This window comes from Crotalus tigris, unplaced genomic scaffold (genome assembly GCF_016545835.1).
Source record: "Crotalus tigris isolate CLP2741 ecotype Arizona unplaced genomic scaffold, ASM1654583v1 scf7180000024439.5362192, whole genome shotgun sequence".
Lineage (NCBI taxonomy): Eukaryota > Metazoa > Chordata > Lepidosauria > Squamata > Viperidae > Crotalus > Crotalus tigris.
The window spans coordinates 3,012,054-3,250,554 of NW_024100609.1; the positions used below are offsets into that span (position 1 = coordinate 3,012,054).

Sequence of the window (238,501 nt, forward strand, 5' to 3'; positions counted from 1 at the left end):
CTTCCCTGTCTTTGAGATATTTTTCCAATGCTTTTTTTCTTTCCCAACTGTCTGGTGTACATGCAATATTCCACACCCATCTATTTTCTACATCACTGTATGGATGAAGGGTATGATTCATGACTTCAGTGTGCTTGATGTTGTCATCATGAAGGAGGCTCAGATATACAGTATGTAGTGATCATCTCCAGACCTTTAATATTATTTCCATAGGGTACCTTGATTCCTTGAGTTTTCACTATTTTTCCCCATTTGATGGTGACACATTTGTCCATTCCAAACTCCATTGCAATATTGTGGCTGTATATTTGGACAGTATTGAGCAATGACTATTTCAGATGGTGTTTTTCCATGCAGCTTCAGATCATCGATGTAAATTATTATCATTGCTAGTGATGATCAGTCTAGTGAGATCTATGGTCTCAGTCACATGAATTTGTCAAAAGCATCCTTTCTGGTTCCAGGGATTGGTACCATTATGAAGAACCAATATGATCCAAAATGCATGCATGGGAGCACAAAACATGCTGTCTGTTTATTGCAACAATCAAAGAAATCACCTCAGTGCCATGACTGAGCATAAACCTTTCCATGTTGGTTGATTAGCTAAGAAGGGAAAAAGGGAAGTTTGTGAGCTTGAGCATCTCTCATGTAGTCATTAGCATTTTTTAAAAGATCCTCAATATTTTCTAGAATTTATGCCCCAGAAAATGAAAGCATAGACTATTTTTCTGTTTTATTTTGCATTTTTCCATAATGGACCAGAACTATTACCAACACTTTTTGGTCTGCTTATTAAACTGTTGATAAATTTTCTATTGCATATTTTGAATAAAATTGCTGTTAAGATTTCATCTGCTCCATTAACAATTCCTAATAATAGTAATTCTCAGGAGCAGATGATAATTGTAGATAACTATATAATGCCCACTCCAGAAAATTAGTTACAGTATTCCTGTGACTTATTTATTTTCAGGACATAATATAAGCAGCATAATCCATCTTGGTTCAAAAGAGCTTTCTCCTGAAGTGCTTGGCATCTGACAGACAGTTTTAAATCAAAATGTTGCAATCTGAAAACAGAGTGACAGGCAGAGCTTAACTGAAATAGGCTACATAGCATCAGCCCAACAAATTTCACAACATTCACCCACCTAGAGGACTTGCACAAAGCCAACAGAAAAGTAAAGACTGAAGAAACTTCTGTCCTATCTAATCCCATTCCAAGATCACAATCCAACCAAGAATGCCAAGTTATGCTTGGTTAAAGAGAAGTATGACTGAAGTTTGGTGTAATGGTTAATGCACCAGACTGGAGACTGGGAGACTGTGAATTCTAATCCTGCCTTGGGCATAAAACCAGCTCGGTGATGTTGAGCCAGTTCCCTTCTCTTAGTCCCAAGAAGGAGGCAATGGCAACCACTTAGGAAATCTTGCCAAGAAAGATGCAGGGACTTGTCCAAGCAGTGACCAAGAGTCAATACTGACTTAGATTCCAGTTTTGCACAGTAGCACAGCAGCCGAGGGATTGTGGGGCTCCGCACCCTATGGCTGATTTCCGCCTGCCAGGGGACTCTAAATGGGCCTGAAGTTGCCCCATAGAGGCAACATAGAAGGGGGGGAAGTCCCGCCGATTGTGGAGAAATGGCGGTCGATCCGATTGGTTTGGGAAAAGCCCTCCAGAAACCGACAGGAGAAGAGGCTAGCTTAACTTCCGAGTCTAGCCCAAGTTACAAGCAACCGAAGTCCAAAAGTACTACTTGGAGCTGACTATAAACAATGTATTTGGAACTGGGTAAGAACAGTGATTTTCTCTCTTCTACTTGGAAATTGATTTCCTGGGGAAAAAAGAAAAAGAAAAAACCCAAGGGACTGACAAGGCCCAGGAAAAGATAAATTTGATTTTGATGGCCTTCAATGTCTTAATAACAGAAAACAGCAGTGACAAAAGAAAAAGAAAAAATAAAACACCTTGGGCTTTCTACAAAGTGAGAATGATAAACTCTAAAAAAAAAGAAGAAGAACTGACCTTTCTGGATTACAAATACTAACTCAACTGTGACTCTAAAGCTGTCTGCAGAGAAAGGAAAAACCTGATTTTTGGCTATCATGGAAAACCAGAGATCTGCAGAAAGAATATACCAAGAAAAAACAAATACTTTCCAGAAGGAGATCTATGCTATATTGCAACTAATCTAAACAACAATAATCTCAAACCACAAGGAAATTAAACATAACCTTGAAAACATAAATGAACACATGTCCAATTTAACTTTATAACATAAAAACTTTCAGAAAATAAAAATAGAGAGTGAGCAGAAAAAACAGACAACTGAATACGAGACAGAAGAGAGATTTCAAGATGGAATTTAACAATATAAGGAAGTATAACTTAACTCAGATGGGGAAAAATTTACGGGAAACATGGACATGGAAAAGACAAACTACACTTTAAGATTACAAAATAAGTTTGAGGTCAAGAAAAAAGATTTGGCAAAATGGATTTTGCCAGAAGAATTACGAGAACTTGAGAGGCAAAAAATAAGAAAGAAAATCAAGAAAGAAAAAAAAGGAAAAGATTTTCAATGAGTATAAAGGGGTGAAACCTTATAAAAACATCTTACCTGTTTTGCCTTTTGTACCTGCAACAACATTTATAAAATTATGGGAAGATTCTTTGATTCATTGAAGCATATTGAACAGGAAAGATGTTGGGCAAATAAAGGCTAAAGTGAGAATTAAGAAATTAGATGATAGGAACTACCAGAAGGAGTATTTAAAAATTAAACATTTGTTTGAATATAGTTAAAGAAATAGAAAGATTTTGAATATAAATGAAACCACCTAAAACTTATAATTTCCTGCTGGCTTCCCCATTGACTTGATTGTTGAAAGCCAGCAAGAAATTGCAAGGAGGTCTTTGCTTAAAGCCTGTAAATCTCACTTAGCAATGGCAATGGAGACTGTAGGGATTGCAGTCACTAAGAGATGCAATCACATGATGTTGCACTTTATGCCATAGAGTTTAGTGTTGGAAATTCTGGTCTGAAATTCTGGTTACAAATGTCATTATCCATGAACTACTGTAGTCTAAAATTGGCCCTGATGAGAGATGTCCACTTGGTGTGGTCAAAAAATTCAAGACAGTGGTCACAACAGTGAGATCCGAGCTATCAAGGGGAGAGGGAATGGTCTTAAGAGCTGAGGGAGACCCTTTACTCTTTACAACCATCAAATACAAGGGAACTGAGTCTGAGACAAGAATGTAATTTGTGTAAGTATCTCAGATAACCCTCCCCCTAGTTCTCACAAAGAGGGAGGGAGGGAGGGGATAAACCTATTCAGATTTGCAAGAGTCTATTACTATCTCTTTACAATACAAGTAGTACCAATTGGTTTCCTAGTCTAATCTACCTTGAATAGCTTGACAACCCAACCCTATTTTGCTTAAAAAGGATCTCACCTCTCATTGTGGCTGCCATTATGACTTTTCTGAAGTCATCCTGAAAACATCCCTGACGCACATGAAGAGCACATGGGAATGAGGCGGAATGGGATGACAGCTGCTGAGAAGCCAAGTAGCGGATGGGCAGCCCCAGGGGTGGAATGACATCTGCTGGGACTGAAGTAGTGAGCAATGACAATGAGAGGCAACTTCTGAACCATGCTAGTCTTATTTTTACAATAGAAAATGTACAACTCAGGTATTTTCAATGCTTTGCAAGAGAGGAGGAAGGGGATACAATACTTAATGTTTGTCAGCTTTCTTATTGCCTTACTGGCCACCAGTCACCACTAATATAATATTATATTCCTTTTCCTTAATTCTTTAGGCCCTTATGAATTGGTTATTTTAAAAAAAGATTCTTGTCTATTGCTTTGCATTTTAGGTGTTAATTATATTATAAGATGTAGTGGTAAAGGTGCTGGACTAGAAACTAAGAGAACGAGTTCTAGCTCTAGTCCTGCCTTGTTCATGAAGCCAGCTGCATAATTTCAGCCCTAGGAAGAAGGCAACGGCAAACCACTTCCAAAATGTTGCCAAGAACAAATACTGCATGGACGTCTTTACGTTGTCTCTGGAGGTCAAGACTGACATGAAGATAATAGAATCAAATTATATGTCATAAGCCCAGTAATTTAGAGGCGCCTTATTTTATATTGTGATATTATAACTGCATTTCCTGCTGATATTCAATGCTTTTTTTGAAAAAAAAAAAAAGGTGCCGGAACTCAAACACGTCATACAACCTGCCTTGCCTACCCTACAAGGTTCCATCCAAAAAAAGGTGCAGGAACTCTGTTCTGGGTGTTCTGTGACAAAAAAAAGCGCTGCTGATATTACATTGAGGTATAAGAACAGGATTTAAATGATGAATAAATAAATGTCATAAGTATGATAAATAAACACTATTTACTCATATCATGATCTCTGTGCTATACTTTGTGAAAGAAACTTGAGTACAGGTAGTCCTTGGTTTACAATAGCAATTGGAACCAGAACTTCCATTGCTAAGCAACCTGGTCATAAATTGCAATGTCATGTGGCCAATTTCACAACCCAGATACCATATTGCAAAAGATACTTCTGTACTATCAAAGCATTTTCCCATAAGTGTGTTGTTATTTGCGTTGGCAAGATGGAAAAAAACTTTTAAGAGTTTATAACAGCGGTCTTCAAACTTGGCCCTTTTATGACTTGTGGACTTCAACTCCCAGAATTCCTCAGCCAGCGTGCCCGGCTGAGGATTTCTGGGAGTTGAAGTTCACAAGTTATAAAAGGGCCATGTTTGAAGACCCCTAGTTTATAAAGTATGCCTCTGAGCTCTTAAGGGGCCATTGGTTTATCATAGTATTTCTCAACCTCACAACTTTAGGATTTCTAGACTTCAACTCCCAGTATTCTCCATGTGTCCTAAAATTGCTGAGGTAGGAAAGTACTTGTTTATTACATAAGCTTTGGTTTGAATTGCCTGAGGGAGATTGAAGCTAGTAAGATTGTTCTGAGGAGCCCCATAAGGCAACAGTTCTCACTTCCAACATTTGGAAAGTCCCCAAAGGGAAATTATTCCTGGAGCGGCGCATTTTCTAAGTCTAAATAATTTTCTGGGTGTGCATGTGGACTTGGTGTTCTCAATATACTAAGCTAAAGCATGGTTAACGTGCAAGTTCAGTGTGTTGTGCAAAATCCAGCCAGTGTCACTGTTCATTATTCAAAGTATTAAAACAAACAAATCTTACTGTTGTTTTAAACATATATTTTAATAGAGCATTGATTGAAAACGCTAATCTTTCAAGTCATTTTCTGTAAAAATGGAGAGGTATAAACAAGCTGTTTATTGTTAAAAGAATTTTAAAACAATAAAAACAACTATTTACAATATTAAAAAACAACTTAGCTTTCGCTGGTCCACTGGTCCTCAGAGTGAAGCTTAGGGGGTGGGGAGTTCTTTTTGTAGACCTTGCTAGCCTAAATGCTTACTCATTGCTCGTGTGATAGAGCCACCCTTCCTGGCTGACTGTAATTGCCTTAATTGTTCCGCCTCCTCTTTTTGGCACTCCAGTTCTACACCCTTTCCCCCTCCCATCCTTGTCAATATCTTCCTTCCTGGCACTGTTGCCATTGGTATACTTTCTAACTGCTCCCTCATGCTCGTTCCAGGCCTCACGTTCAAATACAGTGTTCCAAATGTCTTTCCATTACCACTCCCCTCCTTTCTATCCCATTTGTCTGCACGTAGTTCTTGCCTTCCACTATCTATCCCTGTTAGTCTTCTTTCCTCCAGTTTCCTTCTACACCTGGGTGTGCGTACACACAACCGTGTCCCGTCCCTCTGCTCCATCTGCCTACGATCAGTTGGGCTGTCTGCCGGCTTGTTCTTAAGCTCAGTCCCCCTCATCCTTGTTAGTCTTATTTCCTCCAGTTTCCTTCCACACTTGGGTGTATGTGCGCACAATCGTATCCCGTCTCTCTGCTCCATCTGCCTACAATCAGTTGGGCTGCCCGCCGGCTTGTCCTTAAGCTCAGTCCCCCTCATCCTTATTGATCCTATCCTTCCTAATGTTGTCGTTGGTGCATCTGCCAACCGCCTCCCCCTACCCCCCTTCTCTTTCTTACCCTGTTTATCCACCCGCTGTCTTAGCCTTCCCCTGTTCGTCTTTCCGGGCTCCATTTCTTCCAAACTTTCTGCGTGACTGGACATGCATGTGCATAGCCGTGTCCTATCCTTCTGCCTCATATGTCTATGCTCAGCCAAACCACCTGTTGCCTCGCCCTCAGTTCCAGTTTCCCCCCTCTTTGCCGATCCTATCTTTCCTGGTGTCATTGTCCTTGATGCGCCCTCCATCCCTACCTCCCTATGTGTTTTGGGTTGTACGGCTAGGTCCAGCATCCTCGATGCCCTCTCATTCCCGCTCCCCCCGTTGGTATTGGTCTGAACGTTTGTCCAGCTTTCCACCCTCCATCCCTGCTAGCCCTATTAAGACAATTACGGTCAGCCAGGAAGGATGGCCCTATCACACGAGCAATGAGTAAGCATTTAGGCTAGCAAGGTCTACAAAAAAGAAATCCCCACCCCCTAAGCTTCACTCTGAGGACACTGGCAGCGGACTAGTGAAAGCTAAGTTGTTTTTTAATATTGTAAATAGTTGTTTTTATTGTTTTAAAATTCTTTTAACAATAAACAGCTTGTTTATACCTCTCCTGGAGATCGAGGATTGTGTTATTGAACAGATATGCCCGTGATTTGCATTTTTGCACTTATTAAGTTATTAAGTTATATATATATTGGCTATACAAGTAAAAATATGACTCTTGGGTATGTCCATGTTAAAAGAATCAATAAATAGTCGATCACCAAGAGAATAAAAATAGAAAATTTATTTACTGAACCTAGCTTTTGTCGAGGACTCTCGACATCGTCAGGGTTTAAAAGCAGTCGTTAGGAAAAGCTTATATGCAATCACTAATTGCCTGCATCCGGCTCGTAGACCGTGTCACAGGTCCCAGCTGAACATGCTGTGTTCTAAATGTATCTCCTACATCAGAGTGCAGTTCTTTCCTATTCCTTCTCTGTTTTCCATCACATACATCTCCTTCACTAACCATAGGTTAGACGGAGTCCTTCCACTTCCCTCACTCCCCACCCACACGGATCGAATCCTCCACTATAACAGCAGCCATCCAGTATCCCATAAAGTTAGCTGCATCAAAATGCTGTTTAAGCGTGTGCATTCGCACTGCAGCACAGTAGAGTCTGGAATGGAAGAGAGGAGACACCTGTACTGCATTTGCCGACTGAATGGATATCCCCTACGGTTCATAAGACACCATAGTAGGATGTCTGAACCCTGACATAATTACCAGGAAGAAGTACCCCAAATACAAACAACACGCATTTCCCTACCGTACATTAGCAACGTGTCCGAGGCCACACCAAGGCTGTTGGCCCCCCCACAACATAGAAGTGGCGCATAAGCCTGACCAGAAGATCATGCGCCCCAAACACCCATTTCTCATCGCAGAAAGATCAGCAGTGGTGTATAAAATCAATTGCATGGATTGCCAGAGCAATTATGTGGGAGAAACATCAAAAAGATTGAAGATCCACTTACATGAGCACAAGTTGGCGATTAAGAGGGGTGAACAATACTCACAGATCTGGTCGCACATGGCTGAAAATGGTCACCATTTTGATTTTGACCGTACACAAATTTTAGCTAGCGATGCCATGAAAGGGGGCTGACTGTTAAAGGAGGCTTGGTTTTCTGGGAAGGATTCTATCAATCACCACATAGACATGTGCCCAGCACAATGGACATTACGGACATGGCACATGAATCGACCCTCGAATCATTGGAGAAGATCAAGGCACTGGTTACACAACCGAGAGAAGAACGGGACGCCCTCTCCACAGCACGATCGAATAGACATCCTTTTAACACCAGATCAGGCCATAATGACCTTAAATAACTCCCTGCGAACTACAGGCATCCACCCGAGGCCCGATCGACGACAACGGAGGAATTCCCTGGTGAATGGAATGAGCGGATGCACGATGGCAACTAGGTCAGACCAGGAAGAGAGAGCAATCCCGCCCCGACTGCTCCGATAGGAGAACAAAGGATTATGAGATGGACTGTTACTTGTAATGGCCATAAGGAGTTGCACTCAGGAGCACAGGGGGAGAGGCAATGGACTCAACGACACACAAACTGAGACAACACCCATGGAAAGGGATGGGAGAGCGGGTAACAGAGATTGGGACGGAATACCTAGGCTGCGGTCGCAAATGATGAGGGGATTTGACCATTCCCCAGCAAATGGAATGAGCAGAGGCGCAATGGCAACTAGGTCACATCAGGAAAGAGAAAGCAATCCCGCGCCGACCGGTCCGATAGGGGAACAGAGGACTGTAAGCGGGGCGTATTCGGCTGCATGACGGAGAGATCCCCTGGTGAAGGACAGGGACGGAGGATTTAGATGCAATGAGCAGAAGGTCGATCAACAACAAATCAAAGAGCAACGGACCGTCACCCATATGGCCAAAAGGAGTTGCCCTCAGGAACATGAGGGGGGGAAGGCGATGGACTCAATGACATACAAACTGAGATGGTACCCATGGAAGGAGATGGGAGAGCGGGTAACACAGAATGGGACGGAATACCTAGGCTGCGGTCGCAGAGGACGAGGGGATTGGACCATAGCTCGACTGAGACAGTTGGAGGGGTTAGGAGAAAATGGGAGAAAGCACATACCCACCCTAGCAAACAGAACCGTGGGCAGGAAGGCGGTGGGAAGGAGATAGCCACCACCCATGAGGGAAGTGGAAGGACTCCATCTAACCCTATGGTTAGTGAAGGAGATGTGTGCGATGGAGCACAGAGAAGGAATAGGAAAGAACTGCACTCTGACGTAAGAGATATATTTAGAACACAGCATGTTCAACTGGGACCCGTGACACGGTCTATGAGCTGGATGCAGGCAATTAGTGATTGCATATAAGCTTTTCCTAATGACTGCTTTTAAACCCTGACGATGTCGAGAGTCCTGGACGAAAGCTAGATTCAGTAAATAAATTTTCTATTTTTATTCTCTTGGTGATCGACTATTTATTGATTATATATATATATATATATATATATATATATATATATATATATATATATATAGGTCTTTGGTTGCTCGGGTTTTCTCCGCGTAAAATTGGAAGTGTCTTGTCGACGTTTCGACGAAGTCCCATTCGTCATCTTCAGGCTGGTGTTTTCAGCTTCGTGCTGCTCGAAGCACGAAACTGAAAACACCAGCCTGAAGATGACGAATGGGACTTCGTCGAAACGTCGCCAAGACACTTCCAATTTTACGTGGGAGAAAACCCGAACAACCAAAGACCTACATACAAATACCCGCGAAAACCTCAGAAAACAAATATATATATATATATATATATATATATATATATATATATATATATATATATATATATATTGCCCTGTTCATTTTAATAAATACATTTTGCTGCATTTAAGTTATTTCTAGTAATAGAAATAAATCATAGGAAGGTAAAGCTTTTTATTTCCTGAATCATGTTTCTGAACCAGTGACAATATTTGTCATCACACAAGCAGTCATCTGCTTTAGTTTCAACGATTAAGCAATGCATCTTTAAATATACATGATATTGCACTGAAACTATGAATGACATATATCTTTCCTTCCCCGTGAGGCTTCATAAATTCCCCACCCTCTGTTATTTGCTATGTATTTATTGCTTTATTCGTCCTGCAGACAGACACTCTTAGCAGTTTACAGCTATCTCCCAAAAGTCTTTCTCCCAACTCTGTTGGGAGAAGAGGGAAAACACCATTTTAAAACAGGAGCATTTTCAGATGAGTTCAAGATGTTTCAGTTGTTTACTGGAGATGAAACAAAGCAGCCATCACGAAGACATGGCATAAACCAAGGCTTTTCAACCTTTTCACCCATTGTACCACTTTTAGGATATGGCAACATCCAAGTACCACCAGTCGCCTAGCAAGGTGTCAAAAACTTGATGACCAAAAAAAAAAAAAGAAAAAAAGAAAAAAGTGAAGTACAGGTAGTCCTCAACTTACAACAGTTTGCTTAATGACTGTTCAAAGTTACAATGGCAATGAAAAAAGTGCCCCCCAAGCCACAGCCAAGCAAGACTCCTGCCTGCCTGCCCGCTCGGCTGCGCTCTTCCTCCTGTTCGAGGTTTTCATTGTTGTGAGCATTTTTGTTGGGGATTGGCAGTGGAGGTGGGGTGGGGGGTTGGTTTTTATTCCCCCCGTCTGCTTCACGTGCCCCGGGGACACTGTGACCGTCATAAATATGGATCAGTTGCCAAGCATCTGAATGTAAATGACAAGACCCTGGAGATGCTGCAACATTCCAGCTGATCAGCGCTTCTTCTGGGCTCAGCAGAAGCGCCAGGATCAGCGCCGAGCTCCAGCTGGAGCCTGGCGCTGATCCTGGTGCTTCCACTGAGCCCTGACAGCCCCGAAGAAGCGCCGATCAGCTAGAAAGCGGCACTGATCCTGGCGCTTCCGCTGAGCCCTGACAGCCCTGCAGCTCCAGCCTTCTCTCGCTCAGGCTTGTGCGGTGCTGCCACCGGTTCAGCTCATTCCCCTCCCCCACTACCACTTTTCTAGGATGGTCGCGTACCATCTGCCAGATGCCAATGTACCACAGGTGGTACCCGTACCACTGGTTCAAAAGCCCTGGCATAAACAAACCAGTTCCACAGCGTGTTCATAGCATAGTTAGGAGGAACCTAAGAACTGAAAATCTCAACCACTTAAAAGCCAGTGAAAGAGCAAGCAAAATATTTGGATCCATTCAGAAGAATGAAAATTGAGCTAGACTTTTGATCTTGTCCAGTAATAATTCTAATTTATTCATCAGTTTCCGCAATCTATGGTTAATTCTCTAACCGGATGCATTTACTTAGAGGAAAATCCTATTTAATTAATTTACACCTAGCTAAAATATACAGGTTTGAACTCTTATAAGACCAACATACACTAATTATCAAGATGTAGGAATTTGTTTCAAGTATAGTATTAATACATTTATCATGTATATTTTATCTGGAGAATCTGGGGCAAGATATATATTATAGTTTTCCTATGCTATAAATAAGGTTGAGAGACAGCAACTAACTCAGAGTTTTATTGACAAAGGAAATATTTGGTTATATATTCATGTTGACACACATTCAGTTACATTTCCGTGTTGGTAAGTGTCACCTATTCGGGGAAAAAACCTCTAATCTGTGAAGAAGCTTACAAATATCTACAAATATATCTACAAAATATCCAATATGATATACAACAGCAGATTAGGAGTTTTGCTGAAGTAGTTCTTTTAAACAGGACATTGCCCAAAGTATTTGTAGTTGTATATTTCTACTTGTAAAATAATAAGCTGAGAAGAAATTACCATGTGAAAGTAAATAATTTCTTGAATGTTTTCATTCATTTAACTGTTACTTTCACAAAGTATATTTTTGATGGTTGGTTTCATATAATGGCACTAAACTGAATGGAGAATTTGTTATATTTACAGATGCACAAGTGCAGGGCTTTTCAAGTGGTGGTAGGCGTACCACCTGTGGTACTTTGCCACGTGGCAGGTGGTACGTGACTGCTAGCTAAGTATGGCGGGGGGGGGAATGAGCCGAAGTGAGCCAAGCCTGAGGGTGAGGCAGCTGCAGTTGCACGACTGTCTGGGCTCGGCTCCAGCTGATTGGCTCCAGCTGATTGGTGCTTCCAGAAGCAGCTGGGAGCTGGAGGTGCTGAAGAAAAGGGGGGGGGGAAGAGGAGAGGCTAAAACAGTGGTTCTCAACCTGTGGGTCGGGACCCCATTTGGGGTCGAACGACCATTTCACGGGGGTCGCCAAACAACGCAGTCCGCCATTTTTTTCCCCCTTTTCCTTAGCTGTGCTACTCCCTTTTATTCTATTGGCTTTTGAAAGCCAATAGAATAGACTCTCTTGAGTCTGCAAACGGTGCTGCACCAGTTGAGTAGTCCTCGACTTACGACCGGTTGAGTAGTCCTCGACTTACGACCGGTTGGGGGGGTCGCAGCATTAAAAAGGTTGAGAACCACTGGGCTAAAAGGAGGTGATTTGGGCAGGGGGAGGGGAAAAAAGACAACAGGAAAGGTTTAGTCCCTTTAAACAAATGTAATTAGTTTTACCCCCTTTAATTGAGTCTGTCTATGGCTTTTAGAAAATTTTCTTTGAAGGTAAACAGCCTTAATTTAAAGCTAAAGCTTTTCACAATTGCGGAAGCCTTTCAGTCTAGAATTGCAATATTGTGACACATGACACGCCTGAGGCAGCTTAAAGAGAAAACAACAACAACAACAGAGTTTGTGTTTCTTGCTTTGCACTTGATTCCTGTGTCTTTAAGGGTACAGGGAAGGGATTGGGGGGGTGCATTCTTACTACACTGTGAAATTGCTCAGAAGGGAGAGAGGAAGAAGGGCCGACTAGATAGCACAGGAGTCTACAAACTTAGCAACTTTAAGACCTGTGGACTTCAACTCCCAGAATTCCTCAACCAGCCATGAGGGCTGAGGAATTCTGGGAGTTGAAGTCCACAAGTCTTAAAAGTGCCAAGTTTGAAGACCTCTTGAACTAGCTGGTAGTGGTGCATATTAATAAACATGGATAAATTCATCATATATTTGTCAGTGCAAAGGGAAAGTGATTCAGCAAAGGAACAGCCACCGAAGAAATTAAAACTGGTACTTTTTTTCTTTTTTCTACAGTTTGTAATTTTTTATTAGATTATAGAATAAAATACAAAGCAAATAGCTGGACACAGTGGGGAGGAAAAAGAGGAAAAAGTGAGAGGTAGAAGGGAAAAAAACATACTTCTTCTGTTGCAGTAGAAGGAAGCATTAACACTGAACCTCAATTTTTTACTTTTCCATAATATTATAAACCAGCCATTTCTATAACAACAAATGAACTAATCAGTAAAACCCAAAATCCCCCCTTTTTTTAGTCATCAAGTTTTTAACACCTTGCTAAGCACTGGTGGTACTCAAATATTGTCATGTCCTAAAAGTGGTACAATCTGTGAAAACATTGAAAAGCCCTGCACAAGTGGACCATTCATGGAGGCAAATAGGCCTTCTTACAAACTAGCAGATCTGCTTCTTCATATTAGATTTGCACGCAAGGCACTTGGCCAGTTCATTTCTCTTTCTCCCTCTTTTTGTCCCCCCCCCCCTTTTAATATATCTATATGTACAAAATCTATACATTATGCAACTGAGACAAGGTGTACAAGACATACTTCTCAGTCTCTCAATAAGGTTTATCTTATCTCAGAAATATTCTTCCACAGGTAGCCATTCTGAGCAACATGTAGTGCTAAATGAAGGAACAGTGGACGAATAGTCACAACATTTTGTTAAACATGCTCCACACGCTTTACTTGTTTGTAAGGATAATAAAAATAAAAATGGCCCATTATGTCTTTTTCCTTTTCCCCAGGGAAGAACACAAGCTGTTTTTTAAGCTGCAAACACTGTGTTCTGGCTTTGTTGAGCTTTCCAAGTTTGTTATTATTCTTTTAATCCAACTCCTATCTTGTTCTTTTTATAATCTTTAACAAGATAAACATTTATTATTTTGCAAACTCTTAAAATTGTCTATTATTTGTAAATCTTTTTTTAGGGAAAAATTAAACTTCTAATATTTGAAAATAATGGATTCCTTTTTATGTAAAACAGCTGCTGGGTCATTTTCACATTAGAAGACCCGTTCACTTGAGTGTTGATGTTGGATAAAAGAATTATTGATGAATTCTACTGATATACACCTTTCTGTCCTGTTTGAAGGGGAAGAGATGGTTTCTGGTTTTGCACTGCAGAATCTCAGGACATCTTGTCTTGTGGGATTTCAGTATTCTGGCTGGAATTAAACTAGGAACTACTATAAAGATTTCATAATGGCTATAACAACCACACATTAGTCTTAAAATCTGATTGTGTTCTACAAGTTCTACTTTTGACTCAAAGTTGCACTAAGACTTTTTGTTTAGTGCTGTGACTGGTAATTTATAGAGTTCTGAAAGATTCCATGTTTTCTTTATTCATTTTTAATATCCGTTGGTAAGGAGTGGTAAGGCAACAAAGCAGAACAATTACAATTCACTCTAAATAAGACCAGGAGAAATGGCCAGTAATTGAGCATTAGAGTCTGAACAATACAGAAAGCAAACCAATGAAGTCAGAAGCCCCAGAAGGTGTCCAAAAAAAAAAAAAAAAAAAAAGATCCAAGATGAAGACTATTCTAGTTAAGGATACAGCCCAAATTCAGTTGCCAGTAATAACATGGTTGTGTCTTAGAAACAACATATCTTTTACACAGTGACAGTTGGGTTATGTAATATTGTTTCTTTAGTTGTGTCATTTTCCAGGTGTTGATTTAGAAATACTGGCCAGTAGTATCAGAAATATAAATGCTGAATCTAAATTTTGGCTATAATATAGAATTAGAAAAATGGCAAATGTTATGGGAGAGAAACTACAAATTAACAATGTCAACCTCATACAAAGAAAATCTGTATAAAATGTTTTATAGATGGCATCTGCCACCAGCAAGATTAGCAAAAATGTTTAAAAATATGTCAGATAGATGTTGGAAATGTAAACATAACATAGGCGCATATTATCCCATTCAGTGGACATGTGGTAAGGCAAAGGCCTACTGGAGAAAGATACATACGTGGTTAGAAAAAATATTGGGTGAACAAGTGGATTTTAAACCTGAACTTTTTTACTAGGTATTATGCCTGAAAAGACTTATATTTAATCTTACACATTACTACAGCAGCGAGAATAATTTTTGCACAATACTGGAAGAATGAAGGACTGCCATCAGAAGAAGAAATAATCAGGAAAATATTGGAATGTGCAGAGATGGACAAATTAACTATGAGGTTGAAAGATTAAGAAGATACAGATTACTATCAAATTTGGAACCTATTTTATTCTTGGCTAGAGGAAAGAATGAAGGATTAGGAATTGAACGTGTATTAGCATAGCAAACGCCAGACAACTTGTTGATTGGAAAAATTAACATATGTTGATGAAAAAAAACCCAATAAAATCTTTACTAAAAAAATAAATAAATGCTGAATCTGCTGGCTAAAAGTAAATAAAATCCAGGTGTAGTCTAAATAGTACTAAGGAATGTTTAGGAAAATCAGAAGTTTGAAGGCAAGGAAGAACTCTTGTCCTGACCTCTCCCATTCCTGATGTTTTTATGAGCCCAAGGAAAGGTTCAACTATGTTTGCACTACATTCAAGTATGTTGACAGTTAAAATGGGTTCAAGTTTTTTTTCTTTAAAAAAAAAAAGATTGACACAAATGATTAAACTAACATGATATGAAATATACTACTAGTTTGTATTTCATCTCCAGTTTCTGTCAGTACCTTATATATTTTAAATTGTTGATATAATTGATAAATCGGAATAATTCACATTGTTTTCAAGAATTGCCAGCTATATTCTATACTCTTACTCTACCCACAAACTTGTGGCAAGGGTGCAGTGGGAATCCTAAGTATGCTATAAAACAGTGAGGAATAGACTATATTCCTTCTCAGAATCTACTAAGATGTTCTGCATGGATCATGAGCCTCCATTTTTTGGGGGAAATACCAAGTTTTGTGCTAATCCAACAGCTACAGCCTGGGCTGTTTCCTCAAGAACCTGATGGATTATCTTTGAAAGCCAGTTGCCATGTTTTGTGATATTATAACACCACAACTGATACATAAATTTGTGCATCCCTCTTAGAAATCTAATGATTTCAGTCAGGATAGGTTGAACAAGAACTAATTATAATACTTCCTAAAAGATACATAACTATCATGAAACTTTCTGACTTAGGCTAATTTTTATTAATAGAATAATATCACTAGATCATCCTTCTTTTGCTTTTCTATTGCTTCTCAAAAAACCTCCACCACTTTTCCATTTTGAAAAATGTTAAATAATAAATAAAAATATTGGACTTTACTAATACTGGTCTCTGTAGTGACAATTTAATTCTGACAATATTGGTGAAAAATAACTGGAACATATTATTTTGTTTACCTGTATCCCAAATCTAGGCTTATATGAATATCATTAATTTCAGTGGGAAATTGAGCCATCAGATAAAATAAATACTAGAACATTCATAATGTTAAAAATAAGTAGGCGTACAGTAAACCAATTACTTTTGCCCAGGATAATATTCCTCATCTGGCAGAAACGAAATGGCAGGAATAATTCTGAACAGTCAAATAAAAGCACGTCATTATTCCTCATACTCTTCTCTTAGCCTTAACAACTCGTACAAAACTAAAGTGATAGTTTTATCAAGATATCTAGAGTCCATAAAAAAAGAGAGTCACATTATTGCATATTTTTACTCAGAGTTTCATGTCCATAGTAAAGGTATTTAATAATAGTATCTCTATTCAATATTCGTACAGCTCTTAGGAAAACTTGTTCATCTAACTAAGGAGAAAAATTCTTAGTAGGCTGTACCTTCAGTTGATGACTCCACACAGCTTAGGAAAGAGGGTTTCTCCCCAATCCAGGTTAAGGAGAGCGCAGGCTTCCATGCTGGTGAACGGAGTTTGACTCACTTGGCTCAATTCTGCAGAGCACATACAACTGTCAACCACAACTATCAACCACTCACGCGATACACTTGCAGGGGCTCTGCAATTGAGTCCTGCTAAGGGGACTGAGGGAGTCCTGCAAAGTTTTACATCAGGAATTAATGAACACGTTATCTGTAGTTCTCTCTGCTCATGAAGGTTTTCAGATGAACCCATCAAGCTTTCTAGCCCATCCCTGAAGCTAATGCTTCAGAAAATCAGAATAGTTCTGGGTCATGTCAGAAAACAGGGAATTATGAAATATATAATGAATGTGTTGTTGCCTTTGAACTGTTGCTGTTCCAATTATACAGCAATTAAGCTGTTACTATATAATTATTTTTTCAGAAATAGTGCTTACTGAATTTATAATTTGTAATCTTAAAAGGTTTATTGGGAATAAGTATTTTCTGTCGCACCAGTTATCATTCACACTAAAAAATGCCATCTTGTTTTCTATTGAAAAAGCAAAATTGTTCATATTCATTCAAAAGAAATCTAAGATATTGGTGGCCAAATATCTTAGGCAAGGGCACGATATTAAATACACAGATAATTTGGATTAAAATCTTTAATCTTTTCTCCAAATTAAATTTCATCATATAAGCTTTACATCTTCTGTAGATTAAAATTAAGCAATCAATCCAAATTTGAATTAGTACTTAATTAAAAAATTGGGAAACAAGAAGAGGAAAAAAATTCATTCTCCTTTTTTAAAAAGGGTTATTTTGCCCAAAACCTAAAGAAGAATTTAAGCATTAAGAATTATTCCCATTGACGAGACAGTTTTGTTTTGCTGAATTTACCAGGCTATAGATTTTCCTTAGCATTTGCTCCCAGGATAAGGTGGGCATTTCGCTGCTTAAATCTCTGAAGTCCACTAAAACCATTAAGCTAAAAATACTGGTTTTGCCTAACTGGAAGCCGGAGGAAAGGAAGCTTGGATTCTTGGAACTGTGTAAAGAGTAATGGAAAGCAAAATACAGGTAACCGAGTTGCGAGCATTCTCTTAGCGAATGTTTGAAGTTATGCGATAAGCACCCCCTAGTGCTTACGAGAAAGTCCCAAAATTACGAATGTTGCTGCACCATGGCAGTCGTTCATCCTTAAGAATAAACAAAGTGGCACTGCACCATTCACCCCGGCTATTCTCTCCCTCCCTACCCCCAGGTCTCCCTAGGCATTAGGTCTTGGATATTCACCTTGCGAAGATCGAGATCCTTCACTTTCTTGGCTGCTCAAAGCCTTCGGTGTGTTTGCAGATAATGGAGGTCTAAAGTAAAGTAAGATCACGCGAGATCTCATGCTACTAATCTCGCATGTGTCATGGTACTTTAGGCCTCTGTTTTCTGCAACAGAGAATGGAACCGAAGCCAGGAGATGCTTCTGCATGCCTCCAAAGGCCCGATCCGGGTGTCAGAGAGCTTTTCCAGCCCGCTCTGCCTGGAAATGAGGCCAGAGGATGTTTCCACATGCCTCCGCAGGCCTGATCTGGGCGTTGGAGGGCTTTTCCAGGCCACCTGGAAATGAGGCCGGGGGATGCTTCAGCATGCCTCGGGAGGCCTGATCTGGGCCTCTGGGGCTTCCTCCAAGCCTCGGAGGCCCAGAATGGACTTCCAGAAGTAGCATCCATGCACTTCCACAGGTCCATTCTGGGCCTGGGAGGCCTCCTTCTTGCCTCCAAGGTCCAGAACAGAGGCCATGGGTGGCAGCCATGTGTTTCTGGAGGTCTGTTCTGGGCCTCAAAGACTTCCCTCTGCTCTTGCCGGGAGCAGAGAAAGAAACAGAGAGGCTGGAGAGGAGACAGATCTTCACAAGGTAAGTGACCCAGCGCTGCAGGATTGGGCAGGGGAACAATTGTGGGGACTCTGGGGAGGGAGCATGAGGTATTTCACTGGGGGTGCTTGGTGGTCTGAAGCAGGTGGCCTGTTCCCTCAGTAGACCCCCCCCATAGCCTTCCCCACGCTACCTCATGTTCACTTAATGAGCCATGCACTCGCCCATGCATTCGATTAGCAAATGCACGGGCAAAAGCTGAGAGTGAATCACGTTCAAGGTACAAGATTCACTCCTACGAATCCTCAAGTTACAAATGAAATGGGCAGGCTCCATTACATTTGTAATTTGAGGACTACCTGTATGATCCACTTTCTCATACATGATGGAGTTTGGGAGATATATTCAGATTCTCCTGGCACTTAGTGATCAGCTTGGATTAAGAATCTGCCATTGCAGCCTAATTCTGCTAGCAGCTTTATTGAGATAGAACAGAGTCATCCTCAGTTGCTGTGTTGTTAAATAATACCCCCTTAAGTCAGTGGCAACCAATGGAAAATTCAGTGTGTTAACTTGATAATCCTCACTGCCTATGCTCTCAAGGTGCATCAAGTGATAATAGACGTAGGACCAGGTTGGTATCCATTCAAAGCTTCAGGCTGATACAGGCATGCCCTCTCCCATCTAAGGTATAGCTAATTTCTTCTACAATCATTATTTTTCTTCTGAAAACACACACACACACACACACACACCGTGCTGATGCCAGGGTTTAAAAGAACTATCCCTTGTTGAAAGACGGAGAACAGGGCTTGTTTAAAACACCAACTTCCGAAATCCCACCAAACAGCAAGTAATGCCAGATTTTGAAAGCACCATGCCCTCCTGAGAACATCCAAGGTGCAGAATTTTGAAAAAACACTAAGCCAGAAATCTCTGGCATGTAGAAGTGGAAGGCGGGACAAGCCACCTGTCAAAGCACACCAATTTCCCACACTTGCTGAAGCTATAGAAGGCTTGCAGAATTAATGATTAGACCTGCCTTCTCCTAATTTGCTCTGCTCAGCAAAGCAGGAGAGGAAAGTCAGACCATTGGCAAAAATAGTCTCCACCTCATTCTCACAGGGCAAATGATTTCCCTCCAGCTGGTGACATTCTGAAAGACAAAGGATAACAAAATCACAGGGCTTAAGAATTTGCTTGCTTAACAGGCTTTGCATAAAATCAGAATATCACCGTTCATTCCAAAGACCAAACTAGAGGCAATATCAGTGGTTCTCAACCTGTGGGTCAGGACCCCATTTGGGGTCGAACGACCATTTCACGGGGTCGCCAAACAACGCAGTCCGCCATTTTTTTCCCCCTTTTCCTTAGCTGTGCTACTCCCTTTTATTCTATTGGCTTTTGAAAGCCAATAGAATAGACTCTCTTGAATAGAGTCTAATTCTATTGGCTTTCAAAAGCCAATAGGAATTGTCCAGGCTGTCTCTGACCTGCTGAGCCCGCCAAAAGTCCCATTCTGCAAATGGTGCTGCACCAGTTGAGTAGTCCTCGACTTACGACCGGTTGAATAGTCCTTGACTTATGACCGGTTGGGGGTCACCGCATTAAAAAGTTGAGAACCACTGCAATAGATGGAGAAAAAGACACCGGGAGGAGCAAATGGTAGGCCATTACTGCTTTCTGACAACTCAGGAACAGGTGACTAGCATTTAAACCCAACTGTGGGGAAAAGTCCTTAAAAAGTCCTATTGGACATATACAGTACAGTAGCTGCTTACATTGTAAGAATAACCCTTGTAAGCCTTAAATCATGGCAAGGTTCTTAGCCCGGCGTGCCCTCTGCCAAATAGGATCCAAGCTGGAAAGGTAGTTTAATATATCTTTATTTATGCATGCATAAATGATAGATCTCCCACAAGTACAAGGTGGAAATACGTTTAAAAAGGAAAACCCCATTTTATATTCAGTTCCAACACAGAGGGTTTGGAATGTGTTCTGGCATCGGTTATCATTTAAGTCATAAAGCATCTAAGGCAGGGCTTTTCAACCTTTTCACAGATTGTACCACTTTTAGAACATGACAATATTTGAGTACCACCAGTGCTTAGGAAGGTGTCAAAAACTTGACTAAAAAAAGAGGGGGATTTTGGGTTTTACTGATTAGATTCATTTGTTGTTATAGAAATGGCTAGTTTATAATATTATGAAAAAGTAAAAAGCTGAGCTTGAATGTTAATGCTTCCTTCTACTCTCACTTTTCCCCCCTTTTTCTTCCCCACTGTGTCCTACTATTTGCTTTGTATTTTATTCTATAATCTAATAAAATATTACAAACTGTAGAAAAAAGGAAAAAAGTACCAGTTTTAATTTCTTCGGTGGCTGTTCCTTTACTGAATCACTTTCCCTTTGCACTGACAAATGTATGATGAATTTATCCATGTTTATTAATCTGCACCACTATCAGCTAGTTCAGGGGGTCTTCAAACTTGGCACTTTTAAGACTTGTGGACTTCAACTCCCAGAATTCCTCAGCCCTCATGGCTGGTTGAGGAATTCTGGGAGTTGAAGTCCACAGGTCTTAAAGTTGCTAAGTTTATAGACTCCTGAGTTAGCTAGTCGGCCCTTCTTCCTCTCTCCCTTCTGAGCTCTTCCACAGTGTAGTAAGAATGCACCCCCCCCAATCCCTTCCCTGTACCCTTAAAGACACAGGAATCAAGTGCAAAGCAAGAAACGCAAACTCCGTTGTTGTTGTTGTTGTTTTCTCTTTAAGCTGCCTCAGGCGTGTCATGTGTCACAATATTGCAATTCTAGACTGAAAGGCTTCCGCAATTGTGAAAAGCTTTAGCTTTAAATTAAGGCTGTTTACTTTCAAGGAAAACTTTCTAAAAGCCATAGACAGACTCAATTAAAGGGGGTAAAACTAATTACATTTGTTTAAAGGGACTAAACCTTTCCTGTTGTCTTTTTTTCCCTCCCCCTGCCCAAACCACCTCCTTTAAGCCTCTCCTCTCTCCCCCTCCTTTTCTTCAGTTCACCTCCAGCTCCCAGCTGCTTCTGGAAGCACCAATCAGCTGGAGCCAATCAGCTGGAGCCGAGCCCAGACAGTCGTGCAGCTGCAGCTGCAGCTGCCTCTCCCTCAGGCTTGGCTCACTTCGGCTCATTCCCCTCCCCTGCGATACTTAGCTAGCAGTCACGTACCACCTGCCACGTGGCAAAGTACCACAGGTGGTTCGCCTACCACCACTTGAAAAGCCCTGATCTAAGGGAGCATACCCAGCAACTACATATGTTCCATGTAATGATCCACAGCATCCCATAATATTCTGAGCATGACCTTGTTAATGACTAATTGAGTATTCAAGAAGTGGGTTTTTTTTACATTATAATGAGACTTTTGAATTCACTTTATGAGCAATTCTCGGTTCTTATCAGAATACAGATTCTTGCCATCAAAATCCACATTCAAAATCACTCTGGCTAGGTCACAAGACAATTAAGACAGAACAATATGCAATCAGAATTCAAACTCATGGCAAGACAACATACCATCTTGTTGGACTCCATCGTCATCCAACACTTGTGGGAAAAGTCTGTTTTTTAAGGCCTTCAGGAAGACAGGGAGGATGAGGGGCTGTCAGATCTCTAATGGAGGATGTTTATGGAGATTCTCAGTCATTCTGGTCATGGTTGTCCCAAAAGTGCTTTTTTCAAAAGGCAACTGGATTTTGTTTTTCCTTGAAGACGTTTCGCTTCTTATCCAAGAATTTTCTGAAGAAGCTTCTTGGATGAAAAGTGAAATATCTTCAAGGAAAAACAAAATCCAGTTGCCTTTGGAAAAAGCACCTTTGGGCCTAATGGAGGATGATTTATTTATTTATTGAACTTATATACTGCACAATCTTACCAGAGGCGACTTTAAGCAGCTTACAGACATACAATTAAAATACACTGTAAAACGTTAAAACGGTGAACAGAGATCTTAAAATTCAATTAAGACAAAACTCACCTGGATGGAGAGGGAAGAAGCAAAGTGTGCCCAGGGAGAAAGTGGGGTGTTCTGTATTCCATTAACCACCTCCAAAATGCCACACACCCTTTGGGGCCCCAGGCTAGTTGGCAAGGACCCGAAATATATTCACCCTATCTTACTTGATACAACAGGCAGAAACCCTGAGAAATAGGTGATCCCACAGATAACCTGGCCCTCCGCCATGTAGAGCTTAAAGGTGATAAGGAGCAGATTATGTGATTATTCTTTAGGAACAAACAATCAGCAGTTTCCTTCATCAGAAGCAAATGTTTTGAGAAGATATTATTTATTGGGAAATTTATTGGGAAAATATATGCAACAGAATGGAACATTTAGATTTAATGGAAGTTTTCTTTCAATGTTTTGCTGAAGAACTCTTATTTTGCTGAAGGACTTTTCTTTAACTTTTGGGTTATGTGACTTGTGAAGCTGAAGTAAAGTCATATGTATATACCTGTTCAGAAGTCCTTTTGCCTTTGATAAAATCTGACTCCAAGTAACTTTATATAGCAGAAACAGGGAACTTGTCACTGTTTAGTAGTTGTTGCATTGTATTATCTAGTTAGCCCAGCCGACATGAAGAATGATGAGTAATTTAATGGTCAGGAATTATTCTCATCTATGGAATTTAGCTGGGCTGAGCAACATGTTGACTCGCAGATATTCCTGAATTCAGCTTCCATGAATCTACCAAGTGTGGGCAAGATAACAAACAAGATTTTTTGCCTGGTACAACAAACAAAATTTGTTGGCCCTTTGTTGGTGCATACATTTGCAGCTTTACTTCCAAACCAGAACTTGATTTGCAAGCTTTACTTATAAACCAAAAGAAGAAAAGAGAATTATAGAACATCAAAACAATGTAACGCTAAAATGAAGCCACAAACAAATTAATTTATATGTTAAATTTATATGCTGCTCATCTCCTCACTAAGGCGACTCTGGGTGCCTTACCGATCATATAAAATTGAAAAGCTATCAAAATTTTAAAACTATGCAAATTAAAGTGTTAAAAACTATACAAAAACACAGAACCAAGAGATGGGCAGCACAGGAATAAAATCTTCTTACTCCGTCAACCACTTCCAGTAGCAGTGAGTGGTCTCTGTCACTTTTTCCCTGCATAGATTCCAAGCTAGCCACTCTCTTAACTCCACCCCAAGCTCGAGTGGCAGATTCTACCATGCTCCTTCCCCCCCCCCCATTGATGGTCCATAAAGACCAGGAAGTTCAGTAAATTTGTCAGAGTTCTACTTCTACTTCTGCCAACACACCTCCATTTTACCCTTGTATCTCTCCGTGGGTATCCTTTGGGTTCCTAACCAGCTTAGGTGAACTACACTCTCCTTTCCTATTTTCTGCCCCAGTATTGTAATTGCTCTTTTTCCTCCTCCCCCTCTTTTAGGTTAATTTTAAATTGCTGGCATCTTGGAACAAACTTACAAAGTTTCCAGAAATGCTACTACATTGCTTCTATGAATCTTAACCATCAGTTCTTCATTGCTTGTAACAAACTGTCTCTGACCTTCAATGGAATGGAGAAATAGTGTGTTCCCTTTGCTTTATTCACCTTAGCATCAAAAAAAGTTATGGTAAAATAAGGAGGGAAAGAGGATCTATTTTAGTGTCACATAAAAAAAATGGGAGTGTCATGGCTTAGGATTCCGATTCTGATTTTGAAGAAACTGCTCCTGCTGAACCAACGAAATATCAGAAGATACCAAGCCAGAATTGCCTGAGGCTGATCAAACACAGGCACCATCAGAACAGCTGGAACAGTCAGATTTTGATGATGTATGGCCTGCTTGCATTTTGTTAGTACAGCAGAGAACAGAGCCTTCAATGTGGGTCCTTTCCAAGCAAGGGAATAAATCTTTTGATTAAAGACAGTTGGCTCTAGCCTAATTGAAGAGGCAGCCCTGACCCATGTTTTTCCACTAGAAGCAACTGCCTGATCTCTTGCCTGGTGTGTTCCTGTGATTCTGTTTGTGATTCCTGATCTTTGGATTGGCTGACAGATCTGACTTGACTTTCTGAACTTGGAACTGGATTTGACTTCTCTGCTGTGCATTCCTATTGAAAGCAAAACTACCCAAGCAAGCTTCTTTTTTAGAGACTTACACTCCTTTCATTATTTGCTGTTATCTACTCAGCCTTGGGTAAAATGCTATTTTCACCTAGCACCTGAGTGTGTGAATTTGAAACCCAAAACAGGACAGTGGTTTTTTTCCTTTGTAACCTACATGTCAGCTTGCAGGTAAAACTGAAGAAGTTTACATTCCCCACCCCTTCCTTCCCTGCAAGTTTAACCAGTTTGGTCTAAGGCACCAGGCTAGAAATCAGAAGACAGTGAGTTCTAGTCCCACCTTAAGCATAGAAAGCTGGCTGGATGACTTGGGCCCAATCCCCCCCCTCTCTCCCTCCCTCCCTCCCTCCCTCTCTCTCTCTCTCTCCAACCCACTTCAGGAAGATGATTAATGAGGTGGTTCTTCTTTATCAACAAGCTACCACACCTAGGAAAGAAACACAGAAACCAAGTCAGTGTTTGGATTTCACAACCCAATTAAATCATATGTTTTGAAAGAGAAAAGTTCATTTTGATGATCTCAGATGGAAATTCTTCTGGGTTTATACTCTTGCAAAGATGCTTAGTCACTTAATTCCTTCTTTGCCGTTGCAGCAAGTTGTAAATAAAAAAATGTATTTAAGAAAAACCTGGGTAGGAACAATTTTACCAATTATTCCTGATTCTAGTAGCCATGGGCTTGAAGGCATGACTAATGAGAATAGGTTCCACCTTGATGTAGAGCCATTAATGCTGACATTCTGAATGCAGTTAGCTGAGTAGTTGTGGTTCTACTTATTAAAGGAGAGTGTCGTGTAGAACAGGAGTCCCCAATCCCCAGTCTGCAACCCAATGACAGGCCACAGCCTGTTCAGAACCGGGCTACAGAAGTGGTCTCTCCCCTCACCCGCTGCCACCACCTCTGCCACCTCCAGCAATCCACCGAGCCAGAAAGGTTGGAGATTACTGGTGTGGAACCTTGTAAATATTAGCAAAACCTTGTTTTCCTAATATTAAGTTAGACTCATTTCCCTTGTTCACCATAATAGTGATTTTGTTAAAGAAGCAAATGATATTTGTTCCTCATCACAACATTGTCTTCCAGATGCTTACAAATGGCCTGGTCTCATTCCTACTAGGTCAGTGATGGCGAACCTTTTAGAGACCGAGTGCCCAAACTGCCACCCAAAACCCACTTATGCATCGTCGAGTGCCAGGTGGGTGTGGCCCATTGGGTGGGTGTGGCTGCAATGGTAACGGCAGACTGGGTGGGACTAAAAAGTTCAATCAATCAATTCCAACTTTGCAAGATCTTTTTTTTCCCGTGAGAAGTTGAAATTGACTGATTGAACCTTTTTTTTTTTGCACATGGCGGCGGAGGCCTAAAGCGAAAAGGTTTTATAAAAACCAGCTGAAGGCCTAGGACTGGGGCAACGGCGTGCGTGCCCACAGAAAGGACTCTGAGTGCCGCCTCTGGCACCCGTGCCATAGGTTCGCCACCACTGTACTAGGTAAACCAGGTCAGATAATCAAGTTCACGAGAAGGTTAAACCTATGTTCATTGAGAATGGCAAAAATATTAAATTCTTGCAAGCCTGATTGTGCTATGTACCCCCTCCTTACACTCCTTTGACTTAGTGAGGTGTGATGCAGACTATATTTGCTATTCTTCAGTCTTCTGACATTACTCTGGTTTTCCAGGATTCCTCAAAAATAATTAACAGGGGACTTAACAGCTTTTCAGTCACTTCCTTCATTATTCTATGATGCATTCTTCTAGCTGGAATATCCTCTATTACAGTGTTTCCCAAACTTGACAATTTTAAGGCATGAGGACTTCAACTCCCAGAATTCCACAACCAGCAACGCTGGCTGTGGAATTCTGGGAGTTGAAGTCCACATGCCTTAAAATTGTCAAGTTTGGGAAACACTGCTCTATTACAAGGATGTCAAACTGCTGGCCCACAGGCCGGTGGCATCATATGGAGGCCGCGCCCACCCCAGCTCCGACAATGCAAAAAAAAAGTCACAATATGTTGCGACACGTCACACGATGCGGCGAGTTCGACACCCGTGCTTTACTACATCCTTGTGGATCTGCACCCCTTCTGCTGATTGTTCTCAGTCTATGTTATCCAGTACAGACTTTGACATAATTAATCTTCCAATAAAAGTTGGGTAAAGCCAAATTTGGGGTAGTGTTTAAAATACTGTATGAAGCTAGAAACTGGGAAACTAGGAGTTCTCATCCAGTTTGAAGCACAAAGCCAGCTTGGGCAAGTCCCTCTCTAGCTGCCCTAGGAAGCAGACAAATATAAATAACTTCTGAAAAACCTTGCCAAGAAAGCTGCAGGGACATGTCCAGGCAGTTACCAGAAGACTACATTAGTTCGAAATAAACAAACAAAATACCCCTTGCTATCCCTTGACTTCATGACTTTTTGAAGCTTCGTTTATCTGCTTCAGTAATTCTGCCCTTGTCTCTTAGGATTGGTTTGGTGGTCTGTAGCTGTCTCCTAGCCAAATATCCCTTCTGTTAGCTTTCCCTTTGGATTTAACCCAGATGCCTTCCACACTTACTTGACCATTGATACAATGGACCTTTTTAGAGTTGAATGCACCCCTGAAATACAACGCTACACCACATTCTCTTTTGTGGGTTCCACTAAAACAAGGTGCACCAATTAAGGCAAATATTTCATTTTTGCCATCTCTATCATATTTCACTTTGTGCGTTGTGACATCCAGTTCATCTTGCTTGTAGCCCACAGGTGATGCATTAATATAGAGAGATTTAAGAAAATAGATTAAGCTCCCTATGTTAAGTTTGTGTAGGAAGGGTGGCAGAGTCTGGGGGCAGAGTTAAAAGAGGATCAGTCGAGAATCCCTACAAAGCCACAAGCAATGTAAGCCCAATCTCCATGGAATTCCATTGACCCTTAGCTAACTCCAATCAGGTGTTAATCATTAGTTAAGAAGTTTCCTGTGCGTGGGCCTGCGTAGTAATAAATTAATTTAATTGGAGCTTCCACCTGACCATTTCCTTTTTTGTCTGTATTTCATTAGCTTCTTTGTGAAACCAATGTGAGTTCCAGAACATTTCACTTTGCTGCTGCATTCAATCCTTTACTTGCCATCTGGCTTCTTACTAATTATTATTATTAAATTATTTAACAAAAATGCAAAATTTCATTTGAAAAAAACCCAATCAAATGTAGAGTCTGCTTCCCTGTGTGCAGAACTACTACAACAGTAATACTTACAATAGAATATATCTTGTCTCCAGGTTTGAACTGAAAAAAAGATCAAGGCATGAATATAGTCCCATATTTGCACTCTTTAAAGCAACCATGTTTTTTCCTGGATTATAACCATGAACGGTTATAGCACAGCTATTTAATAAGTTGCAGACAGGTATTCCATTTGCATTTCACAAGCTTCAGAACCTCTTTCTGGATCAGGTCATCAAAAGTGCCAGGGAACTCTCTAGTTTATATCTCCTGCAAGCAGTTTTAGAAGAAATACCTAAATTGGTACCTTTGTGCACATGTGCATTTCTTTATGCATGCATTCATTTATATAGCTGCCCAGTTCTACCTGTGTGATTCTGGGACAGTGTAGAAAAAGCCAAAAAGAAAAAAGAAAAGAAAAGAAAATCATAATTAATTAACACAAAATCGCATAGCTAATTTAAAACAGCAAACCCAGCTGAAGAAATTAAAAATGCAGAATTAATTTCTACCACCAAGTGGCACTGCTGTACAACATCTGTGTAGTCTCATTGCCTATATAGTTTATACATTGCTATACAGGGAGGAAATAAGATTTTATATCACACAAAGTGAAATAAGATTCCAATATAAAAAAAAGAATTTATTAAGCATCGTGATTAGTATTCTTTCTAGCACTATGATTGAATTCAAATGTGCGTATATATTTATTATATTAATAACCACTAAGGAACAAAAGGTAGAATTAACTGAAACACAATAAAATAAAATAAAATGGAACAGTGACAAATAATTAATGCATCTATGCCTTTCCATTGCTTCATTCAGAAACTACAAATGTATGGAAATTTCATAAGCATTCCTGGCTGATCAATCCCTGTTTACTAGGGTTGTGCATAATGTTCAAAAGAGGCAATTGAAACTTTTCAAATCACTAAAGCAGCTGTATATTGTGTAAGTCTCACTTCACTACACATGCAGAGATGGGGTGTTGTCTTACCTGAACGCCTTTTCTCAGCATGATGATGGACAATCCAGGGATGGGTTTCCTGTTGTCATTCTTCCCAATAGACTAAGTCTGAGAATTTGCCATGCCTCCTGCTGGGCTAGACTGACCCAGTTCAGACGAAAGCGAAGCAGCAGACGAAGTCCGACCCGTTGGTTCCCCCTACCCCTAACACAGGCCCTGACGGACACTAAAGGGGTGGGTGTGGATTATCCATCACCATGCTGAGAAAAGGCGTTCAGGTAAGACAACACCCCTTCTCCAGCATGAGGATAGATAATCCATAGATGAGACATACCAAAGCTGCCCTATCCCTATGGTGGGGGGAATTAGGGCATGTGTCCCACCAGACGACACCACTTGTTGCAACACTCTCCGGCCAAAGGAGGCGTCTGCGGAAGCAAATTTGTCTATTTTGTTGTGTCTCATAAATGGGGAGGGCGAAGACCAAGTCGCTGCCCTACAAATCTCGGCAATGGGTGCTTGTGTCGCCTAAGCCGCTGATGTTGCAGCACTGTGGGTGGAATGAGCAGTGATATGGTTAGGGGTGGATAAGGAGTGGGATTGGTATGTCCTTGCAATGCAAGCCTGCCTATGGTCGATGACAAAATCTTCTGCCCCATGGAAGAGGATTAGAAAGAGATGAAAAGCGCTTCTGATTTGCGAAAGACAGAAGTCCGCTTGATGTAATGTCTTAATGCCCTGCGCACATCTAGAGTGTGCCACTGACGCTCAGAGTCATGAGATGGGTGAGGGCAAAAATCTGGTAGTACGAGTTCCTGTGATCTGTGGAATAAGGTGTTTACCTTTGGAACAAACAATGGATCTAGTCTACGGACCACCCTGTCCTTATGAAAAACGCATAGATCGTCCCTGACAGAGAGTGCTGCCAGTTCAGAAATGCGCCTGGCTGATGTAACAGCCAATAGAAAGGCTACCTTCATGGACAGGATTCTCAAATCACAGGTTTTAATGGGCTCGAATGATGGCGTGGCAAGAGCCTGCAATACACGTGACAGATCTCACGAGGGGTATCTGTGGACTGGAGGTAGTTTTGTGTTGGTCGCCGTCTTAATGAAGAAGTGAACCATTGGTTGATGGGCTAAAGAAGATGAATCGTCGCATGGCAGCACCATTTCCAGGACTGCCACTTGCCTTTTGATGGTATTTGGTGATAAGCCTTTGTTGAGTCCCTCCAGCAAATACTTTAGGATTCTAGGGATAATGATGGATGAAATATCAAATTGATTCCTGGTACACCAGACAGAGAAGTTCTTCCAAGTGGAGTCATATATTCTGTTTGTAGAAGGATGTCTGGATGCCTGGATCATGTTGACAACTCTCATTAAATAGGATTCCTGGTTCAGACGTCTCTGCTCAAGTACCATGTGGTTAACTGGAGCCACTGCGGATCTGGATGTTGAAGGGCTCCCTGGCTGAGGGCAATGCGATCTGGAGGGATTCTCCACAGGGGAGAGATGGAAAAGCTCATGAAGTCGGCAAATCACGGACGTCTCAGCCAGTGTGGAGCAACCAGTATGACTTCTGCCCTTTCTTGTAATAGTTTGCGAATGACTGCCGGCATTAGAGGAATAGGGGGAAATGCGTATAGCAGGCCCCTGGGCCATGGACTGCATAGGGTGTCCACTCTCTCCACCCCCGGAGACGGAAAATGGGAGAAGAGCCTTGGGAGCTGGGAATTCGCCAGAGATGCGAACAGGTCCAGTATCGGGTGACCGAACCTCTCCGCTATCTCTGTGAATAGTTCGGGATGCAGGCGCCACTTAGAGTGGTCCACCGTTGCCTTGCTCAAGGCATCTGCCTGCTTGTTTGTCTCTCCCGAAATGTGTTCCACTCTGAGGGAGGAGAGGTTGGCTTCTGCCCAGGAGCATAGCAGCCAGGCTTCGGTCATGAATGACCCGGGACCGGGTGCCCCCCTGTCGGTTTACGTGGGCTTTGGCCACTACATTGTCCATAAGGACTAGAACGTACTATCCCCTCACCTTGTGCTCAAAGTGACGTAAGGCTAGGTATATGGCTCTGAGCTCCAACCACTTTATGTTGTGCTGCAGGTCCAGTCGGGACCACTGTCCCTGAGCCAACTGAGACTGGAGATGAGCCCCCCAGCCGAAGAGACTGGCGTCAGTAGTGAGAGTGAGCCGTGTTGGTTCCCTGAAAAACAAACCTCTGGTTATTGCTTGGGAGGTCCACCAGTGGAGGGATTTCAGTGTCTGAGGTGGGATCCTTACTTTTCTGTTGGAGGAACTGATTCTCCACTTCTGAAAGGGAAGCAGAAACCACTGCAGATCTCTGGAGTGCAATCTGGCCCATGGTACTATAGAAATGCACGAGATCATCTTCCCTAAGAGTTGAGAAAGGGTGGCTAGAGAAACCACACAATCCCGATGGATCTGTCTTGGTGGTCTGGTGACAAGTGGACCATGCACTGTCCCATATCTATGACTGCTCCCAAATGAAGAAGTTGAGTGGAGGGAACTATCTGGCTCTTTAGAAAGTTTACAGAGAACCCGTGGTTCTGAAGGGTCTCGATGGAGAGGGCCAAGTCTGACCTTGCTGTCTGAATGGACATAGACTGTATAAGAATGTCGTCCAGATAGCACTGGATCCGTATTGGAACCAGTCTCAGGTGGGTGGCTAGAACCGACAAGATCTTTGTAAACATTCTCGGAGCAGACGACAGGCTGAACGGCAGGGCTCTGTATTGATAATGATGGGATTTGTAATTGAATCTGAGGAATCTGCGATGTTCGGGAAGAATCGGGACATGTAGATACGCTTCCGTGAGGTCGATGGATGTCAGGAAGTCGTCCCTTCTGATACTGGCCAGAATAGATTGGAGAATCTGCATTTTGAATTTTTTGAGAGAAATGCCAATATTCCTAGAGAATTTTAAAAAGGGATGAGAAAAAAAGATAATTCACGGATGGTACAACTTCTTGCAATCTAAGGATGAACCAACGCGTCCTGCTGGGTACAAGACTAAGTCGGAACTGGGTCAGCCTAGCCCAGCAGGAGGCATGGCAAATTTTCAGACTTAGTCTATTGGGCAGAATGACAACAGGAAACCCATTCGTGGATTATCCATCCTCATGCTGGAGAAAACAAGGATTAACTTTTGAAGCAGCTTCACAAGACTTGCAAAAGCCTTGAGTGCTATAACAGTTCAGAAAAGAGTGTTCCAAATATGCTCCTACTCATTGTGAAACACCTGTTTCAAAAACTCTACACAGACCTCTTCCTTTACATAATTAAACGCTAAAAATTGCTATTGCAAAAAGAATTATGTGATGAAATCTCTGGTACTTTTGAGCCAGTTTGTTTAAAACACTTTACTAACAGATATTTATTTATATGAGCTCTGGTAATAGCAATAGCATTTAGACTTATATGCTGCTTCATAGTGCTTTACAGCCCTCTCTCAGCGGTTTATAGAGTCAGCAAACTGCCCCCAACTATCTAAGTCCTCATTTTAGTCCCCTCAAAAGGATAGAAGGCTGAGTCAACCTTGAGCAGGTCAGGATCAAACTTGGGGTAGTGAACAGTGAGTTGGCCTACAATACTGCATTCTAACCACAGTGCGACCACAGCTCATGTTAAAGAATATGTTGCCTACCTTGTTTGCTTATTATTCTTATATCCATCATACTAAGATAGCACAACCCTTGCCTTGCCAAACTGCACATAAGATACATACAAACAATTATTTCCCCCTTGTAGAAGCACTTTTTTTTTTACTACCATAGAAGTATTCTCACATGATGATCAGAGCCTCTTTCAGCTGATCAATGAGCAAAAATCAGGTTCTACCTAGCATCCTACTCTCTCCCCCAACTTCTTATTGTTTCCTTGCTGCATTTATTTTTACTCAAAAATAGACAGAGAAAGATCAGTTGCTCAATTGAAAAAGCATGGTGAAATAGTGAGTACGCATCTTCAGGATTACTGAGGAACCAGGAACCAGGATAAGAAAGACATTTTCCCCAATAGACAAATGCCCATGTTGTAGCTTCAGCTACAGACTTGTAGTTTCCAACACCAAGACAGAGCTGGAAGTTAACTGGCTTAGCTAGAGAAGAATTGTGGAAGCCAAATACATGATAATACATCAAGGCATGGCCCTCAGCTAAGATTAGAACAAATGCCACTTGTAAATGAGCTTTCTTTCCTTCATGCATGAGGCATCCAGGGGTTAAATTGGGGCATCTATTCTACTCTAGGTTCCAATGGGAGTCCATAGAAATCCATGGCTTATTGCCACACTATGCAAAATGTAAAGATGCCCACAGGTTGAGCTCAACTTCTAATGGCAACATGGCACAAACGTGTAGTTCTCTTACTGTTGGAATGGTATGTGGGAGTAATCTTGGGAGACAGGCAATGAGACGCATGAGGGAATGGTCAGATAAAAGGCAGCTTAGCCCTTAGCAGGAATGTGGGTGGGGCAAGAGACACACAAAACCCCTCCTTAGTTTCTTGAGCTGTTAAAGAGATGTGGGAAGAAAAGTACTCTCAGATTTTCAATGTCAACATGATCTTACAATAAAGTAGAATTAACTCATCTGGTCATTAAGGCTGAGAACTGCCTTCTGGGATGCTTTTTAGTTTTCCAGTCTAGCTTGGAATTCCCTGATCATCTCCTATCCCTATATCTAGTTAAGCTCTTGCTTAACTGGAAGTTGGCCATCTGCTACCATGTGTTGAGGAAAGCAAGGGCAGCTGTCCATTTTCAATTTAATACATTTTAAAGGTTGCCATAGTGCTACTGTGTTTCCCTGAAAATAAGTCCAGGTGTTTTTTTTTCCCCTCCAAAAGAGGCACCAGGTCTTATTTTTGGGGGGTGTCTTTTATACTCACCACCAGTACCGCCAGCCTCGCTCAGCAGTTCCACTTCTTCTGTGGCTGAAGCAGCAGCTGCATTCTGCAGCTGCATTCCAGCCTGCATTTCACAATCAAAAGCTTTTCTGGAAGGCCTTTGCAACTGAGTACCGAGCTATGGATTGAATCCATAGCTCGGTTCTCAGCTGCAGTGGCCTTCTGGAAAAGCCTGTGGCTGAGAAATGCAGGCCTGGCTGCAGAAGATGCTGCAGAAGAAGTGGGCCAGTGAGGAGAGGCCTGGCTGCAAGGTAAGTGGGTGTGGGGCACATGGGGCAGCTCCTCCTCCCCCACAGCTTGATTTTTAGGTGTGTGCCTCACCTCAAAACGGGGGGCTAATTTTGGGGGTAGGGCTTATTAGGCCCACCCCCAAAAATCAAGCTAGAGCTTATTTTTGAGATAGGCCTTACTTTCAGGGAAACACGGTACACACTGGGAATCTAACCTCACACCTTAAAATCACTTGTTGAAAGAGACAGATGATGTGACAAAATGTGTAGAAAATAGCTAAGGCAGCAATGTCTCCTACCGTGTTTCCCCAAAAATAAGACCGGGTCTTATATATATATTTTGGACCAAAAGACCCATTAGGTCTTATTTTCGGGGGACATCTTATTTTGTGGCTGCCTGCCCACTCCCTCCCACAATCTGCTTGCCTGCAGCTGCAACAGCTTACAGAGCTTCCCAGGGCAGACATATTTTTCACCCAGATGGAGAAATAACGGAGACTGGAAGCTTTGTCTACTTGCAAATGGGGCACTTTGAAATGGAGTGATTTGCTCTGTTTCATAGCCCTTCATTTGCAAGCAGACAAAGCTTCCAGTCTCTCTCTGGGCAAAAAGTGCACAGCAGAGTAGACAGAGGCAGGGGCACCGGGGGGGGGGGGGAAGGCAAGCAATCCAGACATGCTGCATGGCCGCTTGGCTCTCAGGAGGCTTGCACAGTGGCATCGGCAGCAGGTGAAGACAGAGGCATAAGGGGGAAGCAGGCGATCCTGACGCACCACCCGCTCTGTCCCACCATCTCTCGCCTTGCCCACGGCCATGCTGAGATCACCTGCCTCCCTCCCCATTCCTCTGCCTCTGCCTGCTACCGGTGCCGCCATGCAAGCCTCCAGCAAGCCTCCCATGAGCCAGGCGGCCACACAGCATATCCAGATTGCCTGCCTCCCCCCCACCTCTACCTCCGTGCTGGGACTTACCTGTGCTGCACCAAGGGGCTGCGTCTGCTTCTGCCACTGTCGGCCCCCGCATGCTTGGTGTAGCTTGTGCTGGGCATGCCTATCCCCCCGAGCTTATTTTGGGGATAGGGCTTATATTATGCCCACCCCCCAAAATCAAGCTACAGTTTATTTTCAGGATGGGTCTTATTTTCTGGAAAACACAGTACTATATAGGGAGTTGACTGCTATATTAATGGCAGCTGGAAAATTCTCTTTTAGAAGGTAACTTCAATCCAAAGGACTGTCCAATCATATCCAGGTTAAAAATTAAATATTCTAAGAAAACTGCGTTGGCGCTTCCAACAACCTAACACCATTACACATTCAGATAGCAGACAGAATCAACACACAGGCTAGCTATAACAAGCTATTGTGAGATTTATTTCTATTGACAATATCATAAATTATTTGTACATTTGCATTTAAGCATACAGTATTGATGTTTGTGTAACATGCTCACGTTATCTAGACCTGCAGTGATTTGTGATAAGCAAGGGATCGTTAACAATTAAGGATGCCAATCTATATTTGAAGTACAAGGAGTTGCCAGCTCACAGATGTTGATGGCTCAAAGCAAAGTAAGAGCTGCAGAACAGAATGGCAAACCAACTTATATAAAGAAGAAGATGAAAGAGAAAGCCAAAAGTAGAAGAGACGAGTAAGAGAACTATCACTCTGCCAACAAAAGTACGTATAGTCAAGGCCATGCTTTTCCCAGTTACAATGTATGGCTGTGAAAGTTGGACCATAAGAAAGGCTGAGTGCAAAAGAATTGAGGCCTTTGAACTATGGTGCTGGAGAAGACTCCTGCGAGTCCCTTGGATTGCAAGGCATTCAAACCGGTCAGTCCTAGAAGAGATCAACCCCGACTGCTCTTTAGAACAGGGTTTTTCAACCTTTTCACAGATTGTACCACTTTTAGGACATGACAATATTTGAGTAGTGCTTAGCAAGGTGTCAAAAACTTGATGACTAAAAAAAGGGGGGGGGGATTTTGGGTTTTACTGATTAGATTCATTTGTTGTTATAGAAACGGTTTCGTTTATAATATTATGGAAAAGTAAAAAGTTGAGGTTCAATGTTAATGCTTCCTTTTACTGAAGTCTGTTTTTTTCCCTTCTCCCCCTCACTTTTCCCCCCTTTTTCCTCCCCACTGTGTCCTACTATTTACTTTTGTATTTTTGTATTTTATTTTATAATCTAATAAAATATTTCAAACTGTAGAAAAAAAGAAAAAAAAGTACCAGTTTTAATTTCTTCGGTGGCTGTTCCTTTGCTGAATCACTTTCCCTTTGCACTGACAAATGTATGATGAATTTATCCGTGTTTATTAATATGCACCACTACCAGCTAGTTCAGGGGGTCTTCAAACTTGGCACTTTTAAGACTTGTGGACTTCAACTCCCAGAATTCCTCAGCCCTCATGGCTAGTTGAGGAATTCTGGGAGTTGAAGTCCACAGGTCTTAAAGTTGTTAAGTTTGTAGACTCTTGAGCTAGCTGGTTGGCCCTTCTGAGCTCTTCCACAGTGTAGTAAGAATGCACCCCCCAATCCCTTCCCTGTACCCTTAAAGACACAGGAATCAAGTACAAAGCAAGAAAATAAAGAAACACAAACTCTGTTTTTTTCTCTTTAAGCGGCCTCAAGCATGTCACCTGTCCCAGTGTTGCAATCCTAGACTGAAAGGCTCTGGCAATTGTGAAAAGCTTTAGCTTTAAATTAAGCCAGTTTACCTGCAAAGAAAACTTTCTAAAAACCACAGACACTCAATTAAAGGGAGTAAAACTAATTACATTTGTTTAAAGGGATTAAACCTTTCCTGTTGTCTTTTCCCCCCTTCCCCTGCCCAAACCACGTTCTTTTATAGCCTCTCCTCTCTTCCCGCCCCCCCCCCCTTTTTCTTCAGTTCACCTCCAGCTCAGAGCAGCTTCTGGAAGCGCCAATCAACTGGAGCCAATCAGGTGGAGCCGAGCCCAGACAGTCATGCAGCTGCAGCTGCTTCTGCCTCTCCCTCAGGTTGGCTCATTCCCCTTCCCTGTTACACTTGGCTAGCAAATCAAGTACCAACTGCCATGTGGCAAAGTACCACAAGTGGTACGTGTACCACTGGTTAAAAAGCCCTACTTTAGAAGGCCAGATCCTGAAGTTGAAACTCAAGTACTTTGGCCACCTAATGAGAAGGAAGGACTCACTGGAGAAGAGCCTAATGCTGGGAAAGATTGAAGGCAATAGAAGAAGGGGATGACAGAGAATGAAGTGGCTGGATGGAGTCACTGAAGCAGTAGGTGTGACCTTAAATGGACTCCAGAAGATAGTAGAGGATAGGAAGGGCTGGAGGAACGTTGTCCATGGGGTTGCGATGGGTCGGACATGACTTCGCAACTAACAACAACAAAAGTTAATCAAATTTATTTTCTTTCTTGCTTTGCATTTTTAGTTTGTATAGAGTTGTCTCTTTTCTCAATTTTTAAAAAGATTGTTAAGGTTGCTGATTTTTTTTGTTAATTGTGTATATACAAACACAAACACACAAATACATATATTGCTTTCATGAAAAAAAAAGAATGCTGCTGGCTCAATTGGATGAAAAAGTAAAGCTGAAGTTCTTACAAACTTGGCCCATAATGAAATTTAAAAATGCATAGTATCAGCTCTAACAATAGTATTCAGATTGGGAATGCTAAACAAGATAATTTGTCATAGAACCATAAGTGAGGATTAGTAACAGACGCTGAACTTTAGCAGAAAAAAAAGTTATTCCAAGTTAATTCCATTAGCTTAATATATCTCAGAAGTCTACATTAAAACATATGAGGAGATTTTAAATAAAACATCAAACAAATGTGCATAGTCATCACTCAAGAATAAATAATTCCTGAGAGATGATTGTGCATTTGTTTAATGTTATTTAAAAAATCTGCTAATCTAGAGAACCCTATTAATCTGAAGCGAATACCAACACAAGAGATAGAATAAAGTTTAACTTGATAAATTTGTGTAAAATCTATAGAAACCAATATTTTATACAGACATGTTACAATACACAAATAAACTAACTATACACAAGGATATATTTTTCAAGCCGTACCATTATTAAAATGATCTTTACAAGGTAAAATTCCCTGAAAGGCAGAATCATAAACTGCATATTTTCAACTTTGGTATCTTAAAATTTATGCCTTTGTCAATAAAAAGAGTTTGGTCTAAAGAGTTTTCAGTATTAATTAACTGATGATTTGAAGACTGCATTAGTAAGCCTCTTGAACATCCCAGGAGAGTTAGCTAAAATCCCATTGTTGTGTTGTAAAATTAATTCTATCCATCTTCTACTTGATGTTATTTCCCTTTATTTTAACAGTTGGTAAATAATAATATGGTAGAATTCATTTTGAAAGAAAATCCTCAAATATATTTTTTCCTCTGCTTTACTAATCAGATTATCAGATTTCTGAAACAATATTGAATTGAAGCTTTTTCCAACCGTGTGCTCTACAAAAGTGTTTTAAATTTCCCTGATTTCTAAAAGCCATCTGAGCCATAGAATAAAGCTCCCTTTGTAAGTTATATGACATTTTTGCTGATTCTTACTTATATGAATTGCTTACATAGAACATTGCATGCCAAATAATCTATTATTCTTCCTACTTAAATAATCAAATTATTCTATGCACAAAATGACAAAGATATTACATAGGGATGTGAATAAAAGCCCCTCCATCTCGTAAGATTTCATTACATGCCAATAATCAGTTTCAGAAAATCATTTCTTGAATTAAAATAAAAATTAAGGACAATAACAATTCATGTCCCTTTCCAAAGTTTGTGAAGGCTCTTTGGTCAAGGTTGGAACCAAAGAGACCCAATCCAATTATCATTAGTAGAATATATATGTATCAAAAATATTGCCCCTCCTACCTAAAAGTGGAGAATTCTCAGCTTGTTATGCCCTCAGGTGGGAGAATGTCATGGTTTCATCTGAATCATAGGCAGAAATGCTGGCTGGGACTTCTGGGAGTTGAATCCACCTATCTTAAAGTTGCTAAAGCTTGAGAAACATTGAGGTAGATCATCAACCTGATGAGGCAACGGGCAATCAGATGCAGCTACAATTTCAGGAGATCCGAATGAGCAAATCCAAACTCAGACAATGACGGTCCAGGTCCCAGCCGGGTAGAAGCTGGCAGTCAGTAAGGCAGTTAGCTCATCTCCTTGAGAGAAGAGAGCAGTAACATCCTTAATCAAGCCACATCTTAACCTGGGGTTATGTAAGGCTATCCTTCAGGCCATCTGTTGGAAACAGGTCCCTGGATCTGCATTACTGTCACGCTTGCTTCTTTCTCTTTATTCAGACCATAGATGTGACATTAGGACAGGTCTAGGGAATTCTCTGGCATTGAAACTCTGAATTGTTGCAGGAAATTTGTGTGATTCAGTCTCTGGCCATCTCCTGTTAGCAGATCACTGTGCTACATTAGAAAGGATGGCATGAATTAATTAAAATTTTAATTTTAAAGATTTTTTAAGAGAAAGATAAACACTAATACAAATGTAAAGGAAGAAGAAAAAAGAAAGAAATATTATAAACAAGACTAAAAGTGCAAAAAAGTAAAAGAAATAGAAAAAGAAAAGAAAGACAAAGTGGCTTCTGATCTTCTTTACAGCAGCTAAAGTACAATTATAAATTTATCTCCTTTATTCTAAGATTAGAACACAATTCTCTTCTTACTATAATCATAATCATAATCATTAAAACCATAAATTATAAGTTCACTTTTTTCTGTTTTAAGCAAAAATCCATAAAGGTTTTCCAATCAACAGTAAATGTAGACACTGTTTTTCTCTTGTTAAAGGAGTCAGTTTGGCCATCTCAGTAACTTCCATCATCTTCACCAACCATTTCTCCCTTGTGGGTAATGCCAAATCTTTCCATCTTTATGCATAAAATAATCTCACTGCACTTATCAAATTTTGAGACCTTGCCAACCAGAGTATCTATCTTATAATAAGGAGAATTGAATTACGTTGTCCCGAAGAACAGTTCTAAACAATGTGCGAATTGTGTGTAACTCCTGGAACTTGAAATATAAGGGGAAAGCCAAATAGAATTGGAGGAATTTGTGGCAATCAAATGGTGGTAAGCTATAATACTTGGTTAGGAATTGGCTATTAATGGTTTTAACCAAATTTGAAAGGTGAGTAAAATTGATAGGTAGGGAGTATTTGCATGCAAAAGTGACTCAGTGAAATTGCATATTGCATCATAATATATTTATTAAAGCCTTGCAACTAGATTGTGATAATTACCCAGATTTCACTGGACAACAAAGATTTTGCTTCCCTATCTTATACATTTTGGGCTGGGAATCACAAAAAACAAAACAAAACTGTACTTTAATCTATCATGTAGTGTTTGATAGAAATTTTCTGCTTTTGCACAATGGCACTGTACTGTACACCCTTTAGTACCTGTTGACTATGCTGCAGACATGAAAGAAACATACAAAATCATGGAACTGTTGTTGAAGCACATCCAATTGTAACCAAGTGTAATCGGAATAGCTGTTCAAATCTAAAAGTAATGGCTCTGCTGCTTAGAATGCAGCTCAGATATGCCAAGTATTGTTGTTACATATATGATGGGACAACCATGCAAGAGAGTAGCATTAGATTAAAAAGAAATGGCCACTTCAAAAAAAATGTGGTTCCAAAACAGAAAAATGTAGCACAGGAATCACTTATTGACTTAACAAAGATATGTTTGCCTCTGCTTGACATAAAACTCAGGCTGATGAAAAAATTTGTGAAAGGGATGAACAAGGGAAGTGAAGGATCTTATTATATGAGACAGAAGTTTCCAAGAATAACAGATGCCAAAATTAAGGAAGGCAGTTTTGTTGGTCCATAGACCAAATACATCATCATCAATATAACACAAAGATCTGTTAGTGGGGCCAGAGAAAATCACCTGGAAAGTATTCAAAAATGTTGTTGAGAATTCTCTTGGCAATTACAGAGCATTAAACCACATTCATCCGGTTGACAAACTTCTTTCAGCATACAAGACCATGAAGTGCAACATGTCATTAAAGATTAATTTTCTGCATTCACACTTGGACTGCTTTCCCAAAAATCTAGGCTCCCAATCAGTAATGAACATGGGGAAAGTTTTCACCAGGACGTTGCCACAATGGAAAAATAGTGTCAGGTCAACAAAAATCAGCAACAAAATACTTTTAGCTCCGTATCAATGTTGGAAACACATTATAACCAATCATTAAAAGTTAATTTCATTAAGTGTATGATTTATGATGATTGCTTTTTATAATTATGTATGATTATCATTGTATCCTGAGAGATGTACTGGAGACAAATTCCTTGTGGTCCAATACTGGTCAATAAAGATTCTATTCTATTCTATTCTATCAATGAAAAGTTAAATTAATCAGCAATTCTAAAAATATCCGTGTTCAGCTTGAAGAGGTCTATCATAATGGCCCAAAGTTTTCATTTGAAAATGTTGTCCAATGCTTTCAGTCTAAATAGCAGTGAGTTGCTCTGTAAGCCTTTGGATTGTTGAAGCCCTTGGTGGAAATCCTGGGTAGTCTGTTGGCAAGGCTCCCAATCAGGACCAAGTAGAGCACTTATAGACCAAATGGTCTCTTCCTGTATAATTTTAGCACCTCGTTTCAGAAATGGGTTTGCTGGCCAACCCCATGCAAAGTGGCCGACTTTCAATGCAGAATCCAGTTTGTCTGGGTTCAACCTCTGTAGGGAGAAATGAATAAAACTGAGTAGAAGTATCCTCCCTTTCTGCCTGTGCAGCTTTTGAAGCCTTACTCCAGTGTTTCCCAAACTTGACAATCTTAAGGCATGTGGACTTCAACTGTGGAATTCTGGGAGTTGAAGTCCTCATGCCTTAAAATTGTCAAGTTTGGGAAACACTGCCTTACTCAATGGCCAGGGCACATTTAGATTAATCTAATTATTCAGTGGTGCCAGGAGGCAGTAGCTCATCTCATATTTAATCCCTCTTGAAACTGTTCTATTGGGCTTGTTCCATTTTTTCACCAGCAGCTGGAACTCTGTAACTTACTTTTACATTGAATACTTATCTTTTTACCAATTAGCAGTATAAACCCAAATATATATTTAGTTCTCGTTAATTTTATTCCAACCTTTGAAAGCTACAGAGCTGGATTATGTTAGACTTTCTGCATAGAGTAGTTTTATCATAAATGATTGGTGTTTCCTTAAGTAACATCTCTTCATCACATCTTAATTTTGTGATCTTTTTTTGCTCCTACCGTACTACTTTATGTTAACAATATCTGACAGGTAGCTGAATGATGCTATCACCATGACAAAATGCTTGGAGATTTGTTTTTTAACAAATGCTGCTCATCAGAGCCATGCAGCTTTAGATATTGCAATAAAAACTCGTGTTTACACTCTCATCTGTTGCAGAAGAAAGTTCTATTAGTATAATAAAAATAATGATTGGTTCATTTGTTGAATCAATTTCATACCATAAATATAATACTAATGGACTATTTTTTAATGATTGATGCTTCATCAGTTATGATGCACAGTTTTCCATTTTTGTTAATCGCTTTTCTGACTAAATTTGTTATCTGAAAGAAAAGACATTCAGCAATGGGCTGCTGAGGTTCATGAATGCAACTATCTTTATTTTGCAGTTTGAGGATGATTTGAAATATCCTTTTTTCTATTAATGCCATCAATGATTGAACAAAACTTTTTTATTTTTTCTAAAATATTCATAATTTTTCAGTGTAATTTTTTTTCACTTTTTCCTTAAAGTTGTCTGCTGATATTTTTAGAATTTCCATTTGAATTCCCAAACACTAGACACCTGTTTCTGGACCGAAACCATGAATGTTTGAAAATACATTCCAGTCTAAGCATTTATTTTTAACAACCAATAATTTATATTCTCTCCTGAAATATTTTACCTGGATTGGAGACAACAATCTGAAATTTCATGTGAGCTGATTGCTGAAATGCATGAGTCTTCTGCTTCATCACCACTGAAGGACCAGCCATCTGTTTCGCAATGATAGATTGATCAGTTTCATTTGGTTTCACTTCAAGAAACAAAAACATGCTTTGTCTATTTGTTTTCACAAGGCTAACAAAATGAGTTACAAAACCAATATCAAAGTAATTTCTTTTAAAGTTTATGTTTTTTTAAAAGGGGGGGGCTTTGGTAATCTGTTATGGGATCTCCTCCAACCTGTTACAGCACACTTGTGCTCCTGCCTCACCAAAGTTTTGATTCTTACTATTTTTATATGTAGTTTAGAATTGGTTCTAGGAGAGTGGTAGGCAACCTTGGCTCTTTTATGACTCATGGACTTCAACTCCCAGAATTCCTGAGCCAGCCATGCTGAGGGGAAAAGGAGAGGTTTCCAAGCTGAGCGATACTGGCTCAGGAATTCTGGGAGTTGAAGTCCTTGAGTCATAAAAGACCCAAGGTTGCCTACCCCTGTAAATCTAGGCCAATTCTTTCTCTTATGGTCTCCTTTCTCATCTTATCTCTTCTGATCAGCAGCTTTTCTGAAACATTTCATTTCCATAGTGATTAACTTTTGTTCACGTTTGACTCAGGTAACATAGGGTGGAGGTGAATATTAAGGTGACCAACTTTTTTACAACAAAAAGGAGGACACGAATAAATTGAAGAAAAAAATATCGTAAATAAAAGAAACATTGTATTTATTGCAACAATAATACAGAATACACTATAATATGATCAATGCATAATAAAAAACATTTGTAACAATAACATTTTATATTGTAATTATGCTTACATGCCTATTAATTATTTAAATGAGTACTTTTCCATTGAATGAATATTTTTTGTCAATGTATCGTCTTCTAACGATATATTGGAAATATCTGAACAAGAAATATCCTTCATATTGAATTTTACGGCAAGTGCTGCAGCTAGAGTATCAACATTCAATCTCAATTTCTCACTTGTCCAAAAATCTACACGGCTGGACTGCGCGGGGGTGGGCGGTGGAGGCAGGTGTTGTGAGCCAGGTGCTCCAGGACAGCCACGTAGGTGCGCAAGGCAAGGTGGGGCAGCGCAGGTCAGCACTGCGTAGACCACCAGCTGGCATGGCCCATGGAAGGTCAACTGCCCGCCGCACCCCCACCCACAGCTGCCCCGCCAGCACTGCTGCCCTGCCGTGGAGAGCCAGCCCCGCGGCTCGCAAAGCACCCCCCAGCACCACCTCCCACCCTGCACATCCCCGTAGAACCGGCCCCGCAGCTCGCAAAGGCAAAGCACCAGCTGCCCTGGCTCCGGCCCTGCAGCTGCCCCCCCAGCTGACCCCAACACCACTGCCCACCCTATGCATCCCCATAGAGCCGGCCCCATGGCTCGCAAAGCACCAGCCACGTCGGCTCCAGCCCTGCAGCCACCCCCTCCCCCGCACCACCGCCTACCCTGTGCATCCCCGTGTAGAACCGAACAGGGAAGATTTGCCACCTGGGTGTTTTGGCACGCTCAGCAGCAATTCCTATTGGCTTTTGAAAGCCAATAGGGGGAGTAGCACAGCTCATGCAAAAGTTGAAAAAAAAAACATCAAAAAAAGGTCCCGGAACGCCTTCTGAGCATTCTATGAGGAAAAAAAAGCCCTGCAGATTAGTCTTCAAATATAGAAAAAGAGGACATTTAGGAGGACACTTTTCGAGGGAGGACAGAACTCACAAAAGGAAGACTGTCCTCCCAAAAGGAGGACAGTATATGGAAAAGGAGGACATTAAGGAGGACACTTTTCGAGGGAGGACAGAACTCACAAAAGGAGAACTGTCCTCCCAAATGGAGGATGGTATATGGAAAAGGAAGACATTTAAGAGGACACTTTTCGAGGGAGGACAGAACTCACAAAAGGAGGATGGTTGGTTATCTTATGAACATGCTTAGTATGACGTGCTTTTTTGTGCTGATTGATACTGCTTTATGTTGTAGGAGTGGAGCTACCTACTTCTACTAGTTGCTAGTACTACTAGTACTCTATATTTTACAGTACTTCTGGAAATTTTAGGACCTCATCATCCACAGTTCCTCACAGAGGAGGGATCTTAGGGCCTGTAAAGGTAAAACTCTGCTGGTGTTTTTCCCTCTTTTGTCCACAGTGGAAAAGTTAGATAGCATTCAGCACAACAAATGGGGTTTTGCAGCTGGCTTGTGGGCAGACTACTGAGTAGGCAATCACAGAGTTTATGAGATGGTTGGATTCCTTTCCTAGCTATGTAGGATGTGTGCTTGTTTGCTAAGCACATGGTCTGAAGCTGCAATTGACTCATGATCAAATGATTAGGTAGTGGGTGCCATCACATTTCTCAAACAACTGCTCAGTTCCAGCTAGCACCATCCATAAAGAGGGGAGACTGTTGGCAGATTGTGACCAGAGTGAACAGGAAGACAAACAGAAACAAAGAAGTTTTGTAAGAGAGGCAATGGGTGGAATCATACTGACCCTTCTTTTTTCAAAGACAAATACGGGTGAGTTTAGTGACTTTGTTAGGAAGCCTGGCTTGCAGATTCTGTAAAAGTATAATATGGTGGATGACAACTCCCCTCTTGATAGGAAGAATGAGAAGCTTAACATCAGGCCCAAGGCCAGAGATGAGACAGTGAGATCCAATCAAGTTTGGTCCTTTATTGGCTTCCATGTAATGGACAGCATCTGGCCAAACTAAAGCTATCACCTTCCAACATGCTGGATCAGTGGTTCTCAACCTTTTTAATGCCGCGACCCCCAACCGGTCGTAAGTCGAGGACTACTCAACTGGTGTAGCACCATTTGCAGAATGGGACTTTTGGCGGGCTCAGCAGGACAGAGACAGCCTGGACAATTCCTACTGGCTTTTGAAAGCCAATAGAATTAGACTCTATTCAAGAGAGTCTATTCTATTGTCTTTCAAAAGCCAATAGAATAAAAGAGAGTAGCACAGCTAAGGAAAAGGGGAAAAAATGGCAGACTGCGTTGTTTGGCGACCCCCGTGAAATGGTCGTTCGACCCCAAATGGGGTCCCGACCCACAGGTTGAGAACCACTGTGCTAGATCTATCTTGAAAGATTCAAGCACCTGACTACCCTGAACCTCTTCCCTGTTTCCCTATCCAGTTTGGCAATTTCTGAAGACTGAATGTCCACCCTAGGTTCCCCTGGGTTGGGGAAGCCATGCCTCCAAATACCAGTTGCATCAGAACAAACACGGGAAGAGAGATATATCTCCATATATTCTGTAGATTAATTGATAAGTCCCCAGAAATATCTAGGTAGGTATTGCAAGGGAAAAAAACAGGATTAAGATAGAGCTTGGCTTGATCCAGTATGTTCTTACGTTCACCAAGACTTAGAAACATGCTGGGTTATGTATTTAAATACATTAGTATAAATATATCTAAAAATATACTATAAAATAAACATCATTATCTTTTTTTTATGTGAAGAGTTCTGCTAACTGGCTTAGCAGCATAAGTAGATATTTAATGTAACCTTTAAATCTTGCCAAGAAATTGGGACATGGAGCCTGTAAGCGCCACCTTTTCCAGTCTGATCATGTTGTATTTATAATTAGAGATCTTTTTTTAAGTTCTGCCATCCATACAAATTAAGTAAGTGCAATCATTACAAAAAAATGATGTTTGCTCACTCCTTAGGAAGATTTTTCAAACATCATCTTTTTGGCATCATGCAAAAACTTTTATTTACTCTGGGCATTTACTCACAAATGTTTAAACGAAGGTAAATCATGCCATGTCAATCTTCATTGAGCCTTAATGTTTTATATCTTATTTTTGGCATTTCCCTGAATTAAATGACTATTTGTTCAGCATTTAGTAATAGTTTTCCTAATACTATAGTTTTCTGCCAGGGAGCCCTTTTTGAGTTGAAGGAGTTAATAAAATATTTAACTAATTAAGGCTACAGTACTAAACACGCTAAGCTGATAGCAAGTCCTTTGAATTTATTGGAATTAATTTTTCATGGGTCTCCCCCATTGTAAAATGATGAAGGCATATCTCTGATTATTGAGTTATGATACAGCTTTAAGGAAAAACTATTATGTCTTGAGAGGAAGGCACAATAAATAGGTATGTGAGTATAAATACAAACATCCTTGTATTACTTGTATGTTTTGGTTCATGGGACGGGAAAGAACCACTTAGAGTGGGAAAATGGCATCTAGTGGAAAAAAAAAGATTTTCTTCTTCCAGCATTTTGTCTCAGATCTAAATTGGAGATCCTGAAAATGGAGGGGCCTTTAAAAAAAAGCAAAGTCCACCTTATTAAAGATCTTTTAGCAGTGCATTTGGATCCAAGAACAGCTACATTTTTATTATTTTGGTGCCTTTGAGTCCATATTGATTCCTGGCGACTGCCCAGATTAAAAAGCTTTTTTCAGAAGTGGTTTGCCATTGCATCCTTCCTGGGGATGAGAGAGAGTGTGACTGGCCCAAGGTCACCCAGCTGGCTTTGTGGCCAAGGCACGACTAAAATTCACAATCTCCCAGTTTCTAGCCTGGAGCTTAGCAGCAAATTGGCTCTCGACTTATTTATAAAACTCTATGGAGGCCATGGCAGGTGCCACGTGAGCTTGTGTTTTCTCACTGTAGTCAGCTAATGCCCACATAATTATTCTAATAAAGCCAGAGCTTCAATTTTTTTTCCTACCAAAACTCTCTCTTTAGACTTTATTTGTATCTTAATAATTGGATCCTGCAATCCACACATGAAAATAAATGTTTTTAAAATGAAATCCGAACCAGCTCTTCCCCTGCGTTTGCCATAGACCAGGGGTAGACAACCTCGGGTCTTTTATGACTCGTGGACTTGAACTCCCAGAATTCCTGAGCCAGCATGACTCAGCTTGGAAACCTCTCCCTTTCCCCTCAGCCTGGCTGGCTCAGGAATTCTGGGAGTTGAAGTCCACGAGTCATAAAAGACCCAAGGTTGCCTACCCCTGCCCTAGACTTTTAATATGCTGAATGATCTCATATAAATTGTCTATTGGTTTGAATCAATTCAAAGACACTTATGTAAACTGTCTGGAAATCCTGCTCCCTTAGTACAATTCCCCATGTAGAAGAATGACAATCTCATTGTGTGAGTACCCCTCAATATTTTATATAACTTTGTATTTGAGAACCAAAATTGACTCAAAATTTAATTCAGCACAGAAACCATTTTTAGACTATAATTTCATATGTGAGCTTGTGCCACATTTGAAATTTGAATTTCCTTTAACATAAGGCCTTAATATTTTAATCCTCAATGACTAATAGAACTTTTATCGGGTGAGGGTCCTTATAGTGTACTGTAACTTAATATTTTGCTTCATCTTTTACATTATGTTTATTACTATTATTGATTCTTGGTACCAATTTCAGTTTAATAATGACCTGCAATTTTTTAAACAATATGAGATACAGCTATTCAAAACCAAAGTAGTGCTACACCAAAAGTTCTTATCTAATCTTCAGTTGGTTCAGTTTCAAAATGTTTGTACATTTCTTTTTTAGTCATTATAGGTAGTCCTCATTTAGCGACCAAATTGGGACCAGCAATTCAGTCACTAAGTGCTGTAGTCACTGAATTGAAAATCAGGTGATTGCGACAGGCGTATGACTTTACTTCTCATTTGGCCATTACACAAAGCAGTGTGGTTGCTAACCAGAACATCAACGTGATCGTAACTTTCAATTTTACTTCTGCCGTTCTCTAGAATCTTTGCTTGTCACAAGTCAGTTGCAAAGTATATGGATGATAGTCCTGTGACCCTGGAAAACTGTGATGGTTGTTTTTGTTTTTTTTACATCATCATACTTTAAATAGTCGGTAACTGTAGTATTAGGCAAGAAAGGATTACCTATCAGTTGTAGTGGTGCAGTGGTTAAAATGCGGTATTGCAGGCTAACTCTGCATTTGCAATGCCAGGAGTTCGATCCTGACCGGCTCAAGGTTGACTCGGCCTTCCAACCTCCTGAGGTTGGTAAAATGAGGACCCAGATTGTTGGGGGCAATACGCTGACTTTGTAAACCTCATAGAGAGGGCTGTAAAACAGTGTGGAGCGGTATAGAAATCTAAGTGTTAGCGCTATTGCTATCTTCCTCCTCCTCCTCTTCTGCTTCTGCTTCTTTATCACACACACACACTTTCAAATATTTAATGAAAAAGCCCTCTTTCTTCTATCATCCAGCATAATCTAATCATTTGCCCCAACCTGGGCTCTTCCAAACAGTTTGGCTTACAACTGAAAGGACACAGCTAGAACACTTAGCAATGACTTACTTTAGAAAACTTTTTTAAGCGCGTTTTCCCCTGCCCATTTTATGCTCTACAGAGATATCCTGTTAGTAACCTTGTCCATGTTTAAATTGTAATGGTCATTTTCAATTTGAAGAGCCAAAACCTTGTTCTCAGACCCTCCTGCCAAAGTTTATGCAGCTGCAACAGAGCATGAGTCAAGCAAATCTCAGTCCCTAGAGGCAAAAAAAGACCAAAAATGTTCATAACATTCTTTTTGTATTGCCAAATGTCATGAAATATAAAGTGACTTAATTCAGAGATGGAACTGAATAATAAACAAACTCATGTCCCTTGGGAAACTGGATGCCTTTCTGGTAATTGCTGTCCTTCTTTAAAAATATAGATTTCTCCTTTTTGTTTTCAACTAGAAATTCTGTGTACATTTCTCTCGCACATGGGAATTTATTTTGAGGTATATTGTCATCCCGTTATGTATGCAGAGCTCTCCTTACTGACAGGCTTCTTTTGTTAATCAAATCTTATAGTAGCTACGAGGGTGGCATAAGGAATTATGGGAATCCATTCTGAAGTGTTTCAGTTCGAGATCCATTGCTTTGGCTTGTCAAAGTTTTCAGCTTCCTGCCGCACTCGATAAATAACTCCATTTTCTCTTGGCATTTTTTCCTTTCAATTTTCATTGGCTTGGTGGACATGATGGAGCTAAACGACCTAAGCTTTCAAATTAGCACTCAATATAAGCAGGCGAGAAGGGGATATTAGAGAAAATGGCTCTCACCTTGTTCCAATGCAACGTTGGTGTCGACCTTCTAGGAATAGAATTTACTTCTCTTCTGATCACTCTATTAAACCAATAGGCAATATCTAGGATTTATTGGCAACTTCCACCTGAAACGACTTTATAGTAGTTTATATCATTTCTAACTCATAATGCTGAAGGCTGCCATTGATCCCTAGCACTCTGGCAAGGTGCATTGCTGCATTAATGTCTGCCCTGCAAACACAGAACTCTGAAGCTTTTTGTCTTGGACATTTTGGGATCAGTATTTCAGCTTCCTACCATGTCTTTAAACTTGGCCACAGGTAAGTGGCTTCTCTTGCCATTTTCTGCTACTGAGCCAGCATTATTTATCTAGCCTCCCGCCAGCATTTGACCCGCTTCAGTTTGCCTACCGATCAAATCGCTCTACGGAGGATGCTATTTCTTCCGTTCTCCATCTGAGCTTGAAGCACTTAGAGGAAAGAAATACTCACATGAGTTTGTTGTTTGTCAACTTCAGTTCAGCATTTAACACAATCATTCCCCAGCATCTAGTAGACAAACTGGGCCTTTTAGGCTTAAACACTGCTTTGTGCAACTGGATTCTTGATTTTCTTACCAACAGGCCCCAATATATGCAAGTTGGAACAAATACCTCTAATACCATTTTCTTGAGCAGAGGTTCTCCTCAGGGCTGCGTCCTAAGTCCGCTGCTGTTCATCCTGTTGACCCATGACTGTTGTGCTAGGTTTGCCACCAACCATATTGTGAAGTTCGCAGATGATACAACAAACAGTAGTGGGCCTTATTCAGGATGACAAAATGGAAGCTTACCACAAGGAGGTTGAGGGGTTGGTGAACTGGTATAAGGAAAATAGCCTAGTTTTAAATACCGGAAAAACCAAAGTGATCATTGTCGATTTCAGAAAAGAAAGGCACAGCCACACTTCTCTGTGCATTAATGATTCACATGTGGAGATGGTTACCAGCATCAAATTCCTGGGTGTGCAGCTAACGAGTAGGCTGACTTGGTCGCTCAACAGTGAGAAACTGGTGAAGCGGGATCAGCAGCGCCTGCATTTTCTATGTCGCATGAGAAAAGCACATCTTCCTTCCCCTATTCTTACTACTTTCTATAGGGGGACAATCGAGAGCATCCTGTCATACAGCATCACAGTCTGGTTTGGAAGCATCACTGCTTCAGACAGGAAGGTGGTGCAGAGAGTGGTGAAGATGGCTGAAAAGATCATTGGCAGTTCCCTCCCTTCCATCCAGGACATAGCACATAAGCATTGCTTGAGCAGGGTCTGCAAGATTGTCTGCCACACTACACATCCTCTTCACGACCTGTTTTCCTTGTTACCTTCTGGTGGAAGGCTCCGTGGTATCCGAAGCAGAACATCCAGATTCAGTCATAGCTTTGTTCCATACAGTATTAACCTTGTGAACTCTCAAGCTTCCTCCTTCCGTTATATATTCAAGATGGACAGTATTTAATATTTGTTATGTATATATAGGGGTGTGGGTCTATACATACATTGTACATAGTATGTTTAGGTGTGTGTCATGTATGTGTTTCACTCTGAGAGCGAGCAATTAAAATTCATTTTTGATGTGTGATGTTGTGCCCACAAGAAAAAATGACAATAAAGGTTATCTTATCTTATCTTATCTTATCTTATCTTATCTCATCTCATCTCAATCTTACCTTACCTTACCTTACCTTACCTTACCTTATCTACCATCTTATCTTCATCAAGTAGAGGGTATTTTGTTCAAGGCATCTTCAGAGTAGGCTGGCCTTGTATGACCCCACACCAACAGAATGAAGTGTGTAACAATTGTGTGGAACAAGCACTGTGTTTGAATATCTGCCCATGCAAGGTAGAACATCCTTTTTCATGGGCGTGCATTATCTATTTCTTCCTGCTGCCACTAAAACTGGTCCTGGAGTTTGGGGAGTAAGGCAGTCCAGGGGCAGGTGGATTGGCGCAGAGTGGGTGTCCCACTTTGCAAGAGCAGAAATGCTTTCACCAAAATCATCATTGGGTGCCTGTTTAGGAAGCTGTTGTTTATCAGTTGGGCATATACACACAACAAACTATAGTTTGGTTTTCTTGGGTTTGTTTTAAGGGGTGTGAAGTGATGCATATGGTTTGCACAGCATGGTTTATCTTAACATGAGTGAGCCGTGTTCAGTTATGAGGTTATAAAATAAACCAAGGCTAAGCTAATTGTGCTTTCGTGCTATCCATGAACTCAGTCACTGCTTGGGTTCGCAGTTCTATACAAAGTGAGCTACATACTAGCGATCCACATTTTAGCCAAGCATGTTATTTGAATGTAGCCCATATTGTTCATTTACAGATTAGTGTGCCATGTGAACACAACTGGATTTGGTAGACTATGCTGAAGTTAATCATGGATAAGAAAGTTGAAGGAACATAGCTACTGGGCGATCTACAGACATCTTGATTGCAGTACTGCTCCAATTCTCTTCAAACTCTACTTGAAGATACTGAGAACAAAAACTAGGTTTTTTTTTTTTACTTGCAAAGCATATGATCTACCACTGAATTAAGCTCCTTCTGGATTTTATTTGTTTGTTTACTTACTTACTTACTTACTTACTTACTTACTTACAGCTTGGCTACCTTTGCAAAATATCGGAATAGTCAAGCCCATGACATTTAATCCCAGATTGCTCATGTCTGCCTTAATAAGAATCAGTTTTTCTGAGTCTAGTTAAAGCATAATGTTGCTCTGTCTGATAGGATATTCCTATTATGGGCATTGCTTCCCTTTCTGATAAATCTCTCAGGCCACTGGAGTTTGGAAAATTCCTAAGAATACTTGCACCCAAATCCATTATCTCTTTATGAAAAACAAAAAAAAATGATTGGTTTGAGTCTGGGTGCTCATTTAATTTGGTGTCGCATAAAAATCTGCCTCTGGGATACAGAAAATTAAAAAAATGATTCTTTGAAGAAAACACTGCTAGAATTCAAGGTCAATAAATTTCAATAGCTGCTAGACAGTCTTACAGAAATAAATGCTTTGCATCACAGTGAAGCACCGCTCTCAGCAATTCCATTTGGACATTATTGTAATTAGTTTATTTGCAACCTATCCCTAAAGATATTTGATTGCTTCCCAGGAGCATGCTTGAATATATAATCAGATACAGGTTTCTCAATGGGCAGAGTAATTCTATAAAACCACTGCTACGTAAAAGGTATGGCCACCAAATCTAATATGTTAAAAAACATCTTACCTTTTGGATAAGCCCAAATTTTGGCAAAAAAATGCCATAATGCCTTGCATATCCATGGAGGAATTGCTACCATTAATTAGGGACTGTAATAGCAATGCCATTCATATGCTGCTCACACATGGTTAGTGTCAATGAGCACAGTAAAGTTATGCCTTAAGGATATAACAGTTAACCACAATGCAGTTTGGCAGATGGAGGAGGGGTTACCACTACACATAGAGTAACATCAAAGTCTTTCTACTCCACAGCCTTTGATAGTATAGTACAGTGCCCCAGCTCAGCCATTGTTCTAGACACAAGCAAATATGAAGTCTCCTTTTTGCAGTCTTTGGAACCATCTCTGACAGTGACTATTGTGTTGGAAATGATAGTGTAAACACTAAAATAGGTATATTCAAATCAAACCAGGCATCTTTATTACGGTCTTTGACCAGCCTTTAAAATTAAAAAAAAAAGTACAGTAAAAAAGAGAAACAATTTAAGACAACAATTTGCTACTGGGAAAAGGAAAGAAATAATAAGGCAATAAATAACATATCTAATTAACAGTTCTGTGCGGTTCTACAACATGGTGAAGATATTTGGCAACCAGATATGTGAGCCTGGGGATAGCATCCTTTAAAAATTAATAAACATAACATTTATTATGTGGCTCTCATATTTGGGGATGATTGGGGCAATCAGAACATATCTTGGGGCATCACAGAAAGGACACCATATGAGAATATGAGCAGGAAGTTCTACCTGCCTAGTTCCAGAAGGGCAAAGTCTTTGCAAATAAGGAGTCTCATAAAATTTTCCCACCAGGAAAACCATTCCCACCAAAGCTAACCAAGTTAGCTTTGGAAAAGGCCCATCAAAATAGGCACATTGTATAACAAATAAAGAGAGCCTCCCTTCAAAATCTAGTCCCATCCACATATATATATTGAGGGCCACCCACTTTATGGCTCTTAACCTTGCATGAAAAGGACTGTGACCCTTCCCCCCCATAAATGTTGCCCATCTCTGCCTTACGTTAAGAGCAAAGCGATGCATGGCTTCTCACTGCTATCCAAGTAAAATGTATCCTATCTCAAATCAGCCAACTTATTTTCACAGATCGGGCAGACAATCTCACAGTTTCTTTCCCGCTCATAACTGTTAAATGACTAATAATTTGCTGTGCTTTCATGATACTAAAAAAACTTCAGCTCGAAGTAAATCATCTCACTCTGCATCATGATAGATCAACAACTCCACTATAATCAGCCCTCAAACAGCCATACATAGGCAGAATCTCCCATCTCTTACCTTGCTCCCATTTTGGAATGGCTCACAAAGCAAATGCTCAACAACATAGCAACCACTTGTGTCTACAATAAAGTCCACAGAGAACATCTATAATACTTTATTGGGGTTGAGGACTGCCTGGGAGGGAGAAAAATCCAACACATATTGCACTGATCTGTCAAATTCTACCCCACCCCAACTATTAATTACTTTAAAGAAGATCTCCTCTCTATGGTGTTCTTTAAATACTATGCCATTTTGATTCTAGGCTCACAAAGTCATGACTGTAATACAAAGTATCAAGGAACATATGTTTGAAATGTTTGAATGTGTTTTTGACAGGTATCAACATTTTGGAATCATATATTAAGAACTACATCTGCTCAGGATACATTTCAAATAAAAGAATTATTCAGTATTGGAAAGTCAGGATTATTTCTGACGTAAGGTCTTGGATTACAGACATGTGTTCAATTTTCATGTATGTATTGGCATTTCACTGATGTAGTGGAAACACTACTGAATACTGTTTTGTATAGTCAAGGCTAATGGTTTATTTAAAAAATGGTTGAATGGTTAATTATTTTTGGCAGGAGGATGTGTCATATGGTAAGTCTTCTTTCACTGGGCCAGTTTTTCTTTCCATTTTTTCTTTTCTTTTTATGATAAATGGATTGTAGGTATATATTGTACAAGGCAATTCTCGATAAATATTTGTGCATTTTAAATATGGTATAATGTGTATTGTAAAAACTACATTATTTTTTGTCTAAAAACAAAAAAGGAATGCAAAGGAATATAAAAGTTGTTGTGGGACTAAATCCAAAGATGCCCCAGAATTACTATGTTAATCTTGTTTTTGCTGTAACAGATGTCATGGCTACAATTTTTCATTAAGAATCCAAGAACAAGAAAAATAAATCCTCAAGCTGTAATCATGATGATTTTGATTGGAATAATCCACTGGAAGTCTTGAAGTGATTTAAAAAGGGAGAAGAAATAAATCCTAAGAACTAGCAATTACGCCTTCCACTCAAATTGTTATTTTATTACCGGAACTTGGAATGTAGAGCTACAGTAGCATGTGCCACCAATTATAGTGAACAATTAATAATAATTTTGATTGATATTTTCAATGACAAAAATAATCACTAAGGCCCTGCACGCCTAACTCTTATTTGGTGATATGAGCCTCACAATGAAACATTAGTTATAATACTGCAATTTTCCATCTCATACAAGCTTTAATGAATGACTTATATTCTGGGAGCTGAGAAGGATGCTTTGTTTGTCATATTGTCTGCTGTCCTCCTACTTGGAATTACCAGTCCCTCCTTCTTAGTTATCCTAGCGGCCCCCAACATTTTGGGCGCCAGGGACCAGTTCCAGGGAGACTGGTTGTTCCATGGAGTAAGGGTTCTGCGCGCTGGCTGGGTACCGTGCATGTGCGGATGGGGCTTCATTCACTTGCATGGCCTGGTTCCTGGCATGTTACGAGTCGGTGCCAGTCCACAGGAGTTGGGGACCCATCTTATCCTATGCAGCCTGTATGCTCCAAAAAGTCACAATACTCATCAGCATAGTAAAAGGAAAGTCATTTCATGTTCAAAATTTATGTCTTATTGCCACTGGAAAGAATTAGCATAATATATGCTAAAGGTGTGTGTGTGTGTGCGTGCACACGCATGCAGAGATCCAGTTTGCTGTAGTAATTAAGACATCAGGTTAGAAACCAGGAGATGGTGATTACTAGTCCCTTTAAAGGCACAAAGCCAAGTAAGTGACCTTGGGCCAGTCACTCTCTCTCAACCCTAGGAAGGGGGCAATGGAAAATTACTTCTGAAAAACCTTGCTAACAAACTGTAGAGACTTGTCCAGGTAGTCTCAAAGAATTGAAAATGATTGAACAGAAGAAAATATAACGCACAAGGTAAACATCCGAGAATGTTTGGGGCTGCATTTCTCCAAATCCCTTGTCATTGAACAAACTGGCTAGAGAACTGAGATCCAAAAAGATCTGGAGGGCATAAGATTGCCAGTTGTTTATATGCAAATGGGCAATATGTTGTAGGCATTTAGTATGTGATACCAAGGAACAGAATGCATGTTTGTGTGTGTGTGTGTGTGTGTGTGTGTGTGTTATATTACTCTTCAATTTATTATTTGATATAATTGTCAACAACAGTAACCATTACTGTACAGAATTTTACAAAACAAGAGAATGGTAAATCAGCCATATACTATATTTAACTAATGAGAAAAAATAGAATTAAGGATTTCCTGTCCTGCAGGAAGTAAATGCAATATATATCTTCATTTCTGACAACTTTTACAACTGCAGCAGTGGGTAATATAATTTGGATGTTAAAAAGGCATTTAATTCTTTATAGCCAAAAATTCACATATTTTGTAACTTGCTTAGTTAGCTTTTTTGTCCCATATTAACAAAATGCAGTCAGTGATTGATTGTGGCTAATCCTAGTATCTTATGATGCTCAGCTTAATTTCAACTGTGCATTTAACGTTTTATAATTTTTATGAAATTCTATGTACGATCCTACAACCCTTAAGATTTACCCCATGCTAATCTATTGGTTGCCTATTTAACTTCTTAACCCTTCTTAATATCTAGAGGTAATTAGTTACAATGCTTTAGCGATCTTGCAGTTCACAAAATATACGTACAGTATTATATGTGACACCTTTATTATGATTTGAACTGTAATAGGTTTTACTGAGGTATAATGAAAACCAAAATGACAAAAAATGTGAATGTGTATAAATCAAACAACAGAGTATTGGTAACATTTGAATGATTACTTTACATCATGTTTATTAAAATCATATTTTACTAAACAAATTGCAGTATCTGGGTTTCTACAACATACAGCCAAAACCAGACAATCCCATTATGACTTTCCACTTGTGTCTATATGCAAATTGACTCAGGAAGTGCAACAAATAAAAGACCTAGTTGGTGTGGTGGTTAACATGCGGGACTAGGAGCCAGACACAGCTTCTAGTTCGCTGTCAATGATAGAAGTTCATTGTTGACTGTGGGCCATCTTTCTCTCACACTTTCTCTCTCAGCTCAGTCTGCTTCACAGAAGATCGATTGGAGAAGATAGCACTAGATTTATTACCTTGAGCTCCTGAATGAAAAGTAGTATAGGTGGTGACAGGTCTGAGCTGGAGGGTAGGGTCAAATGCATCATCAGTTTGGAATCTCTATACCCTGTAAGAGACCTAAGTCCAGCCCCCCCCCCCTGAAATCCATTGACTCTTATCTGGTGCCAATTTGCCTTGACCTTTAATAGTTCAGAATCTTGTGGATAAGTAACATGGAATAAACTTGCAATACAGGTAGTTCTCAACTTATGACCACAATTGAGCCCAAAATTTCTGTTACTAAGCAAGACATTGATTAAACGAGTTTTGCTCCATTTTACAATGTTTCATGCCACGGTTGTTAAGTGAATCATTGCAGTTGTTAAGTTAGTAACACGGTTGTTAAGTGAATCTGGTTTCCCCATTGGCTTTGCTGGTCAGATTACAAAATGGGATCACATGATCCCAGGACACTGCAACTGTTGTAAGCAGTGCTTTTTTTCTCATAGAACGCCCAGAACGGAGTTCTGGCACCTTTTTTGGATGGAACCCAAGGTGGGTTGTATGACGTGTGTGAGGTTGTCTAAGTATGAATTAGTTCGTTTGAATTTTGATCATGTGACTTGATGCTGAAAGGGACATAACTGTGAAAAACAGATCATAACACTTTTTAGTGTCATTGTGTTTGAATAAGTTGAATACCTGCACTTTTGAACTCTATCCTGGTTCCTGACTTCTCGCACCTGGCTCTACTGAATACATCTGTTCGTGCAGGATTTCCTGGCACTATCATATCCCTGTATTTGCTATGTAGAATGGAAACCTTTCAAATTTCGGGTCAGATATTAAGGAAATTCGGACAATTATTTTTGGAAAATATGAGATAAGCACGTTTTACTTATTTTTTATTTTATTTATTTATCAAATTTAGAGACTGCCTGTTTCATTCACAGACTGACTATTGTTTTATTAAAACAAAACTAGTCATTAATACAACCTCATCATTGTACACTATTTTAGTCAAATTCCCAGACTGATGCATTGAAAGGATGGATGAGAAGGCAGAGCTCTCCCTATGAAAGGATGACACCCTCTCCCCCAAGCAGGGAGTTACTTCAGCAGGCAGCAACTGAACCTCTATTTGTCCCCTTCAATTCAACTCAGTTTCATTCAGTATGATGAGGCCTTTATTGGTGCATTCAAGAAAAGCAGCTGAAAATGACACTTTTGATAACCACACACTATCTTATGCTGTTCTTTTAATACATGTATTTTGTGGATTTCACTGGAAATATGTAGCCTTATCTCACAACTCTTTGCACAGCTTAATGCAAGGAATATTGGTGAATTTGCAGATTTTGTTCTGATTCACTCAGATAATCAATTGATAGAATGTCAAGGAATTATGCAGCAATTGTCCCGATGAAGTCAGAGACTTGACACAAACTTGTAGTCTTATGTAAATAAATACATTTAACATTAATATTTACAGCATGCAAGATAATCAGGAACACAGGAATATCATGAGGTAAATCAGTCAGTATACAGAACACAGACGGGGGAGGGGGGGGCGGGGAAAAAAAAAGAAAACTCCCTCTCTACAGCCACAGCAACCTATCATAGCGTAGATTGCCTCATGCATGAGCTAACACTCTCCAACCAATCAACTATAGCTGTGTGTTCTGGCCCATTGTACACTTTACTGTTCCAGCTACTAAATTTAATATCTTAACATCGAATTAAATAGAATTGATTGAATTTGCTGCTATTGAGGAAAACTCACAAAAAATAAAGACTGAATCTAAAAGTGGGCTAAAGATGTCTGAGCGCTGCACCGGAAAGAAATCTAGAAGAAATCCTCCCAAGTATCCTGTGGAACAGTTCATTGGGGAATATCTTAAGACAGTTTCTGATTGCTCCATTCTTAAATTCCCTTCCTCCTTCTCATGTGACCCAGACAGGTGCTCCTATTAAGGGGACGGAAAGAATTTCAGAAACTCTGCATATTTTGGCTACCTTCTTTTTGTAATCAATGATTAGCTTTCAAGACTTCACGCCAGGCATAGCAATAAAACTCGATACAGTAGATACTGCAGATGAGCATATTTAGAAACTGCAAAGCAGAGAAGCTCACATACATGAAATGGCTAGAGAATTTACTGTATGTAGACAAGACAGAACCCATTTATGCACAAATCTTGTCTATTGCAGAACACAGCAATCTTGGTCTTTCTCTCTGACATTTTCTTTCTCTGCTCTGGAGTTTAAATTCCAGATCTTTTTGAGTCAATGGAAATATAGCCATTTTATTCCCGATCCCAAGAGTGGCAGATACTTGCTCAGCATTTACGTTAACAGTTCTATCTAGACTGAGAAATGCTGTTTTGTGCTTCACAAGCTTTAAGGCATTGCTTAGTTCATCGGTGTCCAACTTTTTGGCTTGCCTGGGCTGCATTAAGTGAAGAGGAATTGCCTTGGGCCACATGTAACATGTATAATATAATTAATGTACATAAATAACAAACTTCCTTTATTTTTTAAATATTTATTATCTTGTGGGGCTGCATAACTAGCTATCCAGGACGGCATGCAGTCTCTGGGCTATGGGTTGGACACACCTGGCTTAATTAATTTATTTTGTCTTCTTAAGAGAGACTATTGTTTTTTACAACTAGCCTGTAATACAGGTAATTCTTGACATATGACTGTAATTGGGCCCAGAATTAAGTTCATAAGTTGTTGTAGCTGTTATGTTGAGGTATCATGTGACCAGAACTGATTTTTCCACATTTTTTGTAGAGGCCATTAAGTGAATCCATGGATGGTATTTGTCAGAAATAGAAAATGTTGGAAACCCACAAAAAATAACCACAAATCACAATCATGTGACTGAGGGATGCTACAAACAGTCATAAGGGTGAGCTGGTTGCCAATTGCCCTAAATGCAATCACTTGATTGGAGAATGAGGTTGCGGTTGTCATAACTTTGGAAACAGACTATCTGTACACGCCCGTTCACCATTGGCTGTTTGCATGAGGTATTTATTCACTAGTAACCATGTTCTTCCCAACATTATGGATTTATATGACACAGTGAAACAATATAAGACCTTTTCCTGCTTTCAAAGGAAAATAATTCCTGCCTTGCTAATTCTTTGGAAAATGCTGCCAACATTCTCTTACTTTTTTTTACTAAATCAATGGTCTCAAGGGTTTTAGATTCTGCTGTCACCTTCACTCTCCCTGCAAGTACTATTATTAAACAGCAACATTTGAATGACAGAAGGAGAACTTAATTACATATGCTGAGAGCAATATTATCGTAACTGCTTTCTTCTACGTTAGCATTCATTAGAATTAAGTCAATACAGGATTTGTCTAGCTCTACATATTTTTTAGAGTGTATTCCCATCACATCACTGGTTCACTTCCAAAGAATTATACACCTTTTCCCATGGATCGAGAATGCTTTACTTTGGAAATGGATGGGGAAGTTACCTGTACACTAGATGGCTTCTGCCAAACTGGCTGCCTACCAACACAGTTATTACTGTACAAAATATGTTTCCTGTTAGATATCTTGCTGTATTCATCACTTATTGATGGCAATGTAAAATGATTATTAAATGGCATGGGTGAATAAATTACTATGAATATAATTTCAATATATTTAGCACATCATTTAAAAGTCTTTTTTCCAATAATTTCATTCTTCCATCAAGATCTTGTGCAGACATTAATTATTTTCATGGCATTGTTTATTCCTGTTTTCAAAACCATGGCAAAATATAAGATGACATTTACGGAGTTATTCACACACTTATGTACATAATTCATTTGTACTTTACTAGTAACTGGTTACGTTCACACAACACACCCACAATTTGGAAATTAACCTGATGACACACTATGCTATTAATCATACAGATTGGATTCACACCAAAGCTTGTGACTGACTAATGTAGTTTGTGATTCAGGGCTGTGTGAACAGACTCTTCAGAAAAATCCAAACAGAGTGTGGTTTCAGTAAAGGTGAAAACTCACACTTGCAAGAAACTGAAAGTACATAGTAGAGCCCACCCTCAGGGGAAGCCAGTCTTACTTACAAAAGAGTAGATCCTACTAGCTATACAATCAGAATATAGCTGGAAGGGCCTTTGTGGTCTTCTAGTCCAGTGGTTCTCAACCTGTGGGTCAGGACCCCGTTTGGGGTTGAACAACCATTTCACGGGGGTCACCAAACAACGCAGTCTGCCATTTTTTCCCCTTTTCCTTAGCTGTGCTACTCCCTTTTATTCTATTGGCTTTTGAAAGCCAATAGAATAGACTATCTTGAATAGAGTCTAATTCTATTGGCTTTCAAAAGCCAATAGGAATTGTCCAGGCTGTCTCTGCCCTGCTGAGCCCGCTAAAAGTCCCATTCTGCAAACGGTGCTGCACCAGTTGAGTAGTCCTCAACTTACGACCGGTTTGGGGTCGCGGCATTAAAAAGGTTGAGAACCACTGTTCTAGTCCAACCCCCTGCTCAAGCAGATGATCCTATATTATTTCAGACAAATGGCTGTCCAGCCTATTCTTAAAAACCTCCAGTATTGAAGCACACAAAACTTCTGGAGGCAAGCTGTTCCACTGGTTAATTGTCCTCACTGTTAGGAAGTTTATCCTTAATTCCAGGTTGCTTCTTTCCTTGATTAATCTCCATGTTTCTTGTCCTGCCCTCTGGTGCTTTGGAAAATAAGTTGACCCCTTCCTTTGTGGCAACCTCTCAAATACCACAATTCTACTATCATGCCCCCCTAGTTAGTACAAAACATTTAGGAACACTTGCTTGAAGTACAGGTGAGACCCTACGCACACACCCAGACTCCAGTTTAGCTATCTCTAGGGGCATCCCTTTCCAACTTTCCCTAGCTTGCAAGATGGTATTGAAAATCAAAGGGGGCAGAGCCACAGCATTGCCAGAGTACCAGGGCCCAGGAGTGCAGATACCCTTCCCCAATTAATCCCCCCCCCGGGTCTTACCACCTCCCCGCCTGGTTCTTATCAGGGCGCAACAACCTGCTCTGGCCTTCGGAGGGGCGGGCGCTGCATTGGGTTCTCCCCCAGTGCGTGATTGTGGGAGGAGTACTGGTGTGGCTTACCCCCCTCCCCCGCGTGTGCGTGATTAGAAGGCAGGGCGGCGTGGCTCGCTCGGTCTCCCTTCCCTTCCCAAAACTAGGGCATTTCCGTGTGTGTTTGTGTGTGTCTGTGTCCGTGTGGGTGCCTGCCTGGGTGTATCTGCGCGTAGGTCACAATAATAGCTCCTTAACGCTTCCGAGCTGCTTAGCTTGCAAGGAGAAAGCCCTGCAGCAGCGGCTGTTTGTTGAACGATGTAAGGCGGGGAGGCTCCCCCCCCTTGCCTTGCCTGCCTGCCTCTCGCTCGCTGCCTTTCCAATCCCTTTTCCCCGTCCCCTCCTCTCCTGGAGCCGCCCCGCCGCTCTCCTTACTCTTCCCTTTCCTTCCTTCCTTCCCTCCCTCCCCGCCATGCCAGACCAGATCTCCGTGTCGGAATTCGTGTCCGAGACCAATGAGGATTACAAGTCGCCCACCGCCTCCAACTTCACCACCCGGATGGTTCAGTGCCGGAACACCGTGACGGCCATCGAGGAGGTGAGCGGGAGTCGCGAGCGGCGGCAGCCGAGCCCAGCCCTGCCCCTCCGCCTGGCCTGCAAAAGGCGGCTCGCTTGCCCGCCAGTGGCAGCTCCGGACTCGTCTGTGTGGGTCGGTCTGGGGGGGGTGGTGGAAGCTGGCTGGAAGATGGAGGAGCGGAGCCTCGAGCCGTGCCTGGGTTCCCTTCCTTCTCTTCAGACTTGCGTCTTTCTGGCACAAAGGGGGCTTCGTGCCCAGCTCAGTCCCCTTGCAGCATTGGGAGATTGTGCCCGGCTGGGAAGAAGCTTCGCGCGGCTTTCTCATGCTCCTGCTTTTGCCCGCCTTTTTTTTTTTTTTTTTTGTGGTGCGGGTTCCCCTCTCTCTGGCGCTTCTTTCCTCTCAGCAAAATTCGTCTCAGTGTTGCTAATCCCGCTGCTCCAATCCTGGCTAATAGACTCTTTGCCACAATGGCTGGGCTTCCTTCGGCCTTTCAGGGATGGGGCGGTGTGGAAACACCTGTATTTGCATATCTTTCCCCCCAACATTTCAACCTGTCTTCTGTAACCAGCGGGGGATACATTGGGGGGGGGAGGGGAGAGAGAGAGACGCAAAGCTATCGGAGGCACCTTAACTGTTCCTAATAGATTGCAGCTTCTCTGCGGGAGAGGGCGGGAAGAGCCGCTGACGAAACAACTAGTCCATAGTTACTTTCCTTTCTTTGGTATAGTTCTTGTGTTCCGGATAGAGGGACCACCATTGTGAGATTGAGGAGTTGTGCGGCAGGATATACTTTTTTAACGGGGTGCTCTAGGAGCCACCATGCTGTGTCTCGATCTTTTAGGGGGGAACCTCACTGAACCGAAGGGGGCTTATTTTTGAGCACACATGTAAAGCAAATGTAAAGTTAAATGTTTCCACATTGTAGGGGCTCTCTGGGTTCCACTCTGTGTTTATTCCTCTCTATTATTTTTGAGTGGCATCTTTCCTTCAGGAATAGAAAGGCATCTATTTCTAAACAAAGGGCCTGAATCCCTGACCACTAACATCAGCTTTGGGGCTTTTTTTTTTTTTAACCAAAGCAGCAACTGTTCTTTCAGGCGTCGTCTCTTTTGCTGACATCACAAAATTTACACGTTCCCATTTTAATAAGTCGGGAGACCCGTGGATCTTGGTTTTAAATCTTCAGACAAAAGAAAAGTGGATATTGCATGCATGGTGTTTTTGAAGGCAAAAGGGATTTGATTTAGGACTCTGCTTTTGTTCACACCAGCCCTCCCAAAAAATGCATCTCCTCTGATACAGGATAGAAAATGTTAAATCTTAGTTGGGAATTCTTTATGAGCCTGTGTCAGGATTAAAAAAAAAGTTTGTTTTCAACATTTTATGTAGGTTGCAAGTTTTTCCTTTACTGCTTGGATTAACACAATACTGTCTTCCCCCTCTGAATTTTGAAACTTATCTAAATATTTTTGATGGTAGTTGTACCTCTTTGATATAAATAAAGTAAGTTGTTTTACATTTTTAAACTGAATACTGGTCCCTTCAGACTTGCTTCATCTGTATTCATTATATTGTAAATTGATGTATAATTTGTTATGGTGGGCTGATATACTTGTGCCTGGCATTTTAAAACAAGCTAGTTTGTGCATATTATATTTGTAGAATTACTGTTTACTTCTTCAGCTATGGTACCCTAATTAGTTCAACTTTTTTCAGTGTGCATGTTGTTAAGATCTTAAGAAATACAAAGCAGTCTTTAAAAAAAGTTTGCCTCTACCATTTAAAAATTAGCATGAGTTTTCAATCTCTGATGCTGCAGTTAAACACTGAAAATTTCTCTTACATAAAATTGGCTTGGAATACAATGAAAGTTATTTTTAAGACATGCATATAGTCATTTAAGTGCTGTGAAATGAGAATTAGCAACATAGTGTTTGGAAGTCCCACCTTTCCCTGCAGATATATCCATTACCTCTCTCTCAGGTTGGCTGATTGAAAGTGAATAGATATATGATGGAAGAAATATTTGGAGTGGCCAACGTACTGTGTAGTTCATTTCCTGCTTAAGCCTTTATAAACAAGCATGCTATTTCTTCTGAATCCATGGAAGTTTCTGGTGAACATTGAAGCACAGTGTTGGAGGACATCCAAAGATAATTTTTAAATGGACTTTTATACTTATGACAGAATCTTTTCGTGTATTAATTCCATAAATAACTCTTATGTGATTCAGTAGCATTTCCTGTATTTTGAATTTTTCACAGAACAATAGTGCTTTAATTTTAAAAGTTTATAGAATTTATGCTTATTTTTTTAGAAGTGCTGTATCTGCCTATCATTCTTTAACACATGACAAAGTTATGTTTCTGCAAAATGCTCCTATGTGTGCAATGAAAGTTTAAGGTTCATTTTCTAAAGTACTGTCTAAAATTGGCAATATAGGAGTGATGCTTATAGGGAATCTTATAATTGGATTAACTTTCACACCCTTACCAGCAATAGCTTCTTCATGGCTTAAACAATAAAGGACGAAAACATTAAGAAGTAGAGAAGAAATGCTTTTGAATTACCACTTCAATCATGGGATTTCTTTTTTTAATCTTGTGAGTCAAACACCGGGGCAACCTGATTTGTGAATGAGCGTCATTCTCAGTTCTGGTGAGATAAATGTGAATGCTTAATGTGGTTGTGATAGCTTAAAAATGCAAATAACTATTTGTAATTATAAATGAGAAAGCAGATCATTTAAACGAGCAAGAAAACAAGCAAACATTTTGAAATATACTTGATACTTTATCAGCTGTTTTTTTGCAGTCAAATATAGTGCTGAAACTGGATTTCAACGCAGGACAGTGTTTCTTATGTAAAATCTTTTGATTTTGGATACTTGATAGAAAAAAATAATTGTTATACATTGATTATCTTTGACATAATAATGGAAGGTGATAATATTATCAATATTCCAGTAATCTGCTAAGAATTGCTCTCTAAAAGTTATTCAGAGTATGATAAATTTCATAAATTGGTATGGCATTATCTGCTAGTATTGCTTTCTTTACAGTGAAGGCCAGTGTTCTGAAATGGCTTCATTTAAAAACTGTGTTTACGTTCAAAATCAAATACGTATATTGTTACTATTTTAAAAGTAGTTGATTCTCCCCTCCCCATCTTTCTATGATACATATTACCATTTGCAGCATTTACAGTGTTAATCCTCTTTTAACAATGTCTGTGGAGATGTCATCAGACATGGCTATCATTCTCCCAATTGTGAAAAGGAAGTGGTAGTCTATTATCTGAACCTGGTTCTTCATGATGCTTGTTTGTGTATTGTGCTGTGAACAACAAGGACTTTCCTGCCAGACTATCTCCACAAACTTTATTTAAAACAGTAATTAGACTGCACTATATGAGTCACTGAAATAATAGGAACTTTAGGTAATATGTCTGATGACTGAAGTTCTATTTTTTCAAGTGGGATAATTCAGAGGAGAGTTCATTGTGATAGTCCAAAAGATTTCTTGTCTCTATTGAACACTGATGAACTCTATTGAATGGAATTTGATCTCCTATTTTAACTGCTTCAGTGTTAATAATTTGAGACGATTAAAAACATGTTTTTGTTTCCTTTCTAAAATTGCTTCAGGCGCCATTCTGTGATTAAGCGACTCTTATGATCTGCTTGCACAAAGAAATAATTTGACTAAAATTTTAGTATTATTATTTACATGTTAGCATTATAAAAACATGCAAACAGTGGCCTTATTAATTTGATGAATAAAAGTAAATAAAACTAGTAAAAACCTGTTGCTTTAATAGTATTATCTTTCATATAAATTGATCATAAGATTTCATTGAATATATTAAATTTTGAACTTGTTGTATAGAAGAGGTATGGAAAATCCTTTGTATTATAAATTATTTGAGTATTAAGCACCCCAGTTCAAGTGAAAAACAATTATTTAATGTGTGTAGACTAGAGTGTTCAATGATTCTAGGAGTGTTTTATGTTTAAAATTGTCCCATTTTGAGCTTAGTCTGTTTCAAATTTGGAATGGCTCTAAAATTGCTTGAAAATGATTTTTTTTACTTGCTTTAAGAAACAATTTCTAATTTAAGAACAACTTCTTAAATATATTTATAGAATAACTACATTTAGCAGAAATCCTATGGTACATAATTTGTTGAACTGAAAAGTAAAATGTGAAGTGAGACAATGAAAAATGTTTCATAAAGAAACATTTTTCATTGTCTCACTTCGTTATAAAAAGTATAATGAAAAAAAATGAAACAGGAGTTTTCTCTATTTCAAATAATAAAGTTAGTACATCAAACCTAAACCATTAGAGCATATTTGCAGCAGTAAGAATACATTTGTCCTGGAGGGGATTCCTTTCTGATCCTAGATGAGGTGGTGTTCAGTTAAGATTATGCTGCATGCAAATGAAAACCTGTTGATCAAGTTACCCAGACAGAGAGAAGTTGTTATAATACTAATCCATTTTGTTTAATTTTCAACACTATTTTACAAATAAGATTTCTGAATTTTGTGTGTTGGGATTTTACAAATGTGATACTGTATAATTATAAAGTAGTAGAGTTGGTTAATCAGAATATTTTCTCTCAATTTTACTAGTGGTAGGTAATGGGAAATCTGAATTTTTTTTAAGTGAATGGCTAATTGTTTGATATCTGGAAGTACAAATAGAAAATTTAAATAATCTAATTTGAGTCTTGCTGGATTGGAATAGCACTTTAGCATCAGCAGAATAAATAAATAGGTACACACAAGTATTATTTTTGAAGGATCATTTCAAAATAGGACTAGAAAGTAACCTCTAATAGCGATCAATTCCATAAAAGTAATGATATTTTTGTTGTTTGTGAAACATTTAAGCTATATTTTTATGAATCATTACAAAGTTACATAGTTCAGAAGAAAATTATTTGAGGTTACACCAAATAGAAATAATTACAGACTAGTGTAATAAAATAAGTATAAATATAAATAAATCACATACGTTGAAAGCTATAAATATTTCAACATTGTTTTTTGTTTAAATGTACTTTTAAAATTGAATATGTTAGTATTTTATTCTTACTTCCTTTCAGGAGAAATACATCCTGCTCATAACATTTGTGGAAACAATTATGTAATCTCTCTGGGACTGTCACCTCCATAATCCACTGTGTACCATAATTCGTAATGCCAATGCTGGCTGTACTGTGTGATCATATTTAGAGGGTACCAGGATAGAGAAAATAGAAATGATTTTAAATATGGTTATGTTTTCTCTGAACCACAATGGGTAGAACAGAAATAATGTGAAAATTCTTAAGCTAGTGTTGATTGGACTTTCTATTAATGCTGATGACTGAAGGGATATATTTTAGTATTTATATTTAGCATATTAAAAGGGCAAGAGTGCAACAGTGCAGTGTTCTATTAAAATTTGGGGAACTGGTGTTGTTTCCAAGTAGTGTTAGTCGATGTATAAAAGGAAAAAAAAATGGAACAATCTGTTTTGCTCTGAGGCAATCTATAAAATAGCAAGACCTAATCATTTTTCAGCCAAAAAATCTTGAAGCCTCTTGATTTTTGATGGTTGACATAGTCGTAACTATCATTAATAGATTTTTTTTACTCATATAACAAAATATTCCAATTTTCTTTCCTCAGTGCAGCTCTTACATACTCCAGATTTCTCTAGATAGTTTCTAGATTCCTTGGAAAACTTTAGCTTAAACAAATTATTTTGGAATGACACAGAAACCAGGCTAGTATTATAGGACAGAATTTATATATAGGAATTTGCTTCTAATGCTTTTCTTTTTTTTAAGGCTTACAATTCAGGATTATTTTCTTTTGATACAAGTTCTTCTGAATCAAGTTTAATGTTAGTTATTTAATTGCTAGGAATTGTATGTAGCAGTGGTATAACATATGAACAATTTAGACTACAGTTTTTAGTAGCTGTGTGTATGTGTATGTATGTGCATGGCAGGCTTGCAGTTTCATCTGTGGCTTTGTGTAGTAGTCTGTTCACAATAAACTATAGTACGGTAAATTATATTCAAAGTCAATTTCATGCTGACTTTAAACACAACTGACATATTCATAAATATTTTTAGTATATTGATAGTTTTCCAAAACAGATGGGTGATCAAGATGCTGTTTTTACATTTAAAAAGGTTCTCCTTCACAGCCCAATTCACTTTGAAAATGAAGCTATTTCTGTAGGTTTGCATCCCACTTCTGTTATTGTGAATGGCTCACACATTGCAAACCAACCAGTCAACCAGTGTGGCATGGGCAAACTAGACTGATATCTTGTTCAACAAACTCTGGTTTAAAAATCCTACCTAGCACTACATTTGAAAACAAACAAACAAACAGTCACTTCAGTTGATTGTGAGCTATGTGTCATTGCAAACTGTCCAGAATGAATGTCATAACAAACTCATTGAGAGCAGAGCCTTGTGCTCTTATCACTGACCCATTGGCTAAGGCAGTGGTTCTCAACCTTTCTAATGCCGTGACTCCATAATACAGTTCCCCATGTTGTGGTGACCCCCAAGTGGGTGTGGCCACCAATAAGAGGGAGTAGGACAGCTAGGGAAAAGGGGAAAAAATGGTGGACAGTGTGGTTTGGCGACCCCCGTGAAATGGTCATTCGACCCCAAATGGGGTCCCGACCCACAGGTTGAGAACCACTGGGCTAAGGTGAAGAGATTTACTAGGATGCTATTAATAACAGCAAAACAAGGTAGATAGGATTTGCTTCTACTTATTTGATACGATGTCATTATTAAACAACAGTGTTGGTCATCACCATGTAATCAGACCAGACCCAATTATATGACCTTTTTCTGTGGTTGTCATTAAGCGAATGTGGTGGTCTTGGGGGCTGGGCAATGTTAGAACTTCAAAACCAGGTTGTAAGTCTCTTGGAGGGCAGTCAGTTGTAACTAGGAAAGGTAGCTAAGCAACCATTGTAAGTTGAGGAGTACTTGTAGTTGAAACTGTATTTTTTGGTAATTTATGAGGGGCAGGATACAATTCATAATTAATAAATAACAAAAAGATTTCCTAAAAATTTCTACTGATGCCAAGGGCATTAGTGCAAATGTTATAATTCTTCTTCTAAGCCAGTGATGGCGAACCTTTTAGAGACTGAGTGCCCAAAAACCGCCTTGCCCCCACTCGCCACCGTTTTGCCCCGTGTTTTGCCACCACTCTGCCTGCCTGCAGGGCCACCCACCGCCTCCCTGGCCTGCCGCAACAGATTGCCCAGGCGGCCCTGCAATGCCATGGCGGCCACGCCCTCCGCCTGCACCCTGCAGCAACGGGGCATGAGGGCAGAGTCTTGTCCTTGGCTGCACTGCTCCGCATGGGCTGCGCCTGGGGGGGCTGCGGGGGGAGGTGGGCTCAGGCGAGAGTGCGCGTGCCCGCAGAGAGGGCTCTGAGTGCTGCCTCTGGCACGCGTGCCATAGGTTCGCCACCACTGTTCTAAGCAGTCATATTTCTTTAATGCCAATTCTTACAGCTGAATCTTTAGTATTCATATCTGAATTATAACAACCTCTCCTCCCCCAAAATTAGAACATAGACTATGGAACTGAGAAAGCAGAGTAACTTTATTATGTTATATTTGCTGTGATTCGTTTTCCATTAAAACAGTTGGACAGGTTTTTTTATTATTTTTTTTATTTTGTTTTCTTTGAATAGTACTAGTGAAATCTGTTTTGAAGAAACTCATTTAACAATCAACATACATTCACTAATCATTTTAATCCCTATCAATCAGATAAGATTATTATTTGAACAAAACCAGAAGATTGAAAATTTCATTACAATGTGTAGATCAGTCTTTTGGGCCTCCTTTCTGAATTACAATATCAAATACTGCCAAACTGTTACTTGATACAGTTTTCTTCTGTGGAAAAGAAGATTCACAATACACAAAAGACCACTCCAATTAGAGGTTTCCAAACCTCTTTTAATTTGTATGAGATTGACTTAAAAAAAAATGGAATATAATTGTCCAGCAGCAAAAATGTTTCATTCATTTCTCCTTTGACCAAGATAAAATTGTATCCTTATTAAAAACCTCAGTTAATCAGGGCTATGATGTCAGTGGAGGACATGTGTGCGTCAAATAGGAGATTTCTATTTGGAATGTAAGATTGAATGGAAAATAATATAACAATGAATGAAATAATAGTATGTTGAATGTCTGTCAGACTAAGGGAAAGGAAACAATAGACTGGAATGATGGAGGGCTGATCTTATTGAGGTGAATTGATGACTTCATTGTGGTTTTATAATGAGTAGAACAAGATTGGAGCAATTCCGGAAATTTAACTATTGTTGAATTAAGAATGAAACAGCTAAAATGAATATCAGAAATGTGACTTAGTATCATATACACGTAGTCCTTGACTTACAACCATTCACTTAGTAACCATTAAAGTTACGAGACTGAAAAAAGTGACTCATAACTGGTTTTTACACTTATGACTATTTCAGCATCTCCATGGTCACATGGTCAAAGTTCAGATGCTTGGCAACTGGCATGTATTTATGACGGCTGCAGTGTCCCAGGGTCATGTGATTATCTTTTGCAATCTTCTGACAGACAAAGTCAATGGAGAAGCCAGATTCTCTGAGCAACCATGTTACTAACTTAACAACTGCAGTGATTCACTTAACAACTATGATAAGACAGATCATAAAATGGAGCAAAGCTCACTTAACAGCTGTCTTAGCAATGGAAATTTGGGGCTCAATTGAGGTTGTAAGTCAAGGACCATCTATAGATAGTTACTTGTATGAAAATAGAAACCCACATATTAGTTTACTGCTGCAAGACTACCATATATACAAAAATGAAAAGATTCTGAAATATCCACAATGGAGGAATGATTGGTGAAAATGATGGAATTAGCAGAGATGGCAAAATTAACTTGTTGGCTTAAAGAAAGATCAACAATTACATTTATTAGTGACTGGAAGCCTCTTACGGAGTTTTTTATTGAAAAAAGAAGTGAACTGGTGAATTATGGATTTGATGACTAGAAAGGGTAGATTATGGAAAGAAGGAAGAGGGTAAAATATAAATGCTTTTATAACTGCTGTTAAAATGATTGAAAGCCACTTCTTTACTAGTTTTTTTCTTTTCTTTTTAAAATTACTTTTCCTTATTCTCTGAAATTTAAAATCTGTACCATTTTTTTCTGTTGAAAACTTCTTTAATAAAATTATATTAAAAGCAAATCTACAGGTTAGTAATAATAGCATATCACACTCCAGTGAATAGTGATAATGGAAGAATCGGTGATGAATGTTAGGGGAATGCAATCTAATGGAAAATACTCTGTAAGGTGAAATGATGGGAAAATTCAGAAAAAGTGATTGAACCATTTCATGAATGAATTAGAATAGTAACTGGGGAACATCTACTTAAAAAGGGGGTCTGTTTCAAATACTTGGTTTATTTGCAACAAAGGAATGATATAAATCTAAAATCGTGATTTATTGGATTGTTTCTGATGAAAGATTCAGAGGATAAAAGAAAAACCTGTTGGCCTTCTAGAAAGTGTTGAAATCCTGCTTTTCTCCAGCATGCTGACTGAAGAATCCACCAATGAGTTATTTCAGTCCTCCTGCCCAATCAGACCAAGTTGTCAAGTTGTTACGCCTCCTCATTATCTGGGAACCTCCCAGTTTCATCTTGGTCTTTCGCCCATGACAACGTGATCTCTTGACTCTCTGTTGTTTGGAGCAGGTCTGACTAGATTTATTGATTCATTGGTGGATTCTTAAAGTTATCAGATTTAGTAAAGTTTGTTTCCCTTTTTGGAGGATCTGTTCCTATCTTTCTCTCCCTTTAGGGTTAGAATAGAGCTCCTTTCTAGAACGGGGGGTGGGGGTGGCCCTTTCCCTTCCCTGAATTCAGCAGTCTGCTGAGTCATTATAATAATTCCCAAAAGAACTGGGTAGAGTTTTCTTCCCTTCCGGGGGGAGGGTTTGTAAGGGGATTGCTTGTGCCTTCCCAGTAGCGCGCGTACTGTTGTTCTGCTTGGTGACCGCCATTTTGAAACCTTGTGGCTTCTTTCTGACCGGGCTCGGTAGGGAAGTTCTGTAGCGGCCGCCATTTTGGATTTACGAAATAGTCTCTTTCATGAAGTTCTTCTTTTGCTGGAAGATTCTAAAGGGCTTGTTTCAGCTAGAGACAGGGGAGTAATCAGGTTGTTGATTTTCTGCTTGCTTGTGGCTGCCGCTGAAGAGGAGGGAGCCTCGTGGTGCAGCAGTGAAAATTTTTGCGCCTAACAGCATCGTTCCCTGACTAAATTGAAAGCCTCAAATTAGCCCCGTTTGTTCTCTAGCTGCCTTGCACTGAATTAGGGGGCTCAATTAGCCTCCTTACCCCCCTCCCCCCTTCCCTTGTTCTCTCTCACGGGACCGCCAAGGTCCGCTGTTTTAGAGATATACTTTCCAGGGCTACGCCCATATTACACCCAGGCTAGGACGCCATTTTGTTTTTGTTTTTTAAAAATAAGAATAATAATAATAGGAGGGAGACTGATTCCAGTCAATCACATTGGGTAAACATAGTTTACTGAGCTTGTCTGTATTCATTTTGTCTTGAGTCTTATTGTTTCAGAAATCATCTCTCCTATTCAAGGCACTCTGTTATCACAAAGTGTGGAATCAGCAGCAGCTCTGGTCCTTCAGGCCTGATTGCCGTATTATCTGTCTGCCCACTCTGCATCTAGTGGCTGCTCCAGCATCCTGACCATCACCACTATTGTGGGACATGTGTGATTTCACCTCCAACCATTGTGGAGTGACAAGCGCTTCTGCGTCGAGCATGAGTTCAGGTTAGCCAGTGAGCTGACTCATGCCAATCCACGTGAAGTCAGTCCCTCTTCAAAGGGGCTCCTGATGTCCGTTGCAGACCGAGTCAGTCCCAAAGTCACCTTTGGGTTGCATCTCGATAAAAATGGCAGAACCAACTGAGCCACGTCCCTTGGACACGGATGTCACTCCAGCCCCAGCTGACCCGGCACCCGAGCCATCTTCAGGCAAGGCCAAAACCAAATCTAAACACAGCAGGAGGGCTGGCACGGCAAGCGACAGATTGGCCGACCGCACACACAGAGCTCTGGAGAAGCAATTCTCCTGGGCCTAACGCTTGTCTGCTGAAAAAGGCCTCACATTGTCGACCTCCATACCATCGGACACGGGAGCGCCTCAACCGTCCACATCGAGAGCATGGTCGCATGAGATGGTGTATCAGCAGATCCCGACTCAGACCCTTGGTCAAGTAGGACCACCTCTATTTGGGGAGGACCTTAATTTGCTAGGTCTGTCAGCAGCACCCACCGCTGCTATCACACCACCTGCTGCGGGGCTAAGGCTTCCGCTAGAGCAGTCCGTCTCCGACCAGCTCCAACTGTGGATATCGCAGGCTGTGTGCCAAGCCATGGCGTCAGCGGGTCACCAGCAGACGTCTCCCATTCCGGGGCCTTCCTCTTCTTCGGCACCAACAACCGCCACACGGCCTTCACTGGATTGGTCAGGTATGGTCTTCCCATCCCATTCTCCTGATTCTGACTCTGATGTTTTGGATTATGAGGGAGGCAAAGACGATTGGTCGGATTGCGAGGAGCCCACTTATGAATCCCAACCTATGTCAGAGCTGTTCAATGCTTCGCTTTTTCCTGCCTTGTTGCACAGAGCCTGTGAGGCAAGTAAACCCTCCTCTCATCCGGTCCCAACCGCTCAACCTTCCTCTGATCAGGAAACTAATCCCTTGTTTGCTGTGCCAGTAGACACGCACCTCCATATTTCCTGTCCCCAGTTATTCCTCAAAAATATCCAGGAACAGTGGGAGTCACCAGCTTCTCAGCCGTCACAAGGGGCGACTGAGCGCAAAATAGTAGACATGCCTAAGACATTGGCAGACCTATTAGAGGTCCCGAAGGTAGATGAATCCCTAGCACCACTATATTCAACTGCCAGCCTCCCGGCTGATGTATCAGACGCCCTTAAGGCAGAAGATAAAAAATCAGAAATGGCCTTGCACAAAGCGCATTTGGCATTGGCCTGGGCAATTAAGGCAGCAACGGCCACTTCCTTCTTTGCAAGGATCTCTATTACCTGGCTGCGTCAATTGCAGGATAGAATTCCGCTGGAGGAAACCAGGCTTCATCAGGATTTGACTAAATTATTGGCCACGTCCAGGTATATGGCGGATGTCTCCCTGTATTCAGCAAAACATTGAGCCCGAGCAATGGCCTCAAGCATAGTCGCTAGGAGGCTCCTGTGGCTAAAAAACTGGAGAGCCGAAAGCAAACATAAGTGGCGCGCGGCCACAGCCCCCTTTAAGGGTAGCAAATTTGGGGAGGCTTTAACGCCATATCTCGTTGAAAACAAACAAAAGGTAATTTCTCACATGGCCCGGAGAACTACCAAATGGTTCACCCCTTACAGTTGCTGGCAGTCCTTTCGGGCAGGGGCGGCTACTGAGTCCGCGCAACCATTCCGGCCACCTGCTCCTAAATCGGAGCGCTCCTTTGACAGGGCAAGTTATAGGGACAGAGCCAGATACTAGCCACAAAGCAAACATTCCTTTCGTGGCAGAGGGGGTCGCCCCTTCCGCTGCGGGAAATGACTCAGAGGGAGCTTCTCCCATTGGTGGCAGACTCACTTCATTCGCCAGTGGGAAAGCACGACCACAGACTCCTGGGTTCTGCATACCATCAGAGAAGGCCTGTCCCTGGAGTTCAAATCCATTCCATTAGATCACTTCATGTCTTGCCCAGCCATGAAAAACCCCATAAAAAGGGGACTCATGGAAGACGCCATAAAACACCTATTCACCATCAAGGCAATAGAGGAGGTTCCCCCATGCCAGGTGGGGCAGGGCTATTACTCCATCCTGTTTGTAGTCACAAAGTCTTCGGGGGATGGAGAGCAATCCTCGATCTCAAGGGCCTGCATCTCCACCTTCATTACAAGAGGTTCAAAATGCAAACATTGCACTCTATCTTAACCAGCATCAGGCGGGGAGATTTGTTGACCTCAATAGATCTGAAGGAGGCATACCTGCACATCCCTATCCTCCCAGATCATCGCAGATACCTGAGATTCTGCTACTTCACCACTTTCAATACAGGGCCCTTCGGCCTCTCCTCAGCCCCCAGGGTCTTCACCAAAATCCTGGCAGTGTTGGCGGCTCACTTGAGGCTGATCCCCGTACGGGTCCAGTGTTATCTGGATGACATCCTGATCCAGTCCCTGTCAGTCTCAGCCGCCCAATCAGACTTGACCCTTACTATAAGGACCCTGCAGAACCACAGCTTCCTGATCAATTTCAAAAAGAGTCAGATGACTCCCTCTACCTGCCTGCTTCATCTGGGAGCGGTGATAGACACGGAATCGTGTCACATGTAATTGTCAGAGGAGAAACGCAAGAGCATCAGAGACCTGGCTCGCAGGGTGTGCAGACACAGGGCTGTGGCATTGGCCATGTTTTCTCAACTCCTGGACAAACTAATATCATGCATAGCAATAATGCCGTGGGCCCGGCTACATACCCGGGAATTTCAGTGGTTCCTACTTCCGTACCAGAGGCAGCATACCAGCACGTCCAACAGACTGGTTCGGGTTCCTCATCAGGTACGTTTATCACTCGGCTGGTGGACCTCATCGTTCATTCACAGAGGGACCCTGTTCAAGGAGCCCAGTCGACTTCACGTGACCACGGACTCAAGTCTTTTCGGTTGGGGGGCTCACCTCCAATCCCAGATAGCTCAGGGTTGGTGGTCACAAACAGACCTCAAACACAATATAAACTGGTTAGAGCTCAAAGTGATACATCTAGCTCTCCAAAAATTTCACACAGCAGTCAAGGGAGAGCATGTACTGGTCTGAACAGACAACATGGCCACAAAAGCTCACGTAAATCGCCAAGGGGGCACCAGGTCCAAATCCCTCATGACGGAGGCCCGAGCGTTGAGCTCCTGGGCAGAGAAACACCTGCTCTCCATCAGGGCCGATCATATCTCGGGGGAGGCAAATCGACAGGCAGACTTCCTCAGCAGCTCGACAATAGATCATTCGGAGTGGATGCTACATCCAGATATCTTCAGGGAAATATCGGTCAAATTTGGTCATCCGATTGTGGATCTGTTTGCCTCCCCGGAGAATGCTCAGCTGCCCAGGTTCCTTTCTCGGTTCCCTTCCCGGGAAGCAGAGAGGACGGACACACTTCGCAGCAGGTGGCCACAAGGTGTGTTGTATGCCTTTCCCCCTTTACCTCTGCTTCCAGCAGTAATCAGGAAGATCCTGGAGGAGCAGGCGGAAGTGGTCTTCATTGCCCCTTACTGGCCCAGGAGACCATGGTTCATGGATCTGGTGAGTCTTTCATCCTCAGCCCCATGGCGGATTCCTGACAGCCAAATACGGCTGACGCAAGGGGATCTCCAACATCCAGACCCCTAATGGCTTCAATTGACCGCCTGGCACTTGAATGCCGCACCCTAACTGGGGAATTTTACTCGGCGGAGGTGATTGATATGATCCAGGCGGCTAGGAGACAGGCAACAAACCGAATTTATGACCACACGTGGAAGAATTTCTGTCGTTGGTGCGACAAGAAGCACGTAAATCTATCACAAGTGACAATTCCCAGGGTACTGGAATATTTATTGGAGGGCGTCAACAAAGGGTTGGCACCCAACACTTTACGCAGACAGTTAGCAGCTCTGTCCTCGATTCTGTCATGGGACTCCTCGGGCTCCTTATCACGACATCCAGCCATCCGGGCCTTCTTTAAGGGAGTCGCGAATACCAGACCGCCTGTGATTCATAGGTATCCCTCCTGGGATTTACCTTGAGTTCTTCAGGCACTAACATCACCTCCCTTTGAACCACTCAAAACGTGCTCATTGTGACACCTATCGCTCAAGGTCTCCTTCCTAATTGCCATTACCTCGGCCAGGCGCATTTCAGAGTAGCTGCCTTGTCGGTTAGGAAGGACCTGTGCACGTTTCATGAGAACAGGGTGGTTCTCAGACTTGACCATTCATCCATAGGGCTCAGGAGGTCATTCTCCCAAACTTTTGCCCTCATCCGTCACATGAATTGGAACGGCGCTGGCACAATTTGGATGTAAGGAGAGTCTTACATTGCTATATCAAGCGCACGGTGCCCTTCCGTAAGTCGGAATCCCTATTTGTGTCCTTTCAGCCTTCTTCAATGGGGCAAAAGATTTCGGCTTCCACCATAGGTAGGTGGATCAGGGCCTGTATTTCAAGCATTTATGTCTCACTTGCCTTGCCAGTTCCTCCATGTGACGGCTCACTCTACCCACAGTGCTGCTACAACTGCAACGTGGGCAACCCAGGCGTCCATTGAGGACATTTGCATGGCGGCAACATGGTCATTGCCATAACCGTTCATTAGACATTATCATTTAGACAAATTTGCTTCAGCTGAAGCCGCTTTCTGTAGACGTATCTTACAACAAGTAGTCACACCATCTGGGGGTCCGGCCCCAACTGACTCCCACCCTTAGGGACTCCGGAGGCTTTGGTACGTCCCATTGGTGGATTCTTCAGTCATCATGCTGGAGAAGTAGCGTTGGCTTACCTGAACATCTTTTCTCAGCATGATGATGAAGAATCCATGCCCTCCCTAATAGTTGTCAGTTAGGTCCGGGTGGGATACTCGTTATGTGAGTTTCGCTTAATACCTGCTTGAGAGTCATCACGTCGAACTGTTATCAATGGCTTCACCCGTCGATGAAACTGGGAGGTTCCCAGATAATGAGGAGGCGTGACAACTTGACAACTTGGTCTGATTGGGCAGGAGGACTGAAATAACCTGTTGGTGGATTCTTCATCATCATGCTGAGAAAAGGCGTTCAGGTAAGCCACCGCTCCTTCTCCCAGATACTGGACCAGGGCAGTAGATGAGCTCATTTCTGGGATTCCATGTCTGGCTGACCTCAGAAATATGTTGTTTTATATGTTGGGTGTGGATTTTAATTTTTTTTTTGTCTTCTGGTTACCTATAATTATTGTTTTTTGTATTGGTTTTTATTTGATATATACTACCTTGAGTCACAATTATTTGACTTGGGGGGGATATGTAAATCTAAATAAATAAAACAGATTATCCAAGATGCTGAACATGGTAGACATTTTTTTGATAATGTTGTGAGTAGGTTTGAAAAATTTATTTATTTAACATATGGCAAAAATATAAAAAAGCACATCACAATTTCATTCTCAATGAACAAATAGGAAACTATTTACAAATTCATAGACTATTTACATAGTCAATATATAATGGAGTTGCATTCAGAAACTCACTGGGGTTTCCTTGGTATGCGCTTAGAGTTCCACAATATATTGCGCTGTCTCCTTTGGAGCACCACAGCTACATCCCAAAGAGGATACCTTTCCCCATTTATGGAGGAGTCTAGCGCACCCGCCATGTAACATTCTGGAGAAGCAGTAGAGGGCTCTTATTGCGTCTACACCTCAAGAAGATTGCAGTTGTTATCCAGCAAGTTTGTGGCTCTCCCAATAGGTGGATGTCTGGAGCAAAGCCTATTTATAGTATCAGAGATATTGGCAGGTGAATATTACTAATTATTTTCTTATACTCTCGGAATAGAGCATTTTGTAGATGGGCTGGAGGAATATGACTAAAATCTGGTAATCAGAAAGTTGGGGTAGATCTTATTGTGTTCAATATGATGCACATAGTGTGATTCAGCTGCGTGTGGATTGGTCTGTTATGGCTTCTATTTATCTAGATCAGGGGTAGGCAACCTTGGCTCTTTTATGACTCGTGGACTTCAACTCCCAGAATTTCTGAGCCAGCATGGCTCAGCTTGGAAACTCTTTCCCCTCAGCGTGGCTGGCTCAGGAATTCTGGGAGTTGAAGTCCACAGTCATAAAAGAGCCAAGGTTGCCTACCCCTGATCTAGACTGAGAAACAGTATTCTGCTGCTGAAAAGACAAGGCCGAGAGCTGAAGATCGCAAGGTCGAAGCAGAGGAACTTCAGGAAGACCACACAGCTTTTGAAGGATGTTATTTCTTGATCACAGGTTGGCTGCAATCTTCTTGAGATGTTCTCTGAAGAATGTTTTCTTGAGAATTACCCCAAGGTATTTGGGGTATTTGTTAGGAGCAAGAAAAGTATTCTCCAACTGTATATTTAGTTCATGGTATGCCATCTTGTTGTTGATGTGGCAGCACCTTATTTCAGTCTTACTTGGGTTTGTTTAAAGTCTCCATTGGTGAAAATATTGAGAAAAAAATATAATATATAAAGAAAGCAATGAAGTGGAAGAAACTAGAGTGACAGTAGCAACTATAGCAAGAGAAAGCATTCTTTCTAAGCCTATGGAAACTACAAACAACTACAAACAACAGTTAAAAGTTACGGACTATCTTTACTTGTACATGAGCTATTTTGGTCATATAAGGGAATAAATAATTGAATTGCAAATCAAAAATATGAAGGCAAATTGAATTAATTGAGAGGAATGGCAAGACTGAGAAGGTCATGACTAAATCAAATTGATAAGAACCTGAGAAAAAGGTGAAAAGTTTAAAAGAAAAGGCAGTGTATGAATCCGTGTTTGGATGGGATGGAAGTAAGGATGGTCTAAAAAAATATGGAGCGATATGATAAACGATGTTAGTGTAAACTAGATATATGAAATATTTCCTTCAGTTTTTTAAACTCATGCCTTTAATTTATTTGCCTTTATATATTAATTATTATTTATTTGTTCTACATCCCTTTCTGTATTTTGCATAATGTTGCTTACCTGAAAGAGAATAGTATTATGGGTTTCTAGGTAAATATGTATGTACGATGATAATTAGTATTAGTATTTCTAGTATTAGAAAATAATAATTAGTACAATAAACGTTCTGTAATAATACGGTAACAATTCCAAATGTTCTCCAAAAGTACTGATTTTTCTCAAAATTCAAGAAATATTCTCCAAAACGTTGTTTGATGATACAGGATAGCTATTGGCAGTATAACCAGAAAAGAGGATACTGCTCATATTTATCAAAGAGACCTGCCAGATAATTTGTCAAATAATTTTCAATCACACCTGTTAAATTTTCAGTCCTTTTTCAAGTTACCTAACTAACATCATCTGCTGCCATCATTTTCAGCTGCCAAAAACCATCTTAGCTCAGTGGTAAAGCACGTGTGGTAAAACACACAAAAAACCATGGTTTTGTCAGCAGGCCTGGGGACCCCGAATGGAGAAGGAGCTAATCCAGTGTTTCTCAACCTTGACAATTTTAAGGCATGTGGACTTCAACTCCCAGAATTCCACAGCCAGCAATATTTGGTGGTAGATTTTTTTAAATGTTGGAAGGTGCCTGGAGTCACCAATGTGTGAATTGAATGACTATATAGATTTGTTTAATCAACCAACCAACAAACAAGCAGGTTTTACTTGCTTCAGTGTTCAGGTGATATGTCAGGTTGGGAAGTTCCTCAACTGAATCCTTGTAAAGCTGCTGCTGCTCAGGGCTGATTGTAGATAAGCCAATGGCCTGACTTGCTATTCTGTAATAGCAAGAGTGCACTTGAAACAGAAAGCCTTTTGTTTTGAACTTTGAACTAATCATTTGGTCTGGAAGTTCTGCCAAATCATTTCAGATCAGCTGGAGTTTGGCAGAAACAAAATTAAGGGAGATGCCAGAATGATTTATAGCAGGGGTCTTCAAACATGGCCCTTTTATGACTTGTGGACTTCAACTCCCAGAATTCCTCAGCCAGGGAAGATTAGTAGTCATTGCCCATTACAGTGATGGCGAACCTTTTAGAAACTGAGTGCCCAAAAACTGGCCCCGCCCCCGTTCCACCCCTGTCCTGCCCCACTCCCACCTCACAGGGCCACTCATCGCCTCCAGGGCCCGCCGCAGATCGCCCAGCAGTGCCATGGCAGCCACGCCTTCTTCCCACGCCCCGCAGCATCAACTGTGCGCGATGGGGCATGAGGGCAGAGTCTTGTCTATGCTGCCTGACTGCCATGTCCTTGGCTGCACTGCACCGCGTGGGCCACGCTCGGGGGTGACTCTTCTCCAGGAGGGCTACTGGTGAGGGGGTCACGGGGGGAAGCAAGACTGGGGCAATGGCATGTGTGCCCACAGACAGGGCTCCGAGTGCCGCCTCTGGCACCTGTGCCATAGGTTCACCACCATTGGCCTATTATTTCTTAATGCAATATACCCACCAGTCCACCTCCCCCATGTTTGTCCCCAAGCCTTCCTTCTCTTAACTACCAAAGTCCCCGTGTGGCTTATCCCAACAGGCCACTTGCTCCTAGCCTGTTCTTTTTTGTCTCTGTCCTCATATCATACTAGCAACTTTTGCAACTTTTCCTTTCTGTGATGGTGACAGTGCCCTTCCAGTCGGACATCATCTATCAGACCAGACTGGGATTCTACTGCCGGAATCTTCCCAATCCCTTCCCTTCTCTCCCTCTTCTCAGCTGCCAGTGAGCTGATTTCCTTCTTTCCCCCATTAATTGTGCTTAGAACAAATGTATTTTGATCTGCGCCATATTTCATTCCATGCACATACCCCAAAATCCAAAATACATATGTTTCAGTTCAGCCATGGATCTTCCAAATGCAGGTGTTGCAGCATATAGAATGGCTTGGGCATAGAAAAGTTTGCACATCTGTATAACTGTTCTCTTTTTTTCTTAATATAATTGCCAGTTGCACCAGGAAGATAGACGAATGGTATGGTCTGAGTGAGATAACTTGATATATGTAAAGATTGACTCCTTCAGGAAAATAAAGATTGTAAAATTAGACTATGGCTGTTCTAGAAAGAGTAACAGGTTTGCTTTCTTTGTTAAATTCTCAAAATCAAAACCTTAGTTTGAGTATTATCCTTTCTGAGATACTCAAAACTTGGGTTCACATATTGGGCTAACACTATTGTAATGTGATTTATTTTGCTTTTGCATGACATATGAAGCTATTGACTATAGTTTATAAACTATTGTTTATGGAATGCACAACTGTTATTGTCTTTAAGAGTTGCACTCAGCTTTGTACATTCCAGAGGTAAGGTCTAGGTTCCCAAGTAGACCCAGTTTTGCTATGTTAGTTGTTAGTCAGTTGCAGGCTTAAAGCATCAGTTTTTCCCTTAAATATGACATTCAACACAAACACACACAAATGACTGAATTCTTTTGGACTCAGTTCACTCATGAATTCTTGCCTTATAGAAGAGATTGAGTCCTTCAGTGTGTACCTCTGATTTCAGTTTATATGTGAATCAAGCTAGTCTGATTTGCTCAATAAGTCATAGTTACAATAAATCAGTAAATCATGTTAAAACACATTATTGCAAGATTACTTGTGTTATGGTAATCTAGACCATAATTCTAAATTATGTCTAGTGGAAGCAAGAGATGGCAGCCTTCTTTAGGAACATGTATTTATTTAAGTCATTATTAGCTTCATATCTTACTCTTTTTTTTGTACAGTTCCAGGTGGCATATGTAATGCTCCTTCTCATTTTCCCTACAACAACAATGCTGTGAGTAGGTGGGGCTAAGACAATGACTGACCCAAAGTCACCCAGCCATTTTTCAGTTCCAAAGGGAAGATTTACAACTCACAGTCTCTCAATTATCTAGCACCAGCACCTCAACTCCTACTATAAAATGTTACGATAAGATCATTCAATCCTTGCTGCTTTTGTCAATCATGATATAAAGAAATGGTTTAGCAGATTTCCTTCAGAAGTCTTTTTATGTATGGGACCTAAAACAAAACCCAGACTCTTGTAAGAGAAAGATTTGTTAATTGGTCACTTATTGTACAAGGAAAAAAATAGAATGAATATGAAGCATATTTTCCTGTTACAGGGTCAGATGTAGGTTTTGGAGCAACAAATTCAGTCATCTGATAACTAACTTAGTGGGTTATCTCTGTTGTTTTTCAGCTGACCACAGATTCTGAATCAGAAGACAGTCTTAATCTATTATGTGACAAAATAGCTATACAGCTAATCCCCCTTTCTTCCGTTAGACTTTGCTCTCATTTTAAGACATGCAAGTAAAATTAACTTTCATACTTTTTTAAAGAGCTGTCTCTTTGACTACTTAAAACATTTCCCCTACAAATCCATTTTACTAAACCATGGAAATAAAATAAATTTCTGTCAGGTTCCTCCATTAATGTGATTGTAAACAATGTTTTTTTTTTTTGTAAATGCTTTTTTTATACTGTTTAAATAATTCCTATTAAAACTTATAAAGCCATCAGTGAAGATATTCTTGACTTGAAAAGTATCTAGAAAGTGCAAACCTATCATTTACATACACGGTATTCCCTACCTAACAACTTCCCATTTTCTGTTTATTTAGAGTGAGAACATCTGCACATTTTGAAGCAAAAAAGACTCTTAATAGTCAAGTTGAGCAATATAGTCATCTTGCTTTCCCTTAAACTCAGAATAGCAGTGAAGGGTTGGATTTTGATGCCTTAATCTTACACTACAAGATTTCAGATGTCATTGCTACTTGGTGGAAGAAAGCAGGCAATTGGTGAAACACGAAGGGTGTAGATCAGTGGTGGCAAACCTATGGGATGGGTGCCAGAGGCAGCATTCGAAGCCCTCTCTGTGGGCACACGCATTGTCTCCCCAGTCCTGCCTCCTCCCACCGCCCCCTCCTCACCACCAGCCACCCCAGAGGAGACTCGCCCCTGGGCACAGCCCACAGGAAGCAGCACAGTCAAGGACATGGTAGCTGGGCAGCGGGGACAAGACTCCGCCCTTGCGCCCTGTCGCGTGCAGATGATGCTGTGGGGCACAGGCAGAGGGTGTGGCCGCCGTGGCGCTGCTGGGCTGCCTGAGTTTTCTGTGGCGGGCCGTGGAGGTAATGGGTGGCCCAGTGGGCAGGGTGGAGCGGGGACGGGGTTGTGGGGGGCGGTTTTGGGGCACTTGGTCTCTAAAAGGTTCACCATCACTGGTGTAGATTGATGACCAGAAAGAATATATGTGGACAGTTGTTGACAGATCTGTCCTAGATGCTTAGAGCTGTTATTATTGAAACCTTGGGGAGCAGTGTGTCTTGACTAGTAGGCTATAGTTGATTTATACTTGTCTGTATGTGGAATTTCAACACTAATTGCTGAGAAGCAGAATCAGGTTTGTGACTGAAAAATATTCTTCATAGGAGACGGACCAAGGGAAGCAAACATACAATTAAGATCCTAAGACAGTGCTGGCAAACCTATGACACATGTGCCAAAGACGACATGCCTGACATATAGGGGAACATATTAGTATTTACCAAAAGCATGGCTGCTTTTGAGTGATTTTTGGGGACTGCAAAAGGTGGATGAGAATGTGGTATGGTCTTGCACAACCTCCAAACACTTACGCTGTTGCATGGCCTCCAGACCCTCTGCAAATGAGTTTGTTTTGCTTCTATTTCATTTTTGTAATTATTTGATTTGTTTATATAATTAACACATAGTGCCACACATGATCGGGTTGTATTTTTTAAAAGATAAAATTAATATGTAAAGATTTTTTTCTTTTTTGTTTTGTGGTTAGGGTAAGTGGCACATCAGCAGATTCAGTTTAGGTGTATTCCAAATATTTGTCATGCCAAGCCCAAAAGGTTCACCATCATTGCCCTAGGACAGAGGTCCCCAATCTTTTGGACACCAGGGACCGGTGCCATGGAGAAAGTTTTTTCCACAGACTAGAGGGGGTGTGGTTTTGAATACTTTCTGCATCCTGAGGATGGAGCTTTGCTTGTATGTGCGGCCCGCTTGCTGACATGCTGTGGACCAGTGTCGGGCCGGGGGTTCGGGGCCCCCTGCCCTGGGAGATACTATCTCCTCCTAGTAAGAAGAAACGGCATTATGATCCACTTGTTCTTGTCCCTTGTGAGTGAGAACATTCATTCATTTAGTTCACAAGAATACTGTTATTGCCATGTGAAAAGTCAGCAGGGAGGGAGAAGGAAGTGGACTTGCTCAAAGAATCATCTGGTGCAGGCAAAGCTATTTGGGAGCAGGCTGGTGCTGCCAGTCAGAATACATCAATTCTAGCTGTGTTTAGCCTCATCAAGAAGCTGAGAGCTGTTTGTATTTAAGATCCTGTCTGAGAGCAGCCTGGCATTGGGACAATTCTCCAGGGTAGCTCAGCCTGGTATGCTGTGTTGTAGCAACCTTTTGTATTATCTAACCCCTGACACAAACCTTTCTCAGAAACTGGAAGACGTACACTGCTTTACAGGTGAGCTTTCACTACAAGAACTTTGGTCCTTAACCAGTCTGGTTGTTAAGTGACTCATCACATAATCAGACCTGATTTAACTCATTTTACCACAGTCATTAAGTGAATCACATGGTTGATGAGCCAATGCAGCTTCCCCAATTGACTTTGCTTATTGGACAACAGCTGGGAAGATGCCAATTGTATCGTGTGACTCCCATTTTCTGCAACCATTGCAAATGTGAGCCAGTTGCCCAGCGCCTAAATTGGGATCATGTGGCTGAGGGATCATGACGTAATTTTGAGGACAGATCGTAAGTCGCTACAAAACAGTTGTAACTTTGAACTTTGAATTCAGACTGTATTTACAATACTTCCTCTATCCCAGCAAATTGCAAATAAACTAGCAATTGCAAATAAACTAGCCTAAGAGAGTCAGGAGAATCTGCAAAAAGTAAAGCTTCTATTGTTTTTTTAAAAACTTGCTACTTCTCACCCATGCATATAAGGTGAGAAAATACTTCCGGTATATGAGGGAGGGAAACCACATAGAAAGTGTGGATGATTGCCTGTGTGTGGGGAAAGTATGCTTTTTTATTATTTTTGTTAATCCTTATAAAGTTATTACTTGACTATGAATTGAAGGTATTTTTTTTCCCATGAACTGCTATATTTTTTATAGATAAGAGTTATGAATATGGAGTTGAAAAAAGCTGTAGCACAGAAAGCATGCAAATTAGGATTGCATTTATCATACTCAAAATAACAATAAAGTTTTTTGAATAGCCAGACATCCAATTTAATTTAATTTAATGGCAAATAACACTGTACTTTAAATTTCATGTCTGGAATGAACATTGTATGGATTATATGTTATGCTTATTACTACTGAGTTTGAAATTCAAAGCTTTTACATTGGAATAACTGTTCAGTCTATAACTGAAATATCTTTGTCAGAGCTAAGGTTACTGTGGAAACTGTAACTTCTAATTATGGCTAATTAACCAGAACAGCTTACAGGAGTATTGTTGTACTTAAATTTGGCAGCAAGAAACAACCTACTACACCTGCACATGTCAGCCTATGTGATTTATTGTAGCTTAATGACTATTTTCTAGATTTGTTTGAAACATTTCACAGAAACTGACATCAGAGCAGTTAGTAGAGAATGGATCTACAGACCTGGTCTTCCACTGGCATGTAAATTATCTGATATCCAGCTATGTCTTTCAGTGACCAATAAGATGAAGTCAAAGAGAGTCCCTGTAAAAATAAAGCTTATCTAGGCACTCCATCTCTGTGGCTCCTTTAGGTTGTCTCTCCCTGTGTCATGCAAGCAACGAAAGGGACAGAACTGGTGCAGATAGCTGAATCTCCTTTGAGTTTGTCCAGAGTGATTTTGACCGTGTCATGCTATTGATTTTTAGTTTTTTTTTCTCTCCTCCTCCTAAGGGCAAAGCAGTAAAAAGGCAAGAAATCTTGAGGAAAATGACAGTGAATAATCAACACTGTGGTTGTTCAGAGAACCAAAGAGAGTCACTTTCATGTTAAGACAGCAGGATAGAAATGAGATGGTGAAATACGATTGTGAACCAGCCCAGTCGGTGTTCAGATAGGTAAATTGACGGGGAAAGAATTACAGTATTAGTTTCATTTGTATCATGCAAACAGGACTGTTGTACAGGTAATCCTCGACTTATGACCACAATTGAGCCCAAACCTTCTGTTTCTAAGCAAGGCCATTGTTAAGTGAGTTATGCCTTTTTTTGCCACAGTTAAACAAATCACTGCAGTTAAGTGAATCATGCCTGTCAGAAGCCAGCTAGGGAGATTACAAATGGGGATCACATGATCCCACGACAGTGCAGTTGTCATAAATTACATGCCACTTGCCAAGTGCCTGAATTTTGATCACATGACCATGGGGATTTTGCAGTGGTCGCAAGCGTGAAAAAACAGTAAGTCACTATTTTCAGTGCCGTTGTAACTTTGAATGGTTGTAAGTCGAAGTCTCTCCTGTAATGGTTTGTGTGACAGGAGAGATGCAACAAAGAAACTATATTTCTTCAGTCGAACCATCCTGTGATTCACTAGTGTAATCAATTTGTATTTATTTAAGAAATGTAAAAACATGGATGTATTAAAGCTCAGTCCTAAGTCATTTTTTCAGTACCACTGAAATTTCAAAGTAGTCATTAAATGAACGGTCTTACATCGAGAACTGCCTGTAATTGAATATATTCCATCCCGTTACTCCTTGATTAAGAATTTTTTTTTCCTTCTAGTTTCTTAATGCTGGGAGAAGAGCTTTCTGATTGACAGACATCTTTGAGACATTCATGTTTTTAGGATGTCTGGCTTTTATTTTACATCCTATTTACGGTCCCAATGTTTCTGGTGCATTTTTGAACATGTTCAGTCTTACTCTATTATTGTTTCTACCATACTTATAGTAAAAACTTTAATACTCTGAAAAATTACATTTTCTAAGGTGCATGCACTTTTTATGGTTACAGTGCATTTTCAAGATACCATTGTAACTGTAAATCAGTGGTTCTCAACCTGTGGGTCGGGACCCCATTTGGGGTCGAACGACCATTTCATGGGGGTCGCCAAACAATGCAGTCCACCATTTTTTCCCCCTTTTCCTTAGCTGTGCTACTCTCTTTTATTCTATTGGCTTTTGAAAGCCAATACAATAGACTCTCTTGAATAGAGTCTAATTCTATTGGCTTTCCAAAGCCAATAGGAATTGTCCAGGCTGTCTCTGCCCTGCTGAGCCCGCCAAAAGTCCCATTCTGCGAACGGTGCTGCACCAGTTGAGTAGTCCTCGACTTACGACCGGTTGGGTAGTCCTCGACTTACAACCGGTTGGGGTCGCGGCATTAAAAAGGTTGAGAACAAATGCTGTAAATGGATGGTTTCTTAATGCTCTTCTAATGAGATTTCTCCATTCCCACATTTCTGGGAAAATGGGATGCTAACTGGGTGATAAGGTAAGGTGATTGTTCTTATATATCTATGAGTTCATAGTGAATAGAGTTGTATTATATTGCTAGCACATAACTAGATTTGAATTTGAGTACTGAGATTGATTAAAACTGCAGTTTGAGATTTTTTTAAAAAAAAAACCTTGATTTTCCTAATATTGATTATTGATTAACACTAGGTTGCCATTGCTTGCAATGATAATAGTCAATCTAAAGATCTTGAGCTTTTCTAAAGTTAGATAAGTGAAAAGCTTTAAATATTTATTTTTTTATTTTTTATTATTAAATTTGTTTGCCACCCATCGCACCATGTGTGACCTGCTGTAGTTCAATTAACCTGTCAATCTACGTAGAATCAAATTTTCTATTAGAACCCAGTATGTATGTCAGGGCATAGTGATCTATATTGGACTTGATTTTGTAGTGTAAATAAGATTAGTGTGCCTTTTACTTGTAGTCTAGAATGGTAATAATAAACACGTTAATGACACTCTCAGTGAAAGTAAGTCTTTCTAAATTCAGTAGGTTTTACAGTACCCAAAGTTTATAGTTTCTGTAGATCTATAGCCATTCTACTCACTTTTTAAAAATAAATTAAACTTAAAAATGAGTTAAAAGTACTTTTTGTGATAGGAAGGGAAGGATATTAAAGTACTATTGATACAAAATTGAAATGCTGCCTTTTTTAGTTTAAAAATGTTGTAGTGATAGACCTGCATATAATGATAATTATATAAACAAAATACAGATAGATCTGTTTAAAACAGAAGATCAGATAATGTATCATATAGTAAACCTTGATACGACATTTGGGAATTAAAAAAAAAATACAAACATGTGCAAAACTATGCTATTTTGTCTTCTTCTGATCAGGATTTGTGATGAACCTTACACAACCACATTGGTGAGCAGAGATTAGTGCCAGAATACAAAATGACTTCTGACATTCTACGTCTCATTGAAACTTGGTGGAAAACAAGGCAGTGAATTATGAAGGACATTGATTTGAAAGCACTCTAGAATACGTATATAACTATGCTAAAATATCCATTTGGTTGTAGAATTAAGCTTGAGGCAAATGTCTGTGCTTCTTTGAAACTAATAGAAAAGGGCCCTAAAAAGCATTAAAAAGGAGTGCTTTTCACACAAGAGCAGAAAAAGACAAAGAGCAAGGTCTATTAAAACATGTATAAGCTGGTTTTATTAGCCACTCAATTATCTTAGGCTATCACAAACAAAGAATTCCACTGCAACTATTATTGTTTAAAATATATTAAGAGAAATTAGTAAAAACTGATACCCAAAAACATAAGGCATGTTTTTACAAAGCAGCCATGATGGCTTTGTTGAAAACTCCAGGATTTTGTTATTTTATTGCTTTTGTTTGTTTCATCCTGTTTTGTAATGAACTCAAGATACTGAAATAACATAACATAACCAGCAGGGTTTGGGCATCATTTAAAAGCTTAGGACATTCTGGGTAAAAGAAAAAAGCATGTACAGTTATTGCCATTTGTGACTGTGTGACACAAATCTTATTAAACCCATGGATAAATGTTGAGAATAACATTGATATATTGCTTTATATTGAATATTAAATTATTGTGCCCATGCTCAGTGATAATGAATTGTTTCCTGCAATATTTTGAGTTTTGTAATGTTAGCTACCCTTGAAGAGTGTTCGGAGGCTGCAGTTGGTTCAGAATGCAGCCGCGAGAGCGATTGTGGGCGCGCCAAGGTACGCCCATGTGTCATCTATCCTCCGCGAGCTGCACTGGCTTCCTGTGGGTCTCCGGACGCAATTCAAGGTGTTGGTTATCACCTTTAAAGCCCTTCATGGCATAGGGCCAGGTTACTTACAGGACCGCATACTGCCGCACAGTCCCAGAGACCGGTGAGGTCCCACAGATTGGGCCTCCTTCAGGTCCCGTCGGCCAGACAATGCCGGCTGGCGGGCCCTCGGGGAAGGGCCTTTTCTGTGGTGGCTCCGACCTGGTGGAATCAACTTCCCCCCGAGGTTCGAACTACTCCCACCCTGCCGGCCTTTAAGAAAGCCGTTAAAACTCTCCTGTTCCGGCAGGCCTGGGGCTGATGTCCCTGGGGGGGGGGCGGGATATGATTGGACTCGCGGTATGATTGTATTATTTTATTGTTTTATTGTTGATGATTGTTTTAATTTTGTACACCGCCCTGATTCCTTTGGGATTGGGCGGCATATAAATAAAATTAAATAAATAAATAAATAAATAATAAATAGAGTGTATCACTGTTATTTTTTTCAGTTTGTAAGTGATACAAGTATATGCTTGCTAGGATTGTAGTTTCTGAGATACGATTTCTGATAACTAAAGAATGGAAGTCCTGCAAAATATTATTTTGGGGCAGTTCACTGCTAGGATTTTTTGCAGTTTAACAAGCAACTTGATTTTACATAAATTATTTTAAATATGAGATAAAACAGAATGCCACCTGGGCATTCTAAGCTACCTAAACTACTGATACGTTCTTATATCTTCCTTCCCAGTACATTTGGTGAACTCCGTACTGACATCGTTTATAGTCTGTTGTATATGTAGCATTTTGGATACATAGTACATTATGCATTTAACATGTCAGTTTTCCAGAAGGTACACATGATTGTGTACCTATTTTAAATGGTGTATGGTAGCTTCTTGGAATGGATTTTCTTCTCTGTACCTAATGTGGGCTTGTTCTATTTTACTGTTTTTACATGGTGGCATGATCATTATAGTTAGTATCATATCATTTCTTCAAGAGGACATTTAAGATGTTCTTGGAAGCTTGTAAGAATCATTTTGTTGTTATTAGTGAAAAACCCTGCATTGCTGAAAGCTGCCTCGAGCTATTGGATCACAGCAGAGGACAATATGGTTAATATAGTCAGGTGTGCTAATTAAAAAAAAAAAGATCCCCATAATACATAAACCAAATGAAACACAGTCATTAGTGTTGCTAATATTCTTTGTCATCAGCACGGGAGCCCAAGTTTTGCTAGAAATTTCAATTCTAAGTCATTAATATATGAATGCTAATTAAAGAATTGACAAATAAGCTAATATTAACAATCAGGTATTTTCTTTGTGAGAGTTTGGTGTAATGATTAAGGCATCAGGCTGAAAATCAGGAGACTGTGAGTTTAGACCTGCCTAAGGTACAGAGCCAATCTGTTGACCATGGGTCAGTGACTCTCAGCCTTAGGAAGAAGTCAATGGCAGACCACTTCTGGAAAAGCTTCAGGCAGTCTCTGAGTATTGGACACAGTTGGAAGAAGGAAAATTCTTTGGGGGTAAAGCCATGGAGGTTGCTATTTCATTTTTTTCTGAAGATGATAAAAATAGTAGAAAATTTTATATTAAAAACAATATGTAGCATTTTCAGTTGTCAAGTAGCATGGACTAGTATATTGCTTGGTATTTTCTTGAACTCATATCATTAATAAAAACAAAATTTGCTTTCATTTTTAGGCCTTGGATGTTGACCGAACTGTTCTTTATAAGATGAAGAAATCTGTAAAAGCTATAAATGTTTCTGGTTTGGGTATGTACACTTTGTTTATTGATGTTCTGTATTTCTAAAATACACATTGCAATATTCAACGCTTGTCAAATACTCACTGAATGATTCAGATTCAAGTCAATGATAGTTCACAAAAGAATGCTTGCTCCTTCTTTTGTGACGCTTTTACCTTCCTGGTGCTAATGATTTTTTGTTAAATGTTAATTGGTATAAGTTACATTTGATTGGAATTACAGTTTACTAGTATTATTTGGAGGGTCATCAATTCCCTTTCCCTCTGTGAAACATAATTAAGGTATTTCACATTTTTGTGGTTTAGGTGTATCAATAAACTACGGATGATAGAAAATGAAATTTCTTATCTCTTTTAAGCTTCATTGGTGAATGAATAGAGGGGCCCATGTATGAATTTGAAATTAATTAATGTACTCCAGACTATGTATTTTAGCTTATGTTCATAAGAACAGATTCCATAATCAACATGTGATCCCAATCTTTCTTTGCTCTGATCTGAAAATAGCCTTTTTATATGGTTCTCAACAATATACCTGTCAAGTGGTCTGTAACACCGTTATGATGTGCTACTGCAAATAGTAACTGTTACTGAGAAGTAATTTAATTTAAACATTTTTGAAATTTGGCTTCTGTCTTCTGTCAAAAAATGTCCTGTTTCTGCTTACTTGAAGGATCACTCACAAGAAAGATATATTTCAGTTTGGAGAAGATGGATAGATTATATTCAGAATAAATATGGGATTAAAAAGTTTCATTTAGCCTATGAGTAAACTTTAGAGTATTATTAATAGTTTCTTTTTTAATTTTTATTAGTTTTAGTATGGTTTAACAATATTGATTTGTTTATATTATTATGTTTATTTTTAATTTGTTTATATTTATGTTATAAGGGAGTTAAAGTGCGTTATGGATTTGGTTACTTGTATAGTTGGGTAATGTTTTTTAGAGTTTGAGTTGTACTCAGTTCTGGGAAGTGGGGGAGGAGTGGGGGGGGTGGGTCTTGGGATGTATATTGTATAAAACTTTTCAATAAAAAGTTTTTATAGTATATTGTATAAAACTTTTCAATAAAAAAAAATGTCCTGTTTCAAGTATCAGGCTATTCCAACTTCCCTGGAAGTGTTTTTATATGGACTAACCTTACTAGGTATTTTTATAGACAACTGTAACATCAAGTGTAATATCAAAATGATATGTACCTCATAATACTGTATATATACCACTATTATATAATTCATGTCATTCACATCATGATACCTATATAAATATATACGTTACATCGTTTGTTTAGTGGCATTATTATGCATGTGTCAGCATTTGGTCCTGCTCACTCATTATCTGCTCACTCATTCAGTGCTTCTCAAATACTATATAGCAGTAGTTCTCAACCTTTCTAATGCCGCGACCCCATAATACAGTTCCCCATGTTGTGGTGACCCCCAACCACTTATACATCACCGGGTGCCAGGGGCGTGGCCAAAGAAAAGGGGGGAAAAATGGCGGACAGCCTTGTTTGGTGACCCCCGTGAAATGGTCGTTTGACCCCAAATGGGGTCCCGACCCACAGGTTGAGAACCACTGCTATATAGCAACCCCACTATCCCTATCCCAGGGGTAGGCAACCCAAAACACTCAAAAAGCCACTTGAACCCGTTTCCCACCAAAAACAAAACACCGGGAGCAAAACCCTTTTGATATCTAAAATGAAGATAACACGGCATATATCCTTTTTTACCTTTATTATAGGTGTGTGTGTGTGTGTGTGTGTGTGTGTTTGTGTATGTGTGTGTATGTGTACACACACACACACACACACACACACACACACACACATTAAAAATAAAAGTAAAAATATCACTCTTGGGAATATCCATACTATTAAAACAATGATCACCAAGAGAATGCTTTAAGAGAATAAAATTACATACACACACAGGTAAAAAAAGGATATATGCAGTGTTATCTTCATTTTAGATGTCAAAAGGGTCTCTCTCTCTGTGTCTCTCTCCCTCCTCCCTCCTCCCTCTCTATCTGCCCTTGGTCTGCACTCCTCTTCCCCCCCTCTCTCCCCCTCCCTCTCTCTCTCTCTTTCTCCCCCCCTCCCTATCTGCTGCTCACCTGGCAAGCTTCAAGCTGTTGTCCAACAAGCTCAGGGGTAAGCAACCTCGTCTCTTTTATGACTCATGGACTTCAACTCCCAGAATTCCTGAGTCAGCCTAGCTGGGCTAGCTAGCTCTCTCCTGCCCTTCCTGCTTCCTGCTTCCTGCAGAGACGCAGCAAAGGGAGGAGCTCCGCCCAGTAAGCTTTTCAGCTCCTCGGAGAACACTGTGAGTGCACTCTCTTTTACACACACACACACACACACACACACAGAGAGAGAGAGAGAGAGAGAGAGAGAAAGAGAGAGAGAAGCAGGGAAGCGCAATTGCCTCTCTCTGTCTCTGTCTCTCTTTGCAAAGGCAGAGGAGGCTGGGAGCCACAGGGGAAGGCTCAAAGAGCCGCATGCGGCTCCGGAGCCGCAGGTTGCCGACCTGTGCCCTATCCAATGTAATAGTAGGGTCTGGGGACAGTAAAGCATTATAGTTTGTATACTTTAATACACATTGTAGTATATTATATTATTTCTTATATTACTGTATGCTAATATAAGATATTGCCAAGGACCCTAAATGCTTGCACACCATTTTCTTATATCCTGGCAGGTTTTGAGTTTGCTTTCTCTTATTTGTGTTAGATCTCTTTAATAATATTTTCTTTTTCATGTAAGGTGTAATATTGTGACCCTGTTTTATGGAACTGAGTGGAATACTGAAATACCTTGTAGGTCGTCTCATTCATTTTTGTAGCACAGATGTAGTTCCCATTGAAATGAATGGGCAAGAGTTGGTTAGCAGGCCATGGGACTGCCGGAGTCCCCACAAAGGAGACTGTCAGAAATATGGAATATTATAATCATGATATACCAGGCTTCATTTATTAAAGATCAGATAAATTTAGACACAATGGTGGTGTTGATGACGATGATGATTTACCATCAACTGTTACTTGTTCTTTGGAGTGGATCTCCTGTATTTTGAGTTATTCAACTGGAATCTATTTCAGGTTTTTGTATTAGTTATAGCAATTTAACGCTCTTGCTATTTTTTATTCAGATATTTATTTTTTTTATAAAAAAACCTGTGGACTATCATATTGTCTTGAAATTTAAAGCTATAAAGATATTTGGATTAAATGAATGTATTCAAATGATACCTCCACTTTTTACATCAATGGAGGACTTGTCGATGGTTACTGGAATTAGCATTCTGTTTGTTCTCTTTGAAGCTCACGTGGAAAATGAAGAGCAGTATACTCAAGCTTTGGAGAAATTTGGAGGCAACTGCGTCTGTAGGGATGATCCAGATTTAGGAACAGCATTTTTAAAATTTGCAGTATTTACAAAGGAATTGACAGCGCTCTTCAAAAACTTGGTAAGAAACAAATGAAAGTATGTACTGCAGAATTGAAATTGTACAATGTAGTTTTAAGTTTAATCTAAAATATATAATTACTAAATATAAAAACTTGACCGCCTATAAAGCCACAGCTCTCATAGACACTAAGCTGTTCCTTGATGAGGAAAAAGGACTGAATATCTGCTTCTGAAGCTTACTTAACAGAGATTTAAATTGTGACTCTTTAGAGATGCAATCAGTAGGGGGAATCTTTTGTGTATGCACCCTGTGTATATTGTAAATTATTCCTAGGACAACTTTGTTATCTAGCTATCTCAAGGAAAGATTTGAAACATTTTATGACTGGTTCTTTCTAAAACTTTATAACATTATGTAATTGCTTTTTTAAAAAAAGAGGAGGGAAAAAAAAAACCTTTGGCATGTGAGTTGGAAATCCAGTGAAGAGAAGATGATCTCTTTTGATCTGACAGGCTCAGCCAAAGAATGACATAGAACAAACTAAAGTTCAGTTCTTTATTTGCTCACACCATATAGACAGAATCTTGACAGATTAAACCTATACTACTCTAACCCCAATGCAGGGATCTTCAAATTTGGCCCTTTTATGACTTGTGGATTTCAACTCCCAGAATTGGGAGCCTGGCTGAGGAATTCTGGGAGTTGAAGTCCACAAGTCATAAAAGGGCTAAGTTTGAAGACCCTTGCCCTAATGCAGTGATGGCGAACCTTTTAGAGACCGAGTGCCCAAAAACTGGCCACGCCCCTGCTCCACCCCCTGCCCTGCCCCCCACTCCGTCCCACCCTGCCTGCCCGCAGGGCCGCTCACCGCCTCCAGGCCCCGCCGCAGATCGCCCAGGCAGCCCAGCAGCACCATGGTGGCCACGCCCTGCAGCATCAATTGTGTGTGTTGGGGCGTGAAGGCAGCGTCTTGTCTACGCTGCCTGGCTGCATGTTCTTAGCTGCGCTGCTCCGTGTGGGCCACACTCAGAGGCGACTCTCCTCCAGGGAGGCTGCTGGTGAGGGTGTCGCGGGCGGAGACAAGGCTGGGGCAACGGCATGTATACCCACAGAGAGAGCTCTGAGTGCCGCCTCTGGCACCCGTGCTATAGGTTCGCCACCACTGCCCTAATGGATACACACTGGGAGAATAGCTACGCTAAATCTCTGAGTCTGATCCAGCTGTGTTGCCTCTTGTCTCCCCCACACCCACGTCTTGGAATGTGTTTCTTCCTTCCTGGGTTTCTGCAGCTTCATTGTAGTCCATCATACCACCTTGGGATAATGTTGGTTGTGTTTGAACTGAAGGTGGAAGGGGGTGCCTCAAAAAGGCACTGGGTATGCTCTTTAGAAGTTGTTATCTCTTCCTATTATTACAGCAGCACAATAATAATTTTATTTCATATTTTATCAAATAATACTTAATGTCTGGTGAATAGGAACATTTTTCCAGGATTGCTATATAACTTTTCTAAAGTGTATTGCGGCTGAAAAACACCTTTCCCTGTAATACCTGATCGTGGTTAAATTATAGTGAACTGCTTATAGTGGTAGCCTAACATCTCTGCCTCATTGAAGCATTGGGGTAATGCATTAGCAAATATATCCTATCCTGAACACGTACTTAAAACACATAAATATCTAGAATCTAAACAAAGACGTAAGAGGTCTGCTTATAATCAGATGATTGGAGTATCAAGTAAAAAAAATGCATTAATATAAGAACCACTGTGGATTAAACACCACTTGACTTAGATAGTGTCATCCTGAACATTGTTTCTTTCAGTTGAACCATTCCACTTGCTGTATTAAAACTGTATTCTGAAAACACAGGGGAAAGGGCACAATTTATAAATTTGTACTTTGTTCTTTGTGGAAGCTTAGCCTGCCTTTAAATGTTTACCATATATACTCACAGATAAGCCAGGAATTTTAGGTACCAAAATTAAACAGTATATAAACAGTGTATTTCAAGGGTCACGGGGATGCCGCAGTGGTCATAAGTGTGAAAAACGGTCATAAGTCCCTTTTTTCAGTGCTGTAACTTCGAACGGTCACTAAATGAACTGTTGTAAGTCGAGGACTACCTGTTGTTAGCAAAACCAAAGAAGCAAGAATGACACCGATTTTAGAAAAGTCTCTTTAAAACCAAGCCGGGTTTAAATACAGATCCTTGAGAACTGCAAGAGTCAATTAAGGTAGAATTTCTTTGAAATGCCCTTCTGCCCACATCTCTCATGTCTGAACTGCATTGACTCTTCCCAGAAAAATGCTTTGTGCAGTGCAGTGCTTTCCCATAATCCCTGTACAAGGTTTTAGAGGTATTTTCTAAGAGAGGATGGGATGTAGTGATAGGCAAACAGAGATTGGGCTCCTGACACCAATTCCTACTTAACCTGAGAGCCAGGCTACCTAGATGCTCTTAATCTCTGATTGTTATTGCTAAATATCAGATTTGCATGTAATAAATATCTCCTCATCCAAGATTTCTTATGTATTAGAGATAACTCAGGATTCATGGACACCATGAGGATGGTGAAACTGTCCCAGATCATTCAAGGCCTAACTTGCCCAGAGGACCATATATCGGGGGGGGGGGGGTTTGCAACATAATCACAGGGTGGGAGATAATAGTTTTTGTTCTGTGCCACGGTCAAATCTCTCTCATATTGTTATGGATATGACTAGTGCTGCCAAATTTTGCAGGGAGAGTGAAATTATTCAGTTAATCACCCCTCAGAAAGAGGTCTATTTGGAAGCTCTTTGCTTATAGAAAGTATATGAGGAGTTTCCTTAGGCTGCAGTGAACAGTTGTGCTAAGACTTTAGTTGCCTGCTGGAAAATAGAAGCAATAAGAGCCTTGGATAAGATTGTACCCCAGTAAGCCTTTTCTTCCAACAATGTTCCTAGCTTTATTGAGGAGTTTTGGATGATGAAGCAAATCAGGGGAGGCCTAAAGTGTAACTGGTGAAAGAGCAAATTGGACTGAATTTCAGTATGAGCTCACATTTAAGTCTGCATTGAGACAGAGCAGGCATTTGCATATGGAGCTAGATGTCGGCAGAGCAATTATGTCTGGCTAGGTCAGGGGTGTCAAACTCGCAATGTCACGTGACATGTCGCGATGTATCGCAACTTTTTTGCCATTGCCGGCAATGGGGTGGGCACGGTTTGGCTATGATGCATCTGGCCCGTGGGCCGGCAGTTTGACACCCCTGGGCTAGGTTATTAGGATGAGAATGACCTTGGAATTCCCGAGGAAGTAGATAAGGTTCCGTGCAACATAGGCTGTGTTTTAATGAATGAAAGTAATAGTGTCAACACAACTATTACAATGAAGTGGGGAAATCAAGCATTTCTAAATCCAACAAAAATGTGGGAAATGCACTCTTCATTATCCTTTTCCCTTTCTGCACAAATGAGTATCTTGAATCTCTTTCTTGGAATGCCTACTAGGTATTTATTTAGAAATATTTAAACACTTTTAGATGAAAACATTTTTTTTTTCTTACAGATCCAGAACATGAACAATATAATCACGTTTCCACTGGACAGTTTGCTAAAGGGCGATCTGAAAGGCGTAAAAGGGGTATGTTACATGTTTCTATTTTTAAAAATTCTTTAATTATTAGCATAAGTGCATGTTACAATTTGTACTGGAGAAAAAAGGTATTTCTCTGCTGTCATATCCGGCTGCCCTGTCCTTCTAGGTCAGACATGTCAAACACAAGGCCCGGGGGCCGGATGCGGCCCGTGAAGTGGTTTCATGTGTCCTGCAAAGCCATCCTGGAAACAGTGAGGGAATGGCCCCCGCTGACTTGGCCCTGGCCCAGGACAACCAGGAGCCAATGTACAATTTTGTGGTGGCCATCTTGGCACTTGCTCTGGTGGGCCATGCCTTGGCACTTGCCCCGGTCCCACCCCCTTCTGCCAGAGACCTTCAGATCTGTCCCATTCCTACCCAGGCCCCCACAGGCACCCTTGATACGAATGATGTAGAACTGGCCACGCCCACCCAGTAGACCACACCCACTCCATCCACGCCCACCCAGTAGGCTGCACCCACTCTGGTCACTCCCCCCACCCCCCCCCGGGGCAACCGCAATGCTGATGCGTCCCTCATGAAATTGAGTTTGACACCCTTGTTCTAGATGGATAATTTTTCATCTTGGATGCAGTGATTTATTTTGGACTAATGTGCAGTGGTATTTAAAAGTTTATGAACCCTTTCAAATTTTAAAGATTTCTGCATAAATATGACCTAACACATCTGTTCTCCACGCAAGTTTTTAAAAACAAAGAGAACCCAATTAAATAAATGGGTCATAAACATTATACTTGTTCATTTATTCACTGAGGGATGGTGAAAGTGATTTGCTTTCTAGTCATAGAAATGGGAAATTGGAGATAGTTCTTCACTTTAGTTCCAATCCAAAAATATTGAAATAACGATGCCATGAAAGTGCCAGAGTTCAGTTTTTCCTCAATTTGTGTGCAATGTCTTATGATTCCAATTGGATTATGTTTTAAAGAAACATTTAAAAAGGCAAAAAAAAAATGACCTAAGTGTGAACTGCAGAGCTGGCTAGGATACTGGCTGATGCAAAGATTGACCAGCAAACCATGGCTGACTTTGGTTTCCAATATCATATGATGCAGCACCCATAAATAAATACCATATGCCTGACTGGTGCTTATTGTATAAATGCAGTCACATCCGCTGTCAAGTTAGGATTAGTTTAATTTTGCATTAGACAGCAAGAAGGCTGTGACTCAGAGAGATGTCAGACCAATAGGCAGGAGATACAGCGTTCTGTGCTGCTACTTAAATCAGAAATGTAGATAAAGAATTAGAAAAATAATCTTATTAGTTTGCCACATCATTTTATTTGGTTCACACTAAATTTTATGACAAAAAGGTTGGGTTCACACTAAACCAGTGGTTCTCAACCTTCCCAATGCCACGACCCCAACCATGTGGTCATAAGTCGAGGACTACCTGTATTTCCCTGCGGGCGGGGCAGGAGGAGGCGCACACGCTCCTCCTCCTGTGGCTGCACGCGGGCCCTCGCCTAGCAACTACCTCGGCCCGGGAGCGCCGCGCATGCCCCCTGCGCCAGCCGAGGCATAGCTGGCAAGTGGCAGCGATGGCGCAGGCCGACCACTGGCTGGACCACCAGCTGACCCAGCCCAAGGGAGGTAAGGCATCCGCCAGGCCCCACACGCGCCAGCAACCATCCCTGTGCCCGCCGGCCTCCCACCTCCCACCCCTGGCCCTCTTTTACTTACTTTTAGTAGTTGCTCAGCAGGGAGGGAAGCTTTCTAGAAAGTTCGCCTTGCAGCACCGTTTGCAGACTGGGGCTTTTGACGGGCTCAACAGGGCAGAGATTCTATTGGCTTTCAGACACCAATAGAATAGAGTCTCTTGAATAGAGCCTATTCTATTGGTTTCAAAAGCCAATAGAATAAGAGGGAGTAGTACAGCTAAAGAAAAGTGGAAAAAAGGGCGGACAGCCTTGTTTGGCGACCCCCGTGAAATGGTCGTTTGACCCCAAATGGGGTCACGACCCATAGGTTGGGAACCGCTGCACTAAACCATTGTGTAGAAACCACTCCTCTCCAGCCTTACATTTTGATTGCTAAGGTTAAATCTTAGGCTACAGCAAGAAAAAGGAACACCACTTCATTTATTAATTCCAGGTGGTTGCTGTCTGCATGGAGGTACTGCATTTGTTTTGGTGGGTTACAAAATCTTTTAATGTGGAGCAAATAAGCATCTTTCACATAAACAGATCTTTGATTAGTTCTACCAAGACTAAAGGAACTCGCATTAGTATTAAATATGAGAGTAATGAGTCAGACTGTGCAAAATATTTGAAAGAAGTGTTTGAAAGTAGGAGCACGTTCTTACTCCTTGAGGTAATAAAGCTGCTACACTGGAGGTTCACCTAACTGTTTTGAAAACTATTCATGCTGGTCTAGATGCTGGTCAGTGTGTACAGCAAAAGGGCTGTGCATGATAACTGTGGGTACATTCAGGTCAGCCTTCACAGCAACAGCACAAGCCTTTTAAAGGAAGTAGCTGTTGCAATTCACACTTCAAGGAGAGGTGTTTTACTCTCACAAAAAATGCTTTGCAAAGTTTTTCCTTTGAAGGCTTTGCACAGCCCCAGAACTGAGTCTTCTTCTAGTATACAGTACTTGGACTTTCAGATGTATAAAATTTAATTTGAGAAAAACTAAAGCCAATTAAAACTGGGCTATTTATTCCAAAGATTACTTCACCGTATTCCAAAGATTACTTCACCGGGTTTTAATTTAAGTGATTTAGCACAAATGATCACTTGCCTATTTAATGTGGCTTTCTTCTCATTTCTACAGGATTTAAAGAAGCCGTTTGATAAAGCATGGAAAGACTATGAAACCAAAGTGTACGTACTTCCTTTCTGATATATAGCAAATTTGTATACATTGTCTCTTTCTGTGCTTGTTCATCCAAAAATAAGGGTCATTGAGTTGGGTGGATACATTGGATTACCAGATTTGTTGCCTATTTAATCTGGGTTTGGTTAAAATCTAGTAAGCACTTGGATGGAAGATTTTTGGGAAAATTGGAAGAAGACCGTGGCAAACCACTTCTGTACAGTAGCCCAGAAAACTGTTTGTATCTCTATAATCACCAAGATTCATACTCAGTTTAATTTAGTTCCAGTCTAGCTGCCTGAGGTTGATTTGCTATTGTTAGCTGTACAGTAGTCAGGCTTATCTCAAAGGTATGGAGAGTTTAAGTCCATAAAGTAAATACTGCAGTAAAAACGAGTCATGAAAATGTTTTCATTTTCAATGCATATAAAATTTATGTTTACACTAGATCACGGGTGTCCAACCTTTTGGCTTGCCTGGGTCTCACTGAGTGAAGAGGAATTGTTTTGGGCCACATATGTTTTAATAATGTGGCAGCGTAATATAGTTAATGTAAATAAAAATCACATAAGGTTTAAAGTTTGCGATCTTGTGGGGCCACATTACTAGCTGACTGGGGCCACCTGTGGCCATAAGCCACTGGTTGGACCTGCTTGCACTATACTGTAGCCTATTAAATGTGCAATAATATTATGTTTACAAAAAGCAATATGCATACCTTAATTGAAAAATACTTAAAAATTGAAAATATATATTTTGAAGGAGCTGGGACGACTTGATACTAAAATACCATCTGTGTTCATACAAACAAGCTGTTCTTTGATCAGACAGATATTTATCCCATTGAGACTAGTACAGTTTAATACCCAGTTAATTGCTCTGTTGAATATTTTGAAGATCGGTCATACTTACAACAACTAGACCCGTGAGCCAAAAACTTTCCCAGCATCCATTTCTTCACTCCAGAGTCAGAATAATAAGAATATCTATCTGTCTAACATGCATGAATACACTGGATCCCTGTATATCTCTTTATATTAGATAATAAAACTGCTGCTTTTTCTGTATAAGGATGGCACCTGTGTTGGAAGGGGAGCCACACAGAGTTGATTAGAATATGGGTGACTATATAAATGTTTTGAATGAATAAAGTGAAGAAATGAGCAAGCCAAAAAATATATATAAAATAACTTTTCACTCAGTTTTTTGAGCAAGAAGCTGTTCTCTAAAGTAATTAAGCAGCTTATGGTTGACTTATATTACATGAGCACTATTGAACACGTCATAACTTTTTCTGTATTGTTTTATACTATTTCTGATAGACCTGATTGTGATAACCAAGTATCCATTAGTTGTAGTAAAAATTCCACTTGTTGAATGTATATTGGCAGTTTATGATGATATAATATGGCCTTATGCACTTAAACATTAATAGCTAATAATAGCATATAGATAGTCCTTGACTAACCACAGTTCGTTTAGTGACTGTTCAAAGTTATGACACCACTGAAAAAGTGACTTAATGACCATTTTTCACACTTACGACCATCACATGATCAAAATTCAAGACACTTGGCAACTGACTCAAACTTATGACGGTTGCATTATCCCAGGGTCATACGATCACTTTTTGCAGCCTTCTGACAAGCAAAGTCAATGGGGAAGCCAGATTCATTAACAACCGTGTTACTAACTTAATAACTGCAGTGATTCACTTAACGCATGTGGCAAGAAATGTCATAAAATGGGGCAAACCTCACTTAACATGTCTCACTTAGTAACAAACTTTGGCCTCAATTGTCATAAGTCGAGGACTACCTGTGTTTGGAAGAAGTACAGAACAAGATTCTCGTGGTAGAGAAGAGTCAGACACCGAATGCATTATAGCCCATTGAATGAGGCAATTTGAAGGAGACTTTTACTTGTCTTGGCCTAAACCTGATTACTGCAGATGTAATCATGATGTGGGAATGCAGATGTGGAATCATGAAAAGAAGGAATAACTTAGGTCAGTGTTTCTCAACCTTGACAATTTTAAGGCATGTGGACTTCAACTCCCAGAATTCCACAGCCAGCAACGCTGGCTGTGGAATTCTGGGAATTGAAGTCCACATGCCTTAAAATTGTCAAGGTTGAGAAACACTGACTTAAGTGGTGTTTGTGAGTATATTTCCACTTTTAGTCTTCAAATCTAGGAGTGAAGTTACTTAGGTACAAACGGTAAAATCAGTGACAGAGTGTGAGGTTTGCCCACGAGGTACCCAGATACTCTGGCATCTTTAGGTGGGGCTTGGAAATGCTTCATTTTGAAGTTACTGACCATCACTGAGGGGAGCACTGAGCTATGTGGGCCAATGGTCTGGGTTGGTATAAGGCAGATTCCCATATTTTCAAATCTGGTCATTAAGCCTAATGCCCCAATCGGATCAATTTTTAGTATGCAATGCCAGGAAAAGGTTACCGAGTTATTATGATTTTGTTTTTTCAACTTGGTTCCATTCTCAAAGATTGTGCAGATTTCAAGATACAATATGCAGTTTAGGCTACGGTGCCACTGGACTCAAGATCATGCTAGCGATATACAGTATCAAAACACAGTTGTAAAGAATATGTACAGTATTTGCAAAGTTTGTAATTAACAGGATCTGAATTCCAAAATCTTTCAACTGGTATAAGCTAACTTTCATAGTCTTTCATACTTTCATGTGCATTCCTTTTTTCCCAAGTTATTTCCACAGACAAAGAAAGGCATTAGTTCTGTGATACAAATTAGATTGTTTCCCAACATCCCTTTAGTGTTTGTTTTCTTGCCTGTGGGCTTGTATTACAGCTGTATATATTCTGAATTCTTTAATTCAAAATAAGCAGTGAACCAATTAATTGCCTTTACTAATTTAGCTTAGCATCTCTAGGTAACAGCAGATATTAATTTGATGATCATTCTTTCCCCTATGATCAGATAAAACAACTCTGAATCTTCAGTGCTATTGTCTCTTTTGTCATCTTTCAAAGAACATGCTATTTATAAGAATTGGTCAAGAAATAAGTCCCTTGATACTAATATTTGGAAGTATCTATCAAGATTGTGCAACTATCACATCCCAGAGGGATGAATATTGCCCTTTCCATCTAAGTTTCACAGCTAAAACTATGATTAATATGGCATCAATACTGATGTTTCTGAAGCCTCTGATGCTCTCTGGGCGTAGTTGTTTGCTTACAGATGTTTCATTACCCTACTAGGTAACATCATCAGTGATGTTACCTAGTAGGATAATGAAACATATTCCAGCAAAAACCAGAGAGCACCAAGGACTCTATCTTGAACTACAGTACATACATTCTCTTCTATTGGTACTGATTTTAGTGTTGGTTGTAGCCAGTCTAAGTACCTCCAGACTTAAAATTATAGTTGACAGGGCATTACAGAGGAAACAAGAGAAATAATTGTACACCATTACTATATTTTATTAAAAGTTTTATTGCCAGAACTGAGAAATAAAGTTATATTGCCAGAATTGAGAATATACAGTATGATAAAACAACAGAATAGTTTTCTTGGTGCTAAAATACAGAAACATCCAGGCACTGCTGCGATACGATCATGCTGGGAACATAATAATAGGAAGGATGTGTTATTTATCATAACGTTAGTTGTTATGGAAGCTCTTAATAAATTCGAACAAAACAATGCCTGTAATCTACATCCTGCAAATAAAGATGTCTCAGCATTCTCTGAATAATATGTGCTGTATGAATTTATATATATTGGAAGTTGGTTTGTCTGGTAAACAAGATTTAGCAATCCCTCCTGGTGTGCTATGAGAACAACTCCTAAAATCTTCACACGTTATGCTGGCTGAAAATTCTTGGGGGAGGGGGCATGCCAAGTTGGGATATGGCTAGTCCAGGGGTAGACAGCCTTGGCTCTTTTATGACTCGTGGACTTCAACTCCCAGAATTCCTGAGCCAGCCATTGGCTCAGGAATTCTGGGAGTTGAAGTCCACGAGTCATAAAAGAGCCAAGGTTGCCTACCCCTGGGCTAGTCTATAGTGTCTCACTTGCAAGGCAGCCTAATCAATAAGTCACTTCATTCTTCTCAGAAGCACAATTTGTTTCTCCTTTTCTACAGTCTTTCCTCCTCCCTGGAGATCTACTTCCAAATGTTTTCAAAGGATGCTATATTTCTGCACATAAATATTTTTTTTAAAAGTGGTAGACATTCATCAGGTTACAGCTGAGGAAAATGTCAAGGGAAGCAATGAATCGCATCAAATTGTTCTTTCACGAATGAAGGGAAATATATGTGTCTCATTATAACGTTGCAGGATCCAATCAGGGTCAGTCACCGGGATCAAGGTTTAATCTTCCGAGTTTTCAGAGCAGGGGTGTCAAACTCAATTTCATTGAGGGCTGCATCAGCATTGCAGTAGCCCTCGGGGGGGGGTGTGGCCAGGGTAGGTGCGGCCTACTGGGTGGGCGTAGAATGGGCATGGCCTATTGGGTGGGCATGGCTAGCTCATATCGTTTGCATCAAGAGGGCCTGTGGAGGCTTGGGCAGGAGTGGGACAGATCTGAGGGTCTCTGGCAGAAGGGGGTAAGGCCCTGGGCAAGTGCCAAGGCATGGTCCACTGGAGGAGCCTCACCGTTCCTCTCAGGCCATGTGGGGGGGGGGCTGGATGGTGGTGTGGGCTGCCCGGAGCCCTAGGCAGCAGAGGTCAAATGCCCAGCCTGGCCCTCGAGCACCCACGGCACCAAGCCCAGCTCCACTTCCCCAAGGGGGCGCCCAGCTGCACTTACCTCCTCCTCAAGGCTGCTGCTGCTGTGCTTGCTCTTCTTAGCCAGGTTGCTCATGATGGGTAAGAGGGCAAAGTCAGAGAGAGGCCCATCCCCTCTCCATGGGAGGAGACCCGGCTTTGTATCCAAAGCTTCCTTAGCAATAAGATGAGAGACCCCTGGATAGGCAGGAGGAGGGGGCAAAGGGATGGTAAAAGGGCAGCAGGGCAGGACTAAGGCAGGACTTCCCTCAGACCCTCCCTCTCCTTTTCTTCTTTCCTTTCTTCCTTCCTAAGTACAAAGTCGTGGGAAAATATTTGAGATGAGGGAGGGAGAAAAACAGGCAAGAAACAGAGCCAGGGATTCCAGGATGGCTTCCCGGGCCATATGAAACCACTTCGAAGGCCGCATCTGGCCCCCGGGCCTGGTGTTTGACATGTCTGTTTCAGAGAATTCTCTGAGGATGGGCTCCTGCACGAATGTCAGAAGAAAAAACTCTGGTCCCGGTGACTGATCCAGATTGGATTCTGCAAGTTGTTCTTAATATTTAAGAATTGGTTTTTGTATTTCCCTCCCCATCCCTTTGATCATAATGTTTGGATTACAAATTTTAAGCAGTCTATTTTTTAAATTGACCGTATTAGAGCACTTTTGGCTAACAAATCAGATAAATGTGCTATAAATGTATGATACAGTATTTTGTTTTTGAGAGCAGACTCACTCATTTCAAGAACAATAATTTGGAATGCATAATGCACAAACTCCTTTCATTCCCTTAATTTACTTTTGCTTTGTAGGTTTCATGTTCAGATTTTGTTCAGTGTATGACTGCTGCCTGTATTCAACCTAAAATATTGGCAGAGACCTTGGGGTAGTCCGGGCAGCTGGTTTGCTAAGACCTGAAAGCCTTTAGTCCTCTCTTCTTGGCTCAGGAACAGGAAGAGGTAACAGCTGTGGTCTGGGCAGATTGGGATGAAGGCAAAGTGCTCTCCGACAAGGAAAAGCTGTATAAAGCTTATAGCTGGATAGAATGCTGATTATGGAAAGAGGGCAAATGACAGTGAAAAATAATAAAAGTAGGCCAAATTATGGGGACATTTCAGTAACATATGTCGCTTTGCCTGTAGATTATGGAAAGGCTCTCCATAATACAATTTCCTCTTGGACTTTTCAGTTATTAAGGAGCGGTCTAGACATCATATAGAGCATCTGAGACAGTGGTTCTCAAGCTTTCTAATGCCGCGACCCCATAATACAGTTCCCCATGTTGTGGTGACCCCCAACCACTTATACATCACCGGGTGCCAGGGGCGTGGCCAAAGAAAAGGGGAAAAAATGGCGGACAGCCTTGTTTGGCAACCCCCGTGAAATGGTCGTTCGACCCCAAATGGGGTCCCGACCCACAGGTTGAGAACCACTGGTCTAAGAGCTCGTTCAGAAAGATATAGTGCAAGTCCTGGTTGTTCACATTGGTTAATGCAGAAGCACTGAATTGGAACTGCATGAACTAAATCATAGCATTTTGGGTTCATTTCTTAGTTCTCAAACAAATTAGCATTACCTCACTAATCTTGATGATGCTTTGAACTTCCATTTAAAATGGGTGGTGCCGTTCTGAAAGAATTAACAATTAAAGTTTAGGGTAAAGCATAATTTTATTGTTTTTCTTCCATATAGTACAAAAATAGAAAAAGAGAAAAAAGAACATGCTAAGTTGCACGGAATGATTCGTACAGAAATTAGTGGGGCCGAAATAGCAGAAGAGATGGAAAAAGAGCGAAGATTCTTCCAATTGCAGATGTGTGAGGTAAAACATGGGACAATTTTTATTCTTCCCTAACACAAATGAATTGTGTTATAGGCGTTCTGTGGGAAAACTCTGAAGAGAACTTTGATTCTTCTGGTTTTTATTTTGGCATATTTCTTCTGTTGGCACAATTACTTTCCGTTTTATCCATGATAAATCAACAGATTTGCAGATTATAAACCAGCCCCCTTGCTCAAAATATTTATATAACCATTTCATCCTAGGCTTAGAGGATTGTCTCTTTTATGCATTTAAGTTACCATCTGCTACATAGTAGTGTTAGAAAATGAAAATTTCAGTTGATTTATTTAAGCAGGGATGTTTAACAGCTGCGGAGAAAATGCTGCAGATGCCTTGAAGAGATGTAATGGCTCTTCAGCATTTGCATTGTTCTGCAATAATTTGGTGGGCTAATTTTGGTTTTCAACTTGGTTGTTCTTTAGGCTTAAACAATATAATGGTATGTGTCCTGCTGCTTGACATTATCTTTGGGGAAAAGATTGGGAGTCCAGTGGGTAACTTTCTCCTCCTCCTTTTTTTCCTTTCCTGTTGTCTTCCCACATATGTCTACTACTTAAATTAACAATATAGCATCGTGTCTAAATTGGATCAGCTCTGGTTAGCATGGTGATTAAAACTCTGTTTTGAAACTGCCTTTCAAATCTTAACACTAACCAAGTCTACCAATCTGAAATAAACACTAACCAAGTCTACCAATCTGAATGTGACCCCAAAAGAACCAGTAAAAGAGTTCAGAAATGATGTAGGAAAGTGGTGCCTTATAAAAGGACAGAAAAATAGAGGTCATAAGTCGAGGACTGCCTGTAGAGTAGCAAACTGAGGAATTATGGTACAAAGTTAGAACTGTGAGAATGATATAAGTAAAGCAGAAGGTGTCTCTGTAATTGTGTAGGGAAGGTTCAGTTCTCTGTTCCAGGGTGTGCTTTGGGGTTCTTCTGTTATTTTTCCCCCTATTGTGTCTCATTCTTCACAACAATAAAAGAACAAATAACTTCATACTTAAAATACCCATTGGAAGAATCTTCTCAATAAGGACACAAGGGGTTGTGATCATAAAATGTTTATTGCATCTGTGTGTATCTTTTCTTTTGGCTTTTTTTTTTAGTTGGATTCTGAGATAATATTAAGCAAAAAGAAATTGATGGTTCATCTGAGCAGACATGAACAATTCTAGGTGTTTTTTTGGAAAATTGCTTGTTTTAGTTTATGTGTAGCTTATATAAAAGATACATTTGTTTAATATAGTAATACTTTTTAGGTGGGAAGTGCTTTCTAGAGTGGCTTGCATATTGTGATGACCCAGGGCACGGCACAGAGGCAATGCAGTCAGCTGGCAATTCAAACCACCCTTTATTTGCTCCAATTTTCCCCAAATGCTCCCACATTTCTGGCAAGCCCCAGAACAAAGTAAGACATACACACCTTCAGCAGCCTCTGGCTGCAAGTAGTCTTACATACAGTTAGATTAGAAGAGTAATTTACTCAAGGCCACGTAGATAACAAGGAATGAAACATACATCCAAAATCTAAGGAATCTGTGGAAATACAAGCTTGCTTGAGCAGTTTCAGAAGAGAAGCCAAAATACAATCCGAGGTCTTTAAACACCAAATCAAATTTGTCAGCCAGTCCAATGGTCAGAGTTTCAGGGTTTCCAAGCAGAAATCACAACACAGAACAAGAGATCAGAGAGTTGTTTCCAAGATCAGCAACAGCACACAAAACTCCAAGAAATCAGCGTTTGTTCCTGACAAATGCTTCTCCCCACAGCGCCTCCTTAAGTCTCAGTCTCCAGGTGTGGAGAGGGGCGGGGAGCTCTCCTCCAGAGTAGTTGAGCCTGCCTGTGTTGTTCCCTCCTCCTCTCCACTCTCTGTGCTCTAGGATCAGGAGGGGGTGGCCCTTGCTCATTGCCTGAGCTCTGTCTCTCATGTTCATCCTGTCCCAATCCTGAAAGGCCTGCCTCGGCCTGCCTCGGCCTGCTCTTCCCCACATCCCTCTGAAGCCACAGACACCTCTCCCATGACCTCCATAGGCTCCAGTTCAGCTCATTTTCCTCAGCAGATTCAGGCCCCAACAGAGGCATGACACATATAGAAAATATATTTGAAATTTGGACACAGTCATTTTTTATTATTATTATTATTTAAGGAAAGCGACTAACAGCATTACTACAGCGTCTTCTGTTAAATAGTTACAAGCAATATGTTTGTGTATGTGGGGCTGTGGGATGAAAATAATGGATTAAAATAGTTTACTTGAGAATCTTATACAAATTGAGTGCCCGTAGGTTCCTTTATTTAATTAACACATCATTAATAATTAAATCATGATTAAATTATTATTTACCCTTACATTTATTTATTAAGCTTAATAACTAAGGGAACCTTCTCAGGCAGCATATACTCTACAGTGCCTATGCTGTTTGAAATGATTTTAAAAACTTGAATATCACTTGTACGCTACTCTAATTCAAAAAAAAACAGTAAATATTTTTTCCCTCTGCTTTATCAACAGTATCTCCTGAAAGTCAATGAGATCAAGATTAAGAAAGGAGTTGACTTGCTTCAAAATCTAATCAAGTATTTCCACGCGCAGTGCAAGTATGTTTTTCATCATGATAACAATGTGCTGTCTGAAAACAGTGTTCTTATTAGTTTGTATGGCAGATTGCGTCACCGATATTTTAAAAAAAAATCTGTACACCTCAACTATTCATCTTTCACAGGTATTCTACCAAGCACAGATTTAAAGGGTTGATTGTTGTCTTTATTATTTCCAATTAAATGAGGTACAGACTGAGATAATATTATGGCATATACTAATATTTCATCCTTAATTTCCATGTGGCTACTTAGACATAAATCTTGTCATTAAAAAAGAGTGAGGCAGGCTGCTATTAGGAGAGTGCCAAAACTTTCAAAGTTTGAAATAGTTCAAGCAGGAAATATTTCTTAATTCAAAACAGATCCTTTGCATTTAAGATAAGTTGTTCCAACTTTGCCAGAACTGTTCTGAGCACGCTGGAAATGTTCTAAGCTCCAAAGGGTCCACAGTGCATTTTAAGCTCAAAATATTTCATCTTTTATAGAGCATTTCTATACCATAAGTTATAGAATTTGTCAGATTACTAACTGGGAGAGGGATTGGAACCTCATTCACTTGGCTAAAGTAAGCAAGGAGAAACTGCAGAATTCTGATTTTCATCATCCCATCTGGGCATTATAGCAAAAAAACATTTTTCTTGTTAAAAATAGGGCTAAGTCAGTGTTGTTTCAAAGAAGGTAATTAGTTCACTGGGGTCATAGTAATTCAAAACACATAGTTTAATCTACTTGCATGAGTGAGAATTTAGCATTGGCAATTTCTATACAGATTAATACTTTGGAATATGCATTCCATAATATTGTGGAATACTTTTTCAGAGCAGGGGAAATTTGGGATTTTGACAACCTGTACTAGTACTCTTACAAAATATTTGTCAGAGACAGTCAGAAAATGCTCATCTATCAGGAGGGCAAACTTCTTGTCAGAAATTATCTCTGCCAGTCCATGGAAATTGTGGGATCCATAAATATTGCTGTAGGTAATTCTGATGCTAGAGACTGGTGCTAAAGGCTTTTATTCTTTTAAGACAAAGAACTTTTAAGAAGGGCAGAGAAACTGGTCAGAACCAAAGGAGGTGTGTGCGTGTGGACATCATGTTGCTTACTCAGGCTGGGAGATTTTAATAATTTTAATCTCAAAATATCAGATGCTTAAACTATCAGGAGTCTAGTACCCTTTCTCCTTTGAAACTCTCCTCTCAAGAGATTGTTAAGAGTATAGGAAGTTCTCACTTAATGACCACAATTTGAACTGGAGTTTCTGTTGCTAAGCGATGTTATTAACTGAAACATCACATGACTGCTCCTTTTGCGATGTCAGTTTTGGTAGTTCTGTTTGCGATGCTTAGGCCAGAATTGTGCTGTTGTTAGGCAGGAATCTCATGCTTCTCCTGCCCTGCTATGTTTGCCACCACTTCAGCTCTACCCACCCCCCATTTCTCCCATCTGTGCCTGTTTGGCTGCCCTGCACGCCATCTGCCCTGCGCTCTGCCAGCCCTCCTCCTGTCCTGTGCTCCACTGCCCTTCCCACCCTGTGCCCCCACCTGCACTTCTCCTGCCCTGTGCTCTGCTGCCCCTGCTGGAAGCCCAGCCTTGTGCGGCCAGCAGCTGCCTTTCACAGGGCTGGGCCAGGTGCCCCTCATCAGCAGTTGGAAAAAGAACACGAGGGTCGCAGGGATAGAGGAGCCCAGGGCGTGGGGTGGCAGGATAGTGGAATACAGGACAGGGGAGATGGATTCAAAGTACAGGGTGGCGGGGTGCAGGACAGCAGGGGTGGTGGGGTGCAGGGCAATTTTGATTATGCGACTGCATGGGCATTGCAGTGGCTGTCCTTTTGAGGATCGGGTGTAAGTATCGTATGATCAGTGCTGTCATAACTTTGAACAGTTGCTGAATGAATGATCATTAAGTGAGCACTACCTGTAACATCTCATAGAAGATTATAGATGGGAAATGTGGAAGTATGGTTTATCTAGCTATGGTTTATTGAACAAACTCCATTTGTATTGTGTTTATTTTAATGTAGCATGTGAATCCAGCCACTGAGCTTTGTAAATCATAGTCACAGCAGAAATGATACCAATATTGCTCTCCAGAATATTCTGCTGACTGTCAACTTTAGGTAATACCATTAAAATTAAACAAGCCTATGGGGTTGGAATGAACAAGTATCTGTTGTTGTGATTGCAGCTCATAAAAATGTAGCGTGGCATGAAAAAACAAATAGTAATAAAAACAGACGCCGCCTGCATAAACCGATGGGCAACATACAAGGAAATTAACACTAGCTACCCAGTGCTGTAACTTTGATCGTATACATTTCTTTCTGAGCTCGAAAGAGTGTAGCAGAAATAAAGACCCGACTGCTAACAAATAGAATTGCATCTGCAAGAGATAATCCAGTCCTTTTGCATTTGATCCTTTAAGTTTCTCTATCATCAATATTTTTCCTCTGATCTGATAGATAGGGCAGTAGAGGATATGGTGAATGATGTCCTCCTCTTGGCAGGTGACACAGGGACAATAGCGTTGCTCTGTGAAGTGTTTGCAGAACGTCCTTCTCTTTCAAGATATGCTGAAGGCATAATCTGTGGGTGAATGGATGTAAAACCTTTCCTGAGTGACGCACAGATAGTGCTAATCAGATACTGGAAGAGGCTTCTTTGTTTCTTGTATCTTTGGGGTGTTTGAATGAATAACTTTGATGACTACTACAACAGTGACTCTACTGGCATCTCTTTTGAAGAGTCGATCTCCACAGTTTTTTTCTGGTCCAAAATTTTAAGTTCTTCCATGGGAAGCAGGGAGCACAGGTAGTCCTCGACTTAGGACCGCAATTGAGTTCAAAATTTCTGTGGCTAAGCGAGACGTTTGTTAAGTGAATTTTGCCCCGTTTTACAACTTTTCTTGCCACAGCTGTTAAGTGAATCAATGCAGCTGTTAAGTTAGTAACAGGGTTGTTGAGTGAATTTTTCTTCCCTGTTGACTTTGCTTGTCAGACGTTTGCAAAAGGTTGATAACATGACCCTGGAGCCACTGCACCCGTCATAAATATGTTGCCAAACATCCAAATTTTGATCACGTGACCGTGGGGGATGCTGCAATGGTTGCAAGCGCGAAAAACGGTCGTAAGTCACTTTCTTCAGTGCCGTTGTAACTTTGAATGGTCACTAAATGAACTGTTGTTAAGTCGAGGACTGCCTGTATAGTTAGAGAATGTGAGATAAACGTTTGATATCTTTTTTCCCTGTCAATAATGCAAGTAACACAATTTACCTTGAAGGCATTCTAATTTTAGATAGCACCTTAGTAGTGCAAACTGCACGTCAACGGAAACAGAGTATAGCTCTGCCTTCAAACTTAGATATCGGCAGCAAGTGTATCCTGGACATAAATAAGGTTGATTAGATCCCACTCAGACCCCAAAGAAAGCAATGGGGAGAAAAGAAAGCTGCTTTCCAGTGATACAACTCCTAGTCTGTGACTTAGTATGATGCATAAACTGATCCATTGTGGACTATTTCTAATATATGTGTTTATTTAAAACATTTATATATTACTTACCATTAGTACTTTCCTTTTCAGCAAACCAGGATTAAAACTCATTGTTTTGTGTGAACTCAGCCATTGCTTTTTTCCTGGGATTTCTGACTCTTGCGTATCTTATGCCTTTAAAAGATTTCTTACTTCAGAAAGTATGATATGTATATGTGCTGAAGGCTTTTCACAGATTTTCTAATTTCAGTAGTGGACCCCTTGAGCATCATAAAATGCATAAATGTGTATTAAGCAAAGCTAATACTTTGAATTAGCAAATCTTTTATATCTTTTACAAAGCTCTGGAAACCTTACACTAACGTTTATAGTTCCTTTTGAAAAAACTTGTTTTTCTTTCACAGCTTCTTTCAGGATGGCCTGAAAGCGGTTGAAAGCCTCAAACCCTCAATAGAAAAGCTCTCCACAGATCTTCACAGTGTAAGCAGTTGAACATTAATCGTATTTTTGGACTTTTCTCAACTTCTGAATTGGACTTTCTGAATGAACTCAAACAGTTCATAAAACACAGAATTGTAAATTTGAAAACAAACCAACAAAAATGATAGCTGTGTTTATTTAAAGTTTAGAAACAAGAAAGTAAATCATTTACAAGGGGCTATATACTGGTGGTGGTGGGGGTGGGGGGGTGGGGGAAACCAGCTTTTAAATTTTCTGAATTGAAAAGGTTAAAAAAGGAAGAAGCAGAATGTCTAGATTTTCTTAAATTTGCCTCTTCTCTTGGCCTTCATATTAAGTGAAAGATCAACAGATATGTGATGGTAGTCTGCCTGCCTACCTTTCCTGTAAATCATGCAGTTTGGTGTTATTGGATGGCCATGCTAATATAGGAAGGGACAGATGAATTGAACCCAAGTGCTTAAAAAAATCACCTTTCCCAATAGTACCCCACCTGTGAACTGAGATCACATGGGGAGGCCTTGTTGATGGGATTCCCTTGCAGTGTGGTGGCCAGGAATAGGACCTCAGTGGCAGCATAGAAGATGGCAGAGCTCTTTCCTCTAAGCCAGTGTTTTCTCACCCTCAGCAACTTTTAGATGCATGCTGGCTGGGGAATTCTGGGAGTTGAAGTCCACGCATCTTTCAGTTGATAAGATGGGGAAACACTGTACTGAATTATTCTAATCCAGACAACTGAAGATATGCTTATTTATTCAGTCATTTATAAGGTAAAAGCTGCCTCAGGAATATATCCCCTTCTAGATATTTTAAAAAATTAACCTTGTTGTACACAGTTTAGTTTTTTATTGTTTTTTGTTAATTTCAATTGTTTTATTAATTACCAAGGAATGTGTTTAGTGTTCTTCCATACGGATGTAAAGATAAAGAAGACTGTGCCCTGGGAAGACAAAAGTGTTAAGAAAACTCCAAACCTTTAAATGATTTTGCAAATACATTTCTGAGTCATAAATGTCTGGGGATGAGATTAGTAATGGTCTGCCAAAGGTTAGCGGTGTTGATGTGCAGAAGAGTAATCTGCTCTGTGTTAGCTGAACTTCTAGAATTTGTTCAAATCTAATCATGCTGAAAGGACCTAGGTTTTTATACTAGTATCTTTCTAATCCAACTAAAATACTGATTATTGATTAAATACTAATAATGACAACAATAATAGGGATAAAGCCCAGACCACAGCCGTCAGAATTTTGTCCTCTTGTTGTAACCCCTCAGCATATACTTATTAGCCTTGGTTTTTTTTTTTATCAAACATTGATAAGGAAGAACCTAATTTTAATAACTGATTGACTGATTACGTGCCATCAAGTTGTATCAACAGTGGTCACATAAATGCATATTTTAGGACAATATAATAGGTAAAATTGATGTTAATCTGAATTACTGCTGACAGGAAAAGGGAGATGGAATTGCCTCCTCAGACTGAAAAAGTGCCTAGTCCAACATTATTTTTCATGATGTCTAATAAGATTCTTTGAGGCAGCCTACAGTCGACACATGAGAATATTAGAATCCTGGCCCCATTGTGTTTCTTAGCAACAGATGCTGAGAACTATGCTGATTTTGTTGTGAAGCCTTCACAGCAACTACTGATGCGAGTATGTTCCTGGTCTCTGAGTTGTTCTGTTCTCTAAAGGCAAGAAGCGTTTTCCCTACACCCATACAAAATGTGCATTGACAATTTTATTTTGAACTGTTATGTCTCCACTCCAGATAAAGCAAGTGCAGGATGAAGAAAGAAAGCAATTAATTCAACTTAGGGATATTTTAAAATCTGCACTTCAGGTTGATCAGAAGGAGGTGAGCATATAAACCGATACAATGTGCTTTTCAGGTTTAACGGAAGCATTTGCTGACTTATTGATGTATGACATTAATACATTTTGCATTCGATTCAACATGATTTTGCTCAGATTTCTTAGAAAATTTCTGCATGGCTTATTCCTTTTGTGCCCAAAGCCTTTCTGACTTGTTTTTAACTGGGACACTGTCCTACAGAATTGCAAGATTTTAAAACTATTTTTTTTCCTGGGAAACTTCAATATATTGTTCTGTAGGCATTGCTCCCGAAGTTCATGTAAACAAACAAAGACAAAAGGGTTCCACTGAAATTGTCAAATCTCTCCGCCTTTTTCTGCAAAGATGTCATTGGATTCTTAGACATGTTTTTGTATATAATCTTTAGCTCCCAGACTCCTCCCGAATTTATCTTAGAACTATAATTTTTATATATGTGAAAGCAATGGGAAATTATTAAGTATATGGTGAGTAATCATATTAACTGGCTAATTAAATTAGAAATTCTAATACATGTAATTTTTGTCCTGGCCTCACCCACTTAATACTCATCCCAGTCATTTGGTGAAGTTCAGCTCCTGGCATTCTGCTCAGAAGCTAAGTCAGCCTGAAAAAGGCTGTACATTCTACCTTATCTATTAGATACAGGCCCTACATTAGTGTCCATGGGTAGTCCCTCTGCAACCTTCACCACAACCGTCTCCGGACAAGTCCCCCTCTCTCTGTCAAAGTTTTCAACATGTTGCTGTGTTGAAAATAATTACTGTGTCTAGCTTGAGGCAGTATTACTGAATCAGAGGGGGAAAATAGTGGCACTATTAGAATTATAAATGCATAAAAACTTCATAGACACTCTAGCTGATTTTACAGTAATGCCCCTGTAAGTTTGGGTTACTTCTTTGGATTATGGTTTTAGTTGGAAGACTACCCCAAAGGCTTCTAGTCTTTTCAGATTGGGATGAATCACCTGGACTTTATGAATATGAAATAAAATAATTAGTACATTATTATCTGCTCCTTCTGAGTGTTATTCACCACATGCTCGCCCATGTATGCTAAAACTTAATGTAAAGATTTTAGTACAGGTAGTCCTTGACTTACAACCAGTTGGGACCAAATTGTTATTAAGTAAGTTGTGCCCGATTTTATTTTAACCACGCTTCTTAAGCAAATCACTGCAGTTGTTAAGTGGATCTGGCTTCCCCCGTTGACTTTGCTTGCTGAAAGACAGTTCGGAAGGAGGCAGATGGCGATCACATGTCCCCAGGACACTACAACCACCATAAATATACATGCTGGTTGCTAAGTGTCCAGATTTTGATCAGGGGACTCTGGGGATCCTTCAACAATTGTAAGTGTGAGTAAGTCACTTTTTTCAATGCTGTTGTAGCTTTGAACCATTTCTAAACATTTGTAAGTTGAGGACTACCTGTTTGGCAGTATCTGTTTAGGGGTAGTTTGGGATACACAACTTTGAAACCTGAGCAAATAAAGAGAAGTATGCTTTTAAAGCTGTATGTATACAATAGCCTGTTACTGTATTCTGCTATGCTGTCTACTACATGTGTTTTTTGCATTGCAACTGATCTACTTTTCTTCCTAAAATGCATTTGCCCTTTGTGACCGAAGTCTAGGAGAGTAAGTCCTTTAAAAAAATTTTTTTAATAAAAAAATACTCTGCATGATTATAACGTATTGTCAAGAAACTGGGTTTTTTTTTTCTTAAGAGACCAGCATGTCAATAATTTCTTCTGTTTGGCATTTTGTGAGATTATATATTTAATTGTTAAACACAGATCAGTTGGACACAGGTCGAAAGTTTATATGTGCTACTACTGGTGGTCTCAGTTCTTTTTATACTAGCCCTTCTGTAGCCAAAATAACATAAATCATATTTATATTATATTAGCAGAATTTCAGAAATACCACCCAAAGACCAAAAAAAAAAAAAAACCACTGAGGACTGAGCCTGCATAATAGCATGGAATATTGATGGTTGCCAGTAACTGGAAGGCCAGCATGGGAGGCTACAAGGAATCAAATATTGATGGTCATTTTAGATTCTTGGGAGGCCTCTTGGGGTACTGCCCCACAGATTACTGGGTGCAAGACCTTATTTGTTAAGTTTGGCTGTAGGAATCAGTAGGGAATGTTGCAACTGTACCAGCCCCCCTGATGCGTAGGAACCTCCCTGATGGAGCTCTCTGAATCCGTGGCCAGGTTGGTGGTGGAGTTCCCCAGGTTTATGGTCTTGGGGACTTCAATTTACTTTTTCTGGGGTTGGGGGTCTAAGGTAGCCTGGGAATTACCGGTATCTAGACTCCTTTCGGTTGGGGTTCAGATCAGGAAAAGGGATAGAGATGGCATTGGTCGCACTCTTAGATGACCTTTGGTGGGAAGAGGATGGGATCGTATGTGCCTCCTTGCTCTTCTGACATCGTAGCAGATTTCAATACCATTGACCATTGTACATTTTTGGACTGGGTCTGAGAGTTGGGGGTGCGCAGTACAGTGTTGTATTGCTCTCTTCCTTCCTCTGGAGCTGGTTCTAGTTAGTGTTGATAGGATAAGAGAGGTCTAGTCAGAACCCCTTATTTTGCGCTGGGCTGCATAGCTCGGTCCTTTCTCCCTTGCTGTTTATGAGGCCACTGGGTAAAGTCAGTGCTTTTTTTTGTTTTTTTAAAAAAAAAAAGGTGCCGGAACTCACACACGTCATACAACCCGCCTTGCCTATCCTACAAGGTTCCATCCCAAAAAAGTGCCGGAACTCCGTTCTGGGCGTTCTGTGACAAAAAAAAGCCCTGGGTAAGGTTATCCTAATGGTTTGGGATATGGCATCACAAATATGTTGATGATAGTCAACTTTATATCACCACTTCAAGTCGCCTGAATGATGCTACGGATGCCCTGTCCCAGTGTTTGGAGGCTGCGAGGGCCTGGATGGGGTAAAAGAGGCTTTAGCATTGCAAATACGATGGATTTTCAAATCTGTGGGATTGTCTCTCTACCACATTTACAGCCTAGGTGTATTTAAGTTGATACTGTCTGGTATTTGAATAGTTCATGATATATACTTAGTAAACGTAGCAATTCATATTTCTTCAAATATGAATAATGAGATTAGGAAAAAATTATTCTAAAATGATTGGATTAACCTTGTGGCAAGATGGGTGGCAAGCATATTTAATAAGTAAAAATAATTACCCAAGCCACAATAATCTCTAGCCACTATTCCTTTTATAGGATTCTCAACTCCGTCAAAGTACAACGTACAGTTTACACCAACCTCAGGGAAATAAGGAGCATGGCACTGAAAGAGATGGCAGCCTTTATAAGAAAAGTGATGGGTATGTACAATAATGCTGCAGCATTTTGAATTTAAAAATAAAATTTGGGATTTCTTCAGCAGCTCAAATTAATTTACAATAAAAATCTCTATGTCTCTTTTATTTTTTAATAAAACAGAATCAGGAAGGTATGGCAGAAGAGAAAGTGCATTGTTAAAAATGGCTTCCTAACTATTTCCCATGGTACAGTAAGTATTTGTTTATAGTATTATATGTATAAAGATGATGGCTTATGTAAAAAATCCACATTAATCTGCAATTATTTTTATATGCCTGGTATTTCCTAGATTCTTTCCAGAACAGATGATTAAAGAATTCAATACCATTGATACAGAATTTGGTCATGTTTTCCTACGATGCTTGATGAGGAATTCTAAAAATATTGCATGCCTTATGTGGGTACACAAGAATGAAGTCTTAATTCTGTACAGATGAATAAAAATATCTTTGATGCTTTTTGACTTTCATTTTATAAATCATTAATTCATGTATATTGTACATATCCAGCACCAGGGATTAAAGAGAAATCTGCTGAACAATCTTTCAAACATGATCATAAGAAAGATGGACTATTATTATTATGGTATCAGAAAGTCAGGGTGAGGAAATGAACGTGCTTTATTTGATTAAGAACAAGAGCTATTTATTTAGGTCCTGGTTCCTTTATTTCCAGAACGGCAATCAAATGAATAGCATTGTTAGAAAAAAAATATATAATTCCCCAATATCTGATTTCATAGCTGATGGACTTTTTACTAGTATCTTGCAATGGTAATTTACAGAAAGAAGAAATTACAGTTGAGAATTCTTTTCTTTCATACTGGCTGATTCTACCCATGCCCTAAACTAGTCTCTGTGGGTTCTAAATGGTTTAATTTGTATGCAAATGTGCAAAATTGTTATGAGAGGAATGTATGCCATCAGAGTGGGTGTGGCCAAGAATATGGACTTTCCTTGGGTATATTAAGGTGGTTAGGAGAGCAAAAATGGATGCCTTAAACCTAACATGTTTGAAACACCCTTTTTACCTCTTTTAAATAATGTTGGGTAGAGTGCTTGAACTCTTACATAATATGTAAATAGCTATTGTGCCTTGTTCACCAAATTATATTCACAATACACCATGCCTTAATGAGATGTAGCAAAGAAGTAGTTTCAAAAGCTGGTTTGTGCTTTTAAGGAACCAAGTTACAACCAAACACTCTTTCCAAGCACTTGCAGCAATTATTTTACATAGAGTAGTGCCAAAGATACTCTGCTGTGTTATAACTTGTATGTTTTGCTTTAATATCAGTGTAGCTGTAGGTACTCTAATCTTACTCCAACGAGTATATTCTGTGTGGGGAGCTCCTCTGTTTATTATTTCTGCGGATGTTCTGAGATTGAGGCTTAGATCAAATTAGACCTTGGGTTCTTCAAGTTTAGATCATAAGGACCAATCTGGTGCAATATTATTTCTTTTTGACTTTTTATATTTGGTTTTCAGTGATCCTGGTGCCTTCCATAGTTATGTTCTCTTCCGGATAAAGGGCTTCTTTTTTCTTCCTCTGATTTTGTGTTGTTGTTTTGGAGGAGCTGGATTGGAACGAGGGGAAATAGGACAGGGTAGCCTTTCTGCCTTGTTAATCTCATTTCACCCATCCACTCCGTCCCTTTCAATCTGCCCTCAAACACATTTTCTGAATAGGCCTTTCCTCATCTGAAACAGCTCCTATTTTGAATTAATTAACCTGACACATTTGGAATAAAACTCACTTCAACATTCAGGCCAATTGCTTTTGCAGGGGAAAGGATAGATGCTCATTATCCGTGAGTTCCTACATCATGCAAAGCCATGATATGATTTTATTACATTTCAGCTCGGAGTGAGATGGCAGCTTCTATCGTTTTAAGAGCTGCCATACTCGAAAGGATCCAGAATCCAAAGTGAGCTGATATAAAATCTTTATTTTATGACAAATGTGACTTTTCTTAGGCCCCAAAAGATCCTCTATATTTATCTCAGCAAAAGTATTCCAGTAGATACCAAAGGAAAGGAAAGAAGAAGGAGAAAGTAGAGACTGGGTAGAGAAGGGTTAGGGAGAGACAGAGGGAAAGAAAATAGTGGTGAGGATAATGAAAAAGCAGAAAAACTGGCGGGGGGGGGAGAGATGCTGATAGATAGAACAGATTGAAGACAATAAGGAAATTGAGATTAGAGAGGAAAAGTAGAAAGACAGTATTTGGAAGAATGAAACATCAGAAAAGTCAAATGGGAAAGCAGAGAAAAGGATGAATTCAGAGAGGCATCACAGACAGAAAAACTGATGGGGAGGCTTGGAGCAGGTAGAAAAGATTGGTAGGAATGTAGGAAAAAAAGATTATAGGCAGCAGAAAGAACTGTAATCCCAGGGAAAGCACTGTGGATGCAGGGGAAGTGTATGTTGTGAGAGATGAAGGGCAATTTGTGTCATCAGTGATGACCCTTGAGGCTGCATGTAGTCCATGCTTTGCTCACCTGGCTTGGCATACTACAATATACAGCCAGTGAGGTGTAGGTGTGTTTTATGGCAGATCATATTGTGCAAACCCAAGCCATTTTTGGTTTGTTCAATAAATGCCAAGTTAGCTAGTAACAGCTGTGTTTGCTTGTAGAGATAGATATCTAGCTAAATATGAGTGGGAGTATTTTGATATATTTCCTAGTAAGGTATGTTCCCTTTCAGAATGAAAAAGGAATGGATGAAGTTTCTATTAGCTGTGACATGCATTCCTAACTTTTCTAATTTGGAAACAAATAGGTCTGGTTATTCCTTCCATCAGTTAAAAAAAATCCATTTTTTTAAAGATTAAGGTCAAGGACGATTTCTGATTAGAACATCATTTCCAGGAAACATAGGCTTATGCAGTAAGGGACCAAAAGGGGTTATTGTATTCTCAGGAAGAAAAAAGGAACAAAAGCTATGCAAAAAAAAGGTTGTGGGTTTTTTTTTTTTAATGTCCACTTTTCCGTTTGCTGTGCCAACATAACATTGCATTGATTTAGAAATAGGTTTGTAAAGCACTAAGCCCATCGATTGCAGTCTTAATATGACCCCTCAGATCATACCCATAATTTAAAACCCTGGAAACTGACCATTGCTAAAAATTGCTTCATCGGCTTTTAAAATAAATAAATCGTATGTCTTGGTTCAGTTTTGTTTCCTGTTGTCACATTTTAACTTGATTTCTGGTTTCTATTCATTTTTTTAGAGCAGAGATTGGAATTAAATTCATTCCCCTACCTACAGTAGCATGCAAAGAGGTCTTTATATAGCAGGAGGAGAAAATAATACATCCAGATAATTTTTGTCCCATTTTTCCCATCAATAACAACTATATTCTAAATAATAGAATATACTTTATCTTTGATTATGAATGCCACTAATGTCTGCTTGAGGTCTATGGGTGCCATAAAAACAGGATTTTTTTCTTGCTGTGCATATTATGTAACTGCTCTGTCTTGTTTTAATGGTTAAGCTTTAAATGTAATTTTGTTCTGTCAAGTTACCAAAGTAATTTGTCTTGATTTCTGTTGATCTGCTATTATTAATATAAGAACTAAATGTTAATTGTAATGTGTGGTATTTAAACATAAGGGAGTCTTGCATTTCTTTTCAGTCCTAGTAGGTCTCTTATAAAAGTATGTTCTATTTTAATTGGTCACCATTAATTTTATTATCAGATTACCATTAATTTTATTACCAGATACAAACCAGATGTTTCCTCTGTACAGTAAGTTAAATTCCATTAGTCAAGTTACAGCAGGAAAACTGTAATTAGTAATTAATTGCCCATTTTTTGTCATAAAAATATAAATCACATCAGTATGAGTTGCTTAGAAGAATAATTTGCCACATTTGAAAAATACTTGAGTAGAAAGATTATTTTTTTAATCACACCAAAAATGTAAATTTTTAAGTTGATCCAAACTCATCCTAAAAACAGTAATTCAACTTAATAATAGATTATTCAAAAACACTGGCTATCTATATATTTCATTAATTTCTGCAAGCACAACTTTGATGGGCCTAACTGCAGGAGGGTTTTTCCTTTCAGAATCAATGGTAACAGAAAATGTCTTTATTCTTTATATGCTTTTACTAAGGGATTTCCTTTTTGTTTTGTTTTTCTTTAATTAGGCAAACCGACCTCCTGCAAAGCTCAATCTGTTAACTTGCCAAGTGAAAACAAATCCAGAAGAGAAAAAATGTTTTGACCTCATATCACGTAGGTTTGTTGTTCAGTTTTGTAGGTACTCTTATTTAAGTTAGTTCTACTTATTTCCATATTGTCTCAGAAAAGGAATTAATGCGAGATTCCGATGTTCGGTTCAAATATAGTTAGAAGATATTTCCTGCAGTTTGCTGTCTATAGACATTTGTCTTTTCATATATAATTGTATATGTGTGTCAATGAAGCTGTCTGTTGCTTTTATCTGTTATCATTGCTACGCTAACTGTGAGGTGCAACTTTATACCTTTTTTCAAATTGGTTTCAAGTGTGCTTTCCTGATGTTGCTTCAGAATTAAATCTCAATCATCGTGCAGCATAATGCAGTTTTTTAACATTTGAAAGGCAAATGATAAAATTATATATAACTGCCATTGTAGCTTTTTGTTGGGAATAGGATTTCTCCTTTTGTACCAGGAAATGACAGAGCATATTAACAGGTTTCAGAGGGTAAACATTTGCTCTCATCAGTAGCGGCCTATTTCTTGCCGCTTGTTTATCACAAAACAGTTGTAAGCATGGTTACCGTGGAAGAAGACTCATCTGTCCGTGCAGCGCAACTTTTGTAAAGGAAATGGAAAGGTCACTACAGCTTAAGGGGATGTTTTACCTAGCATCAAAGAGCACAGCAGGGAACCAAATGGGCAAACCACAGAAATAGAGAGGCAAAATGTGGTCAAAAGTAAGAAGTCATAAGAAGAAGAGAGCCTATTTTAAATTTCACAGTAAATAGCCAATATATTTTGTTAGTAACTGTATAGTTCCACATACTACAATAACAGTATCCCAGACACTCTATTATGCATTATGAAAGGTATTAATGAGATGAGATCATACAGGGTATTTTTCTGATGGCTCATTGGATTTTACTGATTTGTGGAGATAAGATGCTATAAATAATGACATTTAAACAGCATTTTGTGTCTATATACATTCACTTCCACATACAATTGTATTTATAACAATCCTCAGGTTTTTTTTTAAATTAAAATACGGCTTGGGGTTAGCATTAAGGAATTTTTGGTTCCGTTGAAGCTTTTTAGGAATCACCTTCATTATATTCTAAAGCTGCTTGATAGACCACACACCTTTTTTTGGTTAAAATTTGATTAGTTATTGAAATGTAAAATACATTTTTCAAGGAAAAAAGAAAATAATGTCCACACACTTTAAAAACCCTTCTAAGAAATTCTGAATTACTGAATACTTTGTTGATGTTGGTTTGTTCATGAACCTATGTTGATTATTTTGAGGACTGGGTACATGTTACAGATGTGCTGATTCTTTTCTTTTATTCTTCTCCTTTTATGTGCATGAATCTTTGCTTCACTATTTGCTTATTCATAATTGGAATGGTCTCAATATAACACAGCCATAATTAAGGATAGTTCAAATCTAAGCCCAATTCAAGACCTCATTATAAGTTTGGAAACAATGGTTGTTGCCAGGATACACTGAGATATGAAATTAAATTATTCTTGAAATTTTCTTTGGAGGAAAAGATAAAATTTGCTTGCGAGAGATGAACAGGGAGACAGAAAAATGGGCAATGAAATCCTGGCACGTATCCATAACAGTGCTTATTTGCAGTTTTCATCTGTATTTTGATTGATTTAGTGCTGCTTTATCTGTGCTGATGATGTGCTTTTAGATAGTATATTTTTTGGTCAGAAAAGAAACAGTTGTTTGGTCACTCAAAGTGGGTATTCAGTAAATAGTTGGCGGATATATTTTGGACATCAGAAACATTATGGAATCATTTGTTTACATGCTGTTGAGAAAGACCTATTTTATTCATTTCTGAAGAAAATATTTTTGTCTACTTAAACTATGAGCATATAGATTCTTTCCATGAGTTAGAATTGATTTTTTTTATCTCTAGATTCTTTTTTTTAACAAGTGCTGTTTAATTGTTCCATAGCTCCTCAATAATAAGAACAAGAACAACCAAGTTTAACAAAAGGTTTTGCCTTAGTTTCTTTTTATGTTTTTACTCTGCTGTTTGTACATTTTATTAGATTATAGAATAACATATAAAAATACAAAAGCAAAGAGTAGGACACAGTGGGGAGGGAAAAGAGGAAAGAAAAGTGAGGGGGAGAAGGGAAAAAGAAAAGAAAAGGCATTGACTTTGACTTCCTCTGTTGCAGTAGAATGAAGCATTAACATCGAACCTCAACTTTTAACTTTTCCATAATAATATAAACTGGCCATTTCTATAACAACAAATCAATCTAATCAGTAAAACCCAAAATCAAAGTTTCATTTTTTTTCCACCTCAAGCACAACATCCAGAAGCGGTCTCCATATGGAAACAAAAGTATTTATATTCGTTTCTTTAATCAAAATAGTTAATTTAGCCATCTCTGCCAACTCCATCAGCTTCTGTATTTTTATGTTTTTACTCTGGTTACTGTTTGTTGCTCCCCAAATGAAGCTAGATTTGACATTGTTTATGCATATGTCTAGTTGGTTAGCAGTAGGAAGTTAGTGTCCAGAATTGGATGTAATCAATAGCTTAAAGCTCCAAGGAAGCAGTTCCAGGTTAGCTTCCCAATTGTTTGATCTGTTATCCAGTGGAACATGTTGCCACATGATGTGGTGGTTTTGCCTTTGCTAAAGGTCTTCAAACAAAGGGTAGATGGTCACTGAAAATTGTGTAGTGGATTTTGCATCGCTGGGAGTTGGATTAGATAGCTCCTATAATCCTTCCAATCCTGTGATCTTTTCTTTATTGCTTTATTCTTTCGCTATATTCTGCTTCGTGATATGTAAAGAGAAGGACTTAACTGTCTTTTCTTTCTTTTTAATACTGTTTTTCTGGACTGAAATATTTAGTCAACAGGGTGGGTCCTACAACTGTTTAGGATTATTGCTTGGATGTTTTTGTTTATTGCATTGTTAAACGTAAAGCCCTTGCAGTCAGTCTGCTTCCAATGAATGTGCATAAAAAAGGATTTAGCCATAATTTATTTTCTTACCCATCTGAATCTTATTAACTGAAAATCAAGAGTTTACTCTTGGAATTGGAACTATGTCCCTCCCCCTTTGTTTGATTATGCCTAACATCTTTTTCTACATTCATTATAACTTCATTACAGATGTTCATTATGAGAGTTGTGCAGTGCTTCTGGGCATGTGGGGGTATAAACCTAGCACCTATCTGGAAGCCAGAGGAACTGTATCTTTTCCCAAAACTGCCTGCTCCTCAGAAAAGACATACTGTAATTTGTTTAGGAGTGCTAATAGTACTATGTACTTACCATTACATGTTCTGAAACTTTTTTTTTTTTAAAAAAATACAGATAGTCCTCGAATTATGATGGTAATTGAGCCTGGCAATTACAGTTGTAAATTGTGATGGTCGTAAAATGATTCACGGTATTGCTGGATCTGATTTTACAACCTTTTTCATGGGATTGTTGAGGAATGCCACAGTTGTTAATTGAACCCATTGTTCGCTGTGTGCATTTTTTACCAGAAACCACTGAAAATCGCAGTCACATGACCATGGGGCAGTGCAAATGACGGTAAATGCGGACAAGTTGCCAAGCACCCAAAATGCAATCATATGACTGGAGAGGAGGCAATGTCAGAACTTCAATAAGTACTTTTGGGTGGGTCTGTCATAAGTTAAAACATTCGCTAAGCAACTGGTTATAAGTCATTGACTGCCTGTATCAATTTAAACCCTTTATTCCCTTAATGAGCTAAAATATTTATCTTATTCATTATTCCCTTCCATCCCAACCTGTTTCTGTTGATTCCTGAAATTTCCCTCACTGGCTGCAGACATTCTGATCCTTCGTTACTTGCTGATATTTACATGTCTCTTCTTCTCCTTTTTTCTTCTTTTTTTTCGGAGTGGGGATGGGTGGAAGATTTATATGAACTTATCTTTAAGACAGTTTGTAAATGTGATTAAAAGAAAGATATATGTTGGCCCCGTTAACTCATTCTGTTATTTAGTGCTTGGGAAACTTTCCCTTGCTGTTCAGTCACCTTATTTTGCTTTTGCAAGAAATCTTTTTTTCATCCCTACCCTATATGAGCCAAGGTGGCGCAGCAGTTAGAGTGCAGTACTGCAGGCCACTTTAGCTGACTGTGTTCAGCAGGTCAGCGGTTCAAATCTCACCGGCTCAAGGTTGACTCAGCCTTCCATCCTTCCGAGGTAGGTAAAATGAGGACCCAGATTGTTGGGGGCAATGTAAATATATATATACGGGTATTTGTATGTAGGTCTTTGGTTGTTCGGGTTTTCTCCCGCGTAAAATTGGAAGTGTCTTGGCACTTCCAATTTTACGCGGGAGAAAACCCGAACAACCAAAGACCTACCCACATACATACATACATACATATACACACACACACACACACACACACACACACACATACACATTGCTTACTGGTGTACACCGCTTAGAGAGTGCTTGCGCTTAAAGCGGTATATAAGTCTCATAAATAAATAAATAAGTGGTTATCAAGAGCAGAGTGCATTATAGGAATCTGTTTGTGAGATGACTTCAGGCATGAAAGATGGGAGGACCTCCTGGTCCAGGAAGGGAAATACAGTAGAGGCACCTCTGCAAAGGCCCCTTTGCCCACAGCTACCACCTGCTCTTCAAACAGAGGTACATCTACTGTATTTCCCATCCTGGGCCTGGAGGTCCATTCATCATTCATGCCTTAGTCATCTCACAAACAGATTCCTGTAATGCACTCTGCAACACTACCCTCATTGTGCACACCAGTCTCAAATTGGGAAGCGTGACCCCATCCAAGACCCAAAGGTAGAAGATCCCTAGACCCAGTGCAGTCAAGTATCCACAGCCACTCGGCCTTTTTAGGGTGAGCTGGAGTCAGTTCTTCCCCAGCCAGATCTAGTCTCCAGCTCCTGGCACAGAACCTTGACAGCATTAGATGGGTCTAAGATGTACAGTTGCTCCCTAAAATATTTCAGTTTGTTTTTCAATTGAATTGTACACCTTATGTTGTTAGTTGCGAAGTCGTGTCCAACCCATGGAAACTGTTCCTCCAGGCCTTCCTGTCCTCTACCATCTTTTGGAGTCCATTTAAGTTCACGCCTACTGCTTCAATTACTCCATCCAACCACCTCATTCTCTGTTGTCCCATTCTTCCATTGCCCTCAATCTTTCCCAGCATTAGGCCCTTCTCCAGTGAGTCCTTCCTTCTCATTAGGTGGCCAAAGTACTTGAGTTTCAACTTCAGGATCTGGCCTTCTAAACAGCAGTCAGGGTTGATCTCCTCTAGGACTGACTGATTTGATCGCCTTGCAGTCCAGGGGACTCACAGGAGTCTTCTCCAGCACCATAGTTCAAAGGCCTCAATTCTTTTGCACTCAGCCTTTCTTATGGCCTAACTTTCACAGCCATACATTGCAACTGGGAAAACCATGGCCTGGACTATACGTACTTTTGTTGGCAGGGTGATGTCTCTGCTGTTTAGTATGCTGTCTAGATTTGCCATAGCTTTCCTCCCCAGGAGCAAGCGTCTTTTAATTTCTTGGCTGCAGTCCCCATCTGTGGTGATCTTGGAGCCCAGGAAGATAAAATCTGTCACTATGTACACCTTATATGTTATATTAAAGGTGAAAAAAAATCCTGAAGAGATTTAGCTTGGTCTGATTTTTTTGCATCTCAGAAGCCTGGCATTTTAACAGGGGCATGTAGACTTTCTATATCTACTGTGGAATTAGTATATCATCAGCATACTGATGATACTTAACTTTGAATTAATGACCTCATTCAGAAATTGCATGGAGGTGTTGAGCAAAAGGGGTGAGAATATAAAAACTTGTAGCATCCTGCATGTGAGAGTTCATGGACTCGTTCTCTCCCCCTCTGATAATGTTGACTGGAGTCAGTCACAAAGAAAAGAGAACCACTGCAGCACAGTGTCTCCTCCTCCCAAGTGTCAAAGCTGGTACAAGAATAAGTGGTGTTGAAAACTGCTGAGAAATCAAGGAGCACAAAGATAGACACCTTATCTACATTCTAGCCTTATTTGTAGGGCATTATTATTCACCCAGGATCCTCTTTTGCTAAAGCCCAACCACTTTCTCAACAACCTTCCTAAAATGGGAAGGTTGGAGATTAGACAAAAAATGCCCAAGATGATTGGGTTCAATAGCAGCTTCTTAAGGATCCTCCTTCAAGGCCTAGGAGAGCCAGCTTGGTCTAGTGCAGGGGTAGGCAACCTTGGCTCTTTTATGACTCGTGGACTTCAACTCCCAGAATTCCTGAGCCAGCATGGCTCAGCTTGGAAACCTCTCCCTTTCCCCTCAGCATGGCTGGCTCAGGAATTCTGGGAGTTAAAGTCCACGAGTCATAAAAGAGCCAAGGTTGCCTACCCCTGGTCTAGTGGTTAAGGCACCAGGCTAGAAACCAGGAGTTCTAATCCTACGTTAAGCATTGAAAGCCAGCTGAGTGACTTTGATGTGTTGCTCTCAGCCCAGTTCACCTCAAAGATAGCAGTGGTGGGGAAAATAGGAGAAGTAGTATTATGTCCCCCCCCCTGCATTGTTTATAAAAAATAAAGGATTAAAAGATGCACAGTTTCCTTTTGGAAGGCATTACCCATATGATGTTTGTTTGTGAGGAGGATAGATACTGCAAACAGTGTTGTTTTTATTGTGTTCTCCACTTATTTAACCCAGATGCTTGATACGGAACTGGGAAGTTCATATGTTGGAATTTCTGAAGAGGAATGGGATGTTTGGTTTGCTGGACATTTGATATTACTTTAGTTGCAAGACTGGGGACTACCATCCACTGACAGTCAAGCTTGATAGTAAAAATGGATTTAAAAAAAAATGTTTCAAGTGAGTTAGAAGGAACTTTATGAAAAGAAAGGACAGTATAACTGATCTAAACAAATATCCATTTAGGTAAGAAAACCACAGTAATGCCTGGCAAGACAGTTATTACTAATAACTACAAGTAGTCCTCGACTTACGACCACAATTGAGCCCAAGATTGATGTTGTTAAGTGAGACATTTGTTAAGTGAGTTCTGCCCCATTTTACGACCTTTTTGGCCACTGTTGTTAAGTGAATCACTGTGGCTGATAAGTTAGGAATCCGGTTGTTAAGTGATTCTGGCTTCCCCACTGACTTTGCTTGTCGGAAAGTCACAAAAGGGGATCTCTTGACCCTGGGACACTGCAACGGTCATAAGTATGAACCAGTTCCCAAGCATCTGAATTTTGATCACATGATCATGGGGATGCTGCAAAGGTTGTAACTGAAAAATGGTCATAAGTCGCATTTTTCAGTGTGGTTGTAACTTTGAACTGTTGTAAGTCGAGGACTACTTGTATTGTTATGGGAGTGCTTCTTCTTGGGCCCAAAATACTTATATTCCAGATATATGGGAAACAGGATGGAAAATAATCAACATGTTATTGAGAATGACTTGTAAAATGTGTACTAATCTCTGTTTATTCTAGCTAGTGCTGACTGAGTGAGATTAAAAAAAAAAAATACTTGCTTTTATATATGAAATGGTAGCAGAACAAATAGCCTCCAGATTGCTTAATCCTATACTTGAAGGTTCTTATTAATTTTAATCCTGTTTAACATATCACAGGGCAGTGATTTAAATACAATTATGAGATCAGTTTTTAATAAGTGAGTCAATTAAGTGTTCATTAAAATATGTAATTTGAATAAATAACATACATATTTATTTGTAAAAATAAATACATAGAACAATGATAAATTTTATTATTTTATAGATGACAGAACGTATCATTTCCAAGCAGAGGATGAACAGGACTGTCAAATGTAAGTTGCATTAATATTATAGGTAGTCCTCATTTTGCGACCTGTATCTTGTTCATTAAGTGAACCTGTCACTAACTGAAACTGCAGCTGTGCTTATGATCTCATTTCAGAGATATTTCCAGGTTTTATAATGTATTTCCTATTTCTCTGTTTCTTTTCATGTGATTTCTAATCCGTCCCTACAAAAGTGGCTTGAAAGCAATTTATCTATTCTCTGTTATTTTATTTTGTAGCCTAGCCTCAACCTTTGAAAACTTCTGTCTTTATTTAAATTTCATTCTGGGAGGATAGTAGCAAACTGTCAGTTCCATGTCATGCCATAATATATGTTTTTATTTTTCAAGTTGGATATCTGTACTGCAGAATAGTAAAGAAGAAGCTTTAAACAATGCCTTCAAAGGTGATGATAACACAGGAGAAAACAACATTGTCCAAGAACTGACAAAAGAAATAATATCTGATGTGCAAAGAATGTCTGGAAATGACATGTGTTGTGACTGTGGAGCACAAGGTGACTTTAAAATCTCATAAAATTACTGTCTTTTCCCTTCTTCCGTCTAAGCAGGAAGCAGTGATGAAAACAATGCCTGGATCCCCAGCATGCAGCTCAAGGACTTAGTAAACAAACAAATACTGTAGGATGAAATACTTTTCCGAGAACTCACAAGACAAGGGCAAACAAGGATGTTTTAGGGAAACAAAGAGATACTTAGGAAAAATTATATCATCTTTTGGGCAGTTTAATTAAAATTAAGTTTAAGAATCATGTGTGTGGGGGGAACTAATTACGAATAGGCCCTTTATTGTTATTTAACTTCTTTGTGTTTATATATAAATTCAAGTACTTCATGATGAAATAGCCCTTACAGAATTTTCATTTCTATGAATAAAACAGTCTAATTGCTGCCAGTAGAACTGAGTTAGAAGTCTCTTGAACAGATGGTTTCAGTACCCCGTCCAATAGTGGAGTAATTGCTGTTAATACCTTTCTCTCTTCTAGATCCAACATGGCTCTCAACAAATTTGGGCATTTTGACTTGCATTGAATGTTCAGGAATACACCGAGAACTTGGTGTTCACTATTCCAGAATGCAGTCACTTACATTAGATGTGCTGGGTACATCTGAATTGCTGGTAAATTAAAGATATTTCTATTAAAAAAAAAACCCTGTGAAAGTGTCTTCTCTTTTTGTAGGATTCATCCCATAGCAAGCTTCTATCAGAGAAGAAAACACACTAAAGTGGTTTTCCCTACTATAAATCCACTGAATTTCTACTATGTAGCTACAGAAGGCTGGAAGAACTGGGAAGAAGAGAAAATCCATTTACACATATATTGCAAACACCTTCAGCTTTGGGATTTAAGCTATATAATTAAATGTCACCTTAAAACATCTGCATTACATTAAAATAAACATATTTTCTTAAAATGCCACTTTAACAGATAATTGGAGAAAGAGAATGTCTATACCTCACAAAAGTCTGGTACAGGAAAGTGGACTTTCCTCTTTGCAGTAATACAGATTATATTTGTGGGTATCACTCAGTTTTGTGATGATATTATTACGCAAATGATGTAAATTGCAAATGAACTTGGTCCATTGTGTATAAAGGTCATTTTATTGAGATTTAGAAAACTGAAATTCCACTGTATAGCAATGCTATTTTCAAATAAACCTGGAGAGGTAATATTGGGCTTTTGTTTAATTTAGCTTGTTTGATTGAAATGTTAAAAAAATACGGCTTATAAAGTAAAATTTATAACTGGAAAATTTAAATGTTCAGGTTTTTTGATGCCTCAGATTGAAGGTATTGGTTTAAGTAGCCACTGGGTTCATTCACATAATTTGTTGACATTTTTCTTAATAGCTTGCTAAGAATATTGGGAATGCAGGATTTAATGAGATTATGGAATTTTGTCTGCCAGCAGATGAACTAGTCAAACCCAATCCAAGCAGCGATATGTAAGTATGAAAGATGGAAAGTTCAGAGTGATACATGTGTTGGTTGTGGCTTAATGCGTGAATTAAAGTTAATATGAGTTCTGACTTAGCGATTCAAGGGCAATCTCTTAAAAGTGATGTTTCTTTTGGCTCTTCTGGATCTGAAAAGCTAAAAGAGAAAATTGGTCATTTTCAGAGGTTCTGTTCATGTCTTTAAGTCATACAGAGATGAACCAAGAATTGGGACATCTGATCTTACTCCAGCTGCTTTCAAGCCTAACTCCATTTGCAATCTGAACACACAAAACTATTTTAAAAAGAAACGTGAAGTTCTTGAATCCTGTGCAATTTCTATAATTATTTACTACTAATTGTCACGTGATACTTGTAATAACGGCTAGTAATAACTGTTGGTTAATGGTATAAACTGTTGGTTAATGGTATAAACCAAAGCCAATAATTAGCTCTTCCCCAAGGCATCATGCAAGATATTAAAATAGCAATTAAGCTCTAGTATGAAAACTAACTTGGAAATAAGATTCTGTTAATTGCTGAAAAATTCTGATGTGTCAAGGAGAGGGGGATTTTTTTTCCCCTCTAGGAATCTATAAATGGTCACCTGGCAATCTTAAGATCACTTTGGTCCATTTTTTTTCTGACAGAATTTCCTTTTCCACTTTGCAGGTATAGTGTCTTCAAAGTCTGAGCACGCACAGGAGATTGCATTTGTGGGCGGGAGAACAGAAAGTCTATTTTAGAAGCAGAATTTTGTTGGATTTTGCCCATGCCAACTGGGATTGGATGATATGCTGAGAGAATTTCCCTTATTCTTGTAATGACTTCAGCATCCCTTCCACATTCAAAATCAGTTCAGGAGAGCTAAGGAGCTTTCTATAGCACATTTTGGACATGGGAAGCTTTAGGGCAGTGTTGTTCAAACTTTGCAATTTCAAGAGATGTGGATTTCAACTCCCAGAATTCCCTTGCTAGTGTGCAACCATGGCGATTCTGGATTTGTAGCAGATTTTCAGTTAATCTCATATTAACAGTAAACTGTTAAACTTTCAAGACTTAACAGACTTCAACTAAAAAAGAGCATTAGAGCAATGTTTTTTTTTTTCTAAATTCAGTCTAGAAAAATCTCCCTTGAATAATTAGGGAACATTTTTGTTGAATTGATTATCAGTTGTTTTAAATAGCTGGGGAAATGAAAAAACATTTGCAGGCATTTTTAGCCACATATTTGGATCATTGTTTTCCAACGGATAAATCACTGCTCAACAACTACAACACATTCACAGATGTGTCAGAGGAGGAAAAGTCATTACAGTGCTGCAGATAAAAATCCATGATGTTTACATGAGGCATTTTTTATTAGAGTTAATATCATTATATATTTTGCAGAACAAGTATTTCAGCTGTTCATGATGCACCATTTTACAGTGTATGCCATATCTCATTTCAGGAATGCTAGAAAAGATTATATTAATGCCAAATATATTGAAAGAAAATATGCAAGGAAAAAATACACTGACAATGTGACTAAGCTACAAAACCTTTGTGAAGCCGTCAGAGCAAGAGATATTTTTGGACTTGTTCAAGTGTACGCTGACGGGGTGGACCTAACGGAGAAAATTCCATTAGCAAATGGTCATGTATGTACAGAAACCTTCTGTTAATCACGTTTTGAACACCAATGCTCTATTTGTAGAAATTAGAACAGAAGAAGCAAAGAAATAATGGATGAAAACTAAACAAGGAGAAGACCAGCCTAGAATTAAGGAGAAATTTCCTGACAATTAGAACAATTAATCAGTGGAATGACTTGCCTCCAGAGGTTGTGGATGCTCCAACACTGGAGGTTTTTAAGAAGAGACTGGGCAGCCAGTCCAGGGTTTCCTGCTTGAGGGGGGGGGGTTGGACTAGAAGACCTCTAAGGTCCCTTCCAACTCTGTTATTCTGTTAGGTGTTTCTAATTTTGCAAATATATTTCACTCACTACCACTCTTTCTGTGTTAATTTTTAAAAGAATAAAAGAACAGTCCTTCCATTTGTTACTAAGGATTTTAAACAGAAGTGTGAAAATTAGCACTAACACTAGCACATTGCCTTATATACTACTTCACAGTGCTTTACAGCCCTCTCTAAGCAGTTTACAAAGTCAGCATATTGGCCCCAACAATTTGGGTCCTCATAATAGAAATATTTTCTCTGGAGAGGACTGAACACATACTGAAACCTAATCATAAATATTGCTCTCCGCCCCCCCCCCCAAGAGCATGACAAGTATAACTTTTAAGATCCAACTTTATGGAGTGGATGTAGATTCTATGGCACCTTCTCGTCAATGTTGACACTTTTCCGAGTTATTGTTTTGGGCCTCCCTTCCCTTCCCATCTGCAGTAACCGTGTCTCTGATAAGTAAACATAGGGAATCCTCACACAATACTGCCTGTAGGAAAACAGTGTAGGTACTGCTAGGGAGTTAAGGAACTCAGTTTGGATGTGTGTGTAAAATGTATATTGTATTGATTGAATATATGTTAAAGAATACCATTAACCCTACACCAAGTCTCAGATTAACATAGGAGAATAATAGCACAGTGATATTTATTTCTATTGTTTATTCTTGCACTGAAAGGAGATTAATTGGCTAAATACTATTCTGGATTCTGTGTCTTCTATGGCTACAGCTGAGCAACACCATCACAAAACATTCTTCTTTGTCCTTTCCTATAAAGCTAAGTTATTCAGATGGTAATATCCAACTAACACTTGCTATTCTTATGTGTCCATTATACCCATGTTTTTGTTTAAACAATTCAGCTCATCTATATTAATTTGGTAGCTTTTAATATTACAATATAAAACATTGTAAATAATGTTACATATTATATTATATCCTTCTCCAAATGGATAGGTATCGTGTATAGTTCATTGGGTTAGGCATGAATTTTGTTGTTTGCATTTGAAATTAAATTTCAGCTTTCTTGGATGCTGAACCATTCAGCATTTTAAGAACCATTAGTGCAGTTTTGTGAATAAGTCTGTATAGAAAACATTTCCAAACATTGTTTTATGTATCAGGAAAAATGGATACGCAAATGTGTACATCCTGTCTTGGGAGAAATGAGAATGAAAGTGCATACTAATTTTTGCCTGGGCTTTGAAGTAATGTTCTGACCATTTATAGAATGGGATAGAACTATGTTGAAGGGCAGAGTGTATTCTAGATTGAACATGACTAATCTTGGCCACTCTGATGTTTGCCCTGATCTTGAAATGTAGAGATGATCTGGAATATTAATAGTTTAGGATTATGATTCATTAAATTTGTTAATTATCCTCAACCAGAGGCTCCCAACTCTTCCTAGCACCACTACCCTTTCAATCAATTTAAAGATCCTTCCTTGCATATGACTATATAATGCACGGTGATTAATCAGTTTTCTTGTTTTTCAATCCAAACTGTCCACTTACTATATTTTTATCCCTATGAGGTGGGTGGGGCTGAGAGAGAGTAATTGGTCCAAAGTCCCACAGCTTTCATGCCTAAAGGAGGATTAGAACTCACCATCTCCTAGTTTCTAGGCAGACACTGTCACCACGATTACCATACTGGTTCTCATATACAGTGTTGTGGTAATTGGGTGAACTCTCTTTTTTGTTTAGCTTACAAATCAAACACTACTTTCTAGCACAACCATTTAATTTATAAATTGAGCCTTGCTAGTACCTAGATCACATTTAGGTAGCAGAGATGGCATTTTAAAAAAATGTGATTGTGGAAAACCTGACCTTCCATATCTGTTAATAAACTCCTTTAGAGCAGGGATGTCAAACTCGCAATGTCACATGACGTGTTGTGATGTATCGTGACTTTTTCTCCATTGCTGGCAATGCGGTGGGTGTGGTTTCGGCATGATGCATCCGGCCCATCGGCCGGCAGTTTGACACCCCTGCATTAGAGCAGAATAAGAATTTCTGAGATCAAGCGGCTTATCCTCTAAAATAGACCCAGGGTAACCCAAAGGAAACTAAGCAGAGGATGCCTCCTAATTTTGCATTATCTCCTTAATTTTGGCCACTGTACTCAAATTTGGCTTTCAAATAATTATGAAAGCTAAATTTGAGTACAGTGGCCAAAACTGTATGGTTCAACAATAAATCATAGACCCAAAACTTATTTTTAAAAATGTTTTGCTTGGCACTGGTTAGAAGGCTTTTTTTTTTTTTTTTTTTCAGGAACAAGATGAAACTGCCCTTCATCTTGCAGTGCGATCGGTAGATCGGACTTCACTTCACATAGTTGACTTCTTGGTACAGAACAGGTGGGCCATTCATGACTAAACACTTGTTTGATATCGGTTTCATTACTCAAAAATGAAGAAAGGACCCTTTCAGTAAACACTGTTGTTAAGTTTGATGGAAACAACTGTCTAAATAACTCAAACCAAGCAAGCTTTGGAGAACCTTCTATACTATTTGTGCCAAATAAGTTTGTTCTCTCTTCTCTTGTGCAGTGGCAATCTTGACAAGCAGACGTGTAAAGGCAGCACAGCTCTGCATTACTGCTGCTTAACAGATAATGTGGAGTGCCTCAAACTGCTTCTGAGAGGGAAGGCTTCAATTGAAATAGGTAAAGAGAAAAAGGGGTACTCTTTGGTGTTAGGAACATAAAGGTCTGAGGTAAATTTGTTGCTGTTTATGTTCTCTTTCTAATACACTCTCTAAATCCTACACACGGGAACACACATAAATACATATTATTGAGCCATATGTTTAAATTTATAGAAAATTTGAACGCTAAGTCAATGGTTATAAAAATATATTTTATATTTTATGTGGCCTCATACCCAATGTCACAGGAATCAGACAGTAATATATGACTATAAAGTGAGAAGAATGTTCAATTCATTATCATATTTTGTAACGTGGACATTCTGCACTGAACCTGAACTAGTCCCATGGGTAAATTAACTCCCTACCCCTCAGTGTCCCAGCATATGTCTTATAGTTTGGTTCCCTTAATTTTCATCCAATATGACCTCTGATGAAGGGATATACTGTAAGAGGTGCATCCCAAAATATATAGAGCCACCATGTTAAATAAAGCAAATTAAAATATGTAGCAACTAATATGTCTGTCTTTGGCTGGACTGTTCCTAATATTATTTTCATTTTGTAAGCTACTTATATTGTATTTTTAGTAACATAAAGTTGCAAACCAACTTTTCCTTTCATTGATTTGTAGCAAATGAAGCTGGAGAAACACCACTTGATATAGCTAAACGGTTAAAGCATGCACACTGTGAAGAGCTGGTAAGATTTTGATTTATATATAATGTATAGCCTGTTCTTCCTTACATTAGCCGAAGTGGCACAAGATGTGTAAACCATTATATCTTTGGACAGTCCCTTCCATATATACACAACCTTATCTGAAGGTAGTGCATTTGAATCACAGTACATAATTAGTGTCACATAATGGTATTTAAATAATATTAGGGTCCCTCAATTGGATGTTTTTTATTTGGTCTGTAAGTAAGTCTTCACGTTCAAAACTTTTATAAATTTCTTCAAATATCTTCTACATAATTTTGCACTTAAAAAAGAAAGGGATAGAAAATAACTTGGCTCCAAGTCTGTTTAAAGATACAGAATTTAAGTCACTGACATGGACCGGGTTCCCTAAAGTCTAACTTTGGGTCTTTAGCTTGCTCAGGCTCTGGCTGGAAGGCTTAATTCTCACGTCCACGTAGAATATGAATGGCGGTTACTTCATGAAGACCTGGATGAAAGTGACGATGACGTGGATGAAAAACTGCAGGTATGTATTCGAATACTTGTGATTTGATTGAAGCACGCATAAATACCTATAGTTTGCCAGGTAATAGGCCACAGGTAGTCCTCGACTTACACCCATAATTGAGCCCCAAGTATTCATTGTTAAGCAAGAGAGTTGTTAAGTGAGACATTGCCCCATTTTACGACCTTTCTTGCCACACTTGTAAAGCGAATCACTGCAGTTGTTAAGTTAGTAACACGGTTACTAAGTGAATCTGTCTTCCCCGTGGACTTTGCTTGTCAGAAGGTGATCACATAATCCTGGGACACTGCAACCATCATAAAAACATGCCAGTTGCCAGAGCATGAAACTCTGGTTTCTCTTCAGATCGTATAAATCTTTCGCCTTTTACCAAAGATTTCCGTGGAGAGGAACATTTATGAGTTTTCATGGATGTTTGGATGCTACTTATTACCATATCTGGTGGTTATGTAAAAATATAAAAGCTTTTTGGATTAAAATATGGTGGACTATTCAAAGAATTTTCAGAAGAAGGATAAAATTTACCCCACAATTGTTTTTGTTAGGTATTGTTTCTGATTGTGATACTAAAGAGACTACATTGATGTTAAATTTAATTACAGCGGCCAGGTTGTTAGTAGGGCAATGTTGGAAGAAGGAATCTTTGCCTACATTGCAAGAACGGTTTTTAAAAGTTTCTTATTTGGCGGAAATGGCAAAGATTTCGGCTTTCTTGAAAGATCAATCGCAGGAGAAGTATCTCCTGGTATGGAAAAGATGGATAGATTTCATACAATATAAGTTGGATATAAAAAAATATTACTTAGTTTTTGAATAATTTATAATTAAAGTTTAAGATATTTCTTAGATATTTTCTTTTCTTTTTATTTTTTTTTCTTTTTCTGTTTTTTCTTTTCTTTCTTCTTGTATTTTTTATATATTGTTGTTAATTATTTTATAATTTGTTTAATTAACGTATTTAGATTTGTTTATGGTTTATAAGTGTTTCAAGATTTTTTTTAATTTTTTTTTTTTAATTAAGCCTGTATTCAGCTCTGGGAAGATTGGGGGAGGGTAGGGGAGGGGTGGGAGGGTGTGGGGGAGGGGAATATTTTCTTTTTGTAAAACCTAAAAATTTTCAATTTTAAAAAAAACAAAACATGCCAGTTGCCAAGCATATGAATTTTAATCTTGTAATCCCGGGGATGCTATAATGATTGTAAGCGTGAGAAACAGTCATAAATTACTTTTTTTAGTGCCGTTGTAACTTCAGTCACTAAATTAATGACTGTAAGTTGAGGATTACCTGTATTATGAATGAGACAGGCGATAAAGGAATAAATAAGAAGCAAGCAATTTTTCCTGTCCAATACACACGAGTGACTGCTGTCCAAAATTATGATACAGTCACAGACTCACAAATTGCTGCTGTGGTTGGTATGTCATTCACCAAGCTCCCATTTATCAGATTAAGGGCTGTTAATACACAACTTTGAAGGCACGATTGAATGTTACCAGCTTCATTTGCCTTATGCCACAACAGAGTTCTGTGCTTATAGCATAGACACAAAATTGAAATTAGCTACTCTAATATATAAGCTGTTTGATTTATTACCATTAATAAATGTATCACCTTTAGTTTAGTCTTTGTATTATTATTGCATTTGAAAAGATTGTAACTTGAAAAACGGTCATATATCACATTTTTTCAGTGTCATTGTAACTTTGAACGGTCACTAAACGAACTGTTGTAAGTTGGGGACTGCTAGTATTTAAAATTAACGTCTTAGTTACAGTATTGTGAAAGGATGCCCGATCTGCAATACTTCCCGTCTAGTATTATTTAGAACAAAATATTTGACAGTAGGGCTCTCTTTTGGATTCTTCTTTTTTACAGCAAGCCAGCCCCAGTCGAAGAGAGGACAGACCTGTGAGTTTCTATCAGCTAGGATCAAGCCAGCTTCAGCCTAATGTCGCATCTCTGGCAAGAGATGCTGCCAATGTAGCCAAGGACAAACAGAGAGGTTTCATGCCAAGCCTATTGCAAAATGAGACCTATGGAGCTGTCCTCAGTAGCAGCCCACCTCCCGCTCAGCCTGCAGCACCTGTTACCAATGCACCTCCCTTGCCGCCCAGGAATATTGGGAAAGGTACTAACACTCTCGTATTTTACAAGATGAGGAACTTCAGGAAACTGTTTGGTTCTTTTTTCTCTCCTTTGAAGATGTGGGGTTTTGTTAACTTGTCCAAATAAATGTTAAAATATACATTGCTTCCTTTTAACTTGGCATTAAATTGCTCAGAATAATCAGAAAAGATACGAGAGAAAAACAGTATGCTGAAATTAAATGCTATTGTCATGGTTCCGACAGATGAAACTCTTCAAAGAACTTTGAGGCATTGTTTACCTTAAAGAATCTTTATTCAAACAGCATAGCATCGCCAGGTACATAGGCAAAGCCAGAATCTGAATTCCCCTCCCCTGAGCACAAGTATCAAAGCACAATTCCCTCCTCTAATTAACAGTCATAAATCACATTCTCCAATTAGTTTGAAATGCAGGCTTTCCCTCCAGTTCTTTAACAGCCATTTCTTATCATCTCTTATTTCAAAAAACCTTGGTTCTCACCCTAGTTACAATATTGTTATGTCTAACTAAACTCCCATGCACATTCCTCCTCCTCCTCCTCCCCAGTATCATCTAATTTTAACTCTAATTCTAAGAGTAAAACATAAGAAGGAAAATGGCTGCATCTCCATATGTTGTCAAAGCAAGAACATCCGATGTTAGCAGCGTTGACATCTATATTAGAATTGGGGCCTAGGTTTTGAAAAAAGCTTCAGACAGTAAAAGCAAACATATAGTACCGTGTTTCTCCGAAAATAAGACCTGGTCTTTTTTTTTCTTTTGCCTCCAAAAGAGGCATCGGGTCTTATTTTTGGGGGGTATCTTTTCCATGGTCTCACCTTGCGGCAGTGGCACTGACAGCCCTACCCAAATTCTGCAGTTCTGACCTTGTAGTGTAATTAACAGTAGATATTATTTTCTGCCATATGTGGCTTGCGCTTAAAGAGCCTTCTTAATTTAGCAGTTATCTTTGATAGTGTAAGTGCATCAGTTGTACAAAGAATCATGGAAAAATCTTTGTCGGCTTTCAAAATAATGTTCTAGATTTGGTCAAATGCTCAACTGAAGAAGTAGAAACTGAACAGAGAAGAAACAAAAAGAATTTTCACTCCCTACAAGTCGGGAGCTATTCCACATAATGGATTACATCTGATTTACAGTGTTTTATAATTTATGAATAAGAGCAATCAGAATTCAACCTTTTGTCAAGATCTCCCTTTTGGTTCAGTGTTTTATTCTAGAAATGAGATGAAATGAAATTAGTTTTTAAAATCTAAAAGTATAAGGAAAGTTTAATAGCTGAAAATATCTAAAGGTCAGTTTCGATTTTTCCCTGAGAGGACTTTGTGTGCTTTCTATATATATGCCAAGAATGTGCACTCAGATATCTTCTTCCTCTTCTTCACAACAGATGAGCATGTACAGGTAGTCCTCCACATATGACTATAGTTGAGCCTAAAATTTCCATTGCTAAGCAAGACAGTTTTTAAGTGAGTTTTGTCCCATTTTATGATCTTACTTGTCACAGTTAGGGGAATCCCTGCAGTTGTTAAATTAGCAACACAGTTGTTAACTGAATCTGGCGTCCCCATCGTCAGAAGAGAAATTGCAGCTGTCATAAATACATGCCAAGCGTCCAAATTTTGATTACTTGACCATGGATATGGTGTAATAGTTGTGAGTGTTAACAATGATTATAAGTCACTTTTTTCAGTGCTTTTTGTAACTTCAAATGGTCACTGAACCAATGGTTCTAAGTTGAGGCCTACATGTAAATCAAGTGTTAAGTGTATAAAAAGTGTATCTAATCCTTAACTTGAGGAATGTCAGAGGTCTTAAGTGTGTCAAGGTCATGGTTGTCTCTTTCCACCGATGGAGTGGAAGTTATATGTGCTCTGTGTTTGTGTGTGTCACTGCAAGGGATGAGCTTGGGAAACATATTCCATCCTCTATATCACGGGCGTCAAATTTGCCGTGTCACGTGACGTGTCGCGATGTATTGCGACTTTTTTTGCATTGCCAGAGCTGGGGTGGGCGTGACCTCTGCATGATGCAATTGGCCCACAGGCCAGCAGTTTAACACCCCTGCTCTATATCAACAATCCCCAACCTTTCTGGCTCTGCGGACTGGTAGTGGCGGCGGTGGTGGGGAGAGGGAATGGTTCCGCGCAAGCAGTGGGCGTGCGACCGTGCCTCTTGCGCAAATTGAGCTTCGCCCGCTACTTGTGCACCCCGGTTCTCAAAGGGCTACAGCCCGGAGGTTGGGTACCCCTGTTCTATATGTAGGTTGCTTGTGAGCAGTAGCAACATCCCTTAGCAGATTGACGTGGAAAGTGTTTCCGAGGCTGCTGGCTGCGTGTCTGTTTTGCAATTTTTAACATTTTTTTCTGCCCTCCCTTCAAGAGAATATTGTTGCCAAATCGTATAAAATGTATGACAACTATTCTGATAAAATGAGGATTTTGCAATTGTTCTGCTTATTGAAAGCTTAAAGGGGGGGGGGCAGTAAAGCACTTTGAAAATTGAATTACCTTTCAGAGGTGTGGGCATTTTGAAACAAATGGATGATTGATGTAAGTGGGTTTTTTTTTTCTTAGCTCTTGTTTCTCCTTCACAAACAAAAAAAAAGTTGGCATGGCAGAACAGCCAACTTGTTGAATGGAGGATGCTGATACAACAGGGTGAGGAAGTTGTGCCCATTTACGCACAGGAATCTATTTCCTGTAGTGCCATCCAGTTCAGCCAAAGGAGAGGGATCATAGAGTTTGTGGTATAACAGTACTGTGTCCATCTTCCGGTCAGAGAATATAGTGCTGTACCTCTAGGAGCAAACTTTAAATTAATTAATCTTTTGAGAGGACAGATAACTAAAATGAAATCACAGCATTTAAGGGTGTAGAGGCCCAGCCAAGATCAGCTTGGGTGTTCCTTTCCCTTTTTTTGTGATTTACGCAGGTTATGCTCTCAAGCTAAGCAGGTCCTATCAGCAAATGGGGCTGCTGCTTTTGCTCCTCATTAGCTAACAAACTGCAGCTTTTCTCGCTGTTGTTTCTGCTTTTTGAAAACCAATTATTGCAGTTCAGGGGTTATCAGCAAAATACTTCTTAGCGATTGTTAAATCATCAGGAAAGAAGCGATTCATCAATTAACATGTATAACACTCCTTGCCCCACCTCACCAACTGTGACATGATCAGAAATCCCTAAGATAACTAATCAGAAACATAATAGTTGTTTGATTTGCCAATTCATTTCCTCATCTGTCATCTGCCCCTTTACATAATCTGTTTTGTGGCATATCTGGCAACTGACTTGCCACAAAAAGGTGAAAAAAAAATTACGGGAAGTGGGGAGCAACTATCATTCCTTTGTCTGCTGTCATATCATATCAGAAGATTTAAAAGTTCCAGCTCATCAACTGGGATAAGAGAAAAAGTTGTGTTCCTTGTACATCCTAATTCAGTTGCCTGGTTTATCCATTTCCTTAAATAGCGTGATTTATATTACTGGCCGAGAATCAGATAAAACTGCATGAACGCATCAATAATTCAGTGTTTTAAAAATGTGTTAAACAAATTGGACGAAGGAATATAATTACATCTTGATGATGTGCCCTGTTGAAAATTGCTGTTTGAAAGTATTATGAAAGTTTTGACTCCATAGAGCAGTAGCTGCATTGACTAACTGGCACTTAGTTATCCAGAAGTTCCGTTCCAATATTTAAAAAGAATGCAGACCTGCATCCCTCTCTGTGATGCCGTCAGTAACTTTTCTAATAATAATAATAATAATAATAATAATAAGTTGGAAGGGACCTTGGAGGTCATCTAGTCCAACCCCCTGCTCAGGCAGGAAACCTTATACCATTTCTGACAAATGGCTGTCCAGTTTCTTGCAAATGACCATGATTTCAGAATACAGTTCGACATGAGTACAGTTGTACCAGTGAAGACATTTGTGTTGCAGATGCTTATATTGAAAATATGAATATCTATAGGAAAAGCACATTACTGGAGCAATGTTGGCCTGGCACGTGGAACCCTTGAATGTGAGGTATTCTGCCTTTGTAATACCTGAATCAGACCTAGATATCACGTGATTCATGACGGCTACACCTGTCCAAACAGGGCCTCAGAAATGGCCCCGTCCTTCTTTAAATCTGAAATACACGTACTTCTGGATTGCAGCCAGTCCACTGAAGTAGAGCTGCTCATTTCACAGCCAACTATAATTATAATAATAATACAGTGTTCTTCTTTCTTTTTAGTTCAGTCTTCATTTCTTGGCAGTGCTGTTCAGACAACTCCTTCATCGAACACACTGTGGAAGACAAATTCTTTAGGAATGGAAAGCATAAGCAGGCAAAGGTCTTCATCAGATCCACCAACTGTCCACCCCCCTGTTCCACCATTGCGTGTAACATCTACAAGTATGTTTGCTCTTTCCGCTGCTTTCTTGGTTTTTGCTGCATCTAATCATGGTTGGCCTTGACTGTCCATTCCACAACTCATTCTTACTCTTCTTTCTCTCTGGTGAACGTAGGTTGGCTATCTTAGTTTCTGAGTATTTGTAATTTCTTTCAAACAGGGCTGAGGATATGGTATTTCCAGGTAGCTTTGCAAAGAGTTGAGACTGTCCTCACATTTTAAAAGATTGTGTACAATATTATTCAGTATCTTGATTGTGCATTGGGATGGTCTTCTATTGATTGCTTCTGAAACTGTACTGGGGCTATGTATATTTCATGGAAAATATTATTACAAACGCGATAATCTTGACCAAGATGGGCAGCTATAGAAATTGAGCAAATAAATGTTTTATAAAGACAGTAAACACCCCTCCGGAAGGTTACTATATCAAACTAGCCATGAAATTAACACCCTGTAAGTGTCTTAAAGTAATCAGGTTTCTGCTAGTTTAGCTTTCAGTGTTTGATTTTCCAAAGGGACAGCCATCATAGTTCCTCGCAGTGAAACAAAAGAATTTTGAGTGAGTGAGTGAGTGAATACACTCATGATATTTAATGCACTGTCCACACTACCTTAATATAGCCAATTGCAGGTGTCTGCATGCATAAGTGAGTTTATTCAAATGAGACAACTTAACATTTCTAATGTGTCCAACAACTAAGACTGTACAATTAGCTTCTCACAAGTCAATTCCTTCCATTTATATGCAAAAAAATATTCTTATTTAATTGAACTGCTGGACTTAGTTCCAAAAAAGTGTCTTTAGAATTGTAGCCTGAGTCTTGAGCCTTAATTTTTGGTATAAAAAGAAGATGAATTATCTCTCGGTTTTTTAAATAAGGCAAAGCTTTTAAAGCAGTATGTTATTTGGGGGACTCGTTTCAAGCATTCCAGCATTCGTCATCAGAATAATAATTGTCCGTGCATTTTTATAGACCTCCTCTCTTCAGCACCTCCAGCTGCAAAGGCAGCCTGTGGGCTTGAAGCTTTGAACCAGCAGTCAAAACAACCGACTATACCACAGGCCAAACCTGCGCCGCCACCACTTCCTCCGCAGCCTCCAAGTCGAATATCTCAGAAAAAGCCTCTTTCTGGGTAATTTGTGAGATACACATGGCTGAATGTTAAGCTGTACTAATTATTTGTAGTTTTTGCTGAATGGCTCTCTTGGAGGTTTTGTTCTGTTGATTTAATGCGTCCTTAAGTGAGGAACAAGAGAGAGCAGAAAAGAGAGATTGGCAGGATAGGCTTCAAAACATGGAGGGTGGGGGTGGGTAAGCTTTAATAAGAAAATTGTGGAAAAACAGTCTAAACATCACAGTGCGATGAGAACAAAAATCAGGCTTAAACTGAAGTCATGCTAGACTAGAGAATATGCGTGGTATAACATTTATTTTTATGTAAATATCTGTTATCTAGGTCTTGTGAGGTTCACCGGAGACAAATCAGAAGCATTGTTAGAAATACTGTAAAAAAAGGGATTAGGCTGACCAGAATTGTCTCCGTTACCTATGGTTTCTATTACTTGTTCAGTTAAACAGAGAAGGGTAGTTCGGAAAACAAAATTGCATCTCTCCATGTGACATGCTTTTTCCAAAACTTCCACTTCATAGCTTGCTGTGCATAAGGGGGAAAATTAAGTTGAAGGAAGGAGTAAAAAGACAGTGAAAACTAGTACAGAAGCCTTCTTTAGCCTAAGGCTTCTCCAGGTGTAGCAAGTTGAATTTCTAGAATTCTATAGGTAAAATGACCATTTATGAACATTCTGGCTGTTATTGTCATTATAATTGGTCAGATACTTATTTTGAGGAGATATTCAAGATGTGGTTGAACATTGGTCAATATATTTAAAAGTTCAGTACAGAATAGTATGCTGAATATTGTTTCAGAAAATAAATGGTATCACAGTGACAGGCTAAATGGGAAGCAATGATGGAGAATAACCTTTGCTTCCCTTCTAAATAGGACTGACAAGTCATCCAACTTAACTAACAAGAGTAAGGGCCCTGGATCTCTGCAGTCTTGTGGTAATTACTTTTTAAATTTTATCTTGTTAATTTCCACTTCTTTAGAACCAACCAATATGTTTATTTCCTATGTAACAAAAGGTACATGAACTGACTTCACAGTGTGGGTTTTGTGCTGTGCTTTATGCACAGAAGGGTTTACTATAACAACCAAACAACAATTTTCCATCAATCCAACTACATTTTTCAAGGCAGTGACATCGCCCCAGCATTTTCTGGGTAGTTATGAAAAATGAATTGCAGAGAAGATGAATATAAAGATTTTGCTAACAAGAGATTTGAGCAAGACATAGGTGTCATTCCCTATCTATATTTTTTTAATTATCATTAGTACATGCTGAATTGCATCCTTGATCCCAGTGATATCGTTTTGAAGCTTTTGATGTGAGACAGGATGACTATTTTTGCAGTGCTACAAATCTGGCTTGGTTAACAAGTGTAATGACATGAGAAATTATCTAAGAATAGAACGATGTCTTGTTATTTTAAAGTTGACTTTAATTTTTTTGTTTGTTTAATGACAGTTGAGACTTCCTCTGCATCTGAGACTGCTGGATCTCAAATTGCCCCTTCTACCAACGTATCAGTGCCAATCCAGCCTCCGGCACCAATGCCAAGAAAGTCCCAAATAGTAAGTAGCAAAGCATGTCATTCCCTTAAAAGGTTGCAGTTGGCAGCTCTCTATGATGAAACTTTAAGGACATTGTACAGAATCTTAATTTCTTCAGAATCCATTTGGCCCTCTTTGTTGAATTCAGATACATTCAGTTTGACCAAGAAACAAACAAGAAGGTAATGTTGGCTTTTTTATGTATCCCTCACTTTGGGAGAACTTTTGCTTGAAATCACATGGAGGATGGAGACCATTCCAAGAAAAATGTTTGTATGTTGCAATTATAGCTGTACTTTGAACAAGCCGTGAAAATCTATGCCAAGTGGCACCTTTGAGCTGGGAGTTAATTATCAATAATAAATTATAGCTATAACTTTTAATAACATAGCTGTATTTTATACCTATTCAATTGTATCTGCAAGAGACAAAATATTGCATGGGATAACAAAGATGATTAGAGGTCTGGAGGTTAAAACATATAAGGAACGGTTGCTGGAATTGGGTCTGTCTAGTTTAACGAAGAGAAGGACGGGGGGGGGCATGATAGCAGTGTTCCAATATCTCAAGGGCTGCCACAAAGAAGAGGGAGTCAAGCTATTCTCCAAAGCGCCTGGACAAGAAGCAACGGATGGAAACTAATCAAGGAGAGAAACAACCTCGAACTAAGGAGAAACTTCCTGACAGTGAGAACAATTAACCAGTGGAACAACCTGCTCCAGAAGTGGTGAATGTTCCAACACTGGAAGTTTTTAAGAAGAGACTGGACAGCCATTTATCCAAAATGGTATAAGGTTTCCTGCCTGAGCAAGGGATTGGATGAGATGACCTCCAAAGTCCCTTCCAACATTAGTATTGTTGTTGTTGTTGTTATCAACACCATTATTATCTCCCTGCCTATCCAACGAGATCCACCAGGATGGGCTTGCTCGAGGTCCTTTTTATAAAATTGCATCATTTGCCAGGACCAAAAGAATGAGTCTTCTCTATTGTAACCTCCGCTCTTTCGACCTACATATCCCTAGAGATTCGATCCCATTCATCTTCAGTTAAGGATTTGAAGATGTAACTTTTCTCCTTGGACAGCTGGGCCAGCCTACTAAATAGGTCCGTTTGTAAGGGTTAGAACATTGAATAATTGTGGGCTGCCCTTGGTTATGTCATGCTCTCTTTTGTGTTTTTTTTATCTTGCTGGTTTATATTTTTGAGGTATTTTATAGAGTTGCCAAAACGGGTAGTCCTCGACTTACAACCATTCATTTAGTGACCCTTTGAAGTTACACTGAAAAAAAGTGGCTTAAATCCATTGTTCACACGACTGTTGCAGCATCCTCCATGGTCACATGATCAAAATTTGGACTCTTAGCCGCTGGCATGTATTTATGACGGTTGCAGTGTCCCTGGGTCACATGATCACCTTCTGCAACCTGACAAGCAAAGTCAATGGGGAAGCCAGATTCACTTAACAATCGTGTTACTAACTTAACAACCGCAGTGATTCACTTAACAGTGGTGAGAAAAAAGGTCATAAGAACGGACAAAACTCACTTAACAACTGTCTTGCTTAGCAACAGAAATGTTGGGCTCAATTGTGATGGTAAGTCGAGCACCGGGTGTCATGTCAATTAATGGATGCCTGTTCAGAAAAGCAAACAAAATAGCTAACTCACTAACACTCAGTGAAATGTCCAGAATTTGAATTTGAATCAGAAGAAAATCCTTTTGCCTGTTTCAGAAGGAACTATATAAGCTTCACCTACAAAGAGTGATGTCTTCCTTCTCAGAAATAGAAGTGTTGACTGTTGAGTTTGACCACTGTTTCGATTTTGAAATGATTGTGGTGATGGTGTAATGCTATCTGAGAACTGCAGTGATCCAAAGTGACCTTCACTAGTGGGGAAAATTGTACTAGAAGGCAAACGTACTTAAGAATACAAGTAGGGAAAAATAATACATTAAATGTCAGGCCTCAGCGATAGTCCCAGGTTTACTCAGCTCCCCAGATAAACCTTTAAAAAATTGACCTGAAACTCTGGAGAACTGTTGCTAGCCAATATAGATAACATTCAATTTACACAGACAAATATCCTGTTTTGGTTTAAGGCTTTTTCCTGTGGTCTGCTACTTCTGTCTATTTGAGAAGAGACACTGTAGCCCAGAGGTGTCAAACTGCCGGCCCGCGGGCCGGATGCGTCATCCGGAAGCCGCGCCTACTCCATTGCCAGCAATAGCAAAACCAGCCGGAGACGTTGCGTGACGTCATGTGACATTGCGAATTTGACATATCTGCTGTAGCCTATTTCTTCCCTATATTTTCAACACCAGGTCCCTTTTATCTCTCTTTCTCTCTGTGTGTTTATTACAGTCAAAAACCAAGCCCAAAAGGGTAAAAGCAATCTATAACTGTGTAGCAGATAATCCCGATGAGCTCACATTTTCAGAAGGCGACATCATCATAGTTGATGGGGAGGAAGATCAGGAGTGGTGGGTAAGTATTTTTGTTTTCAGCTGAAGTCGATAAGTGACTTAAACTCTGTAGTTTGCTGTCTGCAGTTATAAAAAATAAAGCACCAATCAACAGAATTGGCTTCCCGGATGAAGCCGTTCTGTTTCCAGAAGTATCTACTAAATGAAATACGTAAACTTTAACGCTGTCTCCTTTGAACTGGAGACTTTTTTTTTTTATTCCTTCCTTTTGCACAGAATTCATATCTGGATAAATGAGGAGGGAGGAGTGCCCTTTTGTCCTCCCCAGCCAGCCCAATCCTGCTGTCCCCAGAATTCAGTGAAATTATCACTCAGGAACATTTATTTCTAGGTGCCTTCTAGTGGCAGCTCCTAAAGGCTCTTCTTGCTCTCTTGGTGGAACATGGAAAGGACATTCCCGGTTAGCCATTCTACATTAGGTTCACTTTGCTGCTGCAGGACTGTTTCCTAAAGAGTTGGGGAGAGGGTTGCAGAGTAGGGAGCCCCTCCCCCTCATCCTCTGTCATTTACTTCTCCTTCCTGCTCAGGCAAGAAAATTGGATCTTTGCCAGGGGAACCAGTCTGCACATAGGCTAGCTCATGGGTAGGCAACTTTGGCTCTTTTATGACTCGTGGACTTCAACTCCCAGAATTCCTGAGCCAGTATGGCTCAGCTTGGAAACCTCTCTTTCCCCTCAGCATGGCTGCCTCAGGAATTCTGGGAGTTGAAGTCCACGAGTCATAAAAGAGCCAAGGTAGCCTATTCCTGGGTTAGCTGAATGAGCAGCCAAATGGTGAGGTTGACACAGTACGCAAGGCTAGGCTAAAATGGAGTTGCGTCCCTTGTAGTTCAGCGTGTGGGAGTGAACCCAGCCATTGTCATGGCACGTCCTGTGAACCAGCCATCACATGTTGATCTGGTGCATAAGTTATATGTACGTAGTAATCTTATTTTGTTAATCTGCCAATGATAACGGCATGCTCCAAGCAGGGAAGAGAGTTGAAGCTGTGCATAGCTTGTTTTCACCTAATTTATGACCAAAATATTGTAGAAAGGTTAGTTCCCTCCCTTCCTCCCAAAATTTACCTATATGATTTTACTGAGAATATAGTGAAGATCGGAGATTATCTTGAAACTCCTTTGGGGAAATTATTTTAATTCATGATCAGTTTCCTTTTAGGTCAATATGATATGTCTTGTAGCATTGAAGGGAAATTTCATTGGCTGTACTCGCCCAATATAATTAACCCACTCTACCATGTAGTAAAATTCCCCCATCAGTACTTGTGATCATACGTAATTAACAATTTTGGAGACAGAGTCCAAAAACAGCAAAAAAAAATGTTTAGGTGAATATTTATTTTACCAGATCAATGTACTTTCAATAATTTTATATGGCTAAAAGGAACTGAGAAAATTTTAAACTTGTTATATTAGTTGTCCTTATATTGAATTCATAATTACTCTAAACTTTTTTCTCTTTTTCAGATTGGGCATATTGATGGAGATCCTAATCGAAAAGGTGCTTTTCCTGTATCATTTGTGCACTTTATTGTTGATTAAACAGCTCCTTGCAAGTGGAGAGAGTTTCCCTTTCTATATTTCATTGGGACTCCCTGTCATCATCAAATGCCTCACTGGAATACTTCAAAGTAATATAGTTGAATCTTCATTATTGCAGTTCTTAAAATTATTTTCCATAGGACTTTTATAACAGAGCCACTCAAAAATGTTTGTGATGATTGCTGAAAGCTGCAAAAAAAAAAAAAAAAAAAAAAAAGAACCCAAATCCATGACAATGTGAAAGGCGTATTAAGAAAGCTAGAAGATTAATCTCTTGACTGCACTAATATGTTACATTTTAGTGCCAATGTCAGGCCTACAATAAGTATTTAACTTTTGTGGTGAGTATGGCTTTTGAGATCAGTCTCGGATTGTTAAGTAAGTTGACAATTGAAATTTCATTTTAAAGAATGAAAGTTTCTTTTGGTTTTATTTAGTACATTAAAACACTTTTAAGAAAAATAAGAACATCCGCTCAGTTGTGACATGGTGGAGTTTCTTGTTATCCATGTCCGTAGCCATCCACAATGTTCATTAATCGGAGAAGTAGGATGGGGGTGGAGAAGTCTTTTGCCAAAGACTTCTAAATAGCAATCTCAATCATATATTTTTTTAAAATGCATGGATGGAAAGGACTGAAAGTGATAGAAATCCAGCCCTATTTAATGTCCTAGTAATAATCTAATCACATTTGAGGAAACCTCTGTAAGTACATTCACACAGCATGTGTTTTGTTACAGAAAAACAAACCCAGAAACCCCAAATAAGATACCTAAGGCTTAGGTGTTGCAAGGAAATCCATGTCTCTGAACAGTTGACCCTTCTGTTGAAAAAAGATTATGGACACACAGGAACAAAACATCCCTACACCTAATCGGTGATGAATATGTGCTTGAAAATGACTCTGCATTAGGCAGCAGCATTGACAGGCTTAAAACATTTGAGTCCAATGAAAAGTCAAAACCTGTCTTATAGCAACATTTAAAAAAATTGGGATCTAATAACCTAGTCCAGTTTTCCCATTGTTTGAATAGCTTACGTTTCCTTATGATGGTTTGTACTGGCACAAATGGAGGTCTGGGTACCTTTATTTGGTAAATAGTGTTTAAGGTTTTATACCTTTGTAATACAAAGGAAGAAATTAGGAATATTTATCAGTTTATGAGGAAAAGAAAGAAGGTATTATTCTCCCTGCCAATTTCCCCTTGTGCATGAAGTCAGGAGAAAAGCTTTAAGATAAAGCAGTCTGAGGAAAAAAATTGCACGTGGCCCTCGTATCTGTGGAAAACTGCTTCCTTGGAGCAGCAAACATAAGTAATATGCATAGATATTCGTGAAGATGCTTGGTTAGGAATGTCCTCAGTTGCATTAAAGAAATATTTTAGTAATTTGATGTGTAGATATTTTAAAACCTGAAATCTGATTACCTCGTTTTATAAGTATGAGGTCATAGTTTTCTATACTAAATATGCAGTTAATATTTTATGCCATACACTAATTTACCCTCGAGGTAAACGGGGGGGGGGGGGGAGAAACCAGGAAGATACTGCTGATAAATTTAAATGGGAAAGTTTATGAAAAATATTACTTACAGTCCTTTTCTTTGAAAACAAGTTGTAAAGCACATAGTGGTATGTTCATGCTGAGATTGCTATGGTTAACAGTGTCATAGTCACTGCGCTAAGTATACACCGCTGTCTGGCAAGCAGTTCAGTCTGTTTGTGGACTGGCATTGTGTACTGAAATATATTCTAGAACATGGTAGTTAACACTGTTAATAATTGTGAATAGATTTCATAATTCAAAATGAATAGACTCTTACAGAACATAGCTATGTCCTTTTAATGTTTGTATATTGTGATATTGTAACAGTTTTTATTTTGCATATGCTACCCAAAATGTGCACTGGTAGCATAGAATTAGAATATCAATGTCCAGGTCACATTGGCTTTGATCACAAGTTTTGTGACGATTGTATCTCTAGATTTATCAAGAGAACTTTGAATTTCTGACACAGAAATTATGTATATATTGGCTAGTGGAAGTGGAAACATGGGGGAAGGACCCTTTGGTATATTTATATTGGATGGGGGGAAATGCTGGATCTCAATATCTTTGTTGCCTTGCTTGAAGTGGTACATTTGAGGCAATTTGTCAGATGTATTGATGCAAATCAGTTGGCTGATATTAAGAACAATATGAGTGGTTGCAGTGTGATGGAGGAGCAAACTGGAATATTTTCAAGCTAGTTTTGTTGTATGTTTTAAAGCTAAGTCTGCATATTCAAAGTTCCCATTGAATATATATGTATATTAGGAGAATAGTTGGCCACTACACATTTATACAGATGCTGGTTAATTCAGTTGGGTTTTGACCCTTTATGTTTATATGCCTGGCAAATGCAAGGAAATAATTTCACACATTATTTTGCACATTACTCACAGTGTTTAACACAGAATCTTTCAGCAACTATGTGCAAAGTAACCTTTTGAAGCTTCTTTAGCATCAGTTTTTACACTGCATAGGATCCAATGAACTGTATTACATACATACTCCAAGATGCTTGGAATAAAATAGTTTTCCTATGCTAAAACTTATTTTGAAACCAAGGATACCATCAAATATTATAGAATCTATAATACATAGAGCTGTCAGGCAAACAAAAAATAAAAGTCATGAATTTGCCTAAATGTATGGTTAATCTGAAGAAGATGGCTGGAGCTCTATTTGGAAGTTTCAGATATCCTGAAAAATCTTGATTACGGCTACTAGACAATCTTAAATAAGAGTATTTTCTCACACTACATTAGTATGACAGAGTAGGCTTGTAAGAAACATTTCAAAATAGAGTTTCTGTGACATGTAACATTAATTCATAACTAGTCAGGTAATCTGCACTCTGTGAGGTCATTCAGACTTCATGACTGACAATAGAGCTGGCCATATTCAACACTGTTACCAAGCACATACAACTACTGTGTTAACCATTTTTAAAGGAGCATAAGACACTTAAAATGCAGTTCAGAATGCTACTTGAGATGTATAATTTTTAATGTGATGGTTTTGATTGTTTAGTTGCAGAGCAACTGTATACATTGTATAACCTAAGACCATTTCTTATTTTTAGTGTCTAGAGGCAGTGATTTATAATTGGAGCATGATTAATTTTACTTCTGTTCAGTCATTAGACTGAAAAATAAACTACTTTAAGCCTCATATTGACTCGTCGTGTTTGTGTGAAAAATATCCTTAACAATTGAGAGTTCTGGAATGGAAGAGTGATACTCCAAATCTTGACAGTTTATAAATCTAATGACAAATCTACCCTTCCTAACTCTTGATCTTACATGATATGCTTCTGTTTTCTCAACAGTCAAATCTACTTTAGGTATTTCTAAGGCCTCATTGAGGTCTGTGGCAGTGCTGTATAATTTTTTGTCCGTACCACTCACTGATGGGAAGGAAGCGGGAGAGTCCCATGGCTTCTTGATCCCTTTCAGGAAAATGGCGGGGCAAGGTATATGGTGCTGCGTTGTCACCTTTTCTACGAATATGGGTCTGGATGTGGTGGCCGGTGTCGCTTGCGGCAGAGAAAACTGATCCGTCCCCATGTCCGCAATGGCTGTGGCCTTGCGTAGTATCGTGAGGACGCGGTTGTGATTAAATAATCCCCCTGAGGGGGGCTCAGGGGGAAGCTCCTCATCCTCTGACATAGAGATCCCAGGTTGATCCTCCTCTTGTGGTGAAGAATAACCACTCATGGAGGACTGGGCCGGGGAGGCGGGTTCCTGAATGCCTGAGGACTCTGAGGGGATTTCCGAGTGTGGCATGGCTGAGGTGGAGGGCCCCTGGTCGTGGTGGGCGGAGCGCTGTGCTAGGGCTCGATCCACCACTTTGGTTAATAGGGCCTCTAGCCGTCCATCTGCCCAGATGTCCCCTATGTCATTACCTTTGGGTGTGGTGACCGCAGGTGGAGAGGTGGACTCAGTGGTTGTGCCTGCCGCCGTGGTTGTTTGTTGGGCTGATGTGGATGGCGAATCCAGTGGTTGCGGTGTTCCTGGAATGGACCACACGCTCTGGGTTGATGTGGATGGACCCAATGGTAATTCCATCTCGGTGGCCGCCATTTGAACCAATTCTAATTGGGCCTGCCTCTGCGCTCTGGAGAACTCCTTCTCCAGGGCCTGGTGCCTACGGCTGGCTTGCTTTTCCGCCAACTTGGAGGGCCTCTTGAGCGAGTGTTTTGTCTTCGCTTTGCACTTGCCTGCCGCCTTCTGGTCAGAAGGTGTGTTGCAGCCGTAATTGGGAGATGGAGGGGTCGTGCTCATGGATTGAGGCAACGAGGGTCCCTCCATTCCGCTTGAGCAGTCCCAGAAAAACTGAGAAGACGCTCAGGCAGGCAAGTATTGGCGGGAGCAAAATTGGAACAAGTACCAGGACTGTTCCCCTGATCACCCGACCACAACAAAAATATTCTCTCTGGGCTAAGGTCACGGTAGCTGAGGGAGGTACCGAAGGCACATTTGGAACCACTCTTTGGGTTCCGCCCGGAGGCCTTAGGTGACCAGGCAACGTGCACCAGTAGAAAAAAGAAAAGGGAGGCAAAAAATATCAGTGGCGACCTCAAAAGGGTCTGTAGGCCTGACTTAATACACAACAAGGTATCAAATGGCGGTCACCTAGAGCGGAATTTATTCTTATTAATATTATTACTATTATACTAATAATAGGAACAACAATAATAATAATAAAATAATAACAACAACGGTGATGATGATAATATTGTGTGTTCTGCCTTTAAGCCTGTTGGCCTTGCAGTCGCTTAATTTTTAGCTTTAATTAATTTTTTATTTTATTTTTTTAAATTATTTATTTATTTTTATTATTATTATATTTTGTCCTATTATTATATGTGTGTATCAGGGGTAGAGCGCTGGCTGTGCGCTCCTATTCCGCCTCTATCAGTGCTTCCAGATATGATGTGGAGCTTCCTTAAGCTTGGTTTGCCTTCCTCTGGCAAGAGATGGCGGCCGCGGCTCGTTTCTCCCTGAAAACGGGCTTTGCGGATCCCAGGAGGGTTCTCTAGCCCCCGTTTCTTAGTTGGGGCTTACTCCCTTCCTGTGCTTCGGCTTTTTAAAAAGGAGGGTGGCCGCGGCTCGTTTCCCTCTGAAAATAAGCTCCGCGGCCTCCCAGAAGCTGCTTGTGCCCGGGGATTTAAATTTGGCGCGCTGGTGACGTTTTAAGGGAATCCCAGTCAGGGATTGCCTTTGTTGCCTGAAAGCGGCAACTAAAATGGCGCCCGCGGTTGCCCTGGGCTGCTAGGGAATCTCCGATGATCCGAATTCAAGTTTGAATCCGGACCTGGAGATTGTTATTTTTTCCCCCAATTTGAGGAAAAAATCCCTTGGAAGGTTGGGGAGAAAAGCTCAGCAAGTGGTCTCTGCTGATGCCTTTTTCCCCCCTTTTCCACCTCCAAAGCCCTGGGGCTGGCTGGGATCCGTGGGGAGTTTCCCCCCCCCACGCCCCCTTTTCCAATTTTAATATAGGATCAGGGATGATCCCAAGGAAAACTTAGTGGTTGGGGAAAAGGTTCAGCAAGTAGTCTCTGCTGATGCCTTCTTCCCCCCCTTTCCACCCCCCAGAGCCCTGGGGCTGGCTGATATCTGTGGGGAAGTTTCCTCCCCACCAATCCCCTTTTTAATTTTAGGTTTGAGATCAGGACTGATCCCCAGAAAATTTTGTGGTTAAATTCCTATAGGTGGCAATTTTTTTGGAAGGGGAAGCCAATTATCAAGGGATAATCAATCAATGGATTTCTTTGTCTAACCTGGTAAGCTGAGAGCCACGCCAAAACGAGTCTTCTTGAGCAGAGACCAAGTTAAAGGGAAAACCCATCCGTGGATTATCCATCTCCGTACTGAGAAAAGGCGTTCAGGTAAGACCAACGCCCCTTTTAAAAGTGCAGTGAATAGACAGGAGATACTCTATTATTATTTTTCAAGTTTATGAGATGTTAAAATAATGTAATTTAGCACAGACTTCCAATAAGAGAACATTTGGTGGATTTTTGATCCCACTCTTTAATAACAGTAATGACAAAATTATATATATATATATATATTAAACATTATACCAAAATAATTTAAAAAGTATTTTGGAACAGATATGAACTTTTTTCTCCAGATGCTGAAGTCATAGGAAGAAGAACTTTTCAGGATGACGTATAATACAGTATTCAGGACTTTTCAGATGTTAAAACTGAGTCAAAGGCTGTGGACAGCACTTTACAAATAGCTTGTGCTTGTTCCTGCATTTTAGAAAATAAGAAGAAACTATTTGTTTTCACCAGCATACAAAACATTTTACTGTACCAATTACAGGATGTTCTGCTTCAGCTTTCAGTTGACAAATGCTTACTGCATGTAATAGTGACTGAAAGAATGTAACTTGTGAATATAAAAGAGCAGAATTGGTTTAATGATCAACTGCTCTTTGCCAAGAATGTGTGGTAGGTGACTTTTTAAAATACACACGAATCTTACCAAACTATTGCACTGGTAAATCCAGAGACTATATTCTTCAGAGTTTGAATCTGTTGTCTTCAAAGCCAGTAAACTCTTCCCTGCTCCTAAGCCATCATCATAGCAGACCATCCGGACGATTAGGTAGAGTGCATGTCTATGCAAAACATCCTGAAAGTTCTACTAATTAATTTAAATTATCATGAAAGAGAAAAAAAAAAGACACCGTATCACCAATACTTCCAAATCCTCAAAGCTAGCCTTTGGAAAGAGACTATTGTTCTACACCAGTGGTTCTCAACCTGTGGGTCGGGACCCCATTTGGGGTCGAATGACCATTTCACAGGGGTCACCAAACCATGCTGTCCGCCATTTTTTCCCTTTTCCCTAGCTGTCCTACTCCCTCTTATTGGTGGCCACACCCACTTGGGGGTCACCACAACATGGGGAACTGTATTATGGGGTCACGGCATTAGAAAGGTTGAGAATCACTGTTCTACACCTTATTTACTGAAATTATTATTATGAAGAATTATAGGCTATCAAATCAAAATCTTAATTTCCTGTATCAGTAAGATAGTTATGACCACAATTTTAGGAGCCTAGATTAGTGTTGTAGTGAAGACAGTCAACACTGAAATGCATCTATTTAACAATAAATAATAAGAGAAAATAAACACTAACATCCACATCTTTTGAGAAAAGAAATTCCTTTTAATCAGAGACAGATGAAAGGACAATGCAATAATTACTTTTGGAAGGAAATATTTTTTTTTTAGGGATAAGTCATTCACTAAATTTCCTTAGGAAATTCCAGCCACGTATCAACTATCTTAAAACCAGACTATATCTAAGCAACAAATTCAGTTGTTGACTGTACTACTTGAATCAGCTATTGCTTGTTCTCTATTCAAAGAAGCAGCAATAACTTCCAACATGTTCAAATTAGCCTTGGTGGTGGGGAAATCCTAAAGAGGAAGCCAAAAGCAAAACTCAACCCAGGGACAGAGCAATAGAAAACTGGACATTGGCAGGTAGAATGAACAGAATATTCTGAAAGAGGAAAGGATGCTCGTTCCTTTGAAACATTGTCACTGCAACATTTTGCAGCAAGGCAGACTCCTGTTTTAATGAACCTCAGAGACTCAAACATGCAATCAAGCGTGGAATAAGATTCCAATAATATCTTTTCTGTATTACATCAGATGTAGATGATCCTTTTCAGCTGAAAGGTTTTACTGAAAATACATTGAACTTCATCAGGTTGAGGTAAGCTACAAGTCAGCAGGTCTAAAAAATTGGGTCATTTCTAGATGGAATTTAAAAGTAGAAATGGGGGCTCTTTGCCCCTCGGAGGCTTCGTGCATTCATTTCAATTCTTGTTTTAGTAAATTTTAGTTACTTCCTGAAAAGGATATTCCAAAAGTCAGCAACACAAGCTAAAATGAAACGTATGGCTTCATATTTAGACCACATCCCCGCTTCATCAAGTTGTATGTAAACTTAATATTGCAGAATCTCCTGGAGGAAGGATAAAAGAATTTATATTGCTCCTATAATCATGGCGATAGCATTTTTTAAAGCCATTCATTACTTACATACTGGTCCAATGATGTGACTTTAATACCGTATTTGGAAACTCCCATAATAAATTCTTCTTCTCCAGGAACAAAGGGCAACTTTCCATCTTGCTTTGGAAAGAAAGAAAAATGGTATTCTGACATGAAAACATAAATGGCAAGTTGTTCTATTTGGATTAGAAAAATACACACAGAATTGTAACTGTTTACTGTTAAAATGATTTCTCATACTATGTTTTTTTTCCTTTGTCCTATTTCTCTGTTAGTAATTCAAAAGCATTTTTTTTTAAAAAGTGCTGTATCTAAATTCTTGAGATAGCAGGCAAGCCAAGTGCTTTACATAAGCTAAGCCCAATGTAGCTTAACTGCTTTGCTTGAAGTACTATAAGAATCCTGTCATTATGGTGTGCAAATGTTAATTTATGGCTTATCTCGTGCAAATCCATTCAATTCATTTAAAAAACCATGATTAACATAGCTAAAATAGACAACCTTTACCTGTGCCACATCTATATAGTTAATCAAATCCAGGGGTCCCTCTAAAGTCTTGCTTTCGTCAAGATTCAGTTTTTCAATGGCACCAACATATTTCACTCGAAATTCAGCACAAGTATCTGAATTGCTGTTACTTTGGCCTATAAAGAAACACATTTAAACACACATCTAAGTCGGCTGTAGTTGTTAACAAGCTGCTTAAGATTTAAAATCAAAATGGACTCACATTCATGACCTGTCCCTCATAACTGAACTAAGATCTAATAATATTGGTACCACAATGTTCTCAAGCCTGCTGGTTTTAATATTGGAAAAGTCCATAGGAAAGAGAGTACTTAACTCTTCATCTCTACACCAAGAAAATAACCTTTAAGCATCATTTTCACATTCTCAGTTTAGAAGTACAACAAAAGAACTTTGTAGCCTTAGTTCAGTGTTTTATTAAATCTAGAACTTAAAAGATCCAAAGCATCCCTTAACACTCCAGCCTCTGCTTAAAGATGTCTAACGAAAAAAAATACTCTTACCACATTCTCAAATTAGTTTCATTGTCAAAGTATATTTTTCTTAAGAGAGTTAGCATAATAATAATAATAATAATAATGTTGAAAGGGACCTTGGAGGTCATTGAGTCCAACCCCTTGCTGAGGCAGGAAACCCTACACCATTTCGGACAGATGGCTGTCCAGACTCTTCTTAAAAACTTCCAGTGTTGGAGCATTCACCGCTTCTGGAGGCAGTTTGTTCCATTGGTTAATTGTTCTGTCAGAAAGTTTCTCCTTAGTTCTAGGTTGCTTCTCTCCTTGATTAGTTTCCATCCGTTGCTTCTTGTCCTGCCCTCAGGTGCTTTGGAGAATAGCTTGACTCCCTCTTCTTTGTGGCAGCCCCTGAGATATTGGAACACTGCTATCATGTCCCCCCTCGTCCTTCTCTTCGTTAAACTAGACATACCCAATTTCAGCAACCGTTCCTCGTATGTTTTAGCCTCCAGTCCCCTAATCATCTTTGTTGCTCTTCTCTGTACAGTACAATAGTCAACTGAAAACTGCAATTATCCACTACAATGGAGAATCTTTACCCATTTCAGTGAAGCATTCCTATTCTGGAAGCATTGTGTCTTCAACGATTAAGGCTGAATAAACCCAGTTTTTTTAGAGGTCTCCCCATAAGACTAGTCTTCCATATTAATTTGATTTTTATGGTCACCAAATTCATAAAAGTAACTCCAGAGATTTAAGTTATGGTTAGAAACAGAAAAAGAACTAAAAAAAAAAATATCCAGAACATAAAAAGAGTAACAAAGTAACTGAAGTCAACTTCTGCATATTCCATTCGTAACTTTAATTTCTGTAAGATTATCCTCATTCTGACCCAATGCCGAAGGAAAAAATCAGTTTTTTTAGTGCCTTAAGTAAGGCCAGCATATCCTTGATGTATTTCTCTTAACCAATATATTCTGCCTTCTTAAAATGATTAATGTCGCTCAGAAGAAATTTCATAGTCCTTGTATGCATAATTCTAAATCTACTCAGGACAATGTATCTGAAATCCTCCAAAACCCAGCTGAGATGATAAGGATAAAAATCTTTCCTGCTTTAAAAATAATGCCAGATGTAGACATCCCCACATATAATAGCATACGGTTTTAAATATTGTACTCAGCTACATTGTCTTGTAGATATAACACCTCAACAAATTTCATACCTGAACTCTTTGTGGAGTCTGTATCCAAACTAGCAACAGTACTAGATCTTGAAAGACCACCAAGACTGGAGTCCACTGACTAGAGAAGGAAAAATATTATTCAGGTCAAATCTGTTTCTTTAAAGAAAACTGCTGTATTAAATATGAAATGCATTACAACCATAGATGTTCTAATTATTTAACAGATTATACCTTTTTAATATGGGCTTTAAAAAAAAAACCAGCTGGCAAGATGAGATCCTTTTCTTATATTCACCAAAACCAAGAAAAAAATAACCAGACCTTGATATTAGAAAGTTGTATCTAATCATCAAGGAGTCCACTCACTCGTTACAAAAAAATACCTAATCAATACTACATGCATTGAGTTTTTGAAAAAACGACTAACACTTGCATAGTCAACTTTCATTTGTTATGGAAATGAGCTTAACAAGAACCTTCCTCCTCTTAAATCTATAGTAAAACCACCAGTAGGAAATTAAAAGCTTTCACTTCTATTTTTATTTTTTTTTAATCCCACCTTTATTTCTATACATAACTCAAGGCAGCAAACATACTTAATGCTCTTTCCTCCTGCTGTGTTCACTACAACACATCTAAGGCAGAGCTAGAACTCATGGCCTCCCAGTTTTAGTTTGAACAGAGTTTTGGTTGAGTCCTAAACCAGAATTTATTTTGGTCTACTGGAGAAAAAAACCCAGTTTTATAAAGTTGATTTTATTTAAATTTAGTGAACCATGGCAAAATAGAGAAAATTTTGTCCAGGTTTACAGATCACATGAAGTAGGATAAATTTAAAACCTGAAACAAAATATGTTGGAAAAAGACAAGGGTGGGGATGCATAATCCACCCCACAAGCTTGTGGCATCTGTAAAAAGTCAGGATTATGCCAAATGATATATGGATTGACATTATGATGCAAATCCCACCCTTAGATACTTGATCTTGATGCCTGATGCAAATACATTAGCTGTGTTTTTATTCACCCCTGCCCTATTCCATCCTGCAAAAGCTGGTGCCAGAGATTCACTTTGCCTATTTCATTACAATGACCGTCACCACAGCATTCCCCAATCCCCCCCTTTTTTTAGTACTGAAATAAAATTGTTTTGAAAAAAATCATCACAAATCTAAGCAATATCTCATTCATCATTAATAAACTATTCTCAGCATTTCCTCCATGCTATTGGCATATAAAAGTAGGCAGCTCATCTTAAAATTCAATAGTGTTGTATAGAAGAAATATTTTGTCTAGATAATTTACTTAAGCAAAATCAATCTCTTTAGGAATCATGCCCTTGGCTGAAACAATACTGTATATTTGATTTTCCAGAAACTTCAGAGGTTTGTTTTATTCGATTTATGTGCTGCCCATCTCTTCTAGACGCACAGAAATCTACATAACTGTCTGTATATTCTACCCTAACTTCACAAAAAGTGTGTTCAACTCTAGCTAGCTTCTAAAAACAGGATCATTTTCTTGTATTACTGACTAGGTTGATTGGAATTTATGGGAGCTGAAAAACAACAAGTTCACATCTGGATAATCAATGGATGGAAGAGATACACTTAAGATACACTTTTTTAAAATAAAAATATATCGAGTATATCTTACTTTGCTTTTAGTACTGATTTCACTGCTTTGTGAGCTGCTGCTGCTATGCCGCTTTTTTCCTTTCCTGAACATTTTTTTACCGATGCACAATCAAAACCAAAGCTGTAAAGAAAGTATGGAAAATCCTGTTTCTTATACAATTGAAACTGCAATCTTAAAAACATATGTACCTGGACTTTGCACAGATATACAACTGCACTTGGGATAGAACTCAAATTGCCAAAAGAATACAGAGAGCATCGTATTTCTCTGGGGGGGGGGGAAATATGCCTAAATATTTACCTTCAACAGAATAGAGATATCAAAACCAATCTACACCAATATTCTTTGACTAATCAGAAGCAAAACATGAGCAAATATCAACTTTTACTTAGTGTTATTAACAAATTAAATTTCCCGTAAAAGAGACTGTATACCGAACTATCATAACACTATTGACATAAAGGCTGGATCTGTGCAGTCCCCAACGGTTAATTGGACCCCAGTTAATTCAATAATCCAATTTTCAGGACTCGCGTGATGACTGAACGGTGTCAATCACACAAGAGTTTATTGAGGGCACGGGACTAAAACGTCTACAATACTAGTTTGTTATTCAGCGAGTTGTGCGAATGCTGCTAAAGCTTAACACCGAACTTTAGGCTTTGAAGAATATCTCCCTTATTAGAGTTAATCGGGCAATGTTTGAGAAGCACCATTAGTGGCTGCAAAGACAGGAAACATTCTCACTTAATTTCCAAATGTTTTATTCATAATATTATCTTACCAATATTGCCTTCTTTTTTTCCTCCTTTTGCTTCTGAACTCCGAAAATCCGCATCCCAGGTAGAAATCCACCCGGTAAAGCCTGACCGCATCACCGGGGGGATGAAACAATCCCAATGGGAAAAAACGATTGGTTCAAATCTTTCTGGGAAAAGAAAAAGAGGGAAAGGCTACCCTATTCTATAGATCTACACAGATAACAACAACAAAAATCGCCTCTTTCTGAGCTCAGATACTTTCCCGCTCGGCATCACCTTCAAACTGTTCCACGATTACCCGAACCGATTCCTCCATGCCCGGGCGAAATGCGCCACACCAATAACATCTGGGGCCAGAGCAGCCCCGCTTCTCTTTCTCCTTCCGGGTACCACCCATTCTACTTCCGGCTCTTCTCATCGCTCTCCCTTTGTCGGAACGGCAATATTATAGTACGCATGCGCTGTCAAAGGTAACGCGAGGGAAATGTCTTATTTCCGGTTGTCTTAGGGCAGCGCGCGTGCGCGCACGTGTGTATGAAGGAGAGAGAGAGAGAGAGAATTAAATGTTGGGGACGGGAAGTTCAGTGATGTACAACTGCCGATGAAAGTCCCTGCAAAAGATGTCGGTGAGGAGGAGAACCGAAGCCTTCGTGCCGGCTGAGGAGAGCGACCAGTTGCTGATTCGGCCCTTGTGAGTGACGGCAAAGCTTTGGTCCTCGGAGTTCCGTCCGCGCGGCCCCTTTCCGTATTTTAAACATCTAGGGCGGTTTTAACGCTTTGAATCGTGATGTTTGGCGACTTTGCGTTGAGGGTGTTATCAGAAATAGGATGATTGATCGAAGCCTTCTCAGGGTTGGATAACCTTTGGAGATGGGAACTGTCCAATTATGGGGATTTTTCCTGTCATTTTGAGTGAAAATAAAGGACATCTCTAGTGTTCAGCAAGTGGCGGCACCTAGCCCATCTTGGCTGATCGCAGAAAGTTAAGCCGGGATGAGGTTCATACTGGAGGATAGACAATGAAGAAATCCAATAGCTGTTTAGGCCATAGCTGGGAAATTGAGGAAAAAAACAATGGCCTAAAGGTATCCTATTGTCAAGATATATGTACAAAATTGAACTCAGAATGAAGGATTTTTTTACAGCAATAGCACTTGGCCTTAGTGCTTAGCGCTTAGTCAGGTAATCCCCTTTTGTAACCTTCTGATAAGTAAAGTCAATGGGGAAGCTAAATTCACTTAACAACTATGTTACTAATTTAACACCTGTCATGACTCACTTAACAGCTGTGGCAAGAAAAATCATAAAATGGAGCAAAACCCACTTAACAACTGTCTTGCTTAGCAACAGAAATTTTGAGCTCAATTGTGGTCGTAAGTCAAGGACTACCTGTATAGTAAACTGGAATAAAGTGGAGTTTTGCTTTTGAGTTTGTCCGGCTATATAACTAATAATTATTAGGAACTAGTTTGGCTCTCAGTGCAGATTTACTTTTAGCCCTGTTTTGTGTCATACCTTTGCACTGCCTAAGATCACTAAAAGTCAGAAAAGCAGATTATATACCTCTGAAAGGCTGTGTGCTGCCTGATTTTGGAAGAGATTATTGTTGAGATAATTTAAATTCTCTACTATAAAATGTTTTCCAAATGGAATATTAGTCTGTCTTACAATCATTTAAGTGATCACAGAAGGACCTGCATATCTTCTGAAATAAGCACTTTGTTTCTAGATGCACACCTAGTTATATAGTAAGGTGAAACAATTAGTACCTTGTTTTTCTTTGAAAATTGATGCAAGTATTGAATTGTTCTGCAAAAACCTGAATGACTACAGAGTAAGACGTAAATTTCTCTTTGCTGCCAACTAGTAATGTCTGGATTTTAGCAACCTGGAAACCTATGCAAGAAGGTTTTGTTATGTACTCCTAATATTTGGGTTTTGTCGGCATCTGGTATCGATGGGGGGAGGAGGGTTTGCAGAAATTTTGTTCCGCATCCAAGTGAGGCTTCAGAAGTTTCAAAAGTTGCGCAATTGCTGGGATGTGGTGCAAAATATTTGTAAAAAAATCAAACCTGATCAATAACAGTATTGATCGCTCAAAGCCTATCTAGTATAGAATACATAGCAAACTTAGGTTACCTCTGTTCTTGGTTTTGTTACTACATAGCCAAAATTAGATAAATTTTGATTGATTCTAATTGTAGTTGAATGAAAAAGACAATGTCATGATGTAATTTAGGTCATTTAAATAAACCTGAGTTAAGGGTTCAGAGTTTAGAGCTTATAGTTCACAGAGCCAAGGGTTTTTTAAATAAGTTATACTGTTCTGCCCAAATGAGATTGTTGAGTTAAAGTAAAGATCTCAGTTTGCTTGAATACATGGTTTGCTTATTAATTTTTAATAAACTAATGACTTTTTTTAAACTTCCTTTAACAACTTTTACAGAGGTGCTGGGCAGGAAGTAGGAAGATCATGTATTGTTTTGGAATTTAAAGGAAGGAAGATAATGGTAAGTTTTCTGTCACATTATTTGTAAAATTCTTAATTTTAATTTTCTTGTTATTCAGATGTGTGTCTGTTATCCATTACCTCTAGACCAGTGGTTCTCAACCTTTCTAATGCCGCGACCCCATAATACAGCTCCCCATGTTGTGGTGACCCCCAACCACTTATACATCACCGGATGCCAGGAGTGTGGCCAAAGAAAAGGGGGAAAAATGGTGGACAGCCTTGTTTGGCGACCCCCGTGAAATGGTCGTTCGACCCCAAATGGAGTCCCGACCCACAGGTTAAGAACCACTGCTCTAGACAATATTAATAACAATTTTATGTTATAATAGTTTTTAAGAATAAAGGTTTTTATAAAATGATATGTTGCATATGATTATAATTTGTAGTAAAATATACTCACATGTCCTGTAATAAAAGTAAAGCTTATTCAGTTGTGGCTAGATTTCAAGAGAGCAACTACCCAAGGGTTTTCTTCTACATCTTCAGGCACCGTATTTGGCTGTTTATGCTTTTCGGTTCACAATATAAAATTTACTGAGAATATATTATTCAGTGTCCTCACTTAAGTGTATGTTCTGAATTCTTTCCCCCCCAAATGTATGTATTTTGGGTAGAGAAGTTTAGAATTATCAAGGTAGATCCTTAGCTTCTTTTATGGTTTTTACTTTGTTAAAATTTGTTCAATAACAATATTTTTTTAAAAGAAAGTCCTTAAATTATCCCATCGATCCCAATCTAATCTGGGCAGCCTCCAGTTGGACTTACATCATCTTTACCATTGGTGGGTTGGGGCATGAGGGGACTGTCCGGGGGGAAAAAAAACTTGCACTGCTACATTCTTGTTGGCCTGTCAGTAAGGAAATAAATTTTGAAGTATTTATCTTGGCTTTTCCATTTTTTGTTAATTATACAAAGATGAGAATGTTTTAATATTGTTTCATTCAATGAAATTTCAATTTAAAGCTATTCATTGTATAGCTTAGAGCAGTGATGGAGAGCTTTTTAGAGACCGAGTGCCCAAACTGCAACCCAAAACCCACTTATGTATCGTTGGGTGTCGGGTGGGTGTGGCCCATTGGGCGGGTGTGGCTCATTGGGTGGGCGTGGCCCATTGGGTGGGTGTGGCTGCGGTGGTAACAGCAGACTGGGTGGGACTAAAAAGTTCAATCTATTCCAACTTTGCAAGATCTTTTTTTTCCCACTTGAAATTGATTGATTGAACCTTTTTTTTTTTTGCATACGGCAGCGGAGGCCTAAAGCGAAAAGGTTTTATAAACCCAGCTGAAGGCCTAGGACTGCGGCGACGGCGCGCATGCCCACAGAGAGGGCTCTGCGTGGCACCTGTAGCATGCATGCCATAGGTTCGCCACCACGGGCTTAGAGTTTATTTCAATATTACTTGCATATCATATTCAGGGCAAATAGTATTAAAATTCATCACATCTTCATTACTGTTAATTTCATGGAAAATTTCTATTCCAGTTCTATTTTTTTCTGTAGCACCCTGGCCCAGATATGCACAATTGTTTATTACTACCATGTGAAAATCACATCCAAATCCTAAGATCAGAATAATGTTATAAAACATTAAGTATGCAGTATAAGCTTCATTAGTTTGACTTTGATAGCATAGGATGTACATGTGTATATACATCTAGTGGTTAGTAATATTCTTCTTGATTTCACTGTACATTTTCAGCTTGACTGTGGAATTCACCCTGGCTTAGAAGGAATGGATGCTCTTCCTTACATTGATCTTATAGATCCAGCTGAGACTGATCTCCTCTTGATAAGTCAGTAAGTGATGTATGATTCACCTTGCCCTTTTAGTGCTACCTTGGCAGCTGTAGGCCTCAAGAAACTATTTCTGGATCCAGCATAGAAACTACAGCTGCTGGATATGGCTAGGCATGAAAATGTGTTTTTTTTTTTAAAAGCCAAAACAAATACATTGTGTTTTGGAAGTTCTGCCAAACTGTTCTGGGAGGGCTGCAATTTGGCAGAATCAAAACCTGGAATGTTCTGGGTTTGGGCCAAAAACAAATCTAGAGTGGTCTTAAAGGGAGAATAAGAAAAGGCTGCCTCTCTCTCGGCTCTTTCCCATCCTGCTCTGTGTGTGACTTGCCACTGATTGTCCAAGCAACTTGGTCTCCTGCCTCCCTTGATTTGCTCCATCTCCTGCTGTCATCACTGTCCTTGGCCTTAAAGATGACATATTTAACCAACTATCCACTGCCCTGAACTTCCTAGAGCCTGCCTTTTCTTAATTCTTACAATGTAGTTGAAACCAAAGAGTAGGGAATGGAAAGACTTGAAAGGAGGGGGCCAAGGTTGGGCAGAGCAGTTGAACAGAATGCATTCAAACCAAGGACATTGATGGCAACTATCCAAGCCAGCCCACCAATTTTCCCAGTCTTCCCAATTTTCCCAGTTCCTCCCCTTCAATACATTCCCTAGATCACTGCTGCGTGTCATTGGCTTTCGCTCCGAAACATTTCTGCCTGGACCGCTCCTTTTTCAACCTAGAAACAGACCAAAATCAGGCAGAAATGGAGCCTCAGATTTCATCCGTAGGCTTGAAACCTTGTTTTGTTCTTAGAAATGCAGTGGGTTGTACCCTTCCTCCCCAATCCCAGTCTTGTAAATGTTGCAGAGTTGATGGTGTAGAATGGTTATTGGAGTTGCCAAAATGAATTTTTAATGCTGAAGAAGTATAGCAGATGGGTTCTCATTGTGTTTAAGTATTTAAAGATAATTTTTTAAAAAAAATGTCTTATCTGTAGGTTATACTAGCATGTACTTCAGTTCCCGCCCACTACCCCCATTTTTTTTTTTTTTTTTTGACTATTTCAGTTTCCATTTGGATCACTGTGGGGCATTGCCATGGTTTCTACAAAAAACCAGCTTTAAAGGAAGAACTTTCATGACCCATGCTACAAAAGCAATTTATAGATGGCTGCTCTCAGATTATGTCAAAGTCAGGTAAGTTAATCTTTTTAAAGTGTAAGAAAAAAAATGACCCTAAAATAATATGAATTTGGACTTTAACTTTGGATTATGGGAGTATTTTCAAGCCCTACCCTGTTTTAAAAATAAATCTGATAAACGGTTGAATGAGATGATGATCTGTCTTATTATTTTATTTAGCAATATCTCTGCAGATGATATGCTATACACAGAGACCGACCTGGAAGAAAGCATGGAGAAAATTGAAACAATAAACTTTCATGAAGTAAAAGAGGTGGCTGGCATCAAATTCTGGTGTTACCATGCTGGACATGTTCTGGGAGCAGCCATGTTTATGATTGAAATAGCCGGAGTGAAGGTATTTCCCTAGAACAGACATGTCAAACTTGTGACGTCACATGACGTCGCGCAACGTATCGGTACGGTTTTGCCATTGCCGGCAATGGGGTGGGTGTGGCTTCCGGATGATGCATCCGGCCCACAGGCCGGCAGTTTGACACCCCTGCCCTAGAACATGGAGAAATCTCTGGACCTCTGCTTCTATTAGTTTGCCATTTCAGAGGAACTAGATTTGGCAGAGGTGGTAATCTCAACCATCTTTCTCTTACGCCAGCAGTTTGGAAGATGAAAGGCCCACGATACAAGCTGTCCCCTTTAGCACTGAAAGGAAAGAAATCTAAACGATACCAGAACACTGTGCTTGAAATTATATCTTGCTGTGCCAAATTGGTCCTTTGTCAAGCATTTACTGTTGATTCACAATACACGTAATCCGTAGTGTTAACAGTACACTTTTGGAGATACTACGGTAATAAGCCAAAAGACACAGATCAGACAGTTGATCTTTTTGTTATTTAATCATATGATTACCATGTCATTTTACTTTTTTTTTAAAGCTTTTATACACAGGTGACTTCTCAAGACAAGAAGACAGGCATTTGATGGCAGCCGAGATTCCCAATATTAAGCCTGATATTCTTATCATTGTAAGTTTCTTTGTTTAATATATCCTGGTATGTACATCTATTCATTTAGATGTACATATACTCCTTGTTTTTGTGGATAATTCCCCTGCCATACTGTGGGGTGGACAGCCTCGGTCTTGTGCTCCCTCTTCAGTGACTTGTGTCTGTCTTTTTGGTTAGCTAAAGATGAAGTCACTTTCAGACACTGGGACTTAGCTATCCCTTGTTTATGATTGATCATTTAAAGGAGCAGTTTGCTCTGAAGGCAATCCATTGTTTGCTTGGACTGTAAAGCAATTTGTCAACGGCTAACACTTGTGAACGTCAGTTTTATTTTATCATGATCAACCTGGTTAGAGATTTTTTGCACAATGAACTCATAAAAATTGAAGATAGTTATTATGTGTGTATTTGGTGTTGTAATTGTGCAACTGTTTATCTAGGAATCAACATATGGTACCCATATCCATGAGAAACGGGAGGAGCGAGAGGCTCGATTCTGTAACACTGTACATGATATTGTAAACAGAGGAGGAAGAGGCCTCATTCCTGTGTTTGCTTTGGGAAGAGCTCAAGAATTGCTTTTGATTTTGGGTACGCGTTTACTGAATACTTGCAACTTAATATATACAAATTGTTTTCTTAACACATCTGTATCTCTGGATGTAATAATAGAGAAAATTGGAATTCTTAACTCTTGAAGGGCAAATAGCCTTTTTTTAATATTAGGTGATTCTACATGGAGCTGCCTTTGAAGATCACCCAATTTGCATATTAACACTGGACAGTCCAGAGTTGTCATATAACACTAATATTGAAGGAGCTCTGTTGGTTGGCAGTACATTATGTTTCCAGTGTCGATTCAAGATGCTGATGATAACCTCCATTGTGGCAGTCATTATTTTAGAGACTGCCTACTCCAAATAGAAGCTGTCTATCCAAGGTATCTCTGGATAATGCTGGCTGAGAGTCCCTGCTTCTCAAGATTTGTGATAAGAGACTTAACAAGTGCTCCCTTCCTGTAGAACGCCTTCCTAGAAGACAATCCACAACCTTATTTTAAGAAGCTTTTAAAAACTTGCCTCCTCCAGGGTACATTTTGAAAAAAACTCAGGCAAGAATGGGAGATGCACCTGAGCTTGGAATAAATCTGGCTATTTTGATGTTGAACTATAAAGCTTTATAGTTTTTATGGTTTTATGATGATTCACGCTGATGAATACAGACAATCCTCACTTGACGTCTGCCCTGTTTAGTGACCATTCAAATTTATGATGGTGACGCTGATAAAGGTACCTTTAACATTCGATCCTTGCGCTTAAGATTATCGCAATAGGCTCTGGGTCATGTAACCATGAGTCAGGGGCTTCCCAACCCGCAAGCATTTATAACTGTTGCAGCATCCCATAGTCACGGGATTGCCATTTGTGACCTTCACTACTGGCTTCTGACAAGCAGAGTCAATGGAGAAGCCAGTAGTAAAATGACAGATTGTGGTTATGTGATGTCTCCTTTAACAACTGCATCACTTAGCAATGGACTTCTTAATCCCAACTGTGGATGTTAAGGACTGCTTGTAGAGATACCAGGGACCTATGACCACAACTGGAATCGGAATCTTGGTCATTGAGCAAAGCAGTCATTAAGTGAGACATCTGCATGACCAGTCTGTTCAATGAGCATAATCCCAAGAAAGTAGGGAGTGGAACTATGCTTTATAACAGCTGGGAGTGCTTTATAGAGACCATAAAGCCCTCTTTCTGACACCATCATAACTTTGATCAGTTGTTAAATGACTGATAATAACTTAAGGATTGCCTGTCTTATTTAATAATTGGGGTAATTATAATGCTATGTATTAGATGTTATGGCTATAAGCTGCTTAGTATTAGATGACTGGTGAGGAAATATTCAAAATAAAAGTCACCATTACAACAATTTGGTAATATGACCCTTTTTAAAAGTAATTTGGCCACCCTTTGACACTTATACTACATTTCAGCAATATTTGTACCTGATAAAGCAACTGGCTCCTTCTTTAGGTTTTGTTTTTGTTTTAGTTGTAAAATTCTGTGACCTATGTATCTGCACAGAAAATTAGATAAGAACTTTCTCTAAATATCTACCTTTGCTGATAATTATGCTTTTATTGTTCTTTTTTGTTACGTTCTGAATTTAAAGAGCTTTGTTCTGATAATTGAAATTTGATTTAAGATTGAAGTATATGCCATTATATCCAATGGAATTACTTTGAATGAGATTGTGTGCATACCATAGTATACTATCAGAATCCAGTTTATGAGAGAATCCAGATTTTAGTACTTTTATTTCTTTTGCCTCACAGGATATTATATTTATTTGCCATTCACAAAATGGCAGATTTTCCCTCCCCTACAGCTCAAAAAGAGATTCTATAAAATATTGCCATGGTAGAAACAAATTAAGTTAAATTACTATTTGAAATTTTAGTCAGATTTGACTAAATGAAATTGATGGCCTTTTAAGAAAGTAAGCTTAGGGTCACAGTATAAGCTGTATACAAGTAGTCCTCAACTGACAACAGTTCGTTTAATGACTGTTCAAACTTACAACGGGATTGAAAAATGTGACTTAACGATCATCTTTCACAGTTACGGCCTTTCCAGCATCCCCATGGTCATGTGATCAAAATTCAGATTCTTAGCAACTGGTTCACACTTATGACCATTGCTGTGCCCCAAGGTCATGTAATCCCTTTTGCGACCTGACGTGCAAAGTCAGTGGGGAAGCCAGATTCACTTAGCAACCAGTTTACTAACTTATCAACTGGAGTGATTCCCTTAAGAACTCTGGCAAGAAAAATCGTAAAATAGAGCAAAGCTTACTTAACAAATGACACACTTAATAGCAGAAATTTTGGGCTCAACGTGGTCATACATTGAGGACTACCTGTAGTTTAAATGTTATATTGCGAAATGATACGGGTTTTACAGGTATTTTTTCAAAACTCAGATATTTTACAATTTCTAATACTAACTTCATTTCCTATATATCTCTCTATTTAGATGAATACTGGCAAAATCACCCTGAACTGCATGAGATACCTATATACTATGCTTCTTCCCTGGCCAAGAAGTGCATGGCGGTGTATCAGACCTACGTCAATGCCATGAATGATAAAATCCGCAAGCAAATCAATATCAACAACCCATTTGTATTCAAGCATATTAGTAATCTGAAGGTTGGTGTGAATAAGTGTATTGCTATAGAACAGACATGTCAAACTCGCGACGTCACATGACGTCGCGCAAGGTATCGGAGCTTTTTCGCCATTGCCAGCAATGGGGTGGGCATGGTTTCCCAATGACGCGTCCAGCCCACAGGCTGGCAGTTTGACACCCCTGCTATAGAACATGCAAATCAATTCTGAACAAATCTGGTTTGTGGTTGGGCTTCATAATTGTCCTAATCTAGTTATTCATAAATATCTCAAGTGCACAGTTGCCTTCTCCCCTTCCCTGCTCCGGCATAATTTACATTTGGAGATCTTGAGCAATCAGAAAAACAGCTCATTCACTGTAACTAATATATTTAGGTTATGAGAGGGTCCTTCTGATTGCCAAAAGTTTAGCTGCCATTTACTGAAGGTGGGATTAGAGTACCCTCTTGAGGTTACAGATGATGATGATGATGATGATGGTGATGATGATGATGATGATTATTATTACTACTACTACTACTACTACTATTATTATTATTATTATTATTATTATTATTATTATTATTATTATTATTATTATTATTAGTCAGAGCTCTTCCTGTAATTCTTTTGGTGTACTGCAGCAGTCCCCAACCTTTCCAGACCAGAGGCAGTGGTGGGAGGGGTGAGAGGGAACGGTTTCTGCAAATGTAGCTCTGTGTGCGCCTGCGTTTGCCCACCGCTTGTGCAGCCTGGCTCTGGGCTGCAGACTAGAGGGTGGGGACCCCTGGTCTACCAGAAGCACCTACTCTTAGCTGTGAACATTTTAATGATAGGCATCTTTCTGGGACTCATGGCATGGAGACTCAGCCCAAATATATGGAACCCGCAGTTCTTATAAGAAGAATCCGTTTCTTACAAATGAAAGTACAACACCAGATGCTTTCCTTCTTTCTTACCTAGAGCATGGATCATTTTGATGACATTGGCCCCAGTGTGGTAATGGCTTCGCCTGGTATGATGCAGAGCGGCTTATCCAGAGAATTATTCGAGAGCTGGTGCACTGACAAGAGAAATGGAGTCATCATAGCGGGTTATTGTGTGGAAGGAACACTTGCCAAGGTGAGATCTTGTGTCTATACTATGCGGAAGACATTCGTGCTTGAGTACTCTCTTGGTGCTTAAAAGACAACCCATGCTTAGTTTAATCAAATAAATTTGGTAGCATGGTAATGCACAATATGCACACTTATACTTATATTGATATAGATACAACCTTATTTATTTATGTATTTATTTCATATTAAATGTTCGTTCTTGCTTTACAATTTATGTAACAAATGGTAAAACTTAACTGTATTAGTAATTAGGCACGAAAGCTGGGAATATTTGTAGCTCAGGGTTGGACTGTGGGGTCCTTGCTGCTCTCTGAGCTTGGTTGTTTTCTTACAGATGTTTTATTACCAAACTAAGTAACATCATCAGTGTACTCAGAGAGCACCAAGGTCCCAACAATTAAATATGATTAAGGGGTTTCCTGACATCAATTCCTTAATCTGTGAGAAAGGTATATGTCTTAGGAGACTAGACATCTGAAGAATGATATTCTAAAGAGGTATAAACAATACACACCAAAGCACTATTTGTAGCATCATACAGAGTATTTAGGAGCTCATCCAAGAAAGATTATTTCACCTTTGTTGCCAGTCATTGGCCTATGTCATTCCCTGGTGATATTCCTGTGCATGTATTAGTTAAATTAACATATATCAAGGCTCTTTTCCTTGATCGGGTCTAGTAATTCATTATAATTCGGTAAACAATTGTTTGGATCCTTTCCAATTATTATAGTAAGTTCTTTGTATGTATTTCCATCACACCTGTGTATTTTGTAGTGAAAGGCAGAATCCTTGAGATGTTAAACTCGGTAACCTGACCAGCCTGGTGCCCAAAATTGTTATGCTAGGTGTTTAAAACGCATGTTCAATTTGTTATATTTTTTTGTTGTAAATGAAATAATAAACTATAGTTGAAATTGTGTATTTTCTGCTGCTGCAGCATATCATGTCTGAGCCTGAAGAAATTACAACAATGTCAGGACAGAAGCTACCACTGAAGATGTCTGTGGATTACATTTCTTTCTCTGCTCACACAGATTACCAGCAAACCAGCGAGTTTATTCGGGCACTCAAGCCCCCCCACGTGGTTAGTCCCTAAATTCTTTTCAAGACAGAGAATAAATATTGATCAGCTTTCAACATAAGCTCAAGATATTTTATTAGCTCAATCTAATATTAACCTCCTTTCCTAATTTACCATCAGCCACATTTAGTAGCATATCTATCATTCCTATTCAACTGTTTTGTCAAAAGTATTATTTTAAAATTGGTTCTTCAAGAAATTTTATGGTGCATATTGAGATAATACTTTGGAAACAAGTTCCAAGGAAGAAAAAGCGAGAACACCTGAATGATACAAGAAAAAAACGATATAATGAAGTATCAGAATGTTTTTAAAAATGAGGGTTTATGTCCCCAAAACATTCTGCATTTCAGCACTTGTCCACCACCACTTTCTTATAGCCTATTTCACTGTCTAAAAATGGAAGGACTTTTGGGGACTGCTTTTCAGAAAAACAGAACTGAAGGATATCCCCCCTCTATTTGCACTTTACATTCTTATCTGGGGTTAGGGTGCTGAGAACAGAACGAGAAAGGTGGAAAAGAATAGTAACATTTGAGGACCTGGAAGATATAATTCAGTACAAGGAAAATGGTACATTAAGTTGTTAAAATCATAAGTACTGCTTTCTCTTCTCTTTCTTCCTCCTCTTATCTGAAGAATGACCTTATGTGCATGCTCCTATTTCACTAGCATGTTCTTGGTGTAAATTTGTCATGCAGATACTGGTGCATGGTGAGCAGAATGAAATGGCCAGACTGAAAGCTGCCTTAATACGTGAATATGAAGATAACGATGAAGTTCACATAGAGGTCCACAATCCTAGAAATACCGAAGCTGTGACTCTAAATTTCAGAGGAGAAAAACTTGCCAAGGTAAATTGCTAATCTTTCCTTTGCTCTATTAAAAGAATCTTTTCCTGGATCTTTGTTAAAGGTCATTATTTTTCTTATTTAAAACATAGTTAGCCTACTCTTGTTGGATATAGGAATAACAAACTATATAAACTATTGTGGAATGAATAGGGCTTTTTCTCCCGTGGTAGAAACACAGACTGAATGGATGGAGGATGAAAGTAGTAAAATCCAGAATGTTCAAAATATTCAGTTGACTGTTATAGGGTGCAATTGTTGTTTTTTTGTTGTTTGAAATTGACATCTACTGACCAGACAGGCATATTTGGCCTGATAACATTGAGGAGGAGCAGTTTGAGATACACTGTTTCTGAAACAGGGACAAATCTGTGATAAAAGTATAAAATTGGGAAGTATCATCTGGGATTCTTAGCAAAGCATCCATTTGTCAGTCAAAAAAATGGAAGAACTTAAAGCACGATGTATATTTCATTAGTATCACTATTAAATATTTAAACGATGTTAAAGTCATTCTATACATTTACCTACAGATGTCTATTGATGAGCTTAATAGGGAAAAAGGCAGGTAAAACGCTATCTTCAATTGTTTAAATAGAGGTTATGTATTTGATTCACCTTTCTGTAATCTCTCCTAATAGCCACCATTTTGTACTTTTTCTTAGGTAATGGGTTCTCTAGCTGATAAGAAACCAGAACAGGGACAGCGAGTTTCAGGAATACTAGTTAAAAGAAACTTTAACTATCATATTCTTTCTCCTTGTGATCTGTCCAGTGAGTAAAGATTATCCTCCTCCCCTCCCCATATCCAATACTTCATATATTTTTAATAAGCCAAATGTGTGTTCCTTATTCTAAATTCATATTCCTCAGTTTGGACTGTGACTATTCAGTGATGACAGCAATTTCATATTCATAAATTAAAAACTATACTGTTTATAGATTTATTTATTTATGCAATAAATAATTGCAGTTTAGGCTATTGGTTTTAAAAGAAGAAAAATTCCAAACTAAAATATTTTACAGTACTCTGAAATTAATGAAGACTAAAACAGTTCTGTGAAATGAAAGTCCAAAAATTACACCTGTGCAAAGCATCCCCTTGAAGAAGGGATGCTTCACTTCAGTAAAGGTGTGCCCTTCAAGACTGCTCTGCAAATTGCTACCTGAAACCCACCTGAGCTCTGCCATATCTATGTTTTCTTAAAGCTGCTGCTTTGTAGTGATATGATGGACCCTCTGAAATGAAATAGATCTGGAAAGGAGATAGTAACATTCATATCACGGTCTTAAATCAATTGAAGAATAATGTAGACCCCAAGCTGTGGCAGGTATTAATAGTGTCTTTTTTCTTTTAAAATTGTTCCAAGACTACACAGATCTTGCCATGAGCACTGTGACACAGACACAAGCTATTCCATACACAGGCACATTCAGTCTGCTTCATTACCATCTGCAAAAATTAACAGGTATGTAGATGAAATACTTCAAAGTTACTTTTTCCTCTCTTCTGGTTGCTAACATTTTATACGATTTAATTTGGTATTAAAATTTGAATGAATAAATGTAATGGGAGATGAATGATTAATATTCTGTAGGGTAACAGATCAGAGCAAAATCCAAGTAGGCTTCCAAGCAGACTTGCAACTAGTCATTTTAAGGACCGTTCAAAATTACGATGGCCTTGGAAAAGGAGCTTTGCAGCCTGTAAAGCATTTCTAGCTGTTGTAAACGGCCCTTTCCCCCTCCAGCCACATAATCCCAATGTGGGGCTTGGCAACCTGTTCACATTTATGACCGGTTACCAAGCCCCCCCCCCCCATGAACATGTGATTGCCATTTGCAATCTTCTCCGTTGACGTCCCCAGAAAGTTAGTAGAGAAGTTGGTAGGAAAGGTTGTAAGCTGCTGCTGCTGCCGGTCAAGAAGACTCCCTCTCATCTCTGGGGGCTGGCTGAAGGAGCTGCCTTCCAAGGGGGAATCCCACAGAAATGAGATTCCCCTCTGCCCCTGAGCTGAGATGTCTGGGCCCCCCCCCCGAGGATTTCCCCTCCCTTCTGCCCACTGGGAGGAAATCTTTCATTAGGCTACAGGAATACAGTTAAATTCCTTTAGGATTTTAGCTCCATTCTTACAGCCCAATGAAGGTTTTCCCCCCACTGGACAGATTTCCTCTGGAACTTCCCCTTCATCCACTGAAGATTTTAGTTCTGTTCCTGTAGCCCAGTAAAGGAGTTGCCCCCAGTGGACTCTCCCAGGTCTTCTTTCTTCTTTCTTTCTTCTTCCCTGGGACTCCTTCCCTGGGATTTGTCTGCTTAATCGCCTGGGAGATCACTTAACAATCACAACCTGGAGTGATGAGATTGCAGTCATTGAGCGAAGTAGTCATTTCTTGCTCAATGCCCATTAACAACCCTTTTGCTCAACGGCCAAGATTCCTGTGCCAGTTTTGGTTGTAAGTCGAGGACTACCTGTAAGCTGCTTTTCCACAAGCATTTTCCACAAGATTCTCAGATACTGGGGTGCTTCAGAAGCTCATTGGAGATTTGTTAATCAGGAAGAGGGTGCAAGAGATTGAAAGAGCTATATGCCCAATGGTCCTACTCTCCAGAGCAGACCTGGAACATCTTATTACCTTGGAATTGATTCTGCAATGTATCACAATATTCTGTGCCCTGTATTTGTGATTTAAAAGCCACTGCAGCAAGGATGGTTTTGCAAATTGATGATTCCATCAATTTTGACTGTTTGGATCAACTTTAAAAAGATTAAGAAACTAGAACAGTGGTTCTCAACCTGTGGGTCGGGACCCCATTTGGGATCGAACGACCATTTCACGGGGGTCGCCAAACAACACAGTCCACCATTTTTTTCCCCCTTTTCCTTAGCTGTGCTACTCCCTTTTATTCTATTGGCTTTTGAAAGCCAATAGAATAGACTCTCTTGAATAGAGTCTAATTCTATTGGCTTTCAAAAGCCAATAGGAATTGTCCAGGCTGTCTCTGCCCTGCTGAGCCCGCCAAAAGTCCCATTCTGCAAACGGTGCTGCACCAGTTGAGTAGTCCTCGACTTACGACCGGTTGAGTAGTCCTCGACTTACGACCGGTTGGGGGTCGCGGCATTAAAAAGGTTGAGAACCACTTAACTAGAGCATGAAATTAAAATTATTTATAATTTGTCTTTGGATATATCCGATTGACACATTCACTATGTACACATCTGCTAAACTAGAACACCATTTGCCTGATTTGAGTTTAGTATCTTGCTAGACTCCAACTGTTATGGTTTGTACACTAGCATTGCAATTTAATATGGACAAGACTAACAGCATTTATTCAGTAAACTATGGTTAAGCAGCCAGGACTTCATGAAACTGGTCATTATTTGCCCATGCTGAATTGCTCCCAGGAATGTTGGATGTGGACAATAGAAGGAAACAGGAGCCAGCAGTCCAAACATCTATTGAATAATTTAGTGGAAAGTATGTTTGTATGTGTATATGTATATATCAGGGCTAGGCAACTTGACTCTTTTATGCCTTGTGGACTTCAACTCCCAGAATTCCTGGAGCCAGCCATGCTGGCTCAGGAGTTCTGGGAGTTGAAGTCCACAAGTCATAAAAGAGCCAAGGTTGCTTACCCCTGGTATTATATGTTCCTTGACAAACCATGTTGTAATTTTGCTATTCTTATATTTTTTTAAGGGGACATAAAAGAAATAGAAGTCCAGGATAAGCCAGCCTTGAAAGTTTTTAAAAACATTACTGTGGTCCAAGAACCAGGCATGGTGGTGCTTGAGGTAAGGAAAATTTGGCAGTTTTCTTACAGTATCTTGCAAGTTGCTTTGACAGAGAATTAAACAATCTTATCAATATATAAAGTAGAATGGCAGTGATTTTGATTATTTGGCTCTTCTTTTTCTGGCCATTAGTCATTTTGTGATACTTGTAGTTTATAAAGCAGTAAATCAAAACAGCCCAGTGCCAGTATATTATTAGCATAGAATTGACAAAATGAATCTGGTGCAGTTCAGCTAATCTTACACTCTATGACTTTAACTTCCCATTTCATTTCTAGTTTTGTTCTGGCTATGCTCAGCTGCAGGCAGCTTACTATTTTTTTCAGTTGCCATCTTTTAAAAACAAACCCCATAAACAAATTGCAATATTTTTCATATACAATACAAGATGCACAATTAATGAATACTAGAACTAGTTAACTGGAGCAACAATGACAGTCCATCTTGCTAATTAAATAATTGATATTATTAAATATTAATAATCAATGTTTTAATGTTGTAATAAATTAGTCGTTAAAATAACCCCAATGGACAAACCTTCCTTGTTTTTCCGAAGGCCAGAAGATGGAGCTGTCTGGTTTGATTCAAACAATCTTTGTTTTCTTTTTTTTCCCAGTGGGTAGCAAATCCTGCCAATGATATGTATGCAGATACCGTAACAACAGTGATTCTAGAAATTCAATCAAATCCCAAGGTTCACAAAGGTATTCACTTTTTAAATTTGATTTGAGAGGTATAGACAAAAATGTATGCGTTGTTCCGAAAGGATGCAAGGCAATTTTGTAATCTAAAGGGCAGTGCTTCTGTTATTCCAATAACCTGGTCTACTATGCTCAATTTAAAATTAATGTAATAGAGGCTAAAGTAGATTATTCCCCACATCAATGAATGAAATGGTGTTAACAACTTATTTCAATATTAGTTGACCTGCTTACCTCAGCTGCAATTAATTTTATTTAGGAATAGATCTCTTTAATACAGGTAAAAGTTTCCTTCATGTTAAAAGTCCGTTCCTAGTTGCTTCTTTCATATGTCCATGTAATTTTCTTGGCAGCAGTTATGAAAGTACTTTTCTTCTCAGATTTTATGGAGGTTTTTTTGCCTCCCCCCCCTAGTCTACATTCCTGATTCTTTGCAAGTCTCCCATTTAACAAACTAAATAGACTGTTGATTTGGATTTAATGGACAAAATCTTCTGGGTCCAAATTTCAGGAAATAATGGACTGCTCTTCAAGGTTTTATTCCACAAAATCCAGTATCTGATGGATTTGTCTAGACAATGTTTGTTTCTGAAAATATTACCCCTATTATCAATAAAATTTGTTTGTTTGTTTACAAGTATGTTTTGGGGTTCAAAAAACTCTGATTCGGTCTTTAACTGGCACTTGGATTTAAAAATCATCTCTTCCTCCTTACTAGTCAATTAAATCAAGGGATCATTGTATCTCTACAGCTTATCATATACGAGAAATCATTGTGCTTGTCTATAACTGGAAGTCTAATTTTTTCCAGAATTATCTGATTCAAGTACAATTTAACTTACCAAATTTTATAAGGGAAGTCATTCCTACTTCAAGGAATTTGGGTGTGTACGCCCACATCTTTCTTTTTCTTATGTGAAAGACAACTGTGCACAACTTTCAGGAGTTTGGTTGGAAGTTATTCTGGCTATCTTTGGACACAAACCACTGCACTTGGGGACAACGCATAATTAGTAATTAAATTACAGTACTCTCAATTTATGTTTTTCAGCAATGATGTGTAAAATTCCCAAAAAAGAAGAAGTAGAAGATTATCACAAAAAAATGGAAATTATGCTTCAGTAAGTTATGATTATGCACCTAAGTAAGGATTATAGACTGTGCTCCTTGATTTACAGTAATACCTAGAATTATCCTCAATAAATGTTCTATTGAACTGAATGGATTTTCTTTTAAAGAACAATTTACAAGACTAGAGTGTTAGTTTCCTTAAACAGATTCTATTCTAAATGTAAAACAGCAGCCAGCGAATATATATATTTCTAACATTTGGCCTTTTGTTTGTAGGGACATATTTGGAGAAGACTGTGTAAGTACAAAGAAGGATAATGTACTCAGCATTACTGTGGATGGAAAAACAGCAAATCTTTCATTGGATACACGGGTAAATACAGCTAAATAATTTAATTAGAAAGAGCATTTCAATATTTAGTAGTCATTTTAGAGAGTTAGAACTTGCTCAAAGTTACTAAGATACCAAGTACAATAGTAGAAAATATTGTAAATTGTAAAAGTGTCAACTAATCTCCACTTAAAGCTTTAGGAAACACCAATAACTTTAAAAAAAAAAACAACCAACCTAAAAGTTAGGACAAAAATAGGGAAAGTTTAACAGGATGAATGATATTTATTAACTAAGCTTTACTTTTATGATTATTGTTATTAGTGATTATAACTGTTTAGTATTATATTAATTACTGTCATTTAATATTTGTACCCGGACGATAGTCTGCTTACTAAAGCGTTGAATTTTTTGTTGGGGGTAACCCCACTATTGTACCTACCCCTACCCTTATCCCAACCCCATCCCCCAACCCCATCCAATATCCATACCGACATTATCTTTTCCCTACCCTTATAAAACTCAATAAAACATTTATAAAAAAAAATAGGGGGGAAAATTGGTAAATTGAATACATTGAAGGTTTATAATAATTGATGCGTCACCACAAGCACTTGGGATGTGTTTCATTCTAATAGAAATGTTTTTGTTACTGAACATTACAGCATACTGACCATGCCAAAATGAGAGTTCTTAAGAGCTGAAAGATATCAGTTATTCAGTTCAGTGTATGCAGTGTTATTCCATCTCATAAGCAACATTTTTGAGATAGCTTACAGTAAAGGACTCTGAAAGCATTGTAAGCATGTGGAGTATCTGCTTCCTGGGTTTTCACAGTTTGTCTGCATACACAGCCTGTCTGCATACACCAGACAAGGTTTCTGCTGCAAAAAATTTATACATTTTTTAGGGAAAATAAAAAATATCCTCTAAGCAAAAATATGATTTGTGACCAATGAATATGTTCCTAAGTGTCTGTTTGATCCAAATGCTTATGCTACCCTTGATAGCACCGTCTTAAATTCTTTATTTGCCTTAATATTCTAAACCACTCTACCCCTTTTAGTTCATGGACACTTTTTATTTTTTCCAGAATGATGTGTTGGCAAACTACGTATCTGCAGCTCTCAAAAAAGTCATATGCCCATGTTGAGAACACTCAAATTTCCCTCCTCAACGTGTAGTTTCTCTTTTTGGATTACATCTTTTGTGCAGCCACTTTTCATAAAGAATATTTTTCCCAATGCAAGAGATCAGGGAATGCATCCTGGGCTGCCATGGTGCCAGTGGGCCCTGCATTCCCAAGCAGTTATAGGCCTGGGATACTAATCAGGCCTGTGGAATTTACATATGAAGGTCACTTAAGCTTGCTTCTGTTGTGTTCTCTTTTAGACTGTTGATCATGAACCAGGATGTGAGGATGATGATGAAACTCTTCGGGAAATGGTCGAGCTGGCTGCACAGCGACTTTATGATGCTATCACTCCTATACAATAAACTAATAAATTTTGTATATATTGGAGGCCTTTGGAATCCTCTAATGAGTTTACACTTCTTAAAAATGTTCTTCGTTAAAATAATTTTGCCCCCAGATGGGCAGACCAAAATAACTGCTGTTTGTGTTGACAATTAAAAAAAATGTCTTGTAGAAAAAGTTCATTTCTCCTGATTCATCGGCTGAAATGGGCTATCAATGTCTAAAATACCTAAACTGAGATTTTAAAAGTGTCTTTTTTTTAAAAAAAATGTTTCAGTGTATTTTTGTTATTAGATTCATGTTACCAGAAGAATCAGAATGTTTTGAACTCATCATCTTAACCTGACCTTGCATATACTAGAATCCACAGAAGTTCCAGTACAGATAGATAGTGCAGGACTTACAAGTGGCTGTTTAATGACTATTTTCAGTCACAACAGCCCCATTTTGAAATGCTGAAGCTCCAAGTCTTTTAGAATGCTGGCTTCAGTAACATTTTCCTCTCTCGGTGAGAAAGCACTAGCAAACACCATTGTTATCAAGATAGTTTGGAAGGGCCTTTCTCCAAATCGCATGCTTTTGAGAAGGAGTCTTCTGAACTATTATGGAATTGAGCCTATGTACAGGTAGTCCTTGACTTACAAAAGTTCATGTAGTGACCGTTTGACGTTACAACAGCACTGAAAAAAAGTGACTTATGACAATTTTTCCCACGACCATTGCAGCAGCATCTTCAAAATTCAGATGCTTGGCAACTGGTTCATATTTATGGCGGCTGCAGTGTCCTGTGGTAAGAAAGGTCGTAAAATGGGGCAAGATTCACTTAACTGTCTCACTTAGCCACTGACATTTTGGGCTCAATTGTGGTCATAAGCCAAGGACTACCTGTACAGGATGGTGGCTGAAAGGAAAATGGACCAGGTTGTGGAGCAGAGAGAGTGTTTATATGCCAGTGGGCCTAGCTGGCCGATGCATCCACTCATTTTTTGTGTGCTGGTGGGCCCCCCCGTACCTCCCCCATCCTGAGGCACTCGCATAGAATCATTTAATGACTGCAGGGGGGGAAGAGCTTGGATCCCCCTGCCTTATAGAAGCCTGTGCCAGGCCTCTAAATGCCCCTCGATCATGTCTCCTCCAGTGGAAAGAAGCTTCATGGTAAACTCTTTCTTTTGAAATTAAATTGCTACATTGCATCAGGTCTGAACTTTCTACTTCAAATGATTCCAGTTTCTAATGAGAGTGAGGTATTAAAACAGCTGGCACAGAAAAGCAATAATCATATATAATGTAGTAAAAGGCCAAAACTTAACATTCAAGGACTTCAAAAGAACAATGTGGTTAAGTGGCGCCAGATTTCAAATTGTACTGCTACTAAATAATTTATTGAATATTTGAGACAAATATTGTATAGCAGTGGTGGCGAACCTATGGCACGGGTGCCAGAGGCGGCACTCAGCCCTCTGTGGGCACACGCGCCGTCACCCCAGTCCTAGGCCTTCAGCTGGGTTTTATAAAACCTTTTTGCTTTAGGCCTCCACCGCCATGTGCAAAAAAAAAAAAAAAAAAGGTTCAATCAGTCAATTTCAATTTTGTGCGGGGAAAAAAAGATCTTGCAAAATTGGATTTGATTGATTGAACGTTTTAGTCCCACCCAGTCTGCCGTTACTACTGTAGCCATACCCAGCCAATGGGCCACACCCACCCGGCACTCGATGCATAAGTGGGTTTTGGGTTGCAATTTGGGCACTCAGTCTCTAAAAGGTTCGCCATCACTGTTGTATAGGAAAAGTGTAAGTCCAGACTCTTCTCCCCCCACCACCCCCGATTCATTATTGAATGCGTATTTTTACAGGAGGAGGAAGACACTCCTCAGTTGAGACAACTTGTTCAGATTGCAAAATTTTATTAACGGCAAAGCTCTGGGTCTCTGCAATGCTTTTCTAGATTTAATTGGTTTCAGTATTTTTCATTTGGATAGATGCAATGAGAGAATTATGGAAACAAGAGAAAAGAGACTCGGCTGAACTTGAAAATGTCATAATACTGAACATTTGTTGGACACAATTCCTAATTTAGTAGTGAAATGTGATTGAGAGTATGAATTAAATCAATGGGGAAAAAATTATAGAGGTGGAACAATGGGAACTTCAATTGAGAAATGTTAAACTTACTTCAAATATAGTTAGAGTTGGTACCAAGTGTTTTATCTTTGATCAGAACTTCAATCTTGATTACTAAAATGAGTAATTCATTTTCCATGAAATGCTGGAAATATAATGAAGAGATTACATCACTTAATTTGTATGTGGTGACAAGGGTTGTAAGGTTCAGAAAATATTTCATCATAGAATGGAACAAATTTTGAAAATAATTTTATTTCATTGTAATATATTTTTTTTATTAAACTTAACTAAATCATCCATTAAAATTCACTAAATCATACATTAAACTTCACTAAACCATACATTAAACTTTACTAAACCATACATTAAACTTCATTAAACCATACACTGGTACCTGAGCCCTGCTCCCCAAGAAAATAGTTTCTAAAACAGCATTGCCCTTCTGAACCTCAGATGTTGTGTGAATAATATTGGCAAGAAGCAAGGGGCCCCTTGGTGTTCTCTGAGCTTGGTTGCTTTCTTACCAAAATAGGTAACATTATCAGTGCTAGTCACAAGTAAGGGCCCTCCACAGGACCCATCGTACAGATAGTCCTCAACTTGGGCCCAAATTTTTGTTACCTATGTGAGACAGTTTTAAGTGAGCTTTGCCCCATTCTATTACCTTTTTTGCCACAGTTGTTAAGTGAATCCACTGCAGATGTTAAGTTACTAACATGGTTGTTAATTGAATCTTGCTTCCCCACTGACTTTGCTTGTCAAGCCACAAAAGGTGATCCCATGACCCCAGAATGCTGCAACCGTCATAAATATCAGTCAGTTGCCAAGTGTCTGAATTCTGATCATGGGGATGCTGCAACGGTCATAAGTGTGAAAGGGGGTCACAAATCACCTTTTTCAGTGCTGTGGTAAGTCGAGGAATACCTGCGCTGATTTTCTTCTGCAATTTCTCCCTCAACAGAGGGGGAGAATAAGACAACGATCTTGAGTCTGCAACCAGCCCTTGCAGCAGTTCCAAGAAGAATTGCACCCTGATTCAAGAGACTCTGAGGGCACAGATTATACCCCCAAGTGGCCTCAACAACTCTCATAGAGAGTGTTAACAGCCAATGACTGCAAAGAAATACAATCCTTCCATCCCATCTCCCACCATCCTGTCAGAACCTAGCTTTCCATTCCCACCACCCAATCTCAACTGTCAGTATTTACCCTTCCATCCCCCACTATCCAGTCTCAACTGTCAGTACCTGTCCTTCCACCATCACTACCATCACAACTGATTAAGCTTCTTGGATGAGAAGCAAAACATTTTCCTCTTCTTCCTCAAGGAAAAACAGTCCAGTTGCCTTTTGAGGAAAAAAGCACCTTTGAGACAGCTATGACCAAAATGATTGAGAAATTCCAGACATTTATCCATACACTTTGCGATGAATGCCCTTCGAATGCTGTGGGGGGAGGGCTGGGGGGGGGCGGAAAATGAACAAATTTCCAGAAAAGTTTCAGACTACAGGAACCATTTGCGCTTCAATTTGAGATGCAGACAAAATAGACTAAATCCCATAAAAAACTATGGTTTCTTATGATGTGACTTCACTCTTCATCTGCATTCCAACAACTGAACCTGTCATGGTAGTGAAGAAACGTCTGCTACAAGACAGCACATCCCCCCACCCACCATCTTGTCAGAACCTATCCTTTCATCCCCCCACATCATAACTGATGATGCTTCTTGGATGAGAAACAAAATGTTTTCTTCTTCCTCCTCAAGAAAAAATAGTCCGGTTCCCTTTTGGCAAAGCATCTTTGAGACAATTATGACCTGGATGACTGAGAATCTCCACAAATCTTCTGCCTTTGGCCTGTACATTCTGAGGAAATACAAAACGTGCACAGGCAGCCCAGTTTTCAAAAGAGGGGGCATGAGAAGTTTGGCCTTGCAGTCATTCTAAGTATTCTCCCGATCCCAATATTCATTGTTCATGAATATCTACACTGCTGCTGAAAGTTACATTGAGCAGAAAAAACAGTAATAATAAAGGAGAAAATGTGTAGCTCAGGGTTGAAAAAAGGGGTCCTTGGTGCTCTCTGAACGTTGCTTCTTTGCAGACGTTTATTGCCCAAACTAGGTAACATCCTCAGTGTTAGTAAGGAGTGGGATTTGCTCTCAATTTATATTCTAGTACAGTGATAGTGAACCTTTTAGAGACCGAGTGCCCAAACTGCAACCCAAAACCCACTTATTTATTGCCGGGTGCCTGGGTGGGCGTGGCTGTGGTGGTCATGCCAGATTGGGTGGGTGTGGCCAAGGTGGGCGTGATCACCTCAATGTTGCTAGTGGGGAGGGATGCCTGTGGGGGCCGGGCAGGGTTGGGGGAGATCCAGGGGATCTCTGGCAGGTGGGGTGGTGGGCAGGAGACTCGTCCTGTGGGGTGAGGCAAGGCAGGGCGGGGATGCCATTGTCACAGGGCAAGGTGAGGCAGGGGTCGGAGCAGCTGCTGCCTGACACCATCGGCTCTGCACACAGAGGCCAGCGAGCATCTGGGTGCTGGGATGCATCCAGCCACGTGGGACCTCGGCAAGTTAGTGAGCGGCTGGTTGAAGAGGGACAGTTACCATCTCTGGGGCATGGCGCGCGTGCCCACAGAGAAGGCTCTGAGTGCCATCTCTGGCATACGTGCCATAGGTTCGCCACCACTGTTCTAGTAGCTTGCCCAGTCAGCATTGGAGGGAGTGGTCTTGAAGGATCTTTGGTTGGGCTGTTTACTATTAGCTTGTTTGGCAGTTCCTTGGTTGGAGTATTGTTTACTTCTTGATTGTTGGTCTGAAGTTAATCTTAGTGTTAATCTATGCTCATCTGAGTTTTGATTGCTGGGTGGGGAGGTGTTTGGGTCTTTTTGTTCTTTTTTTGGCTTGTTGAATGTCTCTTTTGCACAGTATGCAGATGTTGTTTATGTGTCTATTGATGGCCAATTTGTCAGAGTGCAGGGTACAGCCTGCTTCTAATGTTTTTGGGCTTGGCTTGGTCTAAGACAGGGGTCGGCAACCTGAAACACTGAAAGAGCCACTTGGACCCCTTTCCCTCACAAAAGAAAAAACTGAGAGCCGCAAAATGTGTGTGTGTGTGTGCGCGCGCGTGCGTGCGTGCGTGCGTGCAGAACAGGGCACTTGATTGAAGAGGCTGGATCAGCTTCATTTTTTCCCTGTGAAGCCGGAATCCCCAATGCCCCTCCCCGCCATGATCCAGAAAGATTTGCGCCTTTCCCGAACCCCGAATCAGTCCCTTCCAGCAAGTTGCCAAGCCTTCCCTTCCTCCTCCTTCCCTGGTAGCTACTGTATTTAAATTTGCTTTTTCTTGGGTGGCTACAGAGCTTTCTTTGTTTTCTTTCCTTCCTATCCCTCTTCTCCCCCCTCCCCCCGCCTTCCCTACAATGCCCTTGCACTGCGGTGTATCCTCGTCTCCCATACATATTAATTTTTTGAAGTATGGGCAGCTCTGCCGTCCTGGCTTCTCCTCCCCTCGGAAAAGACTGCTCTCCCCCCACCCCATGCTCTCCCTCTCTGGGACTTTCCTCTTTCGGAGGAAGCCTGACCTGGGGAGACACGTGGCCGTCTCAACTTCCCAGGGAGCGATGCCCCCGCTGGCCACCGCCCCAGCCGGGACTGCCGCTCAGCCAGGCCCGGGGAGATGCTTGGCCGACTTCACTTCCCATGGAGCGATGCCCCTGCTGCCTGTCGCCCCAGCTATGACTGCCGCCCGGCCCAGCCCAGGGAGACACGTGGCTGGCTCGGCTTCCCAGGGAGTGATGCCCCTGCTGTCCACCGCCCCCACCGCTTCCTCAGCCATTTTGCTGTCGCAAGAGGAGGGCGCGAAGAGGATGCTGCTCTCCCTGCAGCCCGGGTGCACCATGGGCAGCCGCACCAGCAACTGGGAGTGCCATCGTGGGGACGAGGGGGGTCCCAACCCGCCGCCAGCCTTGCAGCCCAAGGTCTCCTTCTCCTGTAGCACCGAGGGCGGTGGCAGCAGCGGCTCCCCGAAAGCAGCCAAGGAAGGCGCCACCACTGGGGCCAGCGGGAGGATGGCAAAGGGGCTCGGCTGCCTGGTTGCCACCATCTCTCCAGCCTCGCTCAGCGTGACCGGCAGCAGCAGCAGCTGGATGATGGCAAATGGGTGCGGCTGCCCGGTGGCCGCTGCCTCTCCGGCCTCGCTCAGTGCGACCAATGGCGATGGCAATGATAGCAGGAGGATGGTAAAGGGGTGCAGCTGCCCAGCCGCTGCCTCTTTGGCCTTGCCCAGCGCGATGGGCAGAGGCGGTGGCAGCAGGAGGACAGCTAAGAGGCACCGCACAGGTGGGGAAAGGGCCGGGCAGGCACCGTGGGGGAATCTCTCAAAAGAGGCTACGGAGATCCTGGGAGATGGCCGAAAGGCGCAGGCAGAGAGGGGAAACTACCAAGACCCCTGGCGACCCCCTTGACTAAGAGGCGGCGGCAAAGCAGGGCGAGGGGAGACCCGCCGGGCGGGGAAGAGGCATCCCAAGGCTAGCCACCGGCAGCTCCTTACCCAGGTTCTACTACCTTTCTAGCAATCCTCCTGGCTCTTCCTCTGCTGCCACCATGTGCAATCTGAAGAAGAAAAGAGGTTTGTGGGCAGTCCCACAAACCAAAGAAGTTCAACCAATCAATTCAAACTTCGTGAGAAGTTTGAATTGATTGGTTGAATTTTTTTAGTCCCACTTTTTTTTTTCAGACTGCACATGGTGGCTGAGGAGAGGGAGCCGCAGGAGACAGGTGAAAGAGCCACATGCAGCTCCTCAGCCACGGGTTGCCAACCTGTGGTCTAAGACAATCAATAACATAGATGCAAAAAGGCAATCTCTTTTCTGCCCAACAAGATTATGCAACACATGTCAATGGTTGACCAATGTCTTCTTTCAAATTTATTTTGAAAAGAAAAAGAAAAAGGCATTTCTGGGAAATTACACATTGAAAAGATAGACAAATTTATTAAAGGTGGATTTTACATACATAATTATGGGATGTCCTTGACTCTTCTGCATCCCTGGTATAGAATTCTGCAGAATTTGAAAATCTCAGAAAAACACCTTGAAAAATTCAGAGAAAAAAATTTTTCTTCATTTTTTTTCAATGGCCTCCAAGTATGATAATTTCACTTTTTATGGCATCTCATCTTTAACTGTGCTGTATTTGGTTAAATATTTTTCAATAGGTATATCTGGGAACTCCTGGGAATAAACTTAGAATTTGTTCAAAACTCATCTTCTCGCTCTGTCGCATTTTGATGATGATTTTGCTATGGAAGCGAAAATGCAGATATGTATTTATGTATGTCACATTAAGAAAAAATGGCATTTTATTGCAGTATCATTGCATTTGCCTATAATCTTACAACTGCTTATTTTGCAATGCAAAACATTATTGTATTGACTAATATTAAAGAACTGGATTTGTGTAAGAACTATTTTTGATGTATTCAAAGAAAGTATGCTGCTAAAAGGTTAAAATTCTAGCAAGGGAGGATGAAGAGACAACATTCCCAATTATGACTTTCCAAAAGTTATGTCTATTTCTCTCCCACAAACGGAAGGACAAATCTTACCATCATCATCATCTGGTTTTCTTTTTTTGTTGATGTGTATGGAGTCCAACTTGGAACACATCTCTTTGATGTTTTTGTCCACAACCTTTTGCAGTTCTTTCTGCTTTTGGCTCTCCTTTGCTACTTCCTGTAAAAAGAAATGGATGAAGCACCATCAAAATTTAATTTTTAATGCATTATATAATTTTGCTTACTGAGGCTGTTCTAATTTCTTGCTATCATGTAAGATGCTTTTCCAGCTGGCTATTTCTCACCTGGAATGTCTTCTTCAACTTGGGCAGGCCCTGGAGAAAAAAAAAAAACACCAAAATAACTAGTGCTTGTAAAGCTGAACTTAAGAAGAAATAAATCATTTTCATTTTTAAAATGAAAATAATTAAAATGTTAAGTTAAAATTATACTCACTTCCTTGACTTTGAAAGAGTTTCTCCTTCAATTATTTGTTTGGTTCGCAAGGCTGGTGACATCGCTTGCTAAGAATTCATTTTTCTCCTCCAGCTAAGATGCAGAAATTACAAGAAGCATTTATCAGTCATAGAATACAAATGAGCAGACAAAAAGAGAAGCTTTAAACAGGATTGTTAAGGGAAATGAATTACCTGCATCTCTTATCGTGGCATTTCTCTCAGCCAACTTTTCCTGGTGTTTTTCTCTTATTTCCTTCAGCTGCTCTTCTTCGGTATTTTTAGGGAAAAGCACTTGTGCTATTACACAATATTCATAAAAGATATTACATACGAAGCCACCAATGACCCAGCAATTTAAGACTGATTATAGCAAATGGCACAGTCCATTTAAAATACGCTGGGGTGTGTTATTAGTGCAGGAAAACAGATCTTTTTGCATTTGTTTCCTATTAACTTAAAGGGAGTTCAGAGCCTCTCCCAAAGACAGTTGTTCTGAAGGAAGAGGTTATTTCCTCTGTGGTGCAGAGGAAGGACTGCCTTCCTATCCTCACATCTGCTACAGGTGCCCACACAAACAGTATGGGTGGTTCCTCATCTTTGTGTCTTGGATCTTGCTTGTATTTCTGGAGACAGTACTGCCAAAAGAAGACATTTTGAACACTGAGGGCAAACCAAGTGGAGGAAGATAATTTAATTATCCTAGTTTTCAAAGTAATGTACATACTGTATGTTTTCTCAAGCCAAAATGTTGATATTTGTAGATGGGAGAAAGTATAGTGAATTTTAGATTTTTAGCAATAATCCTTAAGGAGGCTGCTTACAAATGAAGCTGCTGAGAGCAATTATTTTGCTCTATTTGTAAAAATCTGTCAGGAATAAAAATTTAGTTCTCTAGCTCGAAAAAGATTTTTAAAAACAATAATAATCTTGCATGTAATCCTTCTAAAAAACTATTTTATCTCAAAACTGGGATCTAAAAGCAAATAAAAGATAAAATGGATAATATGAATGTAAGAATAACAGATCTGGCAAAACAAAGTCAGGATACGACACGAAATATTACAGAAGTGAAGACTCAGATGGGAGAACATGATAAGGTGTTAAAAAGTCAGACAACTATGATGCATCAGGTGAAAATGATTTGATTGAGATATGTGATCGTCAACGCTGATCAAATTTATGTATATGTGGATATCTGGAGAAAAGAGAAGAAAATGAAGCAAGGCAGTACTGGATGGGGCTACCTTGATTTTCCCAGATGTCCCCTTTACAAGATATGATATTGATGCAATACATAGAGTCGGCCAAAAAGGTTGGGAAGAAAATTGCCAAGAGATATTGTGGTGTGACTCTGGTCATATGTAAGAAAAGAGCAATTGATGTGCAAATTGCAAAACATGTCATCTATAATGTTTGGGGGGCATTAGATACAAGTTTTTCCAGATTTATGCAATGAGACTTTACAATGGAGGAGAGAGATGCATCAAGTTTGTCAAATATTGAAGAAAAATAACATTAACTACAGCTGGGGATATCCAGGTTTTTTTTTTTTAGAATTTTCTTACGGTGGAAGATTTTACCGAGTTGAAACAAAAGAGGAGGCGATGGAGAAATTAAGGGAGCATGGAATCATCAATAAAAAAGATCTACAGGAGAAAGGGAAGCTAGATGAAGCAACAGGAGTTACAAGTTCATTGTAGAGATAGTATATAAGTATTTGCAGGGCTTTTTTTGTCCTAGAACACCCTGAACGGATTTCCGGCACCTTTTTGGGATGGAACCTTGTAGGGTAGGCAAGGCAGGTTGTATGACATGGGTGAATTCCGGCACCTTTTTTTTTTTTTTAACAAAAAGAGCACTGTGTATTTGTAATGTTATATGTTTGCGTGTAGAAATTAAGGTAAAGATGGTCAAGGGAAGTGGAATGGGCGACCAAAGTCCATGCAGGGATGGCTTCTCTTCCCCCCTCCCCGGAGGCCTGAAGCAGCGGAGAGGAGGAAGATCTCCTGAAGAAGGAAAGGGAGACAATATATATGTATATGGATGGGTAAGAGGTTAGTTATGTTTTGGGACAATATGCTTACTTTGCAGTTTTAGTTTTTTAAGATTTATGTTAGAGCACATATGGAGACCAAAGGGAATATGTAATATAAGGAATACATGGGGAAATCATTGAAGGTAACTACATAGAATGTACATGGCTTGGGGGGGGGGGAATATAAACGAGCAAGAATTGAAAAATCAATTAACAAAGAGAAAATAGATATTGTATTTTTACAAGAAACACATCAGAAGAAAGAAGGGGTGAATGAAGTTATAGTGGGCTGATGTATATGAAAAGGCATTTGGTACATCAAAAGCAAGAGAGGTAGCAATCATGGTAGCTAAAAGATGTGAATTTAAAATAAAAGTCATAAAAAAGGATGATATGGGAAGATTTCCTATAATTCAAGGCTTGATTTATGGACAAGAGGTCACTTTAGCAAATTTGTATGCACCTAATACAAATCAAAGAGAGTTTTATAACAGGGTATATAAAGAAATAGAAGAAATAAAAAAGGTTATGTGATAATGGCAGGTGATTATAATATGGCTATGGATACAGGAATTGATAAATCTAATCCATCAAAAGGGGAAATAAAGTATAATAATACAGATTTAAGAAAATTTATTAATAGAAATAGATTAAAAGATGTTTGGAGAGAATTACATGGCAATCAAAAGAGTTATGCATATTTTTCTAGTAGACATAAAAATTTTACAAGAATAGATTATATATTTGTAACATCGGAAATATTATCTAAAATAATGAAAGCAGAAATAAAAATAATTAAAATATCAGCATGCAATGGTGACTATGGAAATGGAAATAGATTGTGATTATAAACAGACAAGTAGATGGAGAATGGATTCGAGGATTTTTAAAAATAGATTTTAGAGAAAATGGAAAGAGGAAAAAAGACATATGGACTATAAATGAAGAAGAAGGTAGTAATATAGGTGTAATATGGGATGCAATGAAAGCAGTGGTAAGAGGTTTAGGGATAAAATATTCTTATAATATAAAAAGCAAAAAGAGAAACATAAAAAAGTTGGAGGAGGAAATTAAAGAACTAGAGAGTAAATATATAGAAAGTAGAGAGAATAGGATTATGTTAGAATTATCAGCTAAAAGAAAAGAGTTGCAAAATACTGAGTTAGAACAGGTTCAAAGAAATCTAATTTATTTAAATAGGGAATTTTATGAAAATAGTAATAAAAATTCTAAAATGTTGGCTAGAGCCACACAAGTTAAAAAGGCAAAAAGCCTGACTAGAGTAATAAAGAACGATAAGAGAAAAAGATGTAACATGATGAGAGAAAAATTGTTCATATTTCAGAAGTTTTTTGAAAAGTTATATAAGGGAAAGGAAATAAATGTGAATGAAAGTCAGGCATATATAGAAAAGAATTTAAACTGTAAAATTTGAGAATATGATAAAGAAATAATGGAATCACAAATAGAAGAGGAGGAGATACTGGAAATTATTAATAAATTGAAAATAGGTAAAGCACCAAGGTCAGATGGACTAGGTGCAGAATATTATAAAAATTTTAAAGGATTATTGGTGCCAAAGATGAGGTTAATGTTTAATAAAATAATGGAAGAGCAAATTATTCCAAGTTCCTGGAAGCAATCTCTGATAGCATTGATAGTGAAACCTAATAAAGATCTTACAAACCCAGGATCATATAGACCAATATCCCTTATTAATCAGGATGCTAAGATTTTTACAGCAATATTGACAAATAGATTGAATACATTTATAGAGAATTATATTAAAAATGATCAGTGTGGATTTATAAGAGGCCGACAAATGTCAGATATAGTAAGAAGGGTATTAAAGATAGGTTATTACATAAAGAATCAAAAATTAAAGGCTGGTTTATTAGCATTAGATGTATTTAAGGCCTTTGATTGTGTGGAATGGCCTACCTTGAAGATATACTGTAGAAATTAGGCTTTGGAAAAAAATTTAGAAAGGAAAACTATACTCAGAGAATAAGGTGAGAATAGTTATAAATGATGGTGTTACAGAGACAATAACCTTAAGCCAGGGAACGAGACAGGGTTGCCCCTTATCTCCAGCTCTATTTGGATTATTGATGGAGGTTTTGGCAAATGCAATCAGGAAAGATTCATTGATTGAAGGAATTGGTGTATATAAGAAAACTAAAATAAATTTATTTGCAGATGATACATTACTAACATTTCAAAATCCCATAGCTACTATAGAGAGGGTATATTCAGATTTGAATGAATTTGGGAAATATAGTGGATTGCAAATAAACTGGGGAAAATCAGAAATGATGTTATATAACCATAGTAAAGAAGAAATGGATGTATTGAAAGAAAAATATAAATTAAAAATAGTAGATAGTATCAAATATTTAGGTGTTGACATCCCAAAAAATATTCAAGACTTAAAGAAGATAAATTATCAGAAGTTAAAGAAAGATATAACAGATAAAATGGATAAATATGGAAAAATAAAATTATCATGGTTCGGAAGAATTACAACAATAAAAATGAAAGTTTTACCAAAAATTATTTTTTTGTTTTGGATGATCCCAATTAAGTTTTCGGATCAAGAATTAAAGGAAATACAGAGATTGCTGGAGGTGTACTGTAATGGAGGTAAGAGAGAAAGAATAAGTAAAGCATAATGGTACGAACCATTAAAAAAGGGTGGGCTGGGTCTTCCAAATATTAGAAATTATTGGGTAGCTAATCAATTAAGGGTGGTCCCAGATATTATAGCAGTAAATATTTATTATGGGGGCAATATAGAGTTGAAGGAATTAAGGGATTCCTTAAGGCGATCCTATAGAAACATATTGGTTTAAAAATGATATTTAAAAAGTGTTAAGAGAATTCAAAATCCCTTTTTAAAAAATGTGATAGAATTATAGAATAAATGGAGATATCGGTTAATGCCAGGAATTTTTCCTTTCACACTGTTGATAAAATGGAGAAATTCCCTAAAACTGAATTGAAATAATGGATTAGTAAATTTAAAAAAAAAATCAGATATATGAATGGGAAGACTGGAAGAACAAGATAAAGAATATAATACAATTAAAGAAAGTTTTATCAGATACTAAATTAAATTGGTTGAATTTAATATAATTAGAGAAATGGATAAACATGGAAGAAAAATTCGAGGTGAAAGATAGACAGTTAACAAAATTTGAAAAGATTATAAAAGAAAGTGAGGAAAATGAAGAATATATAAGTAAAGGAAGAATTGGGAAAATATACAGAATATTAACTGAACTAGAAGATCAGGCAAAAGGTTTAAAATCAACCTGGGAAACAGATTTAGGAGAAATAAACGACAAAGATTGGAAAAATATTTGGAACAGAAGAGTATATAAGAATATGTCAGTTAGAGTTAAGGAAAATGGATCTAAAGTGATATGGAGGTGGTACCTAATACCACATAAATTAAATCAAATAGATGTTAAATATACAAATATTTGCTGGAGGTGTGAGAAAGCAATTGGAACATATAAACATATGTGGTGGGATTGTGATAGCGCACAAAAGATATGGGACATGATGTTTAGGGAAACTAGAGAACTTTTGAAGGTAAATTTAGATATGTCATCGAGGATTGCATTACTATTACTGGTAGTAAAACAGGTTATAAATGAAGCAAAAAAGGGATTGATTGTAAATTTGATAATGGCACTAGATTAGTGATGGTTAAATATTGGAGACGGAATTGGGTTATTCAAATAAATGAGTGGTATAATGAAATATGGAATATGGCAATAAATGATAAATTAATAACAGAAATTAAATTTTAAAAAGGTATGATTAAAGTAAATAATTATGAAATATGGGATGATTTTATAAAAACAGTCTTGGAAGAAGGCAAAGAGAATAAACCTGCTCAAGAATATATGCTGTTTTGGAGGGGATAAGGGCACAATTGAAATATATTGTATATTGTTAGTTATTATGTGAGAAGAAATATAGGTAATAAAAATGGTCTCCAGGAGAGTGGGTGCATTGTAGTATTTGTATTTTTATACTGTTTTTTATTTAGACTTATATGTATTATGTTTGTATTATTTGTATTTGAATAAAATTAAAATTAAAAAAACTGGGATCTGGAAGGAACTATATTAAATTTGATTTGAATTCTTAATACATATAAATTTCTGGAAATATTGCTGCTTAGAAATAATCAGAGTTTTCTTTGTGCAGAGGGGATTGTTTCTTTTTGTGCACAAACGATGATGCAAACAAATGGGTTGTTGTTTGTCATGGGAGCAGATATATGGTGGAGGGGGCAGCATCCCCTCCACCATATTGTCTCCACCTGTTACAGCCAAAAACAGTAAGAAGAGGGGGCTCTCTGCCCTGCCCCACTACTTCGGGCTATCCACCTTGTAAATTGAAAATGGGGTCAAGGACATGCTGAACCTTCTCCAATGCTATAAAGGGACATGGGATAGTGAAGCAACAATGTTCACTAACTGTTATCTGCTGGGTGCTTCATCCCTATGGCCCTAAACCATGACTAATGGCCAGTGCAGTTTAGCATTATCATGAGAATAGAACACACCCTATTTACTTGTTTACTTATCATATTTAGGAACTGTTTATCTCCCTCTCAGAGGGGCTATAGGAGTTGTACAAATGAAATATTAAAAACAAAAGCACATCTATAATATTTGAAAGAGGCAAGCAATGTTAAAAATAAATTAGGAAGAGGGATTTGAGGGCTCTAACCAGCCCCACAAATATGTGCTTTTCTATACACTCCAAGCAAGGCCACAGAGCCATGTTTCCTAGCCTTTCTGGAAGGCTGTTCTGTGAATGTGTTTTAACTGAAGATATTAACACAATTCACCAAGAAAGGGCCTGAAAGACGTGCAAATATTTTTAAAATGCTCAGGTTCAAACATTATTCTAAAAATTATTCTAAAACAATTTTCGTTTGTTCCTACAGTAGATTCTTTTGATTCTTTATTTCAGTATTATTATTTATGCCATGTTATCTGTCAGGTTACCTCTTTAATCCTAAATTGACAAATAAATAAATAAAACAGAGGATCCCTTACCTCAAAGAGGGCATTCCCAATATAGTATAAGAATGTATCCATGATTAATTCAATGTCCTAAACTAAACTAATCCTAACTAAACTAAACAAATATATTAAATATGATAAAGAAACAAATAAATAAATAGTATATATAAATCAAACTAAACTAAGTAAACAAGTGTGATATTTAATAAGATAAACAAATAAGCAAACAAAGAAATATTGTAAACTAAACCTAAGCTATATAAATGCTGTTAAATAAAAACAAAACCAAATCTAGGTTACCAGTCCTAAATGAGTAAGGAGCAGTGCACACACAGAGAAAAAAAGAGTGAAGAGCTTTCATTCAGCCCACCAAAAAGAGATCTCTGGAGAAATAGGCACAATTTATACTGAAAAAGTGGTGCAGAGATGAGTGAGCAGAAATGGAGAGTTTTCTATGCTTGGCAGAGTAAATTACAGTAGGACTCTTGCTCCACCATATTGTATTTGCCCATTTCTCTGGAAAGAACTTCAAGATGGCCACTGATCTATATTTGATGGGTCTCACAACATGTGCCTTCTCAGTTTTGGTGCCCTTCCTACAGACTGTTCTTCCCAAAATTAAGTATTTATTTTTTCACCCCCCCCCCACCATCCAGTCTCAACTGTCAGTGTTTCCCTTCCATCCCCCCCCACCATCCAGTCTCAACTGTCAGTATTTACCCTTCCATCCCCCCCACCATCCAGTCTCAACTGTCAGTATTTACCCTTCCATCCCCCCCCCACCATCCAGTCTCAACTGTCAGTATTTACCCTTCCATCCCCCCACCATTCAGTCTCAACTGTCAGTGTTCCCCTTCCATCCCCCCCACCATCCAGTCTCAACTGTCAGTATTTACTCTTCCATCCCCCCACCATTCAGTCTCAACTTTTAATGCATTACATAAACTTGCTTACTGAGGCTGTCCTAATTTTGTACTATCATGTAAGATACTTACAATTTTCAGTTTATCAATCTCTCTGTTGAATCTCTGGATTTCATCTTTTAGTTTCTACATTCTTCATGGCCTGCTGATGTTTTCTTTTGTTGTGCCATCACTGCCAGCTCCTTGTTCATTTGCAGGCTGGGGGAAGGGAGTGTAAGAGAAGAATAAGTGGCTATAAAGGTGTGCTGCTGATGTTACCTAGTTGAGTAATGAAATGTCTGCAAGACTCAGAGAGCACCAAGGATCCCACAGTGTAATTTCTCTATCTGTTTAAAATTGAATACATTTCCTTGACCCCTTCCTTATATATATAATATGGCTGTGATTAACAGTAGTTGCTTTCTCATCGTCTACAATCATAGGGCTGGAAGAGACTTGGAGGGCAACACCTGAGAACAAACAAACAAACTGGAAAAGGTGAATTTTCTAAGTACATCGTAGTGGGCTGGCTACGCAGGCGAGCTGGGGGAGCAGGGTGGACAGTGATGGGGGGGGGCGGAGGAAGGAACAGCCTGACCTCCAGCTGGTCGCTGAATTGACTGCTTACGGTGGTCTACTAACAGAGTATATATATGGCAATATAATCAGCAATTCACTGCATATTAGAAAGATAAAAAAGCAAAAAATCTGATTTTTAATTTTTCTGCTTTTATTGATAAGAATGAACAAAGAATTTTGAGAGTGACTATAAGTATTATCCCAGTTCCCACAACTCCATGTGACTGGAGTTAGTGATAGGCCTAGAAGAACTTTGATATGAAATCAAATATACTTGTTTTTCTTTAATTATTAGTGTATGCAAATTCACACACTTAAAGTATGTTTTGGTTATTCTGCTGCTCTTAAAGAACTATAATTATTCTTCTCTAGCACCAGCCATGGCTAAAAGGTGTTGTACACTTCAAGTTATTTTCACACAAATAGCAAGCAATTCAAACTAGGGTTTCATATGAAGTTGGTCACCAAAGAAAAGACTTGTAAGAAACCAGAAGCCAGAACCAAACCGAGCAACTATCCTCATTAAATCAATCTTAGAAAGTTCTTACAGGCCAACGTGAATGCTTTATTTGCTTCTCATTAACTTGATTGAGCTTATTTGTGCAAGTGTAGTAGCTTAAAATTGGAGAAAGATGATTTCCCTAGAGTTGGCATACTTTTACTCTCCAGACACTGAGTAAAGTGGGATTGCAAAACATGCTCTCTATACCATATACAGATAGCCAATCAATGGGTTGGGTCCAGAGCATCTCACAAGATCCCTTGTCCTCACCCAACCCACCCCCCCATGGCCACTGTTATTCCTGCCCTGTTCTTTTATTGTCCTTTCCAACTTCTTGATCAACCTTTTATTAGAGGGAAGCTGTGATTTTTCTTCCTCCTCCTCTCACCTTATCTGTCTATTCTGTCTTCCCCATCTTCCCTCTGTTGCGTCTTAGTTTTAGATCCATGATCTTCAACTGAGCTATTATTATTTCTCCTTCCCCACTGCTGACTTTTCTAACCCCACCTGTTTTTCTCCTCTATTTTCCCAGTAATTCTTGGGAAAGACCAATTCTATAACCTTCCCTGCTTCTATTGACTCTTTCTGTTTCTTTTTGATTCCTGTTAAAGTGTTTTCCAATGTTGTTTTCTCAGACTAGTCATGGGACCTTTGTATTGACTACTACCTTCTGATAAAAATTCAAACAAATGGCAAATTATAATCATAGGAAAGTTGGCAAAAATACATATTTGGTTCTTATTTCTTAGTAGTCTTAGGGGAGAGGAGTAGACATTGAGTCATGGTAGGCGAAGCGCTACCATGTTCAAGATGACTTTCTCTTAAGACACATGTCTTTCATTTGCTCAAAGCTTCAATAAATACAAAGGTTATTTGGCCTGCTCACACCTACCCTTTGGAGTCTAGAGTTCAGCAGGCCATGTCATTCTGGTGTAACCTGCCGGCCAACAGACGTTATACAATCCAGAGTAAGGTTACCCAGCTTAGCTATTTCAGACTCTCTTTAAATATATAAATTATTCTATCTCTTTGCCTATGTAAAAAGTGCTATGTTTCCATTTCTGGCAAAAAAATCTTGCACACAGAGAGGGCCCTGACTATGATCTTCAGGCCTTCACCTGGGAGCCAAAAAGACAACTTTACTTTTATTGACTGAAATGCCAAAATTGTTTGTTGTTTGGATCCTGGATGATACTCACGTTCAGCTTAACACAAGGGTCTTTCAGAGTTCCCAGCTGAAAATAAGATATCTATATCTATCTGTCTGTCTGTGTCTATCTGTCTGTCTGCCTGCCTGCCTGCCTGTCTGTCTGTCTGTAACCACTATTTTATCTACCCCATTGATCAAATGAATTCTTCCCCCTCCACACTTCTGTACATCACCTAAATCTGCTGCAAAGGAGTGGTAGAGGTGTGTGTGATGGAGGGAGAGGTTTGAATTGCAATACTCTTTGATGGTTGGTGTATTGATGGGGGCAACGGAGAGTCCTGGTATATGAATGGGATTTCTTGTAGCTTTACAGCTTTAATAGCAATCATATTCTTCTTTTCACCTTCAGCCCAATATCCTGCACTGGTGTTATATTAAAAGGGATTGCCACTGCATTTACAAATCTATATTTTCCCAGAAGAAGAGAAAATATTGTTTTGGTGACACAGAGAACACACTGCAGTTATCAACGTAACTGAAATGTGGGACTGAGGCAAGCAGTATTTTTTGTTGTTGTTACAAATGTTAAATATAAGAGAGTCACTGCTGTTCTTGGTGCACTATTTTCTTTTTCAGACAGCATAAATCTATGCATTCTCAGCGGACTTCTTTCCACATAAATATGCACTAAGACTTGCCTATAATGTTGCATGACAGAAGTGTCTCCTATTAATTAGGATGAAAAATGAATACTCAATGAACAAATCTTGTTTTGATTAGTAAAATGGATTAAGGAAAGGTTAAGGCGATTGTGCAAGAATGGTAGTGAGTAGTTTTGCTTTAAAATTGGAATCTTATATATAAGGCAAACATGTCAAACTCAAGGCCCTCAAGCCAGATCCAGCCCACGATGGTTGAGATCCTGTCCACAGGGCCACCACTGAGATGGCGAGGGACCGGCCAGATGCGTCATGGTGAAACCGCGCCCACCCCATTGCCGGCAATGGCAAAAAAGTTGTGATACGTCACGATACATCACATAACGAGTTTGACACCCCTGCTCAAAGTGCACCAAGCTCAAATGGAGAATAGAAGAAATAGCATCCTCTAGCAGCAATTTGGAAGGTAAGCAAAGTGAAGTGAGTCAAATGCTGGAGGGAGGCTAGATACAATAAAACATGGGAAAATTTTTAACAATGGTTAACAAAATGAGATAATGAAATTGAAATTTATTAAGATGACTGATTTTTTTTCTTTTGACTAATTGATATGCTTGATAATTTTTGTTATCCTTATTGACTACAGTTACTGATTATTATATTGAAAACTTGTATCTGGATGATAGTTTGCTTGCTAAAGCGTGAAATGTTTTTGGGAGTAACCCCATTGTTGTACTTATCCCCACCCCAACTTTTTCCTTGAACCCTACCCTGAATCTCACTGCCTATGTTGACCCTTCCTTCCCTCTACCTCTATAAAAAAAATAATGTCCTTTATCAGTCTCTCAAAACATTTCATAATGATGGATGTAAGTGCAAGTGGACAGTAATCATTGACACCCATAATGATAGACTTTTTTGGCACTGGAAAAATAATGGCTGTCTTAAAACACAATGGGACCACTGCCTGCTGCAATGAAAGATTGAAAATATCTGTAAGAACACAAGCCACCTCATGTGCACATTTAAAATTGCAGATTTAAAAATGCAGATATTTAAAGGAAAATATCACTGAAGTAGAAATGTGATGGGAAGAGCTCATGTTTCAAAAAATTCAAAAGGTGTAGAAAGGGTTTTTAAATTAGTCATGCTGCTATAGTATCCAATCCTTTAGTGTTGCAAAAGGATTCTTTTTTTATTACTTTTTTTTCTGTGGAGGCCAGATTTTGTTCCGCCCAGGCCCCCAGTAGGAGGGCCTCGGCCGAGAGCGAGCGAGAGTGTGTGCCCCCCTGACGGTTTATGTACTTTTTCTTTTTTTTTTATTGAAAGTTTTTTAAATTTTACAAAACAAATCCCCTCCCCAACCCCCCCCCACCCTCCCATACCCTCCCCCACCTCCCCAAACCTCCCAAACCCTCCCCCAACCTTCCCAGAGTTGAGTACAGGCTTAGTTAAAAATTTTCAAAAAAAGAAAAAAAAAACTTAAAACACATATAAATCCTAAAGAAATCTAAATACATTAAATTAAATAGGTTATCTTCTCTAAAAAATAATAATTGCAATCATTAAACACATTATAATATACTCTAGACATTTTCTAATATCATACTTATATTATTATCCATCATTCTATATAACCTCCCTCCAGAACACAAATTTAAACATTACTTTCTTTGAACATCTGTACCTACAATATAAAATCCAATCTCTCCCTCTTTCTTTATCCTAGAACAGAAAAATAAACATATAAACCTTCATTGTACCATTAAAACTAAATACTCTTTGAATACTTAAACTAAATACTTAAACTTAAACTTCTTATCTAAGATTTTCATTCAATCTCCATAATCTTCTCTCCTATCCAAAAAAAAACCTTAAAAGACGTATAAATCCTAAACAAATCTAGATACATTTAATTAAACAAGTTATCTTCTCTTAAAAATAATAATAACAATAATGATTAAAAAAAACCAATCATTAAACACATTATAATATACTCTGAACCTTTTCATATCATACTTATGTTATTATCCATCATTCTTTATAAACTCCCTCCAAAACACAAATTTGAACATTACTTAAAACTTAAAACATTAGAATTCCCTTGTACACATTTAAATCTTTACCAATAACAAATTCGATCCACAATGAACACATTCCTTATCAGTCTCTCTTATCCATAAACCATTAAAGTTCCCTTATACACATTTAAATCTTTACCAATAACAAATTCCGTCCACAAGAAACACAGTCCTTATCAGTCTCTGTTGTCCATATAAAATTTTCATTCGATCTCCATCCTTATCAGTCTCTCTTATCCATAAATCTCGAAAGAAGTGCTTTGAAATCTGCCCTTAAAGGTAGCTCCAAAAAGTTTATAAATCCTGCTTCTCCCGCCGACTCAGAAGCCAATACTTGTGAGGGTTCCTTAAACTCCTTCTTCTGTTGGTCTTTTTCTTTACAGTTACATGTTGCACGAGTTGTCCTCTGCTCCTTCCTCTCGACTTGTTGAAGCCCCTCAAACTGAGATTTCCCATTTTTCATTAATATAGGCTCTTCAGACAACAATTCTACCCTTGAAGGTTGCTCCAAGAAATTTATAAGTCCTACTTCTCCCGCAGATTCAGAAACCAATAGTTGTGAGGCTTCCTTAACCTTCTTCTGTTGCTGCTTTTCTTTACAGTTATATGTTGCACAGGTTATCTTCTGCTCCTCCATCTCAACTTGTTGAGGCCCCTCAAACTGAGGTTTCCCAATTTTCATAAGTATAGGCTCTTCAGACTGCAATTCTACCTTCTTTTCTTCCAAAGCTTTAAACTTAATAGATGGCGATGAACATACCCCCAGGACCGAAGTATAAAAATCTTTTGCTTGAGAAACAGTATTAAGTCTATAACATATCCCCAGGTAATTCACCACCATTCCAATCGGAACATCCCATCTGAACGAGATTCGTCTCTTTTTAAGTTCATCTGCTAAAAAAGCAAACTCCTTTCTTCTTCTTAAAATTTTAGATGGGATCTCCTTTAGAATTATAACATCTTGTGAAGCAATTTGAAATCTCTTCTTATAAAAAGCTTGTATAATTTCGTTGCGCAGGGATCTTTTCCCAAAGTAAATTACCACATCTCTTGGCAAATTCTTTTGCACTGCCACCACAGAATTAACTCTAAATAATTTTTCAATTTCACTAAGTATTTCCTCTTTTTCTTTATTCAAAATCACAGCAAAATCCTTTGCAATCATCTCTCTCAAATCTCCTTGCAGAGACTCTCCCAAGCCTCTGATTCTTAGGGCATATTCCATTTGTCCATATTGAAGCATAAGAATCTCATTTTCCATTTCTTTTTCCATGCTTTCAAATTTTCCCTCCATCAATTCCACTTTTTGTACTACCTCTTCCACACGGGAGTTCAGCTTTTCAAGAACAGAGGCAACTCCTTTTAGAGCCAAAACTATTTCTTGCCTCAAAATCTTATTATTTTCCTCTAAAATCTCTTTCATTTCTGCCCTAATCTGAGATATAACATTTCCCATCATATCTTGCAAATCCTTCACAATTATTGGCTGGACCAAGGAAGAGGGTGAAGCTATTGATTTAGATTGTTGCACTGATGATAACACCGAAGAAGAAGCCACTTTAGGAGCTGTAGGAATCCCTGGACGCTTTGGAGCCATCTTAAAAAAAAATCTTTCCTCCTTCTTGAAAATTACAAAAATTAAGCAAAAGAAAAAGAGAGATTAAATCCAAAAAAAATGCAAAAAATCCTTCAAAAGGAGATCATTATAACAAAAAAATACTAAACACTTTGGGGCCTTCTTAGAAAAATCTTTACTCCTTCTTAAAAGTTACAAAAATTAAGCAAAAGAAAAAGAGAGATTAACTCCCAAAAATCAAAAAATCCTTCGAAAAAAGATCATATAATAAAAAGAAAGGAGTTAAAAAACAAAAGGGGAAAGAAGAAAAAAATAATGAAATAGAAAAATAAAAAAAAATCCACTCAATTTTTTTTTAAAAAATACAAAAAGCAAAACAAAGAAGTTAAACAAAAATAATAATGCTTCTAAAATCCAGACCCAACATCAAAATCAAATCCACATTCCGTTCCAATCATTAAAAAAAAAAAGGGAAAAGGATAAAGGAAAACACCAAAAAGCCTGCCGATCGCCATTCTACCTTCCCAAAGAAAAAAAAAACCGAAAGGCTTGCCGATCGCCATTTTACTTTCCCTTTCAACAAAAGGAAAAAAATAAAAAGAAGGAATATAAAAGTAAAAATAAATCTTTAAACTAAAAATCCAAATAAAATCAAAGAAAGCAAAAGCTATATCCTCTACTCAGCTCTGTCCGTTTCTAAAAAAACTCACCAGATCACTTTAATCACGGAGGTGGTTGCAACGGCTTGTTTTGTCCCTAGGGACAAAAGCAGCTGGGAAGCGGAGACAGTCTGAACTCCGTGGGAGTGCTCCTCTCACCCCCCCCAAAAAAGCCTTGGGGGTGCATGAGAGTGGCTCTACCACTATTCAGACAACCCTCTTCCCCCCCCTTTGCCCGGGAGGGGGATTTTGAACCGCTGAACAGCTGATGGCCGCTGTTCATAGTGATTCAAACACTTACCCAGGAGGACGGCTACAAAGTAGCCGCCATCGCGCGCGCAGATCCACCGGAAGTCCGCAAAAGGATTCTTAAACAACCTCCAGCCTTAGCATTGCAAGATACTGAAAGCAGAAATGGGACCAAAGAACAGCAGGGAAAAATCAAGAAAAAAAAATAGAAGTTAAGAGGTAGTTCAGAGTTTGTTTGTTTTTTTGTTTGAGGTCACTCAAAGTCACCATGATAAGCAAAACTATATTGATCCATGGTCTAAAAATACAATTCAGAAAGGCATGAATCAAAAACCATTCCTAGTATACAAAACATTACAGTTCACATTTCAGTCCCCCTCTCTTCCCATTTCTATATAACCATTGGCAAGCCATTGAAATCAAAAATAAGGGTTGGACAAGGCAGAATTTACTGTTGGGCTGTCAGGTGTATTTTCTATGTTAAAGGGAAAATTATACCAACTACAATTTCTTCCTGTTATTGCAGTTTTCAGATGGAAAACTCAGAAGAGATGATGAAGCATTTGCTCACTTGTGTTGGTATGAAGAAAAAGATGTGTCTCAAGCAGGCAGACAAAAAAACCCAGACTGATAGGAAGAAAGGTTAATTGGTTTATTCTTTAATGCTTGATTGTCAAGTAACAACAATTAAAAATAGAGGTTAAGAGGAGGGTAAGTCCTGGCACAAAGAATTACCCCCACTGTCTTTGGTATTTTTGGAATCCACCTTCAACATTTTAGCACTGTTTATTATTTTGAACAAAGCTAAGTAAACATGATAAAAAGAAAAATGCATAACATGTGTTGGATTGTTTCTTAAGCATAGTTCTAATGATAGAATCAGTGAAATTCTATTCTTCTAAAAGGTATGTTTACACTACAGAGCTAACCAAGTGATGCTTACACTGTTAAAATATTGTTACTTTAATTATTGTTTCAAGTTTTTTCTCCCTGGCTTTGGGAGAAAAATCTGAGTTTACTGAATTTATTAAAAAAGAAACTAAACTAAATTTTCATCCGTCACTGTCACTGACATCTGCATGAAATTTTGATGCAGAGGTGGTAAAATGGAAAATATCATCTTACCATTCGCTTTATTGGATTGTCTGAGACCACAACCACCACAGAAAATAAACTCCAAGATGAGTATTTTCCCTTTGAACTAAAGCTAAAAACATACATTTTGAAGAAAAATTGGAAATCATTTTTCAGCAATAAAAATATGGTCACACATAGGTTTATTGCCTTAAAAATGCCTGAAAAAAATGGTGGGTAGTTAGGTTTTTTTAAAAACAGAGATCTATATATACAGAAAAAATAATTGCTTTTAGTTGAGAAAACTGATTAAGTTCTCCAAGATCTTCTCTTTTAATAGCTTACATTTTTAAGGAAAGTCGTCATTGTCCGGAGGACTGGGGAGAAGGGGAGAATTCTTTTATTCTTCTATGAATATTGTTTTTGACAGGATTTCGGCCTTGAAAGTTGATAACAAATATCTATGGAAGTGAACTTTCAAAGAACACTAATTGCTTTGTTATTTTCAAAACTAATCCTGACCCTGACCTCCTTCACTTTTTTTTTCCCAGGCCTTTATAAGACGGCATTTATCCATATAAAAATGTGAATCATGCTACCTGTCAACCGTTATGTGAGAAATGAAGATGATGGTTGCTTTCCCAGAAGGACAGAAAAACTCCAACCAGCCCACCGCATTAGCTTGGTGTTGCAAAAGGGTAAAGAAAATGTATGGTGTCAACAAGCTTCCTATAACTCCGCCCTGGACACTATTTTCAATCTGTCCCTTTTGGAGAGCAAACAGAAGTTGCACTGATGCAAAGAGGATCATAGGAATAAGCTGTCAGTTAAGGAACTCATCACAGAGCTGCTCATTGGGTCTACTATACGAATGTATGTGTATATGTATGTCTGCTACAGCAGGCGTCCCCAACAGACTGCTACCGGTCCATGGCCTGCTAGGAACAGGGCTGCACAGTTGGAGGTGAATGGATGGTGAGTGAGCTAACTGAAACCATCCCCTTTCCCTGGTTCATGGAAAATTTGTCCTTCCATGAAACTGGTCTTTGGTGTCCAAAAGGTTGGGGACTGCTATGCTGCAGAACATAAATAGTTAAATTATTTCTAATTTTTAGAATACAGGTGGAGATCACGCTACTGAAACATTAGAATATAAACTACTCCCCATGTCTAGAGAAAAGTGGCAGGAGAAGAAATACCCCACGAGATTGTTTTCTTGAGTGGCTGATTTTCTATGTGAAAAAAGGAGTGTTCTTTTGTGAAATGCATTCTATTAAGCTACAATACTACCCTCCAGCTTATGGAAATAGGACATTTGAATATTGTAGTCATTTTGGGAAATAATTCCTGATAAATTACTTCCACCTACACTAATGTTTTGTAGATGGAGATACTCAATATGGATAGTTAAATCATTATATTTCCTTATTATTTGCAAATGTTTGTAGAATGATCAATTCTGACTGCACAGATGCAATGTGTGATGGAATGTAGTAAGGAGGTGGCTCCCCATGTGGGAGGGGATGCATACTAGAGAATAAGAGGCAATTCAGCCCAGATATCATGTGTAATAGAAGAAGGGGACGACAGAGAATGAGATGGCTGGATGGAGTCACTGAAGCAGTAGGTGTGAATTTAAATGGACTCCAGAAGATGGTAGAGGACAGGAAGACCTGGAGGAACGTTGTCCATGGGGTCGCGATGGGTCGGACACGACTTTGCAATTAACAACAATCATGTGTAAGAGAAAGAGGGTGAAACCAGTCTCTCTCTAACGGTTCACAGAGAATAATTGTAGTTGCAGGTAGTGTAGAGTGCTCAGTCTGGCAAGATTCTGTCTATAGGTGTGAAAGAATAAACAACTCAGCTTGGAAACATCACCATTGGCCTTCATGGTTTGGGGTCTGACAAATGAGTGCTATAAGGAAGCAAAAAGATACATACAAATTTAACTTTTTTTCTTCCATCTAATGATCATCTGTTGTTTTGCAACCCAGATTTAGTCATCCTAGTTTTTAGGTATACTTCCAAACTGTAAAGGTTTTTAAAAATCCTTCTCTTTGTAAACAAGTACTATTTGGTTTCTATCTTCTTTCTGATATTCAACTTGCCAGTATTCTTCTTCACATAAACTGAGTGATAATATGTGTGATTATATAGATCTAATTCCTAGGATAACAGGAGCTTTCTTTCTCCTTCCTTCCTTCCTTCCTTCCTTCCTTCCTTCCTTCCTTCCTTCCTTCCTTCCTTCCTTCCTTCCTTCCTTCCTTCCTTCCTTCTTTCTTTGCCTTCATCTATTGACATAGGGACTTTAGATGTGAATGTTTCAAAAGAAAAGCTTACAATATAAAAAAATCTATTAAAATATATAACATATGATGGAAAAAAGAATCAGCAATTGAGAATAAAAAAAAACCCCACAGCATCAAACCATCTGGATTTCACTACCTCCCTGATCCTTATACCAGAGCCAACAGATCTTCAGCACATTGCAAATGGCCAGCAAAGTTAAGGCTCATTTGGTCTCAGGTGTTCCAGAGGCCAATATGTAAATCTTCTGACAGCATAAACTTGCCTGGGGTTTTGGAAGCAAATTTATCTTGGTCTTTGTTTTAAAACAGAAGACCAACATATAGATATCAGTAGAGAAAGGTATAACACCATATGATCTTTGCTGATACTGTTTTCTTTATTTATTACATAGATTCACTGGAATTAAAGGAAGACAAAACTTCCTGTACAATTGGAATTATCTGAATTTCAGTTAACCTATTTGCATCTCTTCCATTTTTGACTTTAAAAGTTGGTTATTTGGTTCATGGCACAGTCAGATGCTCCAGATGTTTTGAATTGCACCGATGTGTCTATTACTAATGATACTCTTTCTGCTTTCTTTTCATCATCATTCTAGCCAGTGCCCATCCACTGCAGGATAAAGGCCTTTTCCACATGTTTCCAACCTGAGTTTTCTTTTGCCAGTTGGGTCCACAATACTTGCTGATGTCATCGCTCCATCTTGTTTTAGGTCTCCTTTGTGGACACTTTTTATCAAGTGGAGTCCATTCTATGACTGCCTTAGTCCAGCTGTCATCAGTTCTTCTTCCTGCATCACCAGCCCATTTCCATTTCATTTTTTTTATTTTCTTAATGATATCATATACTTTTGTTCTTCATGTGCAAGTCTTTTTATCTTGTCTTATGGTGCCCAACAAGTATCTTTCCCTGGCTCTTTGTGCCATTCGTAGCTTTTGTATCAATTGTGAAGTTATTGTCTATGTTTTGCTGGCATATGCTAGAACAGGTAGCACACACAGGCATAGAGGAAGGTTGTTTTGAAAATTACACAACTTGTCAAATGCCTGCCAATCACATTTAACATGGCATTCAATTTCCTTTATTGTATCACCTTTCATTGACAGCCATTGGCCAAGGTCTGTATAGTGGATTATTACATCTAGTTCTTCTCCCGATATAATTTGTTTTCTTTCTTTGGGGAATTTATTAAATGTGAGGTGGCTCTTTTTCAGCTTTATTTTTAAGCCAAATGGTTCCCCTGCTTTCTGCAGCTCTTCTATGTGTCTTTGTAACTCTTCTGGGTCTTGTGAGAAGAGAACAGTGTCATCTGCAAATCTTAAGTGATTTAAGTAGTCACCGTTGATTTTTATGCCATCTTTTCCCAGTCACGTTTGTGAAATGCTTCTTCAAAGCTGGCTGAGAAAAGGATAGATGATATTATGTCACCTTGGCGTACACCTTGTTCTCTGTTGATTTTCACTTTAAGATCAATAAGATAGATTGTCACCATTGCTTTTTTCATCTTTTGATTGTATAAGTTTATATAAGCAGTGTATAGACCAGTGGTGGCGAACCTATGGCACAAGTGCCAGAGGCAGCACTCAGAGCCCTCTCTGTGGGCACGCGTGCCATCGCCCCAGTCCTAGGTCTTTAGCTGGGTTTTATAAAACTTTTTCACTTTAGGCCTCCATCGCCATGTGCAAAAAAAAAAAAGTTTCAATCAGTCATTTTCAACTTCTCGCGGGAAAAAAAAGGTCTTGTGAAGTTGGAATTGATTGATTGAACTTTTTAGTCCCACCCAATCTGCCATTACCACCATAGCCACGCCCAGCCAATGGGCCATGCCCACCCCATGGGCCATACCCAGCCAATGGGCCACACCCACCCAGTACTCGACAATGCATACATGGGTTTTGGGTTGCAGTTTGGGCACTCAGTCTCTAAAAGGTTCGCCATCACTGGTATAGACTTTGGTTGAGCAATGCATTAATTATTGCTTGCTGGAATACTGAGTCAAATGCTTTTCTTAGCCAAGCCGGGAACACAGGCATGATGTACTCATTGTGCCTTTCAATGATCTACTGAAGAATCTGGATGTGATCCATTGTGCTGTAACCATGTCTGAACCCTGCCTGCTTTTTTGGCTGTGGATCACTTAATGTTCTTGATATTCTTTCTTCTATTATCTCAGTGAAAACCTTGTAGATGACTGAAAGAAGGCTTATTGGGCAATAGTTCTTTACATCATCTTCACCTCCTTTCTTGCGCATAAGAATCAATTCAGCATTTTTTCATGCATTGAGCATTTTGCTTCTCTGAGGCATCTTGAATATACTTTTGCTAGCATCTTGTATAACCTGTGACCACTCGCTTTCAGCATTTCTCCGTAACATAGTCATTTCCTGAAGCTTTGCATTTTTTATTGATTTTTTAAGGGGTTTGATACTTCCTCTACTAGGATTCCTCTTTGGTGAGTGTTATAACTTTGAGTGATCTTGATCTTTGTATAGCTCTGAACAGAATTTTCCAATTATTTCTAATATTTCCTATCTTGTTCTACACACTAGAACCATTTTCATGTTTTAATGCAAAAATCTTCTTTCTTGTATTTATAAGCTTGCGTTTTGTTTTATTAATCCCTTCCTTTTCCTCAACTGCCTTTTTCAAAAGCTTCGTGTTAAACTGATGTGTTTCTTCTTGGATACGGTTTTTAATGGTCTTGCAAAGTTCAATGTACTCCACTTTATCAGTGAAACTTCCAGTATCCTTCATTGCCCATTGTTTTTTTCATTACAACAAAAGTTTCATTAGATATTTTTGATTGTACAAAATGTTTTTCCGCCGGTGCTATAGATATAGCAGATTCAAGGACATTTTTGACTATTTGTTCATTTTGATCCGTAATGTTTATCTCTTTCAGATTTTGCAACAGAGCGAAGCAGTTTGATAAGTTAATCTCAAAATCACTGATCTTCTCTTAATAGCTGATCACTCTTTATTTTCATTTTTCCTGACATCTTTATCATTTTCATACACTCTTTTCAGCAGTCTGTATTCATTTCAGTTCATATCATCCTATAGTCACTTCCAACGTTAAAGCAATTGATGACAGTACAATTGCAAAATATGGTTTTATCACTTGACATGATGTAGTCAGTTTCGCTTGTCTACCCAGATGGACTCTTCCAGGTGGATTTTCTGCTAGCCTTTTTCTTGTAAAATGAGTTCATGATACAAAGTTCCTGTCCTTCAGCAAAATCTGTCCCTAAAGGACAGGAAAACATCTTCTGCTTTCTTTTCCCACAGTCATTCAACTTCTATTGGCAAGGTCTTTGTATTTTGTGATTTTTCACCCTTTCTTCTCAATTCTGCCTTTCTATGCGTTTGCTCTCAGAGCTTAGAGCTTTCTCTCTTTCTTCCACTTTCCTGCTCTCAGCCATTGCTCCATCTTGTTACAATCTGCTTTGCCTGCTTTTTAAAAATATAATGGCCATGTAATACTGTGTCTTTCCACATCTCTTTTCTGTAATTCATTTGGTGTTTCTTGTAGGCCAGTTTATTCTCTCTAGTATTCAGTAAGCCTTCCTGGTGGTTCCAGCTTCAGTCTATTTTTTTCATTACTCTTCACATATTCTTCCAATGCTCTTTTTTCCTTTTTCAATTGCCTGAGCTACTTGCAACATTCTATACCCACCCATTTTCTTGGTAAATAGAATCTGTCAACATTGCTGTGTGGATGAAGGGCACGATTAATTTTTCGTTATTTTTCTGCTCTTCTGATCCGAGACTTTTAGTTCTGCTTGAGCGCAATCCAACATTCCAGCTTTGTATCCAATGACTGGAATTGCCCAGGCACCGATTGCCTTGATGGTGTCTTCTCCACTGAGTTTGGACTTTAGGATCTTCTTCGTTCTCTTCATGTATTCCCTTCCCTTCTCATTGTCTTTCTTTGGATTAGCCCATATCTGCACCCAGAACTGCACTGTGTCTTCCTTGTCAAGTGTCGATTGATTCAATGCAGTCTCTCAGTTGATGGATTGTTTCTGATTGGATTGAAATTTGAGATTCTGTCTGTAGTGTAGAATTTAAACCTTATGTCTGCTGATCTTCTGGGCTATAGCTGTTTTATTTGCTGCCTTATGATTTCCAATGCTTTCTTGATCTTCCTTGTTTCTAGGTGATATTTCTTGATCCAGTATTATTTAGCAAAGAATAGGGTCCCACTTTCCAAATATAACAATTTAATAGTTGTGCTGGCTTCTTCTACTGCCAAGTCCACCTAGTTTGCCTTTCAATTTGAGTTATATCTGGCAAGGTTGCTAGGCCTGGTTACTCAGCCAGCAGCCGTGAGTCCTATAGTGCATTTTCCACCAAAACCTAGCACAGTTGGTGTAACCTGGGCAATGACGAAGCAGGTGTGCATTTCTGTTAATTATGTCTCACTGTATTAACTTGGCTGGCAAGGCCATTGGCCAAAGCATGTTTGGGGTCTTCCCCCTGGGCGTTCTTGAGGTTTTCTTTCTTTCTTTCTTTCTTTCTTTCTTTCTTTCTTTCTTTCTTTCTTTCTTTCTTTCTTTCTTTCTTTCTTTCTTTCTTTCTCTCTCTCTTTTTCTTTCTTTCCCTCTTTCTGTCTCTCTCTTTCTCTTTCTTAATTTCTTTCTCTCTCTCTCTCTTTCTTGCTCTCTTTTTCATTCTTTCTTTTTCTCTCTTGTTCTTTCTTTCTCTTTCTCTTTCTCACTTTCTCTTTCTATTTCTTTTTCATTCTCTCTTTCTTTTACTTTCTCTCTTTCTTTCTCTTTCTCTTTTTCTTTCTTTCTCTCTTTCTCTTTCTCTCTCTCTCTTTCTTTTTTTTAAAAAAATGTATTATTTTTCTATTATTACATTTGATTAGTACTTAATAAGCATCATATTGTCTGGGTTAATTTGTTTGCTTAATAATACAAGTTACATTCTTAGTGTCTACCCCTTTTTTCCAACCATTGATAAAATAAATTCCATGTTTGAAATTATTCTGTATCTTCTTTCTCTTTGCTCCTCAATGTAAGTCTGTCCATTTCAGCACAGTCCAATATCTTCTTGATTATCTCTCCGTCTAGTAGTGGTTCTTCATTCTTCCAGTGTTCAGCAAATACAATCCTCTCTGCTGTTAGTACATGCAATGTACATACACAATGTACATACACTTTGCTTATCAAATTTTTCTGTTATTATACCTAGTAAGAAAAATTCAGGTTTCAAATCTACATGTTTTCCTAACATCTTTTCTAACCAAATGTTTATTTTTATCCATTTTTTTTATTTTTATTTTTTGCTTTAACACAGGTCCACCATAAATGATAATATGGGCCTGATTTTTGGTTAGATTTCCAACATTCACTAGATATATTTTTAAACACTTTTGCTAATCTAGCAGGTGGTAAGTACCATCTATAAAACATGTTATAAAAATTTTCTTTATAAGAAGCTGCCATTGTCAATTTATAATTTCTTTCCCAAATATTTGCCATTTCTCTAATTCTATATTATATCCAAAGTTTTTTGCCCATTGTATCATTGTATCGTTCACTTGTTCATCCTCCATTTTCAAATTTAATAGAAAGTTATATAGTTTCTTAATCAGTTTTTCATCAGAGGTTAACAATATCTGATCAAACATTGTCTGTTCTTTATAAAAGCCATATATTTTCACATTTTTATCATAAATTTGGCCACTGTGATAGTTCAATACCCTGGTTTAAAAGCTCATTTAGATTTTAGTTTCCCTTCAGTATCCAAAATATCCTTATATGTCATTTTTTTCATATTGCACCAAGTTCAGGTGAACAAATGCTTCCATCGTTGAAAGCCATCCTGGGATTTTCAAGTAAATTTTAGCTTTTATTTTTTTTCCACACAAAAAGTAGTGAATTTCTTGCGTAGTAGTTTTGAAAGTATCTATGAGTTTTATTCTTCTCATACCATAGAAATGCATGCCATCCCAGTTGCAGATCATGTCCTTCTAGAGATAACAGTCTTTTATGTCTGAGAATTATACATTCTTTCAGCCAAGTTAAGATACATGCTTGATAGTATAATACACAGTCTGGTAATCCAACTCCTCCATTTTCTTTGGATTCTTGTAGCATTTTCAGTTTAATTTTGGCTTTGTCTCCTTGCCAAATAAATTTCGAAATCAATGTATTCAAGTCATCAAAAAATTCTTCTCTATTTTTATAGATACAGTTTGGAACAAGAAAAGCAGTTTTGGTAGTATATTCATTTTCACAGTAGCTATTCTTCCTAAAACTAAAAGTTGTAAGTTTTTCCATTTCTTCAGATCTAATGTTATTTGGTTAAATAATTTTATGTAGTTATCTTCTTTTATCATTGCACACCTTGCTGTTGAGGTTTTCTTTCTTAACATCCCAGGTGTTGAGGCAGAAGCTTGTAGGTCACGACCATCCTGCGTGACATTCAAATTTCTGGAAGAATTTTACTGACTTTGACACTCAGACAAGAATTTCTTCAGGAGTGTATTTGGTGGCTAAGGAGAATTTTCATAATACAGGTAGTCATCATGTTACGACTTCAGTTGGGACCAAATTGGGACCAATTGCCATTGTCTTGGTTAAAGGGAAGAGGTATAAAAAGTGATGTATGTCACTTGACTGCATCTCTGAGCCACAGCTGGTCCTGGTTGTTCCTGGTTGGGTTAAGACGGGAAAAGAGGGAGTCCCAAAAAGAGATACAGGTGTCTTTGAATTCACTGAAACAGATTAAAATCAAGTAGGTTAGAATGGAAGTCATGTTAGTATAATTCTGTGTTTGAAGATTGTATTTGAAGAAAAACCAAATCTTACTTTGAAACACAGATAGAATTTTAATAAAAAAATAACTAACACATTAAATTACACATCAAACATCATTTTTGTCTAATCCAAACTAGCCAGTTGAAAGAGACAATAACTTCTCAGCAAAAATTAGCAGGTAGAATATTAACAATTTTTTAAATTACATTTGCCTTTGGAACAATTGAGCAAAGCATGTCAGGAAAACCCATCTAAACTCTATTTGTAATGGCATAAGAGAGGGCATTCTGTCTAAAATCTCCTATTTCATGGCTGAATGTTGTAGCCTAGTTTGAATGTGAAAATTTCAGAACAATTCATGAAAAAATTAAAAAAAAATTTTTTTTGCATGACTCCTACTGTATTTCCCCAAAAATATTGACCATATTCAGAATGAAACAGAAACATATCAAATCACTTACTCCATCTCTACTACAATCTGTGGTTGGGAACCCACATGTTCTTGACTGCGATAAAATCATCTGTTATAACTTGACCCCGAGCTACTGTAAAAGAATAAAAATTGTGTTGCAAAATTGATTTGATTTTTACTACCAAATGTTGTATGATAACTTTTCTATGGAAAAACACATGTAATGTCTTAAAAATGGAACCATTTACCTTCTTGACGCCTTCAGATATTTCTTTCTATTTGCTTCTTACAGAGGCTGAAAATTGTTAAACAAATATTTTAGAATGGGGTAGAGAGTCATCAATTGAAAAATGTCTATTTCTCTCCCAGAAGCAGAATGACAAACTCACTGACAATCTTCTCTCTGAGTAGGGTATAGACAGCAGCTGGGAGCAGATGGCATCGATTGCCCGGTCCCGAGCTCTGATGAGGTCTCTTCTCCTCTCCCTCTCTCTTGAGACCTCCTGTTAAAAAAAATGGAGCAAGTACAGTTAGTACATTATAAAATCTGGCTTACAGAGGTTGTTTTAATTTCTTACTATCTTGTAAGATATTTACAGCGGTGAGTCGGCTGATTGCCTTCTGCTCCCTTTCCAATTTGTTCTTCAATATTGCAACCTCCAACTCTTTTCTGTCAGCCTCTCCTGGCAAAAAAAGTAACAAAAAATTAGAACTCGTATAGCCAAGATGAATAAATCGCTTTTGTTTTTAAAATGAAAACAATTAAAATGTTCTTAAGTTAAAATAAGACTCACTTTCTGGATCAAGATTTGTAAAGTGCTTCAGTTCCTCATTCCGCTCCAGAAGATGGGCCAGTTCGCTGGCTAAGGTCTTGTTCTCCTCTTCCAACTAAGATGCAGAAATTAAAGGAAGCATGCATCAGTCATCGAATATAGATATGCAGACAAAAAGAGGGGGCTTAAATCAGGATTGTAAGAGAAATGAATGACTTACAGCTCTTATGGTGGCATCTTTTTCTGCCAGCTCCTTCTCCTATGAGGATGTCACCTCTTCTATCTGCTTCTGTTCTGTATTTTTATGGAAAAACACTTATGTTGTTAAACAATATTCCCAAAAGACATTACATATTAACCCACAAATAAGACTGGAATTTAAGACTGGTCATTAAATAGGAAGGGTCAGGTGTGGTGCAGAGGGAGGGTTGCCTTTGTATCTCCACTCCTGCCACAGGTTCTCACATGAACAAAAGAGTTGGTTACTCACTTTGTTCTTTTTGGTGGTCTCTGTATTTGTACAGACAGACCTGCCAAAAGAAGACATTTTGAACAGTTTTTTATTATCTTATGCCTATAAATCTTGTGGTGGATAATGATGGCCCGTTAGACCAATGAACCTGCATCAACCAATGTTTTATCACCTGCTCCAGAAGTTCAACCCGTACTTTTCCCTGGGGCCACCTTTTTAATCTCTCCCCAGGCTGGATGAAGCATGCTCCTATTGGTGTTTCTGATAAAGAATTCTCTTTATAAGCATTTTGTAACATGATTTAAAAATAAATTATTCAGAATAAAATTTGGGTTAAGATTGTGTAATATATTTCTCGGGTTTTTAAAATTATTTTTGTAACTGTTTTTAATATCTCTTGTTGCATTGGGTGCCAGTTTGTTTTCCGGTCCAATTCAATGTGTTGGTTATCACCTTTAAAATCCTTCATGGCACGGGATCAGTTTACTTAAGTAAGCGCCTTGTCCCAGCCCGTCCCATCCAGTTAGGTGGAAAGGGTATGTTACAGACCCTGTCAGTTAAAGAATTTCTACTGGTGGGATCTAAGAAGAGAGCATTCTCTGCCATTGCCCCCCACCTCCTGGATCATCTTGCCTCCAGAGGTGAGGTTGGCCCTCACTCTCCCGGCCTTCCAAAGAGCATGAAGACCTGGCTCTGCCAATTCATGTGGGGACCAAAGAGCAGCGTGCCACTTTGGGAGGGCCTGGTGTGAGCCTGAGAGAAAGTCCCTCCGCCTCATTCAGTTTTCATTTTGTTTCAATTCTTATCTTTTATTGCATGGAAAGGTCCTTTCTCAAAAAATATGGAAATCGTATTTATTGCAGTGTATTTTTGGCTGACCCCGAAATGCCTGAGATAGCTTCTTTGTTCGGTCTTCTGGCATTAACGTTGTTTCTCATAAGAGAGAATACTTAACACAGTTAAGGTCAGGCATTCCAAATGACACAAAAGTGAAGAATAAATGAACATATTAGCCATATCCCTCTTAAATTAGATCCTGGCAGAGGGAGGGAGGGAGGGAAGGAGAGAGGGAGAGAGAGAATTTAAATAAGTCAGGGTTAAATTAGATTTTATAAAGGTGATGTAGGTTTGTCTTCTTATGTAGGGTTCATGAGTCTGTAGTATGTGCTATAAATCATGTAGTGCCTGTAAGTGCCCGCCTTTGCAGGCCATTGAATAAAAACGAATTAAGCATTAGATTACCTCTCCTGCTCTTTCAAAGATAGCTGTTTGAATATATTTCTCCATTAAATATAATATATTTTATTTTAAAATGTATTTTACTTCATGATCAATAATGGAGATGGAATGTTTTGTACAAGAAAACAAATACAGAAAATAAGGCTATAAAAATTATGTTCTGCATTACGTTGACATTCATTATAATACAGGTAGTCCTCGATTTATGACTGTAACCGATTCTAGAGTTGCAGCGTTATGCCATTTGTTAAACAGGTCACGTGCTCCTGCCCGATTTTACCAATGTGCAAAATGGCTTACAAGCCTGAAGAAATTGCTTGGACCCAGTTTATTCATCCATTCATCCATTCATTCACTTTGTATAGCCTGTTGTTTCTCTGCATCGTGATTAAAAGGTCACCGATTGAAATTTGGGAGACAGCGCTGTACTCTTCCATCTGAACAGATTAACGAATCGATGTCCATTTGGAAAGCCATGGAAAGCAATATAGAGCTTCCTTTCTCAGCTGAGGTGCACTTGTAAGTGAGAACGTTCTGTTGAGTTGTATTTGCATATCCTCTCATGATTCCGATAGATGAAACCCAGCAAAAGAACTTCAAGGCAAGAATTCTTCCTTAAAGAACATTTTGTTCAGGAAACAAAGTATTGGCACTACATAGTTCAACCCGAAACCAGATTCCCTTCCCCCAGATACAACGTAACAAATTGCAATTCCCACTCCCATGAAGCAGTCATTAATCACATTCTCCAATTAGCCCGAGGCAAGCCTTTCCACTGATTCATTGTTCTCACTATCAGGAAATTTCTCCATCATTCTAGGTTGGATCCCTCCATGATGATTTTCTGTCGGTTACTTCTTATCCTGTTCCAGATGCTTTGGAGAATAGGCCATCCCCTTTTTCTCTCTGGCAGCCCCTCAACTATTGGCAGACAGCTATCATGACACTCCTAATCCTTTGCTTGGTTAGGCTAGACACGCCTAGTTCAATCGTCGTAAGACTTAGCCTCCAGATCCCTAATCATCTTTTACTTCATCATCAATGGATGGGTGGACATTTGGGCAAATGGAAGGTATCAACTTGGCTGGCAAGGCCATTGACCAAAGCACGCTTGATGTCTTTCCCCTGGGCGCTCTTGAGGTGTTCTTTCTTAACATCCCAGGTACTCAGGGCAGAAACTTTCAGGGCACGGTCATCCTGCGTGACATTCAAATTTCTGGAAGCATTTTCCTGACTTTGACCCCAGACAAGAAATGGACGCCAAAAGCAATTTCTTCAGGAGCGTATTTGGTGGTGAAGGAGAATTTTCATAATACAGGTAGTCATCATGTTACGACTTCAGTTGGGACCAAATTGGGACCAATTGCCATTGTCTTGGTTAAAGGAAGAGGTGTAAAAAGTGATGTATGTCACTTGACTACATCTCTGAGCCACAGCTGGTCCTGGTTGTTCCTGGTTGAGTTAAGACGGGAGAAGAGGGAGTCCCAAAAGAGGTACAGGTGTCTTTGAATTCACTGAAACAGATTAAAAACAAGTCGGTTAGAATGGAAATCATGTTAGTGCAATCCTGTATTTGAAGAAAAACCAGATCTTATTTTGAAACAGAGATTAGAATTTCAATAAAAAAAATAACTAACACATTAAATTACACATCAAATAGCATTTTTGTCTAATCCAAACGAGCCAGTTGAAAGAGACAATAATTTATCTGATGAATAACTTCTCAGCAAAAATTAGCAGGTAGAATATTAGCAAATTTTTAAATTACATTTGCCTTTGGAACAATGCAACCCAGCACGTCAGGAAAAGCCATCTAAGCTCTATTTCTAATGGCATAAGAGAGGGCATTCTGTCTCAAATCTCCTGTTTCGTGGCTGAATTTTATAGCCTAATTTCAATGTGAAAATTTCAGGACAATTCATGGAAAAATTCAAACAAAAAAATTCTTTTTTTTTTGCCCGAGTCCTATCGCATTTCCCCGAAAATATTGACTATGAGCAGAATGAAACATAAACATATCAAATCACTTACTCCATCTCTACTACAATCTGTGGTTGGGAACCCACATGTTCTTGACCACAATAGAGTCAACTGTCATAACTTGACCCCGAGCTACTGTAAAAGAATAAAAATTGTGTTGCAAAATAGATTTGATTTTTACTACCAAATGTTGTATGATAACTTTTCTATGGAAAAAAAACATATAATGTCTTAAAAATGGAATCATTTACCTTCTTGACGCATTGAGATATTTTTTTCTATTTGCTTCTTGCAGAGGCTGAAAATTGTTAAATATTTTAGAATGGGGTAGAGAATCATCAATTGAAACATGTCTATTTCTCTCCCAGAAGCAGAAGGACAAAACTCACCGACAATCTTCTCTCAGAGTAAGGTATAGATAGCAACTGGGAGCAGATGGCATCGATTGCCTGGTCCCGGGCTCTCATGAGGTCTCTTCTCCTCTCCCTCTCTCTTGAGACCTCCTGTTAAAAGAAATTGAGCAAGTACAGTTAGTACATTATAAAATCTGGCTTACAGAGGTTGTTCTAATTTCTTACTATCATGGAACATACTTACAGCGGTGAGTCGGCTGATTGCCTTCTGCTCCCTTTCCAATTTTTTCTTCAATATTGCAACCTCCAACTCTTTTCTCTCAGCCTCTCCTGGCAAAAAAAAGTAACAAAAAATTAGAACTCGTACAGCCAAGATGAATAAATCGCTTTTGTTTTTAAAATGAAAACAATTAAAATGTTCTTAAGTTAAAATAAGACTCACTTTCTGGATCAAGATTTGTAAAGTGCTTCAGTTCCTCATTCCGCTCCAGAAGATGGGCCAGTTCGCTGGCTAAGGTCTTGTTCTCCTCTTCCAACTAAGATGCAGAAATTAAAGGACGCATGCATCAGTCATCGAATATAGATACGTAGACAAAAAGAGGGGGCTTAAATCAGGATTGTAAGGGAAATGAATGACTTACAGCTCTTATGGTGGCATCTTTTTCTGCCAGCTCCTTCTCCTGTGAGGATGTCACCTCTTCTGTCTGCTTCTTTTCTGTATTTTTATGGGAAAACACTTGTGTTGTTAAACAATATTCCCAAAAGACATTACGTATTAACCCACCAACAAGACTAACATTGAAGACTGGTCATCAAATAAGAAGGGTCAGGGGTGGTGCAGAGGGAGGGTTGCCTTTGTATCCCCACTCCTGCCACAGGTTCCACACAAACAAAAGAGTTGGTTACTCACTTTGTTTTCTTTGGTGGTCTCTGTATTTCTGCAGACAGACCTGCCAAAAGAAGACATTTTGAACAGCTCAGGACAAATCAACTGGAGGAGGCGAATTTACTAAGTATTATAAATCATAGTGTGGATACAATCACAGTAGCACATATCAATGCTTGGCCAATGTCGTGCTTCAGATTTTTTTCTTTTTTGAAAAAAATAGAAAAGAAAAAATGAATTTATGGGAAATTATACTTCCAAGGCTTTTTCTTCAGATGGTCTTTTGCTTTTGGAGTCAAAGAAAGTCAACTCAGTCTGGAAAGAAGGGATCCTAGACTCAGAAGACCAACTGGGTTTTTTAAAAAAATACACATATGGTAGAACTTCCCACTTATGAAAAAGGATTAACAGGAACAAAAGTTCCACTGGATCCCGTATGCTAATTTTATTTAGAGAGTTGGAGTGAATCAAATCAGCTAGTTCATCCTCATGCCCCTCTAACCATAGCATGAAGACCCTCACTAACCATTGTTAAGTAACAACCCTCACGGCATCACCTGACTTTCATCTCCAGCCAGCTGCAGGGACAGCTAAAGCTGCCCTTTAGTTGCTCTGCAGTTAAAGTGATGTTTTAATGGCCCTCTTCTTCCCATATAAACCTGGCTGTACAAACAATTGACCGTGCTGATGACAACATGGTCAGAAGCTAGGATCTTCCCATCTCTAGTTTAGTGTAGGGTGACTCTGGGCCTCGTGACTACTAGTTGTATGGATTTTAGGCAGCTGTTTGTAAATTGTCAAGAGTTGCTATGGAGTCATCAGTATAAAAATACTATTAAATCAGTCAGCCCGTGCCAGCTTCTCTCCATCTTTCCTCCGACACAGTTCTGGGCTGATAATCAGAGAAGACATTGCTACATGTACTGTTCAGGTTCCACTGTTGTGTCTAGTGAGGGAGCAGTCAGTGATATAAGCAAGTGGGTTGATTGTCATGGGAACAGGTATTTGGGGAAAGGGACCACATCCATGCATTGCAGCAGTTGTCTCCATCTGTCACAGCCAAACACAGTAGGAAGGGGTGGGGGGCTCTCTCCCCTCCCTCGTTACACCTGATGAATTGAAACAGGGATCAATGTCACTCTGAACCTTTCCCAGTGCTAAAAAGGGACAAGGGACAGGGTTAGGGTTAGGGTTAACCAGGACTAATGGCCAATGCAGTTTAGCATGCAGAAGACTAGAACACACACTATTTATTTGTTTATTTATCATATTTAAGAACTGCCCATTTCCCTCAGTCTAGGTACTATACAAATGCAATATTAAAAACACGAGCATCGTATATAAAATTTAAAAGAGGCAAGCGATGTTAAAAATTAATTAGAAGGAGGGATTTTATTATGATGATGATGATGATTTATGCTACATGTCATGCTACCTCTTTGAATCTTGAACTCATCCTAGAGTTACGCAGTTGACAAGTAAATAAATAAATAAACAAAAAGAGGGCCTTACCTCAAACAGGAGTTTCCCTGCATAGTATAAGAATGTCTCCATCCTTAATGCCCTAAACTAAACTAATCCTAAACTAACTAAATATATTAAATATAATAAATAGATAAATAAGTAGATAAATAGATATATAAATAGGTAACTAGATAAATAGATATAGATAAATAAATAGATAAATAAATATGCAAATAGATAAATAAATGGATAAATAAATAGATAAATATGCAAATAGATAAATAAATGAATAAATAAATAGATAAATAAATAGGTAAATGAATAGATAAATATACAAATAGATAAATAAATAGATAAATAATAAATAAATAGATAAATAAATGTAAATAAACAAATGTGATAAATAAACAAAGATAAATAAGCAGGAAAATAAATACCGAAAAAGAAACAAAAGCTGAGCTATTAAAACGCTGTGAAATAAAAGCAAAACCTGACTACACCACCACTACTCAAAACCCACAAGAGCTTTCATTCAGCCCACCAGAAGTTTTATTTACTTCTCCTTTGTGAGCTCATCTACCTGTCGCCACCATTATGAAGCGTGACCTCACAAAGGAAAAGCAAAGCAAAGTGATGGGCTGTTTGGATGCTTACTCAGAGATTTATTCCTTTTTGCAATATTTCAGTATTTTTCAATATTGGGAAAAATGTAATTACAAAATCCCGTTGATGCGTTTGGTGGAATCAGAGGCTGAAGTAAGAAGAAAAATACCTTAGAAATATTAGTGCCACTGAAGAAAGCAGGGAGATTGTTGGAGAAATATGCACAATTTAAACTGAAAAAGGGGTGCAGAGGTGAGAGAGCAGAATTGGAGATATTCTTGCTCTTGCAAGAAGCAACTTTCCCTTTCTCCAACCCCCCTTTTCTCTAGCTATTAATTGTTACTTTTGTATTTTAATCCTACTTTGGACATTATTAACTCATATCTCTTTGGATCATATTAATTGTTAGTGTTATGTCCTGAGCCTTGCAAGCAGGCTCGGGGCATTGCAGGCGGTCCCGGGCAGGTACAAGCTGCCCGGAACCAGACAGGCTGTTGCCAGTGCTTGTGCGCATGCGCAAGTACTGGCCCGCGAAAAGTAACACATTGACCCTGGAAAGTCCTATAAAAGGAGGCTGCGAGTTGTGGGCTTTCGCCGCCATATTCCAATGTAAGCTGAACTGAAGAATAAAGGTTTCCTGAGAACTACAACTGCTTCTCATGTCTTACCATTTCGCGACAGACCCAACACTGGCGACGAGGATGGGATTGCCTTACATCGAAGAAGAGAAGGTGTAAGCTTACCCGAGTGAGTCCGGAGCGGCAGGAACGGCGTTGACTCGGCAGCTACCCGCCAATCCAGCGTGCGTTCGGGGGTAGGCTGGCTGATAGATCCTTCCTGAAATGAAAATGGCAAAGATTGGAAGGCTTTCGGAATTCGACGTCTCACATCCAGAGAGGTGGGAGTCCTACGTAGCCAGGGTGGAAAACTACCTCAAAGTGAACCAGGTGAGGGAAGAGAGCTTGAAGGCTGCCACCCTGCTGTGCATTTGCGGTCAAGACACATTCGAAATCGCTGAGAACCTCATAGCACCTGTTCCTTTAGAGTCTGTCAGCTACGCAGATCTAAAGAAGTTACTGAAGGAGCATTTCCATCCTAAGATATCCGTCATCGCGTGGCGCCACACCTTCGAGCAGAGGGATCAACGACCCAGAGAATCGGCCAAGGAGTACATCGCCGCACTGAGGAAAGCCGCCAAGCATTGCGAGTTCAAGGACCTTGAAGAACGACTAAGGGACCAGTTTGTATGCGGGCTAAGGCATCGAGAGTTGCAACAGAGACTTTTCGCCAAGGAGGGCTTGTCTTTCCAAGATACCTTGAGAGAGGTCACCGCAGAAGAAGCAGCGGGCGGCGCCATCAAGAACATGCGGCCGATCAGAAACAGTCCAGATGCTGCATCCGTGCACTAGGAAGAAGTCCAAAGAAACTTCGAGGAGGATCCTGATGAGGAAGTGGACCGTCTCCACCCCACAAAGGAAGGAAAACCAAGAGGAAGCTCTTCAGCTCTCCCCAAGTGCATCGGTTGTGGAGGTCGCCACAAGAGAGCCGACTGCAAGTTCTGCTCCGCTATCTGCCGGGCGTGCGGAAAACAAGGACACATTGCAGCTGTGTGCCTGGGCCATCAGAAGGTACAACCTCAGGAAGAATTGCGCCTGAAAGGTACCAGGATCCCCAGCCAGAATAGGGTGGGGTTTTGCGCTTCGCAAAGAAGCATCTACAGGACAGGCACACACAAGCCCATTAAGAAAAAGCTGTCACTTAAGGTGAAGCTGCAAGGGGTTCCATTAACTATGGAACTAGACACGGGGTCTGCACTTTCGATCATTTCTATTTACACATTTAGGAAGATTTGTTCCGGCAGCGGAACCCAGGCCAAGTTGAGGCCTTCTGACATTGTGCTAACGGATTTTCAAAATTCCAGAGTGTGTGTTAAGGGGGAGGCCACCCTTAACATACAGTATAAGGATTTTGAGGGTCCACTAGACCTACTAGTAGTAGAGGGTGAACGAACGAGTCTCATAGGACTCGAGTGGTTTGAGGCTTTGGGGATACACGTCACAGGGCTCAACAGCCTACAAACACTCGACCTACAGGAAGTCTGCAAAGAATTTGCAGACGTTTTCAGCCCCCAGCTGGGCACATTCAAAGGACCCCCTGTGTCGTTAAAGCTAGACCCCACGTTCACTCCCATTAGAATTAAAGCAAGAAGGGTCCCTTTTGCTTTAAAGAGTAAAATTGACACTGAGTTGGACAAACTGATCCAACAAGGAATTCTAGAACCTGTTGACTCCAGTCCATGGGAGACCCCCATTGTTACGCCTCTTAAGGCAAATGGGGACATTCGCATCTGTGCTGATTACAAATGCACTCTAAATAAGGCATTGCAGCAACATGCCTATCCTGTTCCTGTGGTCAGTCATATCCTGGCCTCCCTCAAGGGGGGCGCGTTTTTGCAAAGCTTGACCTAGCTCAAGCATATCAACAGCTGCCTGTTGATGATGACGCTGCTATAGCTCAGACTATTGTGACCCACAGAGGGGCTTTCAAGGTAAAGAGACTTCAATTTGGAGTAAATGTCGCTCCTGGGATTTTCCAAAGCGTAATGGAAAACACACTACGGGGTATACCAGGGGTTTGCCCCTATTTTGATGATGTCTTAATTGCAGGAGACTCCACACACATTCTAGCTGAAAGGCTAAGGGCTGTCCTGTTAAGGTTCAGAAAAACGGGACTCAAACTCAAGAAGGACAAATGTAAAATTGGGGTACCTTCTACTGAGTTTCTGGAATTCAAAATTGATGCTGCTGGGATTCATCCTGCTGAATCCAAACTAAAAGCCATTATGCAAGCCCCTAGGCCAAAGTCTAAGGCCGAACTACAGGCTTTTCTGGGCCTTCTGAATTTCTACAATTCCTTCTTCCACATAAGGCTAGTGTAGCTGAGCCTCTTCACAGGCTATTAGATAAACAGGCCGTGTGGCAGTGGTCACAAACACATGAGGCTAGTTTCAATGAGGTCAAGGCCTTGCTCACTTCTAACAGTGTACTTGCTCACTTCAATGAGTCCCTTCCTGTGTGCATCGCTTGTGATGCTTCCCCTTATGGGGTGGGTGCTGTACTGAGCCACCTCAGGGCTGATGGAATTCAGGTTCCTGTTGCATATTACTCCAGGACATTGTCTTCAGCTGAGCGCAACTATGCTCAAATAGACAGGGAGGCCTTAGCTGTTGTTGCTGGAATTAAAAAATTCCATGATTTTTTATATGGTAGGCAATTCACGGTCTTCACTGACCATAAGCCTTTGCTGGGACTGTTTACCACACGTAAACAAACTCCCCAAATCATCTCCCCCAGGATGCTCAGGTGGTCTATCTTTTTGTCTGCATATGATTTTTCCCTACTTCACAAGCCTGGGAAGGAAATGGGCCATGCTGATGGCCTCAGTAGATTACCCCTGCCGGTAATAGAGGCTGACCCCGCGCCAGCCATCAATATTCTCTCCATTCAAGCCTTGCCCGAGTCCCCCCTGAATGCCAGGGATGTAGCCGCTGAATCAGGCACAGATCACACACTTTCACGTGTCCTTTCTTGGGTTTTGTCTGGATGGCCTGAGCACTGTCCTAGTCCTGAGTTTCAGAGTTTCTGGTCTAAAAGGAACGAGTTGTCCACCTCTCAGGGTTGTCTGCTTTGGGGAAGCAGAGTTGTCATTCCCACCTCAATGAGGACTAGGGTCTTAGATTCCCTCCACGAGGGTCATCCTGGCATTGTACGAATGAAGGCTCTTGCACGCAGCCACTTGTGGTGGCCAGGTGTAGACAAAGACATAGAAGCTAAGGTGCATGCTTGCCACCTTTGTCAACGCTCACGCCCTGAAATGCCCCAAGCTCCTGTGCATAGATGGGAGGAAACACAGTCTCCATGGTCTAGGGTGCACATTGACTACGCTGGGCCCTTTCAGGGTCAATTCTTCTTGGTCCTCGTTGACAGCCATTCAAAATGGCTTGAGGTTGTACCTGTCTCTTCCACCACTACTGCAAAGACTATTCAGGTACTAAGGGGGATTTTTGCTGCACACGGGCTCCCAGACGTCATTGTGTCTGACAACGGCCCTCAATTCACTTCCTCCGAATTCCAAGCTTTCTTGCAGGCTAACATGATTCGTCATGCCACTTCTGCACCCTTCCACCTGTCCACCAACGGTATGGCTGAACGCATGGTTCGCATCACCAAGGACGCCTTGAAGAGGCTCACCTACGGGGACTGGCATCACAGGTTGGCTGACTTCCTCCTTTCTTATCGCACCACACCGTCCACTTCTACAGGGAGAAGCCCAGCTGAACTTCATTGGGGGCGCAAACTGACTACCAAGCTTGACCGGTTGCATCCGGACAGACTGCCTCCTTCTGTCTCACATCCCAGGGCACCTAGGCAACTACTTGTGGGTGCCCCGGTTTGGACTCGTAATTACGGGCCTGGTCATACATGGGTCCCCGCATTTATATCCAGGATCACAGGTCCTCTATCCTACCAGGTATCCCTGGACAACGGTCGTGTCCTGCGTCGGCACATTGACCAACTTCGCCCTAGACGGGACCTTCCCGCTGAGACTCCTGGGTCTTTTCCAGGGGGGGGAGGGGGAGCCCTTTGGGCAAAGGGAGGGGCATGGAATGATGCTCATTATCAATGGGGAAGCCGCAATCAGCCCATCCCGAGATTCCGCAATTGCTCCCAATAGGAAGTCATGGAGCCCAACTAGAACCCAGGCATCAATGCCTACTCCAGCCAGGGAGTCACCCCGGGGGCATGATCACTTCTCACCCACATCACTCAGTACTCCAGTCAGAGAGAATACCCGGGAGCATCCCAACAATCCATTCCCTCCAAGAGAGCTGGCACACACTCCTCCTAGTTGGCCTGACTTCAACCCTGTCCCTAGAAGGGGGCAAACACACAGGGAGGTGGTTGAGGAACCAAATCCCGACTACAACACCTCTGACTACACTCAGGGGACAACTGAGTTTTGGGACAGTACTGAAACCCACACAAGCCCGGACACAGAATGGGATTCAGGGGATAGACAGCCTCCTGACAGGTCTTGGACGGACCTAGGAGGTTCTACAGAAACACCCAACAGTGACAGTCACTTAGAAGGGCCAGAGAGCCTACAGCTAGGCGGGACAACCAGGTCATACACTGTAAGAAGCCCTGGCCTGACGAGCTCGGTCGGCAAGCAAGCAGGCCAGGCATTGGAGCACAGTCCTTGGGGGTCACCAAGGCATAATGGAGGGAACAGGCACACGTCACCCCTCAGTCAGGGAGTATCTGGCAAGCACCCAGAGCTTAGGAGGTCACAGAGAGCAAGGAAATCTCCTAAGTACTTAGAGGATTACATAACACTATTGGCTAAACAGAGCCAGTAGAAGGGTAGAAACACTGAGGCAATGGAAACGGGGGAACTCCGAACTTGGGGGGGGGAGCAGAGCATTGTACTAAGAGTGGATTGTGTATTATTATGGCATTGGTCGTAGTTTTAGCCCGGGGGAAAGAGGTGTTATGTCCCGAGCCTTGCAAGCAGGCTCGGGGCATTGCAGGCGGTCCCGGGCAGGTGCAAGCTGCCCGGGACCAGACATGCTGTCGCCAGTGCTTGTGCGCATGCGCAAGTACTGGCGCGCGCAAAGTAACACATTGACCCTGGAAAGTCCTATAAAAGGAGGCTGCGAGTTGTGGGCTTTCGCCGCCATATTCCAATGTAAGCTGAACTGAAGAATAAAGGTTTCCTGAGAACTACAACTGCTTCTCGTGTCTTACCATTTCGCGACGGACTCAACAGTTATTATTACTAGTAAAACAAGTTCCCCCGTATGCTTTTCCATTCATACAGAGTCAGTAATTGAAATCTGAGAATAAAGAATATTTTCCCCAAACTTCTGCCATTACAGCTTGATATAGCAGCAGTTTGCCTCTCTCTCACCCACTTCCAGACCAATTCAGGGCTACAAAGAATGATATGACAATGTTGACTATAACACAGCAATTAAATTTGCAGCATATTGTCAACAATAACATCAGTGGCACTTCTTGATTTTGCTTTGGTTTTTTACTTCCTAATAGTCATTTCCCATAATTTTCTGGTTTCCAGAGTACAAGGTGTCGGTCTGCTTCTCCTCAACTTTGAGGATGCAAAGACGTCAGAGAAATCTGTCATGCCCATTTGCAAATGTACATGTGTAAAATTTCCCAGGCCTAACAAATATAATCCTTAGGCACCTGCTAGCCATTGTAATCACTGGTAAGAGATGGGAATGTCCACCGAGAGAGACGCTGCTGGCATTCCTGGGCTCTCAACTTCACCCCACTTTTCTGCCATGTTCTACCAGGAGCCTCAGTGATTTACCTATCCTTCACCTACACTCAGATGTGGCCCTTCGGTCATGGCTGGTGCTGCCTCGTGGTACCGGCAGTCTTTGGGAGGGATGGGGGTTTTCAGCATGTGTGGAAAAGTGGGACCATGGCAGATATGGAGTTTGGCACTTCGAAATATGATGTCATTGTGATCGGGGGCCTTGGGTGATGCTGCAGAAAGAGCCGCTCATCTTTCTCTGTGGTACAAAGCCAACCTGCCCTCCTGCGATGCACCTTGGGAAGCGCACAAGCATTTCCTATAACAGGGCTGGTATCTTGGCAAGCAAAACTTCTACTCTGCAATAGCATTGTGGTCTCCTGGCTACTGTAACAATGCCATATGATAACAACAACAACAACTAACCTTTCTGAGGGGATAGCCTGCTGCATGTCCTTCTGATTAGCTACAGTGCCTGAGACATACCTCCTTCCCCCCACCAGTTGGACACCTCTCTGGCAGCCATGTTATCCGAAGCTCTTGTGTTTTGCGTTGGTCAGCAGCTGCCATTTTTTATTATCTTATGCCTATAAATCTTGTGGTGGATAATGATGGCCCGTTAGACCAATGAACCTGCATCAACCAATGTTTTATCACCTGCTCCAGAAGTTCAACCCGTACTTTTCCCTGGGGCCACCTTTTTAATCTCTCCCCAGGCTGGATGAAGCATGCTCCTATTGGTGTTTCTGATAAAGAATTCTCTTTATAAGCATTTTGTAACATGATTTAAAAATAAATTATTCAGAATAAAATTTGGGTTAAGATTGTGTAATATATTTCTCGGGTTTTTAAAATTATTTTTGTAACTGTTTTTAATATCTCTTGTTGCATTGGGTGCCAGTTTGTTTTCCGGTCCAATTCAATGTGTTGGTTATCACCTTTAAAATCCTTCATGGCACGGGATCAGTTTACTTAAGTAAGCACCTTGTCCCAGCCCGTCCCATCCAGTTAGGTGGAAAGGGTATGTTACAGACCCTGTCAGTTAAAGAATTTCTACTGGTGGGATCTAAGAAGAGAGCATTCTCTGCCATTGCCCCCCACCTCCTGGATCATCTTGCCTCCAGAGGTGAGGTTGGCCCTCACTCTCCCGGCCTTCCAAAGAGCATGAAGACCTGGCTCTGCCAATTCATGTGGGGACCAAAGAGCAGCGTGCCACTTTGGGAGGGCCTGGTGTGAGCCTGAGAGAAAGTCCCTCCTCCTCATTCAGTTTTCATTTTGTTTCAATTCTTATCTTTTATTGCATGGAAAGGTCCTTTCTCAAAAAATATGGAAATCGTATTTATTGCAGTGTATTTTTGGCTGACCCCGAAATGCCTGAGATAGCTTCTTTGTTCGGTCTTCTGGCATTAACGTTGTTTCTCATAAGAGAGAATACTTAACACAGTTAAGGTCAGGCATTCCAAATGACACAAAAGTGAAGAATAAATGAACATATTAGCCGTATCCCTCTTAAATTAGATCCTGGCAGAGGGAGGGAGGGAGGGAAGGAGAGAGGGAGAGAGAGAATTTAAATAAGTCAGGGTTAAATTAGATTTTATAAAGGTGATGCAGGTTTGTCTTCTTATGTAGGGTTCATGAGTCTGTAGTATGTGCTATAAATCATGTAGTGCCTGTAAGTGCCCGCCTTTGCAGGCCATTGAATAAAAACGAATTAAGCATTAGATTACCTCTCCTGCTCTTTCAAAGATAGCTGTTTGAATATATTTCTCCATTAAATATAATATATTTTATTTTAAAATGTATTTTACTTCATGATCAATAATGGAGATGGAATGTTCTGTACAAGAAAACAAATACAGAAAATAAGGCTATAAAAATTATGTTCTGCATTACGTTGACATTCATTATAATACAGGTAGTCCTCAATTTATGACTGTAACCGATTCTAGAGTTGCAGCGTTATGCCATTTGTTAAACAGGTCACGTGCTCCTGCCCGATTTTACCAATGTGCAAAATGGCTTACAAGCCTGAAGAAATTGCTTGGACCCAGTTTATTCATCCATTCATCCATTCATTCACTTTGTATAGCCTGTTGTTTCTCTGCATCGTGATTAAAAGGTCACCGATTGAAATTTGGGAGACAGCGCTGTACTCTTCCATCTGAACAGATTAACGAATCGATGTCCACTTGGAAAGCCATGGAAAGCAATATAGAGCTTCCTTTCTCAGCTGAGGTGCACTTGTAAGTGAGAACGTTCTGTTGAGTTGCATTTGCATATCCTCTCATGATTCCGATAGATGAAACCCAGCAAAAGAACTTCAAGGCAAGAATTCTTCCTTAAAGAACATTTTGTTCAGGAAACAAAGTATTGGCACTACATAGTTCAACCCGAAACCAGATTCCCTTCCCCCAGATACAACGTAACAAATTGCAATTCCCACTCCCATGAAGCAGTCATTAATCACATTCTCCAATTAGCCTGAGGCAAGCCTTTCCACTGATTCATTGTTCTCACTATCAGGAAATTTCTCCATCATTCTAGGTTGGATCCCTCCATGATGATTTTCTGTCGGTTACTTCTTATCCTGTTCCAGATGCTTTGGAGAATAGGCCATCCCCTTTTTCTCTCTGGCAGCCCCTCAACTATTGGCAGACAGCTATCATGACACTCCTAATCCTTTGCTTGGTTAGGCTAGACACGCCTAGTTCAATCGTCGTAAGACTTAGCCTCCAGATCCCTAATCATCTTTTACTTCATCATCAATGGATGGGTGGACATTTGGGCAAATGGAAGGTATCAACTTGGCTGGCAAGGCCATTGACCAAAGCACGCTTGATGTCTTTCCCCTGGGTGCTCTTGAGGTGTTCTTTCTTAACATCCCAGGTACTCAGGGCAGAAACTTTCAGGGCACGGTCATCCTGCGTGACATTCAAATTTCTGAAAGCATTTTCCTGACTTTGACCCCCAGACAAGAAATGGACGCCAAAAGCAATTTCTTCAGGAGCGTATTTGGTGGTGAAGGAGAATTTTCATAATACAGGTAGTCATCATGTTACGACTTCAGTTGGGACCAAATTGGGACCAATTGCCAT

At 39.5% G+C, this 238,501-nt stretch overlaps 4 protein-coding genes, 1 long non-coding RNA gene and 1 other non-coding gene across 8 annotated transcripts; 3 read left to right on the forward strand and 3 right to left on the reverse strand.

The window, feature by feature from the left end:
- Positions 1–62,821: 62,821 nt before the first annotated feature.
- Positions 62,822–154,920, forward strand: ASAP2 (ArfGAP with SH3 domain, ankyrin repeat and PH domain 2). Of its 3 annotated transcripts, XM_039331856.1 has the most exons (29): positions 62,825–63,294; positions 93,061–93,133; positions 96,452–96,597; positions 100,094–100,168; positions 102,961–103,010; positions 109,457–109,586; positions 112,120–112,205; positions 116,108–116,183; positions 117,933–118,019; positions 119,646–119,654; positions 121,260–121,363; positions 121,482–121,551; positions 125,524–125,611; positions 133,370–133,418; positions 133,763–133,929; positions 134,419–134,552; positions 135,288–135,382; positions 136,827–137,016; positions 139,607–139,692; positions 139,885–140,000; positions 140,616–140,683; positions 141,078–141,191; positions 143,068–143,320; positions 147,565–147,726; positions 148,702–148,861; positions 149,732–149,793; positions 150,318–150,424; positions 152,769–152,891; positions 154,359–154,920. In XM_039331856.1, exons 1-29 carry the CDS (start codon positions 63,169–63,171, stop codon positions 154,431–154,433), a joined length of 3,081 nt encoding a protein of 1,026 aa, XP_039187790.1. In that variant the 5' UTR covers positions 62,825–63,168; the 3' UTR covers positions 154,434–154,920. The 3 variants fall into 3 exon arrangements, with proteins under 3 accessions (XP_039187792.1, XP_039187790.1, XP_039187791.1); XM_039331858.1 differs by lacking the exon at positions 147,565–147,726 and having other exon boundaries at positions 62,822–63,294; XM_039331857.1 differs by lacking the exon at positions 119,646–119,654 and having other exon boundaries at positions 62,826–63,294.
- On the forward strand, positions 141,517–141,631 carry LOC120302922. Its single transcript, XR_005555281.1, has one exon. It is a non-coding gene; the product is annotated as a U5 spliceosomal RNA (small nuclear RNA).
- Positions 154,921–160,478: 5,558 nt separating the features above from the next.
- Positions 160,479–167,468, reverse strand: ITGB1BP1 (integrin subunit beta 1 binding protein 1). The gene is made up of 8 exons (XM_039331924.1): positions 167,369–167,468; positions 167,116–167,259; positions 166,350–166,451; positions 164,734–164,812; positions 163,033–163,169; positions 162,553–162,645; positions 160,976–161,125; positions 160,479–160,740 (listed from the first exon to the last, which is right to left on the reverse strand). The coding sequence occupies exons 3-8, from the start codon at positions 166,419–166,421 to the stop codon at positions 160,669–160,671; spliced, it is 603 nt and encodes a 200-aa protein (XP_039187858.1). The 5' UTR covers positions 166,422–166,451; positions 167,116–167,259; positions 167,369–167,468; the 3' UTR covers positions 160,479–160,668.
- Positions 167,469–167,567: 99 nt separating this feature from the next.
- On the forward strand, positions 167,568–187,404 carry CPSF3 (cleavage and polyadenylation specific factor 3). Its single transcript, XM_039331918.1, has 18 exons — positions 167,568–167,783; positions 169,539–169,602; positions 171,304–171,401; positions 172,458–172,586; positions 172,752–172,929; positions 173,468–173,557; positions 173,980–174,130; positions 176,581–176,756; positions 177,678–177,836; positions 178,773–178,919; positions 179,618–179,770; positions 180,433–180,541; positions 181,138–181,236; positions 183,470–183,564; positions 184,181–184,268; positions 185,317–185,386; positions 185,613–185,709; positions 187,060–187,404. The coding sequence occupies exons 1-18, from the start codon at positions 167,713–167,715 to the stop codon at positions 187,162–187,164; spliced, it is 2,079 nt and encodes a 692-aa protein (XP_039187852.1). The 5' UTR covers positions 167,568–167,712; the 3' UTR covers positions 187,165–187,404.
- Positions 187,405–194,313: 6,909 nt separating this feature from the next.
- Positions 194,314–196,752, reverse strand: LOC120302890. The gene is made up of 5 exons (XR_005555260.1): positions 195,481–196,752; positions 195,287–195,379; positions 195,136–195,165; positions 194,882–195,008; positions 194,314–194,575 (listed from the first exon to the last, which is right to left on the reverse strand). It is a non-coding gene; the product is annotated as an uncharacterized LOC120302890 (long non-coding RNA).
- Positions 196,753–224,578: 27,826 nt separating this feature from the next.
- LOC120302882 (stress response protein NST1-like) lies at positions 224,579–228,554 on the reverse strand. The gene is made up of 9 exons (XM_039331897.1): positions 228,513–228,554; positions 227,025–227,064; positions 226,756–226,919; positions 226,557–226,650; positions 226,359–226,444; positions 226,151–226,264; positions 226,013–226,059; positions 225,813–225,896; positions 224,579–225,295 (listed from the first exon to the last, which is right to left on the reverse strand). The coding sequence occupies exons 1-8, from the start codon at positions 228,552–228,554 to the stop codon at positions 225,869–225,871; spliced, it is 615 nt and encodes a 204-aa protein (XP_039187831.1). The 3' UTR covers positions 224,579–225,295; positions 225,813–225,868.
- Between the last annotated feature and the right edge of the window lie 9,947 nt (positions 228,555–238,501).

What these genes read in the sequence shown, in the direction of transcription:
- ASAP2 (XM_039331856.1), top strand. Translation starts at nt 63,169, where the DNA reads ATGCCAGACCAGATCTCCGTGTCGGAATTCGTGTCCGAGACCAATGAG. An exon ending in TATAAATGTTTCTGGTTTGG is followed by an intron (nt 93,134 to 96,451) that starts GTATGTACACTT and finishes TTCTCTTTGAAG; the next exon opens with CTCACGTGGAAAATGAAGAG. An exon ending in CAGAAAAAGCCTCTTTCTGG is followed by an intron (nt 148,862 to 149,731) that starts GTAATTTGTGAG and finishes CCTTCTAAATAG; the next exon opens with GACTGACAAGTCATCCAACT.
- ITGB1BP1 (XM_039331924.1), bottom strand. Translation starts at nt 166,421, where the DNA reads ATGTTCAGGAAAGGAAAAAAGCGGCATAGCAGCAGCAGCTCACAAAGC. An exon ending in AAATCAGTACTAAAAGCAAA is followed by an intron (nt 164,813 to 166,349) that starts GTAAGATATACT and finishes TTCCTTCTCTAG; the next exon opens with TCAGTGGACTCCAGTCTTGG. An exon ending in AGACTCCACAAAGAGTTCAG is followed by an intron (nt 163,170 to 164,733) that starts GTATGAAATTTG and finishes GTTTCTTTATAG; the next exon opens with GCCAAAGTAACAGCAATTCA.
- CPSF3 (XM_039331918.1), top strand. Translation starts at nt 167,713, where the DNA reads ATGTCGGTGAGGAGGAGAACCGAAGCCTTCGTGCCGGCTGAGGAGAGC. An exon ending in AGCCTGATATTCTTATCATT is followed by an intron (nt 173,558 to 173,979) that starts GTAAGTTTCTTT and finishes CTGTTTATCTAG; the next exon opens with GAATCAACATATGGTACCCA. An exon ending in ATCTTTCATTGGATACACGG is followed by an intron (nt 185,710 to 187,059) that starts GTAAATACAGCT and finishes GTTCTCTTTTAG; the next exon opens with ACTGTTGATCATGAACCAGG.
- LOC120302882 (XM_039331897.1), bottom strand. Translation starts at nt 228,554, where the DNA reads ATGGAGACATTCTTATACTATGCAGGGAAACTCCTGTTTGAG. An exon ending in CAGGGAAACTCCTGTTTGAG is followed by an intron (nt 227,065 to 228,512) that starts GTAAGGCCCTCT and finishes TTCTTTTGGCAG; the next exon opens with GTCTGTCTGCAGAAATACAG. An exon ending in CAATCAGCCGACTCACCGCT is followed by an intron (nt 226,265 to 226,358) that starts GTAAGTATGTTC and finishes TTCTTTTAACAG; the next exon opens with GAGGTCTCAAGAGAGAGGGA.